We start from the raw sequence: 253,706 nt of genomic DNA on the forward strand, positions 1-253,706 counted from the left end.
CTCACATAGCTTCCCATCAAACACAGCACCTGACAAAGAGGCTGGTAAAGCTCAAAGCACTGTGTTGCTCTACTGTGAACTTGGTTCCTTGCTCTTGCACTGGCAGAGGAAAAGTGTTCCAGAGAGGCGGTGGTGCTCTCTCATCAGCTGCTGGCCATCTCAACTGAAAAGTCAGCTAAGCTGAAGAAGCTGCCACATTGCACTACCTGGAAGGCTAATGGTTAACTCAGCCACTCTAAGGAAATGACGATAGTTCCTCAGTACTGAGGCAATGCAGCCCCACTTCGGGAGAAAGAGACAATAACAGCAGTTTAGGACAGTAAGGAGTCTTGCAGTTGCTCACTCTAGCTCTGGGTGGGAGGAGGAGGGAGAACCACAAGAAGCCCTACCTCATCTAAGTTTCTGTTTAGTGTTAGCTGTGTCTCCTCCCACCCTTACCATCAGCAAATGCATCCAACAGCCCCATCAAGGGTGGAGCACTGCCAGCCACTCACACTGCTGCTGATCATTACAAAGATAACATTTCAGCTACTCCAAAGCCAGCTGATTAGAAAGTACCATAAGCTCCCCACAAATGTGCTGCTTTGAAGAAGCTGCTCTCTGAATGACTGAAGAACACTGCAACTTCACCCATGCCTATCAGAACAGCTTTTTACCAAGCCCCTGCCACTCCACCCCACTGCTGTGTGCCTTTCATTCTACCCATGGGCCCTGGCTGGCTGCAAGGGACACCCAGTCCCCAAACAGAGCACTGGATGAGAATAATGATCAAGTCTGCCTTAGAAAATAAATATCTTGGATAGTGTCCTGCAAAGGGAGACCAATCTCACTGGCCAGGGTTCCATGGCACACTTGCTCTCTGCAGTGATCCAGGGCAGCACGACCTGCACTACCACATGAAAAGAGAACATCTTTTAAATATAGGCTTCTTGAAAAGCAATAAATAGTTCTTAAGATCATCTATTAACCATAAAGCAGGAAGGTTTGCAAGGATTAGACAAAAGAATCTTGGACTAAGACTCCTAGTTACATAACCCTAAAGAAATAGGATTCCTAGTATTTACAGTTGCATTTCAGAAGCAGAGCCTGTGAATTCAGCATCAGCACAGCTGCCACATGCAGGCTTGCCAGCAGTCAGCGCCGGCCACGCCGCACGGCCAAGCGGCGCTGCGCTCGCCAAGGGGAGGGGAAAGCGTGACCAGGGCTCTGCAGAGTAGCCCCTTCCTCAGAAGCCAGGAAACAAAGGTAACTGTGTTACACAGGTCCCAACACTGACCTCTCTCCCTGGGCTCCAGGCACCCACACTGGAGTCAGGATGAAATGCCCTATTCTGCAGAATGGATGTTCTGGACTTCAACCTCTTGAAATCTGCTGAACTCACAGACCCTGGAAACGAGCCAAAGCTTTCTATGCTCTACCAGGATCAGAGAGACTGTAGGTACAAGTCTGTTAGCAAGGAGCTATACCTAGGGAACTTACACCACGGGGCCTTTGGAGAAAGCACAAAGCCCCTCCACACAGGCCAGAGCGTGGGGAGAGAGAAGTTTCATACACTGGAGTCTGACCTCCCGCGTCCCAGCTGAAGTCTTTGAATTCAAAGCTGACAGTGAGCAGGAAAAGCAGCCCAGAACTGTGTGGTGGTGTAGTTGAGGAAAATCAGATGAGCTGTTGAAGAGAGCAATCAAAGCTCACTTGATGGAAGGAACTGGTCAGTGAGATAAAAGGCAGAGCAGGGGCCACAGGGACATTTGTTGTCGTTCTCCACGATGCCTTGAGAAGGAAGAGCTGGAGCAGCAAGCCTGGAGATGGCCTCACTGCAAGGTTTCTACAAAGGCATCAAACTCTTTGACGTTCTTCTCATGGACTGCCAGCTTCTCTGGTAGGGAGTCCTGCAGGGTAAAGAAAGGTGCAGATCAGGGCTTACTCACAGCAGGTAAGAGGAAGCTTTAAGCACACACTCTAAGGTCAAAAATCCATGTTGAGTCGTGCACACACACACACACACAAACACACACACACACCCCCCCCGCTGCTCTGTGCTCCCTTTCCCGTGTGCCCAAACCCAGGAATTCTCTGGCAGAATCCACCAAGTGACCCTGAGAAGGGCACTCTGCCCAGCATGTGTTTGCTCTGCAGGAACAGAAGGTGCACTGGGGCCTCTCCTTGTGCAACTCCCACCACCAGCTGTAGCACAGTAACCTGCTCATGTCACCACTCTCACCCAGTCACTTGCAGCCCTTTGCATTCGCTTCTCCCCGCTGCCTGCGAGCCCAGCGCAGCACTCACCCAGACATGACCTTCACCAACCACAGCAGGATTTTACCTCTGCTCAGGCTGCAAGTTCAGGCCTACTTTGGTGCTCAGTGTGACACACCAGAGGTTGGATTGCTTTGGGGGTTCACTGACAGCCATAGCAAGCACGCAGCAGCAGCTTTCAGCTTGAAGCTCAAGACTCCAGGCTCAGAGGATCAGGCGTCCCACAAATTGGCATTTCCTGGAATGCATTAGTGAGGGACCCCCCCCTTTTGGGCAGTCTCTCTCCTGAGAGGTACAGGAAAGACATGGACCTCTTGGAGTGGGTCTAGAGGGCCATGAAAATGATCAGAAGGCTGGGACCTCTCTGCTGTGAGGAGAGGCTGAGAGAACTGAGGCTGTTCAGCCTGGAGGAGAGAAGGCTCTGGGGAGACCTTATTGTGGCCTTTCAGTATTTAAAGGGGCCTGTAAGAAATATGGGGACAGGCTGTTGTGACAGGCCAAGGGGTGATGGCTTTCAACAAAAGAGGAGGAAGACATTATTTACAATGAGTGATGAAACACTGGTGCAGGTTGTCCAGAGAGGTGGTAGAGGCCCCATCCTTGGAAACACTCCAGGCCAGGCTGGACGGAGCTCTGACCAACCAGATCTAGTCCCTGCTCAATCTAGGGGTGTTGGACCCCTTTTAAAGGTCTCTCTGCCAACCCAACTTATTCCATAATTCTATAAAGGTACAGCTGTGTTTCAAACTAGGAAATAGGAAGAGGATTATAAAATAGCTATGGTTACCAAAACCAGAAGTGTAAGGGTTGCATACCAAGTCCTCTGCCATGGACTGTGCTCCAATGTCAATAGAGAGGCTGCTGAGCTGAGGAGGGTTCTGAAACTCACGGTAGAATGTCCCCAGGTCCATTGGAAGAATGTCATCTTTTGAAAAGGCTGGTTTCTGGAATCAAAGACACTGCCACTGATTCCTGCTCACAGACACTGGCTTCCCTTTTGCCCCAATCTCAGGTCAAGTCACCACCTGCTATCAGTCAACATCTTGGCACTACAGCTGCTGCTGCAGTAATGCAGATTAAGTAACTGCAGAACTGCTCCTGGAGGAGCACATTCCCTTGGAACCTGGCTTCTTTAGGCATTAGAGACACCTGGCCACCAAGCCCAGGTGTCTGTAGGGAACTGAAAGAGTTTAATTTGTGCTGGTGGTGCCAAGTATCAATGTCTTTGTGGTCTGGGGACTGCCAAGCTCTGGTTCAGAGCTCTGAGACCTGGCTCTTTTTCATCCCCTTAGAGAAACTACTCTGACATTTGCCATGGTACCAGCACCTGAAGCTAACAGGGAGATGCAAGGTGAGAGCACTGATGAGGGCACTTACAAAGTCAATCATAACAAAGTCATCATGGGTGTTCCCTGTGCTGCTGCCACTGGAGCCCTCTGAGTGTAAGCTGCCTTGCAGAGGAGATTCAGTTTCTGGGGAGTCAGGAGGATTAACCTGCCCAAGAAATCAAACAGTGAGACAGTGAGCAGTGACCTTATGATTGTGTCTGTCTGTGTGTTTTGACAGTGTGGGGGCAGTTAGTTAGGAGGTTAGACAACAAACAGGTGCTACAGCAGAGGCAGCAAACAGTTATTTTTCATGTCTAGAGAGCCCAAGATTCAAAACCAGGAAACCTCCTGAAACCAAACAAATCTGAATACCTGGTTCATTGCTCAAAACACAAAGTGCATTCAAGGCAGGGAATGGCAGGGATGTTGCAGAAGGGATGCTGAGAAGGCACATATTATACCTCTGGAAGAGGCTTACCATGGGGTCGTTGTCTTCCAGCTCAACATTCTTGGGAGCAAACATGGCAAAAGGAATGTCTAAGTTGGCCATGGTCACCTGAGGAGATTCAGCAAACAGAATGTCACTAAGATGCTCTGCTTATGCAGCACAGATATTGAAAGTTCTTTGTCAGGCCTGCTAAAAGCTGCCTAAAAAATCACACCAGCAGGAGGCTGATGACCTCATTTAAAAGGCACGAAACTGAGAGGCTGTACTCAGCTGACCTAATGCAGATAGATACCCTGAGGTGGGATTGCTTACATACATCTTGTGTAATGGAGGCAAGGATTAATGAGCTGCTACAGATTCAAACAGTTCTCCTTCATCCACCCAAAAGGCCTGGAAGAGCAGCCTAGAAAGTGGGCAGAAGCAGCCCCAGGTGAGTTTAGATGCTTGCTTACTAGTGATGAACAGGTTTTACAGCACACCCCTTCAAGGATGAGAGGCTTGCTACCAGCCTCCCCAGTTTATGAGCCAGTGGTAGTGGCAGATCATTGTCAGACTCAGGTGGAGTATTAAGTTGCCTGTTCCCAAATATGGTGCTGGGAAAGTGGAGCAAATTCAGTGGCTGTCACGTCCCAAAAGGATGTTGTGAGAAACAAGCCTAAGACAAGGCCTTGTAAGGAAACGCAGCAGGCAGACCCTCAGTCTCCTGCCAGGGTTACCCTGGCATTGGGGTGCTTTTTGCTCCTCTGTGTAGGAAAGGCTAGGAGAAGCAGAGTATTATGGTGCCCTCCAAGAAGATCCACTGCTGGTTACCTGGTTGATGGGTTTGTTGACAAAAGCTCCCACCTTCCGGACAAAGATGGTCTCCAGGAGGTCGTGCGGGGAGCCACACTTCCCCTCGCTGCTGTTGGAGACGGTCTCCGTGTCCTCGCTGGGGGAGGAGAGCAGACTGTTCAGACAATCATACATCAGGGTTGGAAGGGACCTCAAGGATCAGCCAGTTCCAATCCCCCTGCCATGGGCAGGGACACCTCACACTAGAGCAGGTTGCTCAGAGCCACATCCAGCCTGGCTGCAAAAACCTCCAGGGAGGAGGCTGCCACCACCTCCCTGGGCAACCTGTGCCAGTGTCTCACCACCCTCTTGGGGAACAACTTCTTCCTAACATCCAATCTGAACCTACCCATTTCTAGTTTTGTTCCATTCCCCCTAGTCCTATCATTACCTGACACCCTAAAAAGTCCCTCCCCAGCTTTCTTGTAGCCCCCTTCAGATACTGGAAGGCCACAATTAGGTCTCCTGGCAGCCTTCTCTTCTCCAGACTGAACAGCCCCAACTCCCTCAGTCTGTCTCCATAGGAGAGGTGCTCCAGCCCTCTGATCATCCTCATGGCCCTTCTCTGGACACGCTCCAGCACCTCCAGATCCTTCCTGTAACAGGGGCTCCAGAGCTGGATGCAGTACTCAGTGCCTCCTGGCACAAATGCTGCAGGGAAATCACACACTTCACAAGACCCCTTCCTATTTCTGGGGTTACTCCTAGCACTGGATGAAGGACAACAGAAATCTCTGCCCTTGTCCCACACCTTCCTCCTCAGTCACGAGCACAAAGGGGGAGTGGGAAACTTCAGTCAGACTTCTGTTGAAGTTCTGTTGTTGGGCAAGAACTCTTTAGCTGAATGAAAAGTTGCTGCCAGCTAGAAGGGGGTTTTCTTTTTGCAGATGGACTTGTAACTTTAAACTGTGCACTCTGCCAGCAGTTCCTGTTCACCACTATTTATTCTGCCAGGAGGTGAGGACCAGAGCTAGAACTGTATCTGCCACTCAGGTTATAATGGCACCAGTCTAACACAGCACAACAGCCACTGCCAGTATGATTAATTCACTGCATGGCTACTGGCTGTTTCTGTGGCCTTTATTTTCCTTCCACAGCCATTCAGAACTTTCAAACAAAACACACACAAAACACAGAGGTTGAGTTTTCTGGCAAGAGGACTTCTTAGACAGCATATCCAGGACAGTGCTAATGCAGCTATGAATTTTTGGTTTCCTCATAGCAAAATCTCTGCTTGAGATGCCTCACAGAATGATAGGGGTTGGAGGCAGGTTCAACTACAGCAGGTTGCACAGAATGGCACCCAGAAGGGTTTTGAGTGACTCCAGAGATGGAAACTCTACCACCTCTCTGGGCAGCCTGTATCTGAATTACAACTCTGTGACCCCAAGAGAGGCTTCACAAGAAATAAATATGGTGGCCAAAGAAAAGAAGGAACTAATTAGCCGACTTAATTAGGTGATTTAGGACAGTTTGAGGTTGCATTGTTTCCTTTTAACTAACTCTGAGCCTAAAGTTTCCTAATGGAACAGTGAAGAGATTAGTGGTACCAATCCACATTAAGTCCCTGGAGAATTTAAGACTTCACTTGTGAACTTACTTCATCTTGTTTTACAAACAGCAAAACCAGCAGAGAGACTTTAAAAAGATGAAGATGATAGTAAAGGTAAAGTTGGCAGAGTTGTAAGTATGCTAGTGACTAGCAGGTGTAAGTAGAGGGGTGAGATCATTGCTTAGAGAAGGCTGCTAAGTTGTTTCTTGAGATGGAAAGGCAGGAGGTAGACTACAAACAATAGGTTAGAAAGGTAAAACAAACATTATCTTAACAGGATTCTAAATGGGTTAGGCACTGGTAATAGATCATCTAAAACCAACCTACCTACTAGAAGGAGTAGCTGCTGAGTAGTGGACTCCATCCAGTGGGGTGCACATCCTCTCTTGGTCAGCCTGAGTGCCATGTGCTGGCTGGCTAGGAATCAGGGGAACTCCCCCTTCTTTGCCTGGACCAATCAACTGAGATGAAGAGAAACAGCCAAATTAGAGATCTCAAAATCAGGCCAGCACCACAGTGCAAAATAGAGCAGCTTCCCCCACACTGGGACTGAGTTGTGTGAGTATTGGCACATGCCTGGGCTCCAGCCCCCAGGAGGCTGAGGGGGTTGTCAGGTAGAAGGTGATCACCACAATACAAACTCTGGTTTTATTGCCTTCCTACTCCACTCCTCTCCACTTCAGGCCAGTTTTACACTGCAGTGCTCTGGTCCTCTGCTTCAAGGAGAGGAGGGGGTTAAAAAAAGTGAAAATTCAAATCCTCTTGCTACAACCTCATTGCTCCCTTACAGCTTCCTGAGGGCAAGTAGAGAGGGAGGTGCTGATCTCTTCTCTACAGTATCCAGTGACAGGACATGTGTGCCTGGGGAGGCTCAGACTGGGCAACAGGAAGCATTTCTTTACTGAGAGGATGGCCAACCACTGGTACAGAGAGAGGTGGTCAACTCCCTAAGCCTCTTGGTGTTTATGAGGCAGCTGGGCAATGCCCTTAATATCCTTTAACTTGGTCACCCCTGAAGTGGTCAGGCAGTTGGACCAGGAGATTGTTGTAGGTCCCTTCCTACTGCAACAGTCTAGTCTACCATCACTGTGCCAGCAAAACTCTGGTGCAGCAGCAGTATCACAGGCAGAAATAAACTTCTGTCAGCTTTGTTTATTTATCTGGTGAATGGATGCAGATCTGTCATTCCAGACTGCCAGTGTCACCTGTGTGTAGGCTCCAGTGCAGCTGGGCAGCTGCAGGGGCAGCAGCTCTGTAAGACAGCCTGAGTTTGGAAGAGGTGACATGCTGCTGCAAGCAAAGAGGTCTGGTGCCCCCTTCTCTTGGTGTAGATTTTCCACATGGCCCCTACTCAGTAAAGTCAGGGATGCTGAGGAGCACTTCCCAGCTCCTGTGCAAGCTGTGCTTTCTCTGTGTTCACCTTGCATTGTTTTCATTCAGGACACCAATGCATTCACTAGTTTAATAGAATAGAATACAATAAACCAGGTTGGAAGAGACCTCAGAGATCATCAAGTCCAACCTATTATCCAACACCATCTAATCAACTAAACCATGGCACCAAGTGCCTCATCCAGTCTCTTCTTAAACACCTCCAGTGATGGTGCCTCCACCACCTCCCTGGGCAGCCCATCCCAATGGGCAAGCTCTCTCTCTATGAAGAATTTCTTCCTAACATCCAGCCTAAACCTCCCCTGGCACAGCTTGAGACTGTGTCCTCTTGTTCTGGTGCTGGCTGCCTGGGAGACCAGCCCCCACCTGTCTACAACCTCCCTTCAGGTAGTTGTAGAGAGCAATAAGGTCTCCCCTGAGCCTCCTCTTCTCCAGGCTAAGCAACCCCAGCTCCTTCAGCCTCTCCTCCTAGGGCTTGTGCTCCAAACCCCTCCCCAGCTTTGTTGCCCTCCTCTGGACACCTTCCAGCAAGTCAACATCTTTCCTAAACTCAGGGCCCCAGAACTGGACACAGGACTCAAGGTGTGGCTTAACCAGTGCTGAGTACTGGGGGGAGAATGACCTCCCTGCTCCTGCTGGCCACACTGTTCCTGATACAGTTTGAAGGCCTCTCTCAGAGGTACAGGTGAAGCAAACAGTTGCAATACCAGCCATGCTTGTTCTACCCTCTACAAGTACCTGGTGAGGGTGTGCAGCATTCAAGCCACCAGCAAAGAGTACAGGATACCCCATGTCAGCTGATCCAACTCCCAGGGCAGCAGGCTGATAAGAAAGACGAGAGCTGGAAAGCTAAGAAAGAAGAGAAAAAACAAGAAGGGCAAAGGGAGAGGAGAGGGGGAGGGGAATGCCCCACAGTCTGAATAATCATCAGGGACTGGAGAAGCAACAGGAAGAGTCAGAGGCACAGCGTTTTAGGCTGGCAGAGGGATGATAGATTTTAACTGGAAGTAATAACGCAGGGCATTGCTCTCCAGAGTTCTTGTCGCAGGGTACTGTCTGGGCCTTGACCAGAAAACAGGACTGCTCTCCTCCACACATAGGTCTGACTGACCTCCACTCACAGGGAAGCTTTGCTCTGCAGGCCTGCTTTGCATACTGGAAAAAGCCTGAATGCCATCATCAACTTACTAAAGTTAATACTTGTTTCCCCCCACAAGCAACTGCATTATCAACTGCTTGGACCCATCCCCATAGCACATTAAAACAGCTGGCCTTCAAGGCCTTGCTCAAATAGCTTCAGCCAAAGGTACAGAGTCCCATGAATGTGCTAAAGAGAACTGGGAAGCTAACCCTTGTGAGATTGCTTTAGGAATGATGTGCTGGAAGGAATGAAACCCAGGGGAAGCTCCCTACAAGCCTCAGGCAGAAATCTAGCTGGTCAAATGAAAGCAAGCTTTCCTGTCTCAGCTTGTTTGACCTCAGGAGGAGCCTTTGTTTCAGAGCTCTGTGTGTGCTACTCCAGCAGTGCCAGCACTGACAAACCTTCACAGGGGTCTGAACCTTTATTTGCTTGAGACCAGAGTGAAGCTGCATGGAGCACAAATGACTGCAGGTTCTAGGGGCACTGGCTGTTAAAATGCTCAGCACTGGGCCTTACTAACTGTGTCTTTAACAACTCCTGCAACAGCTTCTGGTTCTTGAGGGGTGCTTCTCCTGTCTTTGGGAGGCCTCCACCTGCCAAGGCATTTAAAGGAGCCTGTCTCAAAGATCTGCCTGGCCATTTGGGGTTCACCAGCCTTCCCCATGCACAACACACATTCTACATTGTCAGCTTTGAATACTTTCCTGTATTTGTTTTGTTCTGCTAGAACTACCTCTGGCCACGAGTCACGTATTCTGAATGTTCTATTGACAACTCACTTGATGTGAAAAGGCCAGTCCCATCACTGGGACCTTCAAGGTGTCCGTCACCACAGGAGGAGGGGTCTGAAAATGTGCCTTTGTGACAGTAAAAACACACTGTGCACAGACACAGACACACAGAGGAAACAAGGAAAAGAGAGAGTGAGAGAGGGGGGGAGAGAGAAAGAGAGAGAGAGAGAAGGACTTGAGAGAAGAACTATGAAGAGTTGGATGAACTGAATGCTAGTGAAGAGGTTTTGGCTGCAGCAGCCACACCTATACATAGAGCAGAAGTCTCAGTATTGCCAGAAGCACATTCATTTGGTGAAGAACTGACTGGTTTCCAGCCTCAGTGAACCACTCAACACAGGGAGCATTTCAGACTCCAGTGAACGCTGACAGAAAGTAAGTGCCAGAGCCTCTGTCCCACAGCTAATTGGAGTGAGCTCTAGGCAGTTAGCAAAGAAAAGGCTGAGTGGATGGCAGAAAAGGCCAAAAGTAATTTTTCCTTTGAATGTGCAAACTGACCTATTTCAGCATTCCCCACCCATACAGACCCCTAATCTGCCAGCATTCTGAGGGATCATATCTGGGCAGGTCTCTGCTTAGAATAAAAGGGACACAGACTAAGGTGCAGTTCAAACACACTGATGTGAAGAGAGAGCTCAGTTAACAGGGGTGATGCTCCAGAAGCCAACAGTCCAATTTGCCTACAGAACTACACAGCTCCCAGTATTTTCCTGCACATTAAGTTGTATATAGGAAGGTGGAAAAAGAAATGAACTCTTTTTTGCCATTCTAATTTAGTTGAGAGACCACTCTGCCCAGAACAGCCTTACCATTCTAACTGTGGTAACAAAGACTGGCAGTTGCTTTACAAACAAGTGCACAGCACCAGGAGCCACAGAAAGAGCAAGAGTGCAGGCTCATACTTGATGTGAATCCCCAGGGTTCATCTGCTTTCATAAAGCTTTTCTGTTCAGCAATAGCAAAGCTTCATGTCCCCTGGGAAAATGCCCACCTCAATGCCTTTACATACACTAGCACAGCTCAGCAACACTGGCAGGAGCAGGCCAGTGGAAATTTCCTTGTGATATGATTTTGCATTTAACCCATTTTGTGACAAGGCAGGACACAACTTGGCCACAGACTCATCTCCTCAGCTGTGTATTGCAGAATGAGAAAAGCTTTATTCCATCAGACTTACCCTGAGTGCTCTCTGAGTAGCTCCACATTCCCTGATAGCCTGTCACCCAAAAGCCACCTGGCATGGGAATGCTTCCCAAGAGCAGCTCATTTCTAGCTTGCTCATGCAGCGGAACACATTCTGTTAAACCAGTCACACTAAATCCCCAGTGTTTGCTATGGGCCTTTCCACTGCTCCATTCTCTTTGGAACACCATTCCAGTTATGCTTCATTCCATGTTTCACATCAGCAGCAAGACATTTAGATAAGTCTTTAAAGATCAGTAGAGCCATCTGCTTGGCTGGACAACAAGGGAGGACATTCCTAGTATTTAAAGCTATAGGACAACTGCAGAGCTGGCCCAAACGCAGGCTTGTGGAGTCAGATTTATAAGGGCAGTACAAGAAGGGGGAAATGGAGTTTCTGGGGTTGGATCTTCATAATGAAACCATTCTCTATCTATTTTACATTGCAAACTGAAACCAAATTTTCACGGGTAGGTGAACTAGAGAGTATTAAACCCTTAGTTCAATACTATGACTCAATTTGTTTGCCGATACTTACTCCTGCTGCCTCAGCTCCCTTTAGAAGGTGCAGCAAAGATGGCTTTTGTCTTTTTCCTGCTTTTTTCCCCATTCTGCAATGGAGAAAACATGACTGTGCTCTAAGCACTTTCCTTTTCTTGGTGTCAGTCTGGTACCTCTGCTTATGCTGCCTGGCATCAACCTCCTGAATTCCTCTTGCAGTATCAGTATGTGAATGCCTAAGCACACTGCTCTCCTCTTCAAGCACATCCCAGCCCAGAGGTTCTTTTAACCTTTCTCAGTAGTAATTCAGCCTTTCTGGTCCCCCAGCATTTTGTTGAAGTCAGTATCTAACTGGGTTTTACTCAGTGTAACAATATCAATAACTCACACATGCCATTTTAAATTAGCAGCAGGAGGCTGCCTGTTTGCACAGTGGTTGATGTAGGAGTAGGCACACTGTCCTAAACAGCACTTGCTCCATCTAAGAGTGGGAAAACAAAAAAAAAAGCCTGGTTTCTCTTACCTGAGATGGAGGAGAGGTGGAAAAAGATGTGGTACACACTTCTTGGGAATCTTCTACTGAGGGGTATACTGCACCGCTGTCCTCACCAGCTCTACAGCAGCAAGAAGAGGAAAGCTTTCTAACTGGCAATATTCTTCAGAACAAATAGTAAACACACTGGGACAAACACTGCAGGGAGGTTGAGAGTATTTGGGTGAAGCTGAGAGAAGAGTTATGAAGGTTCTCATCTACTCAGCAGAACTGAGGAAAACAAGATGTGAAAACCTTAGTTTTCCCTGGGCACTCCTCTTCCACCCCCACATAGCAACACTTCTCTCTGTGTTTTAACTACAGGTTCTGTGATCCCAGCTAATGCTACTGGCTTTGGTATTTACAGAACCATTGCCAAAGAACAGCACTGGTCCCCATCTGAGTGCCCTCAAGTGCATTTTAGAGAAGACAAACCTCTCATCTACAAAGATAAACTCTGATCTTTCCCCAGTGGAGATATCTGGACACATAGTTCTGCAGCAGGGTTAACTGTTTCACTTTCAAGTTCCCAAAGGCAGTCAAGGCTAAACATCCTTTGTGTTCTATTGCTTCTGTAAGGAATTTGGGGAAACACTGGGGCTTGCTGCAATCAATCTTCTACATGTGAGGGGGAAAATGCCACCCTTCCTCATATGCTCAGCCATGTCAATATGGCTGACACTAATCCTCCAGTCTCCCTCCCCATGCAGTCAGCAGAGTGGAAAAGGCTCTGTATTTGGGCATAATTGATGCCTTCACCATGGCCCATGACTTCAGCTCAGTATTTCCTCACCTGTAATTGCAGGGATGCATGGGTGAAGAACTGGGATAGGGGCGGTCCACAAAGTGATCAATGATAATCCCCATGATAGGAGGGGTCCTCTCAAACTGCCTGCAAGGCAACAAGCAATGGTGTTATTGGCTTTCTCCCTCTCTCACCCCAGCTCATGGTGCCCTCAGAGAAAACCCTTGTGTCTGTCAATGGGACCAGCAGAGCTTTACAATTCATCCCTGCAACTCCAAGCATGCATCAACAATTTGGAGCTCTAGTGTGGCTCAGGGGCTACCCAAATACTCTCCTTGCTGCAAGACAGAGGCATGATAGGGAGTATTCTCCACAGAAGAGAATCTCAGCAGGAAAGGATAAGCAGAAGGGAAAGATTCAGGGGCTCTTAGTATGAGGGGTTAAACACTACTGTAAAACAGTCTCAGACATGATTGCATGTTCTCACCTGGTTGACATGAAAGCAAGGTTGATTCTGTAGGCACAAGACAAAGTGATGGTGCCCACAGGAGTGCCCACTGTCCCAACACGGACTGTCTGGAACCCTGGAAGGTTAAGGAAGGGTTATGAATTTCACTGATGAGATGTGTTCCATACTTTTCTGTTCTGAGGTTGCATTATCCTCTGTCTAGAGGTGTTTTCCTTACTCCTGGAGATCTGAACTCTAAAGACACATAAAGAACCCCTCACAAACCAGCAGCACTAGGCTGCTTTGCTGGTAGATTCCATCTACAAAACTTCTGATGTTGCTTCCTATCTGGGTCTAAAATACAGTTCTGAAGTGCTGAATAGATCAAATCTCCTTGACCAGTCCTGCCCCTTATCAACATACTTCCATTTCCTTATTTCAGTTCCAAGTCACTACAGTTCAAATGGCAATCACCCCAGATTTTTGTCACAGTACCACCAGTACACCTCTCTTAAAGTTAACCTCATAAATATGTGAAGGGCAAGTGTCAGGAGGATGGAGCCAGGCTGTCCTCAGCAGTGTCCAATGATAGGACAAGGAGCAATGGGTGCAAGCTGGAGCACAGGAGGTTCCACATGAAACTTTTGCACTGTGAGGGTGACAGGAACAGGCTGCCCAGAGAGGTTGTGGAGGCTCCTTTTCTGGAGACATTCAAAACCCACCTGGATGCATTCCTGTGTAACTTACTCTAGGTGACCCTGCTCTGGCAGGGGGGTTGGACTGGGTGATCTTGAAGGTCTCTTCCAACCTGGTTTATTCTATTCTATTCTATTCTATTCTATTCTATTCTATTCTATTCTATTCTACTCTACTCTACTCTATTCTATTCTATTCTATTCTATTCTATTCTATTCTATTCTATTCTATCACAGTATCACCAAGGTTGGAAGAGACCTCAAAGATCATTGAGTCCAACCTGTCACCACAGACCTCATGACTACTAAACCATGGCACCAAGTGCCACGTCCAATCTCCTCTTGAACACCTCCAGGGATGGGGACTCCACCACCTCCCTGGGCAGCACATTCCAATGACAACAACTCTCTCTGGGAAGCCTAAACTTCCCCTGGTGAAGCTTGAGACTGTGTCCCCTTGTTCTGGTGCTGGTTGCCTGGGAGAAGAGACCAACCCCTTCCTGGCTACAACCACCTTTCAGGTAGTTGTAGAGAGCAATGAGGTCTCCCCTGAGCCTCCTCCTTCTCCAGGCTAAACAACCCCAGCTCCCTCAGTCTCTCCTCACAGGGCTTGTGCTCAAGGCCTCTCCCCAGCCTCGTTGCCCTTCTCTGGAGACATCCAAGAGTCTCAACGTTTTTCTTTAACTGAGGGGCCCAGAACTGGACACAGGACTCAAGGTGTGGCCTAACCAATGCTATTCTATCTCTAGAGGTCCCTTCCAACCCCTAACACTCTGTGATTCTATGATACCTGCCACCTTATGACATAAGCATTCACTGGTAGGTTCAGATGATAACAGCATACTTAAACCCCAGACTTAGTTTTCCTTGTTGTATTTAGGGACAATGGCTACCCAGTATGGACAGCAGTTCTGCTCTAGTCTGTGTGTGTTGCCTGATCATACCTTCTCCCAAGCCACTCAGCTGCACTTCACCAAAATATATCCTGCAGATAAAAGAAAAAGGTTATTAGGTCTATTTGGGACATAAATGTTGCAAGCACCCTTATTCATTTCCTTAACTGTTATGAGTTGAGAGGGTGGACCTACTTTTCCTCTTTAGGCAAAGAGCAAAAGAAGTTGTTGCAATGCCCACCTCAGAAAACCCACCAGCTCCTTAAGAAGACATGTGAAAAGAGGAAGAGAAAACAGCAGTCTAATCAGAATTTCCTCTTGGAAGCTTCTTAAGCCTCTGTCACAAGTTTACAGCTCAGAGCAGAAATGTGAAGTGATACAAATTTCATGGATAGGTCTAGGAGCTGATACCCATCACACTACATAAAAGATGAACTGTGCTGTAAAGAGACCTGCTCTCAAGTGGGTGTCAAACCAGCCAGGGAGGCAAAAAGGCATCAGTGGCTGGGGTTTCTTTTTGAGTTCTCAGCTGTGCAAATGACAGCAAAACTGAGACTCAGAATCATCCAATTAGCCATGCAAGCATGTCAAATACTTTTCTAAAAGCTAACACCAAGGACTGGAAGGCAATAACCACAGCCCACAACCCAGTCAGATCTCACAGCCTAAACAAGAGTTGAACTCAGTATTTGTTACTGAGATACAAATACATAACTGCAAGAGCTGTAGGATGTGGAGCTGAGGCTGCATCTTCACAATAGAACAGCAGGAGAGTCTGAATCTATACTGATCCCACAGCCCAGTCAGATCTCAGCCTAAACAAGAGTTGAACTCAGTATTTGTTACTGAGATACAAATACATAACTGCAAGAACTGTAGGATGTGGAGCTGAGGCTGCATCTTCACAATAGAACAGCAGGAGAGTCTGAATCTATACTGATCCCACAGCCCAGTCAGATCTCAGCCTAAACAAGAGTTGAACTCAGCATTTGTAACTGAGGTGTAAACACAGAACTGCAAGAACTGCAGGAAGTGGAGCTGAGGCTGCTCATCTTCACAACAGAATAGCAGGAGGGTCTGAATCTGTACTGCAAAAGCATGCACTGCAGTTATGTGCAACACAGACAGACATCAGCCATAGGCCAGGCACTGAAGAGGATACTGACAGGAAAAGTAACCATGCAGAGCTTTTGCACTCTTCTCAACATGGTAAGCAAACAACACCACTTCACAGTTTGTGCTTAGTTTTCCTTTCAGCAGCTTGGATGGAGACTAGAGGGTGATGCATAGCACAAAGCTCTCTTCTGCACTGATCAGTGGTATTTAAGCCCACACAACTTGAATTTACTGTCACTCATCCCTTTTTACCACACTTTCAGCTGCAGTCTCTGCTGTTTGTACTTCAAATGGGGGATTTCATATTCTGCTTTACCTGTACAATATTACATATTCATGGCCTTGTTTCCTTGAGAGTCTGTAGGCTGGAGTGACCCTGGTTATAGCAAGCAAAGACTTCAGCAGTAGAGACAGCCTGTTGTATACAGTGTATGAAACTTTTATTTCTTTGTCACACCTATAAAACACAAAAGGAAAAATGAGTCTTCTGCAGCCAGCTGAGTTGTATGGCCTGGTTGTGGCTTTGGGGAGTTTGTTTTTAATCAAAGTGAGTCTGGGACAATTATCATTTTATTGCCAAGATGATAAAACAAAGCCCTGCTGTGGCTACCAGGTTAAGAGCCCTACTTCAATCCCTACTTCAGTTTAGTGTCACCTGTTGCAGGATTAATTGCTGGACAATGCCATGCAGCCTTCTACTGAACAGAAACAGCTTGTGAGTAGTAAACAAAATTGCTATTCATTACTGAGGATATGGGTTCTTGTCTCTGAGGAAGCATCCTCATGGTAAGGGAAGAATGAGGAAGGAGTAAATGATGAGTTCATTTTCCTGACACCAGTGTTGAACAGTTTGACTGCTGCACTAGACAAAGAGGGGACACCCCCTCAATATAGGAAGGAGATGGGCCTGATGGAGTGGGTCCAGAAGAGGGCCATGAAAATGATCAGGGGGTTGGAGCAGCTCTGCTACGAGGACAGGCTGAGGGAGCCAGGGGTGTTCAGCCTGGAGAGGAGGAGGCTCCAGGGAGACCTAATAGTAGACTTCCAAGTACCTGAAAGGGGCCTACAGGAAGGATGGGGAGAGACTGTTTGCAAGGGCCAGCAGTGACAGGACAAGGGGCAATGGCTTCAAACTAGAGAAGGGCAGATTTAGATTGGCTATCAGGAAGAAGTTCTTTACTATGAGGGTGGTGGAACACTGGAACAGGTTGCCCAGGGAGGTGGTTGAGGCCCCTTCCCTGGAGATAGTCAAGGTGAGGCTTGATGAGGCCCTGGGCAGCCTGATCTAATTTGGGGATGTCCCTGCTGACTGTGGGGAGGTTGAACTGGATGACCTTTGGAAGTCCCTTCTGGCCTGGACCATTCTATGATCCTACGTGTCCCAGGCCACACAGCCAAGACGTGCTCATTCATCAGCCTGGAATGAGCATGCTTCCCTGTTTCATCAGCCAGAACACACACACACACTCAAAGAAAGAGAGAAGAATGCCCTTACTTTTCATTCATTTCCAGGCACCAGATTTCCAGCTCCATGGAGTCCCCCTGGATCAGAGAAAAAGATGACAAAGGTTTGCACCTTTTCATATCTCATCAGTGGTTAGCAATGGCCCCAGCTCCAAATGAAGATGCTTCTCCTGGCTACCACTTTCTTGTAGTGCAACAACAGAAAAAGGTGCACTGGCAGCCTCCCTGCACAGTTTGAACACCTGAGGGATTACCTTCCTCAGAATGGCTAAGCCCTTCAGAGTCTAAGAAACTAAATTTGGCTGCTCTATCATGTATGTGTTTGGCTTCAGAGATCTGCAGTGAATTGCTTCTGTTAAAACAATCACTTCTTTTCATTAACATACACCTAAATTAAGATATGTTCACATTGTCTTGGCCTAGAGGGCAGGAGCTCTGGTGGGTGGTTAGCCTGACCTCAGTGCCAGGGAAAGTGATGGAGCAGATTATCCTGGTGGCAGTAACTGCGCACATGAAGGATGGCCAAGGGCTCAGGCCCAGCCACCATGGATTTAGGAAGGGGCAGGTCCTGCCTCTCCAACCTGATCTCCTTCTATGATCAGGTGACCCACCTGATGGATGTGGGGAGGCCTGTGGATGTGGTCTATCTGGACTTCAGCAAGGCCTTTGACACCATCCCCCACAGCAAACTGCTGGCTAAGCTGCCAGCTCGTGGCTTGGACAGCAACACTCTGTGCTGAGTTAGGAACTGGCTGGAGGCTCAGCCCAGAGAGTGGTGGTGAATGGTGCCACAGCCAGCTGGCAGCCAGGCACCAGTGGCGTGCGCCAGGGATCACTGCTGGGCCTCATCCTCTTTAACATCTTCATTGATGATCTGGATGAGGGGATTGAGTCAGTCAGCAGCAAATTTGCAGATGACACCAAGTTGGGAGCAGATGTTGGTCAGTTAGAGGGCAGAAGGGCTCTGCAGAGGGACCTCGACCGACTGGACAGATGGGCAGAGTCCAATGGGATGGCATTCAACAAATCCCAAGTGCCAGGTGCTGCACTTTGGCTACAGCAACCCCAGGCAGAGCTGCAGGCTGGGGTCAGAGTGGCTGGAGAGCTCCCAAACAGAGAGGGACCTGGGGGTACTGATTGACAGCTGCCTAAACATGAGCCAGCAGTGTGCCCAGGTGGCCAAGAGGGCCAATGGCATCCTGGCCTGCATTAGGAATAGTGTGGCCAGCAGGAGCAGGGAAGTCATTGTGCCCCTGGATTCTGCATTGGTTAGGCCACACCTTGAGTACTGTGTCCAGTTCTGGGCTCCTCAGTTTACGAAGGACATCGAGACACTTGAACGTGTCCAGAGAAGGGCAACAAGGCTGGGGAGAGGCCTTGAGCACAGCCCTGTGAGGAGAGGCTGAGGGAGCTGGGGTTGTTTAGCCTGGAGAAGAGGAGGCTCAGGGGAGACCTCATTGTTCTCTACAACTACCTGAAAGGTGGTTGTAGCCAGGAAGGGTTTGGTCTCTTCTCCCAGGCAACCAGCACCAGAACAAGGGGACACAGTCTCACGCTGTGCCAGGGGAGGTTTAGGCTGGAGGTGAGGAGAAAGTTCTTCACTGAGAGAGCCATTCACCATTGGAATGTGCTGCCCAGGGCGGTGGTGGAGTCACCATCCCTGGAGGTGTTCAAGAGGGGATTGGACGTGGAACTTGGTGACATGGTCTAGTCATGAGGTCTGTGGTGACAGGTTGGACTTGATGATCTTTGAGGTCTCTTCCAACCTTAGTGATTCTGTGATACTGTGATAGGTCATTTAAGATCCAAGTTTCAAAAACAGCAACTCTGTTGACTCAGTTCTCACCTCTGAGGTTTTGAGAGAAATCTCCACGCACATAGACCGTCCAACGGCAGGCAGCTGCCCTGCCAGGGCCTTCTTTGCTTCATGAGTAACCTCTGGTATGTCTTTGATTGCCAAATTGAACTGAAGAATGAAAGAGATGTTTCAATTAGAGGTGTTTAGGAAGAGAGTGGATGGGGTGCTTGGTGCCACGGTTTAGTTGATTAGATGGTGTTGGGTGATAGGATGGACTCAAGGATCTTGAAGGTCTTTTGCAACCTGGTCTATTCTATTCTATTCTATTCTATTCTATTCTATTCTATTCTATTCTATTCTATTCTATTCCATTCCATTCCATTCCATTCCATTCCATTCCATTCCATTCCATTGGAGAAAAACCTGCCCAATGCTGCTCTGCAGCCAGACTCCCAGAGCCATGTAGAACATATTATGACAGTGTCCACTGAAATATTCATGAAACAACATTCCCAGATGGGCTCAGCCTTTTCAGATTTGCAAACATTTCCTTGGCTGCTAAGTCAAATGGTTTTTATTCTTGATCCTGCCATAAAAATCACCTTCCTTTTCCCCTGCTTGAGTCCTATCTTCACTCACAAAGCATCTTCAGTCCTTTCAATGTTAATAAAGCCCATCACTACTAAGGCCTGAATAAAAAAGGGATTCTCCCTTTCTGCTCTGCTGAGTCCCCCCACCTGGAGTTCTGCATCCAGGTCTGGTGCTCCCAGCATAACACATACATTATGTTCTCAGCACAGATTCAGCTGCAGGATTGGGTCCAGAAGAAGGCCACAAAGATGATCAGAGCACCCCCCCTGTGGGAACAGGCTACTAGAGTTGGGGCTGTTTAGCCTCAAAAAGAGAAGGCTCTGGCAAGACCTTATAGGGTCCTCCCCATACCTTAACAGGGCTACAAGAAAGCCAGGAAGGGACTTTTTACAAGGGCTTGGAGTGATAGGATGAAAGCAAATGGATTGAGGCTTGAAGAGGGCAGATTCAGACTGGATATCAGAAATTCTTCACAGTAAGGGTGCTGAGGCACTGGAACAGGTTGTCCAGGGAAGTCGTGGACGCCCCTTCCCTGCAGGTGCTCAAGGCCAGGTCAAATGGAGCTTTGAGCAACCTGGTCCAGTGGAAGGTGTCCCTGTCCATAGCAAAGGGGCTGGAACTAGATGATCTTCAAGGTCCCTCCCAACCCAAACCATTCTATGAATCTATGAATTGCAGAGCTGCAAACTTCTGACAGGGAAGAACTCATCATCCCACCCCCAGCAGATCTTGGAGATGCACCTTAGCTAGCAGGAGCTGCTGAGAGATATCATTTATCTAATCAGCCCCTCAGATCCCAGAGTAACAGGTTGCATGTGAACAACATAACCCCCCCCCAAAATCCAACACAGCCCCAGTGAATGAAACCGAACGCAGCAGTTATTCTGTGGGTTGTTGTAACAGCCTGCACTGGACTCCAACACCACACTGTGCTCTCAGTACATGTGTGTGCACACACACATGAACCCCACCAGCTGTGCAGCTGCTTTAAAAGCCAGGACTTTACCCAGTCAGAGCCTGTTGGGGAGGATGATGATCGGGTACAGATTTTCTCTCCGAGCCGGGCCTGGACAATCACTTGTACTGTCTGGAACAGAAAGGGAAAGAGACACACTCAGGGGCTGAGCTCAGCAGTCAGGAGCTACACAAACTCCAAGTGTGAAAAAAACCCTCCCAAAACAGCTGACCAGGAAGTGGAAGAATAGTTTGCTATGCTCATCTTCAGGTCTAATCAATTTAATGAGCCAGAAGTGTGCCCAGGTGGCCAAGAAGGCCAACGGCATCCTGGCCTGTATCAGGAACAGTGTGGCCAGCAGGAGCAGGGAGGTCACTCTGCTCCTGCACTCAGCACTGGTTAGGCCACCCCTTGAGTCCTGTGTCCAGTTCTAGGGCCCTGAGTTTAGGAAAGATGTTGAGTTGCTGGAATGAGTCCAGAGAAGGGCAACAAAGTTGGTGAGGAACACAAGCCCTATGAGGAGAGGCTGAGGGAGCTGGGGTTGCTTAGCCTGGAGAAGGGGAGGTTCAGAGAAGATATTATTGCTCTCTACAACTACCTGAAGGGAGGTTGTAGCCAGGTGGGGGTTGGTCTCTTCTCCCAGGCAACCAGCACCAGAACAAGAGGACACAGTCTCAAGCTGTGCCAGGGGAGGTTTAGGCTGGATGTTAGGAAGAAATTCTGTACAGAGGGAGTGATTGCCCATTGGAATGTGCTGCCCAGGGAGGTGGTGGAGGCACCATCACTGGAGGTGTTTAGAAGGAGACTGGATGAGGCACTTGGTGCCATGGTTTAGTTGATTAGATGGTGTTGGAAAATAGGTTGGACTTGATGATCTCTGAGGTCTCTTCCAACCTGGTTTATTGTATTCTATTCTATTCAACTAGTGCATGCATTGGTGTCCTGAATGAAAACAATGCAAGGTGAACACAGAGAAAGCACAGCTTGCACAGGAGCTGGGAAGTGCTCCTCAGCATCCCTGACTTTACTGAGTAGGGGCCATGTGGAAAATCTACACCAAGAGAGGGGGCACCAGACCTCTTTGCTTGCAGCAGCATGTCACCTCTTCCAAACTCAGGCTGTCTTACCAAAACCTGACTTTTGTCAAACCAAAAAAAGATGCCAAACCAACCCCAACCTTGTCACTCCAGCCAAAGTGTGGCTTTTCTCACACAAGGAAGAAGAGGCATTTGCCCACAGGAAAAAGAAAGTTACCTTTAAAGCAAAAAATTTGATGAACTTGTCCAGGTCCTTCCTGTCCTGGGAACTGAGATCAGTGTCCATTGCATATGGCAATCTGCAATACAGCACAGAAGGGGGAATGAAATCTTCCTTCAGCTTTCAGTTTGGATTTAAAGATTTTAAACATGCTAAGAACTTTGGGGGGTGTGGGTGAGGTGTTAAATGTGAATTAAGAGGTTACCTGATCAGTGCAAAAGGTACCAGAAAAGAAAGACCAAAGGGAGCTCCCAATTAAAACTGGGTACAGGTTCTCCAGTTTTGCTAGCTGAATTGACAAACCAACCCCAAAGCACCCCAACACCACACTGAGCAGATTCTATACCGAGCTAAGCATCAGCCATGGCAGTCAGTGCTTCAGAAATACTGCACCTTCAGTAATCAGCATGGGTCAAAACCAAGTCAAACTGTCTTCTGGAATCTGAAAGTCTGAACACAGTCCTCCAGCAGATCCTGACATCTAGATGATAAGCCACTGCTGGAACAAGCTGCACTGCTGGAACAAGCTGCACTGCTACTTTACTTCCAACAAAGAGAAACTTGTAGAAAGTTTGCAGAGAGTACTTGCAGGAAACCAATGCACTTAAAAGGTTACCTAAAACCAACAGAAAGATAGGATTTTGCCATGGGATAGACCATATTTTTCTGTTCCCTTCTCTTGAAAGCTCTGACAACAAACACTTAGTTTCCATGTTCACACTGCCTTGTTTTTCCAAACATGACTGTTTCCAGCAATGCAATGAACTTACACAGCACCTGAATCAGGGCAGGGCAAAGGCACTCATCAGGTTTTGGGCACCACCTTGGCACAGAGCTTGGGATAAATCACCATTTTTCTGTCTCTCAGTTTCTTCCTGTGTTACGTTAGTAATCACACACAGACCTTGGGGAGAAATGCCTTAATTAGCAGCATTAATTACACTTTTTGCTCATCAGCCTTCAAAGCATTAATTCACTCTTAATTCCTGTTGCTGTTTTTTGTTAGGAGACAGCCCATGGGCCTGAAGCAGCTTGCCCAGCACGGCGTATTTAGGGAACGCGCTGCTCATCACAGGAACGCTGGCGGCCTGAGGTCAGTGACCAGGAGCAGCTGCCATGTGCAAGGTTACTCCACTCAGGGCTCTCTCTTTGAGCAAAGACTGAGCTTGCAGCAAGGTATTGCCATTTATACAAATGAAAGGTTAGATAGGCAAAGGGGTGAATAGCCCTGCTCACACAGAAGTATCACATACCCTATTCACGACTACGTACATCCAGAACTTCCACTGACAATTCCCTCAGCAGCAGCAAATACATATTTCAAGTAATGCTTCCAAGGAGGGCTGCTAGTAAGGGCAATTTGCAGAGCATTTTATAGAGAAGGAAAGTGTTGCTTTCTGAATGACTTGATAAAAAGAAAGCTGGGCATCTAATACGGGTGAAGGTTCCTAGGGCTAGACTCACAGTATCATAGAATTGTCAGGGTTGGAAGGGACCTCAAGGATCAGCCAGTTCCAACCCCCGCTGCCATGGGCAGGGACACCTCACACTAGACCACGTTGCTCAAAGCCACATCCAGCCTGGCCTTCAAAACCTCCAGGGATGAGGCTTCCACCACCTCCCTGGGCAACCTGTGCCAGTGTCTCACCACCCTCATGGTAAACAACTTCTTCCTGACACCCAATCTGAACCTACCCACTTCTAGTTTTGCTCCATACCCCTAGTCCTATCACTACCCACCATCCTAAAGAGTCCCTCCCCAGCTTTCTTGTAGGCCCCCTTAAAGATACTGGAAGGCCACAATAAGGTCTCCTCTCCAGACTGAATTGCCCAAACTCTCTCAGTCTGTCTCCATAGGAGAGGTGCTCCAGCCCTCATACTGCATCTCCTACTGTTGTGCTGTTCATGTTACAGATTATGATGTGATTTGAGAACTAATAACACAAGCAATTCAACATGAGAGGCATTATCAAGTTATCCTTTGGGTATTTTAACCTCCTCACCAAAAGTGTCACACTTCCTCTCCCTGCCTTTATCTCCACTCAACAGATTGCAGATCTTTTCTGCTGGGGTGGGGGATGCAAAAGGCAGGCAGCACTTAAAGCCTCAGATGTTTAATTGATGTAGCAGTCTAACTCAAAAAAAACCCCAAATACAAAGAGCTTTTTGTATAGATTCCTCCCACTATAAGGTGAGAAGGATCTGTTACTATTCTTTTGACTAATTAAAGCAGGATAAGGGTTGAGGGGACCTGAGCTCTACATCAAAACCTGACTGGTATGGGCAGTAAAATACTGCATTAAAAACCCAGACCTTTTTCTCAGTGAAGGGCATGATGACATTTAAATATACCAAGATAAATCAAATTAGCTTTTAATGTGGAAAGAAGTGAGAGGCACTTCTGTGTGACCCCTGGAGAAAGATGCAAGGAAGTATATGTCCTGATGTTGTAGGAGAATGGTCAAACCAATCACCTGCATTTGCCTTTTGGGGCTAGAAAAGAATTCTGGTATCAACTATTGCAAGGCATCCAGTTAGGAATGGAAGGTGTTAGGCTCACTGGTCTGTTAGGAAAAGGAAAGCAAGCAGATGATCAGCACAGATTCCCATGCAATACAGAAGTTAGTTCCAATGACTGTATACCCAAGTATCTCTGGAGAACAAGGAAACAGCCACTAGAGCCATGTCTTAGATTCCAAGGGTTCAAAGAATGTCAGCTTTGCAGTGCTGCTCTGCTGCAGCAGAACTGGGATTCCTCCTGCAAGATCTCAAACTATCTGAAACATTCATGAAACATTTGGAGACTCCTACCCTTACCTCTCCAGCTCCAAATGCCAGCAACAGCTGACTCACCAGAGCCTAAAGAAGAGCAGGAACTATCAGACAAGATTTCCTGTCAGGAATCTGTAATTTCAGGGGGAAACTGGGACCTTGGAACTCATTTCCTGACATGTCTGAGGGCTGTCATCTGATCACCACCATCTCCTCATATTTGCAGGGGGGCCTCTGGTGATTACCTGAGATTTGCTAAGGTCTAGGACAATGTTCACCTTTAGAATCATTCTTGGCCAGAGTTCAGATGGGCCTAGAATTGCAGTGAGCATTTTATTTACAAGAATGCCTCAGTACCCTCGGGTCAGCTGCTACCAGCTGACCTGAACTGGAAAGAAACTCTTTAAAATCAGTTCCACCAAACTCATTCAACTTCTCAGCTCCTGTAGGTTGCAACACTGGCATGGCTCCTTGTTGAGTGCCAGTATTTGGGGACATGCTTGGCTCAAGGAAGACTCTGTGTAATTTTACCCTGAGCAACAACTAGAAGGAAATAACCTTTGGGCAAGGTTAGAAACCCACAGATGACTGACTGCCCCCGAACCAAGAAATTCCTGAAGTGAATTGCTGTCGCACTGCTTTAGCCTTACACATAGGATAAGCTCTTCACAGGTAAAAAAAAGCTTCTTGGCCACATGGCTTTTTGCTTTGTCTCCCTCCCCCTGCAAAGTCCATTTTCCTACTACTGCCTTTATTCCTATGCCTTTGTCTCCACTTTCATCTGAACAGAAGCGTCAGAGACAGGTATTCAAGAGAACTGCCACACGTGGCTTGCTTGACTAAAGCTTATTCTTGCTCACAAGGTTGTGAGGCAGAGTATACTGGGGTTGTTGGACAGTTTGCCATCTAAGCATTGTGCCTTATACACTCTGCTGGTGTTTATACTCTCCTCCTCCAAGAAGGACACATCAGCGTAAGCTGCCGGCACCCTGCTCACATGATGCAACGCACTGCCAGGGCCCTCCCCTTTATGACTTGGCACAGCCCAGAGAAACTACAGCTACCGGCATGCCACGCTCCAGCACACCCACAGCAGCCTGCAGGGACCTGTAACCAGCCAGGCACACAACAGGTGCACAGCACGACCTGTGACCACTGGCCCTTACACCTGGGGACGTACCACACGCCGTTGTTTGACACGCACATACGTGAGCGCAGCCGGAGCGGCAGCAACCGGCACAGCGAGCATGACTACTGCTGCTGGGGAAAGCATGCACAGGCTGCTTCCACCACTTCCCCTCTCCGAGACTGAACTCTGAGACAAGCCTGCTACCACTGAGAAGTCACCGTGCTTTGCTGTCAAACAGACATGAGCCAATGAAAAGCAATTACTTATGGTTCCTATCCCAGAGTGAAATGAAAAAGGCAGTAAGGAAGAAACAAGGACTATTGCTTTAGGGAGGGCTGTAGAGAGCTTTCATGCCAGTCATACATTCCTGGTTACCTGACTGTGCCCCCCAGACCAGACTCCTTGTCCCTACCAGCCTTTCAAAACATCTTTGTTAGCAGGCCACCCAAATCCAACTTCTGGGCATGTTCCATGTGAAGCTCTAGAAAAGGCTGCCTGAGTCAGGCAGGTAAATAAGAAGCACATGGAAGTTTGGGAAGCTTTCCATAGAATGCCTTTGATAAATAGGCTTGAGTGCCAAGCAGCTTTCCTAGAACCTCTCCTTCGGTGACCAAGAAGCTTCACTGCAAACTTGTATTCTGAGCACATTAATAAGCAGCTATAAAAAGCTCTCCATAAAGGCAGCACTGTTTCAAGGCTGGGCCTACAAGTCAAACTCCAGTATCCTACTATTACTTAAAATTAATCCCTGTTTTGCCTTCTTAGTAGGTTAGTCAGAAACCTGGGAGAGAGCAGTTCTCAATTTTAAGGCATGCCTGCCATTCTTTAAAGTCATGGATGGTTTTAAAGAGAGGAACAGGGCAGATTCTAGCAGAAAGACTGCTTCAAATAATACAAATAATGTGATGAAACCAAATGTTCTGGAGGTCACTTTACAGTTAAGTTTTGACTGATACTACTTTTTTTCCTGCTGATCAGGAAAGAGATTTACTTCATAACCAATAAATGACATCCCAGCTTAGGAAACGCATTACTAAAGCCAGCACCGCCAGCTCCACTGGCTTAAACACAAAATTAGAGTCATTCTTATGGACCAGAAGTTATACTCTGCACTTCCCAATGGTCTAGAAATGGTGTCAGTTCAAAGGTCTGTCCTCTCATTTTGTTTGTCAGGCCAAACCAGAATCTGCTTCCCTGTACCACGTACTACAACCACCAACGCAATCACCACGTCTCAGCTCTCGTGTGAACGCGTGTTCAGCAAAGTTGAGACTGTAAAATAACATTTAAGCAAAACAAGGTGGTCTTGTATGATCCTTCTGGACACCTAAGTACAGCCTGGATCATCTGAATGACTTCTTGCCTCCAGGAGGGTTCCACCTGGTCAGACCACTCTTGCAGTAATGTGGAATGCCCTGAAAAATCATTTGCACAGCCAACTAATTTTCGGCTCAGGCAGTAATTTAACACGTTTTTTCCCCCTTACAATGTACCCAGTCACACCGCTTTTGAGGTTTTTAAGTAGGCTTAGTCCAAGTGTCCCTTTTCTACCTGTTCACTGGCATGGAAGATGTCTCTGCTACCACCGAATGGACGGGAAATGCCTCTGGCCCGCCCTAATAGCACAGCTCTAACCGGAAAGAAAGATGCGATGACCTGTAAACTCCTGATCTTTCCTAACAAACTCAAATGTTACAGAAAAACTGTACACGGGACTCTAAGGGTCTGACGTTCGACCACTCCTAGCAGGCTCTGCAGCATTTCAGTTTTAACAGACAGCTCCTGGAGAGCTTTCAGTGGACAACATCCTTCCCAGTTTCCACCGGGCAGTCCCCCAGCCCTTGGGAAAACAGAGCCAGCCGCTGCCGGGCTCCACAGAGCTGCAGCAAAGCCTGCCTTGAGCGAGCAGCCAAGCTAAAGTGAAGCGGAGACAGCACACCGCGGCCAATGGCTCAAGCCCCATGTCCCGATGCCCTCCCGTCGAAGATCCGCCCGCAGGCTCCCGGGGCTCCCACCCTTTGCGCGGCCCTCCCCGGCCTCGGGACCCCGGGCGCGGTACCTGCGCGGAGGCGGCACTGCTGGCAGCGCGGCGGCTCATCCCGCGCCGAGGCCTGGCTGCCCGAGGGGGACCCGCCACCCCGCTCCCTCGCCGTGCCCCGGCGTCTCCTCAGCGGCCCGCCCGGGCACGGGAAGGAGTCCCCGCGGTCCCGGGCCCGCTACCGGCGCCTCCGAGCCCCACTGGCCCCGCGGCCGCCCGAGGGCTCCGGCCAGCGCCCCTCCTTCTCCTTGGCGGCGGTCCTGCGCGGGGCTGGCGGCCGGCGGCTCCACGGCAGGTCGTCGCAACTGTCAGTGCACGGGAGGGAGCGGAGAGGACGGCGCGGATCGAGCGGCCACTGCCTTCAGAACCGCGGCCTGCGCCGCGCCGCCACCATCGCCGCCGCTGCCGCCGCTGTTTGTTTTCATCCGCTGCGGGCTGGGGGGAGGGAAGGAAGGAGGGAGGTGCCTGGATGTCCGCGGCCGCACTTTCCACACGGAGCCTCTGCCGCTACCCTCCCGCCCGCGCCACGCCGGGCGGCGGGGAAGGCAGCCTTGTCGGCGATAAGAGGGCCAGCGTCCGCCGCTGCTCCTGCCGGCAGCCCCTTGCTGTGGCGAATGTGCGGCGGCGAACGCTGGGGCCTCGGCGGGGTGACAGTAACGGCGCCGCCCGCGGTGGGGTCCGGGCCGTCGGGCAGCAGCGCGGCGGCGGCCGCGGACTCCTCGCGGGTAGGGGTCGGCTTGGAGGGGGCGCGGGCTGGTAAGAGCCGAGTCGGCGCCCGGCAAGGGCGGGACCCGCCGGGCCCGTTCCAGCCGCCCGTCGGCAGCGAGGCCGGGGGAGCGCATACACGGCTACCGGCAGTGTCTCTGCCATTCCAGGTCTGAACGTGGCCCGGTCGGCGGTTACTGGGGACGGTCCCCAGGCCCGGGCAGCGGGGTCCTGTGGTGCGCTAGCCCCCTCCCCGTCACGGGAAGTAAATTCTGTCGGCGCCGGGCCACTCGCCGCCATGCCGGGCGGGAGTGTGGCAGCTCCGCAGCGAGCCCTCCTGCTGTGACCCGCGGGCTTTTAAAAGCAGGTACAAAGAACTAAAAGGATTTTCTGGATAACCAGAGTAAAAGGAAAATGGTAACAGAGTCTGAAAGTATGGCCAGTAAAACCCAGTCTGAGTCTCCTTCCCCTTTACTTTATGCAGGTGAAAGCTCTGGGAAAGCCCTCTAACGGAGGAGCTCCAGAGGACCCCCCGGCCATCAGCCATGGCCGTACCTATTGCGGTTCTTGACTGCGACCTCTTGCTGTATGGCCGGGGACACAGGACTTTGGATCGCTTCAAGCTGGAGGATGTCACAGATGAGTATCTAGTGTCCACCTACGGCTTCCCCCGACAGTTCATTTACTACCTGGTGGATCTCCTTGGGGCCAGTCTCTCTCGCCCTACGCAGCGGTCCAGGGCCATCAGTCCAGAGACGCAGATACTTGCTGCGCTGGGTTTCTACACCTCTGGCTCCTTTCAGACTCGTATGGGGGATGCTATTGGCATCAGTCAAGCCTCCATGAGCCGCTGCGTTGCCAATGTAACTGAGGCATTGGTGGAAAGAGCCTCACAGTTTATTCACTTTCCTGAGGATGAAACTGCAGTGCAGAGCCTGAAGGATGACTTTTATGGTCTGGCAGGCATGCCGGGAGTGCTGGGGGTGGTTGACTGCACCCATGTGACAATCAAAGCACCAAATGCTGAGGACCTGTCCTATGTGAACCGAAAGGGTCTCCATTCTTTGAACTGCCTGATGGTGTGTGATGCCAGAGGAGTCCTCCTGAGTGCAGAAACACACTGGCCAGGCAGCCTGCCTGACTGCACGGTGTTACAGCGGGCAGCCCTTACAAACCAGTTTGAAACTGAGCTACATAAAGATGGCTGGCTACTAGGTAAGTTGATTTTTCATCATTGTTTTCTGTGGAAGGTCTTTGTGTTGGCTCCTTACTGTGTCTGGAGCCTCTGGGCACAAGTGATATGTTTACTTTTGATAGCTTGACATTTGTGGTTGGTTGGATGATACTTCTCTTAGAAGTCTAGAACAGTATCTTCCAAACTGTGCTTTATACAGCCTGATTATTGTGCTGGTTTACATTCATCCTGTTTAAGACTGTTTCCATTGTCCTACACCTTGTTGACATTATCCTGCACCTTTCTGAACCACACAGTTTTTAATTCTATGTAAGGCCCTCGCCCAGCTGCCTTTCACTGTGTTGTGCAGTCAATGATTTCTTGAAATCTCTTCTGTGCTCTCCCAGGATTTTCCTGTGTAAAACTGAATGCCTTTACTTTGTTGTTTGTCACATCTGCAAACCTGTAACTGTTGCTTCTTCCTCATGCCTTAGCCGGAGGAGTAAGTTACTCTGTATGCGCAGTACCAGAAAGCCGAGGGTCAAGAGCTGAAATGGGAGGCTACCTGTAGGCGTGTAACCTGTCCTCCTCCTTTGCACTGCCAACAGGTGACAGCTCCTTCTTCCTCCGCACGTGGCTGATGACCCCTCTGCACATCCCCGAGACGCCTGCTGAGTATCGTTACAACATGGCACACTCCGCCACCCACAACGTCATCGAGCGGACCTTCAGAACCATTCGGTCGCGTTTCCGCTGCCTGGACGGCTCCAAAGGCACCCTGCAGTATTCTCCAGAGAAATCCAGCCACATCATTCTGGCCTGCTGCGTGCTCCATAACATCTCCCTGGAACACGGGCTGGATGTGTGGTCCTCGCCGGCCGCGGGACACGTGGAACAGCCAGAAGAGGAGTACGAGCAAATGGAGTCCATGGACTCGGAAGCCTGTCGTATTCGTCAGGAACTCTTACTCACTCATTTTAGCTAATGTAACAGGAAGAAAGCTTCTAGCAGTTCATCTGGAAAGATATACAGAGCAAATATGCCCCTTCCTCTTCCTTAAGTCTGTAAAGGCTAAGCAGATGCTCACAAGGAGAAATTCTGTTCTCTTAATTTCAGGTGGTATTCTGAAGTTCTCTCGGTCTGTCGAGAGAGGCAGTTGAGTGCCAAACTGTTGTGTTGCTCAGAGACTCCCCTTTCACTTGCCTTAGAAAACAATGACTAATGTGTGATCAGTGGAGAAACTTGGGAACTTGTCTTTGAGAATGATGAAAGTCCTGTAAGCCTTGAACCCTTTTACACAGCAACAGTTCTATGCTGCTTTGTAACCCAGAACCCTTACGACTGATTTTTAAACAGTATTTCCCACAAATTAAAATCCCACCTGGCCTCATGCCTACCATGAACTGGTGAGCAGCCAAGCAGGCATTTGTAGTTTTGCTTACAGGTATGAACTTCTGCTGAACATGGGTTTTGCCATTTTGCACATCTCACACAACCCAACCGTTTCTCTGAAAGCTGACAGCTGTGTTCTGGGAGGGGTCTGGATTTTTACTGAGTGCACACTAGAGCTTGCCCATACCTTGGGTCAAGCAGGGCTGAATGTTTCTTTCCTAAACAGTCTGGAGAAGATTTAAGCTGTGGTTGATTCTGTTACTGAACAGGTATCAGGAATCAGGCTAGTGAATATAAGTCTAGTTCCCACAAGGTATGTCTGCCACAGTGGAAAACGACTCCTGTTGTTAGCTCCCCTAAAAGAAATGCTAAGGACTGGCTGGATCACAGAAATGGAACTGATTGTGAAAGTTCTCCATCTAGACCAGAACTGAGGTATGGAACAGCTGCTTTACCAGTGCTGGCAATCTCTTCGGTGGAAATAGACAAGTCATGCATGCAGTTCCTGCTGGCAGGAGACTGGGGAGTTTCCTGGCAGTGTTCTCTTTCCAAAAGATGCAACTGTTTCTAAGGATCTATAGCAGTCTGAGAAAATTGTTGTTTCTTAGATTTATTTTTGTTGTTGACTGGGCAGTAGATGAAACAAAGTGCTAGGGACTGCAGAATACTGCACAAACGGAGCTACTTAAAGTAGCAGAGCAGCCATCTGGCATGGCACGGCACGCTGTCTGTTCTTTCAGAGGAAAGGAGCCTGGATGGTGCCCCACGTATGAAGATAAGGTGGGAAATGTTCTTAAGTGCAGGATGGAGATGCAGGATTAGATCTGGTTCTGCCAGGTTTGCCATGGCAGTAAGCATTTACTGTATTACAGAGAACCAAGCATGCTTTATGGTGTACAAGCAGGATGTTTCCTCAGGTCTTGATGAGAGCTGTAAAATGCTGTGTACAACGATCTGAGATGTAATTCTGTTTTCTTACGTGTCTTGAGGTATGTAAAAACCGCTGTTGCAGACTGTGGCAGAAGCTCTGCTCCTTTGACCTAGGAAGAAGCACACACAAGCATCGTTTTCTAACAATAAAAAACCCACCATTTTTTTAAAGGTAAGAGTTGCTGCTGGATATGGTGCCTGATGCCTTCTAATTGCATCTGACAGTCTATGCTAAACATACTGCTCTTTAGGCCTAAACAGCAGCAGACAGCTGTGTGGGTGACACTGAGACCTGGACACGTATAGGTACAAACACTGTCACGTCATACAGAGCATGAGTTTCTCAACTTAGACTATGAATAGCTCTTCTTAGTGTGTGCCAAGACCAGAGTGAACTCAGAAGTGGAGGCACTTCCTGGAACACATGTGCTGCTGGTTTTTATCTTCCTTCAGCCCTGTCATCTTTGGTAGAGCTTAATTTTGAAACTGATGTCATCAGTTTGGGTAAAAACTGCGTCAGGCCACACCTGACAAAAGCAACCCTAGACTCAGATGTCAGCACCTTTCAGTTCCCCTGGGAAAGGGAACTTCCTCATCTAGAGAACAGTTTGCCCCTAAGCAGCTTCCTCCAAAACAATTAATCTAGACTCTTCTCTCTCAGGTTTATACAGTACTCATGTTGGACATCTGAGATCAATGTTTCTTTGCTGCTTTACAGACCCTCTGTTCTTTCACCTTCTCTTGCCAGCTGCACTCAGGGCTTTGAAAAGCAAAGCCTGACACATCTCAGTCATCTGTTGGAGGATGACAGTGACTGACGGTCCAAGGCATTGCAGTTTTCACTACTTGACTAAATTCCTTGTAAAAATCCCACCACCATCCCTTTTCGGGTTTGTTTTAAAATACCTCCTCGAAGACTCTGTGTGGTGTGGGCTGCCTTTGCTCCCTCCAATCCTGCGTATTACAGCAAGCCTCAACCCGTGAACAACAGCTGTCTGGGCCTTTTGACTCTTTTTTTTCCCTTGCTGATTTACTGACACAAAGTACCCTGGATTTTTCTTCCAACACCGGGCTCCCTCCTGAGGCTCTTGCTTCTCCGCACGGGTGAGATACAGCAGCTTGTGCTACTGCCCGTCTAGAGCGTCTCCTCTTCAACGTATGCGTTTTGTGTCTTCACCATCCCTGACGCTGGAAATTAGTATGCAACAGTAACTATTAACATTGCCTAGTTTCAGGAAAAGGCATCTTTCCGGTTGCGTCTCATCGGACACCCTTATCTTGCTGTGTTTCACTCTGATACCGCCTGTCTTTTCTTGCCTGCTTTTAATTACGTTGTTTGCACTCTGTATCGGTCTCGAGGGGAAAACCAAAGCCACGAGACGTGCAGAACGTGCTGCAGGGTGAGATGCAAGACAAGCAGTCCACGAGAAAGAGGGCGCGGGGCGCTGCTGCCCGAGAGACCTCCCGGTCCCGGGGTAGCGGGTGACCGACCGCCCTGCCCAGCCGCGAGGGGTTTCCCGAGGGCGATCCGGGGCCCGGACACTAGGTCTTTTTTTCCTTCGACCAGGTGTCTGGCACAGCTTGGCTCCCGGGGCCGCTGCCTGCTCGCCCTGACCTCCACCCTCAACTGTCCAGACCGGAGAGGAACACCGCGAATCCGCCCTCGCCGCTCTCCGGCCTCGATTCGTCTCGCCTGCCCTCCGTCGCCCTCAGGCGACCGTGTGCAGCGGCGCAGCGCGGTTGAAGAGTTCTTCGTTCGGCTGGCGCGGCCTGGCGGCGTTCTAGTTTCGGCTGCTCGGGCCTTGGTACCACTCTCGGCGCCGCTCTTCGGGTCCGGCTCGGCGCTCGGCTGTTTCGCCTGGCCGGAGCTCGGAGCGGCAGCGACGACCGAGCAGTGGGGGCCTCTCCTTCCGGGCCTGGCCCTGGCCCCGGCCCCGCTCCGCTCCACCAGCCTGGCCCCTCCGCACTAGGTAGGCTTCGGGACTACGCGCTTGTCCCGGCTGTAGGCCAGGGCCGCGGCGCCGCCGCTCCCCGGGTGGGCGGGCGGGCGCGGCCATCCCCGCAGCGGCGCCCCGGAAGGTGGCGGGCACCTGCCCGCGAGGGGCCTCCGGGACGCGGCGGGCAGAGCGGGGCCGGGGAAGGTGGTCGGGACTCGCTGCCACGGCCTTTGTTCGGGAGCTCCGGGACCACGGCCTGCGGCGGGAAGAGGCGGGAGGCCGCTGCGGCGGCGGCGGGCCCTGCTCTCTGCGGGCCGCGCTGCCCCGGGCCGGCGGAAGGCGAAACCCGCGGCGCTTGTCTCCCGCTGGCTAGCCGGCCGGAGGGGTCGAGGCTGGTGCTGGAGGTCGGGAAGGGGGGAAAGCCGCCGAGGAAAGCGGCCCTCGAGTCCCGGGGTCCGCACCCCGCGGCCGCCAGCCTGAGCGCTTCTAAGCCCCGCGTGTTCCTAGCCGAGCTTGGGTGCCCCGAGTTCCCCTCTCCATCGCTCTCCTCCCCCCTGCCGCAACCTCAGAGCGGGCCGGGACTTCCCTGCGCCCGCGGTCTGGGTCAGGTCAGGCTGCATTTCGGGGCCGCTGTTTTGAAATAATTTGTTGTTGTTGTTACGTTCCGGCCTGCGCCAAATAAAATGTGAAACAAGTGTCTCCTCAATTTCTCCTGTGTTTCATCGTGTGTTGCAGAACTCCTGCTTGTGTAAGTAGTGTTTTGCGTAAAATACATTCACGTGTGCCTCCTACTACGATGTGAGGGAGCGTACCTACTTAATTCATTAGCTATAGAGACGTTTTCAGTTTCACCTACAATGTGCCTACAAATTTCTGCAGCGTTTGTTGAGGGCTTTGTGATTACTTCTGACTGAGTCAGTACCGTGCTTTCTGCTGTCTTTGGAAAGCACTTTTTGCAGCACAGTTCCAGTGCTAAGGCAGCATTTTGTCTTCAAGAGAGGTTTTAGGTGGTTGCACATACCTGGTTTTTTTCCCCAATAAATGCTTTCACACTATTGTTCTGCTCTTAAGAGACTGGTTCAAGAGTAGTTATTACCTAGGTGCAAGCTGGTCCTCAGGAAGGTCAGCTGTGTGAATGTGGAGTCCGTGTAAATGTGCTCAGGAAGAGTGCTCAGTGCTTCACCATTTTCTTCTCTTTGTAAAATGTTCTTAGATCTTTACATAAAACCCCAGAGTGTTTTCCTATATTTGTCCTTGTTTACTGCTCCACCCAATTCGGTGTCCTCTGTAAATGTCATCCGGCTTCTTTGCCTTTGCCACTCCCATCCTCTTTCAAATTGCTAATGGGAAGGTTAGAATGGGGCGTAAGAATGGCCTGCTGGTAATGTACACTTACTGCCAATGCATTACCAGACTGTTTAATTTTGTTGTTGGGTCAGCTTTCAGAATGTGCTGCGAGGTTAAATCCAGGCAGATCTGAATGCCTTATGGGTGATGCAGGCAACAGTACCTGAAATTCTCTGCTACATTTGAGATCCTTGTCTGCATTCAGAAGGGCTGCTCTGATGCCATTTCTAACGTGCATGGCTCCTTCAGCATAGCTTGCTTACGACTCCTGTAGCCCACAGTTGGTGTGGGTGTAGGTAAATTTGGTTTATTATTGAAAATGGTGTTTTGAGGGCAATCAATAAGTATTTTGCACTCATCTGTTGATTTGTGAGAGCGTGCAAGTTAGGAACTGTAGCAGTCCATTTGCGTTTGTGTTTAGTACTTGGAATGAAGAATATATTTGGATCCAAATAGCTGGACTTGCTTTTTTAGATCTAGTTGCTGGGGAGTTTACATAGAGTGTTTACTTTACTGACATCTTCTTGGTTTTCTTTGTTTTGCCCTTTTCTGAGTCATAACTGACCCTCTGGATCCCTGTGTGGTTGTTCCATTTTTCTGTGCAGCGCTTTTAACTCGAACACAGCTGTAACAACAAGTTATAAAGAAGGCAAGCAATGATACTGTCTGCTAGTGTATCCCTTTGCCATCTTAGGCATTCCAATGTGCCTTTTGTGTGTGTGTGTCATAATTCTTTATGAAACTTCAGGCAAGTAACTTCAGTATCTTTTATACCAGAGTTAGCAAGCTAACTGACTTCAGGGCTCTTACAAAGGTATTGTTGATGTTATAGTTAATAGTACTATTAACATAAATAGCATTAAGGTACTTCCTTCTCCCCACCTCCCCATTGTAAACATTTTCCCTATTTAAAAGAAAAATCTTTCTTCTATTGAGTTGATGTTTTTGGAGACCTGGTAAAGGGCATAGGAATAGCTGCTTTCTGTGTTTTGGATTAGTAGCCCTTCACTAAGCTAGCAAGAAAGGTGGTAGAAACACAGTGTGAATGAAATGAGGACCAAAGAACCAGGCTTTTTCAGAAGTGAATGATGAGATGATGTGCAGTGCAAGAGGATTAATAGTAGAAATATTTTAATGGGAAGTTGATGTAGTCGATGCTTAATGAAAGACACATTGTTTGGGTTGCCTACAACAAGGAGAGCCTTACTTGTCTGCCTCTCAGGATTTCACATTGGTATTTGAGAACTCTGACGAGGATCATCTAGTACTTATTTGTTGTCTCCAGTTCTTGTAAACTGATGTGCGAGGCAATGAGGTGCCAGGGAACGTGGAGAGAGTCGTCTTAGTCTCTGTACTCACACAGATCCACTTCGGATGTTCTCGGTATGTTCTTTTGGGGCTGTCCCAGCAGAGCAATTCCTGCTGCTCTCTTCCTGGTTTGTAGCACTAATTCTCCACCTTCAGTAGCACAAGGATTGCTGAGAGGAGCCTTTTGCACATGTTTTGGACGCTTCCCCCGCTCCATGTTCCTCACACAGTCTCAGTCCAAGGCCAGGAAGGGAAAGGGTGTCAAGAACTGTCTGTATTTCAGAGTCTAAATCTTTGCCTCCCACCTCTTTAGCTCTGATATATTTGTGTGTGAAGACTTCGCCTTCTGTGTCTGTCGTTTATTCTTTTTGGCTCGCTACCTTACTTGATTATTTCCATGTGAGCAGGAAATTATATGAACTGCCTCTTACAAGATGTGTTCTCACTTCCAGTTGCTTTTTCTTTGTTCCTTCGATGAGGTGCACGTGCCTTATGTGCAGCCTTGAATGCACAAGAGTCTTTGTCGTCATCTTGTGGATACCTAATGCTGCTTTGGCTGCTCTGGAGTGTTGGTGCTCCCAAACTTCTCTTGTGTGTCTGATGTCACTAGGGGGCACTTGGATGTGACTCTTGAGCCTGAGAAACTTTGATGTGATCTTTTTTTTAACGCAAACACTGCTCTTTGGAATAGAAAAATCCTTTCGTTTTCTATCCTATCCAAGCTGGAATCATTCTGCTAGGATTTAATCTGAATACTGTGTCCCACTATTTGTATTTCTCTAGTTCTCTCTTTTCTTTGTCCCTCATTTCCTACTGGATGCAGTAGTTAGCAAAAGAGATGCCACGGTCTGAATGTGGAGTTGAGGAAGCCAGTTTTTAATCTTCTGTGCCTCACTCCTGCTGTTTGGCTTACCTTACAGCTTTGTGAAATGACATTCCTGTCTGCTGGATTGGGATGAATACCTCTCTTCTCAATAATTCATTAAGTTTATGTGAAAATTGTAATAGTAGTCGTGGAAGTGCTCCATAGTCTCACAGGTAAATGAAGCTGCCAGACTCCAGATGCAGCTGATCACTTTTTGTTGTTTCTCTTTTTGTAATTACCATTCATTTTCTGACCTTTAGGAGTTGGTACTTGCAGGTTTCTCTTCTCAGCATTTTGCTGGGAAAACCCTAGAAATTCGATGTACACTTTTTGACTGGAAAGTTCCCTGAAGAGAAATTCCTCTCTCATTTAGTCCAGGCTGGGAAGACAAACTGAAAAGATTCTAATGGCAATCAGCTCCTTGTTGCAGTCACACAGGATCTTGAAATGACCGTGTGCTGCTGACATCTTTGTAATGTCATTGAATTTCCTGAGCTGTTTGCAACACGACATTAAATTTCATAGTCATGAAGCAGTAACACAAGTTATTTTCCTTCAGGAATCCTGCTCTGATTTATGGGGAAATGCTTAGAGGGGTGAGCACAACATAGAGCCCTGTATCTACTGCATCTGCAGAAGATGTGCTTTGGCATTACTTTCCAAAAGCCTCTGACCTCAACCGAAGGAAAACTTCAGCGCAGAGGATAATACTTTGAGGAATATCTTTAGACTTTTGAAGGCTAAAACCAGGGCCATACAACGAAAGGCCTGCCGTGGTACTCGCTGTTCATCACAACAAACTTAACTTTCTGCCCTCTTAAGGCTTTTTTTTTAGTGTTTGTTTTGGTTTGGGGGTTTGTTTCATGTTTGGGGACATTCCGTTGGAAGACTTGCTCTATGCTCAGATGTCAGGAAGCAACAAGATCCTAGTGGCTTAAACTAAGCTGCTTTTGTGTGTCTTTTGTGGGGTTCTTTTTTAAGCACAAGGACACAGAATCAGAAACAGCCAAAAAAATGGATTATGTTTTTGCCTTTTATTTTTTCATGGTTTTGATTAATCATGCTTAAGATACTAATTTTTATAGCTCTGTGGAGTACTTTTGCTTGTGGGTAAGTCTTGTTTAAAGATTCCAGTGCAATGTAGCTTTGTTTCCCATTTAACTTTATTCCCAGTTCCCCCCTTTGGTTAGATGTTGTTGTGAGGTAGTTTGAAGTTGTCTCCACGAGAAGTGCTTTCTGGGTTTTGTCTTTTGTGGACTGCCCTTTTGGTTGGTTTGGTTTTGGTGTGTTGGTTTTTGTGTGTGTGGTGGTGTTGTTTGTTGGGTTTGTTTTTGTTCTTTCAACCCAAGAAGAGCTGGAACCTCTGAGAAGGGTCATAAAGCTCATGTGGAAGTCCCGTGGGGCTTCCTGTGGGAATACAAACCTTGTTGTTGGAGGAAAATTTAACTACCTAGCTGGTGGTCAAGTACATTGCCAGAAATTCGTGTGGTCCTGTTCCTCCAACATTTGTCCTAAGTTTTGATGTGTGTGGAACTATTCTGGGTATGACTCATGTCACCCTTTTTAACTGTTGTTTCTATTTCACTGGGGCATTGTTCAAATTCCAGCGCCACATAGGTCAACTGCTTACCCGAACTAGGACTCTTTGAGTTGTTTGGCTGCAGTGCCAAAAAGGGCAAATCAGGCTGGGTTTTTGGTTTTGTTTTGGTTTTGCATGAAGTTTATTGTGCTCAAGTCTTTCAAGTGGAGACATCAAAAGGCTCAGTGGGAATGGCACAACACTTGGAATGAATTGAAGTGATATCTTGAATAGAAGTGTTGGTGGGATTGGGGTCTGCCTGGGATAGTGTTTCTGAGGCTTCTTACATGGTATTGTTTCGTGCAGGTTAGGAAGATCATAATTTCCAGATCGCAGAGGGGTGAAAAACTTGAAGTATAAACAAGGAAAGGGGCTAGGGGGTGCCTGGAGCTGTGTGATTGCTCAGATAACTCCGAGCGATGTTTCAGGCATCTGGTTTGCGCTTGGAGATCTCCAGCCTGCGAGTCGCGGAACCAAGTTTTATTGCGCCATCAGCGAAGGTCCCATAAAAGAAGGAGGGGCTCTGTGGTCTGTAGTCATTGGCAAGATGATCTCTGAATGTCTTCAATATGCAGAAGATGGTTTCTTCCATGCCCTTGTAAACTCCTGAACAACACAGGGGTCTTAAAGCAATTTGCTTCAAAACCAAACTTCGTAAGATACGAGGGAAACTTCTTTTGTTGTAGAAAATTCTTGGAGGAAATAGCCTGTCTTGTGACATGAGGATGACCACTGTGAGGTGTCCCTGCCCATGGCAGGGGGCTTGGAACTAGGATGATCCTTGAGGTCCCTTCCAACTCTGACAATTCTGTGGCTGGCAGTGGAGGTAAAGCATTTGGACTGTACCACTGCGTACACTCTTTTTCATGCCTGTCTGATGATCTTCTGGGGATTCTAAATCATGGCTAGTATTTCTTCCACGACTGAAATGTATTCAATACAGTTAAAAATACTTTTCAACTCTTTAATACCTTGCTGATAGTCAGAGCCTGAGGTGCTGAAGTGTAGTTTGGAGTAAGTGGCATGCTTTATTGTTGGCATTGGCCACTTTACTGAAGAACAGACTTCTTTGAAAGCAGAGGTTAGTGGCTTACGAGACAGGGAGGTGTAAGGCCAGAGCTGGCAAAGTTCAGAGTTCTAGTAACCCATTTTTCTAATTTCATAGAGACAGCTGTGCTTGTGTTTTTGCAGGCCTGTGACAGAACTTGTTGTTCACAACAGTTCTGTGAATTACTTTTACATTTCTTTCCCCCCCGCCCCGATCTGTGTTCTTTCAGTAGGAAGTATACAGCTTGCACTGGCCCATAACCTTTGTGGATCACATCCATTTTGCAGTCAATGCATTCAGGAAGCCTTAACAACTTGAGAAAGGGACTTAGAGACAGAAGCTGCCAGCCCATGCTTTTCCCCTCTCTGGCCTTTTCTAGGGAAGCTCAATCTCTCTGCGGATCCCAGACTGCAAAGCCGGAGACATCTTCTACGTTTCACTTAATGTCGCTTCTTTCTTCATCAGTCATTTGAGACCTCTTTGGGCAGCAGAATTGTCTGCAATTACTTGGATGTTTGTGTCTTTTGGCTGGAATTCCCATTCTAAATAGCATTTGCTGATTGCAGCTTTTAAAAAACACTGGCAGAGCTGTTTACACTGTTTCTGTGCACACACATTGGGAAGGGCTTTTAGCGTTGGGCTCAGCGTGCAACCAAGGAGTTCATTGGAGTGGTAATAGATTTGCAGTCTGAGAGCTGAAAGCCACATGAAATAACTTTTTTTTTTGTTTCCCTCCCCCAGTGGAGAATTGAATAACATGAGGTAGTAGTCTGATACTCTCCTTTGTATCAAAGCCAGCTGTGCTCCCAGAACAATGGTACCAGAATCTCCACAAAATTAATAGTGCCAGAGATGTTCAGAGGCAGCAGGGCATGTGAAGAGATGGGGCCATCATCTCTGTGAGGTGCTCAAGTTTCTGCTTGGAATGGTAAATTACTGCAGAGTGCATAAAATATAGAATCATAGAATCAATAAGGTTGGAAGAGACCTCAAAGATCATCAAGTCCAACATAGCTTTAATGTTCTTTTGATATGGCGACTCGCACGTGCTTCTTTTATTCATCTTCTCTCCTCTTTGTCTTCTTTTGTTGTTATTTTTTTTTTTTAAGTGGAGTCCTGTAGCCCTATGAAGTGTTACCAATTTGCTGTTTCACCTTGGCTTTCTAGGGTTTCAGCATCTGTAAAAGTGACAGTTGCAAGTGAACTTGTATCGCTCTGAGGTTGGGAATTCTTAAGGCTTCAAGAGCAGCTGGTCCAGAGCAAGTAAAGAGGCTTGGGGTTGGGCTGTGTAATGCTCTTTCCAAAACTGTAAACAGCCCAGCATGCTGTCCTGAAATGCCCTGCAGGAGGAAAAGTGTTAAGGAATCAAAGCTGCCAATTACAGAGAAAATTTCTCCCTCCCCACTTCCAGAATTTCGGTGGTGCCCTGGACCATATCCAAGGCATCAGCTAATCTGAGCGTTGAATTCCGCTTCTGGTCACCCTGATTGAAGAAAACAGAACCCCAACAAGAAGAAAACACAAAGAATACCAGTCTCTCTGAGCAGTTCCTTGTTTTGGTGGTCAGCTGTTTTATCAGGAGATTTGTAATGGAAGCTGTTACTGAATCAGTTCAACACTTGTCTGGACAAGTTTGATCCAGCAAGCTGCAAGTTTTCTTTGTGCTGTGGCCTGAGAAGTATTTTCAGACCCCCTGTGTTTCATTGAAACTTTGTTAGTCAAGTTGCTGCTGGGTAGCTGTAAATAGGGTTGGTACTTCCACCTAGTTTATCTGCTAATGGTATTTAATAACATGCTGTCATTGTTTGGCTTCTTATATTTGAAAAGAACCTTTGGTGGCTATCTCTATTAAGTCTAGAGAAGGAACTAGCTCCTTAAAACCAACAACAAAGAACCCCCTATCAAATAAACACATGAAAACCCCAACCCCAACAAGAAACCCCCAACCAAACCAATAAAACCTGCAAACAAACAAAATGAACAACAAACATCAAGAAAAACCCCAATCAAACCAAAACCAAAGGTATGATCCAATAATAAGGTTAAAGGCTTCCTGCTGAAGTGAGTGAAGGTAATGCCCATGTCTGCACTTCTGTTTATCTATTTGAAGGCTCTAATTTTCTTTGCCAGCCTGCAGTGTTGCTCAGTATGTCACCAGCTAGTGGAGAGCAGTTCCTTTGTTCAGGCCAATTCAGGTAAAGGAGTAAGCTTCCTCATTATGAGGCATGGATAAAGCTTGGCCCCCAAAGGGATCCAGGCTGACACTGGAGCGCCATCCTCACTCGTGCACTGTTCCCTGAAGAGGTTCCAGCTCTGAAAAACGTTGAGCTGGTTAGCAAGGAACCGTGTAGGCATTTGAGCCCTGAGTTTCTTTTGTTTTCTTTAAGGATAGGATAAGGAGGTGAGTCAGGAGAAGCTGAAAAAATGAGGGATAGTCCCCGAGGGAAAAACATCCAAGTTGAAACATGCTCAGGATGCTCACAGAGGAAGTGTTTGTTTTAGCCAAATTGGTTCAAGCAATTAGTACACATCTGGAAAGATTCAGATAAGGTATCTTAAAGTGGATATTTGATTTTATATAGTGAAGATGACATGGTCTTTTATTAAGATGAATGCAAGAGGTTCACTAACTGCAGTTGTAGGTGTTACCTCTTCCTTTCTTTTCCAGTATGTACACTTGCCCTGGCATAAACATAAAGATGTTTGTTAAATGTCTTGATTTCCTTGTTGCTATTGTACTTCAGGGAACACTAGTCCTTCTGCTGGGACCAAAATGTTCCCATCTGTCAGGGCTTGTTCTTTCCCATGAGTAATTGGCTTATCCTGCTTGGAAATCATCGGGATCTTTTTAAGTTATTTAGGTTTTGTGTCCTTTACAACTACTGAAAAGCTATTCCAAAACGTAGTACTTGAGATCTCTTCAAACTTTCAGCTTATTCCAGCTGCACATCTGGTCTTCCATTTGTGTTCATGTTTATTCTTGGGTGGTTGTAGCCCTTAGTCATTAACTGCACCCGTGTACAATATTCAACTACTGTTTTCTTGATATTTTCTGTTTGTTTGTGTGTTTTTACTAGATGGAAATAGGCTTACAGCTTCCTCCAGGAGTTGATCTGCTGGAGGGTAGAGAGGCTCTGCAGAGGGACCTCGACAGGCTGGGCAGATGGACAGAGTCCAACGGCATGAGATTGAACACATCCAAGTGCCAGGTTCTGCACATTGGCCACAGCAACCCCATGCAGAGCTACAGGCTGGGGTCAGAGTGGCTGGAGAGCAGTCAGGCTGAGAGAGACCTGGGGGTGCTGGTTGATGGTAGACTGAACATGAGCCTGCAGTGTGCCCAGGCAGCCAGGAGGGCCAGTGGCATCCTGGCCTGCATCAGGAACAGTGTGGCCAGCAGGAGCAGGGAGGTCATTCTGCCCCTGTACACTGCACTGGTTAGGCCGCACCTCGAGTCCTGTGTCCAGTTCTGGGCCCCTCAGGTTAGGAAGGAGGTTGACTTGCTGGAGCGTGTCCAGAAAAGGGCAACAAGGTTGGTGAGGGGCTTGGAGCACAAGCCCTATGAGGAGAGATTGAGGGAGCTGGGGTTGCTTAGTCTGGAGAAGAGGAGACTCAGGGGTGACCTTATTGCTCTCTACAACTACCTGAAGGGAGGTTGTAGACAGGCGGAGGTTGGTCTCTTCTCCCAGGCAACCAGTACCAGAACAAGAGGACACAGTCTCAGGCTGCACCAGGGGAGGTTTAGGCTGGAGGTTAGGAAGAAGTTTTACACAGAGAGAGTGATTGCCCACTGGAATGGGCTGCCTGAGGAGGTGGTGGGGTCGCCGTCTCTGGGGGTGTTCAGGGCGAGGCTTGACAGGATGCTTGGTTGCATGGTTTAGTTGATTAGGTGGTGTTGGATGATAGGTTGGACATGATGATCTCGAAGGTATCTTCCAACATGGTCTATTCTATTCTATTCTATTCTATTCTATTCTATTCTATTCTATTCTATTCTATTCTATTCTATTCTATTCTATTCTATTGAACCAGGCTTTTTACTGCCTGCATTGCTCTGAGCTATCCATCCCCTCCACGCTGCTCACCATCTGAATCCCCATGTTTCTGAACACGAGGGACTGGGGCTGTTTGTAGACTCCAGATAAAAGTTTATTAGCATTTAGTGGAGAAAAAAAAAAAAGAGAGATGTTTTCAGTTTAGTGATTCCTGTGTTGTCCTGTGCTTTCGGCTTCATCCACTCCAGTTAACTCCAGTTAACTCCAGTCTGGCTTTTTTTTGGGGCCTGGACTTTGTTAATCTGTACAGCTCCTTCTTAACCTGCTCACCACACGGCATCTTTAGGGTCTGTGTCACTTTCCAGTAAGGCTTTTATTTTGGAGAAGAGTTTCTACCTAATGTTTGGCTGACTTTCACAGAGCCTTGAAGGCTTATTTCACACTGTGGAGTTCAGCTGTTCTAAAATAGATGATCCCCATGCTGTTCACATCAAGCATCAGGGAATTTCCAGCTAGCTTCAATTTCTTCGTGGTGAATTTTCTTTTCTGGGAAGATGGATGCCTTTACTCCCTCATCACTTCAGTCCCCTCTATTGTACTTTTACAAATGAAAAGTGGTCTGCTTTGTTAGAACTCATTTTCCTGGCTTATCTCTTCAGGCAGCTCCTCCCTGTGAGCAGCAGCTGTCTGTAAGTCATCTGCTCCAGGATTTTTTTAGTTAGAGTGGGAGGAAAGGAAAGGTTTGCTAATGACCACTCGAACCGCTGTCATTTAAAAGTTCATCTCTTCTTGTGTACGTGGATGATGCTTTTGTTCAGTGTAACATGAACTGAGGTGGGGTTCTCTTTAGATCTTTAAGTTCTAAGGAGATGACAGTAATATGTGGGCTTGGCTGGAACGAGTCCAGAGAAGGGCAACGAAGTTGGTGAGGAGTTTGGAACACAAGCCCTATGAGGAGAGGCTGAGGGAGCTGGGGTTGCTTAGCCTGGAGAGGAGGAGGCTCAGGAGAGACCTTATTGCTCTCTACAACTACCTGAAGGGAAGTTGTAGACAGGTGGATGTTGGTCTCTTCTCCCAGGCAGCCAGTACCAGAACAAGAGGACACAGTCTCAGGCTGCACCAGGGGAGGTTTAGGCTGGAGGTGAGGAGAAAGTTCTATACAGAGAGAGTGATTGCCCATTGGAATGGGCTTCCCAGGGAGGTGGTGGAGTCACCATCATTGGATGTGTTCAGGAGGAGACTTGATGGGGTGCTTGGTGCCATGGGTTAGTTGTTTAGGTGGTGCTGGATTGGTTGATGGGTTGGACGTGATGATCTTGAAGGTCTCTTCCAACCTGGTTTATTATTATTACATTGCAGCAGCGCTTCTTGGTTTGTGTATTCTAAGAAACTTAACTGTTTCTGGAGAGCTTTTGGTGGGAAACTCCAATGTATGAGACCATTCAAAAGCTGTGGAACCTTAGAATAGAATTAACCAGGTTGGAAAAGACCTTTGAGATCATCAAGTCCAACCTATCACCCAGCACCATCTAATCAACTAAACCATGGCACCAAGTGCCTCATCCAGTCTCCTCTTAAACACCTCCAATGACAGTGACTCCACCACCTCCCTGGGCAGCACATTCCAATGGCCAATAACTCTTTGTTGCTATTGGGACTACTGTATTTAGTTCTTTCTCAGAATATTTTTTTTCCTCCTTTAGAAAATGGGTATTAATGCTCCCTTAGCAGCTCAGAGTGTGCTAACAGCAGCAGTCTTTGCCATTGTATGTTACTTGGGTGAACTGTAGATCTAAGAGCAATGTAGATGAAAAGGTGACGCTCAGACAGGTGAAATGAATCATCTTAAGGAAGCTGGTCAAGATGCCTCTGCAGTGGCAAGGTTTTGGTCCAACACATGGTTGTGTTCATACATTATAAGCTATTGTAGAGCTGGAAGGGATTTCAGCTTGAGTTCTATCAATTGTCTGACCTTCAAAGTGATAGTAATCAGTTCCTTGAATTGATAATATTTGAATAATTCCCCAGAGACTCCTCTGTCCTCCTGTCAGTTTTTTAACACTATTCCTCTGTGAGTCACCCTTCCCAAACAGGACCTGAATCTTCACGGTGTAAAGACCTGAGGTGTCTCTTCATGCATCTGTTTTTTCTTTTCCCTCTTTATTATGTACAGTGAAAGATAAAGAAAAGAGTTTTGAGACTAGTTTATTTTCTCTCTGGGTGTGGTATGCCTGGAGCATGTGCACAAGGCAAGGGCTGGATGTTTTCAAAACCCTCTCAAATTAAGCTTTGGCTGCAGGAATGTCAAATTTGTGCCTCAGGAATGGAAGAAGGTAGCAGAAGCTGTGGGAGAGGAAAGGTTTTTCTCTTCAATCTAATCTTTGGGGTTTAAAGCTTGTAGTCCACTGAGGTGATCCAAGTAAAAGCTGCCTTCCTGATTGTTTTTCTCTCTTTCTAGGATTTCATGAAGATAAAGAACTGAAATGTGGATAGCCTCTTTGTAGCTTGGTGGTGGTTGTCATCTGGAACCTGCTGGTGTCTCTTCCAGTAGCTGGTGTAACATTGGCTGCTGAGAGCCATGAAGGTTGTACCGGAGAAGAATGCTGTCCGCATCCTGTGGGGTAGGGAACGTGGCACCCAGGCCTTGGGCGCTCAGCGGCTCCTGCAGGAGTTGGTGGAGGATAAAACTCGATGGATGAAATGGGAGGGCAAGGTAAGGTGGTGGGATAGACGTGCATGCCTTCATCTTGGAGTGGGGGAGGGGAGGCAGGGATTTGAAAGAATTTGGCTTGTGATTGTGCATTAGCTGAGCTACAGCTGATGTGCTCTCTGGCTCTGTTTGGTTCCTGTGGTGATGTGGTCCTAGCTGTATGCCCCTAGCGGGTTCCCCTTGTTGCCCATGGCTTACAGAGAGGGACCTGGGGGTGCTGATTGACACCTGCCTAAACATGAGCCAGCAGTGTGCCCAGGTGGCCAAGAGGGCCAATGACATCCTGGCCTGTATTAGGAATAGTGTGGCCAGCAGGAGCAGCAAGTCATTGTGCCCCTGTACTCTGCACTGGTTAGGCCACACCTTGAGTCCTGTGTCCAGTTCTGGGCCCCTCAGTTTAAGAAGGACATCGAGACTCTTGAACGTGTCCAGAGAAGGGCAACAAGGCTGGGGAGAGGCCTTGAGCACAAGCCCTATGAGGAGAGGCTGAGGGAGCTGGGATTGTTTAGCCTGGAGAAGAGGAGGCTCAGGGGTGACCTCATTGCCCTCTACAACTACCTGAAAGGTGGTTGTAGCCAGGAAGGGGTTGGTCTCTTCTCCCAGGCAACCAGCACCAGAACAAGGGGACACAGTCTCAAGCTTCACCAGGGGAAGTTTAGACTCAAAGTGAGGAAAAAGTTCTTCACTGAGCGAGTCATTCGTCATTGGAATGTGCTGCCCAGGGAGGTGGTGGAGTCACCGTCCCTGGAGGTGTTCAAGGGGAGATTGGACATGGCACTTGGTGCCATGGTCTAGTTGTGAGGTCTGTTGGGACAGGTTGGACTTGATGATCCTTGGGGTCTCTTCCAACCTTGGTTATACTGTGATACTGTTGAAGTGTGATCCTGTGACACTTGCAACACTCCCTGCTTTGTTGGCTTTTTCAGAAAGTTGAGTTGCCAGACAGTCCACGCTCCACCTTCTTGCTGGCCTTCAGTCCAGACAGGTAATTAACTCCTAGTTTGTTTCTGTTTCAGCAGTCTCCTTACACTTACCAAAGTGATGCAGGCTTGTGCCTGTTGTGTTGTCCAGTCCCGAATAGCCAAGTGTAATTCCTGGTTCCTGATATGCATGGGTGGAACATGTGCACCTTCCCAATCTCACAGCTTTGAGCATAGTTGGTGTTTAATTTCTGATGTACCCAAGTGATGCATAGCTTTAAGGAAAAAGGGATCTAGCTGCACTGTGGGATTTCACAAGAAACTTGCAGGAGTAAAGGGTGTTTCAGCACAACGTGCCAAGCGATGTGGCATACCAACTGGGATGTCTAACAGACCAGAATGATGAGTGTAGTGGAAGCAGAAACGGAGGTGGGGGTCTTTCTTAGTGTCACTTAGTTGGTGTGGAGAACTGACAATATTTATTTGCTCCAGTCACTTGGGATTTCCTTCTGAGCTGTGCATGTTCATTCTGACTTTCAAGGTCAAGTTTGTGCTTGCATGTCAGACGAACTTGGTGTTTGGAGGGGCCTTGAAATCTGGCTACAGTAATCTTTGTGGCCGTTGACGAAGTAGCCGCCTCTGTGCTGGGTTAGGTGTGAGCAGACCCTGCTGAGATGAAGCTCGCCATGGTGTGGTTTTGCTCAGGCTAACATTTGTCCTGCCTTCTGCATTCTCAGGACTTTAATGGCTTCCACACACGTGAACCACAACATCTACATCACGGAGGTAAAAACGGGCAAGTGCGTTCATTCCTTGGTTGGACATCGCCGCACTCCCTGGTGTGTCACCTTCCATCCCACTATCCCAGGCCTCATTGCTTCAGGATGCCTAGATGGGGAGGTTAGAATTTGGGATTTACACGTAAGTCCTTTCTGAAACATGCATGCCTTTGGTACCTGGTGGGTGGTGACTTGTTTGGGTCAGAGCTTGCTTCCCAAATATCACCTGCTAAGAGCCGTTTGGAGGCTCTGCTGGGATCTGCATAGAACAGATTATAGCTGCCCTCTCTTGTCTAGAGAGGAGGAAACAGATTCAGTCATGGCAGGTAGGGTGTGCTCCCTAGCTGTGCCTGTTCATTTGGTTAGAGTGGTACAGATGAAGCTGGAGAACTTTGTGCAAGGTGCCTGTTTAGTTTGTCAAAGATGTGCCATTTTGCATTCCTCTGACTGTATCTGAGCTCTGTTGGACAAGCTGCTGCTCCTCCAATTCTACCTAGTCCGGTGGGTGGCACAGGGACAAAACACATGTGCTTTCCTGTGCGTTGCTACAGGCTGTTTGTGAGACCCTTACCTTTAAAACTACATCTGTGGTCATTGTCACAAGGAGTGCTACGTTCTAGGTATGGCACACGAGCTTGTGTGAGAGCAGCTGTCGCTGCTGAGAAAACTTGTCACTTCTGTGCTCCAGGCAGGGTCTTGGAGAGATGGCACATGCACGAAAACCTAATGGTCTCAAACTTTGTCATAAACTGCTTGTGGTTCTTGACTCCTCACTCAGGGCGGAAGTGAGAGCTGGTTCACAGACAGCAACAACGCCATCGCATCGCTCGCTTTCCATCCTACGGCTCAGCTCCTGCTGATCGCCACTGCCAATGAGATTCACTTCTGGGACTGGAGCCGCCGGGAGCCCTTTGCAGTGGTGAAAACGGCCAGTGAAATGGAGCGGGTCAGGTGAGTTCCCACGGCCAGGGGAAGGAACATGTCCACGTGAAAAAGGGTCAGGTTTGGGGAACGTGAGGGGCTCCTCTGGGATGCTGCAGCCCCCACGCTGTGGCAGCGGAGACAAGCATAGGTTGCAGCTCTTGTTTGGCTTGGCAGTTCTGTGGGCAGGGAGAAAGGCTGTTGGAGGTAGCAGATCAGCTTGGTTGTTCTTGTTTGCCATCGGATGTGTGCCCAGTAAATGCCCAGCAGCTACTTCTTCCTCAGATGTGATCTTAATTAAATGTGTCGGCTATAAGGATGAGAGAACCCACAAGTTGCTGAGAGAGAGTGCTGAGTATTTCTGGATGCAGTTACAGAGGCAGCTGTGTTGCCAGAAACTTATTTGGAGCAATTTAATATATGACAATGATGTGACATTCAAGGCAAGTTAGTCTCTCCTTATGTACCAGATTCCAATTTATAATACATACCTACATATTCTTGGCTATTTCAGTTGATACAGCAGTACTTGCTTCCAGCTTTTAACTTCTGTATAGTGTTTCTGTGGACTACAAAATAGCTGCAGTCTTCAGCTTGATAAGTATGTTTTCTTCTTTTTAATGCATAAACTTTCTGACACCCTTCAGAAGGTGATGATGGTAGTGTAGCAATGTTCTGTTGGCAAATGTTTCACATGGGGGGGTTTTCTTCCCTGCTGTATCCAGCTTCCTGTGCCATTGTGGAATGTGAACTGATGATTAATACTCTGGCTCTGCTTTTTGTTTTAGGCTGGTACGGTTTGATCCCTTGGGACACTACTTGCTCACGGCGATTGTTAACCCTTCTAACCAGCAGGTGAGTGGAATGTCAGTATCTGTATTGACTGGCTAATTTCAAGATCATTTATATACATTAACCTTAGTCTGGTCCTGAGCAGCCTTGTGCTTTTCTGAGAACCTTTCTGAGTCCTTCTAAGATGAGTTTTGTCTCACCTTAATTTGTCGCAGGGTTGTTCTTGTGTTATCTGCAGAGCTGTTAAAATGCTGGCCAAAGTGTGCTTGTTTTGCCTTCACTGTTTCATTAGTGGTGGGGCAGATTCCCCGACGGCCCTGTTATCTTCGCATCCAGCAGAACATCACAACACATGTGAGGTATTAACAATGCTCCCTGCTGCTGCTGACCCTCAGATGCTGATGCTTCTGTTTGTATGAACAGTGTATTGTCAAAGCTCACTGGGCTGTAGGGAGCGTTTGTCTGGATCCATAAAGCGAACTTTGGAATGACCTTAGCTGATTTCATGCAAGTTGAGGCGTCTAGAAAGGGACTTAACACATCCTTTCATCTCTCTGGGGCGGCAGCTGACTTTCTGCTGTTTATTTGGAGGTAGAGGATTTTGCTGTGAGGTGACTGAACTTTGATTGCTTCCTTCTGCAGAGTGATGAGGAAGTGGAAATCTCCGTGGACAGCACCGAGATGCCGCACTATCGCCAGCGCGCCATCCTTCCGTCTCAGCCCGTGAGGCGCACACCCCTCCTCCACAACTTCCTGCATATGTTGTCCTCCCGCTCCTCGGGCATACAGGTGGGAGAGCAAAACAATGTTCAAGACTCTGCTACCCCATCCCCTCCACCGCCTCCACCACCACCACCTCCGCCTCCAGCCAGTGAGAACACAAGGGCATCTGTGTATAACAGGCTCCGGGAGCGTGTCAGCTATCCCACAGCAGAGTGCTGCCAGCACCTGGGGATGTTGTGCCTTTGCAGCCGATGCTCTAGTGCAAGACTTCCTTCTTCTCTCTTCCCACACCAGGAGAACGCGCCCTCCACGTCTTCTGGGGCCACTGGCACTTCCTTCTCCTCTGTGCAGACAGAGCCTTACCAGCCCCCAGAGCAGGCATCCGTAGCGCAGGAGGAGCAGGGGATACTTAACAGGCCCTCTGCTTTCAGCACAGTTCAGAGCAGCACTGCTGGCAACACCCTACGCAACCTTAGCCTGGGCCCCACGCGGAGGTCCCTCAGCGGGCCCTTGGCAGGCCACCAGTCCCGGTACCAACAGTCTGCAAGAGAAATGGCTTCGGGCTTAGGTGGGTCTGACTGGTCCAGGACAGTGTTGAACATGAGCTCTCGGTCAGAGCTGGAAGCCATGCCTCCCCCTAGGACCAGTGCCTCCTCCGTGAGCTTGCTGTCGGTGCTGAGACAGCAGGAGGGAGGTTCCCAGGCATCGGTCTATACCTCTGCAACGGAAGGGAGGGGCTTCCTGGCCCCAGGGGCTGAGGCGGACAGTGGTGGTAGCGCTGGCCCGAGCAATCCGGCCAGCATCCGTAATGAGCTCCAGTGTGATTTGAGGCGATTCTTCCTGGAATATGACCGGCTTCAGGAGTTAGATCAGGGGATTGGTGGGGAGCCCAGCCAGTCGCAGCAGGCTCAAGAAATGCTCAACAACAACATTGAGCCTGATCGGCCGGGTCCCTCCCATCAGCAAACTCCACACAGCAGTGAAAACAATTCCACTTTGTCCCGGGGGCACCTGAACCGCTGTCGCGCTTGTCATAACCTGCTGACCTTTAACAATGACACGCTGCGCTGGGAGAGAAGCACGCCTAGCTACACACCAGGGCAGGTCCAAAGCACGTTTGAGGGTGTGCCTCCAAATACCAGCCAGGTGCAGCCTGCAGAGAGAACCGAGGGCAGAGCTCCTGCCTCTAGCAGGCTGCAGCTGGGCAGCTCTTCCACCCCGCAGGAGGAGAGGACCGTGGGAGTGGTCTTTAACCAGGAGACGGGGCACTGGGAAAGAGTTTACAGCCAGTCGGCTTCAAGCAGACCTGGGAATGTATCACAGGAGGCCTTAAACCAGGAAATGCCTGAGGAAAGCTCAGAGGAGGATTCACTCAGGAGGTAAGATTTATGCTTGGCCTTCCTCCTCTATTTATTTTCTTAAACTTTTCCCATCTAGTCTGAGTTCTTCAGTATTTTCAGAGTTCAAAAGCTTTTCTCATGTGGTCATGTGTTATTTTATGTAGATGAACATAGAGATGCTGCATTGATGCCTTCTGTAGCTGCCATTGGCGTGGTGCAGATAGGTTCTGAAGATTGTAAGGGCAGAAATCGGACCTCTCAATGGGAAAGGCAGGCAGAAGGATGGGCTCTTGCAGCAGATCTCTGGTGAACTGTGCTCCTGGTGTTTCCCAGACAACTGTGGAAGGGCAGGAACGCAGGATGTGTGCTACACTGTCCTTTGTGGCCTGTATCCTACACACGTGCTGTATGGAGTACCTGCCCAGAGAAGGTGTGGAAAACTGAGCATGAGAATCGCTTTGTTGAGTGCTGTGTGTCTTTTTGAGGTTTTAGTGAAGTTGGAAGGATTAAGAATCATTTCCTTGGTGTTGCCATGTAGGGCAAAAGCAATCAGAGCGCCTCAGTTGTGTTTGGTATAACCCATGCAGCTTGCTTGTCTTTGAAAGAGGTACATTTTCAAAGTCATTGACCTGCATCTAGGGTGAGCTTGTCAGGGGCATACTGATCACTGAAAAATTTAGGCTCTGCTGTATTCTTTTTTTAAGAAAGTGATTCTTTTTTGGGGAGGATTTGTTTTCTTTCTTTGTTTCTCTAAATGTACTTCAGATATCTTTCAAGAAACAGAGGGAGCCAAGTTGAGCTTTGAGGAAAGGACCTATGCTTTGTGAGAAGGTGTCTCCTCTGGCTTGTATTGATGATTCACCCTCTGGTACTTGTGGAAAGGGTTTCCCTACTGGGTTGCAGTTTGACATCTTCTCTGTCAAGTGATTTGTGCCCAGCCTTGCTGTTTCTCAGAAATGTATGCTTTGTGCTGTAGGAAAGCAAAGTTTCCAGGTTGGTTGCAGATGTAACTGGCTGAGGAGGCTGTGTACGCAGGAGGGCCTGAGGAAAGGGAATTCTTTCCTTCTTCCTGTAGATAAGCTGATTATATTGAGGCTGGAACAGTGGCTGCCTTTCTTGTAGTTGCACAGCAAATCAGTGGTGGTGGTCATGAAATTATTAATCTGATTCTAAATTCTCACTCCCATTTGGTTTTTTTAATAGCCTGCCATAATGAGAGTCTCAAGCTGATATGTGGTAACTGCTTTCTTGGGCCTGAACTTACCTGCCTTTAATTTAAGCCAGATATCCTCTAGTCCCCTATTAAAGGGCAGAGAGGTGAGAAGGAACTGACAAGTTTAGCTTTAAAGTGGCACTTGAGTGAGTCTTGCATTATCTTTCTTTTGAAATAGCTGTAGATGCTCATATTGTCTCCACAGTGTGGCTTGTTCTCTGGGCTGAGTCACTGCAGCATCAGAAATAAAGGGGACAAATAACCTTTCTATTGATCAGGTGGCTGGCATGTAATTGGATAGTGAGGAGTGGTGGGATCTGTAGGAGTGAACTTTTCTGTGGGAGCTGTATAATTTAAAAATACCCTGAGGCATATAACTCAGTCCAAACCTGGTGTGTGGGGTTGCTGCTGAACTGCTGGAGTTGTGTGACTGAATCTCTGGGTCACTTTGCCTGTCACCCGTGGTGGTGGTTGCTGCTGCTGCTGTCTGCTCGGTGGCTGTAGCACCTGTGCAGGGTTAGCTTGCCTACCTGGTTGCCTGTGCAAACAGGTGCTTTTTGCCAAGAGATTATTTTGGAGTGTGTAGCTTGATGCTCAAGCTTAATTCTGGAATTAATTACGAAATACCTGTAAGATTAAAACCTTTAGCGAAACTCTTGTGGCACAGGTTGCTGAGAAGCTCCCAGGGACACTTTCCATCCCCCCCCCAGTCTGCTGCTTCTGTTACCAGGCTTTTTTCAAGAACAGGCATATTTCTGCTTCCTAAGTGAAGTTAAGGTAACTGAGGAGTACTGAGGTAAGGAAGCTGGAAGCAGTGGAGGGTCTGGCATCAAATGCTCATGGCAGTTCCCTTGAAGCAAAACTTCATTTCCTTTCCTGTTAAACACATCGAATGGACTTGAGCTTCATGAAATCTGTGTTCTTGAAAGGACCCCTTCATGTGGGATACCTGTATCCTGCAGGTGTAATTTTCTGCCCTTCTCAAGTTAGCTGTTAGATCATAGCATCATAGAATTGTTGGGGTTGGAAAGCACTTTAAAAATCATCTAGTTCCAACCCCTATGCCATGAGCAGGGACACCTCTTGCTAGACCAGGTTGTTCAAGGTGCCAGGACATCCAACCTGTCTTTGAACACATTCAGGCTTATTTTCCTTACAGGGCAATAACAAGTCAACAAGTACCTGCTTACTTAATTTTTGCATAGAATGAGCCCTATGAGGAGAGGCTGAGGGAGCTGGGGTTGCTTAGCCTGGAGAAAAGGAGACTCAGGGGTGACCTTATTGCTCTCTACAACTACCTGAAAGGAGGTTGTAGCCAGGTGGATGTTGGTCTCTTCTCCCAGGCAGCTAGTACCAGAACAAGAGGACACAGTCTCAGGCTGCACCAGGGGAGGTTTAGGTTGGATGTTAGGAAGAAGTTCTATACAAAGAGAGTGATTGCCCATTGGAATGGGCTTTCCAGGGAGGTTGTGGAGTCACCATCATTGGAGGTGTTTAGGAGGAGACTTGATGGGGTGCTTGGTGCCATGGGTTAGTTGTTTAGGTGTGTTGGATTGGTGATGGGTTGGACACGATGATCTTGAAGGTCTCTTCCAACCTGGTTTATTCTATGTATTCTATTCATGTCCAGCCTTCTGTGTGCTCCCACAACAGCAAGTGCTAGAACCACTCCTGCAGCTGAGTCCAAAATGTCTGTTAACCTTTGCAGCTGCAAGGGTCATGATATGTAAGCTATGTAATGCTGAAAGTGCTGGGAGATACAAAGGAGGGTGGGTGAGCCTTCAGGCCTGAGAGGGTACAACTGATAATGGCATATGCACATTCAAGCAATGTAATTTTGTGCCTGTGGACCTCAGGTTAGTTCTTAGTGTTGGACGTTTACTTGCTTGTAACCTCTCTTGCATTCTGTTCTTCTTTCTCTCTCCATTAGATGTCCTCGTTGGGCAATTGAGCTCTATTCAAAGGCCAGCTGAAAAACTTAAGACGCAAAATTGCATCTGAAAACTCTGTATGTTCTCATTCCTTGGGTAGTATCTGTTCCTTAACCTGTCTTGCCTGGCTGAGAAGACACTGGCCTATAGAAGGTCACTTAGGTGAATAGGTAGTTTGATGAAGGCTGTTCTTTGAATTCTGTTGATGCAGCTATGTCAGCTGAGTGGGGAGAGAATTCTGCTCTTCCTGGTGGTGCTGGGCTACTTAACTCAGGCTAATCACACAGGCATTAATAAGCATGTAATGAAGCTATTCCTGACTAACATCTCTGGCACCTCTATTAGGAGGAACCTGTCACTGGGAGCCTGGGCAGTACAGCATTCCTGTCACATTCAGCTTTTCCTGAGAGCAGCATGTTGAGCTGTGTGCTTCTTGAAGTCATGTCACTGAAGCTGGAAAAGGTTTATGGTCTGCCTTAAGCAGAAGTTGGCGAGACTGAGCTTCAGCTTGTCTGAGGTTCTCCAGGCTGCCCTCATTAACTCAAATGTAGTTGTGTGGGGTTTTTTTGTTTGGTGTTTTTCCCCTGTGGGATCTGTCTGCTTCGTTTCTGACATCAAAGTGAAAAGAGCCTTAGAAGTCCCTGAAGTTGCCATCTGAAAAGTGCTGCATGACATTGGTGATAGAAACTATTGGCGAGATCTGAATGAACGGAAGATACCTGAGCGACACATGACACCTAGTTTAATTTTTCTGTAACTTTCTGTTAATTAAAAATGAGTGGAGGAAGCTTTGTGTTAATACTGCAAGCTTAGTGAGGGTAAAGCTTCAGTAAGTACTTCAAACCGTTGTTGCTGCGTGGGCCGGTTCAGTTTAATGATGAAAAGCTGAAGAGGGAACTGAAGATGATTCTTGTGTTCAGCTGCTTGTTTGAGAGGAGCTAGTTCCACCTTTCTAGGCCAGTGATACACAGAATCCTAGGCAGTGGTCTCCACTGAAATATATTTCAGCTCCTCAGGCAATGAGAGGTACAGTGCAGTGCTAACTAATCAAACTGATCCAGATGTTCAAATGCCACCTCTCTGGCTATTTGGCACGTCACAAATGATTACCTAGAGACCTAGTGTGTTGTTTCACCAAGAAAATCCTCTGGTTATAAACATGATGTTGTTCCTGATTTCTGCCATGGCACCCCAGGCCACAGGAATGGATGAAGATGTGTGGGGGAAATACACAAAGGGAAGCTTTTCATCTAGGCATTCAAGGTTTAGCTACTCATAATGTACTAAGGGAGCAATTCTGATGCTGCTTACCTGTCCGTGGTGACTGGAGATATGAAAGGGCTGCTGTAAATAACATGTCCTCTTGCTAGGCAGGTTTGCTGGAAGCTTGTGTTTCATGAGGAAACACTTATTATCCTTGTTCCTCCATTTAAGAAGCTTTGTCTGGCAATTATGTTAAACTTCTCTAACCACTCCACTGCACTCATTCCAGAGGTCAAATTCTGTATGCTGTGGTATGAGTAACTTCTGTGCCTCTGTCTTATGAATGCATAATGCGTTCACCTTGCCTCACCTCCATAGTTTGGCAGACAAGACAGACAGCTGAATTTATCTGGGAAGTCTGAGAAATCTTTTGAACTGTCCTGGGTAATGGTTTTACCAGGCACATGGGTAGGAAGGAGTGTCTGTGAGATGGGGGAGTCGTATTGTCTGGGAACAGTTCTTTGTTGTGTGAGCGTGTAGAACTGCGCGGAGTCACTAGTGGTGTGCCCCAAGGATCAGTGCTGGGCCCCATGCTCTTTAACATCCTTATTGATGATCTGGATGAGGGCATTATGTTGATCATCAGTAAATTTGCAGATGACACCAAGCTGGGGGCAAGTGTTGATCTGCTAGAGTGTAGGAGAGCTCTGTAGAGGGACCTTGACAGGCTGGACAGATGGGCAGAGTCCAGTGGTATGAGGCTTAACACATCCAAATGCTGGGTTCTGCACATTTGCCACAGCAACCCCATGCAGTGCTACAGGCTGGGGTCAGAGTGGCTGGAGAGCAGCCAGGCAGAGAGGGACCTGGGGGTGCTGGTTGATGGCAGACTGAACATGAGCCTGCAGTGTGCCCAGGTGGCCAAGAGGGCCAATGGCATCCTGGCCTGTATCAGGAACAGTGTGGCCAGCAGGAGCAGGGAGGTCACTCTGCCCCTGTACACTGCACTGGTTAGGCCACACCTCGAGTCCTGTGTCCAGTTCTGGGTCCCTCAGTTTAGGAAGGAGGTTGAGTTGCTGGAGCGTGTCCAGAGAAGGGCAACCAAGTTGGTGAGGGGTTTGGAGCACAGCCCTGTGAGGAGAGGCTGAGGGAGCTGGGGTTGCTTAGCCTGGAGGAGAGGAGGCTCAGGGGAGACCTTATTGCTCTCTACAGCTACCTGAAGAGAGGTTGTAGGCAGATGGAGGTTGGTCTCTTCTCCCAGGCAAGCAGCACCAGAACAAGAGGACACAGTCTCAAGCTGTGCCAGTGGAGGTTTAGGCTGGATGTTAGGAAGAAATTCTACACAGAGAGAGTGATTGCCCATTGGAATGTGCTGCCCAGGGAGGTGGTGGAGTCACCATCACTGGAAGTGTTTAGGAGGAGACTGGTTGGGGTGCTTGGTGTCATGGTTTAGTTGATTAAATCGGGTTGGACTTAATCTCAAAGGTCTCTTCCAACCTGGTTTATTCTGTTCTATATAAGTCCACGTTGCTGTGCAAATAACGATGCCCACCAAAGTGGCACAGTTTACCGAGGGGATTGTTTTCAAACGTGTTTTATTCTGTTGGATGCACTGTGCACAAGTGAGGAGTGCAGAGCAGATTCCCTGAAACCATCTAACAAGGCCCAGGATCAATTTCTGTCTTTCATTTTGTCAGCTCTTGTCTGAGCACTGGTCCCTCCTGCCTACATTCTTGCCATGTGTCGTGCCCCACCTTTTTTTCCCCTCGAGCTGAGGCTGTGCTGCGCTCAGCCTGGATGAGGAAGCTATATATAGGGTTGTGAATGGGATCCAGATGTCAGTGTTATACACTGCGAGTGAGCTGGGCTGGGTTGCCTTCCCTTTAGAAAGGTTTAAATGCTCTGGCTCAGGTTTCACCTGTCAGACAAACGTGAACCTTTGCTCCCCGCTCAATAGGCATGTGAAGGCTCAACATAGCCTTTAAGAAGGACATTGAGACACTTGAACGTGTCCAGAGAAGGGCAATGAGGCTGGGGAGAGGTCTCGAGCACAGCCCTGTGAGGAGGGACTGAGGGAGCTGGGGTTGCTTAGCCTGGAGAAGAGGAGGCTCAGGGGAGATCTTATTGTTCTCTACAACTATCTGAAGGGAGGTTGTAGCCAGGTGGGGGTTGGTCTCTTCTCCCAGGCAACCAGCACCAGAACAAGAGGACACAGTCTCAAGCTGTGCCAGGGGAAGTTTGTGCTGGAGGTGAGGAGAAAGTTCTTCCCAGAAAGAGTAATTGGCCATTGGAATGTGCTGCCCAGGGAGGTGGTGGAGTCGTCATCCCTGGCGGTGTTCAAGAGGGGATTGGACGTGGCACTTGAAGCCATGGTTTAGTTAGTCAGGAGGTGTTGGGTGACAGGTTGGACTTGATCTTTGAGGTCTTTTCCAACCTTATATTACTATGATAATGCACCAGGTACAGCAGGGTGGCAGTACCCTCCTCGTGTACCTGGGCAATACAGTGACTCCAGCTCATGTCACGTCTCTCTTGGCTTTTGATGGCCTTTCTGGCAGCACGTAGCATTCCATAATGAAAGCAGACACGAGGAGAAACACCTCGTGTGTTCTTGGAATGTCTCTGAACTTATTTCCATATTGCTTTGCTGCCACAAGGGGGTAATGTTGCTTCTGCTCCTTGCTGTCCCCAGCCCCTTGTGGAGCTAGAAAGTTTCTGAGGTCTTGTATAAAGTAAACAAGGTAGCTTGAGGACCCCTTCCCCCAGTCCTAAATACAGCTAATCTCCTTACTTACCATACATTTGCAAGTTCTTCGGGGCTTGGGGAAAAGTGTGAATGGAGATCCAGAGGGGAAATGGCTCTGATACAAAATGCAAGCCAGGGATGAGCTTATCCTCTTGGCTTTTGTAAGGGTTTGAAAGGGATAGAGGTGGATCTGAGGTGAAGGCAGGCGTTTTGTCGTTATGACATGCAAATGTCCCTGAGTTACAGCTGTAAAAGAGCCTCCACGACTTCTTTCTCATTGTCTACCAAGCCTGGAGCAGACCTTTCTTCGCAGTCTGTCTTCTCAAAGGTTTTGTTTTGCATTTAAATGATCCTCAGAAGAATTCCAGAAGATGGGGCTTCTTTTCTGGAGGAACGTCTGGCAGATGTAGACTGGAGTCTGGGCAGTCACCTTTGCTGTGAGGCTGTGCTTATTTTCTCCTTCAAGTATGCCTTGAGCTATTACCTAAAGTTTTGATCTTTTCCTGAAGAAGGCTGTGAATACCTTTGCTAGTTTGGTTTTTTTTTTTTTCCCTCATGCAAATAGGCCTGACTTACTAGTGGCCATGAGGGGATGCCCCTTCTGCTTCTAAATTGCCGTGACTTGTCGTTGAACTGAGACCAGTCTGTGGTTCAAGTAGACTGACAGGAGAGGAACACCCCCATTCCATCCCAGCAGTCGTGAGTGTTGTTTGTAAAATGGGGAGCAGTAGCCACTCTTGCAGCTTGGGCTAGAACCTGAGCTTCTGATGTGCTGCTCTGGTTTTTGATTTAAATGAGCAGGCTGTTCAGATCTCTGTGTATCGTTGGCTTCTGGTGGCCTCCTCGCTGTGTAAAGCGCTGAATGGTAAGGTGCATGTCACTCATGCCCTAGCCTTAAAATACCCAGAGCATTTCCTTACCCCTTGCTGTGGGCATAGAGTTAGCTTCTGGGAGATGGTTGGGTGACTGAATTTTACTATGAAAATAAGAAAAGTGCTGGTGAGTTTATTTTTTGGGAGGGCGGCGGGGGGAGGAGTGTCACAGTATCACACAGCATCACTGAGGTTGGAAGAGACCTCAAAGATCGAGTCCAACCTGTCACCACAGACCTCATGACTAGACCATGGCACCAAGTGCCACATCCAGTCCCCTCCTGAACACCTCCAGGGATGGTGACTCCACCACCTCCCTGGGCAGCACATTCCAATGGCTAACAGCTCTCTCCGTGAAGAACTTTCTCCTCACCTCCAGCCTAAACTTCCTCTGGTGCAGCTTGAGACTGTGTCCTCTTGTTCTGGTGCTGGTTGATTAGGAGAAGAAACCAACCCCTTCCTGGCTACAACCACCTTTCAGGTAGCTGTAGAGAGCAATGAGGCCTCTCCCCAGCTTTGTTGACCTTCTCTGGACACGTTCAAGTGTCTCAATGTCCTTCCTAAACTGAGGGGCCCAGAACTGGACACAGTACTCAAGGTGTGGCCTAACCAATGCAGAGTCCAGGGGCACAATGACTTCCCTGCTCCTGCTGGCCACACTATTCCTAATGCAGGCCAGGATGCCGTTGGCCACCTTGGCCACCTGGGCACACTGCTGGCTCATGTTTAGGCGGGTGTCAATCAGCACCCCCAGGTCCCTCTCTGTTTGGCAGCTCTCCAGCCGCTCTGACCCCAGCCTGCAGCTCTGCATGGGGTTGCGGTGGCCAAAGTGCAGCCCCTGGCACTTGGACTTGTTGAATGCCGTCCTGTTGGACTCTGCCCATCTGTCCAGTCGGTCGAGGTCCCTCTGCAGAGCCCTTCTGCCCTCTAACTGACCAACATCTGCTCCTAACTTGGTGTCATCTGCAAATTTGCTGCTGACTGACTCAATCCCCTCATCCAGATCATCAATGAAGATATTAAAGAGGATGGGGCCCAGCACTGATCCCTGGGGAATGCCACTGGTGCCTGGCTGCCAGCTGGATGTGGCACCATTCACCACCACTCTCTGGGCTCAGCCTCCAGCCAGTTCCTAACCCAGCACAGAGTGTTGCTGTCCAAGCCACGGGCTGGCAGCTTAGCCAGGAGTTTGCTGTGGGGGACAGTGTCAAAGGCCTTGCTGAAGTCCAGGTAGACCACGCCACAGGCCTCCCCACATCCACCAGACGGGTCACCTGATCATAGCAGGGGATCAGGTTGGAGAGGCAGGACCTGCCTCTAAAGCAGGATGGAATTGCCTTACCTAAAGCTACGTAATGTATGCAGTAGTGGAGAACACATACTGCCCTCTGTATTGTTTTGTTTCTTATTTCAGAAACCTTGAGTTGTTACTACTTTTCCTTAACTGCTCACAGCAGTTGTGGCTTACTGTTGCCAGTGTGATATGTTGCAATCACTGAAAAATGGGGACTTAAGCAGGAGGGAGGCACACCTCTGACCTGTGGAGACAGGCAGCAGCATGCCAGTGGGAAAGTGGCCTGTGCCAAATCTAGGTACTAGGCCTACCTAATGTGAGAAGGTGTTCAAGAGGGGATTGGACATGGCACTTGGTGCCATGGTCTAGTAGGCGTGCGGTCTTGGATGGCAGGTTGCACTTGATGACCTTTGAGGTCTTTTCCAACCTTGTTGATTCTGTGATTCTGTTCTATAACACAGTCTCAAGCTGCACCAGGGGAGGTTTAGGCTGGATGTTAGGAAGAAGATCTTCCCAGAAAGAGAGATTGGCCATTGGAATGGGCTGCCCAGGGAGGTGGTGGAGTCACCATCACTGGGGGTGTTTAGGAAGAGACTGCATGAGGCACTTGGTGCCATGGTTTAGTTGGTTAGATGGTGTTGGGTGATAGGTTGGACTTGATGATCTCAAAGGTCTTTTCCAACCTGGTTAATTCTGTTCTAATTTCTCCTCACCCCTTCATTCAGGCACATTGCTTGTGGAAACCTTGCCTGGTTTCCTGACAATTTGTAGTTTAGACTTAGCATTTTGTTTAAACTTCTGGTGGTGTAGACCTGATCTGTGCTGTGAAAAGGAGGATTTTCTGGCAAACCTTGTAGGTTCCACATGCAATAATGGAATACTTTTGGAAAAGTTTATACTGTGCTGTTTTCAGCCTTGGTAAGAAGTAATTCCAGAGATGCTGGTTACAGTTCTTGAGGGTGATGATGATAAGAGATAAGCAATAGTTTAGTAGTTAGTGAGGAACAGTGGGGTGTATAGAAGTTATGAAGGGATTTGCAAGCAGAAACAAGAGGTTCTAGTTTGTGGTTAGGAAAAGCTGCTCAAGAGGAGAAGACCAAAACTGGGGTGAGAGAATCATTTCTGGAGAAGTTAGCCTGGACACATAGGAATGAAGGGAGACCTAATTCATCAGTGCTGAATGTGAAGTGGTAATCTGAAGGTGCTGTGAACATTTAGACATGATAATTACCTGTGCTTATGGGCGAGATGTGCAGGCTGTGGACAGACTTGGCAAGTATTGTTTGTTTGGCCTTCTTTAAAAATGGGAAATGCAGATGAGCTTGATCATGAGAGTGTAACCACAGCCTGAACTGTAGGAGTGGCTTGCATGATGGCAAAGCAGTCAGGTCAGGTCTGCCTGAGCTCTGAGGTTATTGCTGCCACACTTCTGGCTTTGTGGCTTCTTCCAAACGGAGCCTGCTGTCTCCACGTGGGCAGGACAGAGTTTGTTTATTGGTGTGGTAGAAATTTGAGCTCTCAACTGTCCTTCTAGTTGTTACCTAGAAGAACAAGTGAAAAAATTGCTTTTGTTGTTGTTGTGTTCTTCCCTCTGCCCTTACTGGCTTCCTGATTTAAGATTCATGTAAAGTTGCTGGAGTGCTTTTACTTCATTACTGAGAACTGGTAGGGGAAGAAAATGATGCCTTTTGCTTTCTGCCTTGCAGTGATTAATAGAGGTCACTCCCTGCTGCTGAGCTTCCCCAAGTGCTTTGAAAGGCTGAGCAGTCTCTGCCAAGCTTGGAGAAAGGCTTAAGCTTTCTTCCCTTGGTCTGAATTTCAGTATAGATCAGTGACTGCAGCACACAAAAAGAGATCCTTGTCCCATGTTACTCTTACAGCAGCTTGGCTTGCAAATTAGGCAGGTACAGAAATAACTGCTTTCTCAATTACCTTCATGTTGTTTCCTCAGTCAAACCACTGCCCTTCTCCCATCTCTTGGTGTGTGTTGGCTGTTGGTTTGGTTTGGTTGGTTTTGTGGTGGGTTTTTTGTTTTGCTTTGGGGTTTTTTGTTAGTCGAGGAGTTTGCCTATAAATGAAATAGGTCAAGTAAGTGTCTCTGTAGTCTCCAGGAGTCAGAGATCTGTTTTCCTATAGGTGTCTGTCTGTGGGACTGTTCTGGGACTTTGCTTTGTGTTCACCTGTTCCAGCATGGCAGCAGGGGTACTTGCTGAAATTGGGTTCCAAATTGGGTTCCAGTGATGTTTCTTAATGAAGAAACCTGAGAGGTACACACTCCCAAAATGGCTTACTCTTTTTGCTTCCACTGAGGAGTCATGAGCTCTACAGCTCTGTGAGTTGTTGCAGGATTTTTTGGGGAGTTTGGTTGTTTGGGGATTTTTGTTGAGGAAGGGCTATATGAGATGACCACACAGCAAAGATCTTAGATAAGCACCGACACTTAGAAGTTGAAAGCTGGTGGACTTCAAACAGATTTGAGTGTACCATAAAACATGTCAGTTCTCAGGTTTGGTACAGACAGGGAAGAAGTGTGAATGGCTTCCTCCTCTTGAAAGCTGTGCTTTGTTAAGGCTGCCTGTCTGCACATGGCTTCCCTGCAGCCTCCTCATCCAGCTGCTGCAGGTTGTACAGCATGTCCTGGGGAGCTCACTTGACCTCAACAGTTGCTCCTGCTCCTGGTTTTTTTTCTTGCTTCTAAGCATTGATTTAATGTAGTATTCTGTTCAGTGCTCAGGCCTTTAACCTGCTTAAACTATCTGGCTGTGATTCCTAGAGCTTGTTGTCTGGTGTCACATAGGTGATAGATAAGAAAAGGTTTTTACAGTAAAGGTTTGGTTTGGTTTCTTCTTTTGCCAAGTAACAAGTTACAGCCAAGCCCTCAGACCTGCTATTTCAGGCCTGCTTGCTCAACTAAAAGGTCTCCATAGCTTTGCTGAGTTTGGGGAGGAGCTGGAGAAGCTGGCAGTATGGTGTGTGCCTCTCTTTTATGCTAATACAGGCCCTTAATCATCTGAGGTGCAGTCACTTACATACACTGTGTTCCTACACTTCTTCTTCACCCTCTTTATAAATGTACACAGCATGAATGATGTGCCTGGGCCAGAGTGCCCTTGTCCAATTATTAGTTCCTTATTACAGAATCTGGGCTGGAGAGCTTGCAGTAGGGCAATGTGCATCTTGTCTTTGGGAGCAAGAGGGGAGGGAGGGAGGGACCTGTGATCTGACTCAGTAACACAACAGTAACCAAAATAGTGATGACTCTTAAGATTTCTCCAGTTGAGCTGTTCTGGTCTGTTGAATTGCTAACATGCATCTTAAACATTTTCCACATACATATTTAACTGATTGCACCAAATGGCTGTTTGTGTGATGATGTAACTGACCCCCTCCCTTGCTCTTCTTGAGAAAGCACCTGCTGGAACTCAAGGCTGTGAATAAACAGGGTTCATTATCTGCCAGGAAACTGATTCATTTTTCTGCTTGAAAGGCATTAGTGTCAGATTCTTTCCCTGTTTTCCTGAAGTGGGAGGGCTGGGGTAAGAGTCTGAATTGCCCTGACAGTCATCTCTTGACCTAACTCTCTTTATTACTCTGGCCTGAACAAGAGCATTCTAAATGAAGTGATTGATTTGTGGCAGGACCTCTGTTTTCATAGCCTTAGAAGCCCATGCAGATAACAGAGGGGCTTCTGCTCCCTCAGGAAAGACACCTCCTCTTCAATTCCCTATGGAGAAGCAGGAGTCCTATGTAATTATCCCAGAGGCTGACGCAGATCTGTGTGGGTGGGTAAGCAGAGACTTCTGCTGTCCATACAATCTGTGGTCTTGGGAACTCCCAGAACAAGGAGAATTTGAAGCAGGCATTGTGCATATGAAGGTAGATAGAAGAGGCCTCAGAAGAGTAAAACTGTCTACAGACTGAGGGAGCTGTGAGTTGGTTGTGTTCCAGCTGTGCTTTCATGCCTGTTTCCATAACCATGATCAAGTAAGAATCGATTCTCTCTAGCCTGCATTTCTGATCTAATTGCAGGTTGCTGAGAGTCTAGGTGGAAGAATGCAGTATCTGCCTTCAGCTTGGCTGTCCCTTTCTGAGCACTGGTATAGAGCAAAATAGCTCATGTAGTAGTTTGAGCTGATTTAAAGTTTCTCTCTCCTCCCAGCCACTCAGGTTTTGCCCCTGCAAACTGAGTGTGCAAAATCCTCTCTTCTTGTTTTCGTGTTGGCATTATTGCCAAACTAATCAATGCTGCCATAGCAGCTCCTGGCTCTTATTGCCTGTCATGGATGTGTGCTTCCTCTTGCCTGTTGAAATAACACATTAATCACTCCCTGGGAGCTGTATGAGGAGGACCTCTGCATAACACTTGCTCATCTTTTATTCTGCCGCACAACCTTTTCAGCAGGTGAAGAATTAGATTAACAGTGTGACCTTGGGCCCACTTTAAAAAAAACACCACACAAATCTGTCATCTTCCCTATGATGATCTCCAAAGGTATAGTGCAGCTTCTTTAGCATCATATGGTAGGTGGAAAATGAAGATCCTAATCCAAAAAGCAGAGGTGCACAATGTGTCATGTGATACTGCATTGTAGTCAAACAAAAGTAGGGAAACTTTAAAGGGTTAACTGTGTTCTTCTAGAAACTCTTCTCCCTGCCCTGTGATTAGCTGGACTCAAATCCCAAAGCTTGTTTCTACTGTTCAAACTCTTGCCTGCAGTTCCTCATTTAATGTAATTCTGCTCTTTTTCCCTGTGCTCCTTCCCACCCTGGCTGAAGACTTGATGTGCTCCCTTTTGTCAGCTCGTTGTCTGCAGGACTCCTGCCCAGCATTGATGAAAAACAATTTCTTTTTGGTGATAACTCTGTCCCACACCAGCCCTTCTTCTCTGACAGCTCCACACCTCCATGTGGGAATGATGTTTTCTCTGTCCCTGGTTGCCTTTCAGAGTTCTCTGTCACGATCAGGCTGAAGTGTTGTGCAGAGGCCATGTTTTGGATGTATCCATGATCACATGTTACATCTTTGCCTCTTTCCCTAAAGAAAATGTTCTTGCTGAAGGCAATTGCTGTTTGGAATGACTTAAAGTGGTGAGAAGAATGTCTAATAGGGCTTGAATACTCCTAAGAGAGGCAGCCATCAACTCTCCTTCCTCAGTAAGGCCAAGGTCTCAGGTCCAGCCAACATGGATTTAGGAAGGGCAGGTCCTGCCTCTCCAACCTGATCTCCTTCTATGAGCTAGTGACCCGTCTGGTGGATGTGGGGAGGCCTGTGGATGTGGTCTACCTGGACTTCAGCAAGGCCTTTGACACTGTCCCCCACAGCAAACTTCTGGCTAAGCTGCCAGCCCGTGGCTTGGACAGCAACACTCTGTGCTGGGTTAGGAACTGGCTGGAGGGCTGAGCCCAGAGAGTGGTGGTGAATGGTGCCACAGCCAGCTGGCAGCCAGGCACCAGTTGCATGCCCCAGGGATCAGTGCTGGGCCTCATCCTCCTTAATATCTTCATTGATGATCTGGATGAGGGGATTGAGTCAGTCAGCAGCAAATTTGCAGATGACACCAAGTTGGGAGCAGATGTTGGTCAGTTAGAGGACAAGGGCTCTGCAGAGGGACCTCGACTGACTGGACAGATGGGCAGAGTCCAATGGGATGGCATTCAACAAGTCCAAGTGCCAGGTGCTGCACTTTGGCCACAGCAACCCCATGCAGAGCTACAGGCTGGGGTCAGAGTGGCTGGAGAGCTCCCAAACAGAGAGGGACCTGCGGGTGCTGATTGACAGCTGCCTAAACATGAGCCAGCAGTGTGCCTAGGTGGCCAAGAAGGCCAATGGCATCCTGGCCTGCATTAGGAATAGTGTGGCCAGCAGGAGCAGGGAAGTCATTGTGCCCCTGTACTCTGCATTGGTTAGGCCACACTTTGAGTCCTGTGTCCGGTTCTGGGCCCCTCAGTTTAAGAAGGACATCAAGACACTTGAATGCTTCCAGAGAAGGTCAACAAGTCTGGTGAGAGGCCTTGAGCACAAGCCCTGTGAGGAGAGACTGAGTGAGCTGGGATTGTTTAGCCTGGAGAAGAGGAGGCTCAGGGGAGACCTCATTGCTCTCTACAACTACCTGAAAGGTGGTTGTAGCCAGGAAGGGGTTGGTCTCTTCTCCCAGGCAACCAGCACCAGAACAAGAGGACACAGTCTCAAGCTGTGCCAGGGGAAGTTTATTCAGTATATTCAGTATCACTAAGGTTGAAAGAGACCTCAAAGATCATCAAGTCCAACCTGTCACCACAGACCTCATGACTAGAGTAGGGAGGACACTAGTGCCCACTGCAGGCTTGAACTCACGACCTTCCCCATTAAAGGTCTTATGTGCTAGACCATGGCACCAAGTGCCACATCAAGGTTTAGGCTGGAGGTGAAGAGAAAGTTCTTCACTGAGAGAGTTGTTAGCCATTGAAATGTGCTGCCCAGGGAGGTGGTGGAGTCCCCATCCCTGGAGGTGTTCAAGAGGGGATTGGATGTGGCACTTGGTGCCATGGTCTAGTCATGAGGTCTGTGGTGACAGGTTGGACTCGATGATCTTTGAGGTCCCTTCCACCCTTAGTGATACTGTGAGTTGTATAGCAAAGATAGCTCCTCCATGCTCTTGTTCATAGCTCAAAAGTGAGTGGTGAGATTTGAATCAGCAGTGACATTCTCTGAGTGTTTATCTCCTATGGTGGTTACAGCTGTCTTAAGAAGAGTTAAGACAGTTTTGTTTGGCTGTTGTTTCTCTTCTGATCATCATCATCATCTGACCTGAGCTCAGCCTTGATGCCAGGCTAAATATGTCTGACCAAAACCACGTGAAAGCGGAAACGGTCTGGAAAAGTTAGCTTCGAGGTAGAAGAGCAGATTATGCTAAAGACTTAATTTTAGAAATCATCTTTCCAGGCAATCTTTAGGACTGCATGCTGATTGCTTTTTTTTTTTTATTTTAAGCCTGCATATGCAACTGGTGATGTCAAACAGAGAAACACTATTGCTAAGAACTACAAGACTTGGATGGGAAATGAAGCTCTGGAACAAAACGCTCGATGCTCTCTGCTTCTGTGATTTCAGTTTGCTCTTTCCAAGGAGGTGACACAATAGAGAAATGTCTGAAAGAATTCTTCCCTCTTCTTCTTAGAAAAGGGAAGGGGGGATAAAAGCAAACAACCCAACCATGCCAGTGGAATGAGTTGAGATATTTTGGTTTAAAAGAGTTTTCTAGTGTTCTAGTGAGCCCATAATTGATCTCTGTGAATTAATTGAGCTTCTTAACAGTTAATAATTGAGCTTGGGATCTGAGAGAGGGTAGCAGTGTTATTAGGCAGCTGGAGAACATTCAGCTGTCTTCATGCTTCAGCTTTTTTGTTATCTTTAGGTTAAAACGTTGCCTTGCTGCAAGAGGAAGACGAGCAAAGGGAATGGAAGGTTTTAAACTGTCGCTGTTCTTTTGCGTTCGTGAGAGGAACCACAGGAGCGCGTCCGCAGGGACAAGTGCTCAGGAGAACTGGCTGCTGGCTGTAAATCAGAGGGCTGGGAAAGGCACATAATAGGAAGTAGTGCAGTAATTTCATCTCCAAGTGGGCAGTAGGGAATACAAAAGCCTTTCCAGGGAAGGTATAAAGCCAGAGGAGGAAACTCACAGAAGCTGCCAGAGTTGTCAATGTACTTTTGCTTCAAAGGGTAACTGTGAATTGCTCTGTCTTAAGCTCCCTTCATAGCTGAAGGCTGGGGCTGTGATAGCATTGGGTGTACTTGCAGTCCTTGGTCTGCTTCATTTTATTGGTTTGGTCTGGTTGTTGGTGTGCAGCAGCTTAGAAGCATGGCAGGTGACTGAACACTCTTCTGATTTTAAGATAACTAAGCCTCAGCGCTGTTTATTAGCACCTCACTTTTGCATGTGGAGGAAAACCCTTCCCTCAGTGTCGCTTGGAGTAGTGCTCCTCAGTAATGTGCATGCTGTGACAGCAAATCTAAGATGAGCTGTAGGAATTGCATGTCCTTAGAAACTGTTACTGAGAAGTTAAATCTGCTGCATTTAAGTATCTTCTCGAAGCCTGCTGCGATGAATCATGCTGTCGCAAGAGGCTTTGGTGATCCTCGCCCCCGTGGGAGAGTGTGGGTATAGTCCAATGGCAGATGTGCTGTGAGGAGGTTGCTTCATGACTTTTTTTTTTTATCTCCTTGAGCTGCAGCTTCTGGCATTCAGCTGCTGCAGCCCTGAGACATTTCCCTTTTCTGCTTGTAGTGTGTTGTGTGCATGCACTTTCGGTCTCCCCTGCGTCCTGTCACTTGGCCCTTGCTTCCCTTCCCACCTCGCGAGCAGTTGCTGCTGTTTGCAGGCCTGAGGTAACCGAGCCCGTGTAGAGCAGCAATTCCACAGCTGCTGATGCCTGACAGAAAAGGAGTCTGCTGAGATCTCAGTGCTTCTGAACAGAGGCAATTTTTATCTTCTTGTTGTGCTTTTAATAAAATAATAATAATAAAAAAAGGCATAAACCAAGGGAAAACTACAACCCCCCTCCCCCCTCCCCCTCCTGTTTTAGCAAGCTGGGCCAGAAGAATCTCTTAGGGTGAGCAGAGTTAATCTTCATTGTGGCATTGACTGACAGCCTGGAGGATGATAATGTGTGATTTTTATTTTTTTTTCCCCCAACATTTTTTCTTTCCTGGTGAGCGGGGGAGAGGAGTGGAAATTGCAGTTTCTCTGCTAATTGTACTTTAGATGTCACTTGTGACAATTTCATATTGTCTAGACAGAGATAGTGGAGCAGTTGCTTCCACAGAGGCTTGTGTTAGCCTGTTACGTATCTGGGTAGCAAAACTGGGGGGTATGAGAGAGGAAGAACATGCTGTAACCTCCAGGAAGGATGCAAAAGTCAAGCAGGAGCTACTGAACTGCTTCCAAAGGAGCTGCAAGCAATGTGTGTTTCTGTTTTCTCTTTGCATGCTTCGCTGTTGGAAATGGGAGGTCTAGTGGCTAGCAGTTCTCTGCAATAAGACTGCTTCTGTGTATCCATGGATGGCATTTATTGCCCTTAAGAGAACTGCTCCCAACCTCAGCATTTAGTGTAGTAGGATGTTGGGCTGCCTTATGCTTTGGGCTCCCTTATAGACAGTTTGTGTCTCTTCTGGGGCTTTGGGTGGCCAAAGCTGTGAATATGACACCTAAGGCTTGAAAGAGTATCACAGTATCACCAAGGTTGGAAGAGACCTCAAAGATCGAGTCCAGCCTGTCACCACAGACTAGACCATGGCACCAAGTGCCACGTCCAATCCCCTCTTGAACACCTCCAGGGATGGTGACTCCACCACCTCCCTGGGCAGCACATTCCAAAGGCTAACAACTCTCTCAGTGAAGAACTTTCTCCTCACCTCGAGCCCAAACTTCCCCTGGCGCTGGTTGCTAGAGAGAAGAGACCAACCCCTTCCTGGCTACAACCACCTTTCAGGTAGTTGTAGAGAGCAATGAGGTCACCCCTGAGCCTCCTCTTCTCCAACATGAATTTCAAAAGTTATCTGTGCCTTCCTTGGGGGGCAGTAGGTTACACTAGCAGTGTCACAGATAGGACACTTTATTGATGACTCCAGCAGTGTATCTATTATTGAACCCATTTGTCAGTACCAAATGCATTTGGATCTGAAATGTGGGCCTCAGCAGTTCAGCCTAGAATGAATTAGTTGAATAATAATTTTTATTTGTGTTTAGCACTCTGGTTTCAGTACAGATACTGCTGCAGTCTGGAGCATGAAGCACATAGATGGTCCATCTGGGTCTCATGAGATTGCATTTTGCCTTGTTTTGTTTTTCCTGCCTACTTTATGTATTTACAGCTACCTTTTCATTGCTTAGTGATCTGGGACATCTAAGAATCAGGCTTCGAATCAGCTGTAGCATTTAGCAGTTACTGTAGCTGAGCTATAGGTGTCCACTGAATGTGGCTCTGACACGTGGATTGTGTGCTTCAACATGAGACAGAGCAGGAGCTGAGTTTGGTCTTGGCAGGCCTGGAAAGCTCTGTTGGAAAGGCAGTCTATCTTAGCTTGCACAGCACAGCCTTGGAGTAGATTCCGGGGAGGGGGTTTAACTGAGTGTGCTTGTCTTCCTGCTCCCCACCACCCTGGAGCTGCTGTTCTAAGGAGCCCTTCTGGTGAAGGATGTGCTCCAAAAGCTTTAGCAGCAGCTCCAGTTGCTTCACAGGGTGGAGCAGCAGGCTGCTCAGGTAAAACCACAGGGCTCTGAGGTCTGCAGGAGGTTCACCTGGATATCTATCCATCCTGTGGCCCAAGCAGCTGTTGGCTTGTGCTTTACTGAAGTAACACACACCAGTTCTCAACTGAGGTACAGGGTAAAGCAAGGTTCTTCAGGTAGTTATTTTAAGGGTCAGATGGGGTGTAGAGATGAGAACAGTAGATTCCCCAAAGTGCTGTTCCCAAGCCACTCAGAAGGACTCTTGGCAGACCCACACCAAGTTACTATGAGGTGTGCCTTGCTCCTGCTTCCACACCCTTCTGGTTTCCTCTGGTTGATGCACATTGTGATTTCCTTCAGCACAGCTGCTGGCTGCTTTCTGAAGGTGAACTTGTCTGAGAAAAGCACTGACTCAGAAATTGCCAGCCTGTCCGAAGGTGAGAAGAGAAACATGGTTAGATACCTGGAGACTCCTTTCTAACTGGGCCTTGCAGTGTGTACTGGTCATCTGCCATTCTGGCTCTGATTTTGTTGTATCTTTTAGTAGATAGACCCCAAAAAGTTAGGCAAGAGGGTGGCATATCTAGTGCATAGGCACCAAGACTTTCAACAGGGATGCATATCTAGTGCATAGGCACCAAGACTTTCAACAGGGATGATGAGTTTGATTACTTGTGTGCACATTATCCAGAACACTGTAGACATTGCAAGAAAATGACATCAGACAAAGCACTTTGTGCTGTGTGCAGGTCGCTCACATCTCTGAGGAGGCAACTGCTGGTTTCGGAGTTGTGGCCCTGTCGGTGTTCAGGGCTGGGATGGCTGCTAGGTGAATGACAGATGTTTCCCAAAGGGGAAGAGAAAGGGAAGGGCTGGAAAAGAAGACTCAAACAGCTTTAAGGAAACTAATAAAATGGAGCATATATAAATTGATGCAAACCACTATCAACCCCAAACCCTCTGGTGGCAATTTCATCGCTGTCACCGCTGACACTGTGACCAGACTCGGCATCAGATGGGAGCCAGATTCAGGAACTGGGTTCAGAAACACAGGGACTGGCATCTAAGGCAGAACAGAGTTCTCCTTGTACTCTGGCCATTGAAGAAAAGAGCTTGGCCCTTATGATTCTTCAGCTTTATACCAAATATGACATACATGGGATGGAATCCTTTGGTCAGTTTGGGGTCATCTGCTCCATCCGCTTCTCCCCGCAGTTGTGGTCTTTTACGCGCTGCGCCCCCAGTGTAGTACACAAGGTTTAGCAGTGACATTGAGTCTCCATAGGAACAAGTTCAAGCAAGGCATGAGCCTTTCTGCACATCAGTCCTTGGTAGTAACTGTAAACATCAAATGTTCTCACTGCTAGAAGCAGACACTGCTGAAATGTGCCATTAGCTTCAGAAAGTGCAGTCGCTTAGAAGAGACTGAGCTGAGCAGTAAAATTACTGAACAGAATTAGTTCTGTTCTAGCTCAAACCCTGCTGGGATCTGTGTGCTGTGGCAGCTCTTTCTTTCTGATTTAAGTCCAGGGATTAATCAGGACCCTCCAGCAAGGCAGCTTCTGCTGTGTATCCAGGCTGCTTGCAAACTGCTGGTGTTGGAGTGCTCTGCATGAATGGCTCTGAAGGGCAGACTGCTAAAAAGCGTGTTGCAGTGGCAGTAACTCAGTCTCTGACCTCTGAGACTGTGGTTTAGAAAGGGGCCATCTGACTTACTAGGTAGGATATCCTTTTTGATAATTTTAGACTGTTTACCTTTCCCCCAGAAGGAATAAAAGCAGTTTGTATGTGATGCATGTGATAAGCCTACCTCAGAGGTTTGACTTCAGGTCTGCCACATAAAGCTGTTGTGTTTGTTCTGGATTAGCTGCTGTAGCATATATTGTATTGACTTGTATGTTTGGATCAGGAGAGTTTGGTAAGGCAGGACTGGAGTGTGGCAGCTTCCAGGGGAGCCAAAGAATTCCTGGTATCTAGCAGTGTGGAAGGTTAGAGCTTTTGGCTCTGTAAGGTGGGGAATGAATTAATTGATCTCCGTGTAAGACGTTTGGTAACTGCTCTTGAATAGGACAAATGGTTGCCAAGCAACTTTGCACCAGAAAGGACAGGATTTCTTACCTTTTGTAGCATCCCAGTGCTTTGGAGCAAGCACTGAGGCTCTCAAGCTGACAGCTGCATTTCTAAGTAACCTGAGTGATCTGTTGCTGTTTTCTGTATTCTATATTTATAAGGAAAAGTTTAAGTAATTTTTAGACTTATTCTTATCTCTGGAAGACAATGAAGAGTCGCCTTGAAATGCTGACTGGGGGGCTGCTGCTGATGGGGGAAACAACCTAACCAAACAAAACCATATTTCATTTGTATTTCAACTGTCTTTAGCTGGCCAGAAATAGGAAGTTGGGTGGGGATTATATCTGGCCCTTCCTGTATTCCTGACAACGTGGTGTCCTGCCAATGCTAACTGCAAGACTGATCAGTTCAAGTCTTTCTCACCAATTACGTGTGTGGGTGAACAGAACAGATGTGGTGTTGGTCCTCTTTGGATTTTCAAAACACAACGGTTTTTTGTTGAGTTGAAAGACTGCAATCCCGAATTTAGCAGGAGTTCCAAAGCAAAAAGACTTGAAAGGGAACTCGGCAGCCTTGTAAACTTGTAACAGTGGGATTTTTCCACTCTCCATACCCACCCCAAATCATCTCTCTTGTTTAATCTAATGGCTGCAACAGTCTTAAATGAGTCAGGCTTGAAACAATGCCGTCCTCTGCTTCATGACAAGAAGCTAGATGGAATTGCATGTAGAAGCCAGAGTGGAGGACATGTTCCTGTTACATACTTTTGATTCTCCTGCCTTCATGACTCAGACTCACTTCTTGCACATTCAAGCTGTCTGGCTGCATTTGCATACATTTACTTCTGGCATGAATTTTTGGTCTCTCTCACTGTGGCTGATTAAGATAGAGAGGAAACAAACAGGTTGTTTTTTTTCTTGGTAGCTGAAAACATCCCTTTCTGAGCCTTGAGACTGAGGTTGAATCTCTTACTGTGAATAAACATGTGGTGCCCTTAGAGCCCGCATACCAAGGTGTGTTCTTTGTCCTGAGCTCCTTGACCCGTTTCCGGTGTAGCCACTTTTGAGTGGGTGAGGATTTGACAGATGGCCATTGCAGCTTTAGTGTTTATGGACCTGACAAACTGGGGTGACTTGTCTGCAAAGGAGAAGTAGCCATCTGCATTGTTCTCTTGAAATTGGAAGCAGGTTTGGGGCCACTTTTCGTTCTTACTCTAGGTGTTCTTCAGTACGTTATGGAATTCTCTGCACTGATGATAGGAAGAGTCTTAAGAGGTTTCAGAAAGTAGGATGTTAATGGGGGGAATGTTATTGAATGGTTAATGACTTTGTCCTTTCTTTCTTTCCTTCCCCCCCCCCCCCTTTTCCAGGAGGTTGTTGGAGTCTTCCCTCATTTCATTATCTCGCTACGATGGAGCAGGGTCCCGGGAACATCCGATCTACCCAGATCCAGCCAGGTAAGAGCTAAATGCAATCTAAGCAGACAAAATGGCATAACTTACTGAATCCTTTGGGAATAGTTCTAATGTTGGACACATGTCCTCTTCAGGAACATGCCATGGGGACAGGGTGCAAACCAAATGAGAACATGCACAGTGAGACACTTGAATGTGTCCAGAGAAGGGCAACGAGGCTGGTGAGAGGCCTTGAGAACAGCCCTATGAAGAGAGGCTGAGGGAGCTGGGGTTGTTTAGCCTGGAGAAGAGGAGGCTCAGGGGAGACCTTATTGCTCTCTACAGCTACCTGAAAGGAGGTTGTAGCCAGGAAGGGGTTGGTCTCTTCTCCCAGGCAAGCAGCACCAGAACAAGAGGACACAGTCTCAAGCTGTGCCAGGGGAAGTTTAGGCTGGAGGTGAGGAGAAAGTTCTTCACAGAGTAATTGGCCATTGGAATGTGCTGCCCAGGGAGGTGGTGGAGTCGTCATCCCTGGAGGTGTTCAAGAGGGATTGGATGTGGCACTTGGTGCCATGGTCTAGTAGTCATGAGGTCTGTAGTGATGGGTTGGACTTGAGTTATCTTTGAGGTCTTTTCCAACCTTGTTGATTCTACGATTCTAAGCTGTTAGGTCTGGGGGACAATGAGGAGAACAGCACAAAATTACTGTTGAAGTAATAAGCACAGGGATTCCTGAAATCATTTAGGATGGAGAAGATTAGGTAAGAAGCAGGTCCAACAGTAAATGAGAAGATATCAAATGTGTCATCTCAGAGGAATATAGAAACCCCAAACAGTCTATTTAAGATTAAGGAAGAATGCAGTAAAGGCAGTTAGGAGCTGGTGTGAGCAGATAACATGCCTGGGAGAATGGAATGTCTCCACGAATGTGTCTGTGACAGAGAAGATGTAACCAGGACGTTAGGGATGCTCAAGAACAAAACTCTGCCAACTTCTGAGAGTCATGAATCATTGACATTAGGCATAGAAACACCTGTAGTGCTGCTTGATCTCCAGAGGAGGTGGGCGTGTTTCAGAGGACAGGCATGGCAGAGTTACCAGGAATGGAAAGGAGTGATCCTTGTGGTTTCGACTTAGCGTACTAAGAAAGCAACAGATGGGATGCTGTGACCCAGAGACTCTGTCAGAAGGAATGATAGAATCGTGAACAGCAAGCAGCTTTGGAAGCTTTCAAAGAATAAATTGTGACAGATAAGACTTTTTTTTTTTTTTTTTTTTTTCCCCCTCAGATGGCTTTAATAAAGCTATGAATGAGGAAAATTCACTAAGTGTGAAATAGATCTGATTTAGCCTCTGGGGGGAACTGCGGGGGGTTGAAACTACCTCCCAACTAATTTGAGCGAATTACCCCCCCCCCCAAAATAAAATTGCCAGGCCAGCTCACTTGATGGAAGCAAATGAAACTGTATTTACAAGCAAAACTACAGTCTGGAAACAGGAAAGACAATGGATGTGTACAAAATACACAACATTTACAAGTTAGAAACTACACAAGAACCCCCCTGGACAGAACCAGGGGGCTGACACAGTTTCAAGCTGTGCCAGGGGAGGTTTAGGCTGGATGTTAGGAAGAAGTTCTTCATAGAAATAGTGATTAGCCATTGAAATGGGCTGCCCAGGGAGGTGGTGGAGTCACCATCACTGGAGGTGTTTAGGAAGAGACTGGATGGGGTGCTTGATGCCATGGTTTAGTTGATTAGATGGTGTTGAATGATAGGTTGGTCTCAACGATCTGAAAGGTCTCCTCCAACCTGGTCTGTTCTGTTTTGTTTTGTTCTATTCTATTCCCCCTCTCTCCAACCCCCAACAAGGGAAAGAGAAAGAGGAGAAAAGCAGAGTAGCTTATTAATACTTAGCCACAATAAGAATGCAGCCAAGGTCAGCAATAGCCAAGCAAAAGCTACCAGCTAGTATCAGCTGGAGCAGAATGCTGAGAAAGAGAGAGAACAGTTTATACAGCTAACTTTTTGTTATCAGACCAATGGGATTATTTAGACCTTATCATTATTTTTCTTTTGCATCCAATGGTAATTTATTTACCTTCTATCACTTTCTGCTCAAGATCTGTGGGGAAATTTCCTAGGCATCAGCCTAAAACTGCCACAGGAACCTCTAGCATAGCTGCATGGGATGAAGGCTACTCGGGTTTGTCATTGAGGACAGTTCAGGAGTGCCATTGTAAGAAAATAATCTGAATTACCTTAGTTGAGTCTTCATTTAAAAAAACCAACTCAGAATTTTTTTGCACCATCAACAACAAAATCTGCACTTTACCTGTCTGCATGACACAAAGCTGGGGGAGGTGGAATGGCTGATATACCATAAGGCTGCACTGCCATCCAGTGAGGTCTGGACAGTCTGGAGAGCTGGGCAAAGGCAAACCTCAAGGGGTTCAATAAGGCCATGTGCAGTGCCCTACATTTGGGGAGAAATAACTCTGGGCACCTGTTACAGATGACTCCAGGTAAAAGTTTCTGGTAGCAGTTTTATTGGCACTAAAAGATCTTAAAAAGGTAATAAAAGGCAAGCAAAGCAATAAAAGGCAAGCAAAGCAGTGCGCTGGGCTTGAGAGGGGACAAAACTCCACCTCCACAGCAGCTTTACAATAGTTTTCTTCATCTTATATAGTTACATCATCTACATAAACAAAGTTATGCTAAATAGAAGGCAGGCATATGATAATGAGTCTTAGAATAGGTGGGCAGATCCCTGCCCACCTGAGAAGGCTCAGGGGAGACCTTATTGCTCTCTACAGCTACCTGAAGGGAGGTTGTAGCCAGGAGGGGGTTGGTTTCTTCTCCCAGGCAACCAGCACCAGAACAAGGGGACACAGTCTCAAGCTGCAGCAGGGGAAGTTTAGGCTGGAGGTGAGGAGAAAGTTCTTCACTGAGAGAGTTGTTAGCCATTGGAATGTGCTGCCCAGGGAGGTGGTGGAGTCCCCATCCCTGGAGGTGTTCAAGAGGGGATTGGACGTGGCACTTGAAGCCATGGTTTAGTTATGGGGTCTATGGTGACAGGTTGGACTTGATGATCTTTGAGGTCTCTTGCAACCTGGGTGATTCTGTGATTCTGATGAAGCTCAGTAAAATGTCTATGAAGGGATCAATATCTGAGACATTCCCTAGCATGGGAGTGGTGTCCAAAAATATTGTTCTACTTGAAGGCATTTTTGAAATAGTGCTCACAGATTGCATTGGGTTGGAAGGGACCCTCAAAGGTCATCTGGTCCAACCACCCTGCAGCGAACAGAGACATCTCCAAATAGCTCAGGCTGCCCAGGGCCACACTGAATGTGATCACAGTATCACAGTATAACCAAGGTTGGAAGAGACCCCAAGGATCATCAAGTCCAACCTGTCCCAACAGACTCCACAACTAGACCATGGCACCAAGTGCCACGTCCAATCTCCCCTTGAACACCTCCAGGGACAGCGACTCCACCACCTCCCCGGGGAGCCCATTCCAATGACAAATGACTCGCTCGGTGAAGAACTTTTTCCTCACCTCGAGTCCAAACCTCCCCTGGCACAGCTTGAGACTGTGTCCCCTTGTTCTGGTGCTGGTTGCCTGGGAGAAGAGACCAACCCCTTCCTGTCTACAACCACCTTCCATCTTGATCTTGAATGTCTCCAGGCCCTCAGGCGCAGCCCTGTGCAAATTGTTTCAGTATTTCACCACTCTCACTGCAAGGAACTTCCTCCTTGTATCCAACCGAAATCTACCAGGAACCGGTTTGGAACCGTTGCCTCCCGGCCTGTTACTACAAACCCTTCTCAACAGTCCTTCCCCAGCCTTCCTGTGGGTCCCCTTCAGATACTGAAATGCAGCTCTAAGGTGTCCCCAGAACCTTCTCTGCTCCGTGCTGAACAGCCCAAATTCTCACAGCCCATCTTCATCGAATAGAATAGAATAAACCAGGTTGGAAGAGACCTTCAAGATCATTGGGTCCAAGCCATCAACCAATTCAACCCACCTTAACAACTAAACCATGGCACCAAGCACCCCATCAAGTGTCCTCCTGAACACCTCCATGATGGTGACTCCACTACCTCCCCAGGCAGCCTGTTCCAATGGGCAATCACTCTCTCTGTACAAAACTTCTTCCTAACATCCAGCCTAAACCTCCCCTGGCACAGCTTGAGACTGTGTCCTCTTGTTCTGGTGCTGGCTGGCTGAGAGAAGAGACCAACCTCCACCTGTCTACAACCTCCCTTCAGGTAGTTGTAGAGAGCAATAAGGTCACCCCTGAGTCTCCTCCTCTCCAGGCTAAGCAACCCCAGCTCCCTCAGTCTCTTCTCATAGGGCTTGTGTTCCAAACCCTTTACCAACTTTGTTGCCCTTCTCTGGACACGCTACAGCAAGTCAGCATCCTTCCTGAACTGGACACAGTACTCGAGGTGTGGCCTAACCAGTGCAGTGTACAGGGCAGAATGACCTCCCTGCTCCTGCTGGCCACACTGTTCTTGATGCAGGCCAGGATGCTATTGGCCCTCTTGGCTGCCTGGGCACACTGCAGGCTCATGTTCAGCCTACCATCGACCAATACCTCCAGGTCCCTCTCTGCCTGGCTGCTCTCCATCCACTCTGACCCCAGCCTGTACCACTGCATGGGGTTGCTGTGGCCTATGTGCAGAACCCGGCACTTGGATGTGTTCAATCTCATGCCCTTGGACTCTGCCCATCTGTGCAGCCTGTCGAGGTCCCTCTGCAGAGCCTCTCTACCCTCCAGCAGATCAGCTCCTGCCCCCAGCTTGATGTCATCCACAAATTTACTGATGATGGACTCAATGCCCTCATCCAGATCATCAATAAAGCTGTTAAAGAGGCTGGGGCCCAGCACTGATCCTTGGTGCACACCACTGGTGCCTGGCCGCCAGCTGGCTGTGGCACCATTCACCACCACTCTCTGGGCTCAGCCTCCAGCCAGTTCCTAACCCATCGCAGTGTGCTCCCATCCAAGCCATGGGCTGACAGCTTAGCCAGGAGTTTGCTGTGGGGGACAGTGTCAAAGGCCTTGCTGAGGTCCAGGTAGACTACATCCACAGCCTGCCCCACATCCACCAGGCAGTCACCTGATCATAGTAGGAGATCAGGTTGGGCAGGCAGGACCTGCCCTTCCTAAATCCATGCTGGCTGGGCCTGATCCCTTGGCCATCCTGTAAGTGCTGTGTGATTGCACTCAAGATGACCTGTTCCATAATCCATAATAGCAGAGGTGCTCCAGCCCTCTGAATATGATGGTCTTCATGTGCCAGGTAAAGACTGTTTGTTTGTTTTCCTTAGTTTGTGGCAGAAACTGTGGTAGCTTGGATTGCCAGGGAGCTTTGGAGAGAAGTTCAGTGTGGAAACTTCTTTGGAGAGGGTTAATTGTTCCAGGAAATGCTCAAGGTTCATAGATGCATAACCAGCACAAGCTGGGTGTTTGAGTGCAGCAGGATTATAGAGCCCTCCTCGATAAACCTTATGATGTGCTAGTCTAGTGGGATCTCTTTTAAGTTTCCCTTCCACTTATTAGAAACTGGGGATGTGATTAAAAGGAGCATTATTGCATTTGGAGGGTTTTGGTGTAGCAGCATTACAGAAAGTTATGACTTTCATATGTTCTTAAATAACAGTGTGGAACAGTGAAACAAAAGTGAAATATACATCTATATATATCTGTGTGTGGATGTGTTCTTAATATATATTGAAATTATCTATCTATATATAGATATAAATAAAAAAAACCTCCTTAAGGCCAAGCTGTCTCTGATGGAGGTTTTTGGGTGGCTTTTTTTTTTTTAACCACATGATCTGAAGAATTTATTTCTGGGTGTGTTTTATGTTAGTTTTGTTCCTGCATCATGGCCTTCCAGTATCTGAAAGGGGCCTACAGGAAGGCTGGGGAGGGACTTCTCAGGATCTCAGGGAGTGATAGGACTAGGGGGAATGGAATGAAGCTGGAGGTGGGGAGATTCAGGCTGGAGGTGAGGAGGAAGTTCTTCACCATGAGAGTGGTGAAGCCCTGGAATGGGTTGTCCAGGGAGGTGGTTGAGGCCCCGTCCTTGGAGGTGTTTAAGCCCAGGCTGGATGAGGCTCTGGCCAGCCTGATCTAGTGTGGGGTGTCCCTGCCCATGGCAGGGGGGTTGGAACTAAATGATCCTTGTGGTCCCTTCCAATCCTGACTGATGCTATGATTTACTGTCTGCAGTGATGCTGTATAGGAATAACCTAGACCAGGGGTGAGGCAGAGAGGACGCTTTTTTGAGGTTCCCTAAGGTTTGGAATGAATTTTTTTGAGTAGACCACAGCAGTCTTTCTCTGCAGCCTTGTTGCAGCTTGGCTGCTCTGTCATTCTCCACAGCTTCCATATGTTCTGCGCTCTGAAAACAATCTGCAGAGGAACCTAAACTTCTGCTAAAGAGCCACTTTTGTTTATTTAAGTAATCAAAAAGATGCTCCCAGGCTGCATTTCATAGAATCAATAAGGTTGGAAAAGACCTCAGAGATCATCAAGTCCAACCTGTCACCACAGGCCCCATGACTAGACCATGGCACCCAGTGCCACGTCCAATCCCCTCTTGAACATCTCCAGGGATGGTGACTCCACAACCTCCCTGGGCAGCACATTCCAATGGCTAACAACTCTCTCGGTGAAGAACTTTCTCCTCACCTCCAGCCTAAACCTCCCCTGGCACAGTTTGAGACTGTGTTCTCTTGTTCTGGTGCTGATTGCTTGAGAGAAGAGACCAGCTCCCTCCTGGCTACAATCTCCCTTCAGGTAGTTGTAGAGAGCAATGAGGTCTCCCCTGAGGCTCCTCTTCTCCAGGCTAAACAAGCCCAGCTGCCTCAGCCTCTCCTCATAAGGCTTGTGCTCAAGGCCTCTCACCAGACTTGTTGCCCTTCTCTGGAAGCATTGAAGTGTCTCAATGTCCTTCTTAAACTGAGGGGCCCACAACTGGACACAGGACTCAAGGTGTGGCCTAACCAATGCAGAGTACAGGGGCACAATGACTTCCTTGCTCCTTCTGGCCACACTGTTCTTAATGCATGCCAGGATGCCATTGGCCTTCTTGGCCACCTGGGCACACTGCTGGCTCATGTTTAGGCGGGTGTCAGTCAGGAGATTGTGATTGTTTTTTAATGTACTTCCTCAGAAGATACTAAAATGGAGAATAGTGAAGAGAAGCAGTCTTTGTGTAGAAATGTTGGTGTTGTCCATAAATACAGCCAGCTGCTCTAGATGCCTGGCTGTAGCTGTGGATACTGCTGTGTAGTAGCTTGCGCTTGAGCACTTGCAAGAGCAAGAGCATTTAGAGCAAGATACTTGAACCTTACCAATGCTAGCAAAATGTTTCCATTCCTCAGCTCCACTTCTTGCTGGCCAGCCAGCAGCACTGTGTGCCTAGAGAATGCACTGCTCAGTGACGTGGTGGTTGGATGAGGCAGAAGCTGTTCAGTCCCAGATTTTGCACTGCAGCAATTCTCCCACTCAGTGCCTTGCTCTGTGGTGGTCATGTGTGGCAGCATAGCCTCTCCTCCTCTGAACCATCTGCTCCAGTAAATGGGGTCCAGTCACTTCAGAGACAAGGTTAATTTAGCTCCTGTGCTGTTGTCAAATCCAGCATACTGTCCTGTGGGCACAAACTTGGTATAAGAATTACTGGATAATCTCTGCCTGTGTTTTGCTGCTGTTTTATTAGAAGCACAGGTGAGAAATAAAGGGACTGGGCAGTCTGCTGTGGTTGGTATGTGTTCAGCCAGTAACTTTGGTCAGGGGGTGATTTGCAGATGTGTTAAACAGATGAATGAAGAGATTTATTCAAGGCTAATCAGTATTTCTTTGCTGCTTTGCAGCCTTCTCCTCCCTCCAGGACAGCTAAGTCTTTTATGCTGGCTCTCGGCTCTAGTGAGGATTTGTGTAATAAGTTATTCCAAAGGCAGAGACAGCCTGCCAAATAGGATTCCCCCCTCCCCTCACCCATCCTCCTTCTCCTGCAGGCACTCATTTGTAAAGATTGATTTTTGTAGCCTATTGCTTTGCATATGTTTCTCCTCTGTCCTTCTGTGTCTTATCCCTCACACCTGTATCAGACATAAGCTTCTGGTCTTTTCTTCTGAGCTCTTTTCACAGTCTATCCAGTCTACATACCATGTGCTGTCAGGAAGCTGACTGGCATCTCATCACCCATTCTGGGCAGTCTTTATTACCTGGTCTTTCTTGTAACAAGCCTTGTTATGTTGCTTTCTTGTGAGGTGCTGCATAGTTTGGGGAGGCTAATCGTCTGCAAAACTCATTTGTCCTATCCTCCCGCTAAAATCTTCCTTGGTGTGATAGTAGCAAAGGAAAAAGAACAGTGATTACAGTTCTGGATTGCTGAGACCACTGTTCATGTCTTCCAGCGCTGCTTTGTTTCTATGCTCTCTTCTTCATCTATGTGCACATACATTGCCTTAGACTTACTTTTAGGCAGACACAGAGACACTGGCTTACAGAAAAGACCAAAGAGGAGAGCAGCTTCTTGTTCGAGTGCAGTGCTGAAATAGTGTTTTTATACTTGGCCTATTAAGTCTTCAGGGGAATAGAGAGAAGTGCTGTGTTTGTACAGCAAAGCCTGCTCTGTTATATAAGCATGAACAGCTTTAATTCATCAAACAGTGCTTAAAAGGTCCATGAGGAATCCAAAACAAACTGAGTGTGTGGTTCCCCTTACCCTTTTGTTGCTTATTGACTAAGCTTTTAGACTCCAGAGCCTCTAGTCTGTCTGCTAAACAGCCTGGTAGGGTATAGGAAGTGACATTGGGAGAGACATGCTTGTATCTACATGAGTTCAAATTCCTTCCTTCTTGCCACCTTTTGCTCATATGCCCTGAATGTATGGTGGGGTAGGAGATTGAATGGGTGTCTGCAGTCAAAGCTACAGTAATCCAGTCTCTCTCTCGAAGAATTAGTGCATTTTCTTCTGTGCTGCTCTAGGGAGCATTCTCTAGAAATGCTCTTGAGTGGAGTTTTCCACTGAAATACAAGTTGAGAGAGAGCAGCAGAGAGCTTTGTCAGACCTGCTCTGATTGTTCGCTGTTGTGGCTAGGAAACTTATCTGTGTAGAAGGAAAGTCTTGTTCCCAGTACATTCCAATAGAATCAGCACCTCTCTGGAAGGGAGGGGGGAAAAAAAGTGGATTTATTCCAATAATCCTGTTATCACAAAAGATTACAGAGTTCTATGTTTGTCACTGGTTGTAGCATAACACAATGAAACTCTGTGGTGTTGGTAACTCTAAAGTTAAGTCTTCTTTATGGCTGATAGTGAGGTCCACTGTAAAAGGAATTCAGTTTGAAACTGTTCTGAAGATGGGTAGCATTCCTGTGAGGCAGCCAGGCCACCTCTCTATGATTGCAAGTGAGACTATTTTAATCTCTGGAGTATCCCCTGGAATTCACTGTTCATTGAAGGGCTTTGCTTTATTTTTCTTTGTTTAAAGCTGTTCAGATTAGAAATTAGGACTGCCTTCTCCATTATCAGTCCCTTTCCCATGGTGCCTTTGCAGGAAATTTGGTTGTGCTTTCGTGACCCTGGGAAGTATCAGTCTGGCAGCTTGAATAAAAAAGAACAAAATGAAACACATGTATGGGATGGGCAGGCAGGGAGGCTGCTAGAACTTAAGGGTATAGACCTCTTGATGTTTTGTCTACTTGAGGGAGTTGTCATGTCATGTCCTCTCCTCCCCTCAAGTTAGAGTTCGAGTCTAATCCAAATAGGGCTAAAGAAGTTGTCATTGAAGTATCTGAGGAGTCTGGACTCCAATACTGACTCACTGTGTCTCAAAGCATGTGCCAGGAGCTGTGCATGTATGCAGAGTAGGAAAAAAGCTTTGCCTGTCTGAGGTCTCAAGGAAGTTTGCAATACTGGGGCCTCATAGCTGATGCGAAGGCCAGGCTATGTATGAAAGAGAATTAAGAGTTAATTGCAGAGGAAGGCTTTTCTTTCAGGTGGGCTGCAGAACTTTTAATGCTCCTCCTAACCTTCATCTAGTGAAGTTGCTGCAGTATGAAATCCCTACCATTTGGATCACAAAGTAGTTAAAGCTGTTAAACCTTTGGTTTTTTTTTTTCTCCTACTCAATACCTATGGTGCTCCATAAGTACCCTCAGAACAGCAGCACCTTCAGCAGTTGTTTGACCACTGCTGATGTTCAGCATTGCAAACAGAGTTTGAACTGGGAGTGGGCTTGGTTCTTATCAGGGAGGCTTGCTGGGGTGAGTTATGTGAACTGGTAATAAATGAAACAATGAGCTCCACGGAGCCCCAAGGAGCACACTTCTCTCTTCTGTGGATGAGCTTTTTGTCCACAGGTACTGTGCAGTGCTTTTGTTTGCACGACAAGGGAATCATGTGGGAGTGCAGTGTATAAAGGGAAAATGACTTCTTGCTCGCTTGCTTTATTTACTCACGGATGAAACGCAGACAGCCAGTTTTGTGGTAGGCTGCTGCTGCCCTGGCACTTAGAGCTCAGAAGGAAAATTAGGACTGGCTGCCATCCTATACTTGTGTAATGAGTGTCTGCCTATCTCCCTCTTGCTCAGGTTGTCTCCTGCTGCATATTATGCTCAGAGGATGATCCAGTACCTCTCCCGGAGGGACAGTATTCGGCAGCGCTCGATGCGGTACCAACAAAACCGTCTCCGCTCTTCCTCCTCCTCTTCCACTTCAGAGAGCTCCAGCCCAGCCGTGGAAGGAAATGAGCTGGAATTTGAAGATTTTGAGTGAGTGTGCACCCCACCTTGCGCTCTTGCTTGAGTCTGTCGTCAACGCAAGGCTGCTTTCTGGCTTCCGGCTGTTTGCCAGTCAAACTTGCTGGAGCGTGTCCAGAGAAGGGCAACGAAGTTGGTGAGGGGCTTGGAACACAGCCCTGTGAGGAGAGGCTGAGGGAGCTGGGGTTGCTTAGCCTGGAGAAGAGGAGGCTCAGGGGTGACCTTATTGCTCTCTACAACTACCTGAAGGGAGGTTGTAGCCAGGCAGAGGTTGGTCTCTGCTCCCAGGCAGCCAGCACCAGAACAAGAGGACACAGTCTCAGGCTGTGCCAGGGGAGGTTTAGGTTAGATGTTAGGAAGAAGTTCTATACAGAGGGAGTGATTGCCCATTGGAATGGGCTGCCCGGGGAGGTGGTGGAGTCATCATCATTGGAGGTGTTCAGGAGGAGACTTGATGGGGTGCTTGGTGCCATGGTTTAGTTGTTAAGGTGGGTTGGATTGGTTGATGGGTTGGACACGATGAACTTGAAGGTCTCTTCCAACCTGGTTTATTGTTATTATTATTGTTATTATTATTACTCTCTACAACTACCTGGAGGGAAGTTGTAGCCAGGCAGAGGTTGGTCTCTTCTCCCAGGCAACCAGCACTAGAACAAGAGGACACAGTCTCAGGCTGTGCCAGGGGAGGTTTAGGCTGGAGGTTAGGAGGAAGTTTTACACAGAGAGAGTGATTGCTCATTGGAGTGTGCTGCCTAGGGAGGTGGTGGAGTTACCATCACTGGAGGTGTTCAGGAGGAGACTTGATGGGGTGCTTGGTGCCATGGTTTAGTTGTTCAGGTGGTTTTTGGATGATAGGTTGGACTCGATGATCTTGAAGATCTCTTCTAACCTGGTTTATGCTATGCTATGCTATGCTATAGACACCTGAGGCTTTCTGAAGGGAACCGGTTAAGTTAGGTCACTGAGCCGAGAATTAGAGCAGCGATTGCTACAAATAGGTCTTGTCATTTCTCTTATGAAAATTAAGGATGCTTTAGGCTACCTTCAGCATATCTGGCTGTCTCAATCAGATCTAAAGGATTGGTTAAATGGGAAAAAAAGGGGAATCTCTTTCTCCTGTGAAACAGATGGGGAGCCAAGAGTTTGAAAGCCTTCAAATCTTGAGAGAGAGCAGGAACCACAAAGAGGTTTTGCAGGATTTGGTTCTTTGGTCTAAGGCTGTGGGAGACAGCAAAGTGTGTTCTGTTACTTTTGCTTGCTCTATCTAGAGAACTTTGTCAAATTAGCCGGAGTACCCACAATATTTTTTTGAGTACTTGATGATTGTGAGCTGTGAAGGCTTAGTTTCCTTTAAGGGCAGCCAATGGCCTTATGCAGAAGTTAGGAATGACTGCGTTCAGACCTTAGAGCACTTCTGTAAGCCACTGTATTTTCTTTGGAGTGGTTCTCCTGACAAATTTTTTGTAGTCTGCTCTCCAGCATCTGCTTTTGGCCTTGTGGTGATACCTGTTGTAATCTCAGTAAACAAATCATTGTAAGCCCTTTCCAATAAGCTGAAATACAGTGATGGTTTGTTTAGGTGGCAGGCATACCAGAAACTCTTGAATTCAGATTAAAGCCTTATTTTAACAGGAAAGAAAATATGACCTTTCTAGGTTGTCTTCAGAGATTTCCTTTTTTTAAACAGAAGGCTTTCCCTGGGCACTTTAAATATTTTGCTAATAATTTCCTCCCTTTGTGTCTGTTACGATTCAAACATACAATGACTCTGAGCAGGGGCATAGAATAGTCCACAATGGTAGTGTCACAGGGAGGTGTGTTTGACACAAGCTGTGAACTCCTCAAGAATCTGGACCTTTTTTTGTTGCTGCTGCCAGTAGAGGATGCTGTCAACTTTGCTAGTAGCATAACTTTGGTGTTCACTTGCTGCAGTGGCACATAGTTGAGTTGGCGTGTTGTTAAAGCCCCGTGTCCTTCCCATCATGGTGAAGTCCCCTTTTGAAGGACACTGCTAACACTAGCCATTCCCAGAAAAGCAAAATATTACTCCCTTTCTGACACTTTAAGTGGTGGTAGACTTTTTTTTTTCCTTTAGAGTGTTGTTCTCTGAAGCTGTCATTTCATGCTCCAGCAATTAAATATTCAGAAGTATGGGGCGAGTGAGTGTCTTCCCCTGTCATTGTGGCCTTGTTTGTGTCAGATGTAAATGAGGGGAAATAATGCATAAGAGTCGCTGCCTAGTAGATCCTCCCAAGCAGCTTTGTGGTTTGGAAGAGCAGAAATACAGGGGGTGTTGGGCCCATTTGGTGAGCCAGGTGCACTGCAAGCATAGACCTTAATATTTCCATTATTCCATTTTCATTTGTGTAGGGTCTCTTGTTCTGCTGGGAAAATAAAAGATGGTAAGTTCTTCATTCACAGAGCCAGGCAAATGCCTGCAGAGAGGTGTGTTCCCCTGCAGATAATGTTCACACAGTAAGAGCACCCAGTCAGGGAAGCAATTCAATCAACCAAGCTAAGGCTGTCTTTCATTTCACACTGAGCAAAAAGAGGTGTTTATTCCTTACTGTGCAGTGGCTGAAGCTGTTGGTTGAATATTTCACATTGAATTCTGGTCTGTGAATTCAAGTCATGCTGTCTTTTTCCTTCTCTGCTTCATTATTTCTCTTGGCTGATTAGAGGGAGCTGCTTTATGGGGGTCCCTAGAGCTGGAACTTTTCTCATGGCTCATTTGATTTCTTCTGCTGACACTTCATAATCAAACCTCTTCTACAGAGCTCTTGCTTTTGAATCCTGTGTCCCTTCTTTGCTTGTTCACCTGAGAGGAGCTGAGTATTACTTAGTGTCTGTCTTGCCCTATCTAGGTGCTCTGGCTTTCCTGCTTCTCTGGTTCTCATGTAGGGTAGGGAGTTGCTGCTGTCTAGCTGCCTGCAGCTCATCCAGGGATTTGATTTTCTAATGTAAAAGCTGTAGCAAATTGCTTTTCTGCTTTGTCTTTCTAAAGTGCTTAATGTAATTGGTAAATATATTCTCTTTCATTTTCCCAGAGATCAGGAGAAATAAGTAAGAGGCATTAAACACCAATTGGTTTTACAGTGCATAGAGCTCTGGGCAAGGAGCAAGCTCTTGTGCTTGTACAGGGTGCCTGGGAGTAAAGTCTTCCTCAGTTCTTGGCTTCTGTTAGGTTCTGAGTGTTTGGTGTGGGTTTTTTGTTTGTTTGTTTCCCCCCCCTAAGATTGATTTTATCTTTTCAGCTTTGCTTACAGAATGAGCTAAAAAAAAGGGAGCATAAAAAACCCTGACCTCTGCAATGTTATGCCCTCTAAATTTAAGCTAAAACCTCTCCTCCTGTGTGTCAGTCTAATGGTGTCATTTTATCCATGCAGTTTCTCCAGATTCTAATTTGAATTCATTCATAAATGCATTCAGTTTGTGATAGCAATAGCAGCAGTGTTGGTCTAAGAATTTGAGGCAGTGGGGTTTTTTATTAGTGATATCCTTTTATTACAGCAACTTTTATGGACAGGGGAGGAGGAGTGAGACACTCTACCTGTGTTATTTGGTCTGATGAGATGTTAGTTCTCTACATGCACTGCCTGTGTTTAAGCTGTCACTGTTGTCATCTTGCTGCTTGTTGAATGCAGCTGACAACTGTAAACTTAGTCATGTCTGTGTGAAAGCATTTAATACAGTTCCATATATATATATATACAGATTGTAATACTAGGTTATTAACAGATAAATTGATGAGTGGGTTTTAAGGTTAGCTTTAGCAGAATCCTATGCTGAAAGGAAAAGTTTTCTTGTACTCTGGGATAAGAATCTCTAAATAGAGAATGATACCACTTTAGTCTTCCAGCATAACTGGTATGAATAGGTTCTTTATAGACAAGTCATAGTTGACCTTATTTGAGGGCCTTATTTGAGTGTCTTATGCTTGGATCACATGGTAAATTTAGATTTAGAGATAAACTGTCTTTGCTTTTGATGACTTCAAGTTGGAGTCTCTTCTAGGGATTTCCTTTAGTCTAGAATAGCTCTGGATGCTGGAGACTGGGAGATGCTTCTAGGATTCTTCAGGTAGCACAAGCTGGGTTTGTTTTATTTGGAGTTTTTTAGGTGTAATTCTAAATCTGCCACTAAAATTGTAATGTGAAGATGTTTCTGCAGATGAGTTCTTGCCATCAGTGTCCCTTTTTGTCTGCAGTAAGCATGGGAACAAATACAGATGGGTTGTATGTCAAACTGAAGTGTAAATATATAGGGCAGTGCACCAGCTTGGGGTCTGACAGCTGTGCTCAAATTCTTCTCTGCTGTTCTACAAAGGCTTTCAAGGCAAGGCTAAAGGTGTTGACTGTGGCTGACTCTTCTGTCAGCTTTTGAGAGTGGTCTGCCTGGTCAATTTAGATGCAATGGAGCTTGAAGATTATTCTTGTAATGTCTGCAGCTTTGTCCCTTTCTATCCTCTGCTTTTTCCTTCCTCCCGGGAGGATCTGTGCTGAGGTGGATTGGCTCAGTTGTGCCATTGTCACACGCATGGAACTTGGACTCTTTACACAGCCGGTGGTGGTCTTTATTGCTCTCCTTCCCAGCTGTTCGCTGGTTTTCAGGGCATTCTGACAACCTTCGACTTCTGCAAAAGAAACTCCTTCGAGTAGCAGCCAGGTTTTCTTGGCAGGAGAAAGAGGAGGTTGGAGTGGCTAAAATCCCTGTTTCTTTCTGGAAGGCATAGATGGGACAGTTTATCAGTTGCTGTCTTACTTGAGCAGATATGAATACTCTCCTTGGCAATTTGTTACTTGAGTTCAGATAAAAATATTAAAAGCAGATTTGCTGTTTGTTGTACATAGCTGCCTTTGTTCTTTTCTTCCTACAGCCCTTTTATCTGGGGGTTTGATGCTGTTTCCTCCATTTCTTGGCTCATGTGGCTCTGCGTCATTGTTCCTGATGAAAATGAACCTTCTCAAAACTGGCTTTCAAAGCAGACCTGAATTTTGTGGAACTTGATGATCATCTTCTGTTGTTTGGGGGGTGGCTTTTTCCTCTGTTATAGGTTTCTGGAGCAGTTAGCATGGGGATGTTGCTTCCAGACACATGGCAATTTATGTTAATTATATTCATCATCTTAAACACAGTTGCAGGCTAAGAATGCTAACAAGTCCTGGATGAATGGGAATGATATTGAATCTACTCTTTGAACTTCATTTTTCAAGGATTAGTGAGAGTCTTAGCTTGGCTTGTGATCTACTCATAGTAGCCTGCAGCATCATTTTCCCCATTCTTTTCATCTTTAGCTTTTGTGGCAGTCTTTTATATTCCCCTTATCTTGGGCTTAATGTCTAATAATACTTCCTGGATGCAGTGACGGGCAGTGACTGTTTCCTTGGAGCAATGCTGCAGGATATTGCTACCTTCTCCAGCATAATGTTGTTTTACCAATAAGTCACATTCCAGCCAGGCAAGTGTCTTCATAGCAGGGTGGAGAAAAAATGAGTGCCTTTTGAAAGATGACAGTTGCCAGAAAAGCTCACATCATTCCATGCTCTTGGTTGCCTGGGCTTGTAGAAACAGTTTTGATGTCAGGATGGTACAGCCGAGGTTTTTCTGCTACTTAGGAACTTTGTTCATTGTTTACCTTTTGCTTTTTGGTGCCTGTGACGCCTTTTAAGTCAGACTGGGTCACCTAGTAGGTGTTTCCTAGTGTGAGAGTGATTAGGAAGCAAGCTGTTAGCAATTTGTTGCTAGCCAAGCAGAGCAGGTAGTGGTTACCATTCTTCAGGCCTAACAGTTTAGCATTCTGTTTGCAGTTATATCTTCATTTCTGTTCCCCTTGGAGGAGCAGTAGCATCCCAGTGCAATGTATTCCAAACAAATTGACACTTACTGTTGGTGCTTACTATTATTTTGCTCTCCACAGCTACCTGAAAGGTGGTTGGAGCAAGGTGGGTGTTGGTCTCTTCTCCCTAATAACAAGTGCTAGGACAAGAGGAAAATGGCACCAGGGGAGGTTTAGACTGGATGTTGGAAGAAACTTTTTCACTGAAAAGGTTCTCAGACATTTGGATAGGCTGCTTAGGGAGGTGGTTGAATCCCCATCCTGGGAGGTGTTTATAAGACAGCTGTAGTGCTGAGGGGCATGGTTTAGCACCAGGCTTAGTAGAGTTAGATCATGCTTGGACCTGATCTTAAAGGTCTTTTCCAGCGGAAACGATTCTGTGACTCTATTGACACTTCATTCCACTATTGAAGCCTGATGGGCCAGCTGATGGTATGTTTGCTCTACAAACTGTTCAGTCAGCACCAGTTGTGAAGTTTTCAAGTGATTAAAATTAATCATAGTGATATTTTCCCTAGTTGGGCTTATGTTTGGATGCATGTTTAAAAATGGCTAATTAAGAGGGGGGTCTCAAGGGAAGGGTAGTGGTAGTGCTGGAAGCCCTGGGTTTTTTGTTTGTTTGCTCTTATGAAACACTGATTACAGTGGCTCCTTCAATACTCATGTACCAGGTCTTTAAATCTCGTGTGCCATGGTTTCTGTTTTCTGATGATTCACTGTAACTAGGGAGTGTATCAGTCTTCTCCTAAAACGTGTCATCAATTTGTGAGCCCACCACACAGCGGAGTGATTAAAATAGAGACAACTGGATTCTGCACCTAGGTGAGAGTGCTTCATTCTGATTCCAAATCAGTCTGTTCTGCAGCAATTAATCCTTGGCATTTAATGAGCTAGTGCTGCTGTTTCTTTTGACCAGGTGATAAATCCTCTCTTATATGATGCTTCTCTGAAACACTTCATCTTCTGAAGTGACAGTTTTATTCTTGTAAATACCTTTTTTTCCTGAACAGCCATCTAAGAGGTAATCAAGGATGGGAGTTTGTTTCCCTCTGGTCAGGAGAGCCATTAGTAACTCAGCAGTCTGCTGCTTTATAGGAAGTTTCAGCTGATAAATAGATATAAGCTTTCTCTGGTATCCCTCTGAAAAAGCTGCTAGTGAAAGACTGGCATTTTAGCCTTCAAAAGAACAGGAAGATGGAAAGTCATTGTCTTGGGTGACTTACCTAACATCTCTAACATTTACTATACAAAGTAGCTGTGGAAAAAATGAGTTCTTCCCTTTCCTGTCTCTCCAGCTGGGCAGCCTTGCTCTTTGCTGTTTCTCCAGTATTTCTGTTCTTCAGTTCTCTTTGGTTTCCAGTATTATTTCTGGGAGTTTGCACAATGGTCCTGATACTTCTAGTGCCAGGAAAAGCTTTTCATGAAGCAGATGCTTCTTTTTGATTAAGTTCTGTTTCTGATTGTCATCTTCTGTTCTGCAAGTGCTTCTCCTTCAGCAATTGTCATATCCTTCGAAGATGGGTAGATAAATGTATATTTATGCCTTTCTTTTTTACCAGATTATGCATATTAAGTCAGTGTTTCCTGGTTTCAGTGTCTGACTATCAATACTTGTACTCTGGTAGGCCCAGTGCTCCTGATTTGCTTACTTGTGTGTTCTTGTGGGGGGGAAAAGAACCCTGTTCAGAGAGGTCAGTTGTATTGGATCATTTCTTTTAAACATACTCCCTTTTTAGGTGGGATGCCTTTGTCCTCAGAGCCATAAGTAGGGTGGTCTCCTTCTCCTAGGTTGAGCTTAAAATTCCTCCAAGAGTTACAGACTGAGTGAAGTAGAATACCCTGGATGGAACCTGCATTTTTTTTTTGCTTAAGGGACTGGCCCTCCTAATCTAGGAGATGTTATTCCAGCTGCTATATCTCTGCAGAGTTGCAGCCAACTTCCAGTGCAGCTTTTTCTTTTGCCTTCTAGGCTATCGGTATCTCACTGAAATATTCAGAATGTCAATGTTTTATTTCTTTCATATTTAACTTCCTAGTTTGAGAGGCTTCTTTTCTAGAAATGCTGCCAATTTTCCCTAGCTTCACTTGCAGGAGATGCTCAGAGTCTTGCAGGATCAGACAGAGGGAGACCTGGAGTTTTAACAACCTCTGATATTTGCTTCTTTCAGTTGTAAAGCTAATAGTTAACTTTCTGTCACAGGGTTCCTCCCACCACTGTATGCTCTTCAGTCATCAGGTTGGCGCTGGAAAGATGTGTTCTTAGAATTACCAGCTAACACGCTCCCCTCACCAACCACTTCTGTTCCTGCTTCTGTATAGTTTATCTTGTGCTCTTGTGAGTACACCCTTCTCTGGTGTCCTCTAAATCTCCAATCAATGCTGCAAAGCAAGCTGCAAGATTTCAGGATCTGTTTCTACTTCATAATGGCAAGTTTAATGACATCCTCCTAGTACCCTTTTTAGAGGACCCGAGGTTGACCTGATCCATCTCTAAAGCCAAATGATTTTGCATTTTCTGATGATCTCCACTGAGCTCCTGATGTGCCCTCTGTGCCACTCCTGCCCTCTGTGCCACTCCTGCCCTCTGTGCCATCTCCTCTGAAGGGGCCTCCTGCAGTCTTAAAAAATTTGATAGCGAGTAAGTGGAGATGCTTAACATTTCAAGTGCTGAGGAAATGTTGCTGTTTTATCGTGTTCCATCGAGATCACAGTATCACCAAGGTTGGAAGAGACCTCAAAGATCGAGTCCAACCTGTCACCACAGACCTCATGACTAGACCATGGCACCAAGTGCCACGTCCAATCCCCTCTTGAACATCTCCAGGGATGGTGACTCCACCACCTCCCTGGGCAGCACATTCCAATGATGAACAACTCACTCAGTGAAGAACTTTCTCCTCACCTCCAGCCTAAACTTCCCCTGGTGCAGCTTGAGACTGTGTCCTCTTGTTATGGTGCTGGTTGCCTGGGAGAAGAGACCAACCCCTTCCTGGCTACAACCACCCTTCAGGTAGTTGTAGAGAGCAATGAGGTCACTCCTGAGCCTCCTCCTCTCCAGGCTAAACAATCCCAGCTCCCTCAGCCTCTCCTCGTAGGGCTTGTGCTCGAGGCCTCTCACCAGCCTTGTTGCCCTTCTCTGGACACATGGTGCACCAGAGATGGTGCAACTGAAAGCCATGCCAACCCTTAAGGATATTAGAGGATACCATTTAGGCCATAATTTAGCATTTCTCTTGGAAGTGTCTTGGAAGTATGGAAGTGTCTAACCTCTGCAGTAGAAATGGTTTTAACATTTGAAATTGGGGCAGGTGAAATACGATAAAATGCCAAAAATGGGTAACAATTGGCTTGGTCTGATATCATTTGGTTCTTCTGAACTTGTATGGCTTACTGGTGCTGGCTCTGATAATTAAAAGGCTTTTCAGAATGGTCATTGTTGACCTAATTCCTTTGGCGACATAGTCAGTGGGAGTTCTAATAGTGACTACAATGGGAACGGTTAGACCAACAGCTTGCAGTAGGAATCCCATGCTGTGTGTTTAATTTCACTTCCTGCTACAACAATCTCTAAATATTAAAGAGGGCTCTTGCCAAGACAGAAAAGCAGAACACAGCATTTATTTTTTTTTTTAGTTTTCCTTTCTGGCTGTTGCTATCTTCTACATCCCCTCAGTTATTGATGCAGTAGCCAGGTTACCAGCTGAAAGAGAATGCCTTTTTTCCTCCAGGCTTTGGGAAGCCAAGTTTTGCATCTCCATCTCTGTTTTCAGAGCCAGCATTGCAGCTCCAATGTATTTACATTGGCCAATTTTTCCTCTCAGCAAGCAAACAAAGCAATAGCAGGCAGGTCTAAGGAGATTTGACTGTCTCCCCCAGTTTAGGTTAAACTTTCATCCTTCTTAAGCCCTAGGAATCTCCTGAGTGTTTGGGAATTGCTGCCTTCTCCTGCTCCTTTCTGTGTTAGTGTTAACGCTCTTTCCCCCTGTCAGCTCTTACCCTCGATATCACTGTTTTAATTTGTCCCATACTGGTATCTGAACAAATTATGGATCACCTGAATTTTGAGGCAAACCCTTAAAGTTGTTTTGACCATTTGCTGCTTTGTGCAGTTTTCCTCCTGTGGCAAATTACTCTGTTAATAATTGCAGCATTAAGTCTCCTTTGACACCTTACATGCTGATTATTTCTCATTCTTTTCCCTGCACCTTGCTCAGTGGCTTGCTCAGTTCCTTCATTATTATTTTTACCATTGCAGAAGTTTCCCTGTTGCTGTTCATGTTTGCTGGTGCACTTGAAACAAAGGGCATTGCAGAGCACCTGTTACAGCACATGCTGTGGAACATTTTGGTTTCCTTTAGTTCTGCAAGATTATTGAGTTGCTTAAGAGAAGAGGCTTTTTTTTTTGTGTGTGTGGTGTTGTTTAATTTAATGCAGGCACACACTCTAAGGGATCCACTTTTGTAGGGCATGTTAATTAAACTATCCAGTGCAAATTATTAGCTAATGAGTCTGTAGGTACTTGACACTAAATAGAAAGTAGAGCATTAGATTGTCGCCGGTACGTCAGAGAACTTTGGAGACTTCACGCTGGCACCGCAGTCGTGCTAACATCTGCTCTCCTCCCTCTGTCAGCAGGCTGTGTGTGGTACAGAAATAACACCAAGTGACACCCATCTTCACTCATCTATAGGGTTGTGGGGTGGGTTTTGTGTGTGTGTGTGGTGGGGTTTTTTCATTTTCCTTTTTAGAAGGTGCAGAAATAGTCTTCAGCTGGCACCAGGGTCCCATCAGCTGTTCTGGCTTTTGAGCACTAGATGCTTCAAAACACTCTTGTGTGTGGTTGAGCAGAGGAATTTAGGTGTAAATGGCTGTAAATTAGTGATTCAGAGTAATGTTTAGTAGTAATCCTCTTTAGCCTAGGTGTGCCTTCCCCTTGCACTATTACAGTAAATAGGTATTCCAGCATTCTCAAAGGATAGTCACTGTTTCACATTCTCAGTTCTGCTGTTTGAGCTACAGGGCAGAGGCAGCTGGAGCGTGGTGGCTTTTTGTTTGGGTCTTTTCTGTTCTTTGGGGGTTGGTTGGTGAGGTGTTTTTTTGTTTAGGAGATGTTAAGAAGAGAATTCTGTCTCTTGAATCAGTGGAGGCTGTGTCACGGTGAAAGCTGAAGAAAAATCATCATTCCCCTCATCACCCTCCCCCCTTTTAGGCTTTTGTGTTGGGGAAGGATTGTATGCACAGTGAATGAGGCAGTACAGAAATTCTTGCATCAGGAAATGTATATCCTAATAGGTTCCTGTGGATGTTAAGATCATTGGTTAATGATCTTTGAACGGTTGGTTGCTATAGTTGTCTCGCTTTGGACTGTAAGGGATTTTGCACCTTTATATTATTTTGTTTGCTGGAGTTAATTCCTCATTCCTTTTCAAACTTGCTACAGAGATTCTCCTCAACTGGAGAGTTCTGCAGGGTGTAGTCCTGCTGTTGTTCCTCTTGCTGATATCTGCCCTTTCCAAAGCATCTTCTAATGCTAGCAGATGTCCAGAGCAAGTGCAAACCCTGAAACCATTTTGCTGCCTTCTTCCCAGGGCTACGGATCAGCATTTCTTGTTTCAAAACCTGCTCCACAGACTATTAAAAAGTGTTTCTTGTCTGAATTTCACTAGCTTTTACTCTGTGTGGCAAGATCTGGAATGACACTTCATTTTTAACTCCCCTTTGGCCTTTTCTCTCCAGCAGCAAAAGTTGGTATGTCAGCTCTTGACTTCAGAGGATTTCTTCTGTTATTGATCCACATCTTAATAGGCTGGAGGCCTCTGATACAAGAGCAGGAGCAGCAGCTTTTCCATTGCTGATTTCAGGAGCCCTGTTGGTTCCACAGAAACCTCAGGGTGAGGTGCAGCTTTGGCTGTGAACCACAATTGCTGCTTTTGCAGCAGTGGGAGGAGGAATCGAAGCTTTGAGCTTGGATTTAGATTTGATTTGGGTGAAATATCTTGAAATGCTAATGAGCTTTGCAGAACAACCTCTGCTTTTTGTGTTCCTGGTTCCTCAAGTGTGTGGGAAACAACAACGTAATGGACTTCATTTTCAACCCACATTCCTTGCTCACCAACTCCAAAAAAGCAAAACAAACCAAAAAGAAGTAATAAAATGCACAGCTTGCTGGGGTGGGTTAGTAACGTGCTGCTAGTGTGTTGCATAAGGAATATTTAGCTTCCTAGTGATTCCAAGGCTCTGCAAGCAATTTTCTACTCACAACTGCCTGGGCAGGAGACCAGTAGAGCTGCAATTACAGATGGGGATCTGAAATCCAGAGAGTAGGCTTTGCTACTTGTGCAAGGTCACGCAGAGGGTGAAGTTCTGAATGGAGGATTAAGCAGTGCAGAGGTCTGTTTCCGAACTCCAGGGTCACTGGTGTGGCCTCATCGTTTTCCTTGCAGTTTTAATGTTGTGTAATTACAGGTTGTCTTGTGACCTATGGATGCAATATAAGGAATTCAGTTTGCTGGGACTTCTGGAAGTCTTCCAGCTTGGCTTCCCACTTGTAAGGTCATTGCTGCCAAAATCGTACCAGGCCAGCCATGACTTTGTCTAGCTCTTGTCCTTAGACTTCTAGGAATGGCATGTCTGCAGACTCTGTAGCTAACCTAGCTAACCTGTTCAGAGTTGCACTGCCCTTGTGGGTAAGAAGATTTTCCCTCTTCTGTGAGACAGTAGATACTAGACCCTTTCATCTCATTCCCCAGGGCCCAGGCATTTTTCAGTACACAGAATTAGGGGTTTCTGAGGAGGTACATTTTTGTCAGACACCACCTAACATTTGTGACCTCGCTGAAAAAGCTTGACAAAGGTGAATTATCTTAAGCTGTGATGGCTCTTAAACTGAACCTTGAGGGAAGGAGCACAGCAAAATAATCTGCAGGTTATGCTCTTTTGCCTCCACTTCTGAGAGTGAAAGAGTTAAATTGAACCTGTTCTCTTTGACTAACAAAGTCCTCATCAGGACTATGGTGTGCTTGCTTGTGGTGTGCTTGCTTGTGATCTCCCCATCCAAATTCTAAGGTGTCTGATTTATTTGCTGAAGAGCTGGCAATGATTTGTTGCCTTTTATTGACACTTTTGAGTCACTGTCGAACAATGGAGGAAGTGGCCATTAGCCTACCCCTATGTAAAACCATCAGGAGTCTTTGGTACATCAAGTTGTAGGAATTTGGAGTGTTAGAAGCCTGTAAATTAAGTGAGAGAACCACTGCATCTCAGTGGCATACTCAGGATGACCAAGTGCCAATCCTGGGGTGGTTTTTTTTTTTCTTGGTGAGTACTTTCATTATGTAGTATTTTTCAATGTGCAATAATGGGGTTTTAATTCTATTGTTTTGTTTTGCTGAAGGGACAATGGAGACCGATCCAGGCACCGAGCTCCCCGGAACGCCCGCATGTCTGCACCGTCGCTGGGACGCTTTGTCCCCAGGTATGGATTCTGGGCCCCTCAGTTTAGGAAAGATGTTGACTTGCTGGAATGTGTCCAGAGAAGCGCAACAAAGCTGGGGAGGGGTTTGGAGTACAAGCCCTGTGAGGAGAGGCTGAGGGAGCTGGGGTTGCTTAGCCTGCAGAAGAGGAGGCTCAGAGGAGACCTTCTTGCTGTCTACAATTACCTGAAGGGAGGTTGTAGCCAGGTGGGGGTTGGTTTCTTGTCCCAGGCAACCAGCACCAGAACAAGAGGATGCAGTCTCAAGCTGTGCCAGGGGAGGTTTAGGCTGGATGTTAGGAAGAAGTTCTTCCCAGAAAGAGTGATTGGCCATTGGAATGTGCTGCCTAGGGAGGTGGTGGAGTCGCCATCACTGGAGGTGTTTAGGAAGAGACTGGATGGGGTGCTTGGTGCCATGGTTTAGTTAATTAGATAGTGTTGGATGATAGGTTGGACTCGATGATCTCAAAGGTCTCTTCCAACCTGGTTTGGTCTATTCTATTCTATTCTAAAAGGGTGTGGAGACCCTGGAGGTAACCAGTTGCAGTACAGCTCCCTGGTGTTTTCAGATGGTTTCCCTTCTTTTGTCCGGGGCTACTATACTCTTGTTTTGCCATTTCTGAGACACACACACACTGCTCCCTCGGGTGATGTGTTAGTGTGATCAGCTCATCCTGTGACACTTGAAGGGCAGCATGGTCTTGGTGCTTCTTACCTTCAGGTTAGGGCTACAGCGTGATGGCAAACTAGGAGGAGAAAAGAATCTGATTGGAGATTCTCAGCACAACTAGTCTGAGATTAGGAAGCTATTGTGGGAGATAAAGGATTTGCTTCCTGCTGATCTTCACAGCCACACTGGCTCAGCGGAGGCTCTTTTCCGTACCTTGCCTTTTGTTCCAAGCAGTGAAGTGGCTGGCTAAGCAGAGGAGCCCGGGCTTCCCTTTACTAGCCTGCTGGAATACAGTCAAGTCTTCCTCAAAGTAATTGCAGTTGCTGTGCAGGGCTGTAGTATGCTGGGATGTATTTCTCCATGTAAGCTTTCTCTTTGTTTTGCAGACGCTTCCTGCTGCCAGAGTACTTGCCTTATGCTGGGATTTTCCACGAGCGGGGACAGCCTGGCTTGGCCACCCATTCCTCTGTCAACAGGGTTTTGGCAGGTAATAGTACTTCCTTGTTTGCAGTGGTCGTGAACGGTAGTGGTAATTTTCTAGGGAATCTAAGCAGAGGAGGATGGATCAGGAAAAGTCTTAATTTCAACTTTTGAGACTCTGTTTAAGTTGCCTAAAACTGGGCAGGACTCTTAGAGCACTGTGGTCAGCTGTCAGTCAAGCGCTTGGGCACTGCAGATTCCACACTTCAAGTATGTGTTTGGGAGTCTCTGTGTGAATTGGGGCGGGGCTGGGGGGGGATGCTGCTAACAAGTCTCCCTTTGTTTTACTTCCTCCCCTCTTCCTAGATGTCTTTATCTTAACAGCCTGACAGAGTAATGATCAGCTTGCTGCAGGTCCTTCTAATTGAATTATAGGGTGCCTTGTTCGTGTTCCGGCTGGCAAGACGCACACAAGGCAACGCGGGATTCAATTAGGTTCTTAATAAGTGCACATTAAGGAACTCAGCTGCCACCACATGCAGCACACAGGCATTTGGGAGCCTTAAAGGGCAGGTGGAGGTGGAAAGGGAGGTGTGGGGGAAGAGGAGGCACTCTGGCAGTTCATGAATGAGATGGTTATAGATGACACATGTCTTGAGTGTGTTGTCTTTTTTGGTCGAGTCTAAGTTACTCTGTAATTAACCTCAGTGCAGGGGAGTCGTTTGGGAGCTTGTGGGAGAACAAGGGATGATGTATGGACAAGGTAGGTTGGGGTGTGGTTCTCTTCCTTCCTGCAGGTAATGGCAGGACCACCACTGAAAGGAGCTGCCAAAGATTTTTTTCAAGAGGCTGCATGGCCCTTTTCCTGATCCAAAGGCACAAACAGCTAAACCCTTTGGGACAGGATTTATCTAACCTGTTCTCAAGAGGCGTTTCATTGGAGTTCTCCCAAACATTTTGAGGTGGAGCTGTTACTGGTTATGAACAGTTGATGCAGTATGGCAGTGGTCTTGTCTTTAACCAGTTTCTGGCATCTCCCAGACTTTGTCTCCCTGGGACATTGTGGTTCTATTGCATGGTTCGTAGACTTTTGCCGTTGCAGAAATAATAGGAGCTCAGCCAAAGGCTGAACTCCAGAGCACCTTTGCCTGCTTTTCACTGGGTAATTATGGAGCTGATGCACATGTGTTCCCATGCTGGCTGCTTGTGAGGGCTTTGGCTGTTGGCACGTGGAAACAGCGCACTGGCAGATGATTACTCGCTGCCGGGCAACACTGCAGAGCTCTTGTGCGGTCCTGCTTTTCTGCAGACACCTGCCTTCAAACCCTTCTCAAGCCCTTCTTGCAGTTTGCCTCTTCCTTGAGTGGCTGGAAAGCAGCCTGGCTTGTTCTCCTTGCACATTTTAGGGAATTTGAGGCCCAAATTACTCTTGCTGTTTGTTGTCTGTATGCCAAAATGAACAAAATAGGGCAAAAATCATAATCCTGGGGGTTTCAAATAACAGGATTAGTCTTTTCTGCCTGGTGCTTTGCTGAGCCTACTTGACATGAGGCTTGTTGGCTTCGGCAGTGTCGTGGAACCTCACACTGGACTGGCAGGGGCTCCACAGTAACAGACTTTCTTTACTCCAGTATGAGGTTAATTCTCATCATGCAGCAGCTGCTTGTGATACCTTGCTTTAATATTCTGTTTAGTTTAGTCTGTACCTGAACTTTCAGCTTAAAAAATGTGGTTTATTTGGTTTGTTTTTTTCTTTAGGTTTGTGCTACAAACACATGTTAATGAGTTGCAGAAACCAGGAGGGTTGAAGTTGTGAAATAATAGGTGGAGGGATGGACTAGAAAGTCAGACTGCAGTAGTGGAATAGAGAATTCCCTGTGCTTGTTACATTGGTCAGGAGCATTGTCATTTTCAATAATGTATTTCAGAGCCATTGAAAATTGTGTTGCTGATAGTATGCTTTCCTTTTTAGTTAGCCTGTGCTGAAGCTTGCAGTAGTTCTTTCTTCATTATCACAGTGATAAAACCTCTACTCGAGCTCAAAACCCTGGCACGGTAGTGATGGGTGAGGTTGCCAGCCCTGGCTGGGGGCGGGGGGAGCAGAAATCAATCATCTACCTTCCTATTAACACAGGCTAATCTAAGTTTGAGTGCCTTAAATTGCTTCATCCTACTGTGTATCCAGATTGTCATTTCTGAAATTATGCTGAAATGTGTAAATGCCAAATGTATTTCTTATGTAACCTCTACAGCATTCGAGAAAGTGTGTCACCCCCCCACCTTGTATTCCTAACCTGACAGCCTTCTGAAAACTTGACAGGAGACTCCAGTGGTCAAATATGAGTGAAAACTGTTGTTTGGGAAAACACACCAAATTATACCTCTGTCCCTTGCCCCACTCCCTGCTGTGTGCAGAGAGGAAATCAAAGCAGCAGACAAGGCTCTTGTGGGTGCGTGAACTGCTTTGGTGTGCTGACTGTTTCTTAATGGCAAAGCTCTTGCTGTCGCGTTCTGGCCGTGTTTGCTTTCAGCTCTCAGCTTGCTGTTGTTTGAGTGTCGTTCTTCTACAACTGTTACAGACAATATCTCATGCTAGGGAAGATTGGTGAATAAATCCTTGGAGCAGTCTGGTTTAATGAACCACTATAAATTACAGATTATCTGAGCAGACAGGCTAGGACAGCAACACAGCGGGGCTGGTAAAAATGACTCTTGACATGTCAGGAAGGCTTAGGTCAGAAACAGAGAGTCTTTTGTGCTAGTCATGGACTGGTGACCACCCCTGCACCAAGGCACTTCAAGGCAAAGTATAGGAAAGGTGGCAGCAGATGGTTAGAATAAGTTGGAGTTCAGGAGGAGAATGGAATGATACTAAGTCACCTCACTGGTGATTCATGCAGCCTTGCAAACGAGAGCAGCACAAGACAGGAGCACAAGCCCTATAAGGAGCAGCTGAGGGAGCTGGGGTTGCTTAGCCTGGAGAAGAGGAGGTTCAGAGGAGATGTTATTGCTCTCTACAACTACCTGAAGGGAGGTTGTAGCCAGGTGAGGGTTGGTCTCTTCTCCCAGGCAACCAGCACCAGAACAAGAGGACACAGTCACAAGCTGCACCAGGGGAGGTTTAGGCTGGATGTGAGGAGGAAGTTCTTCCCAGAAAGAGAGATTGGCCATTGGAATGTGCTGCCCAGGGAGGTGGTCGAGTCAGCATCCCTGCAGGTGTTTAAAAAGAGACTGGATGAGGCACTTGGAGCCATGGTTTAGTTGCTTAGATGGTGTTGGGTGATAGGTTGGACTCGATGATCTTGAAGGTCTTTTCCAACCTGGTTAATTCTGTATTTCTGTATTCTGTAAGTCAACGTGACAGGCTGCTGGCATGGAGATATCACTGTCTAATTTACATGTAGCACTGGAAAAACAGGAGCCCCAGTGACACCTTCCTGCCTGACTCCTTATCCACTGGTGCAGTTGAGACCTCTCAGCTGATACAGCATGCCACATCACTGTGCTTTCTGGCACCAAGTAAAACACCTTGTGAAAATATATTACATCAACATTGTTACCTTCAGCGTTCAAACTTGTAATCACACCAAAAAGTGTTGGTAGTTTGACAAGTTATATTTTTCTGTAAAGTCTATGTTGATTGGCAGTAATTACACTGTCCTCCTTTAATCCTTTATTAACTGAGTCTTATATCAGCTTTTTCATTATTTTGTCTGGAATCAATGTCAGACTGACAAGGCTGACATATCTCATCCTATTCCAACCTCTTAAAATGCTGCTATAACACTAGCATATTTTTCTCACTCTTCCACATTCCCTTTTGATTGCAAGACTCATCAAAAAAGCCTTGAGAGTTCATTTGGCAGCTCTTCTACAGCTCTTGTTAGTGTGGGCTGCAAGCTACTCTCTGGACTTTCCTCTCCTTGGTGAGCTCCTGTGAGTGGTGAGGTTGTAGTCTCCAAGGAAACGTCCATGCAGTGAAAGCTCGCTGTGGTTGGTGGTGGAAGTGATGGTGAAAGCAGTAAGTACAGTTGGGCTTCTCCCTCAATAGAAGTGACCCAGTGCATGTGACTATACAAGTGGAGTCCTGCAGCTTGGGGCTGTTTCAGTCTTCTGTGTCTCTTGGGTTCTCTGCTGTTTGCAAGCTGATAGAGTGGGAGGTTGTTTGTTGGTTTGTTTTGTTTGGGATGTGTGTGGTGTTGGGGTTTTGGGGGTGGGGGTGTGATTTTAGGTTTTTGTTGTGGGATACTGTGTGTGGTTTTGGGTTGGTTGCCATTGGTTTGGTTTTGGTTGCTTTGCATTTGGTTTGCTTTATTCACCGTGCTTTCCAGGAGGCACCAAAGAGCTGTCCTGTGGGATGAAGTTACATCTCTTGCAAGGGGAGTTAGTACTCTGCTGCGAAGTTCAGCAGTGGATCCAAGGGACACAAAGCTCAGCACTTCATTTACTACCTCCTGCTGCTTTATTGTTGTTGTTGAAGATGGATGTTTCAACTCACTGTTTTGGCTTGGCGGGTGGGGTGGTGCGTGTGTTTGGGTTGCTCATTGGGTTTGGGTTTGTTTGTTTTTGATGAATCTTTCTTTTAAGTCACATTGCAAGCAGGACAGCTGGAAATTTCAGGCCCAAGTCCTGGATGGTTTTTTTTGGCATCTGGTAGAAGACAGATGTACATCTTAACAGCTCTTCTGAAAATCAATAAATACATTAAAAAAATCTACTTTATTGCCACTGAAGCCCTGTGAGGAGAGGCTGAGGGAGCTGGGGTTGTTTAGCCTGGAGAAGAGGAGGCTCGGGGGAGACCTCATTGCTGTCTACAACTACCTGAAGGGAGGTTGTAGCCAGGAGGGGGTTGGTCTCTTCTCCCAGGCAACTAGCACCAGAACAAGAGGACACAGTCTCAAACTGTGCCGGGGGAAGTTTAGGCTGGAGGTGAGGAGAAAGTTCTTCACAGAAAGAGTTGTTAGCTGTTGGAATGTGCTGCCCAGGGAAGTGGTGGAGTCACCGTCCCTGGAGGTGTTCAAGAGGGGATTGGACGTGGCACTTGGTGCCATGGTCTAGTCATGAGGTGTTGGGTGACAGGTTGGACTTGATGATTTTTGAGGTCTTTTCCAACTTTGATTCTGTGAAGTGCCTATGGCCTCTTGTTTACCTGTGTGAACTTCTAAGCATTATAGCAATTGACTACCTTGAGATGGACAGAGATGTTTTAGAGGAACAGTGGAACAAGGGCTTTAGATTCAGTTCAGTGGAAGTTCAGATAAAGAAGAAAATCAGTGCTTGCCAAGGAACTTTGCAGGAGGCTGATACCACTTTGTTGTTGTCCCTCTTAGCAGGAGACTTGCAGATGAAAGTTGACTGGTTTAGGATAGTGGTGCCAAGCTTTGTAAAATGCTTCTGTCTCACCTCACTTTGTTTTAATACAGTGATGTGCATCTCAGCAAACAAAGTATTTTTTCCTTGCATGTTTTTCTGTTCTGGCTTTGCCTCCAGACTTCGTCTGTTAAATGTGATCCAGCACGGTTACTCTGAGTCCTCTACCTCATGGGGAGACTCAGACACAGCATGGTGTAAGGGCTGAGTGGTACAGCATCCCACAATTATGGTTTTTGAGTGATTTCACTGCTATTTCAGGGTAATGAATTCAGAACAGAGAAGTATTCAAGGAATGAGCTCGATATTCCAGATACTGCCATAGCCCACACCTATTCAGAGTATGACCTGCTGCAAGAGGAATAGTGGTGCAGCTTTGGATAGCTCTTCTGGGGTTGCCAAACAAAGCTATCTGCAGCTGCCAAACAAAGCTGTATGTGGCTTTCATGCACTCGGGTAGGGCTGAGGCTATAGATAAAGCTAAGAATCGCTTGATAGCCTGCCTTTAATTGGGATCTAGGACTTCAAAGTGCAATGTTAAGCTGTTGTTTTCCCCAAATGGCATCAGCTACCCCATTCTTCAAAGCCTGGCTTCCTGGGAGAATTTAAGGTCACGTGCCTTGGAGTTAATTTCTGTACTTCAGCCAGAAACTGCTAACACGCAATTGTTGGATCATTTGAAGTTTCATCAGGGTGAAAATTAGCTAGGCTGGTGGATAAATGTCCTCCTTCTGTGACAGACTTGTCTGAGCATGTGCTGCTGCTTCTAATAAGAATCAGGGCGAAGACATCTCACCAGTCAAATTCTCAACCCAGGCCCACTAGTGAAGGTGCCTCCTGTTTCATGTTCCCAATCTGTCTAGCTGTGTTTAGGGATCGTGTTCAAGTGAATGGCTCTAACCTAAAGCCAGGTAGAACAGAATAGAATAGAGCAGACCAGGTTGGAAGAGACCTTCAAGATCATCGCATCCAACCTATCAAATAATCCAACACCACCTAATCAACTAACCCATGGCACCAAGCACCCCATCAAGTCTCCTCCTGAACACCTCCAGTGATGGTGACTCCACCACCTCCCAGGCAGCCCATTCCAATGGGCAATCACTCCCTCTGTATAGAACTTCTTCCTAACATCCAGCCTAAACCTCCCCTGGTGCAGCCTGAGACTGTGTCCTCTTGTTCTGGTGCTGGCTGCCTGGAGGAAGAGACCAACCACTGCCTGTCTACAACCTCCCTTCAGGTAGTTGTAGACAGCAATAAGGTCACCCCTGAGCCTCCTCTTCTCCAGGCTGAGCAACCCCAGCTCCCTCAGCCTCTCCTCATAGGGCTTGTGTTCCAGGCCCCTCACCAACTTTGTTGCCCTTCTCTGGACTCGTTCCAGCAAGTCAACCTCCTTCCTAACCTGAGGGGCCCAGAACTGGACACAGGACTCAAGGTGTGGCCTAACCAGTGCAGTGTACAGGGGCAGAATGACCTCCCTGCTCCTGCTGGCCACACTGTTCCTGCAGGCCAGGATGCTATTGGCCTTCTTGGCCACCTGGGCAACTGCTGGCTCATGTTTAGGCAGCTGTCAATCAGCACCCCCAGGTCCCTCTCTGCCTGGCCACTCTCCAGCCACTCTGACCCCAGCCTGTAGCACTGCATGGGGTTGTTGTGGCCAATGTGCAGAACCTGGCACTTGGATGTGTTCAATCTCATGCCCTTGGACTCTGCCCATCTGTCCAGCCTGTCGAGGTCCCTCTGCAGAGCCTCTCTACCCTCCAGCAGATCAACTCCTGCCCCCAGCTTGGTGTCATCTGCAAACTTACTGATGATGGACTCACTGCCCTCATCCAGATCATCAATAAAGATGTTAAAGACCATGTTAGAGTGGATGTCGATGAGCCTGTGATACATACAGCTGGACAGAGTATTGGTTACTGCTGCAGCTAGAATTAGCCCAGTAACCTTTCACTTGTAATGATAAAAGTAGTCATAAGGAGCAGCTTTGGTTGCCTTGGAAACCATATTGCAGGCAGATTTCCCAGTTCCTCTGGGATTGCAGATGTGATTGCCTCTCATGGCTCAAGTCTTCTTGACCCAATCCCATTGCATCACTTACACTGTCAGTGACCTGTGAAATCTGTTCTGAGATGCCCTCATCCTTCAAAAGTTCTTGTAGTGATGCACAGCTGTATGGAGTTGGACTAAGGTGACTTGAGAGCTCCAGAAGGTGAGCAAAAGTTGATGGAATAGCTGTCCTAGTTGTCTCTGATGTACCCTTGTTTTTCTCACTGTTAGTGGATATGTATTCTCTGGCAAGGCTTTCTGTGCAGCTGAGACTTGAATCTTGTTTTGAGTCTGTACCTTCAGCTGTCCATCACTGGCTTTTTGCTAGTAGCTTGCTTCTGCCTTTTTGTCTAAAAGAACTACATGAATTTGGATTAGTAGCCTCATCTAATCCTCTTGTAACAACAGGCAGATCTCTAGAGTAATACAGCCAATGAACTTGGCCATGTGGCTTTCTGTGCAGTGTGTTTCTGTCACCAGTCTGTTGAGAACTGCTTAATATGGAAAGATGTGACCCTTTGACCTCATTCTCTGTGGTCTTTCTATGATCTAAGTCAGTAGACATGAAACAACACAAAAGGCTTAAAGTATGCCTCAGGTTCTTGGTGCAACTTGAGGCCTACAGATACCTGTCACCTTCTCCACAGGCTTGAGAAGTGTTGATAATTTATCTGAAAGTGCAGCCTTTCATGCAGAGGTGTAAGGAGGAAAAGAGGTTGCAGTGCTCAATCTGGAAGCCTGGATGGTAGGGAGTGGAAAGTGTACCCCTAGGGAACTGGTGAGAGGTACCCTCAGAGCTGTTGATTTCCTCAACCTGGTAGACTAGGATTTTGGAAGTGGGGAGAAGACTGTGTGACATCCTCTTAATTTATAGACTTGCTTCATGTGTTCTAACAACACTTGCAGCTAGGAGCTTTCTTGAAATGCTGGATCTCGCCTCTCTCCTGCCTCTGCCTCTCTCCTGCCTCTGCCTCTCTCCTGCCTCTGCCTCTCTCCTGCCTCTGCCTCTCTCCTGCCTCTGCCTCTCTCCTGCCTCTGCCTCTCTCCTGCCTCTGCCTCTCTCCTGCCTCTGCCTCTCTCCTGCCTCTGCCTCTCTCCTGCCTCTGCCTCTCTCCTGCCTCTGCCTCTCTCCTGCCTCTGCCTCTCTCCTGCCTCTGCCTCTCTCCTGCCTCTGCCTCTCTCCTGCCTCTGCCTCTCTCCTGCCTCTGCCTCTCTCCTGCCTCTGCCTCTCTCCTGCCTCTGCCTCTCTCCTGCCTCTGCCTCTCTCCTGCCTCTGCCTCTCTCCTGCCTCTGCCTCTCTCCTGCCTCTGCCTCTCTCCTGCCTCTGCCTCTCTCCTGCCTCTGCCTCTCTCCTGCCTCTGCCTCTCTCCTGCCTCTGCCTCTGCCTCTCTCCTGCCTCTGCCTCTCTCCTGCCTCTGCCTCTCTCCTGCCTCTGCCTCTCTCCTGCCTCTGCCTCTCTCCTGCCTCTGCCTCTCTCCTGCCTCTGCCTCTCTCCTGCCGCTGCTTTCCTAGAGCAGCTTTCTGCTGTGAAAGTTTTTAATGTTGCTGCTTGATCATAGTGGAGGATCTCATAAAACCTGATAGTTTGGTGTTGTAGATGGATTGGATGAAGGCAGAATGAAGTTATGCTGTGAATCAGTGAATCATTAAAGTTGAAAAAGACCACTAAAATTGAGTCCAACCGTGGCCCAACTACCCTGATCACTGAACTGTGTCCTGAAGCACCACGTCTACATGCTGCTTGAACACCTCCACCGCTGGTGACTCCACCACCTCCATGAGGAGCCTGTTCCAACACCTCAACACTCTTTCAGGAAAGAAATTTTTCCTGAGAGCCAATCTAAACCGCCCCTGACAAACATTAAGCCCATCTCATCTTGTCCTCTCACTAGGTACTTGGGAGAAGAGACCAATATTAGATCTGTTGCTGGCTTCTACTTTGAAGATCCTATAGCTGTGACTACAGGGTTATATCACATCATGACTGCTCAGAAGGTGAATCTCTTAGAAAAGAATAGAATAGAATTAACCAGGTTGGAAAAGACCTTTGAGATTACAGAGTCCAACCTATCATACAACACCATCTAACCAACTTAAACCGTGGCCCCAAGTGCCTCATCCAGTCTCTTCCTAAACACCTCCAGGGATGGTGACTCCACCACCTCCCTGGGCAGCTCATTCCAATGGCCAATCACTCTATGAAGAACTTCTTCCTAACATCCAGCCTAAACCTCTCCTGGCACAAATATTCTTCAGATGAAAATCCTTGCCAGAATGTAGCAATGGGGTTTGTTAATGCTTAAACCCCCCAAGCACAGAAACCAACTGGTAATACAAAGCTTTTTGTGGCTGCAGGGATTGGATAGCTGATCCACTGATGATACATTTTCTCTAGCAGGTCCAGCTTTATAGTACATCAGTCATTTTTCCCTGTGTTGCAAGACATCAGTGAGTTTGTGTTTTCTGCTTCTCAATTCTGCCTCTTAATTCTCTTGCTGTAATCTGTGTCATTTTGTAGCCTTATGCCTTGGCACAATCAAGGCTGATAGGCTGTTGATTTCATTAGCATTTCAGTGATCCACAGGCCACCTCTTCTGAAGTATTAGTCCTGTGCAAAGACCCCACAGAAGTTTTGATGCAGATAAATGCTGGTCCTTCTCTGAGCTAAAGGGGATTTAGTTCTCCTGTTTTAGCTGGTTGCCTCCTGAAACTGGATGGTGTTGAAAACCATTGACATATGCATTTATGTGATGGAAAAGGTTGTTTGTGTTGTTTCCAGTTAGCCTTTCTGTCCCCATCCAAAATACCAAATTCCACAGTGAGAATCTGTGCAGTTACTCATCTTCATTTTGATGTCTGCTCCTGCTCTGTGTGGTTGTGTACAAAAACCACAGACAGCTAGAAAGCATCGGGGACTTTGTGTGCTGAAATGGAAGAGCATTAATCTGACTGTCTGCTTAGAATGCTCTGCTTGCTGTGTGCCTCTGTTCATTTGGATTTTCTGTTCAGCAGCTGAGGTGCTTTTGTGGGCATTGACTTCTCTGTTGTCAGCTGTGAACAGATCCAGTTTGAATTCTTTGGCTGGGACGTTTAAGAATGCAAAGCACTAGAGATTGAAGGGCAGAGGGCATGAACCTTATAGCAGAACCCTTGTAAAGTTGTATCCCCTATTTGATTGTGGCGACTGAAGGACTCTCAAGGCTTGAGTGACTTCAAAATCATTTTCACTTCCAAAATGAACTTGTAGGAATATTTTGTGTCAGTTCCTTTATGGAAGGAGCTTCCTCTGCGCACCTGAAAGCTGGAGATGGTCCAAAAGCCTCTGAAATATGATGGTGAATTAAAGAGTCAAAATAGTGCTATTGGCACTTCAAAGCCTGTTCTTCTTCAGTCATTTTTGTTCTTGTCTTTGTGCTTTTGTAGCTGAAGCCATAGTTAATCTGCTATACCTAGGGATGTGTTAATTGAGAGGGGGGTGAGTCAACTGGAAATAAGAATCCACAGCTATGTGCACTATGGGGGGTATCTTACCACTGTGATTCTTTTTGGAGCATCTGACCTGGGAGACTAAGCTTCCTGTGCAGAGAGCAGAGGAAAAAGAAGCTTCAGTTCTGATTAATCACCTGAAGTGAACTGAACAGAGGTACTCTGAGTCTTCTGTGGAGCTGCCAGTCCATTTATCACCTTTCTCCTGTGGATACCTTAGATGCCTGAAGTTAGGCAGGCTGCATCCTGCCCTGACAACTGAGTGCAAAAAGAATGGTTTCTAGCAGGGTAGCCTGAGCAGGAGGGATGGAATGAAAATGTCGAGGTGGTATTAGAAACTAAGCAAGCAGGATCTCTGAGGGGAGGAGATGCAACAACAGCTCTTTGCTTTGTGTGGAGAATGTTGTTTCGTGTCTGCTTTGTTTCCAGAAGTCAACATTGTTTGGCAGAGCAGCACACCAGGGTAGCAAACAGCTTCTGTGTTAATCAGTGCTGCTCACCTGTTTGTTTTCTATAATTATCCTCTGAAAAGGTGGAGCTGCTCTCCACTTCCCTTTACCCACTTCCCACCCCAGTACAAAACCCTACCACTGTCTGCAGCAAGCTAATCAAGTTTTCTTAGGCAGGTCTGTGCCCTTCCCTTGTTTCTGCAGGTTTCTTGCTCTGTGGGGGTTTTGAGGTGGTTGTTGTTGTGGTTTTGTGTTTTAAACTTACTCTGTACTGTGAGAATTAATGGATATTTTGAGGCCAGTATCACAGTGCATGCTTAGCTCGGTGCTCAAATAAATGAGCCTTGTAAGCTAGGGATTTTTTGGTGTGGCTTTTTTTAATGCCTGTGCAATCTGAAGCTGGTACTGCCACTGTCATTTAGTGTGCAGCATTGCTGCAAATTCAATTCTGCTAGCCAGGAGTATGGAACTTGCACTGACAGCATGAATGAGTGTGGCTGCTGCAGAGAGCCCTTCTCAGACCACATCAGCCATGGATACTCAATAAAGACTCATGTGACTTCCTCCCACATTATGGCCCTCAACGTTTGTGCTTCCTGTGTAGCACACAGCGATCTGTTCATTAATTCCTTCCCCTTCTTATTCCCTTCTTGCTGTCTGTTGTGTGTGGATGTGACAGACTACAGACCAGTCAACACCCTGTATTTATCCAGAGTAGGCAAGAGACTCTAGCAGTTGATCAGAAGTTGTGCTAGGCAGAGCACAGGGAGATTTACTGTGTCCAGTTCTGGGCCACTCAATTTAAGAAGGATTTTGAGACACTTGAATGTGTCCACAGAAGGGCAATGAGGCTGGGGAGAGGCCTTGAGTACAGCCCTGTGAGGAGAGGCTGAGGGAGCTGGGCTTGTTTAGCCTGGAGAAGAGGAGAGAGCGGGAGACCTAATTGTTCTCTACAACTACCTGAAGGGAGGTTGTAGCCGGGAGGGAGCTGGTCTCTTCTCCCAGGCAACCAGCATCAGAACAAGAGGACACAGTCTCTAGCTGTGCCAGGGGAAGTTTAGGCTGGAGGTGAGGAGAAAGTTCTTCGCAGAGAGAGTAATTAGCCATTGGAATGTGCTGCCCAGGGAGGTGGTGGAATCACTATCCCTCCAGGTGTTCCAAAAAGGATTGGACTTGAAGCCACAGTTTAGTTAGTCATGAGGTGCTGGGTGACAGGTTGGACTTGATGATCTTTGAGGTCTTTTCCAACCTTATTGATTCTATGCTATGATTCAGTGCCAAGTACGCTACTAGGTGCTCCTCGATGCTTTGTCTTCTTGGCATTTCACACTCCAAACTAGGCTTCAGGACTCAGCAGGTAGGGTTTTGGTGTGAGAAACAAAAGGTGGTTAATTCATGTGTGCAAGGAGAAAATGCAGCAGTTTTGTCGATGCGGCGTAGCTTTTTGCATCTGCCCAATGCAGCTGCCAGATGCATTTGAAATACACTGTCTTGTGCCTCACAAGCTAGCACATTAGCTATGTGAATGTGTAAGTGCTGTAATCAAGTGTTCTTAGCAAGTAGATTGGCCTTATGTCTTATAACTGGATGTTGTGGGAATCTTTCATCATGCCTTGCTCTTTTGGTTTCGTGCCTCAGAATAGGCATGAGGGGCCCCACTCTGAGCATATGCAGATAAATGAGGAAGTAGCTACAGGATAGTGTTGTGGGAAAAGCTCTTCAAGAAAGCAGACTGTGGTGTGTCCAGACTTGGCTTGTGGCCAATACAGTATCACCAAAGTTGGAAGAGACCTCAAAGATCGAGTCCAACCTGTCACCACAGACCTCATGACTAGACCATGGCTCCAAGTGCCACGTCCAATCTCCTCTTGAACACCTCCAGGGATGGTGACTCCACCACCTCCCTGGGCAGCACATTCCAATGATGAATGACTCTCTCAGTGAAGAACTTTCTCCTCACCTCCAGCCTAAACTTCCCCTGGTACAGCTTGAGACTGTGTCCTCTTGTTCTTGTGCTGGTTGCTACAGAGAATGTTTAAGCTCTTTCATTTATAACCTGGAATAATGGGTCAGTGTTCACCCTCAGCAAAACTGGGAGCAGTAGGTGATGAACCAGAAAGGATCTTTAATAGGCTGGGAAATGTGTCAACAAAACTCATGAAGTACAGTGAAGAGAAATGCCAAGTCTTGCACCTGGGGATGGATGACTTTAGCCACCAGTACAGGCTGTAGACCTACTGACTGGAAAGCAGGTTTGCAGAAAAGGTCTTGGGCATCCTGGTGGGCAACAGGTTGAGCAGGAGCCAGCAAATGTGCCCTTGCAGAAAAGGCCAGCAGTACACTGGGTTGAATTGGGAAGAGCATTGCCAACAGATTGAGGGAGGTGATCCTTTCCTTCAGCCCTGCTAAGGCCACATTTGGAGTCTTTGTCCATTTCTGGGGGCTCAGTGCAAGAAAAGCAGGGACATACTGGAGTGAGTGTGGTGAAGGGCCACAGAGATGAGTAAGGGGTTTGAGACTGACTTGAGGGAGGAGGCTGAAAGAGCTGGGACTGTTCAGTCTGGAGAAGAGAGCATTTGGGGGTGGATCTTGTCAATCTGTATAAATAACCAAGGGAATGAAGGTGAGAGCCAGGCTTTTCTCAGCAGTGCCCAGTGAAAGTACAAAAGCCAGTGGACACAAGATGAGATTCTGTTTGAACCTAAGAAAAAAGTTTTGGGTTTAAATCGTGAGAGTGGTCAAAGGCTGGAACAGGCTGCCCAAAGAGTTTTTAGTCTCTTCCAGCACCTCAACACTCTTTCAGGAAAGAAATTTTTCCTGAGAGCCAATCTAAACCGCCCCTGACAAACATTAAGCCCGTTTCATCGTGTCCTCTCACTAGGTACTTGGGAGAAGAGACCAATATTAGATCTGTTGCTGGCTTCTACTTTGAAGATCCTATAGCTGTGACTACAGGGTTATATCACACATTGACTGCTCAGGTGAATCTCTTAGAAAATAGAATAGAATTAACCAGGTTGGAAAAGACCTTTGAGATTATCAAGTCCAACCTATCACCCAACACCATCTAATCAACTAAACCATGGCCCCAAGTGCCTCATCCAGTCTCTTCCTAAACACCTCCAGGGATGGTGACTCCACCATCTCCCTGGGCAGCCCATTCCAATGGCCAATCTCTCTGTGAAGAACTTCTTCCTAACATCCAGCCTAAACCTCCTCTGGTGCAGCTTGAGACTGTGTCCTCTTGTTCTCTTGGTGGTTGCCTGGGAGAAGAGACCACCCCCCAGCTGGCTACAACCTCCTTTCAAGTAGTTGTAGACAACAATAAGACCTCCCCTGAACCTCCTTTTCTCCAGGCTGAGCTCCTCAGCCTCTTCTCACAGGGCTGTGCTCCAAACCCCTCCCCACCTTTGTTGCCTTTCTCTGTCCTCATGTTCCAGCAACTCAACATCTTTCCTAAACTGAGGGGCCCAGAACTGGATGCAGCACTCAAGGTGTGGTCTTTGGACATAATCCAAGCTTGACTGGAGTGACCTGTAGCCTGATGTAATTCACCTTACTGTGATCAGTGAGGTGGACTAGAACATCTCCAGAGGTCCTTTCCACCCTCAGTCTTCACCGGAGCAGTGAAATTTGAGTCCAGTGTAGTGCAGTTTAGCTGAAGCTGTGTTAAACACTGTTTCAGCAGTAGGTACAGCTGCCTCTGGTGGCATGCCTGCTAAGCCTATTGTAATACCTTGTGAGGGCAGCTACTGCAGAGGACTTCCTGGCTCTGTTGAGGTTTGTCTGAGAGCAGATGTGAACTGGAAAATGCCTTGTTCGTAGCTTTCCCTGAAGATACTTCATGCCAAGAGTGTCTAATTTTCAGTTCCTTTTGGTAAGCTGAACCAAAAGCTGAAAACCCTTCAGCTGCCTACTTCTGTAGCAGAAGTGTGTACAGAAAGAGGTGGTGTGGATTAGCAGCAGGGATGTTATAAGCATAATCTACAGCTTTGATTTCCAAGGGAGATTAGGAGGAGGGCAAGTTTTCTGGGTCAGGGTGAGTTCAGACCACTTCGTTTTGCAGGGTATGCCTGATGAGGTCTGACATGTCAGGGGATTTTTGGCTAAGTATCTGGAAATGTGACTGCCCTGGGATTAGCAGTAGTTGGAAAGCTCTGTGTTTACTCAAATACACCAGGCGCTCCCTGCGGCTGGCTGCGTTTCAGGAGGTGTGGAGAGGTTTGCAGCACGTTGTCCTTGGTTATGCTGTCCCCACGAGAGAAGTTTGTTAGAGAAATGTATATGACTTTGTTCTCCACAAGCCAGAGTCCTGTTAAAGGCTTAACAGGTCCCAAATACGGAGCCTTGAAGTGCTAATTACACTTTTACTATCCTGTTTCTCAGAGATGATGGCACAATTGCAGGCTATGAATTTGTGGAAACCATTCAAATGGGAACAGATTGGTACTCAAATCCTTGAATTAGTCAGGAACAGTAGGGAAGATTTTGGACAGTTAAGCAGTTTTATGGAATTACTCCAGGCCAGGGGCAAAATCAACTTCAAACAAGCCAGCTGTAAAGCACTTTTAAAAGCTTAGAGTTAGGTGTTACCAGTCTGTTGCTGCTTACCTTTCAAAGAACCAGATGTCTGGGGTCTAGGGCCAATCCACTTGTGTTTGTAGATAGTAAAATAGGGAGTGTGACAGTGGCAATCTGAGGCTGTTTACTTGGATGTCAGATCTTTCCTGCAGTCACTTCCAGCAATGGTACCTTGTGGATAAGGGAATATTATTACAGCCCAGCAGGGTGAGATTAGACACCTTGGGACTAGTGCCGTGTGTTCCATTTGCAGTTTGTGTGGGCTTGCTTTGGGCAAAGTAGTGACTCTGAAAATGTCTTTGGGGAATTGCATGTGAACCAAGGGAACAGCAATTCCTGTCCTGGTGGCATAGCTTTAAAATCATAGAATCAGTAAGGTTGGAAAAGACCTCAAAGATCATCAAGTCCAACCTGTCACTCAACACCTCATGACTAACTAAACTGTGGCCCCAAGTGCCACGTCCAGTCCCCTCTTCAACACCTCCAGGGATGGTGACTCCACCACCTCCCTGGGCAGCACATTCCAATGGTCAATTACTCTTTCTGTGGAGAACTTTCTCCTCACCTCCAGCCTAAACTTCCCCTGCTGCAGCCTGAGACTGTGTCCTCTTGTTCTGGTGCTGATTGCCTGGGAGAAGAGACCAACGTCCATCTGACTACCACCTCCTTTCAGGTAGTTGTAGACAGCAATAATGTCTCCCCTGAGCCGCCTCCTCTTCTCCAGGCTAAACAACCCCAGCTCCCTCAGCCTCTCCTCATAGTGCTGTGTTTCAGACCTCTCCCCAGCCTCATTGCCTTTCTCTGGACATGTTCAAGTATCTCAATGCTCTTCTGAAATTGAGGGGCCCAGAACTGGACACAGGACTCAAGATGTGGCCTAACCAGTGCTGAGTCCAGGGGCAGAATGACTTCCCTGCTCCGGCTGGCCACACTGTTGCTGATGCAGGCCAGATCTCACATGGGCAGGCAGTATCAGGGAGTGTAAAATGGCTGTTACCTTTTTATATGGTATTATTAATACCATTCCAAATGGTGTGCAAATCCATGTGTGACTCCTGTGTCTGCACTTTAAAAGGGCTGAAAGTAGCTGAGGCAAGGATCAGCCAAGGAAAACTTTAGCTGTAGAGTGACACAAGCTTAATGCACGTAGCTAATCCAAGAAGTAAGTAGTAGGCAGTCGTTGTGACTTGCCTGGTCTAGTTGTATCTGTGTGGGGGGAAAGATTCCTGATCTTTTTGAGCATCCTTTGATTCAGTAGGAAAAAAAAGGCACAGAAAGATGTAGAAGCTCATGTGAGACCAGTTCAGTCTGGATACAAATGGCAGATACTTGAGTGGTGCTTAGGGTTTTTCGTTTCTTGAAGTCCTGCATAGGGTTCACTGCTTACCTTATGATTGCTGCAGGGTGAGGTGTTCCCAGTACATGGAGTGTTTAAAGTAGCAAAATTGTTGCTTGGGTTCAAGGGGAAGTTTAGGACCGTAGTACTGGTCCTTTACTTCCTGGTATACAGACAGGAGCCTTCCTGAGATGTCTTCAGTGGTCCCAGAGCAGGAATGGAATAGAATAGGATAGACCAGGTTGGAAGAGACTTTCAAGTTCATCGTGTCCAAGCCATCAACCAATCCAACCCACCTAAACAACTAACCCATGGCACCAAGCACCCCATCAAGTCTCCTCCTGAACACCTCCAATGATGGTGACTCCACCACCTCCCTGGGCAGCCCATTCCAATGGGCAATCACTCTCTCTGTGTAGAACTTCTTCCTAACATCCAGCCTAAACCTCCCCTGGTGCAGCCTGAGACTGTGTCCTCTTGTTCTGGTGCTGGCTGACTGGGAGAAGAGACCAACCTCTGCCTGTCTACAACCTCCTTTCAAGTAGCTGTAGAGAGCAATAAAGTCACCCCTGAGTCTCCTCCTCTCCAGGCCAAGCAACCCCAGCTCCCTCAGCCTCTCCTCATAGGGCTTGTGTTCCAAACCCCTCACCAACTTTGTTGCCCTTCTCTGGACACATTCCCGCAAGTCAACCTCCTTCCTAAACTGAGAGGCCCAGAACTGGACACAGGACTTGAGGTGTGGCCTAACCAGTGCAGTGTACAGGGGCAGAATGACCTCCCTGCTCCTGCTGGCCACACTGGCCAGTGACATTATGTCACAAGCTGTGGACTGTTGCAGTGCTGCATGATGGAAGCGAGCACTTAATCCGAGAAAGCTTTCCTGATGTATTTGCTGATGCAGGCTGTCCCGGTAAGTTTTTCTTTGTATTGGTGGCTGGAAAGCTAAAGCCAGCTTTGAGATTCAGAAAGACATTGGAGAGAGATGATGATGTTCTTCAAAGTGAAGGGTGCAGGCTGATTCCTTTTGTGTGCATTGTTCAAGTGATGATTTTCTAGGTACCATTATATCAGAAGGGGTAAGGCTTTGAAGAAGTGCTCATCTTTTTGTGGGCGGTGAGGGCCCCTTGGGGACCTGTCTCTTTGTGGGTGGTAAAGCTCACTTAGCCATAAAAGTATTTTCCCACAGCTTGCTGCCTCCTTTTTAAAGGGGGGGAAGAAATAATAATGAGAAATTACCCAGGCTGCAGAGCGCAGAGGGGAGGCAGGGACCCATCCAGTCTGCTCTGCACAGGGGCAGGGATTCTCAGCGGCCTGGCACGCTTGGTTGTCATCTAGCTAGAGAATAGTCATGGGTTTTGCTTACATTTCTTATGTGTGGGGGTGGGAAACCCTGACACTGCAAAGCAAACTCTGAGCCAGCCCTGCTGTACCCAGTGCAGAATAGCATGGTAAACATTCCTGTAGCCAGCCTGGCGTAAAGATGGAGGAAGCTCTTGCTATGGCAACCTGGTTGTGTAAGGGATTTGGTGAGGGTGCTTTGTACTCCTCTCCAGCTCATTTTCCCAGGTAGATAGGATTAGATCCCATTAGATCCTACTGGTTGCTGCCCTGGAGGGGCTTTTCAGTAACTGAGCATTAATATATCAATCTGTTACAGCTGTACGGTATACAAATGAAAGGTTGGTGGTTGCTATTACATTTGGCAGTGGTAAGTTTTCACAGAATTACCAAGGTTGGAAGAGATACATAGAATACATAGAATAAACCAGGTTGGAAGAGACCTTCAAGATCACTGCGTCCAACCCATCAACCAATCAAACACCACCCAAACAACTAACCCACGGCACCAAGCACCCCATCAAGTCTCCTCCTGAAAACCTCCAGTGATGGCAAAGATCATCAGGTCCAACCTGTCACCACAGACCTCATGACTAACCCATGGCACCAAGTGCCACGTCCAATCCCCTCTTGAACACCTCCAGGGATGGTGACTCCACCACCTCCCTGGGCAGCACATTCCAATGACGAACAACTCTATCTGTGAGGAACTTTCTCCTCACCTCCAGCCTAAACTTCCCCTGGTGCAGCTTGAGACTGTGTCCTCTTGTTCTGGTGCTGGTTGCTTGAGAGAAGAGACCAACCCCCTCCTGGCTACAACCACCCTTCATTTCACATAGTATTGTTACCTCAGCTTGCTCTATTGGCTTTATGTTTCTGGCCTCTTGCTTCCTTCTGTTAACAGGGGAGGATGTAGGGTAAGGTGTTGTAAGGTTAGTCACAACTTGCCTGCCTCTTTGGAGTTACTTTTGACTTGTGGGTTTGTTCATCCCACGTGGGTTTACCTTAGCTGTGTGGTTTACCTTAATGTCAGCCACACTGGGAAATTGCCTTCTCCATGTGGAGGCTGGAGAAGGTTTTAGAACATGCCCTTGGCAAGGGCAGAGCCTAGGGAAATAAATTTAGGCTGTGAAGTTTTCCTAAAACAGAAGAGCTTCCTTTTTTGTGGTTTTGGGGTATTAAACTTGTGGAGGGTGCTAAGTGTTTTGCCTGGAACAGAGTAGTTCTGAAAGAAAACCAAGCAGAGGGTCCAAATTATATTTGTGCAATAGCAAACACACACCCAGTCAGGATGAGAGCACTATCTAAACTTCTGCTAGTTTAACTCATTGCCTCAGAGCTCAATGCAGACAGCAGGAGATTTTGTGCAGTAACAATGATAAACAGGAACCAAAGGTGGAGGTGTACTTCATGTAAGTCTTCCCCTTCTCAGCCCCTGGTTTTCTTTGAAATCAGTTTACCACCACCTCGAGTAGGGCAGATGGAGGGAATGGTCTCCAGTGTCTGCAGGAGCTCCAGAGTTGGTTTTGAGCTAAGCAGGACACAAGTCAGTGTTACTAAAGGAAGCTCTGTTTTGTTTTCTTGAGCAGTAGGTTGGCACACTCACCTGCTGAGCTCAGTGTGGGCTGCAAACCAGCAGCCCTGGCACACAGGAGTTACTGTGTTTCTGAGAGTTCAAACTCAGTGGGAGCTGTGAGCCAGTCTCCATGAATGTAATTGCTCTGCCTTCTCAGGTCCTGCTGAGTTCCTTCCTAGCCTGGCTTCTGAGTCCAGCTCTTGCTGATTGGGAACCAGGTTGACATCTCTTTCCCTTGCTTCCAGTGCTGCCTCAAACTATCAGTACTTTCAACTGTTTCATGCTTCTTCGTCCCACCTGTCTTTGCAGCAGTGGGTGGGAAGGAGTACGTAGAGGTGGCTTTGTGACCCATTAAATAACTTCAGAGCAGGCAGCAAGTGCAGAGAGCAATGTGGAGGAACTTGTGGGGATGTTCATAACTGCTCATTTGTCTCTTTCGGCAGCTTTGGGGGCCTTGAGAGTGGTGGCAGTGGAAGTCGTTCACAAAAGGCAAGGGAGGAGGAATACAAGAATCAAAAATGTTACCCCCTCTTGCTGAGTAAGAGATGATGATGACCTAGTACTAGTCTTGGGCTTTGACCAGGAAGGAGGTGACTTAGAGTCACTGGAGTTAGAGCATTTGAGACTGGAGAGGATCCAAACCAGACTTGTCAGAAAGAGAGGAGTAACTGCCAGGAGTTCACATGGTGCAGTTGGAGAGCTGGAGATGAGAAGAACACAGAGGTGAATGCATTTCTTCTTCTCACCCCAGACATCCAAACTGTGATCCAGAGCCTCTGAGGAATTTAGAGGTGCAAGAAGTCAAAGCATATTTGTGCTGTGAGAGAGAAGAGCCTACAAATGTGTCCTCTAAATGGAATGAGACAGGGAGATGGGGATGAAATCTTGGAGGCAGGCAGAGTGCTTGGAAGCTTTGGGAAGATGTTTCTTAATGTGGTGGGGAGAATTGCAGGAGGGGAAGGGAAGGCTGAAAGGATGAAGGAAGTAATGTCACTTTGTAATTTTTTTTTTTTACAAGCAACTGAGATTCTGCACAGGGAGAAATGGAGGCTGGAGGAGGGGAAGGTTTGAGGAATGAGTCAAAGGTGGTGATGAGGCAGCTGGGATTGCAGGCGTGGGCTTCAGTTAAACTGGAGAAACACTTTGTCTTCTTTCAAACAATTGTTCATATTAGTATTCATGGTGTGGGCATGCATGCAGCTATCCATGTGATGTCTCCTAGTGTGCTGCACACACAAGTTGCTTGAGGATCTGTCTTGGCTCATGTTGGACCAGCCCAGTTGGATCTCTGTCTTCTCTGACATCCCATAGTAGAATTAGAAGAGAGAAATGGGAGGGGGTCAGTCTGGTGATAGTTTACTTCAGAGCTGTCTCACAATAGATGGTGAAGTGGGAACAGGTGTTAGAGGTGAGTCAGGCTGGAAACCTGGTGGGGAGCATGACTGGGGGAAGGAGCACACACATGTGTAAACATCCCTGTGCCTCCATTATGAGGACACTGGAAAACATGAAGGAAATAAAAAACTACTTTGACAGAGTCAAGGGGAAAGAAGAGGTGGGGAGGAAATTGCCTCAAGTCGTGCCACAGGAAGCTTATATTGGGTATTAGAAGAAACTTCTTCACTGAAAGGATTCTCAAACACTGGAACAGGCTCCCTAGGGAGGTGGTTGAATCACCACTCCTAGAGATGCTTCAAAGATGCAGAGGTGTGGTGCTAAGGGACATGGTTTAGCACAGATTTGGAAGACTTGGGTAACAGTTGGATTTGATCTTAAAGGTCTTTTCCAGATGGAATATTTCTAAGACACAGGAAAAAAAAAAGAGGGCTGAGGGCAAATTGACTAGCAGTGCTTTGTAGACAGGAAATTATAGCAAGAGAGAGAGAACTCATGATGGTATAAACACTGGAAGGAAGTTGTGGTGAGGAAGGAGTCGTTTAGAGAAAAGCTTGTAAACCACATGAGCAGATTGGTGAAGATTTTGTAAAGGTGAGAAAGGCTCAGTAAGGACTTCTCTGGATTCTCCATATGGAAGGCAAAGAAGGGGTGCAAGGTGTTTGTCTTTTCCCGGCCCAGCTTGGCTGCTGAGGTTCCACAGAAGACTCCTCATTCACTGGTTATATGCATGTCTTCACACAGAGTGAAAGCTGAAGGCAAAGCTCTGTCATACCTTCTCTGCTGCTTCTGGCAAAGAAACTAACTGTAACTACAACTACCTGCAGGGAGGTTGTAGCCAGGAGGGGGTTGGTCTCTTCTCTCAGGCAACCAGCACCAGAACAAGAGGACACAGTCTCAAGCTGCACCAGGGGATGTCTAGGCTGGAGGTGAGGAGAAAGTCCTTCACAGAGAGAGTTGTTCGTCATTGGAATGTGCTGCCCTGGGAGGTGGTGGAGTCCCCATGCCTGGAGGTGTTCAAGAGGGGATTGGATGTGGCACTTGGTGCCATGGTTTAGTTAGTCATGAGGTGTTGGGTGACAGGTTGGACTTGATGATCTTTGGGGTCTCTTCCAACCTTATTGATTCTATGATTCTATGGATGTTGGTCTCCCCAGTTCTGTGATTTTTAGTAAGCTACTGCCTAACTCTGACTTGGGAGGTCTAATAATTGCCCTTTGGGACTGTAATTTTCCAGTGAGTCCTAGAACTCAGAGGCTGACCTGGAGGTGCTGCTCATCTTCTAGGCTGTACCGCTGCTGATTCTTTTGTCTGGTAGAAGCTGGACCTCTAACTCTTCTGCTGTGAGGATGAGATCTATCCTTCTGCCATAGGTCCTCTTTAGCTTGTGACCCCTGCCTCCAGTAAAGCATGGCCTGCTCCAGCTCTCAACTGTGCATAACCTAAAATCTCCCTGCAAACTAGTAAATTGTGACTGCCCCATTTTCATCACCTGAGTTTCCCTCCCCTCAGGCTTATAAATGCTTTGTGGAGTAGATGTGGTGGATACATGGGAGAGCAGCTTCTTGGACAGGTATGCTTAATATCCTCTGGAAGTATATGAGTTAATTCAAGGGGCAGTAAGGTCAGGTCTGCCCTAAAAAAAAGATATAAACTCCTCTGAAGTGTCCATCCACTGTGCAGCACAGAGCGTGCATGCTAAGTAGATAGGATGGACTTCTGCTGCCTTGAGTTTAGGTCTTAGTTTGCATGTGTGGCTTTGAGTTCAACTTCTAATATTCCTTAAAATAATGGCATGGTGTGTTAGAATAGAACAGAATTAACCAGGTTGGAAAAGATCTTTGAGATCATTGAGTCCAACCTATCACCCCAAACCATCTAATCAACTAAACCATGGCACCAAGCACCCCATCCAGGCTCTTCCTAAACACCTCCAGTGCTGGTGACTCCACCACCTCCCTGGGAAGCAAATTCCAATGGCCAGTCACTCTTTCTGTGAACAGCTTCTTCCTCACCTCCAGCCTAACCTTCCCCTGGCACAGCTTGAGACTGTGTCCTCTTGTTCTGGTGCTGGTTGCCTGGGAGAAGAGACCAACCCCCACCTGGCTACAACCTCCCTTCAGGTAGTTGTAGACAGCACGAAGGTCTTCTCTGAGCCTCCTCCAGGCTAAGCAACCCCAGCTCCCTCAGCCTCTCCTCATAGGGCTTGTGCTCCAAACCCCTCCCCAGCTTTGTTGCCCTTCTCTGGACATGTTCCAGCAAGTCAACATCTAGTCTCCTTTCATCTTGTAGTCACTTCTGTACTTGCAGTGAATGGGACCTGTCTGTTTTGGATGCAGTGGTGAGGCTGATTTACAGAAGTTACTGCAAGGTTATAAATTTGGCTGACCTCCCTGGTGTGGTTCTGCTGCTGTCTGAGAGCTCTGGTGCTGCCTCACTCTTGTGAATATCACACCATTGCTTTCATGTTGTTGCAGTGGTCTGTCAGCGTGTGAACCAGCAGGCTTCATCAGTCCTGCTCTGCATACTCTGCAGTCTGGGTCACGCCTTGAGCCTCAGTCTCTTTGCAGGCATCTCTGCAGATTCACTGAGGAGCTGGAACCTACTTTGCATATTAATCCTAAGCAATCAGTGAGTCTTGCTTCCATTGCTGTCATCTAGGTCATGCCAAACTACCCTCAAAACTTCCTCCTTCAGAAAATACTCAAAACATTGCACAAGCCAAATACTTTTATTTGCTGTAGATTTCTCTTACTTTGTTCTTTTCCAGTTGGAACAATGTGATCATAGAGTCATGGAATGGTTTCAGTTGGAAGGGACCCTAAAGATCATCCAGTTCCAACCCCCCTGCCATGGGCAGAGGTACCTCTTGCTAGACCAGGCACGCAGCACCAGAACAAGAGGACACAGTCTCAAGCTGTGCCAGGGGAGGTTTAGGCTGGATGTTAGGAAGTTCTTCATAGAAAGGGTGATTGGCCATTGGAATGTGCTGCCCAGGGAGGTGGTGGAGTCGCCGTCACTGGAGGTGTTTAGGAAGAGACTGGATGGGATGCTTGGTGCCATGGTTTAGTTGGTTAGATGGTGTTGGGTGATAGGCTGGACTCTCAAAGGTCTCTTCCAACCTGGTTAATTCTGTTCTATTCCATTCTATTCTATAGACCAGATTGTTCAAAGCCTCCAGCCTAGTCTTAAATATCTTCCACAATGAGGCACCCACAGCTTCTCTGAGCAACCCATTCCACCAGCCTCCTAGTAAAGAACTTATTCCTTGTGTCTAATACAAATTTACCCTGCTCTAGATTAAAACCAATGCCACTTGTCCTATCACCACATGCCCTTATAAAAAGTCCCTCTCCTAGTTTCCTGGTACTGGAAGGCAACTTTAAGGTCCCCCTGGAGCCTTCTCTTCTCCAGGCTGAACAGACCCAACTCCCTCAGCCTGTTCTCACAGAAGAGGTGCTCCAGCCCTCTGATTAACTTTGTGGCCCTCTTGGACCCTCTTTAACAGATCCAAGTGGGTTGGTTGGTTTGTTTGTTTTGTGTTTGTTTGGTTTTGGTTTTAGGGGCTCCAGAGCTGGATGCAGTACTTCAGATGGGGATCTCCCCATAATGTTCTTCCAGCTTGTGCTTCCTCCTTTCCATCTCACCATGTTTTAAAATGTAGCTGCCTTCTCCTTAGCTAAACTATCATTGGATCTTGTTTTTTCTTAGCTTGCTTGTTTTCAGCTTTTTCTTCCTTGTTTCCTTGCTTACTACTTTGCCCAGAACACAGCAAGCCTGGCTGTTTACTTCCCAGTTCCTCTCCTGTCTTCTCTCCTTTGGCTCATGAGATTGAGGATCCCTCCCATATTTTCCCTTCAGCAATGTCTTCCCGGCTTTGTACTCCTCATGAAAGGTTTAGTGCCTCCTTTCTTTGCAGACAGAGCAACTATGCAGGACCCACCAGTCTGAGAGGCAGCTCTTAATGAGTACAGTGCACCCTTAAAGCACATTTCATAAATGCCACCTGTCAGCTCTTCATTTGCCCCAAGACACTTTGTTAGTTTATTATATGGAATTCGTTTCAGTTGTCAGGGCCTGTTTTCTTACTGGTGGAGGTGCATTTTCCTCTGAGGGCATATGACTTCATCTTGACCTCCCTAGACAAGCAGAGATTGAGAGCAGATAAGTGTTTCCTCAGCAGACCCATGCCTCTCACAGGATATTATGACTGTGAAATGTAATCAACCGTTGGAGGTGCTCAGCTTGGTGCTGTGTATTGTGGCGGTAGCTCAGCCCGCGTCGCTAAGCTGAGACAGCATTTTCACTGCAAGTTGGGATGCACAGGGCTTGTGCTGGAATACAGCAGCCCTGAATTGTGTTTAAAGATAGTAAGAAGTTTTGCAAGTCTTCCATTCACCGGCAAGCACAAAGCTTTGAATGGGTTTCTGTGCTTGGAGCTCTCACGGAACTGCCTACTGCTGTTTCCACCCCGAAAAGCCGCTTGTAGCGTCGAGGCTGGGTGCTGTGATACACAGTTACAGCGCAGGAACTCCAACCCTCCTCGGGAAGAGGCTGCTTCCTGGATTAGTGAAAATGTGCCTCACTGCATTGTGGTGGTTGATAAGGCATGCATGTGCTCTACAGAGATACCACTGAGGGTTGTTTTTTCCTCTGCAGAGGAACGTTTTGGCATCAGATGTGCACGTTTAGCGTGGTGCTCGGCACACATTCCCGCAGTGAGAGCTGCAGAGGCGGTAGCAGGCATTTGGCTTGCTGATTTGTTTGGATTAATAGGGATTTCGTGGAGTTAAAATGCACACTCACAATAAAAAAAGGCTCTTCTGTGTAGCAGCAGTTTCACTCATTATTTTTGCATCTCCTCTGTGTCTGGCTGTTGGCGTAGCTGTGCTGGTTAGATGGCAGTGCTGTTACGGCGCTGCTTGAGCCTCTCTTCGAGAGGGGAATTATTCGGTGTGAACTGAAATTGTTCCTGCACTGATTTATGAGATACAGAGTTGATGATAAACTATAACCTGTGTGGTGTTGGCAAGTATCCTGGCAAACAAGAAATTGCAGGAACTCCAAACTCTCACAACAGCAGTTTTGGCAAGGCTGAGTTAGCCTGATGCTGTGTTAGCATCTACATTAGATGAGTGAAATGAAGCAGAGAGCAGACTATTGGATGCTGTGGATAGTGTGACAACTGTGGTGGACACAACTGTTAGCCTTGGGTGGTAAGGGTGTTTTGGTTAGGCAATGATAGCAGCCCTGTAAAAGAGGCTTTTTTTTGTTGCTGCAGTGGAAATATTCAATACCACAGTATCACTAAGGGTGGAAGAAACCTCAAAGATCATCGAGTCCACCCTGTCACCACAGACCTCATGACTAGACCATGGCACCAAGTGCCATGTCCAATCCCCTCTTGAACACCTCCAGGGATGGCGACTCCACCACCTCCCTAGGCAGCACGTTCCAATGGCCAACAACTCTCTCAGTGAAGAACTTTCTCCTCACCTCCAGCCTAAACTTCTCCTGGCGCAGCTTGCGACTGTGTCCCCTTGTTCTGGTGCTGGTTGCCTGGGAGAAGAGACCAGCCCCTTCCTGGCTACAACCACCTTTCAGGTAGTTGTAGAGGGCAATGAGGTCACCCCTGAGCCTCCTCTTCTCCAGGCTAAACAATCCCAGCTCCCTCAGCCTCTCCTCACAGGGCTGTGCTCAAGGCCTCTCCCCAGCCTCATTGCCTTTCTCTGGACACGTTCAAGTGTCTCGATGTCCTTCTTAAACTGAGGGGCCCAGAACTGGACACAGGACTCAAGGTGTGGCCAAACAATGCAGAGTACAAGGGTGCAATGACCTCCCTGCTCCTGCTGGCCACACTATTCCTAATGCAGGCCAGGATGTCCTTGGCCTTCTTGGCCACTGGGCACACTGCTGGCTCATGTTTAGGCAGCTGTCAATCAGCACCCCCAGGTCCCTCTCTGTTTGGGAGCTCTCCAGCCACTGATCCCAGCCTGTAGCTCTGCCTGGGGTTGCTGTAGCCAAAGTGCAGCACCTGGCACTTGGACTTGTTGAATTCCTCTGAATCCTGACAAATCCTGACAGAAATTTCACTTCTTCAGTCATAAATTCCGCTATAAATCCAACTTCTTCAATCATAATTGGAGGAGGCAAAAGTGTCCTAATACCATAGTAGTGCTTCAGTGCTTGTGTAGCTGGCTGAGGCACTGCTAATGGGAAGGCTGGCTGTGAATGTGCCACTGGGACCTTGCAACTTTTGCTTTGCTAAGAGCTGAAGCTGGGCTGCAGACAGGCGAATGATGCTTGAAAGTCAGCTGTTTGGGTTTTTTGCTTTGACATACACCAGCATCGTTTGAGGACTCAGCCCAGACTGAGTCATGTCACACAATGAGCTCAGATGGTTTTTTTGTGCTTGAGGGCCATTTAAGCACAAGTGGGGAAGTCTGGGAGGCAAGTCCCTGCTCCCAATATAGCTATTTGGGGAAGTTTGTCCTTGTGTTGTTCAGAAATGTGGCAGAGTGAGAAGGGAGCTCTGAGGACTCAGAGCTTACTGGTGCCTGCTCACAGCTCCTCGGTGGAAGGCTGCCCCCTTTGTCTAGTCTCTGCAAGGCTCTCCATCCGAGGCAATTAGGATTAGCAGGCATATTTCATGCTCTGAAAAGTCAGAAAAGGAGAGAAGAAGGAGTTTTACAAAAGGAAACGCCTGCCAGGCACAGATTTTGCTCTGGTTTTGTACAAACACACAGACAGACGTGAAGGTTAAAAAGCAGGCTTCCAACAGCATATAATGAAGGGCTTGGTAATGATGCAAGAAGAGACTTAGTGACAGGAGAGAGCAGAGGTATTGCAAGGGGCAGAGTTGGCAGAGAGAGGAACCCAAGTGACACAGAGCACAGATGATCTATCGAGGTTTCCTAGTTCACCTTCACAGGGACACCATGAAACTGGCAGGGCTTATTTTGAGACTCATCCCCTGTTCTGAAAGTTTAGAAGGGAGGAGGGCTGTGAATATGCCCTGGTAGGGGTTTAAACAGTTGAAAGAGGGGAATTCATGTTTCTTTAAAGACTGCAAAGGTCAGCTCTCTTTTGCCTTTTCATCTAGTAGTGTGTTCTGGCCTCATTTGCTTCCCTCCCAGCTTAATTCCGGAAACCACTTTTCCTCTTGCAGCATTCATTGATTTGGAGCTGATTTCAAATGTACTATTTTACTGATTTCTTAAAGTAGCTAGTTGGAGAGCTGCAGATGGAGAGATGGCTGTAACCCAGATCCTTGCACTGAGAAGGTGAAGGTGGTTTTATTTCCCCATTTCTCCCCCCTCACCCCCCCCCCAATAAATAGGTATCTGACTCCCATGCCAGGGCAGTAGCTGATGGCAGTAGCTGATTCTGGGGGTATTAGAGGATTTTATGGTGTATGGAATAACAGAAAATAGGAAGAAAACATAACCCCTGTTCTCCCAACTCTTTGGTCATTGTTTTTTAGTTAGGGCTTCTTTGTGCATACAGACAGAATGATCTAAAAGGCTGAAAATATGCAGAAAAGGTTGAAAGGGAACATTAGTTAAATAAAATGCAATTTGGGTGTTATTTTTAGGGCTTGACTATTCCCTAAAAGGCTATACTATAGGAAGCATGTTTTACCATTTGAATCATATGGTAGCATGAGGCAGGCTTCTAACACATGCTGCTGTCACACAGAAATGAAAAATGGTCTCAAAAGGAGCAACAATGTCTGCAGGAACTTCTTGAGCAGCTCCAGCTTCCACTAGCTGATGGAAGACTCCAGCCTTCACTCCCTTTCCCAGCAAGGGACCCAAATGAGAAAAGCAAAAGCTCGTTTGCCACCCACTTCTCAAACAACTTGTGACTTGTTTCAGCCAACAGTAACAGATGTTTCTTTCTGTTTCCATAACCTTTTCCTGTCAGGCTCTTTCAGTGGTACAGCATCTCTGTTTGCAGGAAGATTTCTCTTGACTGTCTAGCCTGTTAACATCTATTTCCAACTGTGTGCTCCATAAAGTGCTTCCACTGTACACACCATTCCAGTGCTCTAGCCAGTATCAGAATTCAATGTCACAGTAGCCACTCAATTTAAGAAGGACATTGAGACTCTTGAATGTGTCCAGAAAAGGGCAACGAGGCTGGGGAGAGGTCTGGAGCACAGCCCTGTGAGGAGAGGCTGAGGGAGCTGGGGTTGCTTAGCCTGCAGAAGAGGAGGCTCAGGGGAGACCTTATTGCTGTCTATAACTACCTGAAAGGAGGTTGTAGCCAGGAAGGGGTTGGTCTCTTCTCCCAGGCAGCCAGCATCAGAACAAGAGGACACAGTCTCAAGCTGTGCCAGGAGAAGTTTAGGCTGGAGGTGAGGAGAAAGTTCTTCACAGAGAGAGTTGTTAGCCATTGGAATGTGCTGCCCAGGGAGGTGGTGGAGTCACCATCCCTGGAGGTGTTCAAGAGGGGCTTGGACGTGGCACTTGGTGCCATGGTTTAGTAGTCATGAGGTGTTGGGTGACAGGTTGGACTTGATGAGCTCTGAGGTCTTTTCCAACCTTATTGATTCTATGATTCTAAATAAATGAGGTTTTGTTTGTTTAAAATGTGTATGCATGCATGCCATTACATACTGTAAAGCAAGCATTCATGTGTGTGTGTATATATATATATATGTAAAAATCTATATCAATATATATTTAAATGATATCTAAATATATAAAATGCATTGTGTTATAATAACATACTAATAATTACATATATGAGAGAGTGCCTTCCCACAGAACTTCTCATCCACTGCAGCTGTAAGCATCATAAAAGAAAAACCAAACAGCTGAGCCTAAACAGTCTTTGTAAACGTTTTCTTACAAAGAAGGAAATTGCACTTACTGGCTTGCTTTGAGTGCTGTGCAAGTGTTAAGAGCACCACTAAAACTGGCCACTCTTCTTCTTTTGCAAGCAGGATTTGAGGATTTGTTTTTCTGGTGAGGTGTACTTACCCTGCAAGAATGAACTTTTAAACTATGCAAATGAAGTGTCCTCTGAAGCATAAGCTAAATAATTCCACATGGGTAACAAGATACAAGCATTAGTTTCTGTTTAAAGTCAAGCTCTCACTTGGTTCATTCATCCCTTCTCCTTCCCAGCAGCTGCTGAGCAGTTATGTTGCTCACAACTCATTGCTAAGGTGAGGCATGAGTAAGACACTCTGGTATGCCCACGGTTCAGATGGCATTTCTCTTCAGCTTTTTATTTTAGCAGGTAGAAAGAAGGAATTCCTTCCAACTTCTTGATTTTCATTTTTTCCCTGTTCAACAATGCACATCTGATACTGGATGGTTGCAGAAAGTTCTTGGCAAGTTGGAGACATAAACCATGATCTGTCATTAACAGTAGCTGAAAAGGAGGAGGTAGCTAAAGTAAGGAAATTAAACTGCTTATTCCTTCTTGGCCACCCTGAGTAGGATGAAGACTTGCTAAACAGTGGTATTTGCTTGCTCTAGTGTGTGTGTGTAAAGGCTGTGATAAGACACCTTATTTGTCACCTAGAAGCATACAGGGTTTTCCTTGTCTGAGAAGTCTTGAGCACAAGCCCAGTGAGGAGAGGCTGAGGGAGCTGGGATTGTTTAGCCTGGAGGGAGTTGCTCTCTTCTCCCAGGCAACCAGCACCAGAACAGGAAGACACAGTCTCAAGCTGCACCAGGAGAGGTTTAGGTTCGAGGTGAGGAGAAAGTTCTTCTCAGAGAGAGTTGTTAACCATTGGAATGTGCTGCCCAGGGAGGTGGTGGAGTCACGGTCCCTGGAGGTGTTCAAGAGGGGCTTGGACGTGGTACTTGGTGCCATGGTTTAGTAGTCATGGGTGACAGGTTGGGCTTGATGATCTTTGAGGTCTTTTCCAACTATATTGATTCTGTGATTCTTTATAAGTATTGCTGGCTCAGTTCTTGTTGGTTCTGGAAACTCAGCATGCTGTTCCACATCTGATTTCTCCAATTTCCATGTGTAGCAGGGTGACAAGTGCAGGGGCCTCTCTATGGGGTGAACAACAGAGAAGCAGGAATTCTCTTTACTGAGAAGAAGAATTATCAGCTAAAGTGTAAGCAATTCAGACAAGAGGAAGGTGCATTTGAAAAGGGCCTTAACCTCTTCTGGTTTCCCTGTGTGGTGGTTTTAGGCTATGCCTTTAAAATTTAGTAACAGATTTTGATCAGAAAAGTAGAAAAATATAAATAAATCACTGTTGGGTGTAAAAAGGAAAACGAAAGATAAGTATCATAGTATCAGTCAGGGTTGGAAGGGACCACAAGGATCATCTAGTTCCAGCCCCCCTGCCATGGGCAGGGACACCCCACACTAGATCAGGCTGGCCAGAGCCTCATCCAGCCTGGCCTTAAACACCTCCAGGGACGGGGCCTCAACCACCTCTCTGGACAACCCATTCCAGGGCTTCACCACTCTTATGGGGAAGAACTTCCTCCTCACCTCCAGCCTGAATCTCCCCACCTCCAGCTTCATTCCATTCCCCCTAGTCCTATCACTACCTGATACAGTATCATATCTAAACAATTTCATTGGAGAAAGTACTTAGTGTAAGAATGGCTGTCCCAAAACAATTCTTTCCCTTTTCTGATCTCTTCTCTGCTTGCTTTGCTCGGGAGAGATTAATCTGCTTCTGGCTGACCTTGGCTGCATTATTTCAGTTCAGTCTAACCACTGCTTTCTCCCTGCTCCTTTTTCTCTTGGGACAGGGGGTGGGAGGGGCAGTGGAACAGCTTCCCTGGTCTCTTTGACCAGGGGGGTTTTCATGTTGTTTGCTAATTGTTAATATCTGTATAATGTTGTAAATCCTGGGTATTTTGCACATACTCATTGCATTCCGTTGTAGAGTATAGTTTTGCTTCTAAATACAGCTTCCATTTGCTTCATACTGAGCTGGTCTGGCAAAGTTAATGCTGGGGGGTGTGTGTGTGTGAATTTCAACCCACCACACCCTGGGGTAAAACTGGACCTTAACTTCAAAGACAAACTCTTCCCAGATGCATTTCTGTATCAGTTGTTATGACTAGACAAGGAAGATCTCCAGCCCCAGGAAGGTAAGATGTCAAGGAGCCGCCGTGACTGTACTGGGGATGGAGTCTTTGCACAGAGTGTCTGTTTATTGTTTGTGTTTCTTGCAATTAACTGATTTTCCTTTTGAAATCTGAAACTCGTGGCTGGAAAATTCCCTTTCCTATATGATGTTTGCATTGTTCACAATGTGAGTGAAGCCCTTGGGCACTTAACTGAAGTCCTATTAGGACTGTCATCTTCCCTACCTGCAGCTGAGGCCCGCTCAAATTCCCGTAGTTGATAGGATTGTAGGACTCTGCATGTTAAGCATTCTCCTTTTGAAAGGAAATGTTGCAATAGGAATGAGCCTGAATGGGAAATTGCCTTTCTTCTTATGGGATAAAAGCCTTTGAAAGGTTCAGCCTTCAGAGAGTGTAGAGCTCTCTTTGAGGCTTTCTCGGTTAATACAAAATCTAAGATCTCTTCGGTGCCTAGCATATGCCAAAATACCCTTAGTAGCATTTTGTGCATCCATTCATGAGAATCATTCTGCCCAGTTCCTATTTGCAGCTCGCTGGTACAGTGAAAACCAAGCAGAATAAACCCTTGAAAGCAGCAGGTTGCTATGCATACTGTTTGTACAGCATTAGCCCAGTTTTGGAGAGGTAGCTCGGCCGCTTCAAAGGCAATGTCTTCATGGTAGCCTGGAACAGAGATTTGCTGAGACTTGTCAAATTCATATTCAGGATTTAATATATTTGCTGTGATCAAAGGTAGTCCCCAAAGCCAGGCTCTACCCCATAAAAAACTTTAGGGTCAGAGATGTGCAAGAACCTGTTACACCTCCACTAGGCGTCAGAGATCCGTAATCGCGTTTCAACTGAATTCAAATTGCTTCAGAACTGGTTGGAAGAATCTTCTTGTATTGTAGCAGAGAGCTTTATCTTTGGCTCATCAAATAGATTTGTCCTGTGTTTTGAGTTTCCTGGAGCCTGGATTATAGTGAATCTAGAACTAGTAAATGTAAACCTCATGAGCTGTGATAAACCCTTTCTGCAAGTATAGGATAACCTCCCTATCATTAGCCACAGTTGTAAAGGGGCTCATAAAGAGGTAATTACTTCTCAGGGTACTCATGCTTAAAGATGCAAGTACTAATCTAAGGGGACTTTTATACCAGGGCCTAATCACTGTCTCAAATTGAGTCACAAATTAGTTCAGAGACTTCTTCAGATTCCTCGAGCTTATCTGTAGGCATCTTAATAGATTTTCCCCTTAGTAGCTAAGGATCTGACAGACACTAAAAACTTAAGAGTAAGGGATCTAGGCTAGAGAAAAACGAGCTCTGGTTTCTGTTAAATAAATGGGAAAGAAATTCCCATGCAATATAGATGTTTAGTGTTCTTGAAACTTTTACCAGAAGTACACCTGTGTAGCTCTGAAGTAGCTTTTCCTTGGAGAGTCTGATAGTAATAGTCTGTAAGTACCTTGCTTTACCCTGAGGGAGTGCTGGAGTGCCATGGAAAGTGGCTTTGCACCACTTTCCCCCCCCCCCCCCCCCTTTCAGTCTAAACTCAGACACTGGCTTGCAGGGCTTGATTCATAAATGAGCAATAGCTGACTGGCAAAGGTTCATTTCTTCACATGCCAAGATGAGTTGGACCCTCTGAGACTGACGGATAAATATCTGTCACGTGTAGGTGGCCTATAAGAAAAGACTTGAGTATTTAAATTTTGTAAAAGTCTTTGTTAAGACTTTACCCCCCCCCCCCCCCCCCCCCCCTTTAAAACTCTCTTGTCATGTGCTGAGTGGAGGTGGATGGAGATTGGGGCGGTGGGGGGAGTAGGGGGAGCTGCTGAAAGCATTTATCTTCACTTCTGCCATCACCCAGTGTTTATTACGCAGTGATAGACAGACGCAGGAAAGCTGCCAATCAAACCTACGTTCACTGCATTTCAATTGGCCTTTGCTTTGGATTTCAGCATTTTGAGATCTACATCAGCTCTGCAGTAAAAGGTCGTTCTGTTCATGAGGATGACAAGCCTTAAGACCCTTGGGTACCCACTGCAGTCATTTGTGATCCCATCAGACAGGGGAAGAACTAGAAATCAGGGCATACTGTCAAGTGCTCGGTGAGGACTGCTGCTTGTAAGAGCTGTTCTGCTGCTGCTCACAATTGAGAAGCTGAAGTTTGCCTCCAGGTTACACTAGAACTTAAGAAGCAACAGCACTTTCTTCTGCTCTCACCCAGGGTGAAACCCTGACTGGGCAAAACGAGCTGGGAATGAGTTCTCTCACAGCACAGTGACTAAAACCTCTCTAGTGAGGATTTTCACTTTCTCAAGTCTTCCACCCGTGGTGTTCCCTGCCAAGGAATGAAAAAAAGCAGGGGACAAAGGTTAGGATGCCATAGTTGTGTACTGGGTAGTGTTTTCTTCCCTAAACTGAATGTCTGAAGTGTTTGCACGCTTTTAATTATCTTCGGTGTAGGGCAGTGCCTTGATGCGTGCCGGAGGCTTCCTGCAGCACTTGTGAGATACAAATGTCGTTCTGCTTTGTTGTATGCAGCTAGATACCATTTAATAATTGCACTTCTCAATTACTTAATTGGTGTAAGTAGGGGTAATTACTTAATAAAAACATGTAGATCACGGATTTGCCACTCACGTTAGGCACACTGGTTTGGAAACAGACCAAATCATTCTGGACGTGCACATTTCTCTCTATGAACCTTGCTGCACCCTGTGACCGAATCTTTTGGATTAAATTTATCTGTTACCTGAAGGACTGCCATCACTTGATAGCTTTTGCAGGCTCTGAAATTTGTGCAGGGCTGTCCTGCAGATGGGGAGGTACTGCTTTTTCTTCTGTCGTTAGCTTTTCCATGTAGGATGTGAAGTTAATACCGTAACTAACCTGAGGGCTCCAGGGAAAGGAGTGAGAAGACCAGAATTCTCACAAGGGGGGTAAAAAAAAATCAAAACCATTTACCAACTGGTGTATTGTGGTACTTGTAGCAGTAGGTGCAACAGTTGTATGAGCCAGATGAATCTGGAGGCAGCAATGATGCTGGTGAGAGGCCTCGAGCACAAGCCCTGTGAGGAGAGGATAAGGGAGCTGGGATTGTTTAGCCTGCAGAAGAGGAGAGTCAGGGGAGACCTTATTGTTCTCTACAGCTACCTGAAGGGTGGTTGTAGCCAGGCAGAGGTTGGTCTCTTGTCCCAGGCAATCAGCACCAGAACAAGAGGACACAGTCTCAAGCTGCACCAGGGGAAGTTTAGGCTGGACGTGAGGAGAAAGTTCTTCACAGAGAGAGTTGTTAGCTGTTGGAATGTGCTGCCCAGGGAGGTGGTGGAGTCACTGTCCCTGAAGGTGTTTGAAAAGGGATTGGATGTGGCACTTGGTGCTATGGTTTAGTAGTCATGAGGTGTTGGGTGACAGGTTGGACTTGATCTCTCAGATCTTTTCCAACCTTATTGATTCTATGATTCTATGTATTTGCTCTTTGTGGAGTAGCTGATGCTGCTGGGCTTTTGTGATGCAGAGGGAGCTGGCTGGTGATTGCTCTCCTAGGATGTGTTATTCTCCAGTTTATATAGTACTTGCTATGCATACAGAAGTTGTCCTCATTGCAAAACAGGTGGTGACTTTGTACTGTTCATCTGTAATAAGATTAATAGTCTTGATTTATGTGCCCTGAATAGTACTGTTGTTGCCTGTCCTTGCAGGGTGTTCTCCTTGTCTGACTGCGTCCTGTAAGGCAGTTGCTGCTAGCTGGTGATGTTAGTTACTGTTTCCCTGCCCCAAGTCCCACTGATTGAAATGTGTACAGAAAAGAGTTTTCTGTTCTCCACCTCGTGGTTGGAGGTGAGACAGCAGAAGAGCTGCCCTAGTGAACCAAACTCGGGCTTGCAATGGGACTTGTAAAGGTGAAGCAATGTCAAACTTGTCTGTCTTCCACTTCTGGTTGCAAAATGTAATTTCATTAGTGTGTTGAGTTTGCTTTCTCCAGTGCCTATCTTTCTGTTTAGAGGAGGACTTTATTTGGGGGAATATGGACATGTAAGAGCGATGGAAACGTTCAGCTTTCCACGTGTCTGTATCTGGCGGAGGCAGATACAGAGACTGAGCAGAAGTGTGGTGGAGGTTTGTTGACTGCTGGAGGCCTGGCACAGTTCAGTACATTCTGTGCATTGGCTTTGGCTGAGCTGGCCAGGGCCAAACCACCATGCACTGTCAAGCTGTCTGCTCAGAAGTCTTGCTCTTGGCTTATTTCTGAGCTTTCTCCAGAACAAAACCTAAGGACTTGAGACTGCTTATTGATGAAAAGAGGACTAGCAGCAGCCTTCTTGATGCCTTTCTCTTTATTCATCACCAACAGTCTAAAACTCGCTTCCTTACTTTGCCCTGACCCACCTTGTTCTTTGCAGAAAAAAACACAAACCCTGTTTCTGTGTGTTTTCAGGTCATTCTTACTTGGTTTTTTTACAAGGCTGTGTGTTTTGCTGGGGTTTGATAAGCAAACTGAAACTCCAGCCACCCTGGTCTCCTCATCTTCCTCTACATGACTTTTAGGTGTCTGCACAGGCCTGCTGTGTACTGGATAGGCATGCCTCTTCTCTGCTGTGCCAGCAGACTCCTGAGCCAGCCCTTCTGGGATAGTGAAGCCACTGACTTTTCTGTGCCCTTCCCACTGGAGATAATGTGGAGATGCTGGAGTCCAGACTCTGGAGGCTTTTCCTCATTCGTGCTTGGGCATGGTCTTGTTTCCCCCCTCTCCTATCGAATTCTATTGCCTTGTGTTGCTCTGGGTGCCAGCATGTGTGTGCAGTGCAAGGGCTGCATGCCTATGAAAGCCAAATTTCAGGCAAATAGCCTGAAATTTTTGACTGTAGTACTATTATGGGAGAACTGTTTCTTCTGTTCACTTTTCTCTCTGGGGATTGCATTTAATACCTCTTAGCTTTCTCAAATGTATGCCAGCTTCAGCTACCAGTGGCAGTCCCTTTCTGCCTGGAAAACAATGTTCTTTGTGCTAGTTTCTGAAGTATTCTGCTTAGTCTTTGGGGTGGTTAAGCAAGGGTCATGTCATTTGCCTGAAGGCAAAGCAGTCCTTGGCTGGTTAAGCAAGGGTCGTGCCATTTGCCTGGAGTCAGGGCAGCCTTTGTCTGCTGTAGTTTGGGCCACCCAGAGCAGCAAAGGACAGGCTTTGTAGGTCCTACCTGCTAATATTTTGATACAGTCCTGACCATGTGACAAATCCTGTAGGCAACCTCTGTCTTCTGAGTGGAGTTCACAGTGGTAGCAGGGATTATGTCCATGTAATTTGCCAGGGCAGTGCTTTTCCTTGGCAGGTTTTCTGGTCTGCCTCCATAACTGTAGTAGAAAATGTTGGGTCTGTGAAAATGCAGCTTCACTGGTACCAGTAAGCAGAATTGATTTGCACCAAATGAACTGATTAGGATTTCTGCCTTGTGACTCTGGGCAGGTCTTATCTCTCATCACCTTTCCTTACCTTCAGAAATGTGTTGCAGGAAGGTGCTTTCCTTTTTAATTTCCTGTGCTCTGTGGCTTCCTTAGGAGCTGTTGGCATTTCTGTAAATGAGGTTTCTTTAAGAATCTGGACTTTCACATATTAGATTTTTGAAAGGTTTTCTGTGTTTTGTCTCCCCAGCTCTTTGCTGGATAATCTCCTGGAGGTTAAATTGCTAATGATTTCCCCTTTTCTCTAGGTGCTGTGATTGGGGATGGCCAATCAGCCGTGGCCAGCAACATTGCCAACACCACCTACCGACTCCAGTGGTGGGACTTCACTAAATTTGATCTGCCTGAAATCAGCAATGGTAAGCTGGAAAAGACACCAGTACTTTCTTTCAAGTCTGTACCAACCAGAGCTGCCAGAAGCCCCTCAATTTAAGAAGGACTTTGAGACTCTTGAATGTGTCCAGAGAAGGGCGATGAGGCTGGGGAGAGGCTTTGAGCACAAGCCCTACAAGGAGAGGCTGGGGAGCTGGGATTGTTTAGCCTGGAGAAGAGGAGAGTCAGGGGAGACCTTATAGCTCTCTACAGCTACCTGAAGGAAGGTTGTAGCCAGGTGGGGGTTGATCTCTCCTCCCAGGCAACCAGCACCAGAACAAGAGGACACAGTCTCAAGCTGCACCAGGGGAAGTTTAGGCTGGAGGTGAGGAGAAAGTTCTTCACAGAGAATTGTTAACCATTGGAATGTGCTGCCCAGGGAGGTGGTGGAGTCACCATCCCTGGAGGTGTTCAAGAGGGGATTGGACGTGGCACTTGGTGCCATGGTTTAGTAGTCATGAGGGTGATAGGTTGGACTCGATGATCTTTGAGGTCTTTTCCAACATTATTGATTCTATGAATTCTGTAAGCTCTAGGACTTTCCAAAAGTAGCTGCATGTTGTAGGCCTTGGATTCCTTGATTGTCTTGCTGCATTGTCAACTGTAAAACACTTAGCTTTTCAAGAAAGTTGACCAAAAGCAGTCTAAGCTTTTCCTGCTCTGTCTACCTTTGTATTCTTGCTGTGCAGAAAATGGGCCTTTTCTGTGAGCATTCTCATGGAAACACACAGTCCTCTTAGTAGAATTCTGTATCCAACCTTCTCATTCTTTCACCAGAAGTTTTCTTGGGATATTGTTTCTATACCTTTACATTAGAACCTGATAATCAATTTGGTCTGGATCCTCCCAAGTTACTGACATCAGTGTAGATTAAAGTGCTGCAAAAAACTTTGGGAACCAGGGTCCTGGGCTGTTGGTTACCATAGCAGTGCAAGCCAAAGGAAGTAGATGTAGCTCCTGGCCATTTGCTAAAGCAGTGATTTGCCCTGTATCTCAGGTGAAATGAGTCAAGAATATGAGCAACATTGCTGGTACTAAAACAATTACTTACTTTCTCCTTCCCTTGGTGAAGATCAGACTGTTATTTCACTTGTGATCTGAGGCATAAGCTTGCTCTTCACACTGGAAGGCTTCCTTACCCAGGCACAAGCGTTTTTGATGCTTGTGGTCAGCTGATCAAGGAAGGACTTTTTCAGGGCTAAAACTAACTTGACTGGAGAGGCTATTTTTAACCCAGAATGGTATCCTGATATAGCTTGGTGCACAGCTGCAGAAATGTTTATGGCAGCCTGAGATGAAGATAGGAGTTAGGATATTCATGGATGTTTCTTTGCACAGTGATTTGTAGCTTAGGTCATCTCTGTGCATGTGTGAAATTCATTGCTTGACTTATCAGCAAAAAGCAAATTGTCTTCTGCTCTAAGAGACTGACTTTTTCAGGGAGAGCAAGGGGTCTTTTTTTTGAGAAAGGCTTTTTTTCTTCCACAGGTAGCCTTTGAAATGAATTAAGAGAGAGTTTCTGCCAGTCTCAGCCTTATCTGTTCCGCAGTTCTAGCAATGATGTATCTGACAGTAGAGATCTTTGTGTGGGGCACTGTCCTGTTGCTTAATGTGGCATATTGAAATCACAGAATGTTTGGAGTTTGAAGGGAGCTTTAGAGGTCATTTAGTCCACACCCTTTGCCATGGCAGGAACATGTTTCAATAGATTAGGAGATTAGGCTGCTCATCCAACCTGACCTTGATGATGGGGCATCCGCAGCATCTCTGGGCAACCCCTATGGAGCCATTTATCTCCCAGTCCCTAGGAAATCAGAGGACCTGGTGTAAAGCCACCAGTAGCCCTTACAGAAAGCTTCCTTACTGTGTTGTTTTCACAGGTGAAGTATCTGGCCTTTTTGTCTCATCTCCTTCCTTCCTGATGTTTGTAGCCTTGTGGGAAATAAAAGCCCTGCTTCAAGATGGTAGCTCTCGGTATTGTAGAGGGGCAAGACACTCTCTATTTTTGTCTTTGAGGACCATTCTGCCTCTTGGGAAGGAACATGCAGTGTCATCTTGAAAGTAGAATGCTGTGTTGACCTTGTGTGCCAGTTCTTTGATGTGTCTTGCTAAGTGCCAAGCTTTGTAGTACTAGTGTGAAGTTGTAGGCTGAGGATCTGTGCTCCAGACGAAGTTTTGCCACGTGGTGGCAATACTTTCCGTGGTCCAGCCAGGCTCTGGAGCAGAGTAAGGATGAAGTCAGAGGGGAAATCATCTTGCTGTTGACTTCAATATTTTGGGACTTCTCTGTAAGCTTGTAAAGTATCTGAAGAGTGCTACAGCTGCTAATAGCTTTTTGTTTTTCTTCCCTGCCTCCCCCTTCCCTTCCTGAGGGGAAGGCTGCTGATGTAAAAAAAGCATAAGATGTTTGCTTATAACTTATGGAATCCCATAGAAAATAAGAACCATCTGCTCCTCAAGATGTCAATATTTCAATCTTCCTCTACCCTATCAGGACACTTCCACTCTGAAATACCCCAATTTCTAGCTAATTGGAAGCTGTGGTTTCTGTTGTTACTGTGTCCTCCTTGCAAGCATGGTTCCTGCTATAAGCCCTTCACAGCACTTCTGACTTCCTGCTTCGTGCTTTATAGTACTTGGCTTGACCATCTGGATTTATTACCATTGGGAAATGTTCAGCTTTACTCTGCTTCTACCTTTTCACATGCCAAGCCTAACTCTGGTATTTCTATGTTGTTAGCACTGTCTCCCCCCACCAAGGTGTAGTAGGGATGTATGAAGATCACAATATCACAGTATAACTCAGGTTGGAAGAGACCTCAAGGATGATCAAGTCCAACCTGTCTCGACAGACCTCATGACTAGACCATGGCACCAAGTGCCACGTCCAATCCCCTCTTGAACACCTCCAGGGATGGTGACTCCACCACCTCCCTGGGCAGCACATTCCAATGACAAACGACTCGCTCGGTGAAGAACTTTCTCCTCACGTCGAGTCTAAACCTCCCCTGGCACAGCTTGAGACTGTGTCCTCTTGTTCTGGTGCTGGTTGCCTAGGAGAAGAGACCAACCCCTTCCTGTCTACAACCACCTTTCAGGTAGTTGTAGAGGGCAATGAGGTCACCCCTGATCCTTCTCTTCTCCAGGCTAAACAATCCCAGCGATTGTTGATGTAGCAACTTGATTGAAGATGTAGCAACTGTGCTCACCAGATAGTTGCCAAGCTTGCATAGGCGCAGAACAAAGGCAAGCTGCAAATTTGCCAGGGCACATGGATTTGAAGAATACTGTGAAGCTGAATGTGCAACAGTGGAGTGGTGGGTTGGAGGAGGGTTTTTTTTCCTGACTCTTCATGATCTTGGAAATAATGTTTTCCCAGGAAAGCATGTGACCTCAGTAGCTCCTAAAAAAGGATCATTTCCAATAAATCAGAAGTGGTCATGAGAGACAATTTGCTTCCAGAGGGAGCTGTTGCACTTCCTGGGGCTGGCCTAAGCCACAAGTGGTTTGGAAGTTCAGGCAGATGAAATGATGCAGCTGAAGTTCGGGACTGCCTGCCAGCTCTACTCTCCATTGAAGAAATGACTCTGTGGCCAACCTCCATCTCTGAGCGACTCTTCTTCCTGTTTAATTATAACAGAGAAAAGATAGTTTGGAAGTAGGATGTTTTCCACTGGAGCAGACATGTCTTATCAAGTGACAGCAGTGTGAATAGCACAGTCCTGTGATCTCAGCAGCTAAACCCCAGGACCCTTCAGAGTTCTGAGATCAGGACTCGGCTCTGCAGCAGTGACCTCGCTAAAGCTCAGTCAAACAAACAGACAAAAGAGGGCTCCAGTGGTCTTGGGGAAGTAGCTTTGCAGGAACATGAGCAGTTTTAGACTCTGTCTTGTCTTAATGAATTGCAAAATGGAGATGGCTTCAGATTTCTATTCTCCTTTTGCCATGTTTGCTTTTAATAACTCTGAAATGAACGTGGCTTGGTCTTACACTGTAATTGTCAGTCATGCCAGCTTTGGAGTAGGGAATGCACTTGGCAGCAGAGATCATGCTATCTCTGGCATTTATTTAATATATCAGTAAGTGGTGCATATCCTTAACATTTCCCACTGCCTAACAGGTATCAAATCTGATCAATGTACAATAGAGCCTTCACACAGGTGAAATATTTGCAGGTTTTATCTCTTGTTTATGTCTTCTGAATGCAGTTTTTCTTGTGCTGCCCAGCTGCTCCATTATTTCATTTCCTAGTCCTTGTGCTGAAATGGGCCAGTTCTTCCACAGCTATGCATCAGGGATTTGTCCTGTTCTGACACTGGCTGGGACATGAGGATGGTGATCTGATCAATGCTTACTGGGCCACATTGGGCTGCTTAAGAACTTAGAATAAGAAAAGAGGGGGGAAGGTATACTAAACAACGTAAATGGGAGCAGCTGTTAGGGAAGTGTGGTGCTTAAGAGTGACTAGGAGCGGCTGGTGTGCCCAGCACTCTTTTCCTTTGGCAAACAGTGCTGTTGCTGCCGGCATTCCAGGCCTTCCCCAGCTTCCAGCATAATTATGCTGTAGGTGTAAGCACTCCAAGTTGGCACAACAGCTTGATTAATTTGTTGTCTGATGTTTCTTTTGATCTGTTCTGTCAGCTCGGTGGCTCCATTAACAACAAAAGAAAACAAGAGATGAAAGGGGCAGCCTTCTTGTAAATGGTTCTACAAAAATAGTGTGGGTTGGGTTCCCCCCCTCCTAAAATCTTGTGTATTAGCTTCATTTTCATACATCAGGCCACAGGCTCAAAGAAAGCAAATAGCTTGTGGCTTTGTCAAATGCATCTTCCCCATATCTTGGGAATTTCTTGGATGCTTTTCCTTGAAATGAAACCTTGCTGAGATCTCCACTTCTCAACATTTAGACTTCTGGTGGCACTGTGGGTTGTCTTGGTTCTAGGTTAGGTGCTACCCGACTCCCTCATCCTTCTAAATGGGGGAAGAGCAAAGACCCATAATAATAATGTGACTCAGATATTCAGAGACTGAAATGAAGGACATGCTTTCTTGTTCTGTGCAACTTGCGTCTGTAGTGTTTTATGCTCAAGGGGGATGGATAGAATAGATTAGAATAGAATAGAATAAACCAGGTTGGAAGAGACCTTCAAGATCATTGGGTCCAAGCCATCAACTAATCCAGCACCACCTAATCAACTAAACCATGGCACCAGCACCCTATCAAGTCTCCTCCTGAACACCTCCAATGATGGTGACTCCACCACCTCCCCAGGCAGCCCATTCCAATGGGCAATCACTCTCTCTGTGTAGAACTTCTTCCTAACCTCCAGCCTAAACCTCCCCTGGCGCAGCCTGAGACTGTATCCTCTTGTTCTGGTGCTGGCTGCCTGGGAGAAGAGACCAACCTCTGCCTGTCTACAACCTCCCTTAAGGTAGTTGTAGAGAGCAATAAGGTCACCCCTGAGTCTCCTCTTCTCCAGGCTAAGCAACCCCAGCTCCCTCAGCCTCTCCTCATGGGGCTTGTGTTCCAAACCCCTCACCAACTTTGTTGCCCTTCTCTGGACACATTCCAGCAAGTCAAAATCCTTCCTAAACTGAGGGGCCCAGAACTGCACACAGTACTCAAGGTGTGGCCTAATCTAGCAGGGGAGCTCACAGCCTGTTTTGTTAAGAAGAATTCACCGTGTGTAACAAACTTTGAATAAAGAACAAGGCAGGTTGGTGTGGTGGTTTGGCCCTAAAACTGTCACAGTTGGCTGTCGTTGTGGGTTGCTCAACAAGAACCTCTGTGCTGTAAAAAAAAGTTGGGGGAGAAAAAAGAAAAGCCAAAAAAGAATCGAAAAGAAACAGCAAAACCAACCAAGCAAAACAATCAAACATACAATACATGTTTCATTTTCCCCAGTCATCTTCCTAGGTCTTTGCTGGACTCACTACCATTTAGAGTTTACTCTTCCTTGAACATGGCTGACCAAAACTCTGCCTGTCATCTCAGCACAAAGTTGTGTACTAGCACTGCTACTCCTGTTTTTAAGTGAAGTTTAGGGTATTACATCAGGCTCAGTCTTTGCTGTGATCTCCAAAAGTTGATTCTCTCTTCCATTTCAATTTTGCCCTGTCTCTGTGTGCTTCAGCTCACTCTCTGATCTGATCGTGCTCTGTTAATGAAATTACCCAACGTTATCAACAAAATCCATCAACAGCTCCACTCTGTGCCTAGCCCATTGAAAGAGCTAAAAAAATAGGTCTGGTTTTGAAGTGAGTCACTGAAGAACTCTGCAGGAATCCTCCTAGTTTGACAGGTATTACAGTAGTTCAACCTATTGTCATGTCTCCTTCAGCTAATTCACAGTATATAACTCCAGTTCTTGTTTTGATGGCCATCTTAATGAGTACTTAAGTGAAGCCTAGACACTAAATTAAGAGCAAGTACTGTTAAAAGAATTTAGCTTAGTCTTCATTCTGTTGCCTTTGTTCAGCTAGCTTCAGACTAAGCACTCAGGCACCTTGTCTTCTGTTGGACCTTCTGTTCTTTGAAGGACCATGTGTATTTTAAATTCTGTTGTTACAACACTGGCAGTGCCTACCATTATTTAGTTTTTTTTCTGTTCAGCACCTCTCTGTTTATACTAGGCTGAAAATTACTGTTTTTAGCAGCTTTGCGACTGGAGAAACGGTTGAATAAATTTGGAGTACAGGTGTAGGTGGTGTGGTACAGAATGTGATTACATAGTCCACTTTTTATCCCTGTCTTTTTCATCAGCTGTCTCGTTTTAGAAACTCTGAAGCTGATACTCAACCATGTAGGAAACCAGTTCCCAGGAAGAATGTCTTTGAGACCAGAAGAACTAAAGATGAGGGTCAGCAGATGTCTTAAATCAGCAGTGCTGGAAGAAAAAGCCGTCAGTCTGTGTCTCTGTCGTGACTTCTTTTTCTGCTGCTACGAGTGTCTGTGTGGTCTTGTGCCATACCAGGTTACTAGGTTGGGAAACTCTTCTGGCTAAGAAGTGACCCAGACAATAGTCAGTCGTTTCTCAGCCATATCAATTCCCTGATGTAGCTTGCTTTCCACAGAAGTGTTGGAAACAAAGGGCAGGGATTGTTTCCTCTGGCAGCAGCAGCAGTTTGTTAAAGCATTGAGTTACAGCCTGTATTTGATTTGGAAGCTCAGACTCTGAGAAATATGCACAAAGCATTCTTGACACTGTTCTTTTGTTAAATTGATAAGGAGTCTATCCCAACAGCTACCTTCACAAATTCATCAGTACTTCTAGCTGAACAAATCAAAGCCATTTCTAGTCTGGGCATGGTCTGATGATTTAGAAGAGAATTTCTGGACTATACAAGTTTGTAGTATCATAGTATCAGTCAGGGTTGGAAGGGACCACAAGGATCATCTAGTTCCAACCCACCAGCCATGGGCAGGGACACCCCACACTACATCAGGCTGGCCAGAGCCTCATCCAGCCTGGGCTCAAACACCTCCAGGGACGGGGCCCCAACCACCTCCCTGGACAACCCATTCCAGGGCTTCACCACTCTCATGGGGAAGAACTTCCTCCTCACCTCCAGCCTGAATCTCCCCACCTCCAGCTTCATTCCATCCCCCTAGTCCTATCACTCCCTGAGATCCTGAGAAGTCCCTCCCCAGCCTTCTTGTAGGCCCCCTTCAGATACTGGAAGGCTGCAGTTAGGTCACCTTGGAGCCTTCTCTTCTCCAGACTGAACAGCCCCAACTCCTTCAGTCTGTCCTCATAGGAGAGATGCTTCAGCCCTCTGCTCACCCTCGTGGCCCTTCTCTGGACATACTCCAGCATCTCCATATCCCTCTTGTAATAGGGGCTCCAGAACTGGAGGCAGTAGTCCAGGTGGGGTCTCCCCAGAGCTGAGTAGAGGGGGAGAATCACCTCCCTTGACCTGCTGGCCACACTTCTCTTGCTGCAGCCCAGGATCTGAAGTTGATATCGTGCTCCACATGAGCTTAAGTGTATGAGATGGGGTGTTCAGTCTTTTGGCATACCAAGTTTCTATATGGCAAATGTGGTCTTTATTTCCATTTTCTTATATATGTTTCTACCCCCTTGAGTTTAAAAATACTAGAATCTGAAACATCCCCATCCCCAAAATAGTGTGTGCAGTTTCAGCTACAAACCTCCTGGAATAATTACAGCAGGTTTAGCGCAGAACTGGAGCACATTTACATTAGGCTGAGAGAGTGAGCATAATTCCAGCATTGTTTTATCAAGCCACCATTGAACTGCTGGTGATGACAGTGCTAGAAGGCTTTGCAAACTCACTGTGCTGGGAATGGCACAAATGCACAGCAGAATTCAGTAGCCCAAAGAGCTTGTATCCTGCACGTGCAAGGCACGGAGGGGAAAAGGTTTGTAGGAGGTCACCCAGCAGCTCGCCAGCAGAGAGAAAGCAGAACTTGGTGTTTTGATAATTGCTGCTCACCAGCTTGTCTGCTGAACAGTTCCTCCACTGATTGCATGAGTGTCTCAAATACTGGAGTAATTAAATGGAGTACTGGCTGAAGAAGTCTTGCCCTTTCTCACTTGCTTTATCCAAGATTGGTGTAAAAATCAGCTGTCAAAAATGAGTGTCTGTATCTGCAGGGGAAGTTTTTCCTCTCATCTCCTGTTTATTGGAGATAAGGGGAGCTGGAACTAGGGGCTCCACAAGAGAAGGGGAAATGAATTCAAAGTGTACTGTTTCTAATGACACCACTGCTGGAGTTTGTCAGAAAGTCACAATTTAAGACTTGTTTAAACTGCTGTCCTTTGCAAAGGATGGTGTAATGCTCAACAGAGGAGGGATTTGCTAAAGTGCAATTGCCACTATTTCTTGGCTGATTGCTCCAGGAGGTGAGTAGATTTCATTTCCTGGGCTCACTGCAGCGTCTTATCTCCGTTTTGGAGCAAGTTTTACATTAATCAGGGTATTAACATTTCATAAACTTTCAGAGGAAGCTAAATGTCTTGAGTGCCTTTTGCGTGTGCTGTCCGGTCTGGAGCGTTAGGTTAGGCAGAGAATAAAGGTTTAAACCTGACTGCTCTAATCACTGTTCCCTTCCTTCCTTGCAGCCTCTGTGAACGTCCTCGTTCAGAACTGCAAGATTTACAACGACGCCAGCTGCGATATCTCTGCTGACGGGCAGCTGCTGGCAGCTTTCATTCCCAGCAGTCAAAGAGGCTTCCCTGATGAAGGAATACTGGCTGTGTATTCTTTGGCACCTCACAACTTGGGCGAGATGCTTTACACAAAGCGGTTTGGTAAGCATGCAGCAGCAAGAAGTCAGGGTGGGCCGAGGTGTGAGAAGTTTCCTCAGAACTCAGCCTTCAGTGAAAAATGTGGTAGTCTGGAGCTCAGTGGCCTTCCAGCCAGCCACCCATGGTAGTACTGCTGGGGAGAAGCATTTGGTGTGATCTGAACGTGTAACTGGTACAGGGAGCTACTAAGAGTAGGTTTTTATTCCTTAGAGAGCTTTGTTGTCTCAGTGGGAGGACTCCTGCAGCAAGGAAATGTCTTGCAACATTTATGCTTATGCAGATGTTTTATTTCTCTACCCCTTATGAGAATGAGCCTAGTATGTCACTGTAGTGGTTTGAGCCTTAACTGGGAGTTAAGAGCTCAGATGGGGGCAAGGCTGAGAATCTCTCCCCGGCTCCCCTCTCCTCCCTCCCAACAGAAAGGGGGGGAAAAAAAAGGGAAAGGGAAGGAGCAAATCCACCAAGCAATAATCTGGAGTCCCCTTGGAAGTAGAGAGGTAAAGAGTTTTCTTCAAAATATATATATATAGATATATATATATGTATAAAAACAGTAACAAGTAAGGTTCACAAGGGCAAGGAGTAAGGATGGATGGGAGGGGAAAAGAAACCCCAAGAATACAAAACCAGTCTCTCTCTGAAGAGGCGCAGAAGCAGCAAGGAGAAGGATCAGGCCCAACCACGTGGCAGAGGAGCAGGAAGGCAGCTGCAGTAGCTCTCATCCAGGAGAGGCAAGAGCCAAAAAGGAGAGCTAATGGCTGCAGTGTCCTCCCTTTTATACCCTAGCTGGGCAGGGAGGGGGGAGTGGAACAGACTCGGTTTCCCAGGGGGAAAATGCCCTGCAGGGAGGGCAAAGCACCCGCAAGCCCTCCACCCTGTTTTCAGGATGGGCATTAACCCACCACAGTCAAACATTATGGGCATGCTTGCCTTGAAGAAGCTATGAGGATGAAGTATGGGAAGGGATGTCAACCTGTGAGAGAAATGACCCCTCCTTCTCTTCACAGGCCCTAATGCCATTTCTGTCAGCCTGTCTCCAATGGGCAGGTATGTCATGGTGGGACTGGCTTCCCGACGTATCCTCCTGCACCCCTCCACGGAACACATGGTTGCTCAAGTCTTCAGGCTGCAACAGCCCCACGGTGGAGAAACCTCTATGAGGGTGAGTGATATGTATTCTGCTTCTGTGTGTTTTCATCAGTGATTTTGTGTCACTTTGGCTCTAGCCCAGTAGTTGGTTGCTGGGTTATGAAAGCAAAGGGGAAGCGTGCTCCAGGCCCACTGAATAACAAACATGTGAAGGAATTTATTGCAGAGCTATGCAAACATGGCAGGAGAATATAAATGTAACACAATTGTGGAACTTTACTCTGATTTCAAATATGATGGCAAGCAAATACATTTCGTCTTGTGGAATGCATTTTAAGTATAGAGATCATTCACAGTTCCTAGTGGTTTTTCTCTACTTCTTCAGTTAATATACATCTTGTTTGTGGTACTGCAGCTGGCTTTGCTGAGGGAGTTTTTCACCTGAGATTTCAGGATCACTTCCTAACACTCCTAAAAATGACTGTCCTCTGGGAGAGAAGCCACCAGCACTTTCAGGAAGGGGTCAGTGCCAAGCTTCATATCATACTTGCAGAATGAAGATGAGGCACACTTTTGCCAAAGAGGTTTTTTTGTTGGCTGTTTTTGTGAGCTTTCTATGTATATGTAAGAACATTTTGGCAATGGGAATTATCTTCCTGTACTTCTGTTTTGTGAGAGAGCTGAACCGTGACACCCTCTAACTTGGTTCAGTACCTGAGGAAAAAAGCTCTTATCTTTTTGCAAACTGGCAAGTAGAGGTAAGAGAGCAGGTGTGTCTTGCTTTGTTCATCAGTGGAGCACAGCAGCTGTTCAGTGAAAGTTTAGGACGGGGGAAAAAACATGTCTAGTTGATCGTGCCCAAAAAAGGTTGAGTAGGCAGAACTAAGCAATTCTGAGAGCTGCAGTTTGGCTGGCTTCAATTTTTAGGCCACGTATTCAAGTGATCTGTTGCAAGTAAGTTCTCTCCCCTTTTTATTTTGGGGCATAATTTGACCATAGTGAATTAATCCCATGAACAGTTTTAGGGTTTTTTTTCCTCTAGTTTCATCCCCTCCCATCCTTTTGAATAGAATAGAATTAACCAGGTTGGAAAAGGCCTTTGAGATCGAGTCCAACCTATCACCCAACACCATCTAATCAACTAAACCATGACACCGAGCACCCCATCCAATCTCTTCTTAAACACCACCACCCCCCACCTGGCTACAACCTCCCTTCAGGTAGCTGTAGAGAGCAATAAGGTCTCCCCTGAGCCTCCTCTTCTCCAGGCTAAGCAACCCCAACTCCCTCAGCCTCTCCTTATAGGGCTTGTGCTCCAAACCCCTCCCCAGCCTTGTTGCCCTTCTCTGGAGACGTCCAAGAGTCTCAACATCTTTCTTTAACTGAGGGGCCCAGAACTGGACACAGGACTCAAGGTGTGGCCTAACCAGTGCAGAGTACAGGGGCACAATGACTTCCCTGCTATCTCTTATTTTAAAAGGTCAAATGATTATTACTTTTGGCAGAGCTTTCCCAGTGAAGAGTTGAAGTGAGCCATTTGTCTAGTGGCTTGGCACCGAGGAGAGACTTGTCTGTAGAAGAAACTGCTTGATTCACCTTCAGATGCTGTAGTTGCTCTCCAAACTGCTCATGATTCAGGGAGGGTCATCTCAGCTGCATCATTACATGAGCTGCTTTATCAGCTGATAGAGAACTCTTGTTTATCATCATCTGCTCCCTGGTATAAAGCAGGGGAATATCTATGATGAGGATGTTCTTCGGTGCACTAGTCAGCAACTTTTTTCGTCTCTGATTCTGGGCCCTCATTCTGATTCCAGCCACTTGAGAGAGGGAAATTGGAATGTATGTATGAACAAAAGCACAATTTGGTCAGCAGGTACAGTTGGTGAAAGCTATGTCCATATGATAAGAGCACTAATTGTATGTATCCTGCTAGGTCCCTTTAAAAGTGTCGTTTGCCTTGGTACTGTTTCTTTTTTTCCTGTAGTTATTTTAAGATCCTAGTGAAATACATACATAGCTTTTACTGCCAGATATGGGAGTATCTCTTCCCACAGTCTTTTTCACCATATCATAATAAGATAGAGAAGTCCTATTAGCAAAAAATCACATCTCTTCCTCTCATCCATCCTTTACATTTGCTCTAAACTCCAGTTGCTAGGGCTTCTAGCCCTTTCATTTGCAGACTTTTGTTTCTTTGTAGCCAGCTAAATCAGTGAGCCTCTGTCTAAATCTCCCATTTATTTCTTCATCTTCATTTCAAACAAACCTTCTCCTGTGTTGTGTTGTACTCTTCAAATGCTTGCTCTTACCCTTGCTCTTAGTCACCATTTAGTGAAATAATGCTTTGTGTTCCTTTAATCTTCTTGTAATTCAATCTCCCAGCTTTCAGGGTTTGTTGGGTTTTTTCATTTCTGAATTCTTTCTGAAATACCCTTTCCCCCCCCCGCCCTTTTCCCCCCCATTCTAGGATGTGTTTAAATATGCATCATCATAGTGTCAGTCAGGCTTGGAAGGGACCACAAGGATCATCTAGTTCCAGCCCCCCTGCCATGGGCAGGGACAACCCACACTAGATCAGGCTGGCCAGAGCCTCATCCAGCCTGGGCTTAAACACCTCCAGGGACAGGGCCTCAGCCACCTCCCTGGACAACCCATTCCAGGGCTTCACCACTCTCATGGGGAAGAACTTCCTCCTCACCTCCAGCCTGAATCTCCCCACCTCCACCTTCATTCCATTCCCCCTAGTCCTATCACTCCCTGAGATCCTGACAAGTCCCTCCCCAGCCTTCTTGTAGGCTCTTCAGATACTGGAAGGCCACAATGAGGTCTCCTGGGAGCCTTCTCTTCTCCAGACTGAACAGCCCCAACTCCTTCAGTCTGTCCTCACAGGAGAGGTGCTCCAGCCCCCTGCTCATCCTCATGGCCCTTCTCTGGACACATTCCAGCACCTCCAGATCCCTCTTGTAATAGGGGCTCCAGAACTGGAGGCAGTACTCCAGCTGGGGACTCCCCAGAGCTGAGTAGAGGGGGAGAATCACCTCCCTTGACCTGCTGGCCACACTTCTCTTGCTGCAGCCCAGGATCTGATTGGCTTTCTGGGCTGCAAGTGCACACTGAGAGCTCCTGTTGAGCTTCTCCTCCCCCAGCACCCCCAAGTCTCTCTCCTCAGGGCTGCTTTCCAGCCAGTCCCTGCCCAGCCTGGATTTGTGCCTGGGGTTGCCTCGACCCAGATGCAGGACCCTGCACTTAGTCTTGTTAAACACAGTTTTACCAGAAGCCCAAGAAAGTAGTTTTTCCTGCTGTTTTTGGTCTAAGGGCTTTGCTGTATGCAGGTGAAAACTGTAGGGATTTATTTTCTCTTTGCCATCTTTCTCCTTTCCTTTGCTGTTATGGTGCCTTGAAAATTTTGTACAATTTTTCCCCGCTCTTGCTTTTCAGATTTGCTCCACATCACTGCACTCCTGTCTTTTCTCATCTGCTCTAGTTCTGGATTATTTTTCTCCAGATGGATTGCATGTATTCTAAAGGTTGCTTTTTTCATCTTTCTTGCACATACATTTTTAGCTTCCAAAAAAAAACTTTACCCCACGTTTTAAATATATCAGTCTAGCAGGATTTGCTAAGTAATTTGTTGGTCTCTCCTTTCCCACATCATGTTTAAAGATGTTAAATATGCCTCATTTCTGACTGCTCTTGGACTTCCAGCTTGCTGCACATGATGCAGGGTCACAGCTAGACCCATATGAGTTAATTTGATTCAAGCACCTGCAGGATGGTGTTGAGTTTCAACACTGTAGTGCGGTGTCTTTGTTTGAAGAGCGGTGTGGTGGGTTGAAATTACCCCCCCAGCTGAGTTGGGGAATTACCCCCAAAATAAAATTGCCAGACCAGCTCACTTGGAAGCAAATGAAGCTATGTTTATTTACAAGCAAACTAAAATATAGCAATATGAAATGCCTGGGAGAAGAGACCAGCCCCCACCTAGCTACAGCCTCCCTTCAGGTAGTTGTAGGCAGCAATAAGGCTTCCCCTGAGCCTTCTCTTCTCCAGGCTAAGCAACCCCAGCTCCCTCAGCCTCTCCTCACAGGGCTGTGCTCCAAACCCCTCCCCAGCCTCGTTGCCCTTCTCTGGACACCTTCCAGCAAGTCAACATCTTTCCTAAACTGAGGGGCCCAGAACTGGACACAGAAAAGAGCCAGGAACTAACTCTACAGCCAATTTTGTAGGGATGAAGGACTTACAAGAGGGAAATACACCTTCCACTCCACCTCCTGGACACTCTAGACCTGGAGGTCTGCACTTTGTGGTTCTTAAAGGCACTCCAGCCTCTAAACCACTGCATGTGATGTGGGTCATCTTTGTGCAGTCTGTAGGGCCATGCCTGGAAAACAAAGCTGTTCCATTTGTAAATATTATTCCTTCATCTAGTTGTAAAAATGAGTAGATCACCTGTAGGTATTTCTTGTGTGTGAGTTTTGCCAGGAGAGCTCTGCAAGCTTGTAATGCTTTTCAAGATGTGCAGAATAAAATTAGAGCTTGAGGTAGGAGACTTGGCGGTGAATGGTGCCACATCCAGCTGGTGGCCAGGCATCAGTGGCATCCCTCAGGGATCAGTGCTGGGCCCCATCCTCTTTAACATCTTCATTGATGTTCTGGATGAGGGGATTGAGTCAGTCAGCAGCAAATTTGCAGATGACACCAAGTTAGGAGCAGATGTTGGTCAGTTAGAGGGTAGAAGGGCTCTGCAGAGGGACCTCGACTGACTGGACAGATGGGCAGAGTCCAATGGGCTGGTATTCAACAAGTCCAAGTGCCAGGTGCTGCACTTTGGCCATGGCAACCCATGCAGAGCTACAGGCTGGGGTCAATGTGGCTGGAGAGCTGCCAAACAGAGAGGGACCTGGGGGTGCTGATTGACAGCTGCCTAAACATGAGCCAGCAGTGTGCCCAGGTGGCCAAGAAGGCCAATGGCATCCTGGTCTGCATTAGGAATAGTGTGGCCAGCAGGAGCAGGGAAGTCATTGTGCCCCTGTACTCTGCATTGGTTAGGCCACACCTTGAATATTGTGTCCAGTTCTGGGCCCCTCAATTTCAGAAGGACATTGAGACACTTGAACGTGTCCAGAGAAGGGCAACAAGGCTGGGGAGAGGCCTTGAGCACAGCCCTGTGAGGAGAGGCTGAGGGAGCTGGGGTTGTTTAGCCTGGAGAAGAGGAGGCTCAGGGGTGACCTCATTGCTCTCTACAACTACCTGAAAGGTGGTTGTGGCCAGGAAGGGGTTGGTCTCTTCTCCCAGGCACCCAGCACCAAAACAAGGGGACACAGTCTCAAGCTGTGCCAGAGGAAGTTTAGGCTGGAGGTGAGGAGAAAGTTCCTCACTGAGCGAGTCGTTCGTCATTGGAATGTGCTGCCCAGGGAGGTGGTGGAGTCACCATCCTTGGAGGTGTTCAAGAGGGGATTGGATGTGGCACTTGGTGCCATGGTCTAGTCATGAGGTCTGTGGTGACAGGTTGGACTCGATGATCCTCGAGGTCTCTTCCCACCTTAGCGATACTGTAACGTTCTCAGCACACTGCCTGTGGAGTGGCTGGCATGTTCACATTCAGCTGAGTGAAAACCTGCTTGCAACTTGGCCAACATGCCGTAGCAGCAGCTTTAGGAAACCTGGTGAAACTGTATTCTTCAGCCTGTAATTTGATGTGCACATTAGGGAGACTCAGAAAGTGTCTTTGCCTCTCTGCCAGCAGCTTGTAACACAAAGCGGTTGTTACTCAACGTCTTAATTAAAAATAAGTCATGGCCCTGTTTTGAAGCAATGCTTTGTGGATATTTTAATTTTACATTACTTGCAGAACTCCCAGGAGAAATGCTGCATCAGATTCGATGAAAATCCTTGTAAGTTGTCCTGACAATTGTTTCTTCCTTCCCTGATGCCTCTGCGTTTGCAGTCAATGAACGGGGAGAGCAGGGCTTGGCGAAGTGGCACAGCAAAAGCGTGGCAGCGGAAGGCAGTGATTATTTTTGCTTCACATTAACTCCTCTTTGGCTAGCAGTCAGTGGTGTCCAGGTTTCTGTTCTCCAGAGGTTTTCCTCCATCTTGCTGGTGAAACAAAGGTTGTGAAGATGCAGTCAATTAGTTTTGTTATGCGAAGCTCTTAATCCCTTTAATTGCGCACAGGAATGCACTATGGCTCCTGGTGTAATTTTCAGAGTTGGGGAGAAATGTTTTCTTTGAGAACCACAGCATGTGTGATTTGCACTAAGGAGCATCATGGTTATATGAGAGTAGAGTCGAGTAGAATAGAGTCGAGTAGAATAGAGTCGAGTAGAATAGAGTCGAGTAGAATAGAGTCGAGTAGAATAGAGTCGAGTAGAATAGAGTCGAGTAGAATAGAGTCGAGTAGAATAGAGTCGAGTAGAATAGAGTCGAGTAGAATAGAGTCGAGTAGAATAGAGTCGAGTAGAATAGACCAGGTTGGAGAAGACCTTTGAGATCATCAAGTCCAACCTATCACCCAACACCATCTAATCAACTAAACCATGGCACCAAGCACCCCATCCAGTCTCTTCCTAAACACCTCCAGTGATGGTGACTCCACCACCTCCCTGGACAGCACATTCCAATGGCCAATCACTCTTTCTGTGAAGAACTTCTTCCTAACATAGCATGGCATAGCATAGAATAAACCAGGTTAGAAGTGATCTTCAAGATCATCATCCAACATCCAGCCTAAACTTCCCCTGGTGCAGCTTGAGACTGTGTCCTCTTGTTCTGGTGCTGGTTGCCTGTGGGAAGAGACCAACCCTCACCTGGCTACAACCTCCCTTCAAGTAGTTGTAGAGGGCAATGAGGTCTCCTCTGAGCCTCCTCTTCTCCAGGCTAATGAGTGTGCATTGCCTATGTCCATCTTGCTTCTAATATTTTGGCGACGTTGCTTAGAGTTCTGCAGGTCAGGGCTGACAATATTTGACAGTTCTGAATTGTGTTCCACAACAAAGTAGAGAGTTGTCATCAAATCTGGTAGAGGTTCACGCTCTTTCTATTCACTTCCTTCAGATTGATTGATTTGTTTAGCATTTCAGATGGAAACATGGCTTTGAAGAGCAAGTTTGTTTTTCAGATTACAGCTTTAAAAGCTCCCTGGTTAGTAGTGTTGACTTTTAACAAGAGCAGTATGCATAAGCCTGATTATTTCTATTGCTTGTCTTTTTGGAGGGGGTTGTGTGCTTGTTTTTAGTGTGGGGGTTTTTGTTTGGGGTTGTGGGTTTTTTTTTTTTGGCAAAGCTAGCTAACATCTCTGAAATATATCTGCAGCTGGAGCTTACAGAGGAGGGCTTCCTTTTAGCAGTTGTCTAATTTGGGGTGGTGTGGATAGCAGCGGTGCTGGGAATTATCTGGAAATATTTGAGTTTCAGAGATAAGAAGTTTGGAGAAGGGACTCCAAATATGGAGTAAAAATCAGTTTTGCAGCCTGCTTTGAAAGCATAAGCAGAACTAATCTCCAAATAAAGGGGATCTGTTTTCAAGCTGCTTGAGTCTGGGGTAATTTCTGTCTTCCCTTGATTTCAAGAGTATGCAGAGGTTAAAGAATGTAGAAGAATGTGAAGCTAGAAACTTGGAGCTGAAGTTCCTTAGAAATATTGAAGAGTAAGGATCATATTACCCTGGATCTGTTAGCAGTGTATGTTAGTGAGACAGGCTGCCAGAAGGTAGTTTTATTTCTGGCATTCACAAATTCTGGTGCCCTTGAAATGTTTAATGTTTTTCATTTTACCCAGAGGAAGCTAACTCCAAAATATCAGAAAAACATGGTTACTCTAAATCCAAATTAAAGTACAACTTGGAAAGGGGCTTTTAAGCTGGGGATACAAAAAGTGAAGTAGGTGATAGGAAAGAAACAAATGATTGACACGAAGTTGAAGAACAAATCATGCAGTTTGTGGGGATGAGGTGACAACCAAGCCCCATCTCAAATACTTCATTGTGCTTTGAATTTGGAAGGAAATTTAGGTTGTGGAGATGCAGGATTAGCTCTTGACAAGGCTGGTGGTATTTGGGAAAGGCTACTGGTATTTGGGAAACATCCCAGTGAGGTGGTGGGTCAGTAGCCTGGATGGAACAGAATGTGTGTATGCTTCCATTGTAAACAGATGGAGAATTCCAAATCCTGCAGGGAAAGGGGCCTGAAGCAGAAAGGCACACAGAGCTTTAGCACAGACCAAGCTTAGTTTGCTCAGCATATACCCTCTTAACAAGGACAATGTACAGAAGATATGAGAAGATGCACAATTTTGAGTGGTGGTGTCTTCTGAGCTTCGTGCAGGTGTTAGTAGGATGTGTCTGGTGTGGCCTGCAAAGGTCCCTGCCAGATCTTGTTGACTCACTGGTTGAGCTGTGAATGCTCCTGCAGCCATAAGTGAAGGGATTTTAAGCCTGGAAGTAGATGGCCAGGCACATTTGCTGAGCCAGGGCACAAGTGGCAGATTTGTCAGAACCCTTGATAATGTGAAAAGAAATCTGGTTAGGAGAATATGCAGAGATGGCTTCCTGCAGCATGTTACCTCCAGTGCAAAAGTTCCTGTGAGCTGACACACTTCTGAAACTTGAGAGTAGCTTGTGGACAGTATGTACAGTACCAACCTCTTGCTGAGTTACTGAAGCAGCAGAATCATTGGTGTGGTCCCTTGTGTCTTCTTTTAAGAGACATTTTGACATCTTCAGGTCAACAGGAGGGACCTTCTGACAACTCTGAGTAGAACTGCTAATAAATCCAATTAGTGCCCAAAGAAACTGTTCACTGTTGGCAGAAGTTGAACCAGGTAGGTGTTTCTTAGACTGCAAAAGTTCAAGCAGAGTCACAGACTGCATGTACTAAGAAGGGGGCATAGGAACAGAACCCTGTTCTAACTTGTGAGGGAAATTCCTCCGTTTCATACAAAATGGAACACAATAGTCTGGGTGAGACCAAACAGTTGCATATGCTCTGTGTATTAGCAGACTCTGGCAGGTATCTTTAGAAAAAGAGAGCATCTCCCAACCCCATGTTGGTAAGCACTGCTTCAGTAGGGTGCTGTAAGAAAAAGTTGCATTCAGTGTCTCTGAAAAATGGAATGCCCCCTTGGTGTTACAGACGGCATGGAGATGTGTGTGGGTGTTTGAGTGTAGATGCAGGAATGCGATGTTGTAAGAGTCACTTAAATTGCTGTCATGACTGATTCACCCATGTCTACTAAGGCAGAACTGGGAATAAACAGTGAAAACTTTAAAGAGGTTGCCCAGGGATGTGGTTGAGGCCCCTTCCCTGGAGATACTCAAGGTAAGGCTTGGCGAGGCTCTGGGCAGCCTGGACTAGTTGTGGGTGTCCGTGCCGACTATGGAGAGGTCAAACTAGATGACCTTTGGAGGTCCCTACTGGCCCTGACCATACTATGATTCTATGAAAACTCATGAGGATCTCTTCATAAACTGTTGTATGAGTAATCTCATGTGGTGGTTAAACATGGGAGCAGTGTCAGTGTTAGCAAACCAGTGCAAAGAAAAGGCAAATTACTTTTCTTCAGGATGCTTTTGTTTCAGGGGATGTGAAGTTGAGAGCCAAGACTTTTTGTTCAATATGTGCTCCAGTATTAGAAGAGCTCAGCATTTCCATTTCAGTTAAGTCACAGTATCACAGTATCTCTAAGGCTGGAAGAGACCTCAAAGATCATCGAGTCCAACCTGCCACCACAGACCTCATGACTAGACCATGGCACCAAGTGCCACGTCCAATCCCCTCTTGAACACCTCCAGGGATGGTGACTCCACCACCTCCCTGGGCAGCACATTCCAATGGCTAACAACTCTCTCGGTGAAGAACTTTCTCCTCACCTCCAGCCTAAACTTCCCCTGGCACAGCTTGAGACTGTGTCCCCTTGAGACCATTTTCAACATAACAGCTACTGTTCGCTTTGGTGCACTTGGGTGTACAGGCAGAAGAAATTATGGCAAAGATGGTTCCATGTCTGAGATTGTTTATGTGCAGTCATCTTGCTCAAACCAGGAAGGGGGAGAAGAACCTGTTGCCAGGTTTGCACTGAACTGTCTGGGCTGAGTAGAGGTTTGCAGTTTCATGAAGACTCTTTTTTTTTTCCCCCAGTACTTCTTCCTACCATCTTTCTTGAATTAAATTTAAGCCAACTCGTTCCTCCAGTATTTGTTCCTTCCAGACGTGTAGGCAGCTGGATGACAGCCTCTTTTCACCTCGATGAGGATGCATGTAGCTCTGTCATCAACATATTGTTGACATTTGATCTTGTGTGCCATTCTGTTGAGGCTCAGCAGACAGAGAGCGGGGTGGAATGGCAGCTGCGTGCAAATCCTTTGCTCTTGTCAGTAGATCTTCAACATATTGTAGGTTCTGCTGTTACAGTCTCAGCCTGACATTTAATGGGATTCACAGGTACTGCCTTTGTTCTGCAGCCCGAGTTGGGGCATAGCTGAGGGAGCTTGTCAGGCCTCTTGCCAGGGAAGTGACCATGTTTTTATGAGATTGTTCTGACGCCGAGAGCTGCTGGTGGTTTTTGCAAGAGATAGCAGTAGCTGGGGGGCAGAGTCTTGTTTGTACAGTTCAGTTCACACGTGCATCTGCACTGAATATTTACACATCTCCCTGCCGTCACGCCGACACCCCCTTTGGCGTTCCGCTTTCTCTCCTTTCATCTGTTCCGAGCGCGCACACACGCAATCGAAAGGACGATTGTTTTGTTTAGCAATTTCTTGCTTACTCAGCCCTAGCTTTTCAGATCCTGGCTTGGGCCAGTCCCCTTAAGGGCTTTTTGGAGTTATTACCCTGTTTTTGCAGCCTTTGGGAGGCGGGTAATAAATTAATGAGCCAATTCACTGTGAGTGTGTTGTTTTCCTGAGTGAAAGCTTTGTTATCCAAAGTGAGCCTTTTCTTCACAAGACCTGGTTCTTGTTAATGTTTTGAAGTTTCCCACTAGTTATTTTAAAGGTCTTCCTGATACAGTAGTTGCTTGGCAGGCTTGTGAGATGAAGTACCAGCTGATAATTAGAATTAACCAGGACGGAAAAGACCTTCGAGATCATTGAGTCCAACCAATCACCCAGCACCATCTAATCAACTAAACCATGGCACTAAGTGCCCCATCCAGTCTCTTCCTAAACACCTCCAGTGATGGTGACTCCACCACCTTGCTGGGCATCCCATTCCAAGAGCTAGCCTAATGAAAGGGCTAGGTGTGCTGCAATAGGACTTGTCCTGATATGAAGGATGAGCACTCTATTAGGTGATTGAGTATGGTCAGGAAGAACAAATAATATTTCCCCTTCGTAGAAACTTTTCTCAGTGCCTCCAACAGAAACTTCTGGTGCTGACCTAGTTTAGGAATTGGCTCAAGTATCCTCATTAAAGATTTGAGTTGTGGCTGAAAGTGAAGGGTTAGTTCTCACTTAACTCCCTGTGGCTCAGAAGGCAAAGCTCGGATTTTCTGCGCTGACAATGGGCGCAGAAGAAGACAGAAGGAGGTTTGTTGTATTGGTAAAGACTGACGAAGTTTTGTGTATGATCCTGTTGCATCTGGGGAAGATAAATGGAGTTGGAAGAAATTGTATTTGTGCTGAGCATTGGATGATAAGATCTGTTTGAATTTTTAGCCTGACAAATCCAAGAAGCTAAGTGCATTATTTTGCTTCTTCCGTTTTAAAAGGGAAGATGCAATGGAAAGATATGTGTGCTGTTGGCAGGGATCAGCGGTGGGGGAGGGGTTGGCAGCAGTGTAGGCCAGCCTGCCTAGTAAGAGGAGACTGGGAGCACAAAAGCAAAGTTTTCCTCTTGCCTGATCATGGGAAATGCTTGCCTTTTTCTTTGCATCTGCATAAAGATACAGAAAGGAGAATCTTTCCCAACAAAGGGAGATCTTGCTTTTCTACAAAATGCTGATGTACCTTGTCTTATGTTTTGAGCCATCAGTTATCCCAGGGCATGTTTATTTTGCTTGGCATTTAAGGCCCTCTGCTCTCAACGAGCTAAATTTGAATTCTGCTGCAGGGGACTCTTGGGTCTGGGGCAGTGCAAGGCATAAGCCTGAATTTCACAGAAGCAGACCTGGTGAGAGGCCTTGAGCACAGCCCTGTGAGGAGAGGCTGAGGGAGCTGGGATTGTTTAGCCTGGAGAAGAGGAGGCTTAGGGGAGACCTCATTGCTCTCTACAACTACCTGAAAGGTGGTTGTAGCCAGGAAGGGGTTGGTCTCTTCTCTCTATCAACCAGCACCAGAACAAGAGGACACAGTCTCAAGCTGTACCAGGGGAAGTTTAGGCTGGAGGTGATGAGAAAGTTCTTCACAGAGCGAGTTGTTCGTCATTGGAATGTGCTGCCCAGGGAGGTGGTGGAGTCACCATCCCTGGAGGGGTTCAAGAGGGGATTGGATGTGGCACTTGGTGCCATGGTCTAGTCATGAGGTCTGTGGTGACAGGTTGGACTTGATCTTTGAGGTCTCTTCCAACCTTGGTGATACTGTGATACCTCATAGAGTTGTCAGGGTTGGAAGGGACCTCCAGGATCATCGAGTTCCAACTCTTGCCATGGGCAGGGACACCTCACACTAGATCAGGTTGCTCAGCAGCTTTAGTGAAATTAATTAATAGAAAGCAGAGTAAATGTAAGCAGCCAAGGCTTGGTGTTATTTACTGAGGAGATCAGGGTAAGAGATCTGTTACTTATTATGCTTCTGGACCTTAAACTTGTCTACACTAATTGAAGTCTGGTGCAGCTAGCTTTCTGGCAGGTAAGCAAAGGACATCTAGAGCTTTCAGGTGAGTGGTAGATGCTTTCCAGCATCTGGTGTCAGAGGTGAGCTGGTTAACTCATTGACATTTATAAAATACCCCAGGTAAAATGTTCTTTTCAGTGGCAACACTCTATCAGGATGAGTAAGGCAAAAAAAGGTGCTGTTCAGTCTCAGCAGGGTGCTTGCAATCAAAAAAATACAAAATGGGACTTCAAATTCTTGCTTAAGGCTCAATGGCATAGCAGAAAAGGAAGGGCAGGTGGGGAGATGCAGAATGTGTGCAGCTGTGGCTGCACTGCTGCTGGGTTTGCTCTGCTTATGTCTTTTTCAGATCGCTGCACCTCGTCTGCTGCTCTAGCAAATACAAAAAGCTTTTCTTGGAGGTGTGCTTTCAGTGAACTTAATAGAGTGTTGAGGATTGGCTGTGCTCTCAGGGCTGCATCTCAATTCCATAGTTCAGGTAGCTCAGTTTGCTGTGTTTGTGTGTTACAAAATGAAGTACCTGTGCTGGCCAGAGGCTCTGATAACAGCTGCAGTTCCTTTGGCAAAGCTCTACAGCTTCTACAGTGATCTTGGTGGTATAACCTGTATCCATATGAAGAACACTTTGTTTATCAGCATAAACTTCAGATCTGTGCAGCCACCAGTATTGGCTGCTAGTACAGCTATACCTATCCAGCAGAGATCAGCACTCCCTTGTGAAGCCATTTTCTTGGCAAACCATGCCAGAGTAGCTGTGAAACTGTGGATTTTACCCATCCTCCCAGTAAGAAGTTTCTGTTGGGTTCAGCACAGTAAATGTTTCTCTTCCTGTGTGTTTTTATGGTTGGTCAGCCTCTGGTGACAGCATAAATTTAGTTGTAAATTAATAATTACATTTTAAGCTGGTATGTGATAAATCCATCCCATCTGCTCCGGCCCTTTCCCCCCCTTTTACCTGTCAGGGTGTCAAGATTTCCCCATGCAAACAAGAGAACATCTGCACACCCTCCCCATGAAGCCTTTATGAAGGCAGATCTAACATCCCAGCTTGCTTGGACTAAGTGAAGATAATGGCTTGAAATTTACTGGCATCTTGGAAGGCAATGCATCTGACTGAGAGCTGAAATGTCTCTATTGAATTAAAACAGATAAAAAGCAAGAGTTCCTGCTGAGTTTCCCTACCTGCTTGTGCCAGCTTTCTCTTCTGCAGGTTCAAAACATGGTTTTTGTTTCTTCAGTGCCAGAGAGGAGAAGAAAGGTCCCACTCTGCCAAACAAGCAGTGCTGAGCAGTCCCCTGCTTTTCATTGCTCTCCTTAGAGGTGGGATGGCCTTGAGGAAAGAGATGGCTGTGTAGACGATGTGGTGCCTCGCTTTGTGCTGCTTGGACCAAGTTGCCAACTGGCAGCAGCAGCACAGGCTTGGGGCAGCCTGCTGCTGCTTTGATAACTGACAGGATTCTGGCAGTTGCCCTGTCCAGCTTTTTAATGTTGGCACAATACAGAAATGGAGGGAAAGGGTGGAATTTGAAGAGTATTGTTACAGCAGCAGCTTCTGTGGGACAGAGTGGCAGGGAAGGAGGGAAGCACTGGGTCAGTAATTAGGACTTTGCAGAGCAGAAGCATTTAGCAAAAAGTTTTCTTACTCCTCCAGGGCAGGTACAAATTAACTGTCTAGCTCAGTGCTTATGTGTTGTGCCCAGGGCCCCCTTTTCCCCACATAAGTACAGCAGCTTGACAGTGAGAAAGAGATCATCAGGAAAGATTCCTTGAGGCTGTTCATTGTCATGCAGCCTCTCCTGGCTCTCTGCCCTGAGTCAATACTGAAGTTTAATACCTCAGCATTGGCTTGTGACAGGTGCTACAGTACTGATGTGCCAGCGTTGACAAGCTGGAGGGGGAGCAGCACCAGTGGACTTGAGGTTGCCTGTGCACTCCACATGCAGCTTCTTTCCTGAATACTTTGAGGGACATTTTTTTCTTTTTTTTTTTTTGTCCCCTCATGCCTTCTAGCTCTGCTTTCTCTGAGCCATCCTCCCCTGCTGAATTCAGTGTTGAAGAACTGACTGTGAAGTGATGAAATGAGCTTTAGGGAGTTCAGCAGATGATGTATGTGCCCACTCCTGTTCAGGGAGGATGGAAAAGGCACACCAAAGAGATAAGTAGTTATTTCTAGTGCTGTCTTTGAAAACAGAGAAGTGCAGACATAAATTACTCAACCAAATCTATTCTCACACTTCATGTTACAGGGATGTAGAATGGAAGCAATCAGCTGTTCCTATAGGGAGCGTTGCTTTCCCTTTGGATGAGAGTCATCTTTTGTGTGGAAGCTTAGCTATCTAGACAGCTTTGGTATTTCTAGGAGAAGACTTTTTATCTTGCTGACATCCTCTGACCTCAGAGGAGAGATGGAGTCCCTGAAATGACAGAAGGCTTCTGGAATCTCCTGCGAAGCATGGGGAGATCACCAGAGACAGGATTTTCTACAAACCCAGGTCAAGCAGCTGTTCTGTGTAGTCCAGGCTGGGTGTGGCCCTAAAGGAAAGGGCCAGGACCTTTTTTGTGTCTACTGAAATGACATTTATATGTATGTTGTTGCTAAGAAGAGAACAGCTTGCTATACTTGCATTGCCTGTTTATACTTAGGCTTCCATAGGGATATTCTTAAGCTCCCACTGCTCAGACTTCACAGTGTTTGTAGTTAGGGAAACATATCCTTCAACATTCTATTTCAGAACAGCACCTGGAAACAAATGCAGCTGCCAACTTCATAAAATGCTGCATCACCACATCTAATGGTGTGACTATGTTATTGTTGAATTAGTAGTGTAGTGATGCCGGAAACAAGTTTGAGATAGGTTATGGTGACGATCCTGGAAGCTTGCTGTGGCTGCTGGCAGTGATTAAAGGCTGATAAAGTGTGATGCAAGGTGAATCTCTCTCCTAAATTAAAATGCCACCCTATTAAAAAATCCAAAAGCCTCTCTGGAGGCTGTGGTAGCCAGTAATGGGTACCTTAAAGATCGGTAGACATTCACAACAGTGATTCTAAACTGGTTCCTGAACCTTCGGCCATCAGCATGGCTATTATGTGTGGCCTGCAATTAGTCTGTGGATCAGCCCTAATGAACTGGCTAATTATCAGCTTCATGCATTGTATTGCTAGGTTAAAGTTTAGAAGCAGATTTAGAATAAACCAGGTTGGAAGAGACCTTCAAGATCATCGCGTCAACCCATCAACAATCCAACACCACCTAAACAACTAACCCACGGCACCAAGCACCCCATCAAGTCTCCTCCTGAACACCTCCAATGATGGTGACTCCACTACCTCCCTGGGCAGCCCATTCCAATGGGCAATCACTCTCTCTGTATAGAACTTCTTCCTAACATCCAGCCTGAACCTCCCCTGGTACAGCCCGAAACTGTGTCCTCTTGTTCTGGTACTGGCTGCCTAGGAGAAGAGACCAACATCCGCCTGTGCAACCTCCCTTCAGGTAGTTGTAGAGAGCAATAAGGTCACCCCTGAGTCTCCTCTTCTCCAGGCTAAGCAACCCCAGCTCCCTCAGCCTCTCCTCATAGGGCTTGTGTTCCAAACCCCTCACCAACTTTGTTGCCCTTCTCTGGACACGTTTCAGCAAGTCAACATCCTTCCTAAACTGAGGGGCCCAGAACTGGACACAGGACTCGAGGTGTGGCCTAACCAGTGCAGTGTGCAGGGGCAGAATGACCTCCCTGCTCCTGCTGCTTGCTTGAGGGCTGAGAGCAGTCTCTTGACCTAGAAGCTGGGAATCACAGGTTAGTGTAGGATTCCTGTAATAACTTGAATATTATTCCTAGAAGTTCAGAACTACAAAGCATGGACAGTCCCACTGGCAAAGGGGTATAGTCACTCTCTGTCCACAGACAGCCATGCATTCAAGCTGGCTACTTGTGGTTGAAATACCTGAGCTACAGCAATGAGACACACACACAAAACACATTAAAAACAAACAAATCGCCCCCAAAAAGCCAAGTGAAAAACATCGCCACCAAAAACCTGAAAGGAATTATCTGCAGTCTTTGGAGAATAATGCTTCCTGGCAGGCTTCTGACCCTCTTTGAAGAGAGGGGCCTGCTGATGTTGAAGGAACTTCTTTTGTCCCCACTCTGTGGATAGAGTAGGGGGTCTTGCTAATGGATGCAATCGCAACAGCCTGTCTGTGTGACTACGTGAGATTGATTAGCTGGGTCCTGGTTACTGCTGCGAGTGGTGATTATGGCAGCGCAGCTGCTTTCTCTCTCTCTCTACTAATTACCACACGCATGGATGTCATCACCCCTAACACTGCATGGAGTTGTCCCATTAGCGTGGGAGTGGGAAGCAGCAGGGGAGGGAAGCTCCTTGGCGTGGCAAGCTGTTTAGAAGTGAATGGAGTGGAGTGATGAAGCAGCTCTTCTTATACAGACTTCTTAAGCTGTCTTGTCTCTGAGATTTTTGCCCTCGGCCAGCGCTTTTGCAGATTCTCAGATGCAGACCCACGTCCTTGGCCCAGCACTTTCCATGGTGTTCTATTTACTGCAGAGCACCTGTATGCTCAGGGATGCAAGGCTTCTGCCTTGGCATGGCCACTTGTGGAGGCCATGGGGCTGTGCAAACTGATCTGTCAGCAGAGGAGAGCTGGTGACTAGCCCGGGAAGGCAGCCCCTCTGGCTGCGGGTCCTTGTGAAGCCATCGGTCAGAGAACAGAAACCGTGTGTTTCTGACTTGCTGAAAGAGGGATCCGATGGAAAAGCCTTGCAGTTCTTGAGGGATTTGGGATGCTTATTTTATACATTTATGCTCCCAGCTCTGGTGGACCACTCCCTTTCTCCCTTTTCCTCCTCCTCCTCCTCAAAATTCAGTCTTCCCATCTCGGAGTGCTCCATGATCTCCATGGTAACAGGTGTTACCAGCGTACATTTGATTCTCAGGATTTTTTTTTCCCCCTCTTCTTTTTCTTCTCCTGCTTCCCCTTCCCCAGCAAGCAGTGCAAGGAGGGAAGAGCTAGGTAAGCCACTAAGAGCCTGTTCCTTCCATCCAAACACCAAGCTTCTCTGAGTACACTGACTGCTGAGGGATAGCCAGGGCGAAGAGTGACCAGCTTCTGTTATACACTGAAATCCCTAAGGATATTTTCTCTTCTGATGTGGCCTCCTCAGATGAGAGGTTAAACGTGTTAGTGATGATGGGAAATAAGTCAGAACAAAACAATATAGCTACCTTACTTTGTGTTATGATGGTCCAGATGAAGGTTCTGGGTACTAGCTATTGGAGGGCAGACTAGTTAGGTGGGCTCTGCCTTGGACATCACAAGTTAGATTGTCAAACAGACAAGATGTGAGGTGGGCAGTAGAACCACAATGAATGTTCTGCTAGCTGGTGAGTCCCACTCTAATGAATTCTAATTATTACTTTGGGCCACCTCAGCAGTGCTGTAGTAGTTCATCTGCATTCCCACCTACCTATATCCTGTTGTCCTGGCACATCCTCATTCCTTTCCTTTCTTTCTGACCCCCTTGTTCTGGAAGAAAGGGTGAGGGATGGATGGTTGCTCACCAGAAAATCTAATAAAAACAAATCTTTCACCTGGGATTTGCCCCACTGGAAACCTGGATTTGAAGTCTGTTACCTGCAGTGATTTAAATCCTAGGTGAATTTCTGAAGAACTTCTGTTAAGGATTTGGACTTGTAAGTGAAGTCTTCAGTCCTGCCCTTCTGAAGCCGTGATGGAACATGTTCTGATGGCCCATTACAGTGAAGCAGCTTGTGCCTGTCTATCTCGATAGTCAGACCAACTCATGACCCCATTTTTCACTTCCTGAGCCTTTGCTTTTATGGTCTACTTGTATTGTTCCTGGCTAAATGAATTGTGGTCAGTGGACCCAGTCCTGGTTGCTGGATGGCAGGGTGCAGGGGAGGCATTGTGCTGTACAAAAGACATTAGCTTCTTGGAGTAGAAAGAGAATGTCTATATAGGTATAATTTTTTCCGCTTTGTTGTTCTTGCTTTTCAAGCTCATTGGCTTCAGAAACCAAGCTAGCAGAGAGCAGAGCTTGCTGTGGGCCCTTTGTGTGCACAGGGTTTCTGTTCACCTGCACTTGTTAGGCCACACCTTGAGTCCCATGTCCAGTTCTGGGCCACTCAATTTAAGAAGGACATTGAGACTCTTGAATGTGTCCAGAGAAGGGCAACGAGGCTGGGGAGAAAAAGAACTTAGCTCAGAGCTCAGTGTTAAAAAATCTTAACCTGCTGCTTGCCAGTTTGTGTACAGTGCTGCACTTTGGTCACAACAACCCCATGCAGCGCTACAGGCTGGGGACAGAGTGGCTGGAGAGCAGCCAGGCAGAAAGGGACCTGGGAGTAGTGGTTGGCAGCCAGCTGAACATGAGCCAGCAGTGTGCTCAGGTGGCCAAGAGGGCTGATGGCATCCTGGCCTGTATCAAGAGTAGTGTAGCTAGCAGGAGCAGGGAAGTCATTGTGCCCCTGTACTCAGCACTGGTTAGGCCACACCTTGAGTCCTGTGTCCAGTTCTGGGACCCTGAGTTTAGGAAGGACATCGAGACACTTGAATGTGTCCAGAGAAGGGCAACGAGGCTGGGGAGAGGCCTTGAGCACAGCCCTGTGAGGAGAGGCTGAGGGAGCTGGGGTTGTTTAGCTTGGGGAAGAGGAGGCTTGGGGGAGACCTTATTGCTCTCTACAACTACCTGAAGGGAGGTTGTAGCCAGGAGGGGGTTGGTCTTTTCTCCCAGGCAACCAGCCCCAGAACAAGAGGACACAGTCTCAAGCTGCACCAGGGGAAGTTTAGGCTGGAGGTGAGGAGAAAGTTCTTCACAGAGAAAGTTGTTAGCTATTGTAATGTGCTGCCCAGGGAGGTGGTGGAGTGGCCATCCCTGGAGGTGTTCAAGAGGGGATTGGACGTGGCACTTGGTGCCATGGTTTAGTAGTCATGAGGTGTTGGGTGACAGGTTGGTCTTGATGATCTTTGAGGTCTTTTCCAACCTTGTTGATTCTGTGATTCTAGTTACTAGGTGCTAAAATCCACTTGAAGTTGAAAAGTTTGGGAAGCACTGTCTTGCAGCCATGCTAGCTGCCTGCAGTCCAAGCAGCTCTTCAGCTTCTTCCCTTGCTGCAGGTAGAATGGATGATGTTGGAAGGGGACCTGAACTGAGGGATTTCTTACTTGTGCTACTCTCATAATCTCTGGGTTTTTAGGTTCTGTTGTGCGCTGTCAAACTCTGGAACATTTTAAAACCTGTTTAAATGTTTCAAGTAGGAAAGAAGGATACATTATTTCTTTCATAAAGTTTGGGTTGCTGGATAGGAACAATGAAGTTTTGATGCTTGGACTTGCCAGTTTCCTCTTGTACCTTAGTTAAGAGATGAAGGCCAGAAGAGTCCCAACTGTCCTTGCTTTCTAAGGGCTGTGCTGCTTGTCCCCATCGCTGTGTTCAGTTAGTGTGAACAGAAGGAGCGTGCAGCCCGCGGACTGGCATGCAGATTCTCCTGGGGACAGAACTTCTGTTCTGCAGCTGTGTGCTAGTCAGTCTATTAAACACCTCGGGGCACGTGCAAGTGTGTTGCTAGCAGCTGCTTACTCTCGCTGCTGGATTAGCAGTTTCTTGCAACGTCCTGTAAAGTGACATCTCCTTGGCCATCTGCGCCGCTGCAGGGAGACTGACCGTTTGTTTAAGCCTCCTTGGCTCTTTTGCCTTGTGTTGTCCTGTCAAGTAATCTCCTGTTATTGTTTCAGAGAGTTTTCAACGTCCTGTACCCAATGCCTGCCGACCAGAGAAGACATGTCAGCATCAACTCTGCTCGCTGGCTGCCTGAGCCCGGCCTGGGACTGGCCTACGGCACCAACAAAGGGGACCTGGTGATTTGCCGACCAGAGTAAGTGCTCGCTTTACAGGAAGGTGTCACTACTTTGGCCATTCTGTTCTTGGACCAGTGGGGATAAGATGGCTTTCCACTGCCTTGGGCATTGTTCTTTGAGGGACCCATAAACCCCAACTCCTAATACTCCTTTTTGACTGCTCCTGTGTTTGCCTGGGTGCTTTACAATCGCTGTTCATTTTGCTGATGATAAACTTCTGAGGCTGCTTTAAGTGCATCTTATTAGCTCATTTGATTTATCATATATTTCTAGATCCTTTGTTTCACATATGTCTAGTGCAGGGTTTTTCAGGCTCTCTGGTGGATTTATGGCCTTCTGAAAGCTGCCAGTAAGAGCAGCAAGTTTGGCTGATAGAGATATGCTTACTCTTCTCGGCCTTCATGGATCCCTTGGAGTCCACCAACCACAGAGTCATAGAACAGTTTAGGTTGGAAGAGACCTTGAAAATCATCTAGTTCCAACCCTCCCTGCCATGGGCAGGCACACCTTCCATCAGACTAGGTCACTCAAGGCCTCATCCAGCCTGGCCTTGAACACCTCCAGGTATGGGGCATTCATGACCTCCTGGGCAACCTGTTGCAGTGTCTCACCACCCTCACTTGTAAGAATTTCTTCCTAATATCCAGTCTAAGTCTATTCTTCTCAAGCTCCAATCCACTCCCTCTCATGTGATGACTACAAGGCCTTCTGAAAAGTCCCTTCCTGGCTCTCTTGTAGGCTCCCTTCAGGTACTGGAAGGCTGGAATAAGGTCTTCCTGGAGCCTTCTTGTTTCCAGGCTGAACAGCCCCAACTCTCATAGCCTGTCTCCATATGGGAGGTGCTCCAGCTCTCTGATCATCTTCATGGCCCTCCTCTGGACTTGCTCTAACAGTTTAATGTCCCTTTTAGGCTGGGGCCACCAAAACTGGACACAGCACTCCAGGTGGGCTCTCATGAGAGTAGAGGGGTAGAATCACCACCCTTGTCCTGCTGGCCACAGTCCTTTTGATGCAGCCCAGGACACAGTTGGCCTTTTGGACTGCAAGTGCATGTTGCCAGCTCACGTTAAGTTTTTCATCACCTGACACCCCCAGGTCCTCCTCTTCCAGACTGGTCTCAAGCCACTCCTGGCCCAGCCTGTATTTGTGCTTGGGATTGCATTGACCCAGGTGTAGGACCTTGGACTTGGCCTTTTTTGAACTTCTCAAGGTTGGCTTGGGCCCACCTCTCAAACCTGTCCCAGGTAGTAAGCTGCTGACCTGGAGATAACAAATACTTGTAGAATCCCATGCTTGGATGCTGTACCTAACTGCAAAGGTTTCTGTCATGATTATGAGCAAGTCAGTGAATTATTTTGGTCTTCACTGGAAAATCTAGTGAACATGTGACATGTGGTGAGACTTCAGCTGTCTTTTATTTATGTGATGCCATGAAGGGTATAACTGTCCCTTTGTAAACTTGTGATTAAACAGAAGCCCATTAGATGTGATGTGACACAGATGATGACTGTCTGTGCAGTGAAACCCTGGCAATGCTTTCAGTGTTCTTAGGGAGTCTCTACACCATACTTGGTTGAGACCCTTTCCTCCACTGTGTTGTGTAAGTGCTTCTTTTGGAGTAGTCTTTATTTTGTGCTGCAGGAAGACCTCAGGGGTTATTTCCTTGATTCACTTATTTATGGCACTAAACCACCTCGGTATTCTTTTGGGTTACGTTTCAATTCCTTGCCTGTCAAAAGCTGGCAGCTAGAAACTTGCAGCACTGCTGGTGATCTTAGCACATGCATGTGGACTCCATCTGCTGTGCATGAGATCAGGCATGTGGTGCTTGAGGAGAATCATATGGTCAGTGTAGAACTACTACCTTAAATCAGAATAAATACATGCAACTATAATAGTGACTAATTCAGTACAGCCTTCTGGTGAAATCTGTGGTCGGGATTCAGATCAGAATAATTTCAGTAGTACAAAATGCCAGCACTCTTCAAACAGCCCTCTTGTTCTTTTAAACATAATCTTTCATCAAGGCCTTATTTATACATGAAGTTCTACAAGATATTATTATGGAATAAGCTATAATCACTCTCTTCCAGGATAAGTGGCTTTCTTCAAGAATAGTTGCTGTACTTTCTAAGCAGAAGTATTATTCAGGAATAATGGCTCTCTTCTTTTCCACTTCAAGAGTTATTCTAAGTTATTTTCAGTATAAGAGAAATGCAAAGATCTAGTCTCCTGGTACGGCTCTTGAGATGAACTTGAATGAGAACTTGGGGAAATGAAGTCTCTCTGAGGATGGATGCTTTGGTTGACTGCTGGTCTGGCTGGTCTGGCTTGCCACATCCCCCATTAGGTATGCCTTCTGGCACTCTCAGTAGCCCCAAGATAAGGGGCATGTCTCTTCTCAGCAACTTGCTGACTGAAGACATGACAGGAACAGCTTCCTGCTGTGTTATGGATGCACTGGTAGTAGTCCTGCAGCATCCCTGTGAAACCTCCTTAGCTCACCGTGTTACTAAGGCACTCTCTTATCTCCTTACTAGCATCTCAGCACCAATCACACAAAATTCCAACAAAAGCAAACTTTTTGTACACAAACATGAAGCAAGGTGGCTGTAGAGATGAGAGATTTGTTTTGGTAGCTTGACAGAAATGCTTCAGCGGGTTTCCTGCTGTTGGATTGGAGTGACTGATGCTTCTGGTGATTATTGCAGGCCTCATACGGACTGGTTGGTTGTGGCTGGCTTTTTTTGGAGCAAGGCACCTGATATGTTCTGTGCTCAACTGTGCCATTTTATAGACCAACAACAGCCAGAGTGACTTGGAAAGCTCTGCATGAAGGTGTAGGTGTTCACTGAGCTGAACAATTTGCTTTGAGGCTCTAACATCAGAACACACGAATGAGTGAGGCTCTATCAGAGCACAAGTGGCTTGCAGCTGTGATGTTTGCTGCACATCTACTTGGAAGATCCTAAGGGAAAGAAAAAATCCTGACAAGTAGATGCCATCTCAGTAGTTCTTGGCTTGAAGCTGGCCTGTTTTGTTGACTTCTACTTGAGAAGCGAGGGAGAGAGATGAAAAATACTTGTGTAGTTTACATATGCAGTAATACAGAGGATGAGAAGTGCTCAATAAAGGATTCAGCAATTGATAGAATACTATATGGGGGGTAGCCTAGCAAACAGCAGGGATCAAAAATCACTGTACTTGTGAAAACACCCCCACTGCTTTAATTTGGCAAAGAAAACTGTGGTTAGAAACAGACCACGGAGATCATTATAATCCCTGGGTCTTTACTCCCATGTACAATGGAGGCATTCGAAAACCAGGTACTACAGGGATCACATAAACAGGTTGAAATAGCAGCTGTGCCTCAAATCCAGCATTTGAAAAGCATGTGCTTGGGGAAAATGAGATAAGTAGACTGGAAATACAAGCTGACAAAAATAAATTAAAAACAAAAAGAAAGGCATAACTTGAAGCTCCATTGGCTCATAATGAGGGGCTGTGCAGGCAGGTAGGCCTCTAAAAACCCAGGAATTCAGACTTCTCAGGCTGTGTTGCTAAGATGAGGTGGCAGGTTTTCTTGCAGGGAAGGTCACGTTATGTTGGCAACCATAGTGTGAATTCGGTACACAGGTTTGTGCTGTATGCTCAGAAGGAAGGGAAAATGAAAGGCATGGAAAGCTGGACTGTAGTGGAGCATAGCAGGTTGGATACCTCTCCTTGAGGATTTTGTGTATTTAGTTTTAAGTAAAGGGTCAAATAAGGACTTGCTCCAGGTCTAATACCTATTCATTTCACTAAGGCAGTTCTCATGTTGGAAGTACCATAAATCTAGTTAATATTTAAAGACTTAGGATTAAAACAAGATATGGTAAAGAGCAGGTGAAGATCTAGGAAAAGGGAAGAATCCAACATGATTGAGAGCTGGACTCTGTCACAAAAGAGGTCACTGATGGACTTCCTGGAGAAGCTCTTCTGGGGCTGGTTATTAATACTGTTTGCACTGATGCTTTGTAAAGGTGCACTGAATAAATTTGCAGAGGATGTGACATTAGCTTTGTCATTGCAGAGAAAGATCAGGGTATTGCACAAGAATTGGATTGCCTTGAAAGTGAATGGAGCTACAGAAATGAGAACTTAATAGTACAAAGTGCACTTAGTGACTAATAACAGTGAGCTCAGTAGTTTAAATGACAGAGGAAGAGAAAGACCCGAGGCTTTGGTTGATGGTAGGTGATTAAGCCATCAATACATGAAGCTGTAAAAACAAGTTTAGCTCTAGGATGAGACACAAGATGCTTAACAAGAGAGATAGCAAAATGTTAGTATCACTGTGGAAGAAACAACAGACACAAACTGGAACAGTTTCAGTTTTGCATGGCCATATTCAGGGCTGCCTTTGAACTGGTACAGTGGTGAAGAGGAGCTGCTAATGGGGTCAGGGGAGCATTTTTAATCTAAGAAAACCTGCAACTTGGGGTCTTTAGGAGGCCTGAAAAGGAGGGCTGAGGAGAGGGTTATGTAGCCTTCCACAAATCTTCAGGAAAGGACAGCTATTTAAGTTTATGTACTTTTTATTAGAGGACACAGAGGCATGAACTGACTGTGATTAGGCTGTGGCAGCAAGCTAGAGAAAATTAGTGGTGGTTTGGTTAAATTAAATTAATTGATACATTAATTTTGTTTCTTCAACTGGTTTCTGCAGTAGCCTGTAGGTTGGTTGGGTGGATGCAAGAGACAGGTGTTTGGGGATGTAGCTTGCCTGGCTTGCAGGGGCAAGACTTGAATACTTGTGACTGGAGGTGGAACTGGACTGCTGAGCTGTGAGGCAATTTTCAGTATTTCAAACCCAAGGTCCACATCTGAACAGGTGTTGATAAGTTGGCTCTCAGAGCTGTTGTGCTCGGTAGGGAGATGAGGTGGTGACAGCAATGTTCGTCCACACTTGGAAATACACTTTATGGGTCTGAAAGTAGTCTGTAAGAGACTGGAATTCGTGAGCCAGTCCAGTAGCTATGAAGTTAGAATGCATGTTTTTATTTGCCAAAGATATAAACCCCAGCAGGATTGCATTCTGGTGAGTAAACATGTTGGGTTTGTGTCTGTCAGGGTTTTGGTAACAGAGAGAGGACTCCTGATACATCTCCTGTAAGAAGGATTGAGAGGCTCTCCCAGCTCCTAGTTAGACCCAACTCTGACCAAGGCTGAAGCAATCAGCACCTCTGTGATGACATATTTGAGAGGGGAAAACCATGATGAGTGAGTTCTTTGGTTTTGGAAATACAGTTGTTTTTGCAGAGGAGTGGGGCTTGAGAGAGACAACCACTGAGGTCAGTGCAAGAAGGAGGAGGGTAAGTGTGCTGGAGCAGTGGCTCACGGTTAGATGGTATGCTGAACCCCTGCAGCCTGTTAACAGTGCAGCAGAATCTCACCTGTGACCCATGGAGGACACCAGTCTGGAGCAGGTGGCTGCTCCTGAAGAAGGCTGTGGCTCTGAGGGAAGCCCATGCTGACAGAAAAGATGCATGTTGGTAGGAGAACTTTGGGATAGGATAGGATAGAATAGAATTAACCAGATTGGAAAAGACCTTCGAGATCATCAAGTCCAACCTACCTAATCAGCTAAACCATGGCACTAAGTGCCTCATCCAGCCTCTTCTTAAACACCTCCAGTGATGGTGACTCCACCACCTCCCTGGGCAGCACATTCCAATGGCCAATCACTATTTCTGGGAAGAACTTTCTCCTCACCTCCAGCCTAAACCTCCCCTGGCACAGCTTGAGACTGTGTCCTCTTGTTCTGGTGCTGGTTGCTAGAGAGCAGAGACCAACCCCTTCCTGGCTACAACCACCTTTCAGGTAGTTGTAGAGAGCAATGAGGTCATCCCTGAGCCTCCTCTTCTCCAGGCTAAGCAACCCCAGCTCCCTCAGCCTCTCCTCACAGGGCTGTGCTCCAGACCCCTCCCCAGCTTTGTTGCCCTTCTCTGGACTCATTCCAGCAACTCAACATCTTTCCTAAACTGAGGAGCCCAGAACTGGACACAGGACTCAAGGTGTGGCCTAACCAGTGCTGAGTACAGGGGCACAATGACTTCCCTGCTCCTGTTGGCCACACTGTTCCTGATACAGGCCAGGATACCACTGGCTGCCTTGGCCACCTGGGCACACTGCTGGCTCGTGTTCAGCCTACTATGAGCCCAGGTCCCTTTCTGCCTGGCTGCTCTCCAGCCATTCTGACCCCAGCCTGTAGCACTGCATGGGGTTGTTGTGGCCAGTGTGCAGAACCCAGCACTTAGATGTGTTCAATCTCATGCCCTTGGACTCTGCCCATCTGTCCAGCCACTGTGAGAAGTTTTCCCTGTGAGGAGGAAGGAGCAGCAGCAACAACGTGGGACAGACTAACCCCAACTCCCTTTCCTTGTGCCTCTGAGGGGGAGGAGGTAGAGAATCAGGAGTAAAGTAGGGAAGAGGAGTGGAGGAAAGGTTGTTTGGTTGTTGGGGGATCTTTTTAAGATCCCATTGTATTTCTCCCTACACTGATTTGGTTGGAAAATTAGTGGTGGTTTGGTTAAATTAAATTCATTGAGAAATGAATTTTGTTTCTTCAAGTTGAATCTTGTAGTTTGCTCATGACCATAACTGGCAAGTGAGCTCTCTATGGGCAAGTGAGGTTCTTTGTCTTGACCTTCAAGCCTTCTGTTGCATTTTCTCCCTTGCACCAGAGGTAGGTAGGAGGGAATGAGAGCAGCTTGGTGGTTTTTAGTGCCAGCTGGGTGGATTTGAACCAAGACAGTAAAGAAAGGACATCTCTTTCCTAGTATTTCAGGGTGACACCCAGCTCACTAAATTATACTATGGTAAAACAACAGTATGTTTCCTCTGCTTTTTATGTGATTAAATTGGAAGAAACTGTTACTGTAATATCAGAAAAGTCCCTCCTTTCCCAGATATTCCAAGGCTGACCAACTTGAACTGCACATGAGGTAGGTAGTTTGAACACACAGTGTTAGATACAGCCTGGTACTGAAACCCCAGAGATCCCAAATGTCAGTAAATAAATACTCACCTCACTAAGGGTAAATAGCAAAAGGAGCTGCTGCTCAGCAGCATCTGCCCATCATTTTTCTAGTCTTGTAGAACATGAACAAGTGAGACTGCAAGTGTGGAGGAACAGACTGCCTGCTGCTTACTGCCCTTTGCTGACTTCCTGTGGAGGACTGCTATGGGAGCAAGGCAGGGGGTCCAAGTATCAGTTGTTTGTAGTTTCATCCGGAGTGCCTCCCACCATGATCAGGAGCAGGTTGTGGAAAGGCTCAGTGCTCATATGCTTTTGAAAACACTGCTCCAAAACCCTCTGTTTTGAGAAAACTATTTCAAAGCCAAGAACTGAGAGCACCTAGTCTTGGACTAGCTAAGTAATGCAGGCATCCATAGGAGAGGAAGGAATTCTTCTCAGCAGACAAGAGTCTCTGGTAATGGAATTAAAATACCTCCTGAAGATGCATCTGGCTCACAGGCAGCATCCCCTGGAATTCTTTCACTGGGAAGTAGGTGTGGAGAGCCTCAAACTGATTGAGTACTATGCAGCCTGCATAGTTTAATTCTGCCTCTACAGTGAAATTGTTCTGGGAAAATTCTCTTCATGATAAATTCCTGTGCTTTGCAGAGGATAATTGTAATTGTCCATGCCAGTCTGGGTTTTTTCCCTCTTGAGTGCTGCATATCTTCTCATCTATTAATGGGGTTGATGTGTCTGCACTGGTAAAGAAATGGTAATCTATCCATCATGTCTCTCAGGCTCTTCAGCCTCTAGCAGTGATACCTTCAGCAGGGTAAGCCCTGGTGCATTGTTTGCCTTTGTAAGAATAGCTTCTGGGGGAGGGTGTAAACAAAGAGACAGAAGGAGGAACTGTGTTCCTTCATGTGTAATGAGGGATGTTAGCAACTCTGCACAGGGAATGCTCTCACATCTGTTAAGTGGGGTGGTTAGAGACCCTGTTTATGTCTGAGTCTTCTTCACAAACAGCCTCTTGAAAGGCTCCATAAACGTCCTGCACTTTTTCTGTCTCTTACCCACAAGATATGTTGAATTTTGTGATTGAGGTTAAAAGATGATAAGGTTGATTTAAGCCTGAAGAGCAGGGTGCCAGCCAGAGGGACTCAGACAGGCTGGAGGGGTGGGCTGAGGAGAATCTCATGAGATTCAACAAGGCAAAGGGTGAGGTCCTAGATATCAATACAAGCTAGGAGATGATGAAATTGAGGGCAGTCCTACAGAAAAGGACTTGGGATGCTGGGGTATGAGAAGCTGGACATGAGCCAACAGTGTGTGCTTGCAGCCCAGAAGGCCAATCGCATCCTGGGCTTCATCAAAAGCAGTGTAGCCAGCAGATCGAGTGAGGTGATTCTGCCACTTTACTCTGGTAAGACTTTGCCTGGAGTACTGCATCCAGCTCTGGAGCCCTCAGCTCAGGAAGGACATGGGTATGATGGAGTAGGTCCAGAGGAGGGCCATCAAAATGATCAAGGGGCTGGAACACCTCTGCTGCAAGGACAGGCTGAGGGAGCTGGGGTTGTTCAGCCTGGAGAAGGCTCCAGTGAGACCTAATAGCAACCTCCAGGTACCTGAAGGGGGCCTACAAAAAGGCTGCAGAGGAACTGTTTCTGAAGGCCTGCAGTGATAGGGTGAGGGGCAATGGTTTTAAATTAGACAAGAGTAGATTTAGATTGGGTGTTAGGATCATATTTTTTACCATGAGGATGGTGGAACACTAAAACAGGTTGCCCTGGGAGGTAGCTGAGGCCCCATCCCTGGAGATACTCAATGTCAGGCTTGAGAAGGCTTGGAGCAACTTGATCTAGTGGGGAACATCCCTGTTGACTGCAGGGGGAGTTGAACTAGGTGACCTTTGCAGGTCCCTTCCAACCCAAACCTCTCTGATTTTGGTTGATAACAGGGGAAAAGGACTTAAAAAATGAGAGGATGGCAAATTTTGCACTGAAGATGCATCCTGGCAGCTTATATTTGGATTTTGTTATTCATGCATTTAAGGGGGGAAAAAAACCCCCAACCCTGAAATGAATTATTTCCAAACTGTTCAGGGAAAGCTTAGGTATCCTGAATGCCAAGAGGCTCAATCATTGCAAATGCAGGAGAAGTAGTGTGGTAATATGAAGGCTCAGAACAATATCTCCATTCTGATATTGTTTTTTTTTCCTATTCTATTTCTGTTTCTGTATGTGAATTTGATAGCCAGGATAAATGATAGCATTAGGTGGAAGATGCCCTCATAAAATTCCATTTAATATGTCCATGAATCCTAGTGATAAATTTTGAGAGCTCCTTTAAGTCTTCAGTGGTTAGCAAGCTCATTTCCCTCACCCAGTTCAAGGTATGCTGAAGCACTGACTAGTTAGCAACATTTATTTTCCATCATGAGAAAAAGAACTTAGCTCAGAGCTCTGTGTTAAAAAAACTTAACCTGCTGCTTGCCAGTTTGTGTACAGTGCTGCATTTGGGTCACAACAACCCCATGCAGCGCTACAGGCTGGGGTCAGAGTGGCTGGAGAGCTGCCAAACAGAGAGGGACCTGGGGGTGCTGATTGACAGCTGCCTAAACATGAGCCAGCAGTGTGCCCAGGTGGCCAAAAGGGCCAGTGGCCTGCATCAAGAATAGTGTGGCCAGCAGGAGCAGGGAAGTCATTGTGCCCCTGGACTCAGCACTGGTTAGGCCCCACCTTGAGTCCTGTGTCCAGTTCTGGGCCCCTCAATTTAAGAAGGACATTGAGACACTTGAATGTGTCCAGAGAAGGGCAACGAGGCTGGGGAGAGGCCTTGAGCACAGCCCTGTGAGGAGAGGCTGAGGGAGCTGGGGTTGTTTAGCCTGGAGAAGAGGAGGCTCAGGGGAGACCTCATTGCTCTCTACAACTCCCTGAAAGGTGGCTGTAGCCAGGAAGGGGTTGGTCTCTTCTCCCAGGCACCCAGCACCAGAACAAGGGGACACAGTCTCAAGCTGTGCCAGGGGAAGTTTAGGCTGGAGGTGAGGAGAAAGTTCTTCCCAGAAAGAGTGATTTGCCATTGGAATGTGCTGCCCAGGGAGGTGGTAGAGTCACCATCCCTGGATGTGTTCAAGAGGGGATTGGACGTGGCTCTTGGTGCCATGGTCTATTCATGAGGTCTGTGGTGACAGGTTGGACTCGATGATCTTCGAGGTCTCTTCCAACCTTGGTGATACTGTGATATATTCCTACACCACTCACCCTCCAAGACAGTTTGAGTCTGTGGAGGAAAGCTGCTGCAGCTTTGGCATGGAGGAGAGGTCATCCTTGTTGGCTGTGCTGTCCTCTGAGCAGCCTCTTCCGCTCCATGTGTTGCAGCAGGTGGAACTTAGGACACAGAGAGAGTGTTCCTCTTGGTCTGCTTCTTCCAGGCTCCATGGTGATGTCTCTGTCATTTTTTCTCTCCTGGTATTCTCTCTGTTTCTCTTCAGATCAGCATTGGCCTGGGCTTTTCCTTCTCTCTGTTTTCCTTCTCAGCAGCATTGTCCAGGTCGTTTCCTTCTCCTGTGTTTTCCTTCTACCGTGCCAGTAGTTGCTCAGACTTTTATAGTAGCTGCTCAACTTTTGTACAGTTTTGAGGTATGTCTCTTCCAAAGAGTATCAACAGCAGTGGCCTCTGCCCATTATTTCCAGGGCAGCTGCAGTCTGGTGAGCAATCTATGCACCTTCCAGAGAGTCATTAACCAGCGGCAACTGCCCAACACACATCAGCTATTGTCTGGGCAAGCAGCAAAGGTGATTTTATCTTAGTTGAGTCACATCAAGAGAGACAAGATTTAGTCTCTCACACATGTTCAGTTGTTTCCTTCCTTGGTTTTCCAGTAAGATCATCTCTTCATTTCCTGGTCTGTGGTCCAGTTTTTGTGGGGTTTTATTCTTTCTCCCTTGTGCCTGTGCTTTCTAGCAAGACTGTGGTGAATCCAGCTTGCCAACTTTCCCCTCATTTTCCTTTCCCTTTTTTGAAATCCTCAAGCTCTCTAGTTCTGTAAATGTTCTCATTTTCTCCACTCAGTGTCTACAGACTGTGAGTAATTGGAGTAATAACCGTGGGTTTGGGGTTTTGTCAAGTCTTTTGTTGTTGTTGGCTTTTTTTTTTATGGGCAGGTTTCCCCTGCATGGGAAACAGAGGACATTTGAGTTGGTGAATTTCAAAGCCACTGAAGGTTGAATGTATACAACTTGACTTGCCCTGTGGAGATTAGACCAAGCCAAAGTCTTGGCTCTGGAGCTTGGCAGCCTTGTGTGTGTGTACACCGCAGTGTTCTGGGTTTGAGTTTCTTTTAAGCCAAAACAAACCAAATAGCCCCAAATGTTGCTATGTGTGCTAATTTAAAGATGCTTATTTTGAAGTTAATTTCTTTCATCCCAAATGTATTTTCCTGGTTCAGTTTCTTCACATAAGATCTGCAGAACTTTGAAGTTGCCTTTGAGTCAGCGTAAATATCAGTGTGTGCTAAAAAACATTAGTGAAAGGTCAAAGAAGACTAAAGAATGACTTTGGCCCTCAAGTCTTGTAGCAATTTAAGATCTTAGAAGGCTTAAGCAATTTGTGCTCCCCCCAAAGACTCCTAACATCCTAAATTGCCTAAGCCACTGGAAGAGTTGATAGATCACAAACAGCTTAAGATATTCAGAGGGTTCAAAGCTTATTTGGTGTATAGTCTGCCTGTAATCACTTTAAGCAATTAACAAGCCCTTAGGTTTTTAGAGGAATTTAAGCAAGTTATCCATCTTTAGAGCCTTGGTTTAAGATCATGCCAAGCTAAATTACTCTAATTTGAGGAATTTAAAGATTTGTTTTCTGCAATCTGTTGTTTATGGAGTGTCTCTGCAGAGCTGCAGGCTGGGGTCGGAGTGGCTGGAGAGCTGCCAAACAGAGAGGGACCTGGGGGTGCAGATTGACAGCCGCCTAAACATGAGCCAGCAGTGTGCCCAGGTGGCCAAGAAGGCCAATGGCATCCTGGCCTGTATCAAGAATAGTGTGGCCAGCAGGAGCAGGGAAGTCATTGTGCCCCTGTACTCAGCACTGGTTAGGCCACACCTTGAGTTCTGTGTCCAGTTCTGGGCCTCTGAGTTTAAGAAGGACATCGAGACACTTGAATGTGTCCAGAGAAGGGCAACAAGGCTGGGGAGAGCACAGCCCTGAGGGAGCTGGGGTTGTTTAGCTTGGAGAAGAGGAGGCTCAGGGGAGATCTTATAGCTGTCTACAACTACCTGAAGGGAGGTTGTAGCCAGGAGGGGGTTGGTCTCTTCTCCCAGGCAACCAGCCCCAGAAGAAGAGGCCACAGTATCAAGCTGCACCAGGGGAAGTTAATCTAGCCTGCATGAACACACTGGACAAGCATCACAAGAGGTTATGATGCTGGAATGGGCTGCCCAAGGAGGTGGTGGAGTCACCATCCCTGGAGGGGTTCAAGAGGGGATTGGACGTGGCACTTGGTGCCATGGTCTAGTCATGAGGTCTGTGGTGACAGGTTGGACTCAATGATCCTCGAGGTCTCTTCCAACCTTGGTGATACTGTGGTGGTCAGAGCCACAGAAGTGAAGGATATCATGGCATACTGGCAGGATTTTAAGTGAGAAGAAAATCAGGGAACATTCAGGGAATTCATAGAATGTTTTGAATTGGAAGGGACCTTCACAGGTCATCTAGTCCCACCCTCCTGCCATGAGCAGGGACATAGAACTTTTTTGTTAGAAAACACAGTGAGTCCAACTCTCAACCTAACACCACCATGGCATTTAAACCGTGTCCCACAGTGCCATGTCTACACATTACTTTTAACACCTCCAGGGATGGTGATTCCACCATCTTCCTGGGCAGCCTTTTCCAGTGCCTGACCACTCTTTCAGTGAAGAAATTTTTCTTGACATCCAACCTAAACCTCTCCTGGTGCAACTTGAGGCCATTTCCTCTCGTTCTGTCACATGATACTAGGGAGAAGACACTGACTCCCATCTCACTGCAACCTCCTTTCAGGTACTTGTAGAGAGCAATGAGGTCTCCCCTCATGCTCCTCTTCCCCAGACTATACTATCCCAGTTCCCTCAGCCACTCTCCATAAGACTTTTTCTTCAGGCCTCTCACCAGCTTTGTTGCCTCTCCAACTAATATCTTCAACTAGAACAGGTTGCTCAGAGCCCCATCCAACCTGAGCATGAATGTTTCCAGGGATGGGCCAGCGGAAACCACCTTGTTGTAAAAAAATCTCTCCCTCCCAGTCTCCCTTCCTATAGTTTCAAACCATCACCCCTTGTCCTGTCACAACAGGCCCTGCTAAAAAGTCTCCCCATCTTTCTTGTAGCCCCCCTTTAGGTGCTGAAAAGCTGCACTAAGTCTCCCTGGAGCCTTCTCCAGGCTGAGCAACCCCAGCTTTCTCAGCCATTCTTCATAGCAGAGGTGTTTCTGTCCTCTCATCATTTTTGTGGCCCTCCTTTGGACCCCCTCCAACAGGTCCGTGTCTTTCTTGTGTTGAGGACTCCAGAGCTGCACACAGTACTCTTGGTGGGGTCCCACCAAAGTAGAGTAGAGGGGGAGAATTGCCTCTTGACCTGCTGGCCACGCTGCCTTTGAGATAGCCTAGGACACAGTTAGTTGTCTTTCTGGGTTGCAAGCACACTGTTGGCTCATGTCCAGCTTTTCATCCACCAGTACCTCACAGTCCTGCTCCCCAGGGCTGCTCTCAGTCCCTTCATCTCCCAGCTGGAGATTGCCCTGACCCAGGTGTGGGCCCTTGCACTGGAACTGGGTTTTGAATTTGGGGTTTAAATCTTTGTCTGGTTTATGTCTGCCTTGTTTATCACACCCTGTTTCACTTGGCTGGCATGTTTTTATCCACATCAAAGTGTAGGGCTTTCCTAGTGATAAAACTGCTGCATAGTGGAGTGTATCATGATAAACAATCTTACCAGTGGTGTAGGAGGAAATCTTAACTCCAGGCCCACCTTGCTTAAGTGTTTCATCCCTCTGATTACAAATATTTTGCATTTAATTCTGGCCTCAATATGCCCCTCACCAAACTGGGCTATTTCCTACATGTCAAAGTCCCATCAGTATTATGGGAATCACTTTCAGGACTGGAAAAGGTGCCTAAGGTGCCTCTTGTTCTCTCAGGCGTGGGTGACAGCTTCCTGTGTCACTCTTGACAGTGGTGTAAATCAGCTCTGTGAAAACCTGCTTCAAAAAAGCTGTTGTGGCATTTTGGTGGAATAATTGGTATGGACATGAAGGTTGGCCTTGAGGGACTTGTTCTTAACACAGGCCTTTCTCTGTAGCTTCATACCCCTTAAGAACAGAGCTCTCAGCCTCAGTATTAGTTCCTGAGTCCCAAGGTAATTAAACATCCAGACTTTCGTATAAACCTCTTCTGTTCTGCTCTGTCATTGTCTTGATGCTTTTCATGTACCACTCCTGTTGAATGTGTTGGAAGAGTGGTTCTTCACTGAAGACTTTCTCCCTCAGAATGCTTAAGCTTTCTCTTAGTGTGTGCTCCATGTTGTGAATCTTCTTACCTGCTCTGTGCAAGCTGCTGGACAGGCAGGTTACACATACTGACTCCTGGAAGTCACTTGGGTTTTAGCTGTAGTGACCCTGTTGATGTGAAGAAACTTTCATGTTAGTGTTCTTCCAACTGTTGTAATCTCTCTTCTCTCTCTGAGGTACCTAACAACTTGGCTGACAGGTGACTCTCTTCCTTAGCTGTGATATCACATTTTTGTCCAGGGAAACTGATTGTTAGAGGTGTGCCTTCTATCTAAACCTTATCCAGTGGCTGCAACAGCCTGGACTGTAGCCAGCTGCCCACCAGCCTACTGGTGGGCAGAGCAAACCTGTGCATGTTCATGCTGTTGAGACAGACAAGTGTTATTAGCTATTAGCGCCTCCAAATATAGAAGGCTGACCTCAGTGTGGGAGAAGTGTGAGCTTGAATAGAGCCTTATCAAAAATCAAGCTCTAGAACCTAGCTGGCAATCAAATAAATGGGACCAGTCATCCTCTTCTGAGTTGAGCTGGCATCCTCCCTGAAGCAGCCACGCAGCTGCCAGCTGCACCAAGCTGCTTGCTGTCCTGCTTCTGCAGCACCTTTGGCGATCCAAGGAAGCGTCAGGATGTGTTTCTGCACAGCTGCTCATTTCCAGGTGGGAAAAGATTACAGGATTCTGGAAAATTAGCAGAGTAGGTTGCTGCAAGAGGTGAAAACGTGCCTCCTGCTAGTGTTGGGAGAAGGGGTGACCTTTCTCCATTGCTCCTCTGCATGTGATGACCAGGACAATGTCACTTAAATATCTGCGTGGTTGCTACTTGGAACCTGCAGGTTCCGTCCTGTGTCATTCTTGGTCTCGTGCTCTTCCCCAGGCTCTGCTAGAAGGTGCAGTCTGAAATAGCCTGGTGCCAGTCAAGCTGCTGCCTTGTCCTTGGTCACAGGGAATTACTGCCCAGCAGAGCTACTCCAGGAATCCCATTTGCTGGTTCCATAGAGTTTGCACTGCAGCCAATTTTCACTTGGGTTTGTCTCCGCACGTGGTTCACTGCCTGCACAGAAAGCTAAATATTTATGAAGTAGAGTGTTAGAAATGATTGTTTTCCTATCCAGACAGCTGCTGGGAGTGCCAAATTTTGCCTTGTACTGACAATACTGTTGCCTAGCTAATCATGGGAGCCAGGGATGGGCTTGCTGTGCTGATCATCACAGGCTGGTAGAAGAGATAATGAGCTGCTGACAAGGATGCACCTGGAATCAGGCCAAACATTGCATTGTGTGAGATACCATGAGCTGCTGCTTCCTTCCCAAGCAAGGACAATGGATTCCTGGTCCTTAGCATAGTGTCACCTTTCTCTCTGTAGCTCACTTTGTATTTCCTTGATACGGTTTGGGTGATTTCAGAATGCCACGTTCACGCAAAGGGAAGAAAGGACACCTGGCAGAGCTCATTTGTGTGTGCTTGCTCTTAGTGACCTTGAATGGACAATACAGTTGGGAAATCAGCTTTGAAGATTAATTTCTGTTGTGGAGAAAGCAAACCTTGGCAGCATGAGAATCGGATATTCACTGACTTGTGTGCTGCATGGCATCACCTTGCAGCTAGTCATCTCTGTTGGGCTAAGCCATAGAGGTAATGGGATTGTGCTCATATTTTTAGGTGGGACTGCAGGCAGCAGTGTCCTAGCCAAAATGTAATTCTATGCTGTAGCTGACTGTTGGGCCCTTCCAGTGTGGCAGGATTGAAGGAGGAGAGCATTTGTCCACTGCTGCTGCCTCCTTTGCTACTGGGGATGTTGAAGTGAAAACAACTGATGTTATTTATGCCTTCCTGGACATTCATAACCTACTTGCAAAGTATTGTTTGTCTTGCTGCTGAGCTGTATGCTTAGGTGGAGTTAGGGAACTTTTGCCCTCACTCTCTTCCTCCTTCTCAGCTCTATAATTTTGGGTATGCCAGCTGGGGGAGTTACCCAGATGTCTTAAGTTGTTTTGTGCTGACCTGTACTTTGTCAATTCATTTCTCCAGTACTGGTTAAGCCTTTGCAGTAAGACCTGTTTCAGCTTTCTTGTCATAGATGAATAATTTTGCTGTTAATTCCTAGAGCTTCATCCTGATTTCCTCAAGGGGACACACCTGAGCTGTGTAGGTAATAAAAAAGAATCAAGAACAGTGTGGCCAGCAGGATCAGGGAGGTAATTCTCCCCCTGTACACTGCACTGGTTAGGCCACACCTCGAGTCCTGTGTCCAGTTCTGGGCCCCTCAGTTTAGGAAGGAGGTTGACTTGCTGGAATGTGTCCAGAGAAGGGCAACAAAGTTGGTGAGGGGTTTGGAACACAAGCCCCATGAGGAGAGGCTGAGGGAGCTGGGGTTGCTTAGCCTGGAGAAGAGGAGACTCAGGGGTGACCTTACTGCTCTCTACAATTACCTGAAGGGAGGTTGTAGACAGGCGGAGGTTGGTCTCTTCTCCCAGGCAGCCAGCACCAGAACAACAGGACAGTGTCTCAGGCTGCACCAGGGGAGGTTTAGGCTGGATGTTAGGAAGAAGTTCTATACAGAGGTAGTGTTTGCCCATTGGAATGGGCTGCCTGGGGAGGTGGTGGAGTCACCATCATTGGAGGTGTTCAGGAGGAGACTTGATGGGGTGCTTGGTGCCATGGTTTAGTTGTTTAGGCAGGTTGGATTGGTCGATGGGTTGGATGTGATGATCTTGAAGGTCTCTTCCAACCTGGTCTGGTCTGGCCTGGCCTGGTCTGGTCTGGTCTGGTCTATTCTATTCTATTCTATTCTATTCTATTCTATTCTATTCTATTCTATTCTATTCCCTCCATGCAGTGGGAGTGGCTCTGCTGCCTAAGTTGTTTGCTGTTGGTACTTACCAGGCTCCACTCTGAATCCTTATTTGACTTCAGCAAAGCATGCAAATCTGTGACCTTCATCCTCTCCAAGCTCGTTAATAATGTGAGCTGGACACAGGCAAAAAGGTGAAGTCCATCTCAGAACAGATTCCCTGCTGGGAAAGCCAGGCTAGGAGCAGCTCTGCATTTAACAAAGCTAATGGAAATTTCCAGGGAGGGCTTAGAGAGCTTAGTGACAGCCATAAAAAGCTAGAAAATAAGAAGTTGACTAAATGGACTTCACTGTCCATGACTGACGCACTGTGGAGAATTGCAATTTCTCACCCTGAAGCCCTGGGCAAGGAATGTCCTCTTGGCTGCATCCACATTCAAGTGGCAGCATCCACATCCAAGTGGCAGCATGCTCCATGCTGCACAGCTTCCCCCTCCTGCTGTGGGAAACGCAAAGCGCTTCCGGCGCTCCCGTCTCTGGAGTTTGATGGAGCAAAAGTTAAATGCTTACATTACCTGAAAAATATTCATTCCTCCAGTGTGAGATCTGCTCCTGTGAAATGGAACAGTCAGGCCTTGATTTGCAAATCTCCTGGGAAACCTGCTGTGAGAGCCTTGCTTAATGTACAACATTCAAGCAATGCTTTGCAATGGGCGTTAAAAACGGCCCAAACCCTTTAGGGCTTTCTGCGAAGGGGAGATGGCTCTGTTTTGAAGAGGTGTGCTGTAACCAGTGTGAACCTTTTAAGCTTAATTGAAAATCTGATTTAAACCAAGGTGATGGTGGTTGTCACACAAGCCTTGGTGTGCACTTAGGTTGGTTTATATGGTGTGATTACGTGAGCGAGTTTCCAGTGCAGGCATGGTTTTAAAACTGGCACTTAACCCGTACAGCAGCAGCATTTCTTTGACATCTTTGCTTATTTTAAGGGGGAGAGTTATGATCTTCATATAAGGATAGAGCCCAACAAGTTCCCTTTGTTAGATTCAGGCCTTATTTTTCTCCACTGTACTTTGATGTGGTCTGAAATCTCTCTTCTGTAGCCTCGCACTATCACGCACAGCCTGGAAGACCTGATCAGAAGCAAGCTGGATAGTGGTCTTAGGTCTGCAGTGAGGCAAATTGAGATGCAGGTCAGAAAGATGCAGATGCACACAAAAGAGAACAAAGATTGTGCTGAGGGCTTTATTGCTTGAAGTCTTTTGGAAGAGGTTAAGTGGGTTAGCTGACCCTGGTGGGGAAGGAGTCTGCTGAAGGGTAGCTGTGAGGATGCTCACTGCTGCCATAGAGAGTGCTGGCTGTTTATTCTGAGCTCCTTTTCTGGCCCTGCAGGGAGACATGTGCAGTCCAGACTAAAAAGCCAGGTTGAAGTGCTGCTGAGGGTGTTGAATTCCCATCACGGCCAAGTGTAGTGATCTTGGCTTGAGCCCGTGCATCGCTATTCCCAGAGTCAGCAATGGGAACAGTGGCACCAGCTGCTACAGGTCCTCCTTCTGGGAGGAGAGAGCCAAGTCCTCGATTCTCTGGCAGTAAATGAGTAGCTAACAGGACCCTGGCAGTGAAATTCATTTGGTAAGTGGCAGTATTTAGAATCAGTATGCAAAGTCATGCATTGCATGGAGTGGCTTTTGATTTCAGTGTCCAGGAAAAGGTACAAATTGACAGCGTGGAGTTAGAGAGGACTTCGCTGTCCGGCAGCTGGAGTGTACAGAAGTAACTGAGGCTCTGCAGAATGGGCAGGAGCAGGGATGGAAGGTTTTGACCTGCTGTACTATATGTCAGCCTGGTACCATCATGCTCCTGTGGAAGTGCAAATTCAGTCTGGAGAAGAGAAGGCTCTGAGGAGACCTTATGGTGGCCTTCCAGTATCTTAAGGAGGCCTACATGAAAGCTGGGTGTCAGCTAATGATAGGACTGGGGGGAATGGAGCAAAACCAGAAATGGCTAGATTCAGATTGGATGTTAGGAAGAAGTTTTTCACCATGAGGGCACTGGAACAGGTTGCCCAGGCAGGTGGTAGAAGCCTCATCCCTGGAGGTTTTTATGTCCAGGCTGGATGTGGCTCTGAGCAACCTGATCTAGTGTGAGGTGTCCCTGCCCATGGCAGGGGGGTTGAAACTGGCTGATCCTTGAGGTCCCTTCCAACCCTAACAATGCTATGATTCTAAGTGAGGGGAATCTGTGTGTGTGCCCATACAGGAGCTGAGATTTCTGTGTAGCAGAAGAACATGGTGTTTGAGAGAACAGGGGAAACACATTTTGGCCTTGGCTTTGCAGTCTTCTGGTTTCTAGAGCTGGGACCTGGCAAAGACAAGTAGGGCACGTGGAGCAGCACGGTGAGGAATGCCAGTTGTGTAGGTGGCTGTGGGGACCACACATGAGGAAAGCATGAGGAGGTGTGGAAGGAGAGGGAGGGGAGCATGGGTCAGTTTAGTTGTGTTGGATGATAGCTGCAGATCCCAAGCAAACTCAGGCTTTCTCTGGAAATGTTGCCTACCAGGTCAGAAAGTCTTGCTCGCCATGGGAGCGAGCTGCTTCGCAGAAAGCAGAGTGTGACAGCTAAATCTCAGTATACTAGGCAGGGGATGGAGCAGCCAGAGAGACCAGCACAGTTTTAGTGACAGGTTACCATCTGTCAATGAACTCTGAAGCCTTTGTAAATCAGCATCTCCCTGGCAGCTGCTTTCGTGGGGTGTAATGCAGCACTAGGCTAGCTCAGCACAAAAATAAAGGCAATGGCTGATTACTTCTTGCAGACTCTGTGTGTCGTTTTGTTGACCTAATTTTCACCAGCTTTCACCCTTGGTCCTGACCTGGGGTGCTGATTTGGGTGCTGTCCTGATCTGGGGTGACCTGTCACCCCAGCAGCCTAGCCTGAGGCCTCCAGGGCACACAGCTCCCCTAACTGCAGCACATCTGACCTGCTGTGTCCTCTAAGCTGGGAGTTCTTGCCAGTTCTGCTGGGGCATCATTACAGGGACACCAGCCTTACATGTATGTAAAACACCATGGGTTAGCCTGAGACATAACCAACTACTTGCCCTGAATCCTTCCTTCAGATTGTAGGACTGCACCTCGTTCATGTTCTGAGGGTGCCTGTGGTGATGCAAGTCCAGCTCTTCAGATGCAGTTTCCTTCTGACTGCACAGGACCTTTGGGGTTTTTTTCCCCCTTTTTCACCTGGCTTGTGGTCACCACTGCACAGCACTGTTAACTCTCTGCCTAGCACCATCAGGGGCAGGTCTGCAGTGCAGAGTACTCAGTACTCTTTTGAAACTCCTGGGCCAGCTCACAGGGAGCTGCTGTGTCTGCATGGCAAAAGAGTGTACAGAAAGTCTCTTCCGTGGCATTGCAGCCCATAGTGCTTGTGGAGGTGGGACTTAGCAGTAGGTGGGAGATCTCTTTACTGCCTTGGACTACACAGTGTGTGCCTGTCCCCTGACATTGTGTTATGGCACAGAGTAAGCTGTATTTGCTCTTGTCCTCTTCCAGTCTGAGAGCTGTTGAGCCTTTGGAGTAGTAGGAGACACACTTGGAGCATTATGGTGGTTTAGTTTCTGTGACTGCATGTAGTCTTCAGCATCAATGTGGTGATTAGCCATACACTGTCAGCCTTGCCTCTTCCTGGCTTCCTAGCCTGTCCTGGCTTCATGGATCACAGAATCACTGATCTTTTGGGGAGATGCACTGTGAAAGGTTTCCAAAGCATTGGCTGGCTGCCCTGTTAAACTTGGTAGCATTAGCTTTAGAGTTTTGGACTTCCTGGGCATGGAGGTGGTCAATCCAGTGCAAACTGTTTAGTGAAAATGCATTAAAATATCCTCTACATCTGCCTTGCTCCACAGTGACTGTCAGAGAGGGCTGGATAGGGATTTGTTTATAGGTAAAATGAGAAGAAACTGAACAATGAGAACAATGTTTTACTTAGCATTACCTGGTGCAGGAAGTGCTGGCAGGCACCAGAGAGAGATTTGGCCTTCCCATTCTAATTCTTTGTTTAGTCACTTGGAGTTAGAGTAACCTGATTTTATACACACAGTTGTATGTCTTCATTTCCTGAAACCCTCTCTGCTCCTGTTGCTGTGCCTCAGTGCTAAATATTGAATGGAAATGAATGGAATATTCCAGAGCAGAGTGGGTAATACAGTGCTCTGTGTTAGCCAGGCTGTTTATGATCCTGAACCCTCTTAACTAAAACATGTGAACTGAGCTGCAGCTTCTCTGGGGCAGAAATCAACGCTGCCCTTTGTGTCGTGGGGATGTCATGTGTGCTGACTGGAACAGTGTCCTGCCTTACTAATATTTTTCCTTCTTTGGTGTTTCAAGGGCTTTAAACTCCGGGATTGAGTACCACTGGGACCAGCTGAATGAGAACGTCTTCGCTGTGCATTCCAGCAGCAGGAGCGCGGAGCGGCCCGGGTGAGTCTCCTGGGTGCGAGTTGGAGAGACCTGACCCTTTCCGCTGCTTTTGTTACATCTGACAGCACCACTTCTCCTCCTTTGCTCCCTGAGCTCTGGCAGCTTGAATGAAGCAGTCTGTCCACCTCTGACACAGCCTAGTTGGGCCACCCAGCCTGTTTCCAGTGGCATTCAGTGCCCAAAAGTCCTGCCAGTGATGGTGAAGTACATCCACGGCCTCCGTGCCATCCTTGAGCGAGCTGCAGGAGAGTCGTGATGCAGCAAAAACACCATGCAAAGTAGATGGCCTTGGGGGAACAACTGAAGAACAGGGGTGCTGGTCCCACAGAGATGAGTTCAAATCCCTTGGGCAGTCCTGCAGACTGGTTTTCATCCCTTTGGTTTCTGGCCAACCAAATCTAAAAATAAAGCTAAATCCCTTCACAGCACTCTTGGGTGCTTCATCCACACTGCCCAGTGAGCATTCATTAGTTACTCTGAACACGAGGAGGATGCTGCAGTCCCTTGTTTCTTGTCCCACTGAAGAGTACTTTTCCTTAAGCCAGCTACTCTCAGCAAGGGGATGGCAGTCTTGTTTCTGAATTATGAACTTCAGGATCTCAAGGAAGTTAGTAGCTGGTGCAGAGGGTGATGTCTGTGCTGTCCTGCAGCCTTGGACTGGTTGAGAGTGAAAGACAAGCAGCAGAGATGCTTTTTTTCTGCCACGTGAGTGCATATTGCCGCTGCTCACGGGTTTTGACAGTACATTTCAGTCTTGCATGATGGGCTTAGGAGCAGCTCAAAGGCAGAAACACTGCTCAAGAGTGAAATAGCTCCAAGACAGAGCAAGGGAAGTGTGGCAGGTTTCAAAACCTTATGGAAAAAAACAAAGGTTGTGAATGAGGCAATCTTTCCTGGAATCTCTTTACTATTCCCAGCACTTACCAGCCAGAGGTCAGTTTTGGAAAGAGCATCCAAACATTGTCAAGATGCAGCTCCTGTAGCATTGTACCCTTCAGCTGTTCAATGTAGAGGGGAAGCTAATGAGCCTTGAGGCTGTTCTTGTTGTTTGCTCTTGAGAACAGAGGAATTCTCTTGTCCAACTGGAACAGGCAGAAATGCCTGCTGGAGTGCATTCATGTGTGATGCTGACAACTAGGAGGTCCAGACTGCATCCTGGAGAGTTCAAACTGCCCTGCCAGCATGCAGAGGAAGGTTGTATTTGTGTTTATGGTGCTGCACTGTATGTAGTGTTGCCTGCTCAACTCGGTGACCTCCAGAGAGAGTTGCTCTGCAGGCGTAGTGATGCTGCAGAGAGATCTATCTGTACCTGTCAGACATGCTGCTTCTGTGGAAGGGTGAGTGGACTGTAAGACACTGTTGGTTAAAAGCTCAAGAGACTAGCCAGTGGAGGCTGGAGGGGTAGAGGGATGGGGGGGTGTGTGTGTGTAAATGGGTGCAGGTCCCAGTTTTCTCCAGCCCCATCTTCATCATGGCTAGCAGGTGCCTGCTTGGAGCGGAGGCAAGAGGCGGCTCAGGTGAATGCTTCAGTCTGGGGACACTTTGCCTCTATTGCTCATGGTCTTATTTGGTTTTCTCTCTTTTCAGAACCAGCAGAGCCACGTGGAGGACAGACAGGGACATGGGCCTGATGAATGCCATAGGCCTGCAACCCCGCAACCCCCCAACCTCTGTAACTTCGCAGGGCACCCAGACCCTGGCGCCTCAGCTGCAGAATGCCGAGACCCAGACAGAGAGGGAGGTACAGGAGCAGGAATCCGCCTCTGCAGGGACTGGGGAAGGTAGGAGATCAAGCAATGACTTATCTAACAGAGCTCACCTGGTGAGTGAGGAGTTTCCATGCAGGTTCCACATCCTGCCGATGCATTTGGGCGTTCCTGTTACACCTTCTGCAAAGATTTCTCCAGCCTAATTTGCCTGTAGCCAGGCCAAGGTAATCAGGAAAGTGACTCTGTCCATATGGACAGACTTGTCTTTTTCACAATGCTTCTAGAGGGCAAAACAATCTCTCTACAGGCACAATGATCTAGAGGAATCAGCTGTATTGTCATCACTTCTCACAAATCTCCTGAGCTCTAACCATCAGTAAGGCTGCAAACTGCTAAGAATAATCCTTTCTGCCTCTTTGTTAGAGCTTAGCTTCATCCTATCAACCTCTGCATCTAAAAGCTGTGCAGGATTCACAAGCTCAGCATCTGGATACAAAATTAAATCACTTCTCTCATAGCAGGTATGAATATTGTGTTTAATCTGATCAGTAAAGGCTGTCATGAGTGTCCAGCACAGTGATTCAAAATGTCTGTAGTGTTATCCAGTCAAGGAAAACTTACCACCCAGTAAAAGGCTGGAAGCAGCTGCTGTGTGCAATTCCTACATGATGGTAAAATCACCTATCATTTCAAGGCACAGTGATCCACCTGATCTAGTGGAAAGTGTCCCTGCCCATGGCAGAAGGGTTGGAACTAGATGGTCCTTGAGGTCCCTTCCAACCCTGACAGTTCTGTGATTTTGTCCAGGCTTCTTCTCTCTGTTCTGTAGCATTGTGCATGAGTCCAACTCTGGAAGCTTGGCTAGGAAGGAATTGGGCAGTAAACACTTAGGAAAGACTGAGAAAATCAAGGAAACAGTTTTGAAGGTGTTGGTTCATGATGAACCCACTTGACTTTGGGAAGCAGCCCATGACATGCTTGTTTGTGCCTGTATACTTGTACTCTTGTCACTCTGAAAGATGCTTTTCTGGCATGTCACTCTTCCACAGCTGCTGTCATGCATCATCCAGCACGTGTGATGAGCTTCTCTGGTCTTGGCTCCTCTGTTCAGACTTGTGGCAAATTCCTGACCTGTGGGGTTTCCCACCTGCTTATCTCAGCAGAGCTGGGATTAACCTCTCTGGAAGCTTAGTACAGCTGAGGGCATGTGAATAAGGCTGGAACATGGGATGTCTGGACAAATGCTGAACTTGTGGTTCTTCCACTGAATGTGGTGTGCAGCCTGAGAACAGGTTACAGTGTGGGACCTTCTTTCATCAAAGCCATGGTGGTTGTTGCTGCAGGCTTGGGAGTCTTTCTCTGCTCTGTTAAACCAGTGGAGTTCTACAGTGCAGCTTCTCTCTTCAGCTGTTCATCTGGAGGTTTCATTATCTTGGTTTTTTTCTGATTAGCCTTTAAATTTCCAGATCTAGATCATGGATTTTAACAAGCCTGTTAATGAGCTGGTGAAGGATTGTCCTTTACCAGTGCCTTGTGCAGAGTATCTTTAGAAAGGAGCAAAGCTTTGTAGCATTTAGAAGAGGAGGAGTGTAGATAACAAGCCTAGGACAGAGACTTCTCTGTGTCTCCTTTCCTTGCCTCGAAGAAGATTTGTGCCTTCCAAAGCTGGTGTGACTTTTGGCTTAGGTGTGCTGGCTTAGTGCATGTCTCCTTGCAAGTGCCCTCACCTGCAAAATGGACTGTCACATTCTTGTCTACTCTGTCAGGCTCTTGAGAGCACAGGAGTTACTCCAGTATGGATATAAGTGCTGGAGATGAACTAAGCAGTTTACCCTGTAGTTGATCGGTTCTTATGCTAGTTGCACCCTCAGTGGAAATCCCTGTGCACAGAAAGGCTCAAGAGCAGCTCAAAGCAGAGGGCTGTCAAGAGATTAACTATCAGGAGCATGTAGAATCCAGGAAACCACCGTAGTCCATGACAGAAGAAGAGTACAAGGACCTATCATGAGGCAGAAAGACAAATTTTCAGCTGCTGTTACTAACACCTCAACCAGGGATTTGAGGCATCGGTGGTCTGGTTCATCTGAGAGTCTTCATGCTTCACATGATACTTGGAGCCCCATTTCACTGCTTGTCAAATTCAGGTTACTGTATTTCCACAGAATCACAATCACAGAATCACCAAGGTTGGAAGAGACCTCGAGGATCATCAAGTCCAACCTGTCACCACAGACCCCATGACTAAACCATGGCACCAAGTGCCACGTCCAATCCCCTCTTGAACCCCTCCAGGGATGGTGACTCCACCACCTCCTTGGGCAGCCCATTCCAGCATCATAACCTCTTGTGATGCTTGTCCAGTGTGTTCATGCAGGCTAGATTAGGTGCTGTGCTGCTGTTCTGATGGTTAATTTGCCCACTGTTAAAAAGGAAACTGCTTCCTAAGAGCGGGATCTAGATGTCAGGGGCATAAAGAGGGGCGAAAAGAGAAAAAGGAAGGGGGAAAAAAATAGTGCTATCACTAACATGTATAACTTAAGGCAAATCATTAATCATCTAGCAAATGGGAATAAATCTTCCCATAGCACAGTACACCAGGGGCTGTGAAGATTAATTAGTGTTTCGTGGGGGGCTTTGAAGACGTAAATCACTACTTAAAGGCTTACCAGCATTATGAGCAGCAGAATGGGTAAATCAGATGTGATTCTGAGTAATGTAAAGGAAAGTGGTTTAGTTATCTCCTCATCAAGGGGGGGGGGGGGGGGGTGGGGAAGAAACAAACAAAATGAAAATTAAGAAAAAGGACCCAACACACTTGAATGTTTAAAAAGGTAAAGAAATAAATCATGAGGCAGTAAAAGCAGGGGCAGTGCTCCCCCCAAGGAGTGGGTTTCTGTCCTGTCAGCCCTCCTGTTGTGGGGAATTCTGGCTCAGGGAGTTTCTTGCAGAGATATGCTTACTGTACCAAAAGAGCAAAAAAAAAAAAGACAAGAGAAAGATGCAGAATTGCATCAGAAATCTAATTAAGCTCTGTGTGGGTATAAATAGTTTCCTTTTCTCATGCAAAGCTCTGCGGGGACTTTGCTGTTCTGATAATCTTTCTACCTCCTTTGGAGGAATGAGTATATGATGGCTTTATTAGAAGTGAATCCCTCTACTGTCTGTATCTTTTTGTTCTGCAGCAGTTGATAGCTAGCTGCCTTGTGAGCTCTGCTTGCAAGCCACACATAAACCAAAGGAAGCCAGTTGAGAGAGAGCTAGGAGAGGTACCAAGAAATACCTAAAGCGGTGTTGCAGTTGTCTCCTACTTCATTTTAAGCTGTCAGACAATAGTGGAAATTGTGATGGAGCTGTCACTTTGAGGCACTCTAGAAGCAATCTGTTGGGAGTTATACTACCCTTTCCCTTGCAAGTGGACAGGCTTGACAGGGGAGGGATCCATCTGGCAAATTAAATGTCACTTAAAACCCAACACAAATTCCTAATGAGATTTAATGACCCAAAGCTTTAACCTTTAGAAATTTTAATTCCCAGTCCAGTCTGGGTCAGGCTGCAGCTGCCACTTGTTCAGGCTGCTGGATCTTAACTGCTGTCTACAACTATCTGAAGGGTGGTTGTAGGCCAGGAGGGAGTTGGTCTCTTCTCCCAGGCAACCAGCACCAGAACAAGAGGACACAGTCTCAAGCTGCAGCAGGGGAAGTTTAGGCTGGAGGTGAGGAGAAAGTTCTTCACAGAGAGAGTCGTTAGCCATTGGAATGTGCTGCCCAGGGAGGTGGTGGAGTCACCATCCCTGGAGGTGTTCAAGAGGGGATTGGACGTGGCACTTGGTGCCATGGTTTAGTAGTCATGAGGTGTTGGGTGACAGGCTGGACTTGATGATCTCTGAGGTCTCTTCCAACCTTATTGATTCTATGGATGTTGGTCTCCCCAGTTGTGTGATTTTTAGTAAGCTACTGCCTAACTCTGACTTGGGAGGTCTAATAATTGCCCTTTGGGACTGTAATTTTCCAGTGAGTCCTAGAACTCAGAGGCTGACCTGGAGGTGCTGCTCATCTTCTAGGCTGTACCGCTGCTGATTCTTTTGTCTGGTAGAAGCTGGACCTCTAACTCTTCTGCTGTGAGGATGAGATCTATCCTTCTGCCATAGGTCCTCTTTAGCTTGTGACCCCTGCCTCCAGTAAAGCATGGCCTGCTCCAGCTCTCAACTGTGCATAACCTAAACTCTTCCTGCAAACTAGTAAATTGTTGGACTTGATGATCTTTGAGGTCCCTTCCAACCTTATTGATTCTATGATCTGAGGAGCAGGGTGCAGGTGGCAGTAACTGTCAGGGACTGCAGCTGTGCAAAAGGAACCTTTGCAGAGCTTCAGGACACTTGTTTGGCTGTGCTCTCCGTGCTGTGCCCTGGCTATTGACATAACACATCTTTCAGGTAACCCAGTTTCTTAAGAAGAAAGAAAAATAAAGGCAAACCAGCCCACACTGGGGGAACAAAAAAAAAGGTGTGATGGAAATAACTGAAAGGTAATTGTAATCTCAGTTCCTATCATCTGCCTTGTCTTTGGGGCTTCAAATTCAGCTAGCTAGCTCAGTGTTCCTTGTGTGAGTAGGCACATGTTAGGAACTACTGAGTGTAGCCATCAGAAGGCTTGCTGTCAGTGGATTGCTACTTTGCCTGCCTTTGGGGGGGCAATCTATTGACTACTCTCATACCATAACCAGTTCTTAGCCTATTAGGCTGAAGTGTTGCTCACCAGCCAGTACAAATATCCACTTTATCCACCTGCTTTCACAAGTGGCAGCAGATACTTTTGAGAGGAAGAAAGGGTTGTAAAATGAAGGCTTGGGTTTGCAGGAGTGAGTCTGTTCAAACTGTGAAGAGACAGATGAAACTCCCTTCATATGAGCAAAGCATCCCAAGGATGCAGGAGGAGCACTTAGTAAGCAGTCAGTGTGTGCATCTGGTGTAACTTATTTAATGAGACACCAGGAACAGGTGCTGTGGGGCTGCATGTGGGCAGAAATATTTTGCCCCCAGCCAACCCTCAGGAGTGATATAAAGAAACATGCCAGGACAAGAGGAAATGGCCTCAAGTTGCACCAGCAGAGGTTTAGATTGGATATTAGGAAAAAATCTGTGCTGAAAAAACAAAATGCTCAGGCATTGGAAGAGGCTGCCCAGGGAAGTGGTGGAGTCACCATCCTGGGAGCCATTGAAGAAACATGGAGCCATGGCACTTCAGAACATGGTCATGGTTAACAGTTGGGCATGAGGATCTTAGAGCTCTTTTCCAACCTTAATGATTCTGTGTTGTTTTACAGTAGCTGAGCAGGTTCTTCAATGCTCCTGTCAGCTGTGTGATTAACATGGAAATGGGAACCAGGACACTGGAGATCAGCTTCCAGATTTGCCTCTTGTTCTCCAAGCAGAACCGTGGGTAGATCCCTTAGCCTTTCATCTGCCCATCCATCTGTAAAATGTCTGTCATACGTCCTACCCAACCACAGATTTGGATTTCTCTTTAAAGCCCTCTGCAAAGCACCACCAAAGAAACAGAATCAGCTTCTAGAAGCATGTACTATGCAGGCTTTCACAGTGTGAGCTGCCCCAACTACCTGGTTCTCCTGGGATTAAATCATGGGGGGGCTGCTTCTGAACTCTTATTACAAAACTCATACAAATCACCCAAGCGAGGTATTGCTGTGAAATTTGGTACAAGGCAAAGCACTTCTGCCTTGTCTGATTTGTGTGGAGTTGTTTGGATTAGCTACCTCAAAGGAAATATAGAATAGAATAGACCAGACCAGACCAGGTTGGAAGAGACCCTCACGATCCTCGTGTCCAACCTATCATCCAACACCACCTAATCAACTAAACCATGCAACATACTTCTGAGCTTGGCTGGGGGGAGAAAGGTGGAATGGAATGGAATGGAATGGAATGGAATGGAATGGAATGGAATGGAACAGGTTGGAAGAGACCTTCGAGATCATCATGTCCAACCTATCATCCAACACCACCCAATCAACTAAACCATGCAACCAAGCATCCTGTCAAGCCTCGCCCTGAACACCCCCAGCGACGGCGACCCCACCACCTCCCCAGGCAGCCCATTCCAGTGGGCAATCACTCTCTCTGTGTAAAACTTCCTCCTAACCTCCAGCCTAAACCTCCCCTGGCGCAGCCTGAGACTGTGTCCTCTTGTTCTGGTACTGGTTGCCTGGGAGAAGAGACCAACCTCCGCCTCACTACAACCCCCCTTCAGGTAGTTGTAGAGAGCAATAAGGTCACCCCTGAGTCTCCTCTTCTCCAGGCTAAGCAACCCCAGCTCCCTCAATCTCTCCTCACAGGGCTGTGCGCCAAGCCCCTCACCAACCTTTTTGCCCTTTTCTGGACACGCTCCAGCAAGTCAACCTCCTTCCTAAACTGAGGGGCCCAGAACTGGACACAGTACTCAAGGTGCAGCCTAACCAGTGCAGTGTACAGGGGCAGAATGACCTCCCTGCTCCTGCTGGCCACACTGTTCCTGATGCAGGCCAGGATGCCATTGGCCCTCCTGGCTGCCTGGGCACACTGCAGGCTCATGTTCAGTCTACTGTCAACCAGCACCCCCAGGTCTCTCTCAGCCTGACTGCTCTCCAGCCACACTGACCCCAGCCTGTAGCTCTGCATGGGGTTGCTGTGGCCAATGTGCAGAACCCGGCACTTGGATGTGTTCAATCTCCTGCCCTTGGACTCTGCCCATCTGCCCAGCCTGTCGAGGTCCCTCTGCAGAGCCTCTCTACCCTCCAGCAGATCAACTCCTGCCCCCAGCTTGGTGTCATCAGCAAATTTACTGATGATGGACTCGATGCCCTCATCCAGATCATCAATAAAGATGTTAAAGAGCATGGGGCCCAGCACTGATCCTTGGGGCACACCACTAGTGACTGGCTGCCAGCTGGATGTGGCACCATTCACCACCACTCTCTGGGCTCAGCCTCCAGCCAGTTCCTAACCCAATGCTGACAGCTTGGCCAGGAGTTTGCTGTGGGGGGACGGTGTCGGTGGGGGACGGTAACTAGTAGTATTTCTTCTGGCAGTAAGAGAGATGTGATTATTCATAGCTGTGCTGTGACCCTCCCTTTTCTATTCCTATGCAGGGAGGGAATTCATTTTAAAATGCTGGTGTTTTTATCTTGGAGCAGCTGAATTAGTGGGTCAGCTCACACCTCTGAGCTATTATTCCATGTTCTCTAATGTCTTGGGTATCTCTGCGGTGCTTACTCTTAGTTCTAATCTTGAACTTTTGTTTGCAAGCGTGGCTACTAACTACTGCTGGTGTTAGAAAGAGGAAAGCTGAAAACAAGAAGAAAAATCAGGAGTGCTGTCAGTACATTGCACAGCCACAGGGGAGCCTGATTGCATCCTTGCTTCCGTGGGCTTTGCTTTTTAGCAGGTGTGAGCTGTCCGTGCTCAGGAATAAATAAATTGGGCTCTCTGGTAAGTACTTCAGAGACCATTTTAAGAGCAGAAACGCTTCTGTCTCATGCCCAGGTCTGTTGAAGGTTTGCCAGATGTTTTGCTTTTTGTAATCCTCTGTGTCAAACTCTCGTCTGGCTGGAGCAGCGTGGCAGAAGACTTCAAAAGGCAGGTGCGTTAGTTAGGGAGTGTTTTGTTACACGTTGGAGCCAGCCGGCTAGGCTGACAGAAATCCACTGGTCTTTGGGATAATTACTCTCCAGAGTAATGCTTTCTGTCTGTGTTTGGAATAGGTGGGGCTGTGGAGCCCTGGCAATGCCACTTCTGATAGAGTAGAAAAGGTTTCTGGGAGCACAGCGATATGGACACCACGCTTGCATTGTGGAAGGGAGCCATGGGTGGTGCTTTGCTGTTCTGTCCAGGACAGAACTTGTGTCCCTGCTGAGAAAAAGGAGGAGACCAGACCACCCCGTCTCAAGATTGCTTCCTGCTCTGTGATGGGTCCTGATGCAGGGTCAGCCCCAGGTGGAGGATGAACTGGGAAGTCTTATGCTTATACTGGTATTTCACATGCTGGAGCTGGTTAGGTCAGTCTTCTAGATTGTAGCTATAGCTCTTTGTGTGACTTTTGTCTTTTTCTGACCCTAGAAGGTAGGCTTAGAAGAGTGAGAGCTTAAGATAAAGGCATTTACATGTGGTTTTGAGCATAAAATGAGAGAAGAGGAATCGCATCCTCCATATGGAGAATTAGATGTGCTGTCACTCGGCCTACTCCTGCACAAGCTCAGGTTCATGCTCTGACTATAAACCCTTTGGAGTCTGAAATCAGTGTCATGAGTGCGTGGTTTCCTTCTGTCCTGCTCTTGTCCAGCTGGTGCTGCAGGGAATGGGCTTTGGCCACTGCAGCAAGTTGAAACTTGCAGCAGTCTGAGGTGTGGGATTTGTGGCATCGCTGTTGTTTTGGGCAGGCTCCTGTGTGCACACTCTGAACCTCCACCAAATGGAAGTTAGCTTATTTCACTTGCTCTGAGTACTGATGTAGACTGCATTGACAGCCTGGTGAAAGAACGTGTGTGGGAGTCACCAGGCAGTAGAAATGGGCTGTATGTGAATCTGTGCTGCAGCTCAGCTCAAGGCAAATTGCGCAGGAAGCTTTGCTCTGAACCAGTCAGCCACAGTCATTGTTGCAACCTCATGGGGGGAAGGAGAGGACAAACCCCCCCCCCAAACAGAGGTGTTTGTTGGCTGCTTGAATGGTGAGGTTCACTTCTGGCCCTTGACAGGCTCTCTTTCTGGAATGTGTGGCATTGCTGTATCTCTGTGCTCATTAGCTGAAGGCTCGTGACTTCCTGATTTTTGCTGTGGCATCAGCCTTTGCCTGTTCTCAGCAAGCAGCTGCCTCAGCTGGCAATCCAGCTCTTGCACATGGTAATTAAGGGGCAGGGAAGAGCAGGAGGTGCTGTGGTGTGCACTGCCTGCACAGACTCCTCTGGTGAAGCACATGTTTATAATGCTGAGGAGCACTGGCTGGGGATCCTTGCTGCTTTGCTGTTCCCGTGCTCCTGTATTGGGCTAATTTATAGTAAGTGGTCTGTCAGGAGCACAGTACCTGCTGTTCCAGAACTTGGGTAGATAGGGCTGGCTGGCATGTCTCTAAACCAGGTTGCACATCTTGGCTTTCTCAGGCTTCCTCTCTGATCTGACCAGATGGTTCTTAACAGAGTGCTTACAACTGTGCCCTCAGAAGGAAGTAATGATTGACTCCAACCCCATGCTTCTCAAAACTTCCACTTAACTTCTACTCACGATTAATGCTTCAATATCCCCTGGCATGCCTGTTTTCCACCCTGGAGTTTCCAGTCTCATAGCTGCCTTTGTGCTGGTCACCCAGGTTCCTAGCTCATGCATCAGCTGCATCCTAAACAGGATTTCTCTGCTGGAGTTGTGGGTCAGTCTCTGCCCAGAGGGTACTCTTGCTCACTCCTCCGTGCTTTGCTCCAGCTTCTCATATGCTTACTGGTGTCTGTGTGTGGTCTCACTGATGCTCTAGCCAAGGAGCTATGCTGTACTTAGAGTGGATAGTACAACAGGCCTACTACATTCCTACCAGAAAGGGACTTATTCTGCTTGTGAGAATTAAATTAGCCCTTAGTGTTTCTCTAGCAGGGCAGTATGTCAGCAGACTTGCTCGAAGATTAAATTAGCCATACCCTGTAGTGGAGGAAGCTGGTGATGTTTGGTGCAAGTACCACTGAGTCTGTGAGGAAAGGGAATAAGCTGTCACTGACTGACTGCTTGACCTGTTAACAACTTCAACCCTCTTGCTTTCTGAACAATAACCTCCAAGGTGGCATGGTGTAGACAGTGTTGGGTATGCCTGCTCCCCTGTTGGGTACATGATCTCCACCCTACATCCTCAAGCCATTTTGTCTTCCTACTCAGTGTGACATTTTGGGTTTGATTGTGTTTAAGCTCCTGCCTGCATCCAGCCTTGTTGACATTTGTGTTCATTTTCTTGGTGCCAGGAGGGCTCGTGGCTTTCTCTCTCTCTCTCTCTCTCTCTCTTCTAATCAGCACTGCGATAGCTTCATGGAGCGAAGAGTGAGATTTATCTCTTTAATAAGAGTCGCCAGGATGCCACTGTGGAATGATTCTAGCAGTTCATGATTACAGATTGTTTTCCCCCAAAATGGTCTGGGTAGGGTTTGTAGCAAAAGGAGTATGCTGGGAAACAGGACTGAGCAGGACCTCACTGCCATGGGGATTTCATCTCCTGTGTGGACTATTTTTCTGTGACGTTTTTTGTCTTCAAAAGCAATCTTCAGCAACCAAGGCCTTTGGCAGGGGTTCCCTCAGAGCTCAACACAGCCTGCCTGTGAAGGGAAGGCTTGGAGATGGAGAAGGCAAAGACTCTAGATCTTGAGAGATGTTCTTTTCATTCTTCAAAAGATACCAGTCAAGGGGAGCAGGAGCCTACACACTTAATTTTTCTTAGCTCATAGGTGATGTGGAAGGACAGACCATGGTCTATACCTGCTTTATGCTCTTGGCCACCTGTCTGCATCCTTCTCCCCTACTGGGGACGTTGCCATCATGTCACCTGCCTAGGGTGTTCTCCAACAGGTGAAGCAGGAAAGGCCACAGCACTCCCTAGCATCATGGTGAGGTGTTTGGTTTACCAGAGTGGAAACTGAGGTTTTTCTTGCTGCCTCTGTGGGAGTGGCTGGGTGCCTCTGCAGCTGTGACAAAACAGTCTCTGTGACTCCTCTTTTTTCCCCACCTGTATGGCTAGAGAAGAGCTGCTCCTCCGGAGCTGCTCCTTGGACGTGCATGTCCATGAGGGGGGCCTGTGGGAGTGGCCAAGAATTTCTTGACAGATTTCAGTGCCTTTGTTTGGCACCTCACTGGAAGCTGCAGAAACCAAATGTTAGGCTTGCTCTGGAGCAAAACCCATCCCAGCACTGTGTGATGCCTCTCCCCAGCAGGCTTTCCCTCCACGTTGCAGTTTGCTTCGTGCACCAAAGTTGCTGCTTCTTTCTCTTACAGGTGAAGGTCCAGACTATGGGGGCAGCGGGGAGGATGCCCTGAGTAGGATCCAGAGGCTGATGGCAGAAGGTGGGATGACTGCCGTGGTCCAGCGGGAGCAGAGCACCACCATGGCGTCCATGGGCGGCTTTGGCAACAACATCATCGTGAGCCACCGGATCCACCGGAGCTCTCAGACTGGCGCAGAGTCCACCCTAGCTGAGGGCACGTCGGCACAGCAGTCCACCTCGCAGCAGCTGGCGGCTGAGCTGGAGGGACGGATCCTTTCCGAGTCTATGCAGGTGTCAGAGCATGGCCTGAGCCCGCGGACAGCCCCTGGTGGGAATGAAGGACACGGCGCTGGTGATCTGGGCCTGCCAGAGCAGGCCCAGTCCTCCATGGACACTGAGGGACCAATTGAATATAGTGACCTAACTAATAATAACCATCTTCCTGACAGTACCAACTTCTATAATAATGACAGCACCAGTGGGGAGTCGCGGAACAGGTAGAGATTGAGTTGTGTGTTGGTGCTACCCTTGTACTGCTCAGCAGAGACCTGTACCTCACAGCTGGCCAGGAGCTGGAAGAATAGGGATGTGTGGCTCTGACAGGGTGCTGGTGGTTCAGAGGGCTTCTCTATCCTGGGTGAGTGGGGAGGGATAAGGGCTGCAAGGGAAGCCATGGGGAAGAAAGCATACTTAACTTCCAGTATTTCCACTGCCAACGAGTTAAGAGGAATATGAACCACAGCTGGCTGCACATCACGCAGATTTCGAAGCCCCATGGGATCCCCTGAGCTCAGCCCTAGCCCTGCAGCTCAGTCAGTGTCACTCTTTGTAAACCATCTTTCCTTTCCTTTTTCCTGTCCTTTTATGCCCAGGGGCTGATCAGTAGAGCGAAGGAAGGGAAGGGGGCCTACAGCATCCTTCTGGAGACAGGCAGTCCTACAGGGTGGGCAGACCTGGGTGTGGTGCTCCAGCTCCATTGCTGGAGCGGAGGAGTCTTCCAGGCCGCAGTCCCGGACCGTGGCACAACGTTGCTCCCCCCTCGGTGTGGTGTTCTGAGACCCGTCCTACCTGCACTGTAGTCTTCTCTGGGGTGAACTGGGCTTTGCCAAAACCTGCATGGCTCAGGATCTGCTCACTGGTGGGGATCTTTCCTTGTGAGAGAGTTAGCTTAGTACTTGGCAGGAACCGAAGCAGAGCTGCTGTAGAGGTGAACGGAGGGACAGGGGCTACTGCTCTCTAGGCAGTTCATGCAAGGATGTCCTAATCTGTGCCAATATTGACACGAATGAGCCATCCCAGTGGTTTCGTGGTGCCAGGACTGAGCTACATCTCCTTGGCAGGGGGCAGGAAATGTCTTTCAGCTCCAGGCCAGGGTGTGAGGTATGAGTCTGTGATGTAAGGTGTTGCATGTGAAATCTTGACCTTGTACATGTAGTTTCTAGTGGAGAAATCAAGGCTCTGATATTTTGTTTTTAGTCTCAAATGTGATTTTCCTTTTCGTTTGTAACTCTCCATCCCTAGCAGGCTCGTGGAGGAAGGGCAGGGAGAGCGTGAGTGCTAACGAGGGAAACACCAAAGATCAATGTCATTAAAATATGACAAACCCTTGCCTGGCTTACTGTCTTCATTTGTGTGATGGTTGTCTCTGTGCTCAGCCTTGGGACAGGTACCTCTGGCTCGTAAGCTCAAGGTAACTTAAAACCGTCCAGCGATGACCACCCCGATCCCAGGAGCAAAGCAGGAGCAGAGCAGCCTGTGAGCTGTAAGCCCAAGACTGGGAAATGGGGAGGAGCAGTTGGGAGTCTTGGTTGCAAATGACCTTTTTACCAGCCCAGAGGTGAGTGGGCACTTCTGTTGCATTAGGGAGGAGGTGCAGCTTCCTTGTGAACTTCAACAAGGGCAAGAGCCAGGGCCCTGTGTCTAGAGAAGAATAACCCCATGGGTTGGGGGATGACCTGCTGGAAAGCAGCTCTGGGAGGCCTGGGTGGGCAACAGGATGACCATGAGCCAGCAATGTGCCCTTGTGGCCAAGAAGGCCAATGGTATCCTGGGATGCATGGAGAAGAGTGTGGCAAGCAGCTGAGGGAGGTTCTTCTGCCCCTCTGCTCTGCCCTGGTGAGGTCTCATCTGGAGTGCTGCATCCAGTTCTGGGCTCCCCAGTTCAAGAAGAAGAGGGAGCTGCTTAAGAGAGCACAGCAAAGGGCTGCAAAGATGATTAGGGGACTGGAAGATTTGTCTTCTGAAGAAAGGCTGAGGGACTTGAGGCTTTTTAGCCTGGAGAATACTGAGGGGGGAACTTATCAATGCTTGTAACTACTTAAAGGAGGGTGTAGGAGGATGGGGCCGGTCCTTCTCCACTGGTGCCCAGCGACAGAAAGTTTCATGGGGTGTAGGAAGCTTCATCTGAACATGAGGAGGAGCTTCTTTGTGTGGAGGGTTTTGGAGCACTGGATTAGGCTGCCCAGAGAGGTGGTAGAGTGTCCTGCTCTGGAGTCATTCAGAGCCTGCCTGGATGCCGTCCTGTGAAGCCTGCTCGGTGTGAACCTGCTCCAAGCTAGATGATCTCCAGAGGTCCCTTTCAGCCCCTGTGACACTGTGACTTCTGCTACCCCATTAAAACAGGTATGTAGAGATGCAGGGCTGTCTTAGGCAAGCAGTCCTGCTGGCCATTTGGAGCACAAAAGGGGTTACAGCATCTGGCTGCTCTCAACAGAGGAATGCATGCCCCAGTGCTAACCACCCCGTGGTGAGGGCTGCTTCCCCTACTGCCTGAGCACCTGCAGGCAGCTGCTGTCCTCCTGCCTGGCTCCTCGAGACTCTGCACTGCAAAGATATTACAATAAATAAGGCTGTCATTAGGCAGCACTCAAGCTCCCAGTCAGAGGAGTCTGTTAGAGAACATTAAGCAAATCTTCTCTTAAATCACAGCCTGGAAATGAACCTTAAATCAAATCAGCTGCTGCCAGGCCTCATTGCAGAGTGTTAATGGGGCTCTAAAACCTGCCCTGAGCCAACCACATCCCTGGTCTGACAGGAGAGCAGCCTGAAAAACGGGATTCCCTTGTGTGGGGAGGAAGGTTTCATGCCATGCCTGTGTTGCCTCAATGTGGAGTGGCCTGAGGGAGTGCTGGCACTTGGGAGCCAGAGGAGCTGTCTCAGCTGAAGGCTTGGGCAGACAGGGTGGTGCAGGTCTAGGCAGAGCTGTTCACTGCTCTGCATGAAAACAAAACTAAACAGAGCCTGGAGAAAACTCCTCCTGCGTCAGCTTGGCCTGGCTTCTCTTCCTCCTTCTCCCTGCAAGATTCCTGGAAGAGCCTTGAGGCTCATTCTTGGTAGATGTGTGCAGAGCATTTGCAGATGTCCATTTCCATAGCCAGGGCCAAGCTACCTGCAGAAAAATTTCCATCGTGGTTGGAGAAAGGTCTTCTGGGATGCCTCACTCCCACCCTGGCAGGTTCTCAAAAGCTGGCATGCAGCAGTGCTGGGCACTCTGGCCAGGCTGCTGTGCAGAGGCCTGAAGTCTGCTCTGCTGAGGGCTTCTGCTCCATCCAGACCTGTCCCCACTGGAGATGGTGGCAGAGTGGGTAGTGAGCTCCAGTGGGAGCAGGAGCAAACCACACAGCTGCTGCTTTTGATGTTGACTCTGGACATCTCTGAAGCTCCAGCTTTTCATTTGAGCCTGCTAGAGGAAACTCGCCCTTCTAGGTGAATAGAATAGAAAGAATAGAATAGAAAGAATAGAATAGAATAGAATAGAATAGAATAGAATAGAATAGAATAGAATAGAATAGAATAGACCAGGCCAGGTTGGAAGAGACCTTCAAGATCATCGCATCCAACCTATCAACCAATCCAACACCACCTAATCAACTAAACCATGGCACCAAAAGGCTAAAGGTGTGAGGGTGGAGGCCTGATCAGGGCAGGAAGCTTTGATGTTTCTCCTAAACCCACTTTGTAGCTCTGGGTCACAGGTTGGTAGCAGCTGCAGCCCAACTTCTGTGTTCATACAGGCTTTAAGCAGGAGCAGTGGGCAGGGTGGATGTGGGTGGGCTTAGTCTTCAGATGCTGCCTGGGATATGCTTTGTGGATGTCCTGCTGTGGCCACACGACAGCTGAGCATGTGCTTTCAGTGGTAATGGGCTGGCATGTAGAGCGTGCAACACTTCCCTGAGTTTCAGACCTAAAATCTGCCAAGCTCTGTGTCTGTCCCTGTTTGAGACTGGAAGCAGGGAGGTTGGGTGGCTGGGAAGAGGAGACAGGAGGGAAAATGGAGCACACTTACACCATAGGCTCACTTTCCCCCCCCCACCAGTGCAATTTATTTCTTAAGCCTTCCTTTCTCCTTGTAGAACAAAACTCTCTGCCTTGGACTACCCTCTTCTGGCCCAGCAGTCTTCCTCAGTTGGTTTGGGCAGGGCTGAGCTGCCCTCTACCCTTGAGCAGCACTCCTGAATCCACACATTGACCAGAGACACAATACCCTCTGCAGAAGTGGTGGCAGTGGGGTTGCCCGTGTGCAGGACAAGCAAGCACTGTGGTGGTGCAGGGCTCTTTCCCCAAGCCTTGCAGCTTACCTGCTCCCTGCAGATAATGCAGTGCTGAGGCAAATGTCCTGCCAGGAGCAGTGTGGAAATTCAGCAAGAGCTGCCTGAGGAAACCAAACCGGGGCTGTGCATGCTTGCTGGCCCAATTTAGGAGGCAAAAAGAGAGCTGGGCTGCGTAGGAGCCGGAAATAATCTTACAAACCAAAAGCTTTTCTCAGCCTTAGCCTGTCAGGAGCCTTTAAATATGTTAACAAAATCCTGGGGAAAGGAGAAATACAGCACAGAGAATTTTATTTAGCTTTCACCAAAAAAAAAATAAGCAGCTTTTGATCAAGTCCCTCACAAGAGGCTATTAAAGAAACTTGGTCACCTCAAGGATGAGGGGTAGAGTTCTCCCAGAGATGGAAGCTGATTGAGGTGGGAATTGGAGTCAAAAGTAACAGCCAATTCTTGGCATGAAAAGAGGTTAATGGTGGGTTGGTTTGATTCAGTAGGAGACAGTGTTCTCTAAAAGCCTTAATGAGCTGGAAGAGGAGGGAAACAGCTGAAGATACAGGATTATTTAGGTTAGCTAGGAAGAGAGAAGGTGGCAGGAAGAGGTAATGGTTGGAGCTGTTGTGCTGGAAGGAGGCTTTCACATGAATCCTTTACAGTGTTCATCTGCCTAGGCACTACTGCAGCCTGAACGTTCTGGCACCCCTGAGGCTGGGACCAAGCCAGCTGGTGCTGCTGAAGCCATGGCAGGAGCTACAGCCAAAGTGGTGAGACACTGCTCCCCAAGTCCTGTGTTTTCTGCCTTCTCTCCTTTGTTGTCCTATGGCTGTAGCACCTCTGTTTGACTCCTGCTGGAAGTCCCACACCGTACCCACGTGTGGGGTGTCCATGAGATGCCCCTTAAGCAAGGTGGTGCTGGAACCACAGCCCTATGTGACGGCCTGGAGCTGCGTCAAGCAGGAAGAGGAGGGCAGGGACCAAGTGGGTCTTTGTGTAGCCTTGCTGAAGGCCAGCCCCACAGCTGGCCCCACTGCTCAGGCTGCTGGCCGGGGAGCAGCTGCCCTCTTGCTCAGCCCCAATCTGTCAGAGGAGCTTTTCTGCAGCAGGAAAAGGCAAATTAATTAACGCGGGCAGCCTGTGAGCCGTCCGCCTCTAATGGGGCTCTCGAGTGCAGCAGGTAAATGTGCCCCTGCTGCCTCTGCACGGAGGAGGCTCTCGGCACTCCAGGGGGGGCAGAGGGGAGCTGGCAGCCTTTCGTTTCCAGCTGCCAACTTCTGCCAGCCAATTAATGCAGCCACCTCTTTCTCCTCGCCCCCAGGAGCAGCAGCCCCTCCCCTCCCTGCCCGACCTGCCCCCGCCGGGAGGCTCCTTACAGCCGCTCGCTGCACTCCGGGGGGGTTGCTTCCCCACCTCTCATCTGCTCTGCGTTATCTTCCTCCGTCCTTGTTTGTTTTGCGAGCCGTTGCTGCTGGCGCGCCGCAGCACTGGCGAGATTTGGCAGGGATCGAGCTGTCCTCTCCGGGCTTCAGCTCCCTGCCAGCCAGCAGCCGGCATCCCGGAGAGGGCAGCGCAAGGCTTCCCCTCTATCTCTCATCCCAAAGCCAACACGCTGTTGCTCAGCCTCCAAGCGTCCACCCTCTGTGCCAGTCTTGCCTGTTGATTAGGGCCAGGCTTCTCCAAGCTCAGAGGTGCCACACGGGAGGGACTGGGAAGCCCAAGCGCTGCCTGGGCAGGTCACAAATGATTCAGTGGGACAGCCAAGGTGAGAGCCGCGGCAGCGGGGAGCCCAGCGGGGAGCAAATGCCACTGCTGGAGAGGCAGCTAGATACCGAGGTCTCCAAGAGGACCTGCTCCTGAAACTGGACCACCCCTTGTATGGAGAGCTGCAGCTAGGCTCTGCCACCACACTGAGCCCTTCCTTCAGCTCTGGCTGGCAGGACAGTGAGCTCTAGGCTGGCATCTGGATTTTGCAGCTGCTAAAGCTTCTCTTTCTGTCCTTGAGGTCAGCCCTGCTCTGGCTTGGCTTATGGAGTTGGACTTTGGAATCCCTGCTCTTAACAAGCTCAGGAAATACCTGAGGCTCCCAGGGCCTCCTTCTTTATCCCCTGAGCTCTTAACTCCAGCTTTACCGAGGCTGGGGGTGAATAGCAGAGACACTGCAAAAGCATGAGATGTCATGGAAATTGGGGCTTGGTCCATTCTATTTCTTAGACTCAGCTACAGGTCCAGGCCAGTATTTCCACCCACATGGGTGCCATGGCTACACCACTGCCGAGGCTTTCCCCAAACCCTTTCTTCATGCCAAGCAAATAGCAGACCAACAGAGCTCCGGGCTAGGTGCTTGTCACTCTGAGCACCCCTTGGCACACAAGGAAAATGCTGTCCTTATGTCTGTGGTGGTCCTTGCAGATTCTGGGGGAGAGGAAAGTCTTGAACATCTAGAAGAAAACAGGAGAGCAGGACAGGTGATGGTAGGGCTCTGTATATACTCTGTTGTGAGTAAAGAAGGGCTGTGGGGTTCCTCCTCTCCAGTGCTCACTGTTGTGTTAAATGGGCTTCAGCATCCCTCACCAACATACATGAAGGGTCAGTACAGAGCCTTGCCTCACTTTGGTGTGCTCTCTGTTTTCTCTGAGGCCAGATCAGGTTGCCTAATATTGGGAGACCTGCAAGACATCAGGTTGCTGTCCTTCCTCTGCTCTGCTAGGACTGCCACTGCCCAGGGAGCAGACAGAGCTGGGGTTTGGGGCTGGCCCCTTCCCATGCATCCCTGCAACTGTGTGTGGTGATGGGCTCAGGGGCTGCTCAGGCCAGCAGCTGCAAGGGTGATTTGTGGGTGGAAAGGAAGGTGCTCAGGCAGGGGCTCTCCCCAGGTCCTCACCCTGGCACAGCCCTGTGCTGCTGGGGCTGCATGAAACTCTATGAACCAAGGTGTAGATGCCCATGGGTAAGGATCTTCTCCTGGGCTGTTTGAAAGGCTGGTGCTCAGCAAACATGGGCCTATGCCCCCCTTCTGACAGGTTTTGTGCATGACTCTCCCTTAATTTGGTGCAGAGATTAAAACATTTTTATCCTCAAGAATTGTGGCATTTGATTGCTGCCTCGAAGCAAGGAAGCCATGATCCTTCCTTCCTGGAGTTTAATGCTGGACCTCTGATACCATCATGGCTATTAAAGTCTGTCCCTCAATTCCCAGTTCAATAATACAGTAATATCCTGATAGGATCAGGGGCTGGCTCTGATGGCAGATGGGCTCCAGCCCCTCCTGCAGCACAGGGCACTGCCCCTCCAGCGCAGGGAAACTTTAATTTGAGATTATTTGGTTTTGCAGCAGGCTCTGGAGCAGGGCATGAGCGAGTTCCCGGTATTAGGGTGGTGGTTGCTGGCTGCTGACCAGGCGCTGCTGAAAGCCAGGCCCTTTGCTGGGCTCTGTCTTGCTTTGGTGGCTGGTATCCAAACCCAGCTCCTCTGCTTTCCCTGGCTCCCAGTCAGACGTCCCCAGTGGGACGTGGCTGTGGCTCTCCCCTTTGGGGTCAGTACCCCTGGACTTGCCTGCTCCTGCTGGGGAGGGATCTATTCCCAACCAAGTGGGCACCCACCCATGGGGTCCCATGCCTGGGGCAGGTGCTGCAGCCTCCATCCTGCTCTGGCCACAGGCACGATTAGGAGAGGCTCAGAGGGGCTGATGAAGGCTGACAGGCAGCCACCGAGGAGGCTGGTACGGAGTGCTGAAGTGCTAGAGCCGCGGCGGGGGGCTGCACCGATCTGTCTGCCCACTGAAGAGGTTCCCAAGGAAGCCCTGCCGGCAGCTCCCCGCTAATCACCTACATCAAAGCAAATGCTAATTAAAACCATTATTTAAGGAGGGATTGAGGCTGGTGTTGCTGCATTGCTCTGGGGAGGCTGAGCACAGCCATGAAACAGCAGCTTTTGAGCTCTGGGAACAGATGTGACCGGCAATGGCAAGTGACACTGGGAAGGACAAGGTGCTTTTGTGGTGCACAGGGAGCACCGGGACAGTGGGGTGCAGCCCTTGAGGAGGAGGAGAGCTGAGCATGCAGAAGCACAAGGTGCTGTCCCTCACCCAGCCTTTCCCACTCTGCTCCATCTCCCATGGCCACTGGCAGGGCAGGAGAAAGGATCTCACTCTGAGGACTCTCGTTTCAGTCACATGAATGCAGTGGCACTGGCTCTTGGCAGGGGGGCTCAGGCTGCTCCTGCAGCCCCTGGCTGAGTGCTTGACAGCAGTTGGGGTGCAGTGACGCAGGACAAGCCCTGGGTTTGCTCTGGAGGCACTGGAGATGGCTAAAGCCAGCACTGGTTTTTTGATGAGGCCTCAGATTTGGTTGTCAAAGGTGGCTGTGTCAGCACAGTGCCCTTGGGCTCCTGTAAGGTATTTGACATAACTCCTGATGGCCTGTTCAGGAATCAGCCCTCTGCAGCACTCTGTGGCTTTCATGCAGCTAAGTGCCATGCCACATGTTTGGGGAGACAGGATGGAGGCTGTAGCAGTGAGATGGGACTGCCACAGGCAGGCAGGTGAAGGCCAGGGTGGCTGAGGTCCCATGGGGACAACTGACACCAGTGGGTCCCATCATGTGGAGGAGCTGAGCTTGTTGCCTGAAAAGTTACTTAGGAAATCAAACTTGTGGAGTAGCTTGGCTAAAACCCCACTGGTTCTCTGAGGTGCCACCAAAGAGCTGCTCAGGGATACCAGCAGTCAGTGACCCACCAGTGAGTAGATCTCCCACCCCTGCCTTGGTGCTCTCTTAGCTTGAGCTTGCCCCCTACAGTGCCTCACTGTGGGACTCAACAGGACAGGGCATCTCTTCCCCACTGTTTCTCCTGCCTCCTCCTCCCCTCCTTGCCCTTTGGTCCTTAACACCCCTAGCTCATTTTCCCTAGACTCCTGCTCTTCCCCCCACCCCCCACTCTGGAGTGTCATTTATCTTACACTCATCATGGGCTTCCCTTCCCAGGAGTGCTGCCTCCCACACAGTTAATGGAGCTGATGGGAGCAGGGTGGTCTGGAGATATGATGCTTGCCAGAGCTCCAGGCCATCCATGGGGCCATCCCAGGGTGGTGCAGGCTCTGCCTGCCAAGAGTGGAGCCAGGCTGCTGTTGCCCATGTCCTGCCCACCGTACAGTGAGGGGGACACAATGACCCTCTGAAGTGTTGCTCTGCATGGACCCACACTGATATTGCCTACCCCAGCCCCATTGGCTGCATAAGTGTTAGCTTAAGAGATGGTGAACAGCCTGAAACCACTGAGAGCCCTTCTGCCTGGAGCAGGCCCTACTCCATCTTCAACAAAGCTGTTTAAAGCCATCCTGATGGTCTAATGGACCTCATCAAAGAACAGTTAGTGGTGCAGTGTGTAGCTGTTTGAAGCACCCCAGCTGAAGGCTGGTGGTAATGTTTTGTCTGGGCCAGTAGCACATCTGCCTCAATTCATTGAGAAGGTGATGGAAGGAGGGACCATGCTCTGGAGCCTGGCATGTGGAGGCTGGCCCAGTGCTGGGGGTGGATGGTGGTAAGGATTGGACCTGTGTGGGCTTTGCCATGGACGGTACAGGCTAGTGCTGGTTGAGGCTCCCCTAGGGGTAGGCAGCTACTGCTGCAGGGATAGATGCAGATGCAACAGGTCCTGTTCTTTAGGAAACAGCTGGGAAAACCCTTTGAGCCCTTGCAGGAGCACAGGATCTGTTTTACCAGTTGCTTTGTCCCTGGCTTGCAGCCTCACCGTTTTGGCACTGGCCCTTTGCAGTCCTAAGGCGTTGCTGCTCCTTGCCAGTGTCTTTCGCTCTCTGAGGAGACTTTAAGTGCTGCTTTGCTTTTCTCTGCCCTCTCTGGACAGGCTCTGTGTGCTGCAAGGGTCCTTCTACACCGTTACCCCCCAGGGTGATGTGCACCTGATTCAAGGCTGAGGCAGGAGAGGTCTTGTCACAGTAGCATCACAGTACATTAGAGGTTGGAAGGGACCTCAAGAGACGATGGAGTCCAACCCCCCTGCCAAAGCAGGATCACGCCGGGTAGTCTGCACAGGAATGCATCCAGGTGGGTTTTGAATGTCTTCAGAGAAGGCTCCACAACCTCCCTGAGCAGCCTGTTCAGTGCTGAGGATGCTGATGGGTTTCCAGGTAGGATCTCAAGCCCTGAGTAGGTGGAATAACTAAATTTTCATGAAATAGTTTTACCCTTCAAACAAATAAGGTCACAGCTGCTTGGGTTTCTCTTTCCAAATACTGTCACTGGGATGATGTGGCTTTTTTCCCATTTCAGGGACAAAGCCTGTTTAGGGTCAGGTACCCAACAGGGTATGAATTCATCTCATGGCTTGGCCAAGTACCTGTGTGCACCTGCAGCTATGAAAGATACAGCCAGAGTGTGAGGAATGGGGTGCTGCAAGCCAGGGTCTGAAGACCCTTCCTCCTACAGTGACCCCAGCCAGATCCCACCCCAGTGACAGCAGCTGTTTTCAGTCAGGCAGGAGGAAGCCCCTTGCTCTTTGGAGGCATTGAAGCTCTTCTCTTTCATGCTGCAGATGCAAGGCCCTGTGCCCACCCACCCCTTGGAAGGAGCTCAGGGTCCCTTGCTGCGCCTGGCTGAGTCCCGGCTCTGCGCCTGACTGAGTCCTGGCTCTGCCCGGCTGCCCGGACATGCCCCTCACTGCAGCTCCCTCCTCCAGCCTAATCACCCAGGGACTGGAAATTAAGTCCCATCACAGGCTCATTTCCATTAATGAAAACACCAGCCTGGGCTGGGAGTTCGATTTATTTTGCTGATGTAATTATTTGCCTCCCACTCGCGACACCCCAGCCCCTGCCCGGCAGGAGCTGGGATGCTCCGCGCAGGCTCGTGGGCTCCCACAGATGCCTTTGCTTTCTGCCATGCCCAAAAAAACCCAAACCTCCTTCATTCTCATCTTGGGCAACTCCTCAGTCAGACCCCGCTCCAGCTGCTGGGAAGGGAAGTTGCAGTGGGACATCCCTCCTGCCATGAGCAAGGGTCTTGGTGCCAGGTCCCCAGAGAGAAGCGCTTTGCCCCCTGCCCAGCTGGAGCTCACCAGCTGCATTGCTGGCTGGAGGCTGGTGTGGGGCCAGTGCCAGGGCAGAGCAGGAGCTGGCCTGGCTGTGGAGAGGAGGAGGGCTGTGAATGCCTGTGTTGTACACGTGTATGGTGTGTGTGTGCAAGGGAGCTCCCGCATAGGGGCGAAGGGCGGCAGCACGGAAGGAAGGATGGACAGAGCTGGGCTGGCAGTCTCCTGCCCTCCTCCTCCTCCTCATCCTGTGCTCTCTGCCTTGAGAAGTCTTATTTGAATAAATGATGCAATTACTGGGAATTAAGGGGAGGTGAGGGATCGTTGCCAAAGCAGAGGCTGCTCATTTCCAACTTTCCCAGATCCTCCAGGTTTGTCTCTGCACCTTCTCTGTCTCTCTCGAGGCTTCTCTTCCTCCTAGTGAAATCATTAGGGGGATGGAGACCTGCCTGCCTGGCTGGCGGGCAGTCCCCTCCTCCCTCCCTGTCTCCTTCCCTGACCACGCCGCTTCTTTCAGTGAATTATTGACTTTCAAGTCTCATTGGAGGGGCCCTTGCCTCCACCTTCCCCAGGGTGGGGCGAGCAGTCCCCGGGCTGCAGGGCTGTGCTTTGCAGACGGCCCTGGCCCTGCTGCCCTCCCGCTCTGCAGCAGCTCCCTTCTTGCCTCCCAGTTCCCCGGCAGACACAGCAGTGAGATTATTGTAATGATGTCCGACAAGGCAGTATCAGGAATTACACTGATAAATCTAAACAGACAGATTAAAAAAAAACCCCAACCAACACAAAACCCCCAACAACAAACATCCAAACTGAACCCAGGCCTGTAATTTAATACAGGGTTATTAGCCTGGCTGGCAGAGAACAGAGCTCTTGCATCCTGCAGCCTTCAGTCTCCTCCATCCCTGCCTCTGCCTGGAGAAATGGCTTCTTGCCATAACAAGAGCCTTCAGTCAGATTGTTGCCTTGGCTTGGGCTGGTGGAGTCTCCTCGGTGTGGGGTACAGATGTGGGGGGCGGTGGAATGGGAGACCCCAAAGTTGCAGTGGAGACCCCGAAGTTGCAGTGGACTGCCCTCAACCCTGCAGCACAGGGCAGCTCAGTACCCATCACCAGGCCATGCTGGACCCTGGAGTGGGGTCTTCTTCCCAGGGTAAATTTCAGAGGAAGAGGATGGGGAGCGAGGGTGAGGAGAGGGGCAGCCACATATGTGGGAGGTGGGAATGCTGGAGGACAGCTCACCACAACCCTTACTGCCTGTGGGGTGGAGGCAAGCGACTGGTGGCCAAGTCCTTGCCCTGTGGCAGCTGCATGGGGAGGGGGCCAGATCCCTGCCAGGTCCTGAGCACGGGCAGCATCTTTCTTGGGAAAGGAAGGCTCTGCCTTGTGCTGGCTGCATTGAATGCTTTCTTGGCAGGGCAACTGCTGACTGGTTTTTTTCCTTGCTGTGGTTTCTGCCCACATGCTGTGTTCCTCTTGGTTTCCTTCCTCGTGAAGGGAGCTGTAGGAAGCATTAACGTTAGTGGGGGCTCTATGCAAGGTGAATTTGTTTGTGGGGAGCACAAACTCTGTCCAGATCGCTGCCTCAGGTGAGAGACTCGCACAGACAGAGAGCTTTGTCCCCCTGCAGTGCTGATGATTGCCTCAAACCAAGAGGAACACACCTTTTTAAAAGAGGCACTTAAACCAGTGGGTGCATTAAAGGAAATATTTATGAGGCAGTGTGTGTATTACAAGGCAGGCTCCACCGTGCTGCCCACTGAATCAAATCTGACGGCAGAGTGGCTGCAGGCTCCTGGCCCGAGGAGAGAAGCAGCCCAAGGGGCTGCTGGAAGCCTCTAGAGGAGCTTGGGTTTGCCTCAGTGTCCCCAGCACAGGGAGGCTGGCGAGCCATGAGCTGGCTATGCCAGTGATTCAGTGCCTGTGTGTGTCTGGGATTTGTCTCCTTGCTCAGCATGAGCTTCTGCTGGAGTGAGTGGCTACCCCTGGCAAGGATGGGTTTGGCTCCATGAAGCCCACTGAGCTTAGGGGTTCTGTCCCCATCTAGCTTGGGGACCAGGAGACTGGAGTTTCCTGCAGACATCCTCTCGTGGAGCCCTGGGGCACTCGCTGGCAGCTTCTGCAGAACCCAGCAGCCTGCAGAAATGGTACAGCTTGATCTATACCAGCGTAGGGTAGAGCAGGGTAGATTGAGATTAGACATTAGGAAGAAGCTCTGTGCTGTGAGGGTGGTGAGACACTGGAACAGGTTGCCCAGAGAAGCTATGGACACCACATCTCTGGAAGTGTTTCTATGATTCTGTGACACAGAGAGCAGGAGCTGCCACTCTGCCTGCTCTTGGCCAAGTCAGGAGACACTGTGGGCACCCCTGGAAGAGGACAAGCCCCTAGGCACTCAGCCCCTTCTCTTACTGGTGCTGCCTGGCAGAAGGCAGCTGTTGAAATGCCAGGGCTGTAACTGAGTCTCCCTGCCCAAACCCAGGGTTTCAGGCAACAAGCCAATGACATCTGTGGGTGGGCTCTTGCCCTGTGCAACATAAAACCCGTGGAAGGTGTGGATTGTGCCTCCAGGCCAGTGTCATCCCTGTGCAAGACAGGAGAGGACACAACACCTGTCTCTGTCCCAACAGCTTGCCTGAAGACACAGCATGGCACATTCATAAAGGAGTTTAGGAGTTAGGGCCATGTTTCCTTGGAGGCTCCCATGACTGCTTTCCAAGTTGAGGAGATGCAGGACAGTGTGAGCATGAGTCCTCATCTTCCACATCAAGCACCAGCTCCAGGGAAACAGCCTTTCCCCCTCATTCCAGCTGTCCCTAGGGCAGCATCAGGCATGTATGGCCCCATGGGTGCCCCAAAGATGAGCTCTGTGTGAGGGAAGCTGCTCAGGGATGTGGTGTCTGCCAGGACCCAAACTGTGCCGGGACAAAACCACGTGGCAGGGAGCAAGCGACGCTGCAGAGGCGAAGGGCAGAAGGACTTGCAGGGCCTGAGGAGGAGCAGAGCTGCTGCAGCCTTCCTGAGAGAGGAGGTGGCTGAAGGCATCTGGCTGTGCTCTGCTACCTTGGCCAGGCCCCCAGGACTCCTCCACAGCCGCATCTTATCATGCTTCACAGCACGCCTGGACCAGAGCTGGAGGAGCAAAAATACCGATGCTGAAGCTGCATTAGACACATCACTTAGTGCTCAGCTGTTTGCCAGCCTCCCGGGCTGCTCGCAGAGACAGGGTAATGAAAGAGCCTGCCATTGTTTGAAAAATGTCATTTTTAGCACCGGTGATGGATGCCAGAGCTGCAGCCCCGGGGAGTGGGTGACTATGTTTAGCCCCGCAGCAGATGCGGGCCGAGCAGCCGGGGTGATGGTGGCCCCCACTTGCTTTGGGGCTCTCCAGCAGGGCACAGCCAGGGAAGCAGGATGTGGCTCCTCTGGCCCACGCAGGGGAGGCAGGTGAGTGTGAAGGAGGTTTTTGTGACTAATGCAGAAAGCTATCCCCACCCACCTGGCCAGCACACACCAGCACTGCTCACACCAGCCTGGGAACATCCTTGAAATGCCAGGGGATCCCCAGACACCCACACCCTCAGCTCGACAGCGAATACCAGCGCTGGATGTGAGGGGGCACAGCAGGCAGAACGTTAGACGTGAGGGATCTCACCTGCTGGTAGCCCTCGGGAGGTCGGCTGCTGGCCGCTGCCGGTTGCTGGAGCTCACCACGGGCAGGAGGGCAGCTGCAGCCTGTGCCTGCTGCAGCCTCTTTGGGGGAGGCACAGGGGGCACGCACCTCTGGAGGGAGTTAAACACAGCAGCCTGCCACCCAGCCTGGTGCAGTGCAATCTCTTCAGTTAACAATCATCTGCTTTTTGTGTTTTAAAAGCTTGCTGCTGCTGCTGCTGCTATTTTAAGGCTGCACTCAACTTTGTCACACTTGCCATATGAGCACGACTTCGAATAGTTCAGCATCATTGTTTTCCTGCAGGCCCCATTCTTGCAACTCTTACTTGCTTGATGGGTAATGGAAGAGGGAAAGTGCCTCTGAATCACTTCTTTTGTACCTATTATCAAAGCAAAATTAATAAAAAAAAAAGAAAAAGGAAAAAAAAAAAAAGAAAGAAAAGTTTAAAAAAGTGGAAATGCAGTCTTGAGCTATTCCCCTGCCATTTCCCCTGCCACTGCAGGAGGTGGCACGTCTCCCCTGTGACCAGGTGGTGTGTGGGCAAACACTGTGCCTGCCTCAGTTGCCTGCTGCTGCCAGCCAGCCAGCCACCATGCCCCCTAGCCTCCTCTCCCAGGCCCTGTCCCACACAGCTTGCTGCCTGACCAGCGGAGAAAAAGCAAAGAGGGGCTCAAGCCCCTTCAACAGATTAATTCATGAGTCCTCTAACTCACTGCTGTGCTATTTCATGGATGCAGTAACCCACAGATTCCCTACCTGCCTGCTTACATGGGCAGCGGTGCCCCAGCTGGCAGGCAGAGAGCTCAGCCTTCCTCCTTGGCACCATGTGGGGCCCCCAGCAGCCCAGGGGCACACCACGAGAGTCTGGCTGCTGCTGCCTCCCCTCCAAAGGCTTTCAGGGTATCTGCTGTGTTGATGTCTTCCAACTCAGGAGGTCATAGATTCATAGAAGGGCTTTAATTGGAAAGAACCTTAAAGATCATCCGGGGCAGGGACACCTCCCACTCAACCAGGTTGCTCAAAACTTCATCCAGCCTGGTCTCAAATGCTTCCAGACATGAGGTGTCCACAGCCTCTCTGGGTGTCCCATTCCAGTGTTTCAACACCCTCACAGTAAAGAACTTCTTCCTAATCTTCAATCTAAGTCTACCCTGCTTTGGTTTTAAACCATTGCTCTTTGTCCTATCATCACTTGTCCTTATAAATAGTCCCTCTCTGCCTCTCCTGTATCCCCCTTCAGGTACTAAGAAGCTGCTCTAAGGTCTCCTTGGAGCCTTGTCTTCTCCAGGCTGAACAGACCCGAGTCCCTCAGGTTGTCCTTGTAGGAGAGCCTTCTGATCCAGCCCTCTGATGGCCTTGTGGACCTTCCCTGGACCCTCTCCAACTAGTTCCCTGTGTTTCTTATGCTGGGGCTTCCAGATGTGCCGACGATTTAGTGCTCTCACCAGCTGCTGAGTCCATCCCCATCTCCCTCGGCAGGGTGATGCCTGGGAGGGCTGAGCCTTCCTCGCTGTCACTTGCTGGCTCCTGCCTCTCCCCCTCCCCGAGCTGGGTTTATTTTGTTGCTGGGCTGATAGACGGCTTGGCATTTGTCACCAGGCTGACTACCAGAGGTTTATTAAAAGTGATTTGCAATGTAAATACTTTCATCATCAACCACATTTTCTTTAGACTAGGGTTGACTTTGATGAATATTAAAGGCGTGTGGATGGAGTCAGCGGCTTTGTGGGAGGACGTCTGCCGGAGGGAGGGGGGCTGGCTGCCCCTGCTCTGCTGGGAGAGGCAATCTGGATCTGCCTGAGGGCAAAGGGATCTGGTGCCAGAGGGAGGGAAGCAGGGTGTGAAAGTGTTTGTGTGAGGCAGGAAGAAAACCTGAGTGCCTTGGAGAGGGACAGAAAGGAAGGAGAGGGAGCTTGTGAGGCTGTGCATGAAAGCTGGGGAGGGACTTTTTGGGGTGTCAGGTAGTGATAGGACTGGGGGGAATGGAACAAACCTAGAAGTGGGTAGATTCAGATTGGATGTTAGGAAGAAGTTCTTCCCCATGAGGGTGGTGAGACACTGGCACAGGTTGCCCAGGCAGGTGGTAGAAGCCTCATCCCTGGAGGTTTTTATGGCCAGGCTGGATGTGGCTCTGAGCAACCTGATGCAGTGTGAGGTGTCCCTGCCCATGGCAGGGGGGTTGGAACTGGCTGATCCTTGAGGTCCTTTCCAACCCTAACAATTCTATGATTCTATGAAGGCATTTCTCTGTGAGTGGGGTAGGAGGACAAGCTAGGGGCAGGATGTTTTCACTGGAGACCAGAGGGGGCTGCCAGCCTTGGGGAGAGAATGTGAAGGGTGGGAGAAGACTGACTAGAGCTGGTGGCCAGAGCCAGAAGTGTGTGTCTGAACAGGAATGTGCCCTGTATGCCACAGGGATGGATGATAACTGGTTCTTCACCTGCAGAGCCCCTGCTGTGACTGTCAGGCTGCAGGACCAGAGCTGAGTTCTTCATCTAGTCCAGCAGCCAGGGGCTGGCACGGTGTGCCAGGAGCCATGAGTGAGTGTGGTCACTGGGACCTCTCAAAGATAACTGGGGGACACTCCCAGGCCTGTGAGGGGAGCTGAAGTGAATGACCCATGACTGCCTTCCCTTTGTTTCAGACATACCCACCTCCTGAGCACCAGCTCAGTGGTGTAACTCCTGCTCTGCCTCAGGATGGCTATGGGTGGGATCTGTACAAGCCAAGATGGAGCATCAACGTAGACACTTGCCACTGGCCCCCGTGTCTCCCACCTCAGGGTCTAGAGGGAAAAGAAGTGGCTTTGCCTGTTTCTAGGCATGTGTGTTGTGTTGGTGTGAAGGCAGTTTTTGAGCTGGAGGAGCCTGATGGAGCACTGCCAGCTGATAATGGAAGAGCAGCGATTGCTGGTTAGGTATCAGGCACAGCAAAGCTTGTGGGCATGGCTAAAGAGTAAAAAAGAGAAGGAAGCCATCCAAAAATGGGGGATGGAGGTACAGTGATGGAAAAAAAAGGTGAGATCCACAGTTACATGAAAAATGGCCACCTCTAGGAGTACCCCAGCTCCCTACAAGGTGACATGTGCTGACTTTTGCTCCCTAGGTACCTGTCAGTCAATCAAGGTGGCAGGAGGCTCAGACCTCCACAGGTCTTAATCCCAGAAGAGAATAAGGAGTAAGAGAATAAGAACTTTCTGGTGCTTGGACCAATGAATTTGAAGGCAAGTCAGTCTCTGGCTTCTGATGTGGGGCACTCCTCCTGTCCTGCCCCACAGCCTGGCACAATGTAGCTGGCCAGGAAAAAGGTAAGGAGCTGGGGTCAGATTCTGGAGTGGAGTTACTGTTTTTCATAGCCAGTGCCTACATGGCCCAAGAAGGAAGGTGATGTCATTTTGGTGACACCAAGAGGGGCTGGTGAAACTCACTGGCAGCCCATGAGCAGGGAATGTGTGAATAAATTGTGGCAAGAGAAGCCAGAGCTGTGTTTGATTGGAGTATCCTGCCTGACCAACCTGGTGGCCTTCTATGAACAGGTCATAACATTAATAGCTGAGGGGCAGCTGATGTCGTTTCCCTGGACCTGAGCAAAGCCTTCGACATTGTCCCGCACCACATCGAGGCAACCCCAGGCACAAATCCAGGCTGGGCAGGGACTGGCTGGAAAGCAGCCCTGAGGAGAGAGACTTGGGGGTGCTGGGGGAGGAGAAGCTCAACAGGAGCTCTCAGTGTGCACTTGCAGCCCAGAAAGCCAATCAGATCCTGGGCTGCAGCAAGAGAAGTGTGGCCAGCAGGGCAAGGGAGGTGATTCTCCCCCTCTGCTCAGCTCTGGGGAGACCCCACCTGGAGTACTGCCTCCAGTTCTGGAGCCCCTATTCCAAGAGGGATCTGAAGGTGCTGGAAGGTGTCCAGAGAAGGGCCACGAGGATGAGCAGAGGGCTGGAGCACCTCTCCTGTGAGGACAGACTGCAGGAGTTGGGGCTGTTCAGTCTGGAGAAGAGAAGGCTCCAAGGTGACCTCATTGTGGCCTTCTGGTATCTGAAGAGAGCCTACAAGGAGGCTGGGGAGGGACTTCTCAGGATCTCAGGGAGTGATAGGACTAGGGGGAATGGAATGAAGCTGGAGGTGGGGAGATTCAGGCTGGAGGTAGGGAGGAAGTTCTTCCCCATGAGAGTGGTGAAGCCCTGGAATGGGTTGTCCAGGGAGGTGGTTGGGGCCCCGTCCCTGGAGGTGTTTAAGCCCAGGCTGGCTGAGGCTCTGGCCAGCCTGATCTAGTGTGGGGTGTCCCTGCCCATGGCAGGGGGGTTGGAACTAGATGATCCTTGTGGTCCCTTCCAACCCTGACTGACAGTATGATACTATGAATATGTATGGGCAGCCTGGGCTTTCAGAAGCTCTGCTGCTCCTGACTAATGAGGGTGCACAAAGCTAGGCATGGAGTTTAGAAGTGGAAAAGTTTTTGCCTTCAGTTTGGTTAAACATTTTTATCTCCATGACTGAGCAGCTTTGGAAGAAGACTTCTCCCTGTTCATTACAGTCTTTTGTCTACCCATGGGGAGCTGGAGTTTGAAACAAGAGTCCAATCAAATAACCCGACTCCAGTGCAATCAATTTGTCTTGGAAACAGATATTTCCTCAGCCTGATGAGTTCAGCCAGAGCGTGGCAAAGGTTTTTTCTCATGTTAGCATGAGGAATAGGTAGTGTTTGCTTGAGGCCACAGTCTGACACTGTCTCAAGCTGCACCAGGGGAGGTTTAGGCTGGATGTTAGGAAGAAGTTCTTCCCAGAAAGAGATTTGCCACTGGAATGTGCTGCCCAGAGAGGTGGTGGAGTCACCATCACTGGATGTGTTTAAGAGGAGACTGGATGAGGCACTTGGAACCATGGTTTAGTTGATTAGATGGTGTTGGGTGATAGGTTGGACTCAATGATCTCAAAGGTCTTTTCCAGTGTGGTTAATTCTATTCTGTTCTATTCTACACTCAAAGCCAGGGCACTGGGGCGAGGCAAGAGACTTTCTGACAGGTCTTGGTCAGTGACTGCAAAAATGCTGTGGGCAGATGTTAAGCTGGCAAAAGTTAGCAGAGCCTGAGCTGTGTGGCTCGACACCAGCTGACACTGGGAAAGCTTTGTCTTCTTGCTCCTCAAAGAAGTCAGGAAAGTCACCAGTGGCATCCCCAGGGATCAGTGCTGGGCCCCATCCTCTTTAATATCTTCACTGATGATCTGGATGAGGGCATTGAGTCAGTCATCAGCAAATTTGCAGATGACACCCAGCTGGGAGCAGATGTTGATCAGTCAGAGGGTAGAAGGGCTCTGCAGAGGGACCTCGACCGACTGGACAGATGGGCAGAGTCCAACATGATGACATTCAGCAGGTCCAAGTGCCAGGTGCTGCACTTTGGCCACAACAACCCCATGCAGAGCTACAGGCTGGGGTCAGAGTGGCTGGAGAGCTCCCAAACAGAGAGGGACCTGGGGGTGCTGATTGACAGCTGCCTAAACATGAGCCAGCAGTGTGCCCAGGTGGCCAAGAAGGCCAATGGCATCCTGGCCTGCATTAGGAATAGTGTGGCCAGCAGGAGCAGGGAAGTCATTGTGCCCCTGGACTCTGCATTGGTTAGGCCACACCTTGAGTCCTGTGTCCAGTTCTGGGCCCCTCAGTTTAGGAAGGACATTGAGACACTTGAACGTGTCCAGAGAAGGGCAACGAGGCTGGGGAGAGGCCTTGAGCACAGCCCTGTGAGGAGAGGCTGAGGGAGCTGGGGTTGTTTAGCCTGGAGGAGACTCAGGGGTGACCTGAGTCACCCAACTACCTAAAAGGTGGTTGTAGCCAGGAGGGGGTTGGTCTCTTCTCCCAGGCACCCAGCACCAGAACAAGGGGACACAGTCTCAAGCTGTGCCAGAGGAAGCTTAGGCTGGAGGTAAGGAGAAAGTCCTTCACAGAGAGAGTTGTTAGCCATTGGAATGTGCTGCCCAGGGAGGTGGTGGAGTCACCATCCCTGGAGGTGTTCAAGAGGGGATTGGACATGGCAGTTGGTGCCATGGTTTAGTAGTCATGAGGTGTTGGGTGACAGGTTGGACTCGACGATCTTTGAGGTCTCTTCCAACCTTAGTGATACTGTGATGCTGTGAAGGAAAATTAATACTGGCTGACTAACCACTCACTAAAAAAAAAGTCAGGATCTGGCCCAGGGTAACCAGATTCAAGGTGGTGTATCTGCCCCTCTGCTGTGGCAGAGGCCTCTCGGTGTGCAAAGGCAGCAACCAAGAGGCTTTAACCTTTTTGGGGTTTGGAACTGGAGATGTGTCATCAGGGAAAGCTGACTGAGTGATCCTACAGTGGTCTTTCTGCCAGGATTCAGAAACGTGTCTTCATCTCTAGGGAGCAAGATACCAGCCTGCAGGAACTGGGGAAGAGGGAGGTCAGATCTGTGAATTGGCCACATCTGGCTAGCATGCCAGATGAGATGCTGACATCAAACGTCAGCCTTTGGTTAAGTGCCTCCTCTCGGAGCAAGAGAGGTGAGAGGGGAGGGTGAGGAGGTGAAGGAAGGGGCTGGTGGGAACTTGTCTGAGCCGGTAGTCACTCAAGGGAGGGAGAAAGTGGGGCGTTTATTTGTTGATGAGTATTTGTGTGTATATGTGTGAGAGCCGAGCAGATGGGGAGATGATACTCATGTGTCTGTGAGACAGCACAAAGTGAGAGGCAGACGGTGGCTGAGAGACTTGGGCTAGGTATCAGCAGGGAGAAGGGGAAAGGTGCAGAGGGAAGGGAAGACAGATTACTTTTCTCCTGACATTTATTTCTTCTTGCCTGACGCTTTCACGTAACTATGATGACAGGAGAAATCAGAACCTCTGGGGCACTCAACTGACCCTTAAACCACCTGCGGACGTTTCGGTGCTCTGGGAAACTCCTCGGACCTGAGTGTCAGCGTCAGCCAGACGGAGTTCATCGTGGGTTTCAAGTCCGCAGATGTGTGCGCCGGGGCTGGATTTTTAACGGGTTTTGAGGAGACGGAGAATGCGTCGAGGACCCTGCTCCGCCTCCCTCGGCGCCTTGATGTCCCGGTGCTCCCGGCGCAGCAGCGGAGCTGAACGTAGCCTCCGGGCCGGGCTGGCAGGTGTGAGGTGGGGGGCAGCAAGGGCTCTGGCTCCGGCGGTCCCGTGGCGGGCGGGGAGCGGGTGGTCCCGGGGCGGTCCCGGGGAGGTCCCGGGGAGGTCCCGGGGAGGGCGGGGAGCGGGCGGTCCCGGGGTGGTCCCGGGGCGGGCGGGGGTTGCTGTCCGCGGTGCTGCAGCGAGCCACTCCCGCCGCCCCGTCGGATGGTGTGGAGGGGCACAGCTGCCCGGTACCGCCCCCCCGCATCGCGCAACATCTGGCCCACATCTGGGAAGAGGATGCGAAAAGTGACGTGGGGATTGGCCGCGGGTTCCTGACGTCGTGGTTCGTGTCACCCCCTCCCCTCCTCTGCCAGCCCGCCCCGGTGAGTCTTTGCGGCGAGGAGGGGGAGGTGCAACATCTGGGGGGCGGCACATCTGGGAGCGGAGGAGGGACGGGGGCGGAGGGAGGACCGGGCCCAGCCGGCAGCTCCGGACCCTCCTTCCCTCCCTCCCTCCGCCCCTCCCCGCCCCTCCGCCGCGCACGGCACCGCCGGGAGCCGGGAGCCGGCCGGGGCCATGCATACCGGAGCCCCCGAGGGCGCGGTGGCGTGCTCGGCGCTGCACCATGGCCGCTGAGAACGGCTCGGCGGCGGCGAGCGGCGGCGGGCGCTGGGGGCTGCCCGGTGAGTCACTGCTCGGGGGCTCCGTCTGCATGGGGCGGGGGAGAGGATGGGAGGGAGGGACAGGGCATCCCCCCGGGCCCCTGTGGCGAGGGCGGGGGGCAGCGTGGTTGGGGGAGCATAGGGAGGGGGTGCTCACCCCTGGGATAGGTAGCACCCGAGTGGCCCCAGGAACGGCAGGGTGTCTCTCTGACAACTTCCCGGCACTCCTGCGTCCCTCCAGGACCCCCGGGCTTGCCCCGCGGCTCGGGACCCCCGCGTTGGTTCCCGTCCCCGGGCTGCGTGGAGTCGTGCAAGAGCTGCAGCCCCGCCACGGCGCCGGGATGAGAGCCGGCAGCCCCCTTCCCATTCCCATCTCAGTCAGCACTGCTCCCCGGGATCCGTGGTCCAGGGCACTTCTGATCACCCAGGAATCGGCCCTGTCAGCGCCCTGCCGGGGGTACACGAGCACCCCGGGGCACGCACCACACAACGAGCGGTCGTTCCCTCCCCTGGTGCCTCCTCTTGGAAGCAGATTTGTTTTCTAGGCAGTAGAGTTCCTGCATGCTTCTTTGCTTTCCTCTGAGCTCCAACACGGAGCAGCAGGGACAAGATCCCCTGTCTGTTGGGTACTTTGTCCCCCTCTCTGGCCCTTGTGGCAACCTCCCAGGACATGACTAGGCAGAAGTCCCCTCACCTCCGAGCAGAGCCCTTTGCCAGGATGGGCATTGCAAGGGGGATAGATCTTGCTCCCTGTCTCTCTAGGTGTGGGTCCCATTTACCTTTCAGCCCTTGCTAGCCCTTCTGCACCCTCCCTGCTGGTAATGGCACAGCTGCCCCATGCTCCCTGTTGGCCCATCTTGGGCAAGATGTGGGCAGCCCCACCCTTCATTTCCCCCCCAAATAATGACATTGGCTTCAAAACAGGGAGCAGTTCTTGTTGCTTTTGTTTTTCATGAAAACAGTGCTGGTTTCTCTCCTGTCCTGCTTTCAACCCCTCTGACTCTTTTGCATCCACATTTTCTATCTGGTCTTTGCAAAGCACAAGTCTAGGGAGAGAATTCCCCACCTGGGCAACAGCTAGCATTCTTCTGTGCCCCACGGGCAGCTGGCAGAGCTGGTGGGCTCTGCTTGGACGTTTGGAGGCTCCCCACTTTGTCACAGGTGCCTGGAGTGACCTTTGAGGCTGGCTCAGCTTCTCCTGCCATTACTTGCAGGATGAGCAGAGGAGTTGGGAGGACTGGTACCCACCCAGTGGGGTGGCTTGTTGGTGCTGACAATTTCTACCAACATACTCAGATGCCAGGGCCCTAGAGCTCAGGCTTTTGGTGAAACACCGCCAGTGACAACGCTCACGTTGAAATCACAGGTGACAGCAAGATGCTTTTCACTGTCACTGCTGCTGGGCATCACCTCCTGCTTCCTAACACCTTAACTTCTGTGATCTGAGCACCTGCAGCTATCCTTCAGCCTGCACTAGGCCCCCATGAGGCATCCCAAAACAGAGCAAGGCATCCAAGGGGGTGATTTTACAGAGATCCTAGGAAATAGCAGCCGGTCCCCGGTTCACCCCTCAGCTGGGCTGGCGGCCAGTGGGCAGAGCCCCTGGGTGGGGATGGCAGCAGGTATCTGGGAGGGGGCATTGTCCCCGTGCAGGACGACCCCTGGCTTTTGTGGTAGCCAAGCCAACGTGCCCTGGCTCAGAGGCAGCAGCGTGTTCCCAGGTCTGCTGGGCAGGGCAGCAGTGTCCCCAAGAGGGACCCGGTGAGTGGGCAGCGGGGAGCTGGCGGAAGGAGGAGGGCTACCGGTAACAGCGGTTTGTTTATTCACGCGAGGGGCAGAGCCATCTCAGCAGGTCAAGTCTGTTTTCTTTCATAGGAGAGAAGTGAACTGAAAGGATTAATTAACCCTGTGATCCAATTACTCCCGAGTTTGCAGGAGGAGCATGGTTTTTCTCTTGAAACCGTCCCCACGAGGATGCTGTTGATGTCAGGTTTTTGTCGTGGCTGGGGTTTTGTGGATGGTTTCCTTTCCTTTTTTTAATTACAATGACAAACATCTCCTCAGGAAACAAACAAACCAACCAACCCAACCCAAACCAACAACAAACCCCCCAAGAAAACCAAACCAGGAAATCAATATAGTGAGAGGAGGACAAGTGGCTGATGCAGAGCAGACCCCAGCACACGTTCGCTGTGGACTCGCTTCTCTGCCTGCCTTGCTGAACCCCCAGCCAGCAGCAGCCAGAGCGGTGGAGAGGCTGGTGAGTGCCCAGCTGAGGTGACAGACGCAGCTCTGTGAAGGCAAAGGGAAGAGCAACAGCGAGAGGAGAGGCAAATGGAGGCTGTTGGCAAGGGGCTGCTGCTTTCCGCACAAACGCAGCTCCTCTGTCCACGCTGCAAGAGTTGCAGCTGGGCAAGCTAACCCCCACTCCTTTGTCATACAACGTCAGGGCTCTGAGGGGCATCTTCTGGAGGAACAGGCTTTCTCCTTGAGACAGTTTCTGCTCAAGCTGGCACGAGGTTGTGCCCTTGTTGGTCTCCAGCAAGCCAAGGGAGGAGGTTTGCTTTGCGTTTCAGCAGCCATTCTGGGCTGGGTCTAAAACTGCATATTGAAAGGATGTGTTCCAGGGAAATGTGAGGGTGTGGGACCTGGCACAGACAAGAAATGGAAATTTGGGCTGGGTTGTTCCCATCTACATCCTCTCCTCTCTTCATCCCTCTCCCGGCATCTCCCACAGGCTGCTCCTAAGCCTGTCCTAGCACCAGCAACCACCGTGAGTGTGCCAGGCACCGATGGTGATGTGGGGCTCAGCATCTTGGCAGCGTGGAAAACTCTTCAGGTTGGTGTTGGGAGCCATCTCTCTTCCATGGGATTCAGGTGACCAGTCAGAAAGTCAACACCAGTTTCTAGGAAGACAGCTGTGTTCTTCTGCCCAGGGTCCTGGCAGGCCAGGCAGTGAGGGTCTTCACGGATGATTGTTGTCTGACTCACAACCAAGTGGAGCAGCCTGCTAGCCTTGGCCGTCCCTGGGAGAGCACTGCCCACCACGGCATCCCTTTAACCCTCTAGGCACAGGAAAGGCTTTCTGCATCCAGATCTTTGACCATACCTAGGCTGTCCCTTGTGCTACATTCTGACAAATTCAGCTGCTGAAGTTTTCAAAGGGCAGCTGGGCATTTCTTGGACAAATGCATCTGGGGCACATGGTTCCCAGGCAGGCTTGCTCACTATGCCAGGATTTTGCTGGTACAGGAGCACACAGGGCAGGGTGTTTCACCTACAGGTTCCCCACTTGATATTTAGCAGCAGGGTTTTAGCAGCAGATGCACAACCAGTGCCCAGCACCACTGGCAGACACCTGGGTGTCCCCATCCTGTCTGTGTGTGTTAGCATCCATTGCATCTGCCTTGTAGATGGATGTCTTGGATCTCTTGGGACTTGACTCTGGGTCAGAACAACATTATCTGAGCTGACTTCAGGCCTTGAGTCCCCTGACACAGCAAGTGTGAGCAAATCAAGCTCTGATGGAGATGCTCCTCAGCCTGACCCCTCGCGTGCCAGGCACAGCTGCTTACACCTCCGCCTCAGGGCTGCTGCAGGCACCCTCCAGAGATGCCTTCAGCCCAGAGGCTGCACTGTAAGAAGGAGGAATTCCAGGAAAGGCTCAGTTTATACCTTGTAAGGTCTAAATTTACTAAGAAAATGAATTTCACCAGACTGTCCAAGCCTTGAAACTCAGCGGCTGCAGGCACAGAGCCTCATCCCTCTGATAAGCCCTGAAATCTTTGCTGGAGCTCCTGCAAATCAGGGTTGTGGGAGCAACACTGGCCCTCCTGTCTTGCTGTGACCCTATCCCTGTGCAGTGTGGGCTTCAGCCCCACTGCTGCCCATGAGGCAGCAGCAGAGATGCCCAAATGCATCCTGCTCTGTTCCCCCCACCCCAGCATTAGGCAGGTTGAGACCTGCTGGTGTAAAGGACATGCATCCACCCTGAGTGCTCTTTCCAGAATTCAGAGAGGGCTGGAGAGGACCATGGGGAACCACAGGGCTCTTTGATTGTCTTCAAGAGCCTCAAAGAGGAGTATCATCCTAGGTCAGCTGGCACAGGATGAGCAGCTGCTGGGAAATCGTTCCTTTAGAGGCAAGACTCAGTGTAAACCGTGGAGCTCCTCAGACCCAGTGGGCTTGGCCAAAGCTATCGACAAGGTCCTGAGTTATCAAAGCTCCTCCATCCAAGACAGCCAGGCAGAGTGGCAGTCTCCTGCTCCCACCACTGATGTTCAATCTACTATAGTTTGAAGCACCCCACAGCTTAGAGGCAACAGGGTTGTGTACCAGCTGGAGGAGTGCTGGGTGAAGTGTCGTGCAGGGGTTTAAGGCTCGCGGTGGAATTGGTCTGCACTGACCAGCTAATGGGTTAACATCCTTAGGCTCTTGAAGCAGAATTAGATTGATTTATCTGTGGGAAACTCAGAGTTCCTGTTGTGCAACACCAAGGTCTGAAAACATCACTCTGCAAACACAATGTCCCAGGCCCTCGTGTCCGCTCCAGGTCAGGGGCTGGCCCTCCAGAGGCACTCATGGCGCCTTGCTTCACTGATCCCTTGCCTGCAGCCCCTCTCAGTGTTGATGCAGCGTGGCCAGGCTGCCTCTGCTGCCGAGGGACAGGCATCCTTGTGGGATCTCTGCGTGACTGCGACGGGAAGGAGCGTACCCTGCATCTCGCCGCCTCTAGTGCCTTCAGGGCAGTTTGGATCCCTGCTCTCTTGGCAGATACATCATGTGCAGCCCCAGTTAAAGCCAAAAATGTGTGTGCAGAGAGCAGTGGAGAGCAATGAAGCCCTGCTGGCATCAGCCTTTGCCTGACAACAGGCTTGAGTTGCCTGGGCTTGGGTCTGCCTTTCTGCAGCACTGAGGAGCAGCATCTAGCAGGGTCATCTCTAGGCTGTTTGCAGAGCTCACCTCCCCTGCCATGGCCCATAACCAGTGTGCAGCTCATAAAACCTTCTGCTACCAAACACAGCCACAGGAAATGAGGTGGCTAAAACCCCTGTCCAGTGCTGCAGGATGCAGCCTGTGGTGTAGAGCCATGAGAGGCTGCAGATCACCATCCTGCGGTGAGCGAGGTGACTCCTAGGCAGAGCTGAGGTACCTGATCACGAGAACTGCATCCCATGAAAGTTTCCAGCCCCAGCACTCCCACTGCTCTGCCCAGAAAGGACCTGGTGGAAGGCTTCAGGGGAAGGCAGCAGGGAGAGGCTTGCAGGCAGTTTCTCTGCATGACGTCTCTCCCTCTCAGAAGAGTTTCTTACGGCTCCTCTGCGGCGGTGATATGTAATTCCTCCCTGGCAGCCTGGAGCTATTCCTGCCTCCTTTCTCACCATCCCTCCCCTTCTCTGCTGTCTCCATGAACAGTGGTTTCCTACCTGTTCTCTTCACCTGGTCCATGCCACCTGCCCATGCCCTGGACTCCATTTTCTGCTGCAGCTCCCGTCTTTCACTCTGTCCCCTTGCTCAGGCATCACCTCCAATGCCAAACCCTCTGGCAGGTCTCATGGCCAAGTGAGGTCTAATATTTTCATTTTCCTTTTCATTAGCACCCCAAAATTTCTCCTCTTCTGCCTGTCCTCGGGACTAGGGCTGTACTCTGTCACATCCACATCCACCCAGCAGGTCTCTTGCTCTTGCCCAGTTTTCTGTGCTTGGCTCAGGGCATCAGCTCTCTTTCCTCTTACCAGCTGCTCAGCTGGCTTGTTTCTCCTTTCAGAGCTCCACGGAGCCTCACCCTGCTCCAGAAGGCAAGGGGCTCTGGTTCCCATTGCCCAGTCTTTAAAATTTCAGATGGGCACCTTGGTGTTTTCTCTCTGCAGTGCCTTGGGTCTGGGAGTTGTCCTTCTGACAGCTCTGCTCTGCCAGAGCAACACCACATCTGACTGCCTGAGCTGCAGTCCCACCTCACAGCCCATGGGGACCCCAGGGGGACAAAGAGTGTGGGCACAGAGTGCTGCAGAGCTCTGCCTGGGTGCCAGCCCCCATCTTGCCCAGTACCAGCCCTGGCTCCTGGGGGACTAGGTCGGGCTGCTACCTCAGGTGCACAGGCAACCGTGCCTCTGCAGGGCTGTGGCAGGGTGAGGGACTTCCCTGCAACTGGCTTCCCCAAAGAGAGGCTGAGTCCATCTGCCTCACCATTCCCAGGCACTGCTGATCCTTGTCCCTGCTACAGAGGGTGCTGCTCTTCTAAGCAACTCCCTGCCCTTTTCCCCCTGTCCGTCCTCCATCACCGTCTGTCTTGCAGGTGTCTGTTCCTGGCCACTAACCTGTCCCTGGGGAGAGCCCAGCAGCTGAGGGAGCTGGGGTTGTTTAGCCTGGAGAAGAGGAGGCTAAGGGCTACCTTATTGCTGTCTACAACTACCTGAAGGGAGGTTGTAGCCAGGCAGGGGTCGGTCTCTTCTCCCAGGCAACATGTGTTAGAACAAGAGGACACAGCCTCAAGCTTCACCAGGTGAGGTTTAGGCTGGATGTTGGGAGGAAATTCTTCACAGAAAGAGTGATTGCCCGTTGGAATGTGCTGCCCAGGGAGGTGGTGGAGTCACCATCACTGGAAGTGATTAAAATAAGCCTGGGTGAGGCACTTGGTGCCATGGTTTAGTTGATTTAGATGGTGTTGGGTGATAGGTTGGACTTGATGATCTCAAAGGTCTTTTCCAACCTGGTTAATTCTGTATCCTATATTCTGTAATCCAGGCAGTCCCTTGCTGCTCTAATCCTCACTCCCTCCTTCCCCTCTGCTGCCTGAGCCCAGAGCCCTTCCTGGGAGCTGGACCTGTAGGTCGCATTAAAGCTCGAGCCCAGGATAGAGAAGAGCGTGAGCATCTCTCTGAGGCAGAGAGCATTAGTGCAGCAGGCAGAGAGGAGTGCAGCTCTGGTCCTGCCTCAGCTCAAATGTCTGAAGTCGTGCCAGGGGAGGTTTAGACTGGATATTAGGAAAAAAAAAATCTTTCCTGGAAGGGTGGTCAGGCACTGGAACAGGCTGCCCAGGGAGGTGATGGAGTCACTGTCCCTGGAGCTGTTCAAAGAACCGCATGGGCATGGCATGCTGGGACGTGGTCTAATGGTGACCATGGTGGTCTTAAGTTGAAGGTTGGGCTCTGTAATCTTAGCTGCCTTTTCCAACCTAATCAATTCTGTGATTCTATAAAAGCCAAGCACATTCCTGCTCAGTGTGATGGTCTGAGCTCTGCCACCAGCACACAGGCATGCATAAATACCAGCCTCTCCTGCTGCCTTTGCTGTGCCCATGGTGCTGTCAAATCTGGGGGTCAAGAGGGAGGGGACAGGATCTTCTCCGCTGCACCCTGTGATAGGACAAGGGGTAATGGATATAAACTACAGCACAGGAGGTTCCACCTCAATATGTGGAGGAACTTCTTCACTGTGAGGGTCACAGAGCACTGGAACAGAGAGGCTGTGGAGTCTCCTTCTCTGGAGACTTTCAAGCCCCATCTGGATGTGCTCCTGTGTGACCTGTGCTGGATTCTATGGTCCTGCTGTGGCAGGGGGTTTGAACTCGATGATCTTCGGAGGTCCCTTCCAACCTCTAACATCCTGTGAGCCTGTGACCAGTCCTGGGCTGCAGCCCTGGGGAGCCAAGGCAGAGGGCACAGGAGGAAGAGGATGGTGTTGTCTCTGCCCCACCCAGGATGCTGCTGCAGTGAGCCTTCTCCCACCGTGATGGTATCCACTGGAGTCCAGCCCAGGTGTGTGAGCGCTGGGGAGGCACCAGTGCTTGGGAACTGTGGGCTGGGCACAGTGGGTAAGGCTGGGCTTTGCCTTGCATGGCATTTGCTGGGCATGCTCACTATTAGTGTGGCACTGATAGGTAATGACCTAATTGGGTGACAGATGGTTAATCAACTGTCAGAGTGGCCAGCCAGCGGTAGGTTATTTATAGGAGCCACTTTCAACCACTTTAAAACACTTTTTCACCAGTCCCCTTCTGGTTTGCTAACGCTGTGTAGCCTCTTATGAGCTGATTGCAGCCCAGAGCACCTTCTGGGGGGCCAGCTCAGGCAGGGGGTGCAGCCACGCCAGCTGTGGGATGCTGGTGAGCAGCTGGGTTGAGTGCCACTTACATGAGCCACAGCATGGACCTGCAGGAGCTGCTGAGGGCTGTGAGCACAGTGCCTTGGAGGGGGTGGCTGCATTTTGTTTGGAAGCCCAGCGACAACCACCTAGCTGTAAGCAGCGGTGCAGGCAGCGTGGGCTCCTGGCTTGCTGGGGGCAAGCTAATTGCAATGCTCCCTTCTGGCCCTGGACAGAGCAAATGTTCAAAACCCGATGCAAAACTACCTGCTGAGCACAGGAGGGGCTCACCCCTTACCTCCCCCTGAAAGCTGGCAGCTCCTGTGCTGCAGAGCTCCCCACTTCTCCAGCGGCCCCAGGAAAAGCTGTCAGACTCCCAGCTTGCAGGGATGGAGGCATTTGCTTTGCCTCCTGAGTACCAGCTGAGCAGCAGGGTGACAAAGAGGGATACATTGTTCAAAGGGAAAAAACAAAATGCCCAGACCCACCCCGCACATTGCTGGCAAGAGGCAATTCGTCTGACACAATGGCTCAGATCTGGAGCAGGATAAGGATTTCAGGGGTCCATCAACCCGTGCCTGAGGATACCAACACAGCTGCCAGCTGGAGCTGGGAGGGCAGGGGGAGCCCTGCCATCTTAGCACAGCAAATCCCGCCGGCCCTTCATCTGCTTTCTGTTTTCCTGCCTGCTTTACTGCTTTCATTGTTCCTGATGCCGAGGCACGGGAGCAGCCTGACACGAGCCTGGCAGTGACCCCAGCGGGGCAAACCCAGGCTGATGCCCACCCCCGAGGCACACAGACTCCCTTTGATGCTCTCCCTGTATTTGGCACTGTCAAGGTGCCTGCTCCAGGTCTCCAGGAGCTCTGTTTTCACACACTTTGAAGAGTGTGAACCTGTCAAACAGAACAATCCTTCACTAAACTGGTGCTATGAGTCAAGAACTAATTAACAGTTATTAGATAATGCAATTAGCACCACAAATGTCACACACACACCCCCCCCCCCCGGGTGTCCCTTCACTTTATGTGCAGGAGCCATATCCCTCTGGCATCTTCTACCCCTCTGGCATCTTCTACCCCTCTGGCATCTTCTATCCCTCCCCTCTTTTTCTTCCCTTCTCTCCTCAGATTCTGGTTGTGGCTGCACTCACTGCCCAGCCCCACACCACCTCACTCTCTCAGTTCCCTTAGGAAGGCCAGGACAAGTAGGAGGCAAGGAGTGAGTTCCTCACAGCAATGCTGCAGCAAATATGCCCTGGCCCCAGCCCTCTGCACCCAGCTGGAGCAGAGGGTGATGTGTACCTTCCTCCAGGATGTTCCTGCCATGGAACAGGTCATCTTCCCTCCCTCCTGGAGACAGGCATCTGGAGCACCACAAGGTCAAATCAGTCAGGAGCTGCCATCCACAGCCACCCACTCCCTACCAGTGTGGGAGCCTCCTGGACTCAAGGTCTTTTCAGCATTGCTGCTCCTCCGGAGGGTTGCTCACATCCATGCAGAGCAAAAGCCCCACTCCTGTGGGAGCAGCTCATGCTCAGCTGGTTTCTCAAATTCCTTCTCCTACAAACCTCTTCCCCTGACTGGCATGTGAGTGTGGGACTTGGTTTCTGGTGACAAAGCCCATTGAGCATGCTGGGTGGGTACACAGCCCTGCTCACTACCAGAGACTTCACATGGACCAGCCATTGCTCCCCCCAGCCCGGAGGATGAGGCTGGGACTGAGGCAGTGACAGAGCAGGGAGGTACCTCAGTGGTGGTGCTGTGAAGAACAGAGGCTGTGGAGGGGGCAGATGGAGACTGTGCAGTACAGGGAGCAGAGGCAGGGGCCACTGGAGCAATAGGGCTACTTGCTCCAACAGCTCATCCCACAGCTTGCAGTGCCACCATGGCATACACAAATACCAGCCTCTCCTGCTGCCCTTGCCATGCCCTTGGGGAAGGGCACCAGTTCCTGCCACTCAGGGAACAGACAGGCTGGGTAGGAGGAAGCTGACCCTGTCCCACATGGGTTGAGTGCTCAGCAGGTGCTTGGTGACTAACTGCACTTGCTGGAGCACCTGGCTCTAGCCAGTACAGACATTATAGGCATGGGATAATCATTAGCAATCCACGTCAGGAATTTCTCCTTTGCCATGTGGCAATGGGCTGCAAAGCACTTTGGAGGGGCTGACAGGTTGGGAAGGCTTGCTGGAGCGACACACGAGGTGTGCAGCAAGGACACAGCAGGAGCTTTCCACCCTGCCCTTGGCTGTCAGCCTGTGACCACGGAGGGGTGAGCAGGACTTGATTTGCTCTCTAGCTCTGGAGCTGTCTCTTCACCTAACAATGGTGGCACCCACGATCTCGGGCGGTGAGGCAACCTTGTTGTGCCAAGTGCTGCCCAAAATCAGTGGATCCCAGTCAAATGGCAACCTTCTCTGCTTGGATCTGCAGCTGCCTGTGCTTCTTGTCTTTATCTGAAATTTGCAAGATGCTGGGTAGGAAGGGAAAGGCATCTCCTTGTCTTGAGGACATGCTTGCTGAGTGCCCCAGTGGCCACAGAAACCCTCAGCCCAAGAGATGCTAACAGTCAAGAGTTGGAAGCTCCTGATGGCTTTGATGGAGAGGAGAAAACCAGCCACAACTCCCTGCCAGAAGTCCTAGGGGGGAAGGAGGCTGATGGTGGAGTTTGCTGTAGTAGGCTGGAAAGAGCAGGTCTGGGAGAATACCTGCTGAGTGCTGCAGACAAGGGATGGCATGTGCAAGCTGGAAAGTCACTTGCTGTCACAGGTAGGGGCTCAGCCCCAGGAGCCCTTCTGGTGTGTCCTCTTGAGCTTTGCCAAGGCAGAATCTCCTCCCTGGCTGCACTGCCAGCATGGAGAGAAGGGCAAAGGGGGTAGAAACAGGGAGGGTGATCTGGGATGGTTGGTTTGAGGAGGAGAGGAGAAATGTGCTCATGGAAGTGCAACGGGAGAGGTGGGCATTCGGGGGGGGGCTTTTAATGAGAAGTCTCCAGGGCCTGGAGAGGTCCCTTGTTGTCTGGAGTCTTCACAGCATGAGGGACAGTGATGCTGCTGGCATGAGAGTGGAGATGGAGCCAGAGTGCTGAGGCTGTTGCGGTTCTCCTGCATGCTCTCTCCATCTTCGGGCACATCCTGTGGATGCAGGCAGCTCCCTGCATGGAATCATAGGATGCATTGGGTTGGAAGGGACCCTGAAAGGTCATCTTCTCCAACCTCCCTGCAGCAAGCAGGGAGCTGGAAAGTCACTTGCCTGATCTGGTTGCATCACACAGCCCTGGTGCTCTCCATCCCTAAGGCAAATGGCAGGATCCATCCCGAGTGCCTGGGCAGCTGTGACACACAGCTTGGTCAGGTGCTCTGAGACCTGCTGAATTCATGCTACTCCTGCCCTGCTCCATCTCCAGATAGAGCAAAGGCAGAACCAGGCTATCCCAATGAGTTTGGAGATGGGGGTCAGGGGCAGAGAGATGGAGGGATGGAGAGAGCAGATGGAGAAAGAAGGATGCCCAGTACAGGCATGGCAGAAAATAGCCATGGTGTCTGTGGTGAGGGTGCGTGGTGTTCCCATCTTCAGGCTTCTACATGCTGTTGTATGTCTGTGCTGTACATAACTTCCCCTATGAAGAGAGACAGATATCCCTGAGGCTATTCAGTCTTCAGAAGAGAAGCCTGAGAGGGGATCTCATCCGTGTGTATAAATATCTGAGGGGTGGGTGTCAGGTGGAGGGGGCCAAGCTCTTTTGGGTGGTGCACACTAATAAGACAAGAAACAGCAGGTTCAAGCTTGAACATAGAAGGTTTCACCTCAACATGAGGAGAAACTTCTTTACAGTGAGGGTGATGGAGCACCGGAGCAGGCTGCCCAGAGAGGCTGTGGAGTCTCCTTCTCTGGAGACTTTCCAAACCCACCTGGATGCATTCCTGTGCAGACGACCCTGGGTGATGCTGCTTTGGCAGGGGGGGTTGGACACGATGATCTCTGGAGGTCCCTTCCAGCTTCTAACGTACTGTGATACTGTAACTTCACACTGCTCTTGTTCCCTCTCCTACCCTCAGGCAGGAGGTTGCTTTATTTCTGCCCTTCGGTGAAGGCTCATTTTCAATACACCCGTGAGAGTCCTTCACCCTGCAGGACTCACCTGAGGCTGCAGCTGCCCCTGCCTCAGCACACCAGTTTCCAGCATGACCTCTGGGTGGCATCCAACGACGTGCCAGTGGGGCTGCGCCGCTCTCCCTCCTTTGTTTCTCGTGTCCTCCACAAACAGCTTTACGGAGCGGGACGAGGAGGACTTTTCTTACCTCGGCCAGGGCTGCTAATTAACCAAACGCACCTAGAAGAGGAGGCCGGTTCACAAACTCAGGTGGAAAAGTGAAACCCTCGGTTTAGCAGAGACGAAGGCAAGGTTTCTTTGCAAGGTTTTCGAAGTCTCTCTGGAAGAGCTGGGGTAGATGTCTGCTTGATTGCTATCTTGTCTGATGGGGTTGATTAGCTGTTACAAGAGTGACAGCTCAATCTCCCCATCTCACTAAAGTGAGGAATTTAAACCTCATTTCCATTGTGCTGAATCCAGCCCCCAAACTGCCACGATTACACATTTCTATGTCACTTTACACACTTATCACCTCCTCTCACATCCCTGGCTAGGTGCCCAGGCAGCATGGCAGCAGAAAATGCTTTCCCCCTTTCCCTTGATGCATCTCTTGTGCTTGGAGCTGGATGCAAAGCTGGGCAGTGCCAGTGGGCTTCCTCGCCCCGCCAGTGCTTAGCTTTGAGTATCCACCAATGGATGTTGCTTTCTTTCCAAAGAACTTTGTCTCAGTAGGCCACATGTAATGGGCTCAGAGAATGGTGGTGCAGAGGTATTTCTCTGTCCCTCACCTACTTCATCCCCCTGTGCATTTAAGAAAAGCCCAGCTGCCATGGCAGGTGTAGCCCTGCTGAAGCAGAAGCTGCCTTAATGGCAGCTACGTTGCTAGCCTGGTTTAGCATCTCGGCAGCTATGCTTCCATTTTCTCACCCCTGCATCTCTTTCAAAGGCAACCCCTGGGTCCCTGGTGCTGCCTGAGGTCATGAGTTCCACCACTGCTGGGTGAAAAGCCAGCTCTGATGTAGGAGAGCAGACCTTGGCTGTTTACTGGCGGCAGACATCTCCCACAAGCACAAGGCAAAGGCATTTCTTTCGAAAGACTTTAGGAAGCAACCCCAAAGCCCTGCTTGGGAGCGGTGCGCGTCAATGGTGTGTTCAGATGCTGAGCCAATTCATCTCCAGGAGCCCCAGGGGTTTGGAGCCAGCACTGTTACCCAAGCCAGTTGTCAGACACACACTGTGCCACGTGCTCCTGCTGCCTGTGCCAACGTGGACACCTGCCCACTCCACCGCTTCCTGCTGGGCTACCAGCAGCAGCACCCATGGGGCTGGGTGGACAAAACCCTTGCCCTGGGCACTGAGTGGGGCTGCTGGAGAGGTTGCTCTTGCTGGCGTGGTGGGGTCAGGATGCTCCCAGCACCTAGGGTGAGGCTGGTAAAAGCCCAAAAGCTTTTTTGGGGCCTGGGTGGTGTAGGAGAGGCAAGTCCAAGGGGAAGCTCTCCTGAGCAGTCCACCTCCTCCAGTACCTTTCCTCCTCTTTCCTCTTCCAGGAAATTCCCCTTCATCCCAGCACATCAATTTTGGGCCATTCCTTCTTTTTTTTTAAAGGTCCATTCTCCTCTTACCTTGTTGAGGGGGGAGGGGGGTGGTTAACCACAGGCATCTTGGTTTGGAGAAGGTAGTCTTTCTGTCCTTAACTCTTTCCACCTTTCATAAACAATTCCATGTAGCAGCCTGAGATGTGTCAGGCTTCACCCTGTACAGCTGCACAGCTGGTGTGGCTGCAGCTGCAAGATGAAGTGGGACTGTGGGAAGGGGCCAGCATTTCCCATCGTGATCACTGGCTGATGGCACTTGTGCAGCCCACTCCCTCTCCTGCGCCTGCCAGGACTGGGCTGTGAACCAGGTCAGGCCAGAGTACCTGGTTCCAGCCTTATCTGGGTTGTCAGCATCTGCCTCTGAGCAATGTCACCTCTCTGTCAAGGCCACCTCAGCTGGACAGGTTGGTACCTCGCAGTAAAACACTGTGGGGCTCACACTGGGCTGAAGCTGTAGTGTAACTTGCTGTTTTCCTTGTCCCAGATGTAATCTTCCAGAAGGAGCTCTTTGCTGCGAGAGACACAGGTGAGCGGAGTGGACCATGGCAACGGCTTTGCTGCATAGTCCCCTCCTGGGGAGATGCTTTGGGGAGGCCATCAGGACACGCTTGGGGCATACTATAAACTTGTTTTGCTCCCTGGGGCAGGGCACTAGCTCCTGTCCTTGCAGTGAATGCTGTGCATCACCACTGGGCTTTGCAGCTCCCTTCCTCCTGCAGCCCCTTGGCCTCTCTGCCTGCCTCCCTGGGGTACACGGGGGCTCTGCTCCAGCTGGGAGGTGGCTCCTGGCCCTGCAGAGAAGGGACTGTTGCATCCTGGCCCAAGGGCTGTCTCCAGCCCTGTCCCCACTCCTCTCCCCACAGCCCAACGTGCCTCCTCCTTTGCTAAACGGGGACACGAGAAGAGCCTTCAAAGAGCTCTTGGGGAAGGCTGCACTGGCAGAGACAAACCCAGTAAGAGCAGGAGATTGCTGAGCACTAACCAGGAGCGGTGCTGGCCGGGGAAGCTGAGGTGGCACCAAAGGCTGGCAGGCGTAATTCTCCCTTTGTGTCCCTGCTTGCCTTGCAGACCCCATGCACAACCTCTCTGCTCAGCCCTGGCAAGCGAAGATGGCCAATCTGACCTATGACAACTTCACCCTGGGCAACCGCTCCGAGGTGGCCATCCAGCCCCCCAGCAACTACAAGACGGTGGAGCTGGTGTTCATCGCCACGGTCACCGGCTCGCTCAGCCTCGTCACCGTGGTGGGCAACATCCTGGTGATGCTGTCCATCAAGGTGAACCGCCAGCTCCAGACTGTCAATAACTATTTCCTCTTCAGCCTGGCTTGTGCAGACCTCATCATCGGGGTCTTCTCCATGAACCTCTACACGGTCTACATCATCAAAGGCTACTGGCCGCTGGGGGCCGTGGTGTGTGACCTGTGGCTGGCCCTGGACTACGTGGTAAGCAATGCCTCCGTCATGAACTTGCTCATTATCAGCTTTGACCGCTACTTCTGTGTCACCAAGCCCCTGACCTACCCAGCCAGGAGGACCACCAAGATGGCAGGGCTGATGATCGCAGCTGCCTGGATATTGTCCTTCATTCTCTGGGCGCCTGCCATCTTGTTCTGGCAGTTCATTGTGGGCAAGAGGACGGTCCCCGAGAGAGAATGCTACATTCAGTTCCTCTCCAACCCAGCAGTGACCTTCGGCACGGCCATTGCTGCTTTCTACCTGCCCGTGGTCATCATGACGGTGCTGTACATCCACATCTCCCTGGCCAGCAGGAGCAGGGTGAGGAGGCACAAGCCTGAAAGCAGGAAAGAAAAGAAAGGCAAGTCCCTCAGGTTCCTGAAGGGCCCCGTGATCAAACAAAACAACAACAACTCCCCCAAGAAGGCTGTGGAGGTGAAAGAGGAGGTGAGGAACGGGAAAGTGGATGACCAGCCCTCGGCACAGACAGAGGCCGCTGGCCAGCAGGAGGAGAAAGAGACCTCCAACGAGTCCAGCACCGTCAGCATGACCCAGACCACGAAAGACAAGCCCACAGCAGAAATCTTGCCGGCGGGGCAAGGGCAGAGCCCAGCCCCGCCCCGCGTGAACCCAACGTCCAAGTGGTCCAAGATCAAGATTGTCACCAAGCAAACCGGGACCGAGTGCGTAACGGCCATCGAGATTGTCCCGGCCAAGGCAGGAGCCTCTACCCACAACTCCCTGTCCAACAGCCGCCCCGCCAACGTCGCCAGGAAGTTCGCCAGCATCGCCAGAAGCCAAGTGCGGAAGAAGCGCCAGATGGCAGCCCGGGAGAAGAAAGTCACCCGCACCATATTTGCCATCCTCCTGGCCTTCATCCTCACGTGGACGCCGTACAACGTGATGGTCCTCATCAACACCTTCTGCGAGACCTGCGTGCCCGACACGGTGTGGTCCATCGGCTACTGGCTCTGCTACGTCAACAGCACCATCAACCCCGCCTGCTACGCCCTCTGCAATGCCACGTTCAAGAAAACCTTCAAGCACCTCCTCATGTGCCAGTACAGGAACATTGGCACGGCCAGATAAGCTGGCGCTCAGGGACCGCTTCGGCAACATTCCGGAAGCTCTTCCCTTTGCCTCTCTTGCTGGGGAGGGTCCTCTGCTCCCCACCCACGGCAGTGCAGACTGTACAGTGATTGCAGATGATGCCCTTCATCCAACACTGACAAAAGCCCAAGGCACCGCTAAGGTGCAGCTCCTTCCGGTCACCCTGGGACTAGCCTGGGGAGCCAGTGGGCAACCCGGAGGCAAGAGGAGGAGGTGCGGTCACCGGGAGCCCTCACCAGCCTCCTGCTCTTGAGAGGCTGGCCGAGTGGCATCAGTCTTTGTCCCAAGACTGGATGCCTCTTCTCCTCCTGGCTGGCCATCTCCAGGGCATCAGAGCTTGTCTGCATGCAGACGGTCTAATGCTGGATGCTTTCAACAGGCTTTTAAATCGGTCATTACCCAAGAAATGAGAAGAAGCCAGGGCCACACGTTTGCCAGCCACCTTGGACCAGGCTGGCTCAGGCATACTCACAGGGAGTCCTGCTGGCCCAGTCAGGTCTCCTCCCAAGGCAGCCAAGGTGGCACCCTAGCAGATGTGCCAAGCTCCTTCCTTTCCCTTGAGAGATGCCTTCGTACATCCTTACCCAGGGACTGAGGAGAGGAAGTTTTGCCTGGGCTTCAGATCCATTCTATCCTTCAAGCCCTTTCTGCCCACAGCCAACAAATGGCTGGACAGACAGACAGACAAAGCTAAGCATCTCATTCCTGGGTGAGGCATCACTTCTTACAATGATGGAAACTAAAACTGCAAAGAAAAGCAGTGGTGTGGTGCAAGACTTCTCTCCATGGCCTGGGGGAAACGTAGCCCCTGAGAAGTGGGCAGCAGCAACAGTGGAAATAACTGTCCTTGGGAGGGATGGGAGGAGATGAGGGGCTTGGAAGGGATTGGGAAGAGGGTCTGCAATATGGCTTAGGTGCCCTGTGTCTCATCTGGGCCATGAGCAGGTCCCCACTGTCTCCTTGCAGGTGTGGGGGACCCGATAATGCATGGCTCTGGGGGTGGGAGAAGACAGTGGTGGCCTCTAGCCCTGCTCCTGCCCCAAGTACAGGGGGACACCCCTGGAAGGCCAAAGGAGCTGGCTGCTGAGCTTTGTAAATGAACGTAACCCTGTCGTCGGTGTCGTGGCGGAGCCCTCAGCATGCAGGCTTCAGCCAGCCTCTCCAGCCCCCTCCCAGCCTAGCTGTGTGTGCAGCCCAGACCACCTTGGAGCTGCTCCTCACCTTCTCCCAAAGCTGAGTCTCTGCAAGAACTCAGTGGATAGAGCTGGTTGCAGATGACAGACGGGACGGGGCCACACTGGCACCGGCAGACTCCGTGTCCCACCTGTCCTTCCCACGCCCACGCTGGGGTGATGCTGTGCAACCTGGAGAAAGGCTGCCCTGGCCCAGAGGGGGACACCCCCTCCCCACCTCAACCATTGCCTTTAGGATCATTCACACAGCGGTGCCCAAAAGGCCTGGTAGGCTTTTGGTTGTTTTTTTTTCCTTTCCAAACTGTTAAAACCGTGGCCCAGCCCTCCCTGAGACAAATAAAGACCTCGGACCAGAAACCGGCGGCCCTGGCGTGAGCAGTGAATGAGTTGTTGCCATCTGGTTGCTCCTCCCCAGCCTCCTGGTGTCACCTACCAGTCACACTTCCTGCAGCACACAGGTGCCAGACCCTTCCCTCTTTCCCAAGATCAAGGAGGGAAGCATCCCGAAGTGCTGAGAAGAAGCTGTGAGGTCTGAGCCATGTGCCTGCTCCAGGACCACATGTATTTAGGGTGTCAGGTAGTGATAGGACTAGGGGGAATGGAGCAAAAGTAGAAGTGGGTAGATGCAGATGGGATGTTAGGAAGGAGTTCTTCACCATGGGGGTGGTGGGACACTGGAACAGGTTGCCCAGGCAGGTGGTAGAAACCTCATCCCTGGAGGTTTTTAAGGGCAGGCTGGATGTGGCTGTGAGCAACCTGCTGTAGCGTGAGGTGTCCCTGCCCAGGGCAGGTGGGGTGGACCCAGGTGATCCTTGAGGTCCCTTCTAACCCTGACAATCCTCTGTGTGTGGCACCCATGACACCACCAGCAGCCACACGGTGACTTCACTGCTGCTCCTGGTGTGGGTCAGAAAAGCTGAGCTTTGCTGGGGTTTCCACCCCTGTGAGGAGGACAGGTGGCTTAGGACACTTTTATTAAAAGATTTTTATTGGAAAAGAAAACAAACCCCATTTTCCAAAAGAAGTGAGAGCTCCCACCCAGCACCAGTGTTGGTGTGCCAAGGGCAGAAGGGCTGCAGCCCTGGCATGGACACAGAGGGTTGGAAGTGATGGAAGAGAGGGGATGCGGTGGTTCTTAGGGACAATGGCTTTGTTTTCTCTGGCCCAGGGGATGCTGGATAAAGCCCCCCCAGCTGAGAGCAGTCTTCATGGGAGTAAGGGGCATGAGTGATGGGGTCACTTGGGCATTCAACACCCAGCCCTTCCTCCTGGTATTGGTACCTGGCACAGGAGCAAGAGGGCTCCTGGCCTCACCCCAGGATATGCTAAAGGCATCTCGTTTGTGCCAGAGGGTGGAAAAAATGTGTGCTCCCATTCCAGCTCTGCAGGCACATCCCAAAGAACCTCCACACCTGCTGAGAGGAGACAAGCAGGACACGCCAGCAGCGGTGGTGGCGCAGCAGGGAGAGGGACAGCCCCTCCTGTGGGGCAGGTGGGTTTGCTCTCTACAACACTAGCGATTAAAACAAAGGCATCTCAGTGAAAGATGAGGTCACAGAAAGGAGGAAGGAGAGGAGGAGGAAGACTGGAGCGTGGCTGGCTGCAGCTGGGCATCCAGCCCTGTAGGCACCACGTCAAAGGGCCGTTGAGGATACTGGCTTCTCACTCTAGTCCTTCCCCTTGCCCTTCTTTGCTACATGGGAGAAGCACAGAAGAGAAGAGTTAGTGTTCTGCTGGCAGCTCACCAACCCCACAGGCACTGCCATGGCAGCCAGCACGGTGCAGCCTCCACCCAGCAAGCAAAGCTATGTTTTGCCCCAGCCCCACTGAAGAGAGGGGGAAATCTCTCTCTCACCAAAGCTAGAAGAGACCAGGTTTTTTCCTAGCAGCACCTGCATCCCACCCAGCCACCAGCTGGACTTTGGGGCTGTCATATGTGCTGATGCAGAGGGAAGAGCATCCCATGTGATGCCTCAAACCACCAGCAAAACCCAACCCAAAGGGACCAAGCTAGCCCTAGAGAGACCCTGCCTTTGTTCCCAGCAGGACTCTTTCAGGGATGGGAGTGCTAGGGACTGACCTTTGGCCTTTGATTTGATCTTGGAAGAGCAGGGCTTGGTCACATAGACAATCTCCTCGCACTGGGCATTGTACAGGGCTTTCTTCAGGATGCCAGAGCGAGTCTTCACACCTGTCTGAGAGCTACACCCACCCCAGCTCTCAAATTTGTACTTGCAGTCAGCTGTGGAATAGAAAGGAGAGGTGTCAGAGCTGGTCAGGACCCAGTACGGGCACCAGCCCTGGCCACCCAGCCCAGGGTGGTCCCCAGATATCCCACTGCCATGCACCCACCTCCAAACTTCTTCTTCCAGTTGCAGGGGATCTTGCACTTGAGCTTCTTGCTCTCATCTTTGCACGTTCCCTCGCGGTAGCCCAGGCCACAGTCCTTGCTGTTGGGGACACAGGGGCCCCAGCGCCAGTCCTCGCACTCGGAGATGTCCTTCTTTACCTTCTCTGCAAGGCAAGGGGGAGCAGGTGCTCGCTACAGGGACACAGGAGCATGCCCTGGGCTGCCCCCTAGCCCACTATTCCCGTGCCCCAGGCTGCTCCTCACCTTTCTTGTTCTTGCCAGCCTCAGCAGTGGCAGCCAGCAGGATCAGCGCCAGGAGGAGGAGAAGGCCCCAGACACGCATCCTGCCTGGGGAGGAGGGAGAAGGTGAGGGCACAATGCAGCAGGGAGGAGGGGGCAGAGTGGACTGCAGGTAGCCTGCCTGGGCATGAGCTGGCACCTGCCTCCATTGTACACAGGTATGTGTGGGGGTGTGTGTTTGTGTGTATACACCCCCATGCTCTGCTCAGTGCCATCCTTTAGACCATGTGTAGTAGTTTGCAACAGGAGGGTCAATTTTGCATCTCACCAACTGCCTCCAGCCACAGAACTGTTGGGCTGGGAGCCCGTTCCCATCCCTGCCATCCCCCATGGCCTGCATGTGGCCGAAATAGTCTCTGCAGGAACCTCTGCATCCCACACAGCAGCTGGGAAAGGCCCCTCCATTGGGTGCACCCAGGACCAGGCTGCTGCTTCTGCCTGCAGAAAGCAATGCAGCCCCACACCTGCATGCTGGCAGCAGGGGTCTGCTCCCTGGTGCAAGTCTCCAGCTCATTCCACCCTCTGTTTCTCCATGGCTCCTTTATCTGGCACCCAGCATCCTGCTGCCTCCCACCGATTCCCAGGACCAGGGAAGTATGGCTACCATGGCACCTTTCTCCAGCTCCAGAGCAATCCAGGAAGGGGAAAAAAAGCCTAGCAAAACCAAAGGTGCTGTCTGAGAGCTAAACTAGCAGGTCAAACCAGCAGAAAAGCTGGCACAACCTGAGTGCTTGCAGGAGAGACAGAATGGGAGAGCTGCGCCCACTGCTGGCACCTCAGCTGGCAGCACAGCACCCACCGTGCGGTGAGGGGGTGTGCACCCACCCGGGAGCAGGTCAAGGACAAGGGTGCATGCAAATAAGGGTGCAGCTCCCAGGGGCCTGCTTCCCTTACCCTGCCCAGTGGCCTTAGGCCAGGTGACAGCTTCCCTCTGGCTGCCACCATGAGACTCTGTAGCTAACAATGGGGGCCCTGCTCCCAGCAGGAGTGCAAATGTACAAAGCCAGCATGTCAAGTCTGGCAGCCCCTTCCTTATTCCCCCAAAGCCTTTTAGGATGGCATTCACATCTGCCTGGCAGCAGCAAGCCGAGAAACACATTGCACCGGCCCTGTGGCTCCATCCTGGGCTTGGCAGGAGTGGTCAGGACACACCATGTGCCCCAGGGGAACAGTCAGTACAGGAAAGAGCCTGAGGCCAGCGTTTGCTCCCTGCCCCCAGGCTCCCCAGGCAGCCTGCTGGAGAGAGCAGCTCCCCACATTATTTAGGCTCCAGCGCATTCACCTTTCATGCGTCCGCCGCCGGCTCCGCTCTGCATTGAACTGTCACAGGGAATTACACAGCCTGGCTGGCTGAAGTGGGTGAGAGCTGCTTTCCCCCTCGCCTCAGTTCAGCTGGGAGCCATCCTGCCCAGCACGGCACCGCTCAGCCCTCTTCCCACTCAGCTGCCTTCAAAAGGGCAAGAGCTTGGCCCAGACGGGCTGGTTACAGATGGCTGAGTTGGGGCTGCACTGAGTTGTAAGCACTCCTGTCCCACTTTCTGCAGCAGATCATCTGGGGCATTGGACACCCACACTATTCACACATCCCCCTGCTCTCTGTAAGCTCCTTCCATCCTTTTCTGGAGAGCATTTCCATGTGTTTCTTCACTGGCCTCCCAGCCTGGCTCCTGCAGCTCAGGTCCTGCAGACGCAGACTCTGAGCACCGAGGGCAGACAGCCCAAACTACTGTGGTCACCCCTGCCTCGCCTCCAGGCATGGACACCCTCTGCTCCCAAGTCATGGGTGCCATGGGGCCCTGCCCCTGTCTACACAGGAATGTGAGAGGGGCAGGTTCCAAGGGGCAGCCCAGCTACAGCCCGAGGGGCTCCTGGGTGGCTCCCACACTCTGCCCAGCACATCACATCCCCCTTGCAAAGGTCTGTGGGGACCCTCAGCCATGGCTCATCCCTAAACATTCATAAGGGAAAGGGAGTGCAATTCTCCAGCTGGTTTTCCTGGCAGCCTGGTCCCTTCTTTGTCAGCCAAACAAGAACTGTTCTTGGTAGGGTTGCCAGTGCCTTCAGCTGTATTCACACAGGCCAGCTTCTCCCACATCCCTGCAGGGCCCTGGCTTCTCTCCTCTCAGATCCCAGATGGCTCTCACGCCACGCCAGTCTCTCTCAGGAATGGGCTGCATGACCAGAGAAGTTTGGAGCCTGCCTGCACCATTGTAGTCCCCATTTTCCCTTTCTCCACTAGCTTCCCTGGCTTTGAATAATCTATGATCAGCTCTATTAAAATAATAAGAGGCCTGGTGATGCTGAAGCAGAGCCCAGATATTCACCACTGCAATGGGAGAGCGTAGAGCCCTCTCCAGAGCCTACTCGGGGTCAAGCAGAGACATTGGCAACTGCATCTCCTAATGCTGACCACACCATCTCCCCCAGCTCCTGTCTCCTGATGCTGCCCTGATGGTCTCTTCTCCCAAGTGACTAGTGATAGAAGAGGAGGAAATGTCCTCAAGTTGTACCAGAGCAGGTTTAGATTGGTTATTAAGAGACAAAAATATGTACTGAAAGAGTGTTCAAACACTGGAACAGGCTGCCCAGGGAGGTGGTGGAGTCACCATCCCTGGAGGCATTCCAAAAACGTGTGGAGATGGCACTTCAGGACCTGGTTTAGTGGGCATTGTGGTGTTGGGTTGACAGGTGGACTCAGTGATCTTAAAGGTCTTTTCCAACAGAACAGATTCTATGATTTTCTCCAGGAAGCAGGGGCCCCTGGACCGTGAGCCCCCCTCTCAGCCCCTCTTTCAGCAGCGGTACCTCTTGCTTCGGCTCAAATTGCAGCTGGCTCTGGCAGAGCTGGGCGCACTGCTGCTGCCCTCCCTTCGAGGGCTGAGCTGTTTCCCAGGACCTGGGCAAGGAGCCCAGTGCCCGGGGAGCCCATGGCTCGGGTACCCAGTGCCTCCCCGCCCCTCAGCAGGAATTTCCCTGCTGCCAGGAGAGGGGAGACTGAGCTTTTCCATCAGCAAAGGCATGACCCCGATGGGCATGACCAGGAGACTGCCGGAGGTACGCGAGGAGGGCAGAGCTGCGGGGGCTGCAGGGCTTCCCAGCAGACGGCCTCGCCGTCCCCTCGCAGCGCGGAGAAGGTGCTCCGGGGTAAAAGGGTTTGCCCTGTTTTCTCTGGGGCAGAGAGGAGAGCAAGCAGCGCCTGTCCACGCTTCCACCTTCTGCTCCCTCCCCGTGACCCCAGCACAGCCTCTTTCTCTCCGTCCGATCCCCCCCATTCGCCCCCCGGAAAGGCTGGCGGTGGCCGAGCCCGCTCCACGGCAGCTCCGGACGGGGCATCTCCCACCACCTGAGCCCTCCCCGGACCGTTGTGGGGATGCCTCCCTCCAGGCAAGGGGATTCGACTCACATCCCGGGCCACTACCTCGCCCCCTGCTTGCTCACCAGGAGTCCTGTCTCCCCACCAGACTCCTTCAGACACTCTCTTGTGTCTTCATAGGCGCCCCTAGAACCCCTGCCCCAAACCTACTTCTTGCTGCAGCTTCTCTCCTGCCAGGGCCATGTCTGCCACCCCGCCAAACCCCTTTGCCCCGCCGGGAAGCCCTCAGAGTTACCGCCGCCTCTCCGGTGAGGCCAGGGGGAGGTCGTGGCTCGCTCATCCCCGCGGGGGCGAGGGCTCGGAAAGCGGGGGCCCGACCTTGCGTACCGTGGAGAGCCCACACTCACCTGCGGTGGGAAGCGGGGTGCGGAGCGGGGTGCGGGATGCGGCGCGGAGCGGAGCGGAGCTGCTGCCTTTGTGTGGCGGCCGCGTGCGGAGCCCCCGCGCAGCGCACAGCGGCCCCTGACGTCGGGCTCGGCTGGCAGCAAAAAAGGTGGTTTTTTAACCCAAAACTTTTCACAAGCTCCTCCTCTGTCCCCCCCCAAGCCCTCCCCTCCCCGTGCAGGCACAAAGGCACCTTCCTCCGGGCTCTGCTGAGCGCTGAGGCTCCTCGGCGCGCACCAGCGAAGCCGTGGGGGTTCAGCTGGCCTCCCCGAAATTAATGAGCGGCTGAAAGGGTGTAAGCTGGGCAGGGCTCCCCTCGGGTCTGCCCCTCATGAGACCCACTGCAGTTGGTCAGAGTGAAGCAGAACACCCTGCGTCTCTTAACAGCTCCGTGGATGGACCGAGCTTTCACGGTCTCTGCCCTTCCCATCCTTCTCCACTTGCTCGTGGGAGGGTACCTGCTTAGCACTTGAAGTAGCACATCACTTTTATGCTGACCCAGCTGTTTCCCTAGCCCCATCCCTCATGACATGCCCGTCTCCAGCTCAGCCAAGCTGCCACCAAGCAGTGGACCAAGCAGTGATAGAAGCTCAGACTGGGGATGAAAGGGCATTGCAGACATAACCGCTCCCTTCCCCCCATCCACCTCCTTTTCTTAGGAGGTGAGGAGATGCAGGGGCCAAGCCAGCTCCCTTCTGGAGTTACCAGTCAGAAAGACGATCGTCGTGCCAGAAGAATGGGGCTTACCAATTACCCTGAAGGAAGGCTGAGAGCCGGGCTGCCACAGGTGGGGCTGGAGGGGGCTGTTTTTTATGAGCTGCTTCACAACCAGGAATCGCTTTCCGAGAGATTCCTGCATTTAACTCACACCCTGCCGGCAGTTTCCTGAACATCTGCAGAGGTTTTGAGGAGGGCTGACAACACCGGGAACATGTCATCGTCCCTCCTTCACAGTCGTAAAGAAGAGGAAGGGCTTAAGTGTGCTGCTTTTGGCTAGGGCTTGGTGGCATCAGGTTTGCAAGCCTGAATTATGGGACTGTGATGACCAAACCAGGGCCTGATGGAGCTGTGAGAGCTAGGTATGGGGTGAGTGCTGCTGCTTTTCTTCATCTAGCTCCAGCCAGGAGCCAGAGACCTTGCTGGAGCCCCCAGGGCAGAGCAGCCTAACGCATGGTGAAGCCCTGTGCAAATTTTCACTCCTTCCTCCACTTCCAGTTGTTCCCACTTCCCTCCTGTGGCTTGCTTGGTCTGGGGGCTTGGAGACAGATGCTGGCAGCGTGGGAGCACAGAGATGCGTTGGTGCACACCCCTCTCAGCGATGTGGCTGTGCCAGATCACTTCGGGCCCTTTCTGAAGGATGCAGGGGAGGAGGGGAACAGCTCCTTCCCCAGGTCAAACAAGCAGCAGAAGGCCGTGTTTGCAGAAAGGGGCCTCATGCTGAGGGAAGGAGGGAGGAGACTGAGCGTGACCAACCCAGGTGTGTTTCTCTGCAATTGTTCAATTCAAGCTTTTTACCTCTAAAAGCATCACAAGATAACTCAGGGCACACCGGCTCGGCGTTTTTCATCTCCAGTCAAAGCCTGGCCCGTGGGGCACTGTTAGTGAACGGTGGGCAGTGCCAGTGCAGGGGACACAGCTCGGCAGGAGGGGGATGTTTTCCTCGTTCGGGGTTGCAGAGCAGGGAATGTGGCAGGTAATCATTCACAGGGCCATCTGCTCTCACCCCACCTCTGTTTATCTGGGGCTGGGATTGTATGGCCTCCCCTAGCATGCACACATGTAGACACCTCCAGGGGTGTTTCCAGGCCACAAGAGGCCAGGCAGATTTTCAGATCTCCCAGCTGAAAAAAAAGAAAGGGGCATGCTGAAGCCCTTCAGAGAGAAGGGTAGGGCTCTCCCCCAAAAGATAGACTGCCCCTTTCCTAACACCCCTCATCACAGCAATCATGCTTTGGGATCACTGCTCTTCACCACCATAAATTTGACACTGGGGCAGATGGAAAACTCACATTGCCACGGTTACTGATGGTTGTCTTCTCCTTCAGACATGGGCCAAGTGCCAATATGCCAGGGTCTGGGCACTGGAGTGGGGACCCTCCTCCTACCTGCACATACACCTGGTCCCTGGGCTGTCTCAGGGAGGCTGGGACAGTTTGGTGTGGCTTACACCTTCTACACACCTCCACTGTTAGCTCTGGGCATGGGCTGAAAGGCTGAATACGATGAAAGGATGTGTGTGGGCTGTTAGGGACAATCAGCTGCGGAAGGAGCTGGCTGCCAAGTCTAAGGTACAG

General features: G+C 48.7%; 5 protein-coding genes across 9 annotated transcripts; 3 read left to right on the forward strand and 2 right to left on the reverse strand.

Moving 5' to 3' along the window:
• Nucleotides 1-1,754: 1,754 nt before the first annotated feature.
• On the reverse strand, nucleotides 1,755-29,196 carry ATG13 (autophagy related 13). The gene is made up of 18 exons (XM_009897371.2): nucleotides 29,116-29,196; nucleotides 21,914-21,995; nucleotides 20,711-20,791; nucleotides 19,162-19,281; nucleotides 17,347-17,393; nucleotides 16,168-16,308; nucleotides 14,787-14,827; nucleotides 13,187-13,283; nucleotides 12,748-12,846; nucleotides 11,946-12,036; nucleotides 9,728-9,826; nucleotides 8,546-8,656; nucleotides 6,743-6,876; nucleotides 4,843-4,960; nucleotides 4,063-4,140; nucleotides 3,634-3,750; nucleotides 3,072-3,200; nucleotides 1,755-1,889 (listed from the first exon to the last, which is right to left on the reverse strand). The coding sequence occupies exons 2-18, from the start codon at nucleotides 21,980-21,982 to the stop codon at nucleotides 1,812-1,814; spliced, it is 1,650 nt and encodes a 549-aa protein (XP_009895673.1). The 5' UTR covers nucleotides 21,983-21,995; nucleotides 29,116-29,196; the 3' UTR covers nucleotides 1,755-1,811.
• On the forward strand, nucleotides 28,473-30,854 carry HARBI1 (harbinger transposase derived 1). 2 transcript variants are annotated; one of them, XM_054161466.1, is made up of 3 exons: nucleotides 28,473-28,580; nucleotides 29,045-29,775; nucleotides 30,343-30,854. In XM_054161466.1, exons 2-3 carry the CDS (start codon nucleotides 29,106-29,108, stop codon nucleotides 30,717-30,719), a joined length of 1,047 nt encoding a protein of 348 aa, XP_054017441.1. In that variant the 5' UTR covers nucleotides 28,473-28,580; nucleotides 29,045-29,105; the 3' UTR covers nucleotides 30,720-30,854. The 2 variants fall into 2 exon arrangements, with proteins under 2 accessions (XP_054017441.1, XP_054017443.1); XM_054161468.1 differs by having other exon boundaries at nucleotides 28,498-28,611.
• A 2,830-nt stretch (nucleotides 30,855-33,684) lies between these two features.
• Nucleotides 33,685-205,696, forward strand: AMBRA1 (autophagy and beclin 1 regulator 1). Of its 2 annotated transcripts, none has more exons than XM_054161469.1 (18): nucleotides 33,685-34,026; nucleotides 46,594-46,848; nucleotides 47,772-47,830; nucleotides 48,503-48,686; nucleotides 49,323-49,495; nucleotides 50,254-50,320; nucleotides 50,900-52,359; nucleotides 75,227-75,313; nucleotides 85,874-86,053; nucleotides 99,268-99,351; nucleotides 100,405-100,505; nucleotides 138,789-138,899; nucleotides 147,999-148,187; nucleotides 149,192-149,346; nucleotides 169,814-169,953; nucleotides 191,658-191,750; nucleotides 193,338-193,531; nucleotides 204,468-205,696. In XM_054161469.1, exons 2-18 carry the CDS (start codon nucleotides 46,714-46,716, stop codon nucleotides 204,956-204,958), a joined length of 3,903 nt encoding a protein of 1,300 aa, XP_054017444.1. In that variant the 5' UTR covers nucleotides 33,685-34,026; nucleotides 46,594-46,713; the 3' UTR covers nucleotides 204,959-205,696. The 2 variants fall into 2 exon arrangements, with proteins under 2 accessions (XP_054017444.1, XP_054017445.1); XM_054161470.1 differs by having other exon boundaries at nucleotides 99,271-99,351.
• Nucleotides 205,697-227,075: 21,379 nt separating this feature from the next.
• CHRM4 (cholinergic receptor muscarinic 4) lies at nucleotides 227,076-245,350 on the forward strand. 2 transcript variants are annotated; one of them, XM_054161472.1, is made up of 3 exons: nucleotides 227,076-227,194; nucleotides 241,730-241,771; nucleotides 242,314-245,350. In XM_054161472.1, exon 3 carries the CDS (start codon nucleotides 242,319-242,321, stop codon nucleotides 243,789-243,791), a length of 1,473 nt encoding a protein of 490 aa, XP_054017447.1. In that variant the 5' UTR covers nucleotides 227,076-227,194; nucleotides 241,730-241,771; nucleotides 242,314-242,318; the 3' UTR covers nucleotides 243,792-245,350. The 2 variants fall into 2 exon arrangements, with proteins under 2 accessions (XP_054017447.1, XP_054017446.1); XM_054161471.1 differs by lacking the exon at nucleotides 227,076-227,194 and adding an exon at nucleotides 227,367-227,494.
• A 623-nt stretch (nucleotides 245,351-245,973) lies between these two features.
• On the reverse strand, nucleotides 245,974-251,485 carry MDK (midkine). Of its 2 annotated transcripts, none has more exons than XM_054162168.1 (5): nucleotides 251,376-251,485; nucleotides 247,620-247,703; nucleotides 247,358-247,519; nucleotides 247,086-247,247; nucleotides 245,974-246,698 (listed from the first exon to the last, which is right to left on the reverse strand). In XM_054162168.1, exons 2-5 carry the CDS (start codon nucleotides 247,696-247,698, stop codon nucleotides 246,673-246,675), a joined length of 429 nt encoding a protein of 142 aa, XP_054018143.1. In that variant the 5' UTR covers nucleotides 247,699-247,703; nucleotides 251,376-251,485; the 3' UTR covers nucleotides 245,974-246,672. The 2 variants fall into 2 exon arrangements, with proteins under 2 accessions (XP_054018143.1, XP_009895679.1); XM_009897377.2 differs by having other exon boundaries at nucleotides 247,620-247,699; nucleotides 251,376-251,470.
• Between the last annotated feature and the right edge of the window lie 2,221 nt (nucleotides 251,486-253,706).

The sequence above is a fragment of the Dryobates pubescens genome, chromosome 5 (genome assembly GCF_014839835.1).
Source record: "Dryobates pubescens isolate bDryPub1 chromosome 5, bDryPub1.pri, whole genome shotgun sequence".
Classification (NCBI taxonomy): domain Eukaryota; kingdom Metazoa; phylum Chordata; class Aves; order Piciformes; family Picidae; genus Dryobates; species Dryobates pubescens.

Coding starts and splice junctions, on each gene's coding strand:
- ATG13 (XM_009897371.2), bottom strand. CDS start 21,982: ATGGACACTGATCTCAGTTCCCAGGACAGGAAGGACCTGGACAAGTTC. Junction 14,828..16,167: donor GAATATGTAATATTGTACAG/GTAAAGCAGAAT, acceptor TTTTATCTGCAG/GATATATTTTGGTGAAGTGC. Junction 12,847..13,186: donor CTTGCTTTCATGTCAACCAG/GTGAGAACATGC, acceptor GTTGCCTTGCAG/GCAGTTTGAGAGGACCCCTC.
- HARBI1 (XM_054161466.1), top strand. CDS start 29,106: ATGGCCGTACCTATTGCGGTTCTTGACTGCGACCTCTTGCTGTATGGC. Junction 29,776..30,342: donor TAAAGATGGCTGGCTACTAG/GTAAGTTGATTT, acceptor CACTGCCAACAG/GTGACAGCTCCTTCTTCCTC.
- AMBRA1 (XM_054161469.1), top strand. CDS start 46,714: ATGAAGGTTGTACCGGAGAAGAATGCTGTCCGCATCCTGTGGGGTAGG. Junction 148,188..149,191: donor GCTTTACACAAAGCGGTTTG/GTAAGCATGCAG, acceptor TTCTCTTCACAG/GCCCTAATGCCATTTCTGTC. Junction 169,954..191,657: donor CTGGTGATTTGCCGACCAGA/GTAAGTGCTCGC, acceptor TGGTGTTTCAAG/GGCTTTAAACTCCGGGATTG.
- CHRM4 (XM_054161471.1), top strand. CDS start 227,437: ATGGCCGCTGAGAACGGCTCGGCGGCGGCGAGCGGCGGCGGGCGCTGG. Junction 227,495..241,729: donor CGGGCGCTGGGGGCTGCCCG/GTGAGTCACTGC, acceptor TCCTTGTCCCAG/ATGTAATCTTCCAGAAGGAG. Junction 241,772..242,313: donor CTTTGCTGCGAGAGACACAG/GTGAGCGGAGTG, acceptor CTTGCCTTGCAG/ACCCCATGCACAACCTCTCT.
- MDK (XM_054162168.1), bottom strand. CDS start 247,698: ATGCGTGTCTGGGGCCTTCTCCTCCTCCTGGCGCTGATCCTGCTGGCT. Junction 247,248..247,357: donor CTGGAAGAAGAAGTTTGGAG/GTGGGTGCATGG, acceptor TCTATTCCACAG/CTGACTGCAAGTACAAATTT. Junction 246,699..247,085: donor GATCAAATCAAAGGCCAAAG/GTCAGTCCCTAG, acceptor TCTCCCATGTAG/CAAAGAAGGGCAAGGGGAAG.